General features: G+C 43.9%; 2 protein-coding genes and 1 long non-coding RNA gene across 6 annotated transcripts; 1 reads left to right on the top strand and 2 right to left on the bottom strand.

The window, feature by feature from the left end:
• The first annotated feature begins 93679 nt into the window (after positions 1-93679).
• On the top strand, positions 93680-280088 carry il1rapl1a (interleukin 1 receptor accessory protein-like 1a). 4 transcript variants are annotated; one of them, XM_061792411.1, is made up of 11 exons: positions 93680-94153; positions 125223-125330; positions 187434-187719; positions 193524-193710; positions 196253-196406; positions 232280-232354; positions 263474-263606; positions 269627-269772; positions 272815-272961; positions 274744-274914; positions 278242-280088. In XM_061792411.1, the coding sequence occupies exons 2-11, from the start codon at positions 125243-125245 to the stop codon at positions 278961-278963; spliced, it is 2109 nt and encodes a 702-aa protein (XP_061648395.1). In that variant the 5' UTR covers positions 93680-94153; positions 125223-125242; the 3' UTR covers positions 278964-280088. The 4 variants fall into 4 exon arrangements, with proteins under 4 accessions (XP_061648395.1, XP_061648394.1, XP_061648393.1 ...); XM_061792410.1 differs by lacking the exons at positions 93680-94153; positions 125223-125330 and adding an exon at positions 163279-163665 and having other exon boundaries at positions 272818-272961; XM_061792409.1 differs by lacking the exons at positions 93680-94153; positions 125223-125330 and adding an exon at positions 163280-163665.
• Positions 191698-196075, bottom strand: LOC133486781 (uncharacterized). The gene is made up of 3 exons (XR_009791123.1): positions 195799-196075; positions 194784-194854; positions 191698-192318 (listed from the first exon to the last, which is right to left on the bottom strand). It is a non-coding gene; the product is annotated as an uncharacterized LOC133486781 (long non-coding RNA).
• Positions 280089-283002: 2914 nt separating the features above from the next.
• Positions 283003-286697, bottom strand: nr0b1 (nuclear receptor subfamily 0, group B, member 1). The gene is made up of 2 exons (XM_061792413.1): positions 285822-286697; positions 283003-284590 (listed from the first exon to the last, which is right to left on the bottom strand). The coding sequence occupies exons 1-2, from the start codon at positions 286615-286617 to the stop codon at positions 284349-284351; spliced, it is 1038 nt and encodes a 345-aa protein (XP_061648397.1). The 5' UTR covers positions 286618-286697; the 3' UTR covers positions 283003-284348.
• Positions 286698-288358: the final 1661 nt, after the last annotated feature.

Here is a 288358-nt window from a genome sequence, read left to right as displayed (position 1 = left end):
GTGCTCCTTTATTTGCAAAATAAATAAAATCACATTTTGCTTTTTTCGTGTTCAGGCCAAAACAATAAAAGTAGTACTTTGGTGCCAAGAAACTATGTTGACATAGGTTGAGCAGCTTCATTTAGTCAACAGTAGTGCTTTGCTGCCAACTTGTAGCCTCTATAGACAATTATAAACCCTCTAGGGGTAGCGTCAATTACTTGTGGATTTTGGCCAATCACGGCCGGGCTCCGTCTTTGTCCGCAGTGAGTAGTGGAGAGCACGTTTGCCAGGCGCAGTTCACACGGCTCAGTCAGAAGTGCCCCAAAGGATGGTGACCCAATTAATAATAAGCAAGTCAAACAGTCTCTTTAAAGACATTTCACAAGTATAACCACTGCTCTGTATTAAATATATAAACTATTGGTAAGACTGACAAACAGTACCGTCTGATGTAAAAGGCAATTCGCGTGGTACAAATGAGCTATTAGCCTCATGCTAGCCCCCTTCGTAATTTAGCGCTGGCGTGCGATGTTATCCGGAACGTCTCAGCTTTCCCGCCTGTCATACGCCCGCTAATTGGCCGAGACGGTTTTTGTTGATGTCCAACAAACACCACGTGTCTTGCGTTCTCGTCGCGCTCTCGACGAACGATGCGATGCGGAAATAAAGAATCCCTTTTAACGGCCGTAAATCATTTCCCGATCTCGGTGACGAGGCGACATTTGTGTGTGCATGTGTGTTTTAAAGAAGATGTTTCTCGCAAGAATAATTGTCTTGTCACCGCTCGAGCAGGCTTTGCTTATTAGCATTTAACAATCAGCAGTGAGCAGCTGTTTCCATTGATAACAAATGGACGGTAATTGCATCAAGATCGGCGAGGCTAAACCATGTCGACATTCATGGAATCATCTAGTTTTTTTGAATTTTTATTTTTTTACCTGCATGCCGCCTCCAACATTGAGCTAGCAGGATGCCATATTGTGTTTTGTGTCTTTTTTCCGCGCAATTTAATCTCGGGCAAGTGTTCTCGCTCGCTGCAGCTGATGGGAAGAGAGTTTTTACAAGTGGCTACACAAAAGATTTTATTATTGGCCGCCCGTTGCGCTGTCAGCGCTGATAAGAACGAGGGGGAAAAGCACGGCGCCAGCAGAATCGCACGGCAAACACATTCTACATCCACCCGGCGGAGTCCAAATAATTGAGATTCAAGCCCCCGCCGTACAACAGCGGACGTTACGCAACGCTGTCTTTCGATGTATATTTAGACTTCGTACGAAGTCGGTGATTGCTTGCGATGGCCTCCGCTGACACGACACGTAAAAGTGTACAATAATCCCTCGTTTATCGCCGGGGTTAAATTCAGGACCACCCCCGCAAAAGGTGAAATTTGTGAATTAGCGACCACATTTTTTTTTCTGGTTATACGTATTTTAAAGCCGTATGAACCTCCCCAGGCTCTTATTAATTTCCCCACACTCTACCATAACCTCTTAGAAACACTTTCTATACTCTTAAAAATCTTTTAAACTATTAAACATACAGCTACGTGTACATTATATTCCTTGTAGTATGTCTTTTTTTTTCTTTTTAAAATTTTACACTCAAAATCCCGTGCTATCTCTAATTTTGCATTATACGGACGGATAGAGAGACAAAATCTGCTAAGCGCTGAATCCGGTACGTTAAATGTGAAAATTATGTGGACATTACTGCACTATTTGCATTCCAGCATAACAGTGGAGAGAATTTTTTTTACTTTTTTTGGTTTTTGTTTAGTGTTTGTCAATTGAAGAAATGTTTTTGTTGATCAATAGACTTGCATGTGAACAAAATTTAAAGGGGGGGGGGGACAGTCCGAGGTTTGAAGGGTGCCTTCTGACTTTCCAGCTCCTTCTTTTGTCCTCAGCCGTTCGTTTTTCACCGCACCTTCATGAGGTCAAGCTGACACTGCAGCGCATTTCTCTCCTGAATGAAATTTTATTGTAACCTGCACACTTTCATGACACCCTGTGCCTCCACATTTTCTTTTCTTTCTGTGCTTCAGTTTTGCAACATCGAGCTGATGATGTGTCTTGGCAAAAAGCTCCCGCTTTATTTCAGTTATTTCAGTGACCATTGCTGTTTTTTCCTTGAACAAAAGTGCACCAATAAGTTTGCCTGTGTCTTGTGTACGAAAAAAAGGAACTTTTGTGTAATTTGGAGCATGGCGGAACCCGAGCTCCGTTATGTTGTGGGGCTCCTTTCTTGCATCTGGCACAACGTGTCTTGAATCATTCTTTGTTCCACTTTGGAGGTTCCGCTGCACGAGCCAAGTTTATTTGTAGATTTTAAGTAATTGACTCGCTACTCTGTATTAAACCTAAAATTCATATTAGAGGAAAATGCCAAGTAGTGGGAGGGCATCATCATCATCATGTCTCATAATGGAAAAGACATTGAGGGAGATTTTCCACATCATTGCCAGCGGATGGCGCTCAGTTCCTCTCGGGCTTGCGACTGTGCACAAGCTGGTGTGAAGGAGGACATGCATACGCAGTGATTTTTAAGGTCGAGTCGGCTGCGTGTGGCATCTTCTCGAGTTGCAGCGTGGTCACTTGCGCAGATAAAGAGATTTCCCTCAGCTTTGGAGGTGAGAGAAGGACAGGCGCTACCGATCAATGCAAACTACAACTAGTAGACATTCCAACAGCTTCTTCCCTCTTGCAATCAACTTCTTAAACAGCTAACTTATAATTCCATTACAACAAGCTGGCAATTTTTTCACTTGAGTTCGTTGTCACATTTCTGTGGGGCCAATGATGTATTACTCGTAGTTGTCTCGCCGTGCTGCACTATTTGCATATACTGGCCACTCGTGCCAGAGTAGCATCTGCTCCATTTGCACACTGATTGAGGAGTATCAGTAACATTTGCACAACCATTGTCCCAGATTATCGCACTACTCGTCACTTTAAACCGCATACACTCCTTGAAGTCTCAGTGCCCTTTGCACAATGGTCATTGCACCGGACTATTGCGTCATTAGCCATTCGAACTGAGGACTCTGCATCTTTTTGCACAATTGTTGTTTGTTGTTGTTTTTTGTCAATGTCTTTATGTCTCCAAAGTGTTCTGTAAATTGACTGTCTGTTGTACTAGAGTGGCTCCAACTACCGGAGACAAATTCCTTGTGTGTTTTGGACATACTTGGCAAATAAAGATGATTCTGATTCTGATTCTGATTCTGAGGAAGCTCACTTAGCAGCGCGGACGCTGGCACAGTGGCACCGGTGTGGACTCTTGAAGCGGCATCTCTTTGCCTTCTCTTCACTCACACCCCGATCTTCGTTTGCCCCAGTGCCCCCCTTCCATTATTTTGCCCGTTGGCCCCCTTTGGCCCTCGGAGCATCTGCGCCCCCTCCGTGCTTAGCATATGCCCCCCGTGCCTTTAGGCCGGAACTGATAATTTATGTATCTCAAAATACATGAATTATCAATTCTCTTATTTTCCATCCAATTCTACTCTTGACCTGCTTCTTCTTCTTCTTTTTTTTTTTTTTTTTTATCAAGCAGACACACAGATGGCCTATGAGAACTTTTCAACTGGAAAAATTCCAAGCTTTGACTTTTGACACACAAGTACGTTACTGTTACAAAAGTGTTTTGACCATTTATTAGTATCTTTGTCACAACACAATAAGAAAACATACACAAAATGAAGAAACATACTTACATACAGTGAGTGCAGTGAACACATTTATGAGATCAGCTGTCATAAAAAGCCCATCCAGCAGCGTGAAGTGTTTTAAAGCTCACTTTCAAATTCAGTTCAATTTGTTTGACCATTTTGAACGGAAATTAGCGGTTTTACACTAACTTCACCATTTTTACAAACATATTTAAGCCATCAGAAATCAATATGTAACAGTTTTTTTTTTTTTTTTAATTCCCAAATGCAAGAAAAATAACTGATTTGACTTTTTTTTTTAATCAAGAAATAGTACTTTGTTTTAATATTTATAGGGTGGCTTTTCTATAACGCAGTACGATGGAAAATACACGAACAAAAATAGTCATTATTTTAGCATTAAAAAGCGCTTCTGTATACTGGTGTGTTAACCATTTCAACCTAGCAATTATTATACATATAATCATAAAACGTTGCATCAAGGTGGCATTTTGAAGTTTCCAATGATTCCAAGACTCCAATGAATTGCTGGCTTTTCTTTTATCTGTTGTTAGCCTGATGAAATGTGACAATTTGAAATAGAAAGTCTATCATTCATCGTTGTACTTGGTATTATATCTGCATGGTAAATGTCTCCTCCATCTACCCTTTATCTGGGTGAGGAAGGGGGGCTTCAAAGCGGGCTCGAAGAGCGCAGGTAGGTGCTTTGAGCTGTGCGTGAGCTTTGACTGTCATGCGCAAAGACAGACTGTCCCTTTAATCAGCCAAAGACGAAGTTCATGTAGCGAGACAAACGCAAGTCACGTCGGCTTATGTCCCCGCACCGGCTCGTGGGTTGTACCTCGCAAAGGGCAAGCTGAGCAATGAGCTCACGACCGCCGGTTTCCCTGCCAGGACAACGCGCTGTCGCCGGAATTTAGGAGGACGATGAACCAAAAATGAGCCAGTCAAGTCATGGGAATCCATTCTCACCAACGGAACATTTGTGTCACTTCAATCAATCGTCCGTACGCCGCGGTCCGCGAGCCATTTGCTACCAATGGACTGGGATTTTTTGGCAAACATTTTTTCAAATTCGAATACCAGTAATACATATTTAAAAATGGGTTAAGGCGGTTATATTTCGTAATTAGCCGAATTGTGATGACAAAATGTGTTACTTTTTGCGCAAATGCTACAAAATGACAGGGCAAACAGGCTTCCAGGAGATGTTAATTAATTCAATTCACGTTGCCATCATTTTAAAGGGTCCCTCATTTTCACACATTATCTTTGTAAAAACTACAAAAACAACATTTTTTGAAAACTTCACTACTTTTTGCACGAATGCTACTTAACGGCAGTGGAAACATCGATAGAGTACCCTCAGCGATAATGACATGACGCGCAGATATTCATTGATTCTCCCAATCCTAGTGGGGACGAGCATGATAATCGATTAATTGGTGGATGGATCGATTGATTGATAGGGTCAATACTTGGGTGTAACTAGCAGAGGTGCTGTTGCGCTACGGCCATGCAGATTTCCACTATGGCGCCGTTATTCTGTTCAAAACTCTTATAAGAGTGCCCCAACTTACATTGCCTGGTCATTTTTGAGTTTTTTTTTCTTTGTGCTGTGAGCCAAAATTCAAGGCACAAGCCAGCTTCAGTCACGCCACCATTCGAGTAGCGCAACAGTCACTGATGCACTTTTAGCTGTTCACTCAAGGTGACAAACGGTCAAACACAAATAATAAAATAAAAAACAAAAATAAACAAACACAAATACAAAATGAGGACGGTTACAGTAGGCCATCAATATTGTCATCCTGGCTTCTTTGCACATCACTCGACGTCGAGGTCGCGCACACTGGGACATGACGGCTTTGCACGTAGTTCGTAGTGAATGCGCGACGATAGCTTCAAACGGGGAACGCAGGCATTAATTACGATATGGCATCCATTAGAGCAGAAGCTCTTCTTTGAGGGAATATATTATATACACAGCTTAACAAATGTATTTAGCAGACCACCATCCAATGCAAGGTTTATGTCATTGCTTCCCTAAAAGAAATGAACTATTTGGATGTTAAAAATGAATCATCAGGAAATGCATTCATGTTTGTCCTGTGTCTTAGATTCTCGTCGCTCTTGAGAACCCCTTGAAGCAAACAGCTCTCTTCAAAAGAATTGTACCCACCCCTTGCATTATCGTCTCTTTCAAGCAGGGACAACATATTCATATTGACGTGTGTTATTCCCATCCGTTGATGCATTTTTGCTTTGGTGACATGCTAACAGGACCTCTCGGAAATGGCAGACACAGTCTTTGATTGTTTGTTTTCCTTAATTCACAGGTTTGAAAATGTGTTTCGACTGTTAGACCTGAATTACAGTAACTTACTGGCAACACTGTTGTTAGCCAGCCGCCTTGCATCATGCTTTATCCCCTACAAACACCACCGATTTCAGCATCCGCAAGCCCATCGACATGCACACATCACGTCGCGAAATTTTTAAGGGCAGGGTAGCGACGCCGAGAGCCACATGAGCATGGCAAAGTCGCCGTGACAGCGGCTTTGCTAACCTGCTGTTATAATAGAATGAATATGCTTGCGGTTTGGGTGGGGAAAAGTGCGGCTCGCTCCAAAGTGTGTTATCATGTAGCCCCCAGTGATGCTGGAGGCTGCGGATGGGGAGGAAGGGCCGCATCGTAGATGAGCTTATTTCAAAGTTCAAAGCCAAGGAACGTGACCGCAAACCCAGCGACGGCACAAGGAGCGGGCCGGCGACGACTGCGCCACGGCGGTGAGTGAAAGGGAGGACGGCAGGTGGAGCACCCGCAATCGGTCGCTGGTCTTGCTGTGGGGAGGTGATGCAAAGTGGAAGGGAAGGAGAGGAGGCAGACACACGGAGGCCATCACACGCGTTTCACAATTCAAGCGTTTCCTCGTCCTCCTATCCCTGCAAGACACCGTTTAAAGCGGTCGCGCGGTCACAAATTGGGGGGAAGTATATACATATATCTCACAAAAGTGAGCATGCCCCTCACATTTTTGTAAATAGAGGATTTAATTTTAGATTTTCACTGACAAAGTAATACTTGTTATACAGTTTGTATAACAGCGGAAGTTGCTGTTCCGCCATAATAAGTCAACACACAGCCATTCTTGTGTGGTGAACATAATGCTGTCCACACAAAATATTGACACTTCTGGGCACAATTTGGACATTTCACTTAGGGGTGTACTCACTTTTTTTGCCAGCAGCGTAGACATTCATGGGTGTGTGTTGGGTTATTTGGAGAAGAAAGTAAATGTGCATTGTTCATAGAAGCTCTACACAGACTACTTTACATGGTAGCCAAGTATTATTTCTTCATCGTCGTCCTATGAAAACATACGCCACAAGATAATCGCTCATGACATCATCATCCGCCAGTCAGGCATTTGCTGACTTTGACGAGAGGAAAATGCTCCGATTTGGCCTGTTTATTGATATGTGTGAACCTTGCTTGTGATTGCTCAACCAGACCAAGCACCTTTTGTACGCACAAGACCTCCGTATTTGTTAAGGCGATGCCTGTGACGGCGGTTTATACATACGCAGGATTACGCAAAAACTAATTGCAATTCAATTCTCTAGAGGGTTGTGTCATGGGTCGAGAAAGAAGCCAGGATGACAACATTGTCTTATTCGGCTACGAGAAATTTACGATGAATTAAGGGTGTGTTAGTTTTTCCAATGTTGTTTTTCATGGGATGGGCGATCTTTTTGAATGTTACGAACCGCTGATGCCATTTATCAAACGGCTACAAAATAATTTGTTTCTTCCAAATCCTCAAAGGAGTTTGTGCTTTAATATGTTGCATTTAAATTTCTTATAACCTTCAACGCTACAGCTCAAATGGAGGTTTAGAAAAAAAAAAAAGTCAACCTATTTTCACATCTCGCGGTAAAAACTTGCCTGCAGAAATAACACCTGTCTCTTTTAGTGCTTTACTGCAGCTGTGCCTTTTACTTTGCACTTGTAAATAAATGAATAAATTAATACCTCCTGTTGCTCAAATTGATTGGAGCGTTTATTGAAAGTGTCTCCTCTTTTTTTTCCGCTCCACGCCGGTGAAAAGATGCAATTTCCCCTCACCTCTCCATCGCGGAACAACATAATTACACATCAGAGTGATTAGTAAGCTGAATGAATGAAGCCATTCATTTGTTTTTCTTCAGGAAACAGAAAAGGGAGGGTTTTAAGTGCCGTGTGATAGATGACGCTAACGGTTAACGTCGTAAATGGGGAACGGAATTGACTGAGCGAACGCAGAACAAATGCTTCTCCAAATTAATAACAAATATAACATGGAAATAACGTTTCCAGAACATAACATTTATTGTAAATATACTGTCACGTTATATGTTGTACAAAATAGCAAACAATGAGAACCACTGTGAGTAAAGGAAAAAAAAAAAACTAACAAAAAAAGCTCACTATATTGTAGCATTTCGAAAGCCTGAAGCAGCACGTTGGTGTCAGAAGTTGGATTGGCTGCCCAAAAAACCTCAGAAAAACTGTTATTTCTAAATTTTAAAAAAAGAAACAACTTTAACCCACAAAGCCTGCTATACAGTAGTCCCTCGTTTATCGTGGGGGTTACATTCCAGCGATAGACGAAAATCTGTCAATATATCATGTTTATATATCATGTAAAGCTTTTTATGCCTTATACCAATACGAAATATGCATGTGAGGTGCAGGTATCGTTCTCTGTCCACTTGGGGTCACCATCCTCACGTTACGCACTGTAGTATCTGTGAATGTATGTGGCTTTAACAGGCGGGGCCTGGCCCGTTGAGTGACGTGGGAGTCAGCGAACGAGTGTGTAGAGTTGTCTGTTGTTGGGGGAGGAACAATGATCCAGTAGTATTATCCTTGTCATTATTGTTTAATTATTTGTTTTGTTTTATGCTTTCGTAAGCCGTACATAATCAAATGTTTGGCTCAAAAGTTGCCGACGTGGAGACGGGGGATGTTTGTGTTTGGCGACGTCACTGCTGCATGCGCCCCGTTAATTAACAAAGCGTAATTTGGCGCGTCCGCTTCCGTCATGGTCACGAAAGCCGTACTTTACTTTGGCCCCCATAGTACAGTTTGTTTGTTTGTTTATTTTGACCCCAAAATGCCAGAAAGCTTTTGTTAAGATACCTGACACCTTTTCTTGAATTATTATAAAGTGCATAATATTTCATCTTTTGTTTTACATATTTAAATTTTTATTTTTATTTGCCTTCTTCAGGATATGTAGTGTAGATTATTATTATTATTATTATTATTATTATTATTATTATTATATATATATATATATTTTAAATTGACTCCTCAATAAGTAGCAGAGACAAACTACTTTGTAGCTTCAACAGCCTTTTTCAAACTTCTTTCTGGACTATGAATCTTTGACCGCTGCCTTCTTTAGAGAAGCTTCTGAGGAAATAAATAATACATAAAATGTATATACAATGTAAAAGAGAAACAAAAAACCCTTCTCTATCTGACATTTAAATTCTCCACTGGAAGCTTTGAGGAATGCGTCGGGCCAGTCAATACTTCTTGCTGGCGGGCCTGAAAATGTAATTTGTCTTTTTCTTCTCATCTTGACTATTGTGTTTAAAATCTAGAGAGAAACATTTTTCAAACTACATTCAGGCATTGCTGGAATGTCACCTACACGCGATTAGTCTCTCTTTAGAAGTCGTGTACAAGAATGTGAAATTGCCTCAGAGGGATTGATTAACATATTCGATGATGTGTCAGTGAGCATGGATTTCGTCATTCTTTCCGAATACTGCAGGAAAGTGCATCGGTCTGCCAACAGTGTGTATTTTTGATGCAGGTGACCAGGTGATAATGCTAATTTTAAGATTGCATTAAAAGCTGCAATGTACACTGGGATTGTGAACATCATGTACAGTATAATTGGATTTGAGGATTAGCATTATAATAAATTAGCATTGTCTTTGTATCTGCCTTAATGTGATTCTTATTCGTACTCAATGATACGGCAACTCTTCTGTTCTCTACAAAAAAGATTTTTTTTCCCCAGCGTAAGGTATTGTTTTGATCACAGTTATGTGTATTTGTTTGTTAGTTAGCAGAATAATGCAAAACGTATGCAACAGATTTGTGTGACACTTTGCCAAGGGAAGCACAAATACAAAAACAATCTATGTCATTCTCCATGAACCAGGAAGTAGTCAGAGCCAATGTGGCGTCCGAGGCAAGATTGTATTTGCCACCCCTACCTGCATTTGCGATTTATATACGCTTATCAATACCCAAGCCCTACATGTTGTGTCCTACCATTTAAACAACTGTGTACAGGGGTATATAGGGGTACACATAGTAGTAATTACGAGGGAGGCTTTGGAGAAATTTCTTTTCGGTGAAGCGTCCCTGGAGCCAAAAAGTACGAGAAACCCTGCACTATAACACTGATACAAGTCAATTTTTTTCCCTTTGACCTGTAATGGCAGCGTAGCCAGCTTCTCTTTTGTTTTCTGTGATGCAGTGTAACATTGGCGATGGCATGGTGACGGCATGGTCAGCTGAAGTGAAGTGTCATTGAAATGCTGATGCCACACCGGAAATTCATCACGGTGACGGAGCTCGCTGGTGGCTTGTAAACAGATTAGCCTGTTGAATTAACAGACGTGCCTTTTCTTTAGCGTGTTTGCAGTTGCTGCCTAGTCGTGTTTAGTTAGACATTTGATAACGGCATGTCTTCTTTTCTTTTTCAAGTGCACTCGGCTGTTTGCCTGCTAGATTGTCCAATTAATTATTCAAGTCCACAACAAATGCCACTTTTGCTCCATTTTGTGTATTCGCTCATAACTTGCTAGCCCTTACAGCTAACCAATTTGAGAAGAGAGCGAAGCTCACGTGGCTTGTTGACACACATCTTTGGAGGCTGGAATGTTATTTATTTATTTTTTTACATTGTTTACAAACCCATTATCTGATTCTGACCAGGGAAAATGTAGATGAAAATGATCTCGTAGTAGATTGCGTTTTTGAATTTTCACTTTTCGATGACAAGTTCACCGCTCACCCAGGCCTGCAAAAATGATCGTAATTTAAATGCCATACAGGTACCACATATTTCTACGTTTAATAATAATATTTATTCAAAGGTTTTTGGCCCGCCGTTTTTATTTAAGACAGTCATGTCAAAATGCACGGTATGTGTACCTAATAAAATGCTGAGTGTGTGTATATTTGGGATTTTTGTTTTAGTGTTTTCCAGTATCAGTAAGAAGTGCTGCATCTGTACGCCAGCATCATCACTTTGAACTTGACTCTGCTGCTGACCAGGCAATTGTGAAGAGCCATTAACTCCCTAATGTAAATGAAGAAAATATGTTGTGTCGCCATTAGTGTGTCGCATTAAGCCCGTCAACTTTTCACCTAGTGCAGTATTTTATTTTATTATTTTTCCAAAATAGATCTACGCCATATTCGCAACTACCTGTACCTAATGTTAGAGACAGGGTAAAACAAATCATAATCATCATCTTGGGCAAGACACCGAAGGCTAAATTGCCTCCAGGTCGGTGTTATAAATAGGAAACGGTTCTCTATTGCCTTCCCTGGTTAAACAAAGGAACTTTTTTTTATCGTATGATTATTACCAAATTTGAATACTGGACAAATGGACAACGCTAAATTGCGAAGAATTTGAGTAGACGTCATTGAGTGTGGGTGAAGCACGGCAGCTATTGTTTCTATTTTGCTGTAAAATGCAAAACTCGAATATCTCCCCCGCCCTGGAAGCTAGTTTCACTTCAAAACAAGAAATTTGGTTGTCACGAATTGATCCACCAAAAAAAAAATCACAATAACCCATGCTGGAGAAGAGACAGGAAGCCATTTTGATTTGAAGCGGCCCTTCTAATGTTGTTTAGGCCATTTCCATATATTATTTTAGAGATTTGGTCGAAATGCTACCAAATTTCATCCACACATACTATACAGATGGGTGATGCTAAATTACGAAGAAGTTTTTGTCATTGAATGTGGGCGGGGCATGGTGGCAAAGTTTGATGATTTTCCTTAAGACACAAAACTTAACTGCCCCACCTCAGAAATCAGTCTCACTTCGGGACATCAAATTTGGCATGAGTTGATCCACAAAAAAGTCTGACGAAGCCATGCTTGAAGAGACACTGGAAGTCGGCCATTTTGGTTTGAAACTGCAATTTTGGCCTTTTCTTCAGATCATTCAAAAATCAACTTAGTTTAGTTAATTATTTTGAAGCCAATTTCACTTTCACTTTCACTTTCAATTTCAATCTTTTCTCACAAATCAAACCTTCTCATTGTGTCCCTTCAGACACACCACAGATGTCTGCAGAGCCACTTTGCAGGATGGAGGCCGCGTCCATTATATCCCCCCCCCCCCCCCCCCCCCCGCTCTAGGCTGTCACGTCGGCTGCATTTCTCTTTGCGCAAGACGGCGACCGTGAGGGTGACGGGCAGAACAGCCGTCACCTTAATGTCTCCCCGCCTGATCATGAGACGCTCACAAAGATCCGCCAGCTCGCCCACAAGTAGGCCAATCTCTGGTTCGCACACACAAGAGGAAAGTACTGCAGAACCACGGATATCACTGCACACACAGGAATATTGTAATTAAACGACTGTTCAGCGCTCTCTGCTGAAGCTATTGGGGCACTTCCGCACTTGCCCCGAGTGCAGAATCAGCACCGCAACCGACCTTTGGCAGTCTTTGGCTATCTAGTTTTTAAAACGTTTTGAGGGGCAAGGGTTAAGGTTGAGCCTTAACCCCCAAATACCTAACCCTAACCCATTATGTTAGCATAGCTTAGCTCGTTGACTTAATTTATCAAGCCTCACAAAAATATCATTACAAGCATAGGAAAGTTGCACCGACTGATGGCGAGATGAAGAAAAGACCCGAGAGACTCCAATCAAATAAACTATTGCCAACTCTGGAGAGCGTTCGACCATTGTGGGCGTCGCTGATTAACGATGCATGCGTCGATGGGTCGCTTCCCCGCGCTATTTATCCGACACGTGCGCATATTCAAAAGCAGAGATGGTACGTGACGGAGATGGAGGGAGAACCAGGGCAATTTGGATCCTCATTAAATTTTCAAAAGTCCTGACGGTCCTCACAAAATTGAACCAACTGTTCCAAAGCAACCTTCATTTTATGCTACAGTAACTGCAAATTAGTTTCACAAAAGTATTTTAATCACACACACACTGCAGTTAATTTGCTGTGTGCTAATTTTGCACACTCCCCTCTTAGATGAGCATCAGTCATGGAGCACGATGGCTTGACTGATCAGCGCCCGCTAGCCCTCTCTTTTCCGGCCCCGTTCCATTTCAGATCGCCTCCGCCCATACACCGGTCATACTGTTTGCATCAAACACTTACAGAAATAATAATAACAATAATTTAAAAAAAAAACACTTTTTAAAAATTTCGTTATTTATATTACCGGTATTTGGATTATTTTGAATTTTGTTCATCGTTTCATTTTTACTTTAGTTTTTCAAAACAGTTAGGAATATTCATAATTTATGAAAAGAAGTTTTGATTTTGTGTATATGAAAGTAATTAAGCAAACTAGTGTCGGCTTTGAGTCAGTTATTGATTAATAAAGATAATTATTTTAATTGAATTTGATTACTCTTTCACATCACTACATGTTATTGATTAATCAAAACTGATTTTATATATATATATATATATATATATATATATATATATATATATATACATAAAACCCCCAATTCCAATGAAGTTGGGACATTGTGTTAAACATAAAAACAGAATACAATGATTTGCAAATCATGTTCAACCTATATTTAATTGAATACACTACAAAGACAAGATATTTCATGTTCAAACTGATCAACTTTATTGTTTTTAGCAAATAATCATTAACTTAGAATTTTATGGCTGCAACACGTTCCAAGAGAACAAAGTTTACTTACCTCTTTGTGAACAAGTGCGTGAGAGCTCATCTAAGATGGACTGATGAAAAGTGGAAAAGTGTTCTGTGGTCCGATGAGTCCACATTTCAAATTGCTTTTGGAAATTGTGGACGTCGTGTCCTCCGGGCCAAAGAGGAAAAGAACCATCCGGACTGTTATGGACGCAAAGTTCAAAAGCCAGCATATGCGACGGTATGGGGCTGTGTTCGTGCCAATGGCATGGGTCACTTACACATCTGTGAAGGCACCATTAAAGCTGAAAGGTACATGCAGGTTTTGGAGAAACATATGCTGCCATCCAAGCAACGTCTTTTTCATGGACGCCCCTGCTTATTTCAGCGAGACAATGCCAAACCACATTCTGCACGTGTTCCAATGGCGTGGCTTCGTAATAAATGAGTGCGGGTACTAGACTGGCCTGCCTGCAGTCCAGACCTGTCTCTCATTGAAAATGTGTGGCGCATTATGAAGTGTAAACTACGACAACGGAGACCCTGGACTGTTGAACAGCTGAAGCTGTACATCGAGCAAGAATGGGAAAGAATTCCACCTACAAAGCTTCAACAATTAGGGTCCTCAGTTCCCAAATGTTTATGGAATGTTGTTAAAAGAAAAGGTGATGCAACACATTGGTAAACATGACCCTGTCCCAGCTTTTTTGGAACGTGTTGCAGCCATAAAATTCTAAGTTCATGATTATTTGCTAAAAACAATCAAGTTGATCAGTTTGAACATGAAATATCTTGTCTTTGTAGTGTATTCAATTAAATATAGGTTGACCAAGGTTTGCAAATCATTGTATTCTGTTTTTATTTGTTTAACACAACGTCCCAACTTCATTGGAATTGGGGTTGTGTGTGTATACACACACACACAGACGAATAATTTTGTTTATAATTGATTATTTAAAGAATTAACATGCTGTAATTGAAATAGTTATTAAAAAGAAAACTTGTTTTAGATTAGTTTTTAATTTTATAAATTAATAGTTTGACCAAAACATAGCCCTAATGCTAAACGCTTAATGAAAAAGTCCACTGAATATAATAACATAAGGCGGCACGGTGGACGACTGGTTAGAGCGTCTGCCTCACAGTTCTGAGGACCTGGGTTCCTGTGTGGAGTTTGCATGTTCTCCCCGTGCCTGCGTGGGTTTTCTCTGGGCGCTCCGGTTTCCTCCCACATCCCAAAAACGTGCGTGGTAGGTTAATTGAAGTCTCTAAATTGCCCGTAAGTGTGAATGTGTGTGCGTATGGTTGTTTGTTTATGTGTGCCCTGCGATTGGCTGGCAACCAGTTCAGGGTGGACCCCGCCTCCTGCCGATGATAGCTGGGATAGGCTCCAGCACTCCCGCGACCCTTGTGAGGATAAGCGGCTCAGAAAATGGATGGATAATAACATACACATGAACCTGTGATTATAAATATATTGGTGTATGTTAATTTTATATGTCCAGTCAAAGTATCCATCCATCCATTTTCAACAGCGCTTATCCTGGTTAGGGTCACGGGGCGCTGGAGCCTATCCCAGCTGACTTCGGGCAAAAGGCGGACTACACCCTGAACTGGTCGCCAGTCAGTCACAGGGCACAGATAGACACGGACAACCATTCGCACCCACATTCACACCGTCACTGAGTGGGAACTGAACCCACGCTGCCTGCACCAAGGTCAGGCGAGTGTACCACTACACCATCAGTGACCTGTCCAGTCAAAGTAATAAATATAAATAATTAACATAGACAGTGATGTGTACATTTTATATTTATTTTTATAGTTCTGTTACTATTTTGAGTGGACAATTTTATAAAGCTGTTGAATGTAATTGAAATTAATAAAATAAAGACAGTTACTTTCTTATTATTAATAATATGACCAAAACATTGGCCAAAAGTGTCATGATTCTGTTTGGTTGCAAGTGGTTGTGTAGTTTACTTGTTGTTTATTTTTGTGCATGCCTTTCCAAACTTGTGCGATTTGGATTGTGACCTTTGTTAGTATCACTAGTTTTGTCTTTTCTAAACTTTTGTAGTTTAGACAGCATTTCTATCTTGCGTACTGTGTGTCACAAAAAATCCCCCCCCGCTCCCCCCTCCTCACAAAAGCTCCATGGCAATCGAGCGACATGCAAATAAATCCTGTAAGTCATCCTGACATTTTAGCCCATTGAGTTTAAAAATAGTTGCGTTGATGACGTGCCAGGCGCGGCGCCACCGAATCGAGCGCACGGCTGGCTGAACTATAGTGAAACCTTTTATTTATTTCATCCTTGAGTCCGTCCGAGTGGCCATTTGTCAGCGCGCTCTCTCCTGTACGGGAGCGAAGGCCGCTTCTCTCCATCCTCTGCCAGTATTCTCCGTTAATGAACACCACAACTTCACATTGTCATGATAATCCGTGCTTATTTGGCAATGTTTGGCCACCATTACCGCCCTCTTGAACAATCACAAAAATACACTGTAATCCCCATTTAAATCATAGGTTACCTTCCTTATTACGTTTGACTGTTATCTTGGGCTGTCACTTCTATTCGTCGTCTCTTTCTCCATTTCTGAAAGAAAGGCATTGAAAAGATGATTGCACGGTGCCATAGGTGGGGGGCATTCAGTGGCACGCTACCTGCATGGAAATTGCCTTTAATCGTCCCCGGTCATTGTCCCAGCGGAGATGTTAATTGGCTCGTGTCGGCAATCAGAAAGGGTCATCTGCGGGAGTCCTCCACTAAATGTTGTGGCCTTATCGCCAAAATTATGATGGCCGGTGACTTTTTTGTTTAATCTGTCATGAATTCCAAACATGCTTGTTGGTATTTTTAAAGTTGGATCCATGTTACATGAGGCACAAAACTGGTCCAACGCAACAAAAAAGTTAAAAGGCAGACCTTTGCCAAGGTGGAAAGATTGTGGTCTACCTATCAACGCACGAGATTCTTGACAGCAAGTTTGAAACATATATTTTCAATGTTTTTAAGCAAGTGGTGAGCATGCCTGCTTCAAAATGAATCCACATTTTTTTCCCCCCAGACGAACACCAAAATGAATCCTGTCACGTGCCCTAATACCATCTACCCGCAAAAACAATACAGCCTGCTTCCGTGCTTAGCGCATGAAAAAGCGCTCAGTCGAGCTTAGACCTCCACCAAGGAAATTACCAGGATTGTGGTCTACACGTCAACACAAAGGATCCACGCCATCCAGCCATTTTCTTTTGTGCATATCTTCAATCCGGGAAACTGGATTCATCCATGCTGACAGTGGGTACGAGGCACAGTACACCCTGGACTGGTCGCCACTCAGGTGCAGGGCACGTATACAGTGGACATAAAAAGTATAAACCGTGGATATAACAAGTCTACACACCACTGTTCAATTGCCAGGTTTTTGACATAAAAAAAATGAGACCCGTATAAATAATTTCAAAACCTTTTCCATCATTAACGTGACCTATGACGTGTACAACTCAACTAATAAAAAAACAACTTTTATTTCTGTATAAAACACTAAATTCTAATGCTAGTGTCATTGTATTTCCTTATTTTAGTTTTGTTTTTTTATGCAGTAGTTCTATTTCCAAGATATCGTGTGGTTGTGTGAAACCACTTGCGCGTGGATGGCTAACAGGCCTTTGGTGGGTTCTGTGTTAAAGGCAAATGGGGCTAAAATGCTCTGATGCCTCAAGTGAGCAGGGTGAAAGTCATACCTCTTACCCCCCACGGCAAAATATTTCAGATGTCAGCGTTGGCGCTTCAACAAGATATTGCACTTACTTGGAGACGCGGCACATATGTTTCCTGAGGCGGGATTAACGGCTACGCCAGGGAGGATGCGGGGAGGGTTGGGGGGAATGAGTGTCTCCATCTGTCTGTGGGGGACTGAGGGTGTGACGGCGGTGGGCGGGGGGACTGGCACAAGGGTAGAGATCACACAACTTCCTGGCCTGGAAGTACAAAATCTGTTTGCGGACATGGAAGAGGCATGACTCAAACATCACGATGAGTGTGTCCATGTCACCGAGTGAAGTTTGTCTCCGAGGGACTGACCATCTCACTGGCAGACAGATACCATCTGCTCGAAGGGGCTCGAGGATGGATTGAGTACCATCAAGGACCGTCTTCCCGGCCTCTTCATGCGACCCCCCCCCCCGCCACCCCCCCTTTCCGAGGTGCTTTCTGCTACCGGTTTTGGGGGTGGGGGGGCTGATAGAGATTCTTTTATCTGTGGGCCAAAATCAAGCAAAGACTGATCATTACTCTTTTGGGCAAGGATCCAAATCAATATTCCATTAATGTCAGAGCTGCTAGGTTGGGATGAATCCTGCTAATGTGTCCTTGGTCTAACTACTGACAGGATTTTTATAGCGCACATATGAGACTTACTTTAAGGACATTGAGGGGATGCAGCGATGTTCGGTTAAGACTTGACCTTGGATGGTGAATGGACGGTGTACTGTATGGTAGATGTATTGATCAACGGATGGACAGACAGATACAGGAGACAGATGGATTGATGGAGGGATGGCCTGACAGAGGAACAGATAGATAGAATAGATGCATGGATTAACATGAATGATGGATGGATGCACAGATGAACGTTAGGGGCACTTACAGTTGCTAGATGGATGGACGTGGGCAGTGGACAGACAGACGATGTCGAAGGGAATCAAAACAATATATTAGATAAGTGTATAACCAGTTATGTAACGTAAATGACTGATTGATATCAACATGCCTGTGAATATTCTCAGTCATCCAGCTCATTTCATTCTGAGGGCATTGAATCGATCAGCAGCTGGACTGTTCTGGTTGACATTGAAATCAACGTCTGCTAAAGGATGAATAGAACGCTGGTGACTTTACAGTACGCAACAGTCAAACTTGTCTTAAACTTTGCTGCCAAGTCAAGCAAACAAACGATGAGGCAGGCGTACATTTGTAGAATTACAGAGCGAGAGAAGAAGTGAAGATGAAGGGCAGATGATAAGGTATCGCAGCGGCTTCGTTGATGACTCAGGCAATGATGGCGTTGTCGTCGCCTTCCTTTTGAATCACAAGTTACACGCCGGCGTGCCTGTTGCACGCGATCCCTCAGCCCCGCCCGTGACACTACTCATCAGCGTCAGGCATCAGTGCCCACGTCGGCAACGTGAACAACTTCGCTGGGATGTAGATGCCATACAGCTGCACCGGCACACAGCTATTAATAGCCCAAATGCTTCAGCACACTGTAATCGGGTTGTGCCCGTTACGAATATGCAATGCTGGAGACGGTGACTGGGGCCTCAACTTCAATGTCATCACTACACTTATGTGAACAGTGACTAAAACCAAATCCACTGAATGACATCTCAACCAATCAATGGTGCACTATATCAGAATTGACATGTAAGACCGCCCAAGGATTGCACGGACGGTGACTACCAATCTTTCCATTGAGTGGCATAAAGGCCAGTCAGTGGTGCTCTGTATAATGATTAACCTGTAAAACTGATTGAAAAAAGATTGCTGAAACAGTGGCTAAAAATCTTTCTGTTAAGTGACATCACAACCAATCAGTGGACACCGACGTCTAACATTGCTTATTGATTATGTGAGCAGTTACTAGAAAGGCGGTCTAAAAATCTGGTTCCTTTTTTGGGGTTTACGAAGAAGTCCAGCCGTGAGCGATCAATGTAGCATTTTCTTGTGAAATTCAGTTTTTTTTTGCCAACGCAGCTCAGTCAGGATTCAGGCACCTTTCAGCCGTTCATTGTTGGGGCTGGCAATTGTTTGCCTTGGTCTTGTTCTGTTCTGTTTAGCCTTGTCATTTCTCACTTTGTTGTTTGTTCCCTTGCCTAGGACATATTCAATTTATGCGTGCCGAGTTCTACATTTGCGATCGCGTGTCTCTGATAAGAGAGTGAACTTTGTCGGCTCTTCCTTGTCAGATGTTCGTTTGCGTATGCGTGGAGTCAAACAGTTCTGGATCACACAGATCTGCAGGGAGTCGCTGCTTTGATAAGCTGAGGGTCATACAGTATGCAAAAAAAAATAAAATAAAAAATAACCAGGAACTGTCAAACATCCTTACACACGTAGCATCGCGTGCAGTTCATCTGGAAAACAAGAACAGGCAAAAGGTCATGTGCGAGGAAAAGTAGAAAACTGGAATGAAGAAAATTACGAGCGACAACAGGCTGAAGCCAATTTGGTGAAAGGAACGGGTATGAAAAAAATAGCCGCTGACTTTATTACCTGATGATGTTTTGTATGGGTAATTACAAAAATGTTGGCTAGATTTATATATACAATTGTCTAGAACCACGCTAAGTATTGACCTTTGTTTATCCACCCATTAGCATGCTACATTTTGTTGCGTTGATGGTGAGCTGCTACGAAATGGGCTAACAATTTTCATTCTTGGGCTGGACCTTTTCATATCACCCATATCAGAAACCACCCCTGAACACGCGCTACCGACACCTACAGGACTTTAAGGCGAACAGCAATGAAAATCACTCGTTTTGACTTCACGTCACAGCCGCTTAACTCGTACTTTTCCAGTTGGAATCAGAAAAAAACACATTGTGACTCCCACAACTAGTTATTGGTCCTTCGGGCAAACAACATCATCAATACTCGTTGCGATCGATGATGAAGTTAGGGAACTTGGCCGTGGCCTCATGCGGTTCTGTTTAAATTCCGCTTGCTCTCGTGACGCTTCAGTATTTTGCAGCATCCGTAGACTCAATACACACGCTGCTCGTTTCCAACGCAATGAGCAGAGCATTGGCAAACGCTAATGGGCGCCATGGGGTGTTCGCCGACAAATTAGCGCCCCGAAGACAACTGCGGTGTTATTATTCTGAAGCGTCCGCCACTTGTTCATTAATCTTCATTTGTGTTTGATCAGTGTGGCAATCGAATGAAATCGTATCTCATATCGGGGGTTATTTGTGTGTGTGTGCGTGTGCTGGTGATCACAACTGCAATTTGAGAAGGACTTTCGATTAATTTTGTGTGATTAGCGGCTAAATATAACACCAGGCTCTCTCAACACCATTAGCTGCGCAACAATGGCGAACATCATCGCGGTGCATGAAATGCAGCAGCCGCCAGCGCAATCAAGACTTTTAAATAATGAAAGGACAACACAACGCAGTGTGGACCTCGTTGGATCATGCGAACGTGCCAAATCTATTATGCTCTCTGTGCGATGCGAGCTCTGGCCTGCTAATTAGAAGGTATGTGCTCAGGGCTCATCTCTGTGGCTTTAGATCACCATAATTGCCCCTGATCTGCTTGACTTGAAGACTTCAAAACTCTATCCCCCCCCTCGTAATTACCCGCACATCTGCCCATGACATCACTGCGCCCCGCTCTCGTTAGCATTGACGCCCCATTTACGGCATTATTGTGTGAATTTTGCCACTATGCAAATAGTGTCAAGGGGCGTTCATTTACTCAACTGCAGATAACAGGCGGCATATTGGGGGGGGGGGGGGGGGCAAGGTCTTTATGGAATAATATTAAACAATAGTAGGGTGAACGGTATTCCAATTATTTCAAGTGAAGTTGGACTGTAAAACAAAATAAAGCTGACTTGGATTGGAGAAATTTAGAACCAAGACGAGACCGGGTGGAACTAATAAGTTGCGTACGCAATATTGTGGAGTGCCGCAGTCTCATCATAACCTTCGCGTAATTGTTAATACTGTGCTGGGAACGGTTTGCAACATGCGGGAAGACTTTATCCGCTGCTGTTTTTGGTGAGCAACAGAGTTCAAAGGCGGCTCAGCAATTAGTGCAACCAACTTCTTTTTAAAGTTTGAATTTTTTGGTCAAATTTTTTTTTCACTTTTGATGCTTGATTTACAGGGGGAAACGCTACCCCAGAATAATAATTTAAAAAAAATTGGATGAGCCATTGTTTCTGTTGCTGCTAACTGAAAAACAGACAAAAATGACAAAAAGTGTAGAAGGAATTGCTCTGCTAATTAAGAAACACACACATTTGCTAATGTTTTGCCAGTTGACTTATCAAAATCAAATCAAAAATGATTCGTTCGTTTGTTTTTTGTGAGGTTGTGTGAACCAGGAAATACACTGCAAACTAAGAAATGGCCAAACACACAGACACGCGTACATTTGCCGTTCTAACTTTCCTCCACCCACTTTTGGAAGAATTGTCCTTTCTTTTTGCCATTTGGGTTCCTCCTGAACCCTCTTCTCCCAGAATAATAATAATAAAAAGGAAAGGTTCCAATGTCTTATGTAATCCTGTGTGAACCAGGGTCCATTAAATCAAGCTCAGGCTGAAGCGGTTCTTCGCCGTTGGCCAGTTAATGACCGCTCAAAGGTGACGGGACATGAATATTCAGCAGGGGCGATTTTATTGGTAAACGGCCTTGGTGGAACAATAGACTTCAATCAAATGAAGTTCCCTGATGAACGAGAGGAGCGTCATCATGAGGCTAGTAATGAGACATCCATTTATAGACGTACCAATGTTCTCTCCCGTCCTCCTAATAGCCACCAGGTCAGGAAGTGAGAGGAGCTTTGCGCGAAACTGACAGAAGTGTGTCACGCGGACGTACTGAGAGGAATATGCAGCACTTCACGCTCGCTGATGCGCCGACTTGTGCCTTGAATGAGGACAGTTTCGTTTGGTAACACATTTTGCGAAATTGACGAAATAACAGGTTAGGTTATTTTCCTTGAGCAAAGCCATCCTCCCTCATGCTGGTCTACATTTCAATGCAAGGACATATTACATACATTTTATATATTGTCGTCATTATATGCTGTCTTTGTTTACTTTGTTCATTAGCGCCTTATGGTTGTATTTTCAATGCATTGAAATTATTTGTAGTGTTACTAGCACAATATAAACTGTATACAGTATATCAAAATCAACATTATTTTGCATTCATTTTCTTAATTTACTTATCCTTTACCTGATCTGTATTTACCTTTTTTAAAAACCCTCAAGCAACTGTTCTACAAAAGTTACAAAAGACAAAAGGTTCCTAAAATAAATAAATGTAGTATGTCAGTCTAAATGTGCCTTATGCAGTTCTCGCATAAACATTACTTGAAAAGTAAAACATTTCAAAATAAAGCAAAAGCAGTTGAAGGAAATATAACAGATTCAAAAATAACAAAACTGCCTACACTAATATCAATGTGGTATGTTATGTTCTACTACGAATATAACCAACAACATCAAAATGATTACTAAATCTCAAATAAATCAAACATTAAAATAATATATATATATTTTTACTGTAGCTGCATTTAGGGATGACATACAAGACAAGACTAGTACAGGCTAAATGTGACAAAACAATCATAAAAATAACATTTCGTCAATTCAAATGATCACTAAATACAAGACAAATTTCACATTTTAAACAGATGAGGTTAGGTGGAACATGTTCATTCAAACGGATTTGAGTTTTGAGTCGATATTTAATAGCATTAATAATAATATATGATGTAATGATTTTATAATAAGAAATGCAAAATATATTTGACTACAGACAACCCCTCCCCCTATTTGCGATTCCCCCAAACCCCCCCATAAATGCTCATCATAGGAAATAACGATAAATATCTGCTGCAAATCTGCCAGGTGGACAGTTCTGAGATTCGGGGCTTCGGGTACTCCGACTTCCTCCCACATTCCAAAAAGGATAATAAAGGTTCCGGCTTTGCGACTGGTCCAGCAATAACGTTTGCGCGACAGAGAGACGCGCCATTTCCATAACCTTTGCTTAATCACCCGACTGCCTTCTTCCATTCAGACGCTCCTTTTCTACTTCACCTCGCGCTCAATACACCTCCGCACTGGCCAGGAATCTCATTCATCAATGCCACCCCACACTGGATATTACTGACCCTACAGCGGGTATTATCTCTCCTGGCTTTATAGGAGACTTGCCTATGTGAGGGAGCCATTTTTTTTTACAGCTGATTAGGGCTTTTGTTTTGGCTACTTTCACTCAGCAAGTCATTGTGTTGACCTACAAGAACCTTTGGCCTATTGTTCCCATAGAAACTCGCATTTGCTGTGTGACCTTTTGTGACTGCCAGCGTGCCGCTAATTAATTACACTTAAAAGAACCCAAAAAATAATAATAACGCGTCGTTTCCATTGCAACAAAGCAGAGAAAAAATGTACTTTAACTTTATATTACTTCTATATTTATTTTGCATTGATTTATATGATTTTTATTTTTTTAGCGAACTCACACAGAAATGATTCATGGTCCATTTTTAACATGAGCAAAAGTGCTTCCTCGCCTGCTTCGGGTCTAATCTCACTTTGCTCCCCCGCCGTGGTTATCGTCCTGAATATGGATTATGGCGGTGGAAGAGCGTTCACATCGACCCTCGTAGGACTTTCTCCTTTTTAAAATCCCCACCGCGTTTCGCTGCTGGAGTCTCACCTCGTTTGTATTCCCAAAGCAGGGGCTCCCCCGCGTGCCTTCGCGGTGCCCTCGCTGTCAGGGTGGCATTATTGACTCAGCAGGGGGATGCGTGGGGGTCAGCGCCAACATTTGACCCTCTGCCTCCCCAGTGGCCCTCGACCACCTTCTCGAAGGCCTTTGACTAGCAGGTGTCACGCAGGCAAACAGATTTGTCTCCTTTCCTTTCACTGGGTAAAAAATGCACTCGAAGGGGATGATAGCTTGCTTTTCTTGAGTTGAAATGGAAATTATTATTATTTATTTATTTATTTTTAGATAGCTAGAGGATTTGTTTGCATGACAGGTCTATCGACCATTTCATAATGTTCGTAAACAATAGGCGCCAGGAAAGTGATTGACTACCGCTGACCTGAACTGAAATGATGACAAAAACTTGTTGTGTTTGGGGGGTCGCTGGCCAGCTGGGTCTCGTTTACACGTAAAACCTGAAAATGTAATTTTTGAGGAAGGTGGTGAAAGCGCATGTGCATTTTTCATCTTCTGTTGGACATCTGGGAGGTTGCAACGCCACAAATATTGTATTGCAGCAAAACTAGCCACTCATGAAAACTCGTTTGGAAAGGCCACACTGTGCAACAGTTCAATCGGGGCCACCCGCATCGCTCGGTGTGCGGCGGGCCCAAGTCGCTGTGATGGTTTTCGCCACGGGTGAGCACAGCATCAACTTTGGCGTGATGGACTCGGAATTGGAGTATTGGTGGAACTAAACTAAACGAAATGAATCACTGCGATACTTTTGGGGAAGGCAGCAGCTGTACAAAAGCCAAACCAGAGTAATCGGAGAAAACCCACACAAGCACTGGGGGGGACGGAACATGCAAACTCCACATAGGAAGGCTGGAGTCCACATTCGAATCCCTGTGAGGCGGATGTGCTAACCACTTGGCAATACGTTGGCACCAACTTTCAGATGCACTGTTTCAAGACCCATCAGCCTTCGCAATATACGCAATCTACGTCCGCATTCGGCAAATCAGGTAAAAGCACTTCCTGCTTACTCGGGTGAATGGCGAAGGCGACCGTGGAACCTTAAATGTCTACAATAACTTTTTGAAACACAAAATGTCGCCACAGAGCCACCAAAGATGACAATATTTGTTTCATATCGTATTTGTATAAATAAATGATATACATGTATTTAACTTTGTCCGAAGACATCAGCCGTAAAGAAAACAAAGTTTTAGCAAGTTTGGCTTAAAAAAATAAATCAACCCTGTTATCAATCCAAGTTATGCTTGTTAGCGTAGCATGCACAAGTCCGCTATCCTGTGTTCCACATTGGTCACGTGACGCTCCGCATATTGCGGATTCGTTTCAGGTTTGGTAAATCGCACAGTATGTGCTAAATGAGTCTATTTGCAGATACTCCGCCAAGAACGGCCAAAATGAACTGCAGGGCTTTGCACAAACCTTGAGTAAATCACATCCTGAGTGTTTTATTGTTTTACATTTTACTATCAACACATATTTTTACACTTGTGTGACAAAGTTACAAATATGAAAATGTTACGTAAAGAAGGGGTCCCCGGACCACCGAGCTACAGTAAAACGTCACGTGAAACGGAAAAAAAGTCATCTCACAAGCTAGCAAAAATGAATTTAAAAAACCTAAATTGTTTGGAGAGCTTTGTCAAACAGGGAAACAGGCCAAATGTTAAGACTGAAGAAAAGCTTCTGAGAAAAATCAAACTATATTTTAGAGACAATATGCGCAGTCCGACTTCATGTACAGTATGGTTTATTGCAAGTTGACTTGGGAGCACCGAACCGGCTCTGCGTAATACATTGCAACAGGCTCGCAAATGAGACAACGAAGCCATCAAAAGCCACATGGCATTAAAAGATGTGCTTTTGGAGATTACCCCAAGATGGGACCGGATCATTGAAGCCAAACGCGCGCAGCGCTTTCCCCAATTACAGCGACATGCTTTTGTTTTTAATCTGTTTCTTAAATTATATGACTTTACGTGTAACTGGTCCGCGGTGCAACAAAGGTTGGAGATCGCTGACTGAAAGCGTTGCCTGTACAGTCAAGACCTTCCTCATGGCCACAGTTTGACCCCAAGACAGATGATTTATTTCCTGTTATTTCAAATGGGAATTATTATTTTTTCCTTCCTGAAATTGAAAAAAATCGGATGTCGAGCCAGTTAAAAACCGCGTCATGTAAACGGCGCCTGAGAGTAATAGATGAGTCCAGAGGGAGGAGCTCTACGGAAGATCTGGGTCACGGATAGCTGAGAGGTATTGTACACAAGGTGTGTGTGTGCGTGAGTGTGTGCGAGGCATCGTGTTTCAGTTTGTTCACCGAGAAAAATATTTTGACTGTATGTTTGATGATGATGTTTGATCTCTTTAGAATTACATTTTAAACATGCGCAAATGGTTAAGACAGTACTCATGTGACTGTTACTAATTTTGTGGGTTAAATGCTTTAAATGTCATTTCATTGTTTTCTTTGTATTTTTGTGAAAGTATTGCTTGAGTAGTTTTTTTTTCATTACTCTACGGTAATTTCAATTATTATTATTATTTTTTTTTGGGAATATTATTACACAAATTATACAACAACCTATGGATATAGTAATGGATTCTTGATGGATTTAATGAGTGTGTAGGTTTTTTGTGCTTTTCAAAGATGAACTTTTTCTGGGTTGTTTATGGTTGACCTAAGCAACATTTTGTTAAAATTTGAAGCAGCGTTGTGACATAATCAGTGTTACAATCTGCAAAGGCACGCATTTTTGCCATTAGTGTCGTCGACGTTGACTGTGTTGTGCTTTTTAAACATCGAAAATGATTTCTTGCTGGCTTTTAATTGACAGCCTTTGTGGACTTTTTGAAGGCAAACTGCATTATTTTTTTTTTTTGTGTGTCATTATGATTCACTTAGAGGCATTTTGTGTCAAAATTCAGGATATCCTGTCAAACCGAGCTGTCATACTGCTAATGAGCAAAAAGGCATACAAAACATCGGAATTTTAGCATTCTTGGTGCTGTCTTACTAGAGTTTTACCGTTTTCGTGTGCTTTTTAAACACTTACACAGCTTTTTTTTGCTTCATTATGATTCACTTCGAGGCATTTTGTGTCAAAATTCAGGATATCCTATCAAGCCGAGCTGTCCTACTTCTTATGCTAATGAGCGAAGACATACAAAACATTGGAATTGTAGCTTTTTTTGTGACGATCAACTAAACCTACGAGAGAAAAACGTGTTTGTGTGTAGTTGTTTTGCTGTTGACGTTAGTAGCGAGATGCCAGCATGCCTCTCAACATCAAAATCAGCCACCTTTTGCACAAGATCAAAGGGGAGCACACAAACCTCGCTAACGTGCGCCGGTAATGCATCATCCCGTTGCTATGTGGAGAAAATGAACTTTTTCCTTGGATTTCCGCGTCTGCTGATGCATTGTGACAAACCTACTCGGTCAACTTTACCTCCTGTCATCTGTGCCGACGACCCGCGTGGGTTTATTGGGAATCTCCGTCATTTATTTCACGCAGGGGTCAAAGGGCGATGACCCGCTACCCTGGACTGTCATCACATGGCCCCTGAGTGACAGAAGCGCCGCTGACTCAGCATATTTGCGCTCCTTTCCTGTCAGTCTTGTCGGCTCGGGGGGAGTCTGTGCGCTCTGAGATTTTGCCGATATGTCGGAACGGTGCTAATTGTTTTTAGCCGAGCAGCAGGCTCTGAATGAATTTTGGAGAGAAATCAAGGCCTCCGTATTCCGAATGTTTCCACAGGGACTCAGCTCCTGATTGTATCTTATAATGGGAAAAGCGGCAAAGCATACAATCATGACTAATCAGATCTTGGGAGAGATTTCCAAATGGCCAAGCAGAAAGAAAAAGAGCAACAACAACAAAGAAAAAACCTGTTCAGTTTTTAATTCATGCGGGTTTATTTTTTTCTTCCTTTTATATTTTTTGCTGAGTAAAGGTGGCGGTGTTTGGAATATGTGGATCGTTGGCATGAATTTGCTCAATGGCGATTGGAGGGAAGATGAGTCAGTTCACGCACAGGCTGACCTTTTTACATGAACTAAATTAGATATAGAAATAATAATAATAAGAAGAAAAATATAGAAATTATAGCTGTGCATGGTGTGTGACCATAATAGGTTAGGATGGAATCAAAATCATAGTATTATATAAAAAAAGATGTGTTTCCTTGACAAAGTTGTACTTTCATGATAAGGATATTTACAGGCATTTTCAAAGTACGACAAGAATAAAGTCCTCATTTTATGAGGATAAAATCTTTATTCCAAAAAAAAAAAGATGTAGAAAGAAACCATTATTTTGTGACAAAATATTTTCAAGACAAAGGGACAAATTTCTAATTTTAGGAGGAAAAACTTTACGACGGAAATAAAAAAAGTTTGACAGGAAAGTCACAATTTGACAATACGATTGCTTAAAAATAATTCATAAAAAAAATGCTTTTCCAAGAATGAAATAAAAATATTACGAGAATGAAGATATTGTGCTAAGAGAAATGTCATCTTAATACCATGAGGAAAAAAAGTTGTCATTTTAGGGCAAGAAAAATGATGAAGAGAAGTAAGATGTATTGAAATAAACTCAACATACTATGAGAATAAAGTACATTTTACAGGAGCGTCAGATTTCTGGTATAATTGGTAATATTATGAGAAAACATTGAAGTTTTTCAAAAGAAAATAGTGTTATCTTATGAGAATGTTTTATGTGAGACAAGAAAGAAAATCTGGTATTGCAGCAATGTCTTTTTTCTTTCTTTCAGATAGATATGTACTTGCATTAAAAATGACATTACAAGAAGAAATGTTGCAAACTACAACTTTATACTCATGAGACGTTTTCCTCTGAATCATTTCTTCTTGTACATTGCAACATATTTCTCCGAATATTACAAATGTATTCTCAACTTTTTCTTGTAATTCTATGTTATTTTCTTTGAGAGCGTGCCCTTAAAAATTCTCGACAGTCTTTGACTGGATTTGTCAGCTTGCACGTACACTTTCTGGACAAGAGTAGCGGCCATTGCCAGTTTCAAGAAGTAAAAACGGGAGAAAATACGGAGTTGGTCGGACCATTTTGTCTCAGCATTGTGTCGGTCGCGGGCCGTCTGGACTCCACGCAACGGTTATGGCCGCGCGGCAGACATCTGTGAGCACTTGCGTTGCTTTAAGTTAATGTAAGTTAAGTTAATTGCTTCCTGCGAGCCAAATTGCTTTGGTGCCCCCCGAGGCTTTCTCTCTTAATGAGATATTCTCTCCTGTCAGGGATCACAGGGGTCCTGACCCGTGTGTGTGGTCACTGGGATATAATCATAGAACACACACACATACTCGCAGAAATGAAGTGGATATCTTTAAAGACATTGGAGAGTGTATGTATAAACTTCTGTGTAGGAGATATCGGAGGGTATTCCGAGTCCGGCTCGGGGGTGACCTACGACATTTAAAAAAAACTATTCATTTAATTCTAGGAAGGCCGACAGGCGTACGTCAACGTTCTTGGGAGCTTTTTTCACAATGAAATTTAGCAACACCGATTGTACAACTATTTAGAAATGTCGCACCATTTAAGAGGGGAATTAGTAGGCTTTCCAACCGTATAAGATTTATTGCCAAGAAGTATACAAAAAGAAAATTTACCAAACTCAAACCAAATCAAAATCCAAATATGAAGAGAATTAAGTATGGAGGTTTTATCAGTGAGATAAATGTATTACAGGAGAAAAACTGAAATAAAAATTCAAACTATTCTCAATTACAACGAAGAATGTTTGTAATGAGTTACTGAATTGTTACACCATTTTTATTATAGCTTCACTTGTAACGTTTGAACTATTTGAACACAATTTAGGTCCTCGGTTTACCGCGCTCCCGACATACGTTCGTCCTTCCGCATGCGGAACGAAGTGCGGTGAACTCGCTTGCTCAGCGGTCGCCGCACGCCATGAGAAGACATGCTCGCTTACCGCTTTACTTCACGGTTCTTATTGGATAGTTTTATGCAAATAACCGGCGTAGGGGTAGCGATTGGCTACATGACGTTGCAACTTACAAATTTGGGGTTCCATCGCTTAGGAATGGAAGTCGTTGCAAACCCCTGTAATTGTAATTAGGTGACATTTTGTCAAGTTTTAAAACGGTGGCTTGAAAAATAAGATTTGCGGCTATTTATCAAATGTATTTCTTCCATTGTTTCTCCAGCAGTTGAGCATCACGACTCGAAAGGTTATTCCTTTCAAGCCAGCACGTGGCGATGTCCTTGTTAAGCATTTTTAATGTTCCCCTTTACCGCCGCCAGTTAATATCACAGCTGACAATCACGGCAAGACGGAGTGCAGAGAAGGTGACGTCCGCAGCTGCGGCGCGCCGCCACAAAGGCGCTTTGGAAAGCGGCCGGACGGACACTAAAGATGGGAATCTGCTGGGACCGTCAGCGTTTCATTTTCGCAACCTCTTCACCGTGACAAGCGAAGAAAGAGAAGTAGTCGACGCCGCTTTGAGAGCCATTTATTTTTCTTGCCTGCCTTTGTTCAAAGGACCTTTTGTTTTTGCCAATAACAGGAGATATAAAAGATAGAGCTGATAACAGCATATACCGTATGCCACCTACATCCTTCCCAACAGCGAGGCAAAGATGCAGCAAGATACCTCTGCGGGGTTGCCTCGGGCCATCCACCTCCTCCCCCTCGCAGGAGCCTCCTGGAAGAAAAAAAACAAAACCAAATTGATCGGATACGCCTTGTTTAAAACCCTAAAGGGTGTGTAGGATTAAATCTGACAATCTTTACCCATAGAACAGAAAAGAAATGACAAGAGCGAGCGGCCCTCTGACGAGGAATCTCACAATACAAAATTACGGTGAACACACACCGATTTGTGAACTCACCTACTTGAGCTTTTTGACGATGAACGTAACCAAAACTATTCATACCTATTCATGTTAATCCGCATATTTTTGTTGTCTTCCTGGATCGCCCTAAGAAGCCACCAAAATGCCTTGCTCCTTCTAAGGTGCCTTGTGGAGGTGACGCTAGCGTTAGCCACCAGCCGATAACCGGCCAGCTCGATGGTCAACTTGAACTTGAAGTTCCGACAGGCAGGCGAGGCTCCGTGTGCTTTGCAGAAAAAACATTGAGCCGACACGGACTAAAAAAAACTAAATACAAACAAATTGACGACACAACGAGGCACACTTGGACAAGGCACGAGTAAGTGGAGGGAGCCGATTGGTTGACACACGGTACTGGGCTGACGAGAACAGGTGTGGACGAAAACCAAAAGAGCAGACGAGAGAAAAACACGGGACCCGGGAAAACGTACAAAACGGGAAACAAACAAAATCTAATCAAAAGCGAGTCAACAAAAATGCAGATGATGACAGCAAGTTATGGATTTCTATCAGCATTTATTATATATTTGTGCCTCTGGTGCTTGCGGAAATGCCGCGTACTCTATTTTTGCCTCAAATAAACCTATAACTACATCATGCCAACTCCTAATGACTATTGTCATACTGCGATTAGGCCATAAAAAATAGATCGTGGAAAATATCTGCCATTTATCATCATATTTATGCAACTGCAGAAGACAGTACTTCACATTAAGCATACAAAACATTGATACCAAAATGTACTTTTGTCTCATGTAAGTCTGACGCAAATGAGCTTTCTATGCTGGTATGTACAAAAGGAATTCAAATCGCTCAAGAATTGTGGCAGTTTTTCTGATATCTTGCTAACAGGCATCCCCAAATTCAAATCTGTGACGCTTTTCACAGGGCAGTGTACAATATGGGAATTGTGCATGAGAAAATGGAAAATTAACATTCAATTCATCAATTATTGATCAAAGAGTTTTCTGAATTGTCCATGTTTGTGTTGCATTGAACACAAAAAGGCTGCCACAGCGGTGGTCTGCATGGATGTCGGCCTGAAAACGTCTTTCGACGGCAAACTAGTCGAGAGAGTGAGTCAGCAGCGCCGATTCAAAGAAATTGCTGTCAATGAAGTCGCTGAAACTGATTTCTTCAATGGTTGCTGTTTCATGAGTGACAGTGACTTCCAGCTTCAACAAAACAACGGATGCACCTATTGTCTGCTATTCTTTTCGTCCTTTTTCGAAAACTCCTCTATTGCGGCTCTGCGACAGGAACTGCCAACGGCGCCGGGCCCAGGTAGCCGCGTTGACTGACAGGCCGATTTACCGTCTCTGTTCCTCTCCACCAGGCCGGCAAATTTAGATCTACATTTGCCGTGCTAATGTCAATCAAGCCGCACCGTTGCCGCTCGCAGCGCCGCGGCACTCGTGCGTGCGTCCCGAGAGTTTGTGTCAGCATATGCGAGCCAATAAAATGCGGGCGCGTGCACGAGCCCTGCGCCCGCAAAAAAATGAGTGCGGTGACCTGTGGAGGCGCGCAAAGCTTCGTTGCACTTCAGAGCCGTAGAAGTGGGGGGTACTAATCTAGTCGCACTAATTGCTTGGTGTCATGTTCAACCAATCGGGGTGGAATTGCGGAGAGTGCAATTTCATTGTACGTTGTATTATCCATCCATCCATCCATTTTCTGAGCCGCTTCTCCTCACTAGGGTCGCGGGCGTGCTGGAGCCTATCCCAGCTGTCATCGGGCAGGAGGCGGGGTACACCCTGAACTGGTTGCCAGCCAATCGCAGGGCACATACAAACAAACAACCATTCGCACTCACAGTCACACCTACGGGCAATTTAGAGTCTCCAATTCATGCATGTTTTTGGGATGTGGGAGGAAACCGGAGTGCCCGGAGAAAACCCACGCAGGCACGGGGAGAACATGCAAACTCCACACAGGCGGGGACGGGGATTGAACCCCGCACCTCAGAACTGTGAGGCTGACGCTTTAACCAGTCGGCCACCGTGCCGCCCGTTGTATTATCGTTTTTAAAAAAAAAACAAAAAAATGTAATGATGACTTTTGAAATTCATTTTCACGAGGGAGCAGGGGGCGCCACACCCGTGCGAGACGTGCGTTTCCACACCCACACTTTTCCTGCTGAAAGGTTTCCACACACACTCCAATACCACGCTTCAATAATGCGTGTCTAATTTAGATAATGACCGCCGCAAAATGAGTTTTCCTGCAAATGACATTTCTGCCGAAGCTAGGTGAAGATCCAGAGCTGTTTTCAAGCGGTGGCCAGATTCTGGCCACCGGATTACACTGTCTGGAACTCCATCATGCAGAAACGCGCACGTGCCAGACAGATGTGACACCCCGGCTGTCACGTCAAGTCAAATTTTAAGCAAAGTAAACTTGATTGCTTGAAAAATCTGTCGAAGGACCCCGTCATAATCCTAACTGGGCCTGTTAAAAAAAAAAAAAGACCATGAAAATTGGTCTAGGCAAACGTTCCTGCTTTGAAGCAATAAAAAGTATGAATAAAAGCATATTTGCACAGCGTGGAACCATTTGGCCATTGCCCATGTTTACCACATGGACATTTGTTGCAGACGAACGCACTGTTGAGCCCGTTAAAAAACATTGCCAAAAACGACAGAGGAGTGTCTGTCAGTGATTTTTAAGACACTATTAGATGTGTAATGTACATATAACATGATATATGAGTCAGCTGAATTGTAGTTAGTGGTTTTCTTTCCCTAAAATGGTAATCACTAGCGTACCAATGCTTGGCGCAAATGCTAACCGTTGAGCAAAGGCTGATTTTAGTGTCTCAGATTCTGTACGGAGTTTATACCATATCCTCAGTACCAACATCTGCAGTTTATGAGAATGAAGTGCATGTTAGTCTTAAAAAAATCTATTGGACAATCAATTCGATGGTCGAACGCTAATTAAACATAACTATAATGTTTAGCCCATAATGTAAGGATTTCCTTATCCATTTCATCCTCAATATTTACGATCGGTCTAATAGAAAGCAAACTTCCAAATGCAGATTCAACTCAATGAAATGAAATATTTATGCATCGCCGCTAGCTGATGTGCACTGCTCTCACTGTGAATTGCCAACAGTGAATTTACAAAAAGCACAGTCATTGTTGCCAAGTTAGCGATTTGCTTGCTTTGCTAGCAACTGTTTGAAATTGACAGGAGCAGAATCGTTTTTACAATTTTTTTTCCGGATGATGAAAGGAGAGCCTGAGGGGACGCAATCACGCTATATTGCGAAGTGTGCAGACCCACGAGCTAAGGCTCGCAGACCCCCAGGAGTCCCACGACCCTAGTTTGAGAATCACTGGTGTAGTGTTGTCTTTATGGATAAAAATCCTTTTCTTTGTTCACAAAAATGTTTTTTTCCACTGTAGGCTGTGCTCACACAAATAGAACCCGCTATAGCCAGGGGTGCCCCGCCCCCCCCAGTCGTCATAGTAACAAAAGCCAGACTCTCCTTTTGTCCCGCAGTATATGGACGGGGTATAAAGTCGCTCAATAGATTTTGCGCACCAATCACTGCTCCGTTGATATTTTGGGCTTAATCAGACCCGGCGAGTTGAAAGGCAGAGCAGATTGCTCGTCAGCGAGCGTCGCGGCTCGGGCTGACCCGCTCTCGGTCTCGTGACCCAAAATGGCTGCTTGCCTCGCTAGCTCGCCTCTCACAGCCAGGCCCTTTTGCACGCGTGCGCTTTCGAATGCGTGTTACGCTCATGTCGGAGCAGCGTCGCGGCCGCTTGAGCCGCTCGGCGGCGCTGTGCCAGCGAACGTCGCGGAGCAGCCCCAGCAGGCGGATGGCGGAACCGCTCGGCACCGCAACTCGCAGCTCTGACCCAGATCCTGTCTGAAGAAGGCTTTTTATCTTCTCTTCCCTTTTTTTGATTTAATATACTTTTTTCCTTCAGAACAAAGACTCTGCCAGCTCTCAGATATGTGCCTCCGCTCCCTCGTTTGCGCATTTCCATCCTTTTCTATTTCTGTGTGTTTTTTTGGTTTTATAAAGATGAAACCTGGCTCGTTGGGAGGGATGCTCTCTGGGGTCTGCGTGATGAAAAGGTGTCAGCCGAGCCTGCAAATGGAGAAAAAAGAAGAAAAAGACAAGCGGAAGAAGCCGTTTTCTTATTAGCTACCGATGTTTGTGTTTGGCTGGCTTCCTCATTCGAATTTTTAATCAAACAGCGTTTCTCCGTTGGCTTAACCTTGTCCAAGGGCCTTGCGTGCGTCTTTCTCCCATGATTCCTCCAATTATCCAATTAGACGGGAAGTTTGATTAACATAAAATCAATTAATGCAATAATTAGAGTTCTTTTAATTAAAAGCGTCGTATGAGTTTTCCTCACGATTAATAAGCGGTAATTAGCATTGCCAATCTCACCGCGGTAATCCTGCGCAGCGAAGTTGACACGTCAATGCTTGTTTGCAAGTTACCCAGACCTGTACTAGCCTAGCCTTGGAAATGCCAGTTAGAACAAAAAAAAATAAAAATAATAATAATACAACAAATGTAATATAGCTGCAAGGTAAGACCGATTTCAGCTTTGAAGTTTCATTCTTACGATGTAGGGAAAATGAAACAGATGGCAAAATGATTTATTGTGAATCCTGAGAGTTGTTCACCAATTGCTGCCAAATGTTTTAACATCATTTGCCAGTTCTCCTTGTTCTTAACTTGCATGAAAGAAAAAGAAAAACACAGTTGATGATTGTGATGACTTGAAACTGATTTAGACTGGAATTTTCCAAAATGCGTATTTGCCAAGTCACGTCAGATCTGCAGTACCGTGCAACAAGCTCAGCTCACAATAAGAGTTGTTGTTTTAGCAACGTCATCATGATGGTGTAACTAGAAGGTCGCCTGGGGAAAGCTCCACCAGCCACCACAGTCCAAATGACTGATGTGAAAATTACAAAAACAAAGCCAGTGGTGGCCTACAGGAACACTTTTGCACATTACTGTTGTCTGTTTCCAGACAAAATGAAGCACAGGACATTTCGACGTCACAAACGACGCACAAGAACACACTGTCGGTCACCGCCATGCTTAGTTTTCCATTTGATTATTGGACATTTATGGCCAAATATTTATCACAATTAGAACGTGCGTACAAATGTGCATTACGTCACCACCGTGGGAATGCAACGCCATCGTAAACCGCGGCAGCCCCTTGCACCTTGTAAAATTCCTAGCTTAACCCCCCCCCCCCCCGACGCGCTTTTGTCACCACAGCGAAACCGATTCTTCTCTGTCTTGTCTCGCAGCTCAAGGTGATACGGCCGCTAATTAGCCGAATTATCAGCGACCCCGTTAACGAGGGCTTCATTCAGACTGGCGCTTCCCCTCTGAGAGCCCGACGCTGCTTCCCACGGCGCCCCGAGGAAATGTCGGCAAGGAGGTATTAAGAGTGAATAACCCGAGACACTTAAAGACAGAACGAAGGAGGGTAACACGATGACAGATAACAGATGGCTCAATCCGAGGGAACATTTTTGCCCAGGAAAAAGAGCAGCGAATAGGCCGGAGTAATGATTTGAGCGCAAATGAAGCCGGACAGTCGGGCTCCTCCTCGTGGCTCACGGCACACAGATGGCACCGCTAATTGCGCGCCGCAGCCAGCGTCGCTCCGCTGCACAATTTCCGACCCCGCCGACGGGATGTGCGGCGTTTTCCGCTAGCGACGTTCAACGCGGCCCCTCGCTGCCGGGTAGCTCGTTATCGTCCAACGAGACGCGGCGACAAAGGCGAGGGCTAACGCTTGTTGACATTTCGCATCCGTCGGCGTGGGAGTGTGCAGTTGACAACGTAAAAGGAAGAAAGATGACAAATCTGAATAAACGCTTTTCTGCCGGAGCTGAAGTGTGCAGCTTGCAGAGGGAACATTGTGCCACGAGCGAGCTTGTTCCGCATTGTCTGACTTTGTCAAGGAGCAACATTGAGTCTTTGTAACATCAAACACAGGGGTGGGCAAAGTATGGCCCGTGGGCCACATACGGTTCGTGCCATTCTTTAATCCGACCCACCGAGCATTTATTTACATCATCATGAGCACATTTGATGCATTTGCATTACTGGTATTCATTTTTTTTTATTATTTCATCGAATTAAAATAATTGGTTAATTGATGTATTGTAAAAACTATCCATCCATCCATTTTCTGAGCCGCTTCTCCTCAGTAGGGTCGCGGGCGTGCTGGAGCCTATCCCAGCTGTCATCGGGCAGGAGGCGGGGTACACCCTGAACGGGTTGCCAGCCAATCGGAGGGCACATACAAACAAACAACCATTCGCACGCACAGTCATGCCTACGGGCAATTTAGAGTCTTCAATGAATGCATGTTTTTGGGATGTGGGAGGAAAGCGGAGTGCCCTGAGAAAAGCCACGCAGGCACGGGGAGAACATGCAAACTCCACACAGGATTGAACCCCGGTCCTCAGAACTGTGAGGCTGACGCTCTAACCAGTCGGCCACCGTGCCGCTTGTAAAAACTAATATTGGTAAATACTTTTACATACACATTTGTAATTAATAACTGGTGAATTAATTAGAATTAAATTATTTATAATACAATTAAAACTGAGAACGTGATTTAAAAAAAAATAAAAAAATCTAAATAAACAATTTGAAATCTTTTGCATTTTTACCTTATCGATGTATGCCCTGGCTCACTGTCCGTTTTGAAAATCAAATGAGGGCCTTGAGCGCAAAACGCTGGACGACATCACACTTTCTTTGCATTTCAGTACAATTTTTCCCATTGGAAACGTTGGCAATCAAAACAAATCTTCCACGGTCAAACGGTCGCCAATACAAAACATTTAACCGTTACTGCTATGAAACGATAGCGCGATGGTGGAGACTTGAGGGATGCATCTCGCGCTGTGATTTAAAAAAAAAAAAGAGGCTTGGGCACGGACTGATACAAATTATTCATGTACCAGTAACCCATTTAGTTGCATAACTAAAATGATTATGTATGCACCATTGTATCAGAGGGAGGTTCGGCTTGTTTACGGGAAAACTTGCACTTGTATTCCCAATACACGTTTGCTGTTTTAATCCCACAGCAGGTTTGATTTGATGTGTCAAGTTTGTTTTTTGTCAACATAACCAATCTCTTTTTTTCCTTCCTGAGATGGAAATGATTATATTAAAATGCTGTTTAGTCAATTATATCAATTACCGAAATTGCATTAATTTATTAATTTATGACATTTTATTTTATTTATGAATTTTTTTCCAGTATTTAGCATCACGATGCATTGTACAGTTTGTAGTTCATCTCGTTAGAGAAGCCAAATTTAAACAAACACCCAAGGTCCGTTAACGTGCCTCTTGGTTCACTTGCTCTGTCGCCATGGCAACAAGTTGGTTTCACGTAATGCACAGAAAGTGTTACATATATACAGCCTACGCCCAAGACCTCACCGCCAAGATGTAAGTGCCGCTGTGATTATCTCCCAGATCGAATCCAGCCTTGAATAGTCAGTCCTCTTTCATAATATTCCTGCGCGCGTCTTTATCTTGTTGTTTGGATCTGACGCATGTTGCCTGTGATGTTCTATACGGTTCTCATGTGCCTTTTAAGGTGAGCGCGCAGAACGTGCGGTAAGTGCTCTCATAACTGATCCTTAGTCCACGCAAGCACCAAGCCGAACAAAAACACGCATCCGCAGGCTCCAGCAGGTCATATTTGATACATTTACGGTATCAATGGAGTCGCACTTTCACTTGATATAGAGGACAGGTGAGAGGATGGTCAAGGTCGGGTCGCGACGCCACGGAAGGTTTGTCGGGTCAAGGGCGACGACTGCGGAATGATAATGAGACTCTGAGGTGAACGAGCAGCACCTCATTGTCTGGGAAGTGTGAAAAATTGGCACTTGGCGCCTGCGAATGATGATGAAGGATTTTGGTCGGGTGTGCAGAGCACAGATGGGGTTTTGGAGGCAGTGATCAGGACCTTGGCGAGAAGGCCCGGCACAGGTGAGCCTGAGTCATCCGTCAATATAATCAGCGGGACAAAGGGAGGTTAGCCCACCGCGGGTAATTGGAGCCGCAGTGCCTCGGCTTCTTCACAAGCCCTGCTGGATTTAAAAAAAAAATAAATAAAGATTTTTTTGGGGGCCAACTTCCTCCCAATATCTGGCTGTTTGGGTTTATTTAATTTTAAAAACTCGGCCTTCTTTTCTACCGAGTGTCACATTCTTCATCATGATTTGTAGCGGCCAGAACAAGTCAAGTCGCTCTTGCCGGAAGAAGCAGAGTCTTCTTCTGATAAGGACTCCATGTGGATGGTGGCATATGGTCCCCCGAAACCAGTTTCCTCGCATTCCTTCACAGATGCAAGAGGTTAGCTATGATGCTGAGAGGTCCTAACACAACCCTCAACCCACGCGGAGGCTGCATTCTTTAATTTTGACCTGCTAACAATCTGGAGGCTCTCTTTAATCTTTAGACCTGGAGGACATATTCTCATGTATGCATAAAATATAATCACTTCACATAAAAGTATGAGACATGTATTGTTAAATATATGAGATAATGTTGCACAAGCCAAGAAAAAAAAAGGTTTGGGTCTCGGTAAGTCTGAATAAAGTTTAAAAAGAAATACCTTTTATGCCGTAAAAGCCACATAAACACCTTTTCTGGGTAAGGAGTTACGGGTTGATTTAGGCTTTTAGGGTTAGGGTTATTATTTGTTAAATAGGTTTTACACATGAGAAAATGTTGTACAAGCTAAATAAAAGCAACTTTCTGGGTTAGGTTTCGGAGTTTTTAGGGTTGGTTACCTGTTATGATTGGGGGATTGTGTGACACGAACCTTACCACCGATTATTCAAAAAAAAATAATAATAATAATACATTTATAATCCACAAGCCATAAAAACTCTTTTTGTCCTTGTCTATACAAACAGTTTTGGCAAGTTTTCCCAAAGTTCATTTGCATAATAACACATTTCAGCGTTTCGGAAATACTGTTTCTTTGTTCACGTGATCGAAATGATTCACCTTTTTATTCTTAAATGTAAGTTGCTGTGATTCACCACATCCAGATGGTACATTTGGATTGCTGCAACACCGTTTTTGCTTGGTTGTTATACGCTTGCTCTCCTGTCATCCGTGATATAGCGTTCCATTTTTAAATTAGGCCAGCTCGCCAGGTGGTTTCCAATAATACTGTGGCGTGTTTGCCGCTATTTTGTCTTCATTGATCGGTTGTAACAGGGGAACGTTGGCAGCTGAATCCACAAAATACTGTGTCACGCTTGTCCGAATGAGGCGGCGGGAAGGCGAAGCCCGGCGGGTGAATCAAATGTTTCCTCCCGAGGTAACGGTGAGCAAATCCGGTCTGGAGTTTGTCGACGGGTGCGCGCAGGCAACGCTGTGGGAAATGGCCACAGAGTCGGACCGGTCTTGTCGAATTTAAATTTGCAACTCGGAACTCTTGAAGAGGCTAGGAAGAAGCTTTGCTCCAGAGTTCAGAAAAGTTCAACCGTGGCTACAAGGTATGTTTGGCTTCAGGACTCACCGCCCACGGTCTGTATTTCATTTAGACGATTTGTTTATGGAACTGCTGCTACTCACTCCTGCCTCGCACACCCCGTCCTGATTTATAATTGTTTTCTTCGCCCTGACCTGCTGCTACTTCGGAATAATGACCGGGTTTTGTGGGCGTCCTAAATCTAATGCGATGGGATTTCCTAAATCCATTGCAGTACTACCTCAAACTTTTGACTGCAACACAAACAGATGGACGCAAATGGACAACGAGCGCGACAGAAGTCAGTCGTTCACAAAAACCTTGCCCTATCGGCTCCAGGACGGGAGAGTCTGTTCAATCCAAAGGGAATGCGAACCAAACCAGGCAGTAGAAACCAATTAAAACAAAACAACAGTGCTAAGCCAACACTTGGCTCGGGTACTGGTGATCCTCGCCAACTGTAGTATCATGACACTCAATTACTCGCTAACACTGGACTAAAGTATTTGGACACAGCTGGAGCCTTTCAGGCTTGGGACGCGTCACTGTTGTCTTCTCCGTAAAAGTGTTGGGAAAAGCCACAAAATCAAACTGCAAAGTCAAAACAGACACACAGTTAATCCTTTGCTGGCTGAAATGAGGTCTACTGAATTGCACTTTTGTGGCGTTCCAACTTCACGGTACACCACGAGCTTAAGTTGCTATTAGCTTCCCGCGGCAATGCTAATCCAAACTGAGCAGAGACTGATGCAAACACACGATGTCTGAAAAGCGCCCGAAGGAGACACGGCTGCAGCACAGTGTGCGCAATTTGAGCCCCGCAAACAGTTTTTTTACCTGTTTCAAATATGTAAATTCACAAGCCTCCTTATCCTCAAAGCTCAATCCGCCTCTGTCCCACGTCTGACCCCGAAGCGCTAACTGCACAGTAGACAAGCCTGAAAAGAAAGACGCGTATTCCTGTAAAGGTGGAGGCTTTGTGTCTTGTCTGTTCGGAGACTAACAATCATTATCATATCGTAGCAATAACAACTTCAGCAGTAAAGACTCATCATTGCCGATAACATAGCTGAATTAATTCTCCCTCTGACATCCATCAACAGTAAACAGTAAAAAATCTGTTTTATAGCACCTTTAGTATTTTACAAGCGGAGAGAGGATTCCTTGGCAAAACAATTAGAAACCCAAAACCGTCTGGAAGACTGTTTTGTAGAGCTGGGATGTTCTATTTATCTCTTTGAATGTGATGCAGACCTTTTCGAGTCACACTCGAAAGCTGTTTTAATGTACGTTGAACAACAGGCAGACAAAAATCCTATTGTCAAGTTTTACAAACATACAAAGTTGTCAAACAATCGCCATTCTTATCTTCTTTCTGCGGCTCAGTTGGTAGAGCGGCTCATCCGGTGACCGAAGGGTCGCCGGTTTGAATCCCGGCTCCAATTGCATGTCGACGTGTCCTTGGGCAAGGCACTGAACCCTCACTTGCTCCCAGTGGGCCTGGCAGCTGCCGCCCATTGCTGTATGAAAGTGTGTGAATGGGTGAATGTGAGGCTTTGTAAAGCGCTTTGGGCACTGCGATGGTGTCTATAAAGTGCTGTGTAAGTGCAGTCCATTTAGAATTTACAGTGTCCTTTAAAATAAATAAATAAATAAATAAAATAAATAAGGGAAAAAAAAAAAAAAAACCTCCCTTAAATGACCCGCATGTGGGCTTGCGAGTGGGAGGGAGTCAACAGTGCGTCTCAACACGCCCTCCAACACTCTTCCTCGGAGGGAGCCGTTGGCAGAATAAAAATGTGGGCGGGCGACCAGGCCGCAGATGGCGCCACACACACGGACGCGCGCGCACACACACACACACACACACACAAGTAAGTACATACATGGACACGCACACAAATACACACACGGAATGCCTGAAGGACACACTTGCCAGCAGCACCATGCGAATCCCTCTTAAACTCTGCCCACCACCCTCCAACCCCATAAAGACCTTTTTCTGGAAAAATGGAAAGCACTGTGTACGATGCACTACATATACATTTATTTCTTTATTCATACCTGTAACTGCCAATTAGGATGCAGTGCCACGGCTAAGCATTACTTTTTCACTTTTATCTGATGGGACAACACATTTTGTTCTTATGGTGTAAAAGAAAAATCCCTTGCTAACATGGACATTGCAAAACATTCAAAAAGTTACACAGTAGTCATTTTAGATTCATTTTTCTCACAATGTTGCTAATCATTTTTTTATTCTTATGACTTTATTTTTTAACTTTCTTCTATACATTGTGTTTCTCCACAAAATACTCTTTTATAACATAATGCATGACAGTGCATTTCAGACGGGGGGCCTTCGCTGAGCAGGAAAACTTATAACGTCACCAGAGGCCCGCTAGCTACTCCTGTTTATTGAATCTGAAATGTGATTGGTTCAGACTGGTTAAAAAAAAAATATATAAATAAATTCTATTGTGTCTATTTGGTGTGAGCCAGCAATCTTGAGTCTGAAGGCCCTGGGAAGAGTACATTCATATAGCAACACACGTAAAAGCTGAAATCTGATTGCACCCCCAAAAAATTACCGTTAAACAACTGGAGGCTGCTTAGCCAAGACACACACTATGAAATGAATACAAAAGACTGTTGTAAATAAATGAATAGAATTTTATGTAACTTGTAAATGCAGTTCAGGGTTAGGCCAGCAGAGGCCTCTGAAGGCCCCACCGCACGCCACTGATATACATATAGTATATATTTTGTATTTTAGGCTGTTCAGTGTTACATTCTTTCTCTTCCTCTTTGTTTATTCTCGGAATACACTTAAAAATACACTCTCATTGCTAATCTTTCGTCTTGATATTCTGACTTGGATTTCATACTATTCCAACAATTCCTCCCCCCCCCCCCCCCCCCCCGCGTACTATTACGACCTAATCATAACTGTCCTCTTTTTCCCCATTCCTTAAGACTTTTTTCTCATGGAAACATTTTTTTTTAAATAAACCCCTTGTAATAGTGAGAATTTATTCTTGTAATTTTTTTTTTACTTTGGACTGAAAAAGGGCTTAACCTTTAGCCACCAAATTGTCACATGCGCCGGTGGATATAACAGGGCACACCTTCGTTGCACCGGTACCCTCAGCTTGGCGCAGACCGGTCTGCCAAATTCGCAAATTTGCACGAAAATCAAGATACAGCAGCTTTTATGCGCCGTCACAGATATGGCAGTTTCTGTGCACCATCACATATGCGCAGTCTACGAAAATAGAGTTAACGACGAAAAAAGTGTTTTATTTCGTCTGTCAACGCGGAATCAGCTAGCGTTAGTTAATCCCTTTTCAGAAGGGCGAACGTAGCATTTGTGCTTTTGTTCCATATTAGGATTTAAGTGATCCTGCTACCGGTCTCATTTTTTTAGTCAAATATTTCCACACGCTTGAGGCATCGCTGCTAGTTTGCGCCACTGACCGACCACTTGTTGATTTCAGCGAGAAATCCGTGTTGTTAATGCTATAACACGTGATTGGTTATTAATCAACTTCAAGATATAATCATCATTGCGCAGTGTTAAAAAATGATGCGTCAACTGGTCGACTATTCAGTTCAACCTCTCCTGGCCGTGCATTTTAAGGTTCAGGGAAGGTCAAATTTCCGAAAGTTGCATATCTATAACTTTTGTGAGTTGTGTATATGTTATTTATTTATTTATTTTTTATAAAGGAAAGTGCTATTCTGACATTTGTTTTTGTGTAATTTCATTTCAGGGATGAACATGTCATTTCTTGACATTGTTGCATGACAATGTTTATTGATGAGTTTATGAGATTACTTTTTGGAAAAAAAAGTTTTTAATTCAGTACCAGTAGCAGGTGTTCCCAATGAGTCTCCTTCTTTCCAGCCTTCTTGGAACTTGATTAAGCTGTTTGATGCGTGATCAATTTGTAAAAACAAGCATTTCACGCTAATCTGACGGGTGTATGTTGATCGTTGTGAGATTCTTCCTCACACTTATCCAATATGATCCCTGCGTGTTCCATCTCTCGCTCATGCCAGCGCAAATTTGGTCACTGGCAAACGGAACCTCCACGGCTCCTTTGCGTCTTCTCGGGCTTGTTTTGCGAGGAGCGTGCTCTGCGCCGATGTAAGGTCTCTTACGGCGCCATGCTATAATTACGCCTCAATCTGTCCACCACACTCCAACACACAAACAAGCGTCGAGTTATTTTCTGAATCCACTCGGGGGAGATTAGAGGGCTTTTACACACTTTGCCGTGCTTAACATCGAACTCCTCATAATCAAACAATCAAATGTAATTGTAGTGAAGGGAGAGTGGAGTCCACTAACCTGAGCAGTTTATATATAATAGACGTACAGTACACGTATACAGACGATCGGCCGTATTCCACCACTGTGCCTCCCTTCTCATCAAAGTCAGCAAAGGCCCAATTCTCAAATGTGTTTGAGAAATTGTCCTGTGGGGTGTGAAGTATTTATTTAGTTTTTTTTTCAGTCTGGGTTGGCAATTGTAAATGTTCAAAATCAATATTTATATCAATACGTGGTCAATATTTTTGCTGGACACAAACGGAGGCGCTTCTTCAATTTGTTTGTTTGTTTCTTCTTCTGGTCCAGTAAACGCCTGTTTAGCACGGGGCTGCCTTCCAGGCCGGATGCCTTCGTGGCGCCATATCTCTCACAGGTCAGTCTGGTATACAACTACTTGTTGGCGGAGATGCCATGTGTGTGGTGTGCTGTGTTGGTCAACTTGAGAAGAGCGCATAGTACAGTGGAAGAGGAGAAAGCACGCTCAGTGATTTTTGATTTTTTTCCCCCCTCCCTTATCATGTGTGGTGTCTCTCAAATCAGCACGTGTTACCTTGCTGAAGTCATAGTATGATATCATTGTGATATGTTGCCAGTAACAGTATCACGATACAGCAATCGTGCAATGAAAAAAAGAATACAATGATTGTATAACATATTGCTATGAACAATATGGATACAGCAGTACGTAACGCGGAAGCTGTATCCTGCACAGTGACGTTCCGTCCTACTTTTTGCATATCTCTATTTGCTGTGCCATTGTTCCATGTACATTGTTGTTTTTTTCAATGACTTAAGACTTGACAAACTCAAAAGACATTTTGAGTTGTGTTTCTGTGGTTTCCCTCTCCACGACAAATAGCAATGTCTATGCATTGCATCTTTGTCTCTTTCTGTCCAGTATATCACTGATTGTGCAGGAGCTGTACGTTTTTGAGGCTCGATGGCGTATCAGGCTGGAGTATTTCAACTAAACTGTAGTTTTCAGACATGGGAAGTCCAAGAATCTGGAATCTTTTTCATCTTTTAACCAGGCAATTGTTGTCTGTGATTCTACATTTCAAACATTTCTGTGCTATTCTGTGCTATTCGTCTTGCACGCTGCCTCCTGTTGTTGACATCCCATTGAGCTAAGACGCAATTGCAGGGCAACTACGCTTCTCTATTGTTGTCTAATCACACCTCCCACCGAAATGCCTTGGCTTTACTTTGACAATGTTGTTTCTTGAATGCCTTGGTATTAAACATGTCAATACATACCAGCTGGTGAAAGTTTAGTGTTGTCCCACGTTGTCAACAACGTCACGTGCCGCTGCTCTTTTGAAATATCTTGGGACAGCTGCTGCAAGCTAATCACGGATTAGCCTCAGATGCTATGTTAGCTCCAAATCTTATGTGGGCAGATCAGAAAGCAGATGACTCCCCAAGAGAAAACAAACAAACAAACAAACAAACTTGTGTGGGATAACTTTTTTTGATGAAGTTTTCCCATTTACTCTCGGAGTCCTTTGGGGTTACCAATCACGTTGTCAAAGGCGAAGAGGCGATTGGGCCTTTCCGATCACAGCCTTGTGCTTGTGTTTGTGTTTGCCAAAAATATTGGTGCTTTATGGAACAAGACTTATTTGGTGGAGATGCTATCAATTTCAATCGATCCACAGTGTCAAAACAGTACATAATGGGAGATAAATGACTCTTGTAAATACTAGGGAGTGCAAGCGTTGTCTTCTGTGTTGTTATTTTTTTCAGTTTATGTACATTGTGTGTTCTTAATATGGTAATAACTTAATGCATTTCAAATTAGGGTCTTGACATGAAAATGTTTGGGAAACCAAGCTTTGTGGAGTTTTGTACCGTCTGCCCTGTTTTGGATGATTTTAAATTTGTATTTTCTTTTTGCGATGGTTATGACATTTTAACTTTAGCTGTGCCCCAGTTGACCCCTTGAATGGGAGTAAATAGAGGCCGGACTCACCGAAAAGCATTGATGACGTGGTGAAGCTCAAAACTGACTTGAGATCAGTTAGCTGCTAAACGCGCACAGGTAAAGGGGCGGAGCTCAGAGTGCGGCGACAGCAGACCATACATGATTCCGTCATGAATCGTTTGTATGAAAAGCGTACGTGGAGCCGTTTTTGTGCTTTCTTGGGCGTTTACTGTACATACGCTAGCTAATGCCACGTCAGCTTGACTGTGTCTGTCAACCACGCGAGAGTTTTTCAGCAACACGATTCCAGTCTCCTGGGACTCTGGTGCCTTTTTATCCGCTTGCAAAACTGTCTGATGCTGCAAACACGGGCCGCACAGCGCAAAAGCTTTGGTTTCTTATAGTACGTCTGTTGTACAGTAAAGTAGATCAGCTCCTTCCCCCCCCCCTCCCCCCCCTCAGAAATACGCCAACACTGAACGATAGTGGCCTCTTTCTTGATTTTTTCTTTTTTCTTTTAGCTCATTTTCACAACCGCAAGCTTAGCGAAAAAGTTGACAGTAACAAAGCCTTGAAGGTGGAGCTAAGAGAAAAGAATGAGCTGCTGGCGTCGTCCCTGTACGAGCGCCATCGATGACCGAGGCTGCGTATGGATTACCGCAGACATGTATCGGCCCACGTCGGTCTACGCACACTACACTACTCCACAAAAGCTTGTTTCACCGCTTGCACGCCAAGGCAACGGTGACATCTTTATGGAAAATCGGTTATCTATTTTATGATTCGGGACATAAGAGCTGTACGCATGTGCAACACGCTGCTAGTAAAATCATAAAAGAAACATCAGCTATCATTGTAAGCCTTGGTTACTATTGCCGCAGCATCTATATTTCATAACCATGTGTGAGGCGAACTGGAAGGTATTTGTCAGGAAAAATGAGGTTGTTGTCTTGCTGCCTGCATTTAAACAACACGCTTCAAGGGACAGAATTCTGATTTAGTGGCACAGTCAGAGTATGTGTGTGGCAGTGTGCAGTAAGAAAATAAATACAAAATCACTCTTGTGCTGACCTATACCCTTTCGTCCCCGTTGAACCCCGTCAAACGTCTTTGAGATGAACAAGAACAGAGATAGCAGGGCAGCGGCTCTCGTACAACATGGCCGCCCTTTAGCTAGCATGGAGGAACCTTTGAGGGAATGGGAAAAGGTCGGCAAACAATCTAATACGGGATGCAGGTTGAGTTCAGATTTATTGGGATTTTGAAACATTTTTTCATCTGTTCCTGGGTCAAACTGTCACCATCATGAACCCTTTAAGAGCACTGGCAGTTTTGGGGAATTCTACTCGAACACTCCATATTCTATCTGCGTGGATGTACAATCTTACACTGGCACCAGACAACGTAGCTAGTTAGCTTGTTTATAGCTTGTTACGTAAGTGGAAAGCACTCTCTTGTTTTTGATTTCTTGCATTGTTATGGGATTTTCACGGTGATATCTTTTTGAAGTTGAAGTCTTCACCGGGTCTGGGCTTAATTGCCCTTAGCAACGATGTTGACGTGATGCACTGCGGCGACGGCAATGAAGTGTGTGTTGTTATTTTTTTTTTCTTTCTTTCTTTCTTTCCATCGTCCCTCTCCGGCAATCTAATCGAGAACGGACCGATTCCACCGGCTAAGTGAAAATGAAAAGACGCGCTGGTGGTTTCAGCACATCACCCTTTTTTGCGGTCCGACAGCTGTGCTTCCAAAGTGCTAATAGCATAGCAACGCGTTTAATTACAGCTTTGCCGGCAGCAGAAAATGACGGCGGGAAGACAGAGATGCTTCGTTGATTCTTGTCGCTCCGATGACCGTACACATTGAAGCGGTAGGGTTGGTAGTAACGACTTGTCTGTTGTCACGAGGCCCCGATCGTCGACATCGACGCCCTCCACCCCCGCTGGGCAGCAGCCGAGCTCAGCTGACAAATGTGAACACGCGGGGATACAAAAACAAAAAAAAACAAGCACCGGCGGCTAGTGATTTGAAGCAATGATTCACATTTCATGAATCACACACAATTGATGAATCTGAAGCGGTAAATCAACACAGATTTTTTGGGAAACGGTGCATTGTGTTTTAAGTAAGTCCAAAAGTGGATGTAGCATCATTTCCCATAACAGATGCCATTTTGGAAACTAGTGGCGATTAGATAAACAGCGCCACTGCTGGTTGCGCCGCTCTCATTTTGCCTTTGTTGTTTCAAGATGCAATTAAACAACAATCAGGTTCACACACAATTGAGAACATTTGTTTTTGTTTTTACATGAAATTCATGGATTTATGAAGCGCAATCCAAGTTTTCGTACAGTGGACTGTTGGAACTTGAATACAATCCGTTCCAGGACGATGTTCGGTCTTTTGTGTGTTTGGATTTTTGATTCCCCCCATAACAAATAACATCAATGAAATTCATCCATTCCACTGCAATAGTTAGGCTATTCATCATTACGTTTACCAGGAATCAGGAGCGTTTCTAATCATTTGGGAGGCTCCACATCCGTATACTTCCCTGGCCAAAGTTTGATTTTCACCTCAACACAAGGTCTCCACTTAGCTGAGTGCTCTTGTGTTGGTTCCCAAACAGGCGACAACACTTTTCACGATACGCAAGCCAGGACCTGCTTATCTTCTCTCCAATCCTCATGTGCAAATAGTAGTAAATACCGTGTTGGTCAAACCTCGCCCTTCTTGATTCCTTGGAAATCTTTTCATGTAATTGATGAATATGAATTCGTATTTGTTATAGTTGACCATGCCGACCGCGTTAGCGATCACATCTTGGTGTTGAAAAGCGTCATTTTCTTCCACGACATTCTTCTCGGCTGAGACTGTCGCCACAAGTTCCTGTTGCAGCGAGTCAGCGTTTTCTGGAGGTCCCCAAACTAACCCTAGTGTTGCACTTACCAAGTGAAAAGCAACATTTTCAGACAAACCCGGATATCCGAAGGAAACTCAGTCGGAAGATTTTTTTTGTTCACTCCAAACCTTTTAATACCTCTATCTTTCTACCACAGGAAAGCACCAAACACAAAAGTGGAGGTTTTCTTTGTGGCGTTCTCAGCGACGTGTCACCAAGAGCAGCATTTTTGCGCTAGCCGACTGGAAGGTGACGGCCAAGTCAGGTGCTAAAACTTGTTCAAGTCATCCTTGATGGGTCCATGAGGACATGGAAGTTGAGGGGGATGTGGAATACTTTTCGGGAGTTCTGAAGGCATCACAAAACTTTCTGGGAGACCTAAACTGACCTCCATTCGGTCTCACTAAAAATACCTTTTTGAGACCTTCTTTGTGTCCTCTGAAGGGAGACTGTAAACTAAGTTTTTTTTTTAATTCACAAGCATATGTAGAAAACAGTCCACGCTGTCAAATATAAATAATTTTTTTTGCCGTGACTGTGCTTGTGACTCAACAGCAGATGTTGGGAGAACTGATGATGATGTACCAAGAAAGGGCAAACAGTTGGTGCAGAGCGTGACACCGGTGTGCGTTCCCGGCCGGCAATATGTCGCTACCTCGCCGGGACCGACTTGAATCTCGCTCCGGCAGACATTCGCGCCGGAACCGCGTCTGTCACAAATCACCGTGGCTTCAACACTTTGGAGGGTGAGCAAAGGCGCAGCATCAGAAGGCAATTTCCGTTTGTTTAACATTTGTGGAGTCTTGCTTTGTTGTCGTGCTGTCGGTGTTGGATCGAGCCACTCAATAATCATCCTGATTGATTGGCGGCCATTGCACAGAGCGGATGAATGGATGATTATTCTTGAAGTTGCCCCAAAACTCCCAGGTCACTCGTTGTAGACCAGGTGTCACCAACATGGTAGCCCACATGGACAACATGATTAGACCATTCTAAAACCAGTAATTGGACATTACAGTTTTACTTGCATAAAGTGCGTCACATTTTATACTCTCATGTATGCTAAACAAATATGATTTTGGAACAGAAGCGGGAAGACTTAAAGTAGTTGGTCAGCATGTGCTAAGTGCTAACTTACAAAGTGATACTGCCAACGATTGGCCTGGAATTTTCTTTCAGAGATTTTGATGAAGAATGGGCACAGTCATTGAACGATAAGGATTATGTTGATTTCATTAAATTAATAATCTGCTGAGACGCCCTCAAAAATAAAACGTGTCATCTACGCAGACTTCTGCTCGGGAACAACAAACAAACAATTGATACATTGATGAATTTTTCATTTGCTCATCGTCAGATACCCTCCCCGCCAAGCTGACAATGTCGTCCATGAGTACGCACTTTTGTACCCTGATTTTGCCATGTCCCTGTCATGTAAATGTAAACGTACCCAAACTTCGGGTTCACCCGACACGCGGCGGGCGGTTCGGCGTGTCCTCCGGTCGTTTGCCCTCTCGCTGTGGCGGCATCAGACGTCAGCCATGTTGGCTCAAGACGCGGCCGCCGCATTCACGCCGCCCCCCTGCGGTGGCCGCTTGAATATGTCAACATGAAACGAGGCGGGATTGAGTGTCCCGTGACAAGGGGCATTTTTCACCGCTCCCACCCCCTTGCGCCTCTTTCCCTCAGCTCAAGGTCCAAACGCTCTTTTTTCTGGCCCGCGACGAAATGTTAACAAGGACGTGCGGTGTTCCCAGCTGATGCCATTTTTTTTTTTTTTTCTCCCCTGAGCTGAGGAACATTGCAAAGGGCAAAGCAAGGAAAATAGTGGAATAAGGTGCTTGGACAGACAATCAATCTTTCATCGGTGCGGGAAGTGACTTTTCATTAATGGAGTCCACTTCAGTTTCAGCCTCTAATTGCTCGACTAAGCGTCCCTTTGGAATATTAATTACATAATCTCAATGCGAGGGGTCCGTTTGCTGCTTTATGTGCCGCACGAGACGGTTATTGGTCACCCGAGTGTCTGACTTGTTTGAGGGCCTGTTTCGTTCTTTGTCACTCAAAGCCTTCTTTTGTTAGCAATAATATTTGACGAAAGATGAAGACGGCTATGATCTCTGCTGTCGTCGTGCTTGTTTTATGCATAAACCGCCTCCCGTCCAAAGATAGCTGTGATAAGTTCCAGCATCCCCGCGACCCCAGTGTGGATAAGCGCTATGGAAAATGGACGGAAGGATGTTAACGCCTTAAGAGCCGATTCCTTTTAGTCTTTAATTTGCACCGTAGGCCTGAAAAGGCCATGGAAGAAAGTCAGTGGAAGAAGAAAATGTGCTGACAGCCGACCACAATACGCTGGTCGATTTACTTCTTTTTTTAAATACAAAATTTACCACTGACGAGAATTATTTCAAAACTGTCACTGTAATAACTGACCCTAAACTCTTGATGCAATGTTTTTTTTTACCTTCTTAACGCTTACATACAGTATAAGATGACGTTAATGAGTCCAATATGTTTAAACACTTTTTTTAATTACTTTAATGAATGAGGAGGATAAATAATTGTATGCATCTTATTTTCCTTTTTTTTTTAATTTTCCTTTTTTTTGTAAAGTTTTTTTTAACATTCCCTATGTAAAATAAAATCAACCACTGATGTATTGTAAAACTAAAATAATGCACACATACAGATTAATTAAACACACAGGGACTTTTTGTTTTTTACGGAAGGTTAATTACTACCTAATTATGTAAAAAAAAAAAAAAAAAAAAAAAGCTGGTCTGGCGATAATCCTGTTAAACCAACGAAAACCAGCTCGTCAAAAATACCAAAATTAAAACCATCAACAGTGCTGAACGCAGAATTTGATGCTGGCTGAAATAAAATGAAGTGTGGCGCGCAGATGTCACCCATCATGACATGTTGTTCAAGAGCTAAGGTTCCACTGTTCCACTTAACGTGTTGCTTTAAGATGTGCATTTTGACGTACATTCTCCTTAAACAATTTACATTGTGTTTGCGGTTCTTATTTAGCAATGCGACTGAGTGACTAGCAAGTAAAGGCGAATTTCAGGCAAACGGAATCTTAACCCGTATCATAAGAAGGCGATCAATGGCCAACTCGACATGCAGATTTGACTTGCAACGTAATCGCAAAAGAATTTATGGCGGCGTGAAGGCGAAGGTTGGTCGGCTGGCGTGATGGAGGCCGGGGGTCATTAATCCGGAGCGGTAACCCAGTGACATCCAAACGTGCGGCCTGTTTTTATGAACGCCCACGCCCCTCCCACACACACGCACACTTACGCACACATGCATGCACACTTCCGACGTGCTTGCACCGACTGTAAGTATGTGATATTTCTGAATTTGGTATAATTTACACTTTACTAAGTACCCTTTTAGTTACATTTGGAAATGTAGAATATTTGGTACGGTTACTATTCTTCGGGGAAAATGTCATTAATTATATGATGCATTTGTGTGCTTGATCCTCATGTCGGTCCTAATTTATGTGTAAAAGTCGAGTGGGAATGCTCCCATGCAGTGTTGTGAGAACATAATTAAAACCAATAGATGGCTACATCATTGATCCTTCTTAGGGGAATGTCAGGTATGTCCAGGGCGCTCCCATGGAGATACATTTAATACTGAAACTAAAAGCCCCAATAATATAACAATAAATAACATGGCGCTGCTTATTCAAATTCATTCATAAACGCACTAAAAATAAATATTGTATTTCCTCCAATACGGCTTATAATATCTAGTCTAATATACAGTATGTCTGAATTGGTAGTCATCCTTTTTAACAGATCACAGATCTGTGTAATTATTTTAGCCATGCTTCCACACTACTCTGCGGATTGGTTGAGTTTTCACTGGCTCGGCAAGCCAAGGCAGATTTAAACGTGTAGTGCAATTCATACACAGTGTTTTACCAAACATATGGAGAGAATTGCTAAAAACACGATTACATTCAGAACAATCAATACAATCATAATCAAGCAAAAATAAAGTCAAAGAGAAGAGTGCAGGTAGAGGACTTTCAGTTGTAATATGCGAAAAGAAATGAACCAGACACAACCACTTTCAGCCTGGACCTGGAAAAGATACGCTTCTGTACAGATATGGTTTGAGTCAACACCCGAGTGTTGGGAATGCACTTCAGTCGTCTTTCGGCTTGTTTTGAACGTCCTGTACGAAGACCGCGACTGCAGTTTAACCCGCGAGATATATCGCGTGGATAAGTCCGTCCAAGTCGGGTTTAGACAGTGAACCTTTCATTCTTGCAATGTTTTTCCGATGGTAAAAAGCTGTTGATGGTATTGATTTGAAAGGTTAGGCCTGAGTACATCGTTGTCCCGAGATCTCTCAACTGATTTTGAGGTTTTAGAGGAAGAGATTCAAGGTGACTGTTGACACTTGGTTACTCTTGGTTTTTGTGGACTAAAGACAATGACTTCCGTCTTGTCTGAGTTTAGTCAGCCAGTGTAGAGTATTTGATGACAGATTAGACTGCTTTTGGTTTCCTCCAGAGGTTCTGGATAAAAACGGGGCTTGAGTCTTTCGACAAACCGGGTCAGAAGAACTTTAAAACGCAGTTACACATTCTGTTCCCATTGTCAGGAAAGTTCCAAATCTTTGACGACCAGAGTACGTCCCTGTTTAGCTCCCCCATACACGTGCGTTTCTACTAAAAAAAAAACAGTTACAAGCTCAAAACAATGCTAATTAGACCTCCGTTCACCGCTATTGCACTCACCTGTACTGCAGGGTTTTTGTCAAAAAAGCAATTTAAGTTAAGTTGTGCTCATGTCAAGGGGAGGTCAGGCAGTCATTTCCCGTCCCTGGGGGAAAAAATGAATTGCTGTTGACTGTTCGAATCCGCCCGACTGAAGCGCTCGGAAAACCAGAGCCGCAGTCCACACGGTCCAATTCAGCTGGGCTGAACTTTGTAGATTAAAAAAAAAAAAAAAAAAACACCCACATTGCATCCCACTTAAGCTTCACTCCAGGCCAATTTCCCCACAGTTCCAGTGGAAATGGAGCATCTGAAGGATTGGATTTGGGAGAACTCTTTGAGCTGGTGGATGCTTTCATTTTGTCTTTGCACCAGTGGGGGGTAGCGGGCATCATACAAAAGTTTTTGCCAGACTACTGGTTGAGAAGGAGCTGCTATTTTTGTGTATTAGCGCACAGATACTCGGGTTTCTCTCCTTAAGCTTCCTGCCAAAAAACGCACTCGAAAAAAGATGTAAGAGTCGAAGTCAGGCGGCAGTGTAGGGAGGCGAGGGTGTAAGACAGCAGGTTACGTCTTCATCTCCCCGTCATGCATCAGCGTGTACGTCGCTGAAAAGGACGGGATGCTGATTCACGCTGGCAGAAATAGACCAAGCATCAGAAGGTTGGGGAGAAGGAGGCGGAAAGAGTGCTCATAAAATGTTTCAGAACGTGTGGTGGTGTGAAAAAAAAAAAAAAAAAAAAAAAGTCGATGATAGTCATAAAATTTGGAGCGACAGTAGGCAGAAAGAGATGAATCACAGCACAGGCTTTCATCTGCATTTCTAGAGTGACACTCAGCAGAACAAAAACCTCAGCCAATAATGTTAATTTATTTCCACATTAAGGATGGGCATAATATTTTTCTAATTATTTGTTCAGAATTCGGTCACTTGTATTGAATGGATTTTTTGATGAGGTATGCAAGAGTCAAATGCTATTGGATGAGAAACTGTGTCCAAACCTTTGACTTGCAGTGTATGTGGAAGTCTCATCATTTGCAATAACGCAATTAACAACAGTAATAGTCTTTTGGTAGAAGTATCACAAAAATGTTAAAAACGTGGCTTGCTGAACTGATGTGTTTTCTCATGACATTTTCTGCCGTCTGGTGTGACTTATGGAACAAATATGTCAAAAAAGCAAAAGAAAAAGTGCAGCATGCACAGGGTTAACCTTTTGTTTTCGTTTCGCATTACACTGTACTGTCACGATTGGTTCACATTTTGCGTGACTTCGAGCACAAGGATGGTCCAAGCTCAAACCACATTGATGCTCACGGAAGTGAATTTAAGTGTCGCGGGCCTCTGCTGAAACCACATTCGCTGACGTCCTTCGGCTTCTTTATACTCGCGCAGATGGAGACCGCGCTGACGTCACTGCGGCTGTCCCGCGCGTAGTTTTGAAAATGTACTGCAGTTCACCTCCGAGTCGGGGGTGTCGCTCCGGCGGATATTGGCTAGGACACCACAGGGAGAAGTTTCCTCTGCATTTTTATGACCTTTTCCGGTAGCCATTTTTACTTTCCTTTCCGTAACAAGGGACAAAGCAAAAACAATGAACAGAGTCTGCTAGAACAAATGGACCTAGATGACCAGAGGATACGTTTAGTTATGCTGCAAAATCGACCGACTTGGAGATGCCCTTTTACCGGTTATATTCCGAACTGTGCAACTTTAGGGACATTTGACTTTAGAGATTCCACTGTGTCTTTATTCTTGTGGTTGCAGTTGTCTTGCACTATCCAAATGAAAGATGTTCGGCTATATGAGGTAAGATAAAGGACCTGAACTCTTGTTTTCATGTATCGGGGCAGTAAACATCACTTAGGTGCCAAGAGAGATGCTTGCGATGGACTGAATATGAAGTGCAATGCACATAAAAGCCAAATAAATGATATCTCCATTTCGCTTTATTCCAGTTTATTGTGAGCTTAGCTGTGACGGCTGTGGACTTGATATAGACAGTTACGGCCTTGAAGCGATACCTGCCGACGCTCTTACAGGCGAGAGAGAGACAGAGAGAAACCATCAATTTTAGTTCCACAATCAGGAGTTGTTATATTCCTTCGTACATACTGGAAAAAAAAAAACAAAACGCCGCAGGTAGCGCATATAGATTAATGTCACCGTGGCTGGAGCACACAGTGGGAGTGTGATTGCGAGGTGTTTTCCATCCAACAGCCTGCTCGCTCATCTAAATCTTCAGCAACCGCCTACAAGCCCGCAGGGAGACTCAGGATATACAGCCTGCCGGAAGAAGACAATGGAGAATGGCCGGGAAGAGTTTCATTTCATCAATCCCAGCCTCTCTTGATGCTTTCGGTTGCACTCAAGTGGAAACGTGCTTTTTTTGCCTCTCTAAATTGTGAAAATTAGACTTGAAATTCCACAGTTTGTCAGCATTTGAGGTAAAAGACATTTAGCATCGATATTAAAATCGGCACACCGAGGACAAAGTCTGAGGCGGCTGCCTCAAACACTAAACGTATCGCCGCGTGCTAGTCGCTGAAGGCTGAACATTTAGTGTGCGGGTAAAAGGTAGGAGTGAGGTATCTGCTCGGAGTTTAAAATGACATACAGTCGCTAGCATCTCACTTCATCAGCAGTCTGCACTGCGCATCAACGGGTAAAATGGATCTCTTGTTGCGTGTCGGCAGAAGTGGCCGCTCCTGCCGCAAAGTGGTGCTTTGGATGGTGGATTTAATTATGTGGAGCCCTGAGTGATGAGAGTACGCTAGTATGCGGCGTGGAAAAAATACCATCTAAAGCGCATCGGCAGGCAGACAGCCGGTACATGAATCAGATGCAGGTGTCCATTCCCACCAAAGACTCGTCGGCTTTGTCAACACATTGTCTGATTCAACTGCGCGCTATTGTTGGATGTGTCTAAACCGAGGCACACACTGTACGAATTTTGTCGACTGACACGCTTTTGAATCTCATCTGATTTCTTGTCTCGTCAGGCCTTGTTCGTTACGCACTGTACAGAATTAGCCGCTCCTGACCGGTTGTACGACCATCTGATGAATTTTCAACGTGTCAGAACTCGAAGCCTCTCAGTCACTGCCCTTGAATAACGTAGATCAGTGTTTCGCGACCTTTGTTAAGGCAGGGCACATATTATTCATTAGGAAAATTCTCACGGCACCCCCCTTCAAAAAAAACAAACCACAACAAGTATAGAGATGTATCTTGACATACGAGTTTACATACACATACGCCACACGATTGACGAAGAGGCAAGTTTTTAAGTTGTTTTTGAAAGTGGTCACTGAAGTTACCAGTTTAACTCTGTCGACCAGGTTGTTCTGTATGGGAGGGACATAGATGCAAAAAGCTGCCTCCCCTTGGGGAGTGTTGTTGCGAGGAATGATTAGACTGCAATTGCTACCAGCTCTGAGAATTCTCGGTGGAGTGTAATTGATGAGCATGTCGGTTATGTGCTGTGGTGCAAGGCCATGTAAAGCTTTACAAACCAACACTGACAAGTGAGAGATTTGAGATGTGCTGCGATTTTATTTCTGTGAGCCTGTGCACCAAAGATGAATATTTGTGTTTTGTCTTTGTTTAGTTGTAAAAACTGATGAGCCATCCATTGGTTACTGTCAGTGAAACAAATGTATTAAACATAAATCATCAGAATGTAGTGAAACGTAAAGCTGTGAGTCAACTACATGGTTATGGTAATTTATATTATGTTTGCATATGACTTGAGAATGTGGAAGCTTGAATAACATGTGGGGTCCCCCAAGGGTCAATTCTTGGCCCACAAGAATTGACCCATGGGATGTTGTTTCTGATGTATCAAAATCCCCAATAAATAAGAAGTCGTGCATGTTGTGTCGGCAGGATTTGAACCAGTTGAGAACTGGGTCAATGAATCTGACACACAATATGATGGTCGACTGTGTCAAAAGCCGCACTAAGGTGAGGGAACACGAATATGGATCATTTTTGGGAGTCTGTGTTTTTGTGTAGGGCATTCACAACTAGTTCAGTAGGCAGTTTCTGGCATGTGAAATATGTGCAGCGGCATTATTGGCACGGCAAAGCCGCCTCCCCCTAAATAAATTGCTCCGTTTCCGTTGCGTAAAGGCATGACTTGTTAATCATTGTCATTTGTGTGGGCGAATTTCCGCCCCCTCGAGGAGCCCCCCCTTTGTAAGAAGGATGAACGCACCATCTCTTAATAAGTTCATGTATTACAGACTGACAGTTAAATCTCAAGGATGACGCTGAATCATTAACTGTGTGATTGAATACATCTGACTTATGACCTAATTACACTATGTTGGCGCAGTCCAAGGAAATATCGTTCTCATTGCTACCTCACAATGAAAACGAACACAGTCATCACTAAAATACTAAACTTCCTCACAGTGCAACCGAAATGATAGAAATTATGACCAAAGATAGCATTTTGTCGCAGAATACTGCAAACCCCAAGGAAAATCCATGAGTAATTGTTCATCCAAAAAGGGTTTGGAATTGCCTATAGATTTTAAAAAGCACTTTTATTTCTATTAGACAAGGCTATGGTCTGACGAAATAAGATCAGATCACCATTGGTACTTGGCTCAAAGATGGCGTCAAAGCAACATTTTTATATTAGGCATGGCTATGTCCTGACACAAAAACAATGAATAGGAAGGTTTTTTAGTAAATAAGCGGCAAATCGGTGAATGCGATGCAGGGGTTCATTGTCGGGCTTTCGGCGGTGACTCTTCATGCATTGAAAAAACCTAACCATTTTTCTTAAAGAAACTCGTTGCTTGAAAATAGTCACGCTCACAAGGCTTTGAATGCTTTTTGTAGGATTTAACACTAAAATCATGAACATTCATCAGCGACTCCGTTTTAACTGCATCTTTAAGGTGACGACCAGCAGCCACGTTTCGCTGCCAGATTTGATGTATGCTCTTCATGTTTATGCGTCTGCATGTATGATCCATCCCGGTGTCAAGGCTCTCTTCTCTCGCTGTTAATGAAAATGCACCCGAGCCGCAAGGACGATTGCCACTCGTCGTCGTAAATATATAAACAATCCGTCCAGTCGCAGCCATCCAGGCTTCCTTTTTACCCGACACCGACGCTCGTCTTTTGTTACCCTTGAAGAAGTGAGGAATGGAGGAATTTGTTCCCAAAGTTACACCCCCGCCCCATCTTTCTTGATTATTACCATGCCGCTATTGACTTGGATATTACCTTGAATTGCAAACATGGCTGTGTTAATATAGCGTATAATGTGACACTAAATATGCAGCGCTCTACAACACAACACCTGATTCCACATCTGAGTGTCAGAGGGCCATCTGTGGGGTCACCTGGTGCCCGCCCGCCTGATGCCACGCCGAGCGCCGAACGGAAGTGTGGATGGGCGGAGGGTGGGGGTAAACAAGAAAAGAGAAAGAGGTCAAAACGTTCATCCCGATACATACAACTAAAGAGAAGTGTTTGAACTTTTCAAGGAACATTTCACATCGGAAAGTCGTCAGTGTTCTCTATAAATAGATTCATTGAAATAATACATTTTTGTTTTTGAAATCAACTTCTGTTGGGTTTTTCAAAAATATTCACCATTTGCTGTTTTAATTTTGACATACACGGATGTGTTATGTTATGTTATTATGTTAAGCTATCTCAAGTGGTCACCCCAAATGATCATGAATATTCAACTAACTAATAGTTGTTTATCCACAACTTTGTAATAATAGCAATGTAATAAGATTTTAGTTGACTGCAACAAATAGTGCTATTTTTTTTGCGTTGTTCTTCAGTGAAAGTAAACTTTAAAAAAAATAAAAAATAAATAAAATAATAATATGATAGGATAATTGGTGTGGCGAATGATTGAATGAATGAGTAATAATGATGAAACTGTGCTCAAATTAACTTTCAAAGGAAAAACTTAATAGCAGTGTTTTGGCCACAACATTTTGAGCAGGCCAAAATTTCCAAAGTATTAAAAATGTGATGTAGTTATAATAATAAAAAAAAAAAAAATAAAAAAAAAAAAAACACCCCAATTTCAATATGGTGATGGTTTTTTTTTTCCGGGTTCGTCATCGCAGGAGCCATTTGGAGGTGTCCGATGGTAGGCCTGCAGTCATTCAATTATCCTTCTCTATCCTTCTCAGGAGTTGCATGACTAGAGATTTTTTTAAGCCAACACTAGTTCGACGTTGATTAGATTCGGTAACCAACCTTTTTTTTCGCTGCCGCCGTTTGCGCGACCGTGCTATTCAAAACCGAGCGGCTCGGCTATTCCATTTAATTTCATTTCATTCACCTTTTTTGTGCCGTTTAAAACCTTCTTTGATGGTCTTCACTTCAATGCTGTTGGCGTACATGGCCGAGAGTCCGCCGTCGGGGTCAAGCAAAGGCCAGCGACTTTGTGGAAAAAGGACTTTGACGTCCTGGTGAAGTGCAACATTTCTAATTGAAAGCAGCGCCAGCAACAACTTGGCACGCGAGGCTCGACATTCCAACACCTTAAAACAGGCGGGTTAAATAAATGAATCGACATTGAATATTTATGTATTTAATATGGATTCTGTGTTAATGTTGCATTTCTGATTCATTATAGGTTGCAATATTGAGTACGCCATAATTGCTGCGTATCTTTAATAGACCCGCGTGCCCCAATTAGGCATATAATTCAATTTTTTATCATTTCCTTCCTACAGGTGACTGCAAAACTGTAACTGCTGGACAATAAATATGTTTGGCCCTTTAAGAATGTAGTTCATAGCATAAGTGTCCGAGCAGCTAGGGTACTTATGCTATTAACGGGATTTGGAAATTATTATCAGCATCGGTATGATCAATAATAACTAATAAGCATGTTTAAAAAAAAAGTAGGTTAATAGTTACAAATTGCAGCTAACAATTGATTTTGTCTTTCGCTAAGAGTGCGCAGTTATTGATTGTGTTAATGAGTTGAAAGTAGTGAATTCTAAGCAGACCTCGAGCATTTGCTGTGTGTGCTCTCAGAAAATAATAATATATAAAATGGCTTATTTGAATGTATTGTTTCTATTATAATATATAGTTTGTTTTTAATGAATTGATCTATTATATATATATATATATATATATATATATATTATTATTATTATTTTTTTTTTTTGACTCGGAAAAAGACAAAGAAAACTGTTTTTAGATGAATGTAAATTCAATTTTTGTTAAATTTCAAAGAAGCACACATTGTTTTTTAATGGATTAAATTCAAGTATTATTGTTATTTTCCCTATGGTTGCAGCTGTATTTGAAATAAATAAGAAGTCGTAAGAAAATCGAAGTAAATAAGAAGAAATGTATTACACGTATTTTTCAGATTGTGCTGTTGAACCCAAACTGCGAAACGATTTGTTCTACAGCGTCTTCATCTTCTTGATTTGATTCTCTTCCTACATTCACTCGCTACCTCGCTGCATCGCGCTAACACGACAGCATCCTGTCTGCTAGCTGATGAGTGACGGGGCAGCTCTGTCCCCCCCCTTAGGTCCGGACCTGTAACACACGTTAACGCACATACAGTATAACGTACAGTAGCTGTATTCCCGCATTGAACCGACTCTGAGTGTCTCGTTCCCGATTTTGTCTTTGTGGAGGACATGACGAATTAGTACCCCAGTTCCTCGACCACTTTCTACCCGCCACAAAAAAATCTGGACGTTTAATTAAAGTCTATTGTTCATAGATGGGCATTTAATCGATAACTGCTGAGGCCAGCTGAACCGCAATGCTAACGAAAACAGCAGACCTGCCGTTTCTCAGACGAATCAGTTCTCTGCGCAGTATTCAAGATGATCTGACATTGTGTGGAGGCGGCGCTTTCATAGACGACGAGCGTTCCAGTAGACTCTGACGTGGCCGCGTGTTACTTTTATCAGTCAACTTCAGTTTCAGTTGGTATAAATTTGAATTAAAATGGTTTGCTATGATTCAACATTGTGAAAAAACAAATAAAGGCCTCCCTCTGACAGATATTTCCCAATTTTGAATTATAGCTGCTTTTTCGTCATTGTTTGACTTAAGGTGTCTTGTTTTTGTTACTTAAAACCTGTAGAAAATGTGAGCGAGTGTGATAAATCATTGCAACATGCGCAGGTAGAGGCAAACACATTATGCCTTGTTCAGTGATTTGCCAGCCATTTGCAAACTGCTAAGAGAAGCACCAGGGCATGAAAAGCGAGGCTGTGCGCTGTCGGCAAATGTATTCCGTGCTGTCAGGTGCCTTTCTCTCCCCACCAGCCCCCCCACCCCCTCTTCATTTTTTTTCATAGTAGTAGTTGCCAGCAGCCACGGGGCGTTTTGCATTTGCATGCGCCGGGCGGGCCGCCACACCGGAACAGATGTCACACCTGCTTTGTGTGATCGCCGTTGTTGGGCTGACCTCTTGGTCGCCGAACAACGAGCTCGTCGCGCAACTGAAGAGCCCTCAGACGAGAATGGACACGTGTATGACTGAAGTTTCCTGATGTAGTCTATAAGCCAGTGTCCAGGGAATCCTGATGATGCCCCAACTTGGTCCCATCCAGCTTACAGGGAGGTCTCGGTTTTACGATTTTCGTTCTGAAGGCGCAGGCGACGTAGCCCGCGGTACTCTATCACTATGTCACACATGCGGTATATACCGCCCGTATGTAGTAGATACACAGGTAGGTACGGGAACCGAAACTCTGACTTTAGAATATTACTCAAGTAAGAGTCAAAAGTAACTTCAGTAAGACAAAGAAAGTACGCAGTGAAAAAAATACTGAGTAACTGGTGATTTTTTTCAAATCACGGCATGAACATTGAACGAAACTAAAAATAAATAAATAGAATATGAATGTGTGAATTCAGATTTTAGCGAACATTATCACTGAATCCAAAACAATGATTCAATCTTTATAAAATAACAAATGATATTTCAAATATTTTTAAAATCGCCTAAATTAAGGGAGATCATGGACCAAGAAATGCTCTTATACTATTTTGATTCCGCTTGCTAAAGAGCACAAAAACAGGACCAAGACTACAGTTGAGATACAAAGTTCCCACAGCTCTGTTCAAATGCTTTTTCTGTGTGTGTGTGTGTGTGTGTGTGATATTTTAAAACAAACAAACAAACAAACAAAAAAACCTGAGACTAACATAAAACATTTCAACTGATTTATTATTATTATTATTTTTTAATAAAGCTTTTTTTGGACAGGAGATAAAAACAAAGAACTGAAATAATGTTTGCACAAATGTGCACACCCTCCTGTAAGTGCGATGTGAGCGTGTTCAGAAGTAACACATCACACTCAAAACTCATGTTCAAGTGGAGTCCCACCTTTTCAAGTGCCATTGAAAAACAACAACAGCGCGTGAGAATCGCTTTATTTTTTGGAATGACCTGTTGACCAGATTTATTGATGAAGTATAACTTTTGTTTTGGCTGCCCAGTCAAGTTTGTAAACCTCGTACGACAGTTACACAGCGACACGTTCTCTCAGGTGGAGAGGTATCGTAATCATTCGATGTCAGCAACGGCGTCGAACGGAGGTGCTTCAAGGCCGCCGTCCTCTTCAACCTCTTTTCCAGCTGTGTCCTTAACCATGCCATCAGGGACTTTGACCTCGGGGTTTATCTGCGATACGGACTCTGGCTCAGTGTTCGACCCCCGCCGACTGAACGCTAAGACCACGGTCGCAAAAAAGATTGTGCTTTTTGCTGACGTCTGTGCCCTCATGGCTCATACGCGGTCTGGCCTCCGCCGCATCGTAAATACGTTCGCAGAAGCCTCACAAGTCTTCGGTCTCACTATCTGCCTCAGCAAGACAGAGATTCTGTTCCAACCAGTACCCGCAGCCAGAGCTCCTCCGCCCACCATCTCCATCGAGGGTACGCGGCTGAAGACGCTTGATGACTTCAAGTACCTCGGCAGCACCGTCAGCCTGGATGAAGAGTCAACGCCAGGATTTGCGAGGCCAGTCAAGCTCTCGGTGGTCTCAGAGCTCGCATCCCGAGCTGTCCGCGAAGCTCGTGCTGTGCGGGGCTCACCGGCCTCCTTTACGGATGCGAGACCTGGACTGTGTACAAAAGACACCTGAGGCAGATTGAGAAGTTCCGCATGAGAAGCCTGCGGTTGATCGTGAACGGGTCACAAACCTTGAGAATCTAGATAGAGCCCAGATGATTGGCATCGGAAGCCCTTGCTTTTTACTTATGGTAAGGAGGAGGAGCAGAGCAGAGGTATAAGAAGGACATGGGGCCATTTGAACCTAGTGGCCCAGCAGGATCTGGAGGATAGGTTAGGTACGTCCGTGAGCTACAGCTCCAACACTTTTATGGTTAGAAATGCTAAAATCACATTTCTACCACTTTCAAGTAACCTTGAACATCCAAAATAGTGGCGGTCTCCTTCCATTGCTGTGCTTTTTTTTTTTTTAACTACATCACGGTACGACATCTGCCTTGTGTCGCAGAGCTCGAGTGACTGCTCCTAAATGATTGATTCCTCCATTCCTCAAGTGCTGTTTTCACTCTAGAATCACTTTGCCCAAATCTCTCCGATTGGAAGCGGCGAGATGTCGTCCGAGCGCATTACGCATGATCCAACCTCCAAGCACCGCGTCGTTGTAGCACACGCACAATGAACGGGTTGGTTGACGACACGCTCTGCTGTGTTACGGGCCGTGTAAACAGCGACGAAGTTAACACCGCCAGCAGCCATAATTATATGGTAGGAATATTTGTTCATCTCATTAACATTGTGTTCAAATGCACACTTTGGACATCATCGACAGGGGGTCGTCGGTTAATGACGGCGTTCCAGCGACATAACCCAAATTTCCACTTGCTAACGCAGTAATAAAGTTCAGCCCAGTTCAGTTGTAACACTTCAATCTCATGCCTTTTTTTATTTTTTTGGTACCTCACAGACTGCCCCAAACTTTTCCCGCAAAGTCAGAAGCGTCCAATTCCAATCCGAAATTCGGGCTCAGAAAGGAGCTAAAGGTGTCTATCCAAACCTTGATTGATTAGTTAATTAAAGACTCGTGTCCCTTTGAGGACTTTCGGCCATATTGTGTCTTGGTATAGACTTATAGAGTGATGAATGAGGGAATATACACAAAGTGTCCCTTGGCTTCACGACTCCCCCTCGAACGGCGCTATTCCTGTTTGTCGTCTCACCAGTCTTGACAATCTTTCTTTCTCTCTTTCCCTTTCGCTCTCTCTGCCCACCCACCCTCCCTCTCCGTCTCCCCCTCCATCTCCCAACACACGCCCTGATACAACACTAATCTCCCTCAAACAGTCTCTATGGAAAGGATTCGGCTGAGTAGCTTCTCAGAAAATGAAAATGCAAAGAGCAGCGGAGTAAGGTGGGTATTTTCCCCAAAGTGAGGACGAGTGCATAATAGAGCTTGGATGTCAAAAGGATCACGCGGGGCAAAAGAAGCGGGAGGCAGAATAAGAAGGGAAGCCAAGCCTGTCACCAGTGGCTTCTGGTCTGTGCCCGCGCTTCAAGCTGAAGAGTTTGCCCGCACGACAACGGATCAAGCGTGAACGCCGTGCAGGCTACGATGAGTGCTGCTCGCATACGTCAGCGCCAGTCCCACACATTAGGGTCCGCAAAACGTTTGGGGGTCCGGGGAGGCCCAAAAGGCAAACATTTTCCCGAGAAGCCCGCGATCCTAAAGGCAAATAGCATACCACGCGTACGCCTAAATGCCATACTGTATTTGTGTATATACTGTACATGTATGCGTGCGTGCCCGTGTATTCATGTGTGTGTGTGAGTGTGTGTATACTGAATGTGTGTGTTGTTTTAGTGTGTGTGTGTGTGTGTCTGTGTGTGACCGTGTATTTATGCGCGTGTGTGTGAATATAGGTGAATGTGTGTTTGTTTGTGCGTGTGCGCGCGCGTTGCTCCATCCTGCCGGCTGCCGCTTCCCTCCTCTGCTGTTGTCGTACGTCGGCGTGGACACGGCAGGCTGTATTTAGGAACGCGTGGGACTGCAGAGGGCAACGAAGGTCATCGGGAAAATGTAAATGGGTTGCGTGAATCAGCCGATGCAAATGCAGCCTGGCGGGGCGGACGTGCGTGTCTCGCGATGTTCAATAGATCAAATATGCCTCCTCTACGTCAGACCATGTAAAGTTTCTGGAATTCTGGAATGTTTCTCCTATTTTGAAAAAACAAAATGATTTCCTTCGGGCTTAATGGAAATCAAAGCGAGCAGTTTCAAAATCTGACCAAACTGTCACCCCCATAAAAGTTTCATTTACTTTTAAAAGTAACATTTTAACAGTCTCCCCTATCACATAAGTGTAAAAATAAGTTAACCTCTGCTAGGGAGGCAATATTGTATTATTCAGTTATTCCATAATTCCCTCAACTGTTTTCATTTTGATACAGCTCTTGGAAATATTGATATTTAATTGGATTTCTTAGAGTATAATGAAGCATCCACTCAGTGTATGTGTAAGTAAAACGTAGAATATGCATAGAATTGATACTACTACTACTAATAATAATAATCATAATCATAACACCATTTATTTTTAGCCTTAGCATAAATAAAATAAAACTATTGAAAATATCCTATAATTATTAATGATAACAAAATGGAAAAATAATACTCCGGCTGGCAAAATTAGATTGTTTGTTGTGAAAAAAATCATTTTATATTTTTTAATATATTTTAACATTTTTTATTAATAGTCATACAGCGGAACAGTGTACGACTGGTTATCACATCTGCCTCGCAGTTCTGAGGACCGCGGTTCGAATCCAGGCCCCGCCTGCGTGGAGTTTGCATGTTCTCCCCGTGCCCACGTGGGTTTCCTCCGGGCACTCCGCTTTCCTCCCGCATCCCAAAATCATGCGTGCGATGTGGATTGAAGACTCTAAATTGCCCGTAGGTGTGAATGCGAGTGGGAAGGGTTGTTTGTTTCTATGTGCCCTGCGATTGGCTGGCGACCGGTTCAGGGTGTGCCCCGCCTCTCGCCGAAGACGGCTGGGATGGGCTCCGGCGCGCCCGCGACCCGCGTGAGGAGAAGCGGAACTGAAGAGGGATGGATGGATGGATAGTCATACGAAGTATAAATTAAAATCCTTACATAAATGGAGATTTGTTTATTTTTAAATCATAATTTCAAATAAAATTAAATAAATATTAAAACTAAAAGTTCAGAACCGAAGAAATGGATTGGACGAAGCTCTTACGGGCACATTTATTTGATTTAAGTCTGCAAGGAATTAGTATTGCACGAGTGTAACAACCGTCGCTCACGCGCATGTAAAAGTAGTTCACCGAGATCCTCCCTCAAACTTTCCCAGGCAGTTATAAAGCGAAACATTTTGTCCTCAACAAAAGGTCAAGTTGTGAACGCTCACAGATGATTTCGACCTCGAATAAGAGCGTTTCCTCGGGGTGGCACCGCTCGAGCGGAGGTGCAACATGAAGTTTTCCTGGTTATAAATACGCGCAGAAACTACAATGGGATTTTCAAAATACCAAGTTGGGCTGTGTTGAGTCATTGGCTTATAGTGTTTTGTGATGGCGAGTGAGTCACGCGCTACTGGGGAAGTTCATTCATTCATATGCAGTCAGGCACTTTTCACACACACGAACAAAAGGCCTGTTCGAAAATTGCACGGAGGAAAAACCGTTCGCTGTGAATTGAGACGGAAAAGGAGGATAAGGACAGAAATACTTTGTACTGTATCGTTGGATTTGTTGCTGAACACGCTGTGGGGGGGGGGGGAAATCGTCACAAAAGGGAAAACAATCTGCGTTTGAAGCGGCATGTACGCGACACTTTGACACCATTTTTTTGTTTGTTTATATTCTCTATGCATTGGTGGCTGGAAGCGTACTTCCGCTATAGATCGCTCGGAGTTTGTATTTATAAACCCAATACAGATAATGTCATGTTTTACTGTTGCCCTTAGGATAACAGCTGGAAAATATTTGTGTACATTTTGGCATTGTGGAAAAAGAGTTATTTGCATTGGAAAAGATTACTTTGAAAATAAAATACAGTAAAAATACAAATCAAAGTGGATTTTTTGATTTTTGTGATTTTTTTTGGAAGTCAGTCTCAACATTGATGTTTTTCCATCAAAAAAAAGCAAAAAAGGGGGTAACTTAAAAAAAAAGAAAGAGAGAAAGAAATAGATTAATCCCTCGTTTATGACGGAGGTTAGGTCCCAGACCAACCCTGCAATAGGTGAAATCCGTCAAGTAGCGATCACATTGCTTTAAAATGATTTATACATATTGTAAAGAATTTGTGCATCATGATAATTCAATGGGCATTGTTTTTCCCTGCTTCTTCTGGTCTATGCACCTTGGGCGTAACATAACATAATACAGACCTACGAGACAGATTTGATGTTGAAACTCAGAAGATTGTCGCAACAAAGCTGCACTAAATAATAAAGAAGTTTTTGAAAGCTTTTTAAGTACCATGACATCAGCGCTCGTTTTATTAGCCCATCTATGACGCTTTACATTTTGTGTTAGCATTGCGTTGTGAACAGATTTCACAAATGTATCCCGTAAAATACAATTGATTTATTTGTTTTGCCAGGATACTGTTGCCATGGTATAAGGCCAATTAACTCCTCAGAAGTGTAATAATGAACACGACCGCGGCCTAATCCAGCAGATGGCGTTTAAGGGTGCCTTCGACTCTCTCGAGCTTCCAACTTGTATGGGACATCAATCGTTTTTATTGTCCCGCCTCATTCGTTCCAAATATCCGTCCGTCCTCGAGTCCACGACGTCACAGCTGTATCAAAACAGTGCATTATGAAGCAATTAGAAAATGCATTATCGACACCATGCCTCTGTTAGTTATGTCGCTGTTATGGTTTCAGTACATTAAACGCAGATTTCATTATGCAGCATTTAGGGCATGTGCAATAGAAAATGTTGCAGTGCGGCTCATTAAGGTGCTAATACAATAGATTTACTAGCACAACAGGCGTAGTATAAAAGAATGCGGGGGGAAAAAATGATTTTGACATATTGTAATCAGGGCTGAGTGTTGAGAGTGAAATAACTGCAATATCATTTTGCAGCGTGTGTAGCGCTGATGATGCAATAAATCGTAAGAATGCATTCTATTAGCTGTAAACAACGTTCTCTGCATGCGACGTTTCGACACAAGGGCTTGCTGGCGCCGCGTGCGCGTGATCGGATTTTACATCCGGGACGCGCGCCGCAAGAAGCTAAAGCAGCGAGGAAGCTCGCCGGTTGGCAGCGGGATAGTAATATTGTTGTTTTTTTTTTTTGCTATTTGTGCATCCGTGGGCCTGTGTGTTTGTTGTGCAGTGCGACTGAGTCAGCGCGTTTGAGTCAACCAGGTTTGGTTTGAACAGCCTGCAAGTACGCTGATACATATTCTTTGTACACTCCTCCCAAAAAAAAAATGTATTGGACCACCACACAATGGAAGTTTTATTTCACAGATGCCCTCAATTCATAGCCTTGGTAATTAGTACAATTATTGATTTTGTTTCTGTCATTGTTAATACACCAGTGTGTCTTTATCCCTTGTTAAATTTGGACTATAATGTCATGAGATTAAGATTTTCTTTCTAAAATATTCATCTTTTTTCTTGAAAATATTACTTTATTCTGGTAATGTCTTTTTTTGTTTCCTCAATCAGCCTATATAACTTTTCTTTTGTAATATTATGACTTGTTGAAAAGAATTGTTTTTATCATAAAAAAGAAAAAATATATATTTACAGTATATATATTGGTTTTTTCCTTGAAATTATCTCTTTATTCTGCTCAAAAAAAAAAAGAGTCTAAACTGTATGACTTTATCTGAAGTATACATTTTGATTGTGAATTATTTTGTTACCAATACGACTCAAATATATAACTTTACTCTGGTAATTCATTTTTTTTCTAAAATATACTTTAGTCATATGATTTATATTTTTGTTTCAAAAAACAAGTCAAAAAAATATACTTCAAAATACACCACTTTATTCTAGCAAAAATAATGGAACAGTTTAATTTCCTTTAATGTCGGTGGGAAAAGATGATTTTTGAGTTACGATTGTGGTGAAGGAACAAATAAATTCATATCTCAAGGCACCACTGTATACAGTATAAAAACCCCGTTTCTCAAACATATAAGTTTATTCTTATACGTTGACCATTTTAATCTTGTGTGTATCTTTTTCTGCGTGGGCCTAATGCACTCATTCATATGTTTAAAATTGATGAATAAATACTAACAAAATAAAATTTGACGCTTCCGAAATGTTCCCTTTCCACTGAATTGACACGTGAAGATACAGAAAATCTAATGAGAGTCATTTCAATGAAGTCCTCGTGTACGACGGGTGTCACGCTGCGTTTGTTTACGATCGCTCGTCCGCGGACGCCACGCTGGCAGGTGAATCGATGCGAAAGGTTGACGCCTTCACAAGCATCTTTTTCTCGGTGACATTAAGCTGACCTCTCATCTCAGACGCTTTCATCTGCCACCACACGCCGCCCGCCCGCCCGCCCCCGCCGCCGTTTGTATCTGTCATTAGCGCTTAACAAGTCACAGTTAGCAAGCAGCATATCATGGACTTTCTTGACTAGGAGGTTGGAAACCAGTTTCTCATTTTTTTTTTTTTTTTAGGGATCTGAGGTTAATAAGGCATCGCAGCAAGCAGCATAGCATTCACTGTCTTGTCTGCAGAAGCTACCCACCCTTGAGGACTTGCACGCTGCCAGAACTAAGACAAGAGCGTGCAAAATCCTCTCGGACCCTGCGCATCCCGGTCACCGGCTCTTCCGGCTCCTTCCCTCAGGTCGGCGCTACCGATCGATGCAAACTAGAACTAGCAGACATTCCAACAGCTTCTTCCCTCTTGCCATCAACTTCTTAAACTGCTAACCTACAATTCCATTGCAACATGCTGCCAATTGTTTTGTCTGAGTTTGTTGTCACATTTCTGTGGGGCCAATTATGCACACTCGTGCACTCACTGTGGTCGTCTCGCCACGCTGCACTATTTGCATATCTGCTGCTGACCAATACTGGCCACTCATGCCTGAGTAGCATCTGCCCCACTTCAGAATCAGAATCCGAATCAGAATCATCTTGATTTGCCAATTATGTCCAAAACACACAAGGAATTTGTCTCCGGTAGTTGGAGCCGCTCTAGTACGACAACAGACAGTCAATTTACAGAACACTTTGGAGACAGAAAGACATTGACAAAAAACAATTGTGCAAAAAGATGCAGAGTCCTCTAGCACTTAGAGCAGTTCGAATGACTAATATTGCACACTGACTGAAGAGTATCTGCAACATTTGCACAATCAACATTGTCCCAGATTATCGCGCTACTCGTCCCTTTAAACTGAACACATTCCTTGAAGTCTCGGCGCCCTTTGCACAATGCTCATTGCACCGGACTATTGCAATATTAGTCATTCAAACTGCTCAAAAGTGCTAGATGACTCAGCATCTTTTTGCACAATTGTCCAAAAATAATAATAATAATAATTACCAGATAACTAGCAACCCTTTATTGCTCAGTGACTGTTTTTTTTTTTTTGTCAATGTCTTTCTGTCTCCAAAGTGTTCTCTGCCAATTGACTGTCTGTTGTCGTACTAGAGCGGCTCCAACTACCGGAGACAAATTCCTTGTTTGTGTGTTTTTTTTTAAACATACTTGGCAAATAAAGATGATTCTGATTCCTGAACTCACGTGCCATCAGTGAGCGTCGTGATGTCGCAGCGCACCGATGACAACGGGGAATCGCTACAAAGACGAGCAGAGCGAATTTTATGTTACAGAGCGGCACAAGTTCAGAGAGGAGAGCATGACCTATTTTTGAGGGCTCTGTGAATACAATGTTTCTGTTTCTCCAGCACGTGAAGGAGGAGGACACCAGGCACAACATTGTTGCTGCTTTGCAATAAAAGTTCCGGTGCATTCCAAGTCCTTTAAATTCCAATCAGTGTACCCACAAGACTTCAGTAGGAATTGGTACTAAAACTGAAGCGCTATATTAAAGGGGAGTCCATATTTCAATAACAAGTTGATTTTGTGTATATTTTGCTCAAGAAATGAAACTGGCACTCATTTCCAATAATATCGGTCTATTTTGGAACAGCTGGTAATTAACTATGGCCAAAATCGATACGCCCTCTCAGCATAGCTGGTGTGGAAATAGGAATCTACTATACTACAAAGTGGCAGTATTTGATATATTGTCCCCCCCGACTCCAAAATGACAACTTTTTAGGGAAAAAAAAAATTTCACGGGATTGTTCATGAGCGGGAGCGAACGTCACCACGAGTGGCAGGAGCGCGGGAACTATGACAACAAAGTCACCGGGAGCGGAACCCATGGTTTACGCGGGATTCTGTCAAATTTGTCAGCCTCTACTCTTTGCTGTTGTCGAATTAAAGTGAGACAAAATGCTGAAACGGGCTGATCCACGCTCCAAATAAATTTGTTAGACAACGATATGATTATTTTGTCGCAGATCATGCGATGCCATTTTGATTTTCTTTTATTGTTATTTTTTGGGTCTTCCCGCGTCGAGTGAAGCAGCATATTATGCACATTCTTGAGTTAAAGACGATCACGGCGACAATTAAGCTCCTCCCCACAGTGGGGAGCAATCTTTTTGATGCCGGGAAATTGCAACAAGCAGCGTATCATTGGCTGTCTTTATGAAAGGAACTTATTTTATAGCCACAATCGAAAGTACAAAAAAAATATAAAGCCGTCCCGCTTGACTAATAATTATCAAATTTGGGAGTTTGCATCTGGTTTTGCCTGTGCAAACCCTTTGTAAATCAGATGGTTGGTCTTTCCTTTTTAATTAGATTGTGTTGAATAAAGTGTGTCCAGTGAAAGTTGCTGCCTGATTAAATTTGTGTGCAGTTACTTGTTATTCCAAGTCTACAATAAAGTCGATGAATATCAACTTCAGTGTTTGATAGAGTGCCAAACTTTTAGACCCACCAAAAGTTTACCTGACAGTCAGCCAAGCGAACACAACAAAATGATCATAATGCAACAGAAAACAAACAAAAAAAACATCGTTTGAAATTCTTCATCGGAATAAAACACAATACATGTATTCATTTAATTAAAAGAAATGCCTTCATTGTTATCTTTAGCTGACCTCCGTTGTGCGCGTCTGTGGGTGACGGATGAGCGCTGAACACAAAACTAAGTTTATGAGGATGAATTGCAAGATTTGATTTGATTTAGCCTTTACTTAACCTCAAGTCCCTTGAGATTAGAATATCTGCCAGCCAGAGAACACTAGTTATACTTTAATTGGAGCAAAACAATAGTTTATACTATTATGCTGTATTTTTGGTGAAAGTTGCTCACTCATAGCTTCGCCGCACACACACGCACGCACGCACACGCACGCACACACGTCTCACGTGGGATCGCTTTGATGCGTAAGTGGAAGGACCACGAGCAGAAAAGTTTCTCTGCAGCCAGAAAGCTATCCTGGCATTTTGCCCAATCTTGACAAGCCTTTCACCACTTACTCCGCTCGTGCAAAGACCAGACTACAACTTCATACAGACTACAACTTTTTTTTTTTTCCTTCGCAGTATCTTTCAGAGTTGCGCTTGTAGTGCACGCGGCGTGAGTTCAATCGCCCGAAAGCCAGCCACTGGATCGCGGTTCAAATGTGCAGGTTGCATCAGGAAAGGCATACGGCCTAACAATTTGGAGCAGACAAAACATTCACAAATAGTATTTTTAGGATTTGGTTCCATGTACAAATGTTTTTGTGCGCAGGCCAACGCAATAAAAGTATTCCTTTGGCCCCATCTTCTGGCATCTTGCTGCTAAGGAACTAGATTGAAGTGAATTGAGGTGATTATTTAGACAAACGGAGTGCTTTACCGCCATCTTGTGCCAGCTTGGTCCCACGCAACTATGTTGAAGTGAGTTGAGGCATTTCATTTCGACAAAAGTAGTACTTTGCCCCCATCTACAGGTAATTAGAAACCTTTTTGGGGCGTCATTTGCTCGTGTCGGAGATAAAAAAAAAAAAGATATATATATATTTAAATGGCAAATATACTGTAAGAAGAAAACAACTAATGGTTGTGTCACTCTGGAACATGGACTCACACAACATTGTGGAGTGCATGTCAAAGTCTGCCGGAATGTGAACCATCTTGGAAACTGTGCAGAGAACGCGTTGACAAGATGCCTGAAGTCTTCACACCGGAATGTTTATTCACATTTGTATGAAATAAAAGCGGTGTGTACAATGAGCTGTTTTAATGCTGCCTTGTTCCCATGTATACTCGTTATCGCCCTTTGCGAGTCCACCTTGCTTTCTCTTCCCATGTGTCTTTTGCTCGCCTTGCCTCTCGGTCTCTCAGTCGCCACGCTTGTCAAGTACCTGTGAATACCTCGCCACTTTGGGAACCTTTCATTCACCAAGATCGCCGGCCTTGCGAAACTACTCAGCCAGCTCGGCGAGGGGGGCTTTGGAGTGTAAAAGGCTAGTCATCAACCGAGCCGCAATCGTTTTAGATCAGGGGTTGGGAAGTTACGGCGCTTGGGCCATTTGCAGCTCGCGGCCCAAAAACAGCGAAAACTTCAGAGGAACGGGAAATAGAAGCCCAACACGTCCATGCTTTTCCTATACCACTTGTCCTCATTCAGGTTGCGGATCCCAGCTGGGTTAGCGTTAGGACGTTCCGTCAGCCGATCACCGGGCACAAATCTAAAAAGAACCGTTTACACCAATTGGCAATTTTGAGTTTTCGATTAACCTAAAAAAAAACGCCAAAGCACCTGTAAAAAAATAATCTATGCAAGGACAGGGAGAACATGCAACGGAAATTCTAACCCAGATCTCTTGACTGTGAGCCAGACATGCTAACCACTAAATCCAATGTACTGCCTGAGTTCAAAAGTGCAATAAATAACAAGCATTTGTTAGGTATTTTTCCATAGCTTGAATTTTGCTCTCGGGGACCTTGATAAAACCGTAAATTGCTCCACCCATTTTCTACAACCTTAATTTGCTTCAAAACGATGCATGCTCCACAGCGTGTTCTCTCTGGACGGAATTCAAAATTACTAAGGTCCTTGCTCGGATTTAGGACAATAATCCCCGAAGAGGATCAATTTGGGAATTACGAACAGTAGTGTACTGATAAATCTCTCGATGGAGTGGATCAGGGCCTAATTCTCGCTTGTCCCGTTGCTGTCAATGCGAGGACCGCAAGCAGCCAAAGTGGAACATGATTGATCATTTGTATGAGTGCTTGTGTATCCCAAGTGGTGGAACAAAATAGAGAAATTGTGATGTATCGCAAAATGATCACCAATCGATTCCGTGAATCAACCAAATTCTTAACGTCCAATTAATCGATTATCAAGCCTGTCCCTGGTTTGAACTTTTATAGGGAGTTGTGTTTTAAATTACGAGTCGCCCTCCCTTGAATTTGCACAGAAATCGCTTAATAGTGGATGTTTTACAACTAACAAACTACAGAAACAAACTGCAATGAAATCCAAATAATTCCCTGGAGAACAATTGGCTCCAGCTGTCGCTTAGGTTTTATTTTTGCAGAGTCGTTCTTTTCTTCTCATTGTCGACATCAGTTTCTTGAGGCATTTACACAAACGGCACCTCACGGAGGAAGCGGTTTGATTGGCATATTGGGCTCAGCATTGTCAGCAAGTAAAGACCAACAAAGGATTGCATGTGCCAAAATGGGCGCAAACTTGATTGCTCACGAAAAAACAAATGTGGAAAGGGATCTATTAACAGGATGCAAACGTGCAAAATGAAATGCAATTTAGCGCTTTCTGGAAGGAGCATATGCAAATAGATTGAACATCACACGCAATGTAATTTATTAAGGCTGAGACTAATTGCGATGACTGATCTTACATCTTTAAATAGAGAATCGGAAAGGCAGGTGCAAACTAGCACGCGAAGCGGTCCCACCGTATTGCAGGCAAAATGGTGAAATATCCATTGAGCAATATAATTTTGGAGCTGAATGAATGAATTTCTCTCACTTCCACTAACACTTCCAATTCCATCACTTTGAACTTAATATTGCGCTTACAATATTTTTTTTGTTTTTGTTTTTAACCAACATCCAGTTATCGATTTCAGTGAGTAATGTTTTACTTCATTTTGTGTTCCTTACTGATATGAAAGTGTTGACAAAGTCACCTGTCTGGTACCGTAGGAAATGCTCGAAAATAATGATGTAGGATAGGAAAGGAACGGTCTGTGCTGTGCTGCTTTGTTCAATTATGTTTTTTTGTTGTTGTTTTTTAGGAACCAATAACTTTTTTATAATATCTTTCATTCGGGGAGAAGAGAGACTGAAATTTTGGACTGATACAAACCAGTCCAAAACATCTTTATTATGTTAAAAATTAATTCGTCAAGGAATATTCTATATTAGGTTAAAAATTAAAAAAAAACCCAAAAAAAGAGAGATTCCAATACTTGTCATAAACTGTGCGAAAAATAAAAAGGCTTGAAGCGGCCTCTTGAGAACAACGAGGCCATCGTGACTGCCACTCTCCCAACATCCGAGGGGGTATTTTGTGTTTCATGGCCAAAAATCAATCAGGTTCCGCCCACACCCTATGATGAAACGTCTCAACATTTACAATTAAGCGCAACTTATCTGCCAACAGGATTGTCTGTTCGGTTTGGTTGCGTTCTGGGGAATTCTTTTTGGAGGCGTTTGTTTGGTACGACACTGAGAAATGGCAGAAATCCTTGAAAAGGACTTTTTAAAATCAAAAGGTATTTTGGGGAGGTTTGCATCAGGGGACCCTGGAAATACCTCAGTTTCATGCTTCAAATTAGCATTTTTGAGCAAGTTGAGAAAGTGACTTCAGAGTTGGACCATCATCACAAGCCAAGTTTTTGGCCAAGCCCTGACTTTGCTGAGTTTAGTTATCACAGTAGACTGTTTTAGGGCAGTACTTCTCAACTGGTGTCACCCTGGTACCAGCATTTTCCTATTACCGCAAAATTTTATAGAACGATAAAGCATTTTTTTTTTTGTTGATAAATACTGTAGCCTCTGAAAAGATGTACAGCATGTTATATTTTTTAATGCCATTTCAAATGAGTTTGACATAACAGCCAAATGCATATTGCTAGCCATGTTCCATGCTAGCCAGAAGATGAGTTGAACTGTATTTGTTTACGGAACGAGTAAGATATTGACTAGAGCACTAGTGAGTTACATTTCGTGTCGCTTATCTAATATGTTCCGTGTAGGAACTAAATACGCCTCTGTACTGTCCATTCATCCATCCATCCACCCATCCATCCATTTTCTACCGCTTATCCGACCAGTAGCTTTAGCAGGGACGCCCAGATTTCCCTCTCCCCAGCCACCTCATCCAGCTCTTCCGGGGGGATCCCGAGGCGTTCCCTGGCCAGCCAAAAGACGTAGTCTCTCCAGCGTGTCCTGGGTTTTCCCCGGGGTTCTCCGCCCCGGTGGGACGTGCCCGGAACACCTCACCAGGGAGGCGTCCGGGAGGCATCCGAATCAGATGCCCCAGCCACCTCATCTGGCTCCTCTCAATGCGGAGGAGTAGCGGCTCTACTCTGAGATCCTCCCGGATGACCGAGCTTCTCACCCTATCTCTAAGGGAGAGCCCGGACACCCTGCGGAGGAAACTCATTTCGGCCGCTTGTATCCGGGATCTCGTTCTTTCGGTCACGACCCGCAGCTCGTGACCATAGGTGAGGGTAGGAACGTAGATCGACAGGTGAATCGAGAGCTTCGGCTTTCTGGTTAGCTCCTTCTTTACCACAACGGACCGATACAAAGTCCGCATCACTGCAGACGCTGCACCGATCCGCCTGTCGATCTCCCGTTCCATTCTTCCCTCACTCGTGAACAAGACCCCAAGATACTTGAACTCCTCCACCTGGGGCAGGATCTCATCCCCGACCTGGAGAAGGCACGCCACCCTTTTCCGACTGAGGACCACGGTCTCAGATTTGGGGGTGCTGATTCTCATCCCAGCCGCTTCACACTCGGCTGCGAACTGCTCCAGTAAGAGTTGGAGATCACGGCTTAATGAAGCCAACAGAACCACATCATCTGTAAAAAGCAGAGATGCAATACTGAGGCCACCAAACCGGACCCACTCTACACCTCGGCTGCGTCTTGAAATTCTATCCATAAAAGTTCTGAACAGAATTAGTGACAAAGGGCAGCCTTGACAGTGACCTACTTTTGGGCCCCAACCCACAGGTTGAGAATCACTGTTTTAGGACATGTCGTCGAAGTTCGCCAAAGCTGCTCCACCGACACCCCCAATGAAAACTGAAAATCTTTAAATGTGATTCAAATGTGGTAGCAATTAGACAACGTATCTCGGACTAATTTGTTTCTGAAGGACCCCTGAAAATGGACATGACTCATAAAAGGAGGTTTCCAAAGAAAATGGCAGACTTCCCTGTGTTGTTGTTTTTTCGGGTTTGGGTTCTTCGTACATCCTATCATGATAGGCCCGCCTGCCATCATCTTTATCATGTGAGACTGGATTAAAAAAAAATTAAAATAAATTACAGGTTGCTTTGGAGCCAATTTAGGGGTCATCATTTCCATATCTCATCGCTTCAACTTGTAAAAAGGAGAGAAAAAAAACATTGAGGGAAGATAACTAACAAACTTTTTTGGATTATTTTTTTATGCACAACCAATTACAAGCAAATCATCCGCCGTGAGTCATTTTACAAATTCATGTAAAGTCATTCACAGCCAAAAATGATGAAGTGCCAAACAGCGGCACTCCTCCTTTTGTCACTTCAGGCTACAATTATTCTCTTTCTGTCCTTCTCTCTCTCTCTCTCTCTCTCTCTCTCTCACACTTCCTCAGTCTGTCTCTTGACCTTAACACCAAGCGTTCTCATTCGTTTTTTGGCAGCAGTGGTCATGGTTGTGCTCAAAACTTTTAAAACCCAAAGCGAAAGCGTTCAACTTTCTTGCAGAATAGAAGGAAAATTGTATATATAAAAAAGTTGTCATCATTTGTACAATTTTCTCATTTTACAAATCCAAAAACAAATGGAAACAAGTACGACCTTAGTAAATGCACTCAGTAAATCGCAATTAATTTGTGGTGAATTTACTGTAATGGCCAATGTTTTACCACACTATTTAATACAACGTAATAGATCTAAGTACAGAATGAATTACTCAAGATGATTCAATGGGAAAAATAAACATTCTTCCAATATGATTGAAAGCAACTCCAAAAACTAAATCCGCAGGATTATTGCTTGAAACATTTGCCAATTTCCCACAAAGTTTCATGAAAATGTGTGTGTGTGTGCGTGTATATGTGTGTGTGTCTCTTTTTGCACTTGGAAGAAGTAATAATTTAGGCACAGTTTTCTAGGCTCGAACATTATTCCCTGATGCACCAAATAATTTTAGAATCCTCATAATTGTTTTAGGACCCAATTTTAATCCAACAAATTTTCCTTTAATACATTTCCAAATTGTTTGATAATCGACCAAATTGTTGAATGAGCCAGCACGTACGGTAGTTTTATAACACACCAATTATATTCCCCAAATTATTAGTCACTTCATAATCTTTTAAATTGCTTTACGATGCGCCGTGTCATTTTATGATCCACAAATTTCAAATTTTAACTATCCACCAAATTGTTTCCTGAACCATCAAATCGATTTATAATTGACAAATTTGTTTCATAATCCACCAATTTTTTTCATAAACCACAAATTATAATCCACCATGTCATTTTATATACCAGCAGTTTGATTTACAATCGACACATTCATTTCATAATCCACCAAATACTTTCATGATCCACAAATTATAATCCGGAAAATCATTTTATAATGCACCAAACTGTTTTATTATCCATCAAATTGTTTCATGCTCCGTCAAATCATTTTCTAATCCACCAAGTATAATACAAAATTCTTCCCTAATCCACCAAGTTGTTTCATGATCCATCAAGTCATTTTATAATCGACCTAATTGTTTTATCATCCGCAAAATAGTTTCATAATCTGCTCAATCGTGTAGCAACCCAACAAGTGGTTTCCCGATCCACCAAGATGTTTCATATTTATTGCAGAGCCTTTCATTCTCAAATTCTAGTATCTTTAAGGAATAAAAAGAATGTCCAGGCAGACTAATCAGATTCAGGGCTATTTTTGTATTTCTGCACATGAAAAATGAAATAAAATCCTCTGCTATAAAGCAAAATAATACAGAATATAAATGTGACGAATGTAGGTTCAATTACGCATCGAAAGCGGCCATTATGCAGATGCTGAACATCGACGACGATTGTCTCTGACTAATTATGGCAAGGCTGCAATTATGGAGATTGGAGGTGGCGCGCGATCGGAGTGCACTGACAGTACAGCCATCCGCTCCCTCATTGGCCGGAACCGACAGGAAGTGCTGAAACGGCGATGATTGCGACGGCGGCGGCAGATGTTCCCGCAGCTGTCTTCGAGTGCACGCTGCGACGACATCTCCGCAGGAATTTTGTTTGTTTCAGGCACGACTCAACACTAAATAATCCTCCCCTTCCCCCCGTTTGCTCTCATTCCTTTTCGTCTATACTAATTAAATAACAGGAATGAGTTTAACTACGTCTATAATATCAGTTGGCGTTACTGGAGTTTAAATATAATATTGTGTGATTAAAAAAAACGATAGCTGGTCTAAAAGATTTAAATACTGTACATTTATTGCCACTCATGTTTGCCACAATGTTTACAATCCAAGGTTGTTGTTAGTTGATTTATCAAAAGAAAGTAATGGTGTTTAGCGCTTTTCTTCACCATCCCTGAATCTTCAAAACCAACTGAATGGAGGAGGTGTGCGTTTGAAGGACACTTCTGGCGTCTAAAACGAGAGCCTTATGCAACATACTTAATGAGTTGTTTAGCAATACAGTTATCACAATCACGGTTATCAATCAGTTAACTCATTCACTGCCGGCCCTCCCAGTTAACATGGATATTTGACTTCTAAAGCCGTCAATGGCAGTGAATGTGTTTTAAAAATCACCGTAAAGGACTTCATCAATGTAGTGCAATGATATCTGTATTTTCGTTATTTGCCTGCATTGCAATTTTCTGGATAAATACATACTGTACATTTTATTCTCTATAAACAAACTAGGCAGTTGTACAATCTGTGCGTGAGGCAGAGTACCAGTTTAATGCTGGTACAAGGTCACCTTGACACGTTCCTCTTGACACGAGCACCACCATACACGTGCAGCAATGTTTGGCCTGAATTCCCATGCAGATGCGTATGTAATTGGAAATAGTTGAAGCACACGTAAAGTATGAATGTCATTCTTTAGCTTATCTGTAAACTTGGAGAAGACGAACTGTGCTCGTGGCAATGAATTTGATTTCAATTTCCATGCTGAGTATAAACATATACAGTGCGCATGCTGTCAATATTCAACGGCGTACGCCATCTCCTATAATTGTTTTACACTCCAAGTTGATGTCCTGCAGGCTTCTGAGAGAATGTTAGTGTTCGGCGAATGGGTTCTGGCCCACTTTGCTAATCATAATAGCAGCACTTAAAGGGCCGGGGCTTAATTACCGGCTCTTGGCTGACCTTGCTGTCTGAACTTTGCTTTAGATCGTCAATTGTGGCTCATCAATTTCTATGTTAATGAACACCAGAGGCTAAGGGAGGGAAGGGATGACACAGTTGGCTTCCCAGGGACCAGTTGAAATGACTGTTAGGTAAAGTTTTAAAACAGTGAGATAAAAATAATTAAGGACGCTTACGCCTGTCATCACTGAACTTAGAGAGGGGTACAATCAGGGCTGGAAATTAATAAGAATTTAGCGATTCTGATTCCATTAGCGATACTGCTTACCGATCCACTAATAGCGGAACACAGATTACCAAGACTTCACGCCAGTTATGTGTTTAAGTGAGAAGAGAAAACATTAAAGTGATAGAAAACACGGAGACTGGAAGCAGGAAACTATAACGTTGAAAAAACAGAGATCGCAATCTTAGCATAGACGTTTACGTAGTGTCAATTGAACTTTAAAGGATTTTTTTTAATAGCGGTGTGTCCGCCCTATTGGATGTGGCAGGTCTCCCCATAAACTAATGCAAGTAAACTGACTGAACTTCTTAAAACGCCGACCTACGAAGTGCACAATGTCGATGCCTCACATTCACCCATTTACACACACACACACACTTATCGACTTGGGAAATAAAAATAATGTTTTTGCCAAAAGAAAACATTTTTAGTTTTAAAATCTGATATATGAACATATCACTTATACAGTATATTTCAATATTTATCATCACAGTAACAGTATTAGATAGATATTGTTAGATGTAGCTGTAAACAGTCATGCGAACATTAGAAACAAAAATCTATTCTTTTCAATAATAGTAATAATAATGATAGTATATGCATTTATATCATACTCCTAATTTGTTGGTCATGAACTGTATTGTGTGTGTGTGTGTGTGTGTGTGTGTGTGTGTTTTTAGAGGTGTAAATACATGCCCGGGACATTCTGAGCTTCAGGCTGAGCTAGACCCTGATAGGTTGTTCCACTCTGACTGTGTCGATGCAGTTTTTCATGTAGCACAGAAAACTGTCGATGAACATCTTCGGGTCTGGATGTTTCAAAACCTCTTAGTGGGTCCTGTCGAAGCAGACCTGCGGCCGCTGAGAGCCGCTATCTGGCCAAGTCTGAATAGTCCCCCCCGGATGAACTCGACTCTATTTATAGAGTTCTTTAAAAAACAACCGCAGCTGAAACAAAGTGCTGTACATTAATAAGAATCCAACATAAAGCATATAATAATAATAATAATAATAATAATAACAATAATAATATTTCAATTCAAATAAAGGTCTTTGAAACCTGTTCTCAATTGCCTTACCTGGTTAAAAAGAGGAAATTCATTTTGTTCAGCAAGTCGACTGAATTTCAGTTGGACTAGCCTCATGGGAGTGATGGTGATTGACCTTTGAGGCACTACTGTACTTTTCTACCCTGCACCATTACCCTGCTACCCTCAAGTTCACAAACTGACAATTTCATAAAAGCACAGAGAACACACAGTGCATGCATTCATTTCCGAGCTGATAGCGGAAAAGAAAGATGATAGCGGATGAAGCTTTTCATTCTTGCACTGGTGGGATTCCAACACCCCAGTGCTGCCTTTCTTCCTCTTCCACTCCCCTTTTTCCCATGTCTTCATCTTCCCTCTCTCTTGTTCCCTGTATTCCTCTAGATGGGGGGTGGGGTGGGGGGAATGCTGATCCAAAGCCCAGTACTCTGATTAAAAGGAACGGTCTCAGCTGGGGGAAACATGAGCAACGCTCCCGTGACAGTTTGGGATGCCGGCTCCGGATTGGCTGATTGATGTATAATTCAGATTAGAAGCGAGATCTTAATGAGCCGGGATAATGATGTTGACATGTGTTTCGGCAAAGATGAAAAATGCTTGCGCACACTGGCTTCTAAATGAATTTAGAGTGACAACACGTTGCTAGATTGTATGAAACGCATAACCTGAAGTATGAAGCAGGAACAAATGTCCTGGATTTCCAACTTCCAACATATCTTTATCTTAAATCCAGGCTTTTCATTTGTTTACTCAATGGCAACACACATTCTGTTAAAGAGGTTTTTGCACTTGGCTTTGGTGTTCACAAAAAGTACTCAATTAATGGCTGAGTGGGGACTTTATGCCTCCAGTGCGCCTTTTCACTGCACAGTAACTACTTGATCTGATCTTGACTTCTCAAAGTCTTGGTCTTGATTTGGTCTCCACTATCCAAAGTCTGTGTGAGCTCCTCAAATTCTTGGTTTCGGCTTGGTCGTAACTCCTCTATGTCTTGGTCTAGACTTAGTCTTGACTCCAAATACTCTTGGTCTTGACTTCTCAAAGTCTTGGTCTTAAATTGGTCTAACTGTTGGGACTATGAAGTTTGTCTCAACTCTCAAGTCTTGAGCTTGACTTCTCAAATACTTGATCTTTAGTTGGTCCCCATTTCTCCAAGTGGTGGTCTTGACCTGTTCTGAAGGCCTCAAATTCTTAGTTTCAGCTCAGTCTCAACTTATTTAAGTCTTGGTCTTCTGTTGTTATCAACCCCTTGAAGCCTTTGTCTTGAGTTGGTCTCAGCTCCTCGAAGTCCTGATCTTGACTCAATATGAACACCTCACTCTTGGCCTTACTTTGTCTCAACTCTCAAATCTTGAGCTTGACTTCTCAAAGCCTGCTGTCCGTCCTGCTCCCCAACCTTTTTGTGCCTTAGACCGTTTTAAACGTTGCAGATGTATCAGCACTTGAATTTTTTTTTTATGTTTTCCAAGCGTGAGTGAGACCCATATATATATATATATATATATATATATATATATATATAATTTATATCATATATATCATTTGTCATTTTCACATAACTTGATTAATAATGGTAAAGCATTTTTTTTATGCTGCTTTGGTTTTATAGGGGTAAATGTCTCCCATGTTGAAACAGTCATGCTTGAAGTCCTATTTTCCAGTTATTGATTGTGATTTAATATTTTAGGCCATATTAGTACAGACAATTAAGAGATTAACACACTAAAGTAATTTCATGGGGGCGGTGGAATCATGAACAATTATAACTTTTATTTATTCAAAAATAAAACAAAATCAGCAGTGAATTTAAAGGTGAAATGTTACCAATTAGTGTTTGAAATATAGAACATTATACTTCGAACAACTGACAAAAGAATTGTGTAATTTTGCTATGTAAACTAGTAATACAATACGGTCTCAACTCCTACCTCAAATTCTTGGTTTATGCTTTGTCTCGATTTGGCTTTGCCTTGGACTCAAATTCTCAAAGATGTAACCTTTAATTAATGCGGTCTTGACTACAGCACTAGTTATGGCCTTTGAGCCAGCGGTAACGCCGTCCCTTCTAACCTTTTAAACCTTTAACTACTAGGCTCAGGGACCCGAAGGTCGCTGGTTCAGAACATGCCATGGACCAAAATGATACCCCTGAAGAAAAAAATACAAATATCTCTGACCATAAAGAAAAACGAGAAATGACTGGTCGCTGGTGAGTTTGCTTCCAACCGCTCCCTAGGTGTGCCATCGAGCACACTTTAAAGATTAGAATAAATTGTACACTGGAAGGATTCTTGACTAACTCTTGTCAGCGAGGTGGATTTGCTCGCAACTCCTCCAAGGATCTGTGCCAGTGTGCAACTTATTTCCAAATGGCTTTTCCCAATGTCAGCTGACGATGCTTGTCAGTATCCTCACCGCACGCTCGCCGAGTTGCTTCCCTCCTGCGTTTCTTTCATGCCGCCAAGCACGCTCGCGCCATTTGCTACCTGTAAAACCGTCATAGCCTTGGAGCTAGCTAGTTGGTGAGCTGCAGAGAGAGAGAAAAAAAAAATCTAGATCCCTGCTGAAATATTTAGTAATGCTCGGCCTTGTGCGGGGAGAATGGAAAAAAAAAAGACACCACATTCTGAATGTTTTGCTTGATTGTTGCTGCATTTTTCAGTCGGCAGCTGAAAGACAATGACAAATATAGCTGTTTTAGTCCACAGCTTCTAAAGCAGATGCGTTTTTGTACCTGATGTTGCATGGTTTTAATAATTAACACTCTCCGGTGCCACAGGAGCTTCAGACCGCGAAAACCCAGCAGTGGCAGCTTCCACTCTTTTAAAAGCTCAGACAATTTGTACAGAATCTCCCATTCCTGGGAAGCTCTGATCCCCTCTCCTCCCTACGCCTAACTCAAATGACACGGCTCAAATCTGGCTTTAAAGGAAGCGTGGCTGGCACAAAAAAAAAGACAGGGTAATTTGTAAAGACTGTGAAGATGTGGAGAGCTTTGTGGCTGGTGTCAGAGGAGATGATCACTGGATCCAGGAGAAGAGGAATCGGCCAACTAGAGCGGATGCAGACTTAACTCGCCGCCCTGAAAAAAAGAGATTCAAAAGATAACGTAGCGGTAAAATGTCATCGTGATTTCGGCGCTCTGGTTGTAAGAGCTTTCCAGTGTTGGCACAGATGCGCTTGGCAGATAATTGGGTCGGGGGGTGGAACGGCATCATCTCTGCAATTACGGGAAGGTCTCAACCCGCTGTCGTGGCATCTGTTAGGAAAACTCCTTGGCAAGGGCGTAACTGGCGCGGGCACATAGGTTGAGAAACAACAATGGGCGTATTGGTAGGGAAGTCATGTTTTCTTAGGTTGGATTTCTACAACATATTTGGACTAGTGGTAGTGGCGTTTATCCTCGCAGTTATGATGTTCTGGGTTCCATTCACAGCTCAAGCCTTCCTGGAGTTTGCATGTTCTCCCGGGTTCTTTATGGGTTCTCCGGCTTCTTCCCACATTGCAAAACATTCATGTTCAGCTGAAGTTCGCTGAGTGCGAATGATTGTGCAGTGGTACCTTGGCTTACAAGTTTATTTCGTTCCGTGACCAAGCTGAAACTCAATCCCACATGTTTTCGAACTAAATGTGAGTGGGCCAAAATCTGTATGGAAATCCAATATATCATCAGAAAACAAGCCCAAAATTAGTCTGTATGGGGGAGTCTTTCTGCAGACACCATTTTAAGTCCAGAACTACGGAAAAAGGGCAAATATTTCTAGTATTAAATAGGTCCTTTAAATATGATGCAGATATTGGTACATTCGAGGCACAGTGTTCCCTCCCTATATCACGATTCACCCATTGCGGATTCAGTGCTTTGCATATTTGTTTTCATATTTATATTATGCTTAATTCACCGTATTGCGGGATTTTTGAGTGTGTGCTGTCATACAATCAATGCTTTTTTTTCTGATAAAGGAAACAAAATGTACATAGTATAAGTACTACTGTGCATTACTTATGTTTAAGAGTTTCAAATGTATTTAAGAGTTGAAAGTGTTTAGTGTTTAAGAGTATGGTAGAGTTGAGTAGGACTATGGGGAAGAGTCTGGCGAGGTCTTCGAAGTATTCTCCACACCGGCTCACGTCGCGAGTCGAGGTCAGCAGCGCCCCATCCCCACTATACACAGTGTTGGTGCTGCACTGCTTCCCCCTCCTGCGACGCCGGATGGTGGACCAGAATTTCCTCGAAGCCGTCCGGAAGTCTATCTCCATGGCCTCACCGAACTCCTCCTATACCCGAGTTTTTGCTTCAGCGATCACCAAAGCCGCATTCTGCTTGGCCAGCCGCTACCGATCACCTGCCTCAGGAGTCCCACAGGCCAAAAAGGCCCGATAGGACTCCTTCAGCTTGACGGCATCCCTCACCGTTGGTGTCCACCAACGGAAGAGAGTCCAACCCCTCTCGAGAGGACTGGTACCAGAGCCCAAGCTGTGTGTGGAGGCGAGTCAAACTATATCTACTCTGAACTTCTTGACCTCACACACCAGCTCGGGCTCCTTCCCTGCCAGAGAGGTGACATTCCACGTCCCTAGAGCCAGTTTCTGTAGCCGGGGATCGGCCCCTCCCACAGGTGGTGCGCCCATGGGAGAATACTTCAAAGACCGCCTCAATTCCACCGATACGCCTTCCCATGAGGAAGCAGAGTCTGGGCTCTCTGAGGCGGGCTCTGCTTTCTCTGGGGTTGAGGTCACCGAGGTGGCAAGGCCCCGGGGGTGGATGAGATTCGATGAGAATCAGCACCTCCAATTCTGAGACCACGGCCCTTAGTCAGAAAAGGGTGACGTGCCCTCTCCAGGTCGGGGATGAGATCCTGCCCCAAGTGGAGGAGTTCAAATATCTTGGGGTCTTGTTCACGAGTTAGGGAAGAATGGAACGGGAGATCGACAGGCGGATCGGCAGTGATGAGGACTTTGTATCGGTTCGTTGTGGTAAAGAAGGAGCTAAGCCGGAAGGCGAAGCTCTCGATTTACCGGTCGATCTACGTTCCTACCCTCACCTATGGTCACGAGCTGTGGGTCGTGACCGAAAGAACGAAATGCGTTTCCTCCGCAGGGTGTCCGTGCTCTCCCTTAGAGATAGGGTGAGAAGCTCGGTCATCCGGGAGGATCTTAGAGTAGAGCCGCTGCTCCTCCACATCGAGAGTGGCCAGATGAGGTGGCTGGGGCATCTGATTCGGATGCCTCCTGGACGCCTCCCCGGTGAAGGGTTCCGGGCACGTCCCACCGGGAGGAGACCCCGGGGACAACCCATGACACGCCGGAGAGACTACGTCTTTCGGCTGGACTGGGAACACCTCGGGATCCCCCCGGAAGAGCTGGATGAAGTGGCTGGGGAGAGGGAAGTCTGGGCATCCCTGCTAAAGCTACTGCCCCCGCGACTCAACCTCGGATAAGCGGTCGAAAATGGATGGATGGATGGAGTCTGGTGAGGTTCATACAGCTTTAAATATATGTATAAATAATAATAATAATAAAATACTGTATGTTTTCCCTACTTTGCGGATTTCACCTATTGCAGGGGTGGTCCGGAACCTAACCCCCGCGATCAAAGAGGAATTACCATACATTAAACATAATGTAAATATGGTACATTACAGGTGACAAATGTGGTACATTACAGGCACACATTCAACATGATGTACTTTTGAGGTCCATTACATATGATGTAAATATGATATATTCGAAGCACATTACGTACGATGGCAATCTGATACATTAGATGCGCATTAAATATGTAAATTTGATGTACGTTAGAAGTGAATAGACATTAAATATGTTCTACACTACTAGTCAAACGTTTGGACATACAATACTTACTCATGCTACTAAATGACAAATTGTCTCAAAACATTAGACTGGTAGTGCAAATATGAACAATGAAAGTGCGTAGACATTAAATATGATGTAAATGTCATACACTACATTAGAGGCACATACGATTTTGTGTTGTAAAAATAACATACTAGGATTGTACATATTAAATATGATGTAAATATGGTACATTAGAGGTATAGAGAACGATTCACTGGGAAATACAGTTCATTTTTATAGAGAGTAAAAGAAATGGGATATAGGCACTAAATCACAATTCCATTGGAGTGTAAGCTTCAGTGCTGGCTTCATTTAACGTGAAAGTGCTGCCATGCATGCAAAATTACTTTTTTCCACCTCGTTTTCATTGTTTTCATTGTTGTTTTTAAAGTCGCTGGTGCATCCCCCATTGGGGAATATGTTCTCACATTTTTTTATTTTATTTACATGTCGCATTGTGTATATGTCAGGCAAAAAAGATAAACTACTATAGTTTCCTCGATCGAGACTCCCTGCTGAGGTTTTTTTTGCTTCCCCTTTTGTTTTGTCTTATTTTTCTTATTTATCCTCAGGTCATATTGGAGAAAAAGTGTCACAATAACTATGGAACCATAAATGGAACTGAGTGTGACTAATGGAGCAGTACATTTAATTAAAAATCATTTATACAAACAGCAATATGTAAACAATGCTTGATCTTCCATCAGGCATTTTACAAGGTTTTGGTTTTATTATATACAGCGGAATTAAATTAGTGGTACACTTGATTGGAGGTTAAGAATTTGATTATCTCATTTCATGACCCCGAAACAAATGAATTTGATTTTTTGGGGAAAAAATATTTGAACCATTTGCAATTTTTGTTCCTTATCCTCTAACTTGTTTGTTGGTATTTCGCACCATAAGCACCCCCCCCAAACTGAATGCAGATCTGTGCGTCTCACAATTAAAAGCTAAACGTCAGATTTTGATGCTGCCAACGCGCTTGACCAAAAATAATTGCACCCTATGTGGTGTCATAATAAGCTCAGGTAAACTTAGATCAAAACGCCTTTGAAAAGAAAGCAGCAGACTTTCTTGTCGGCATCAGTTTGTCTGCTTGTGTGAGTCCTTTATAGTTTTTTAGTTTGTGCTACCTTCTGCATTAAACAGCCCAATGTACCTTTTTCATTTATTTATTTATTTATTTTTTCATCTGATTGCAACAAACAAGTTTATTTCTGTCCTTGCTGGGAAATTGGGACACGTTACTAATTCAAGATTTTTTTCAAACAAACTCATTGAGTTCTCACAATGGGCCGTGTGAACAATCAGTCATCGACTGGAGTGGCTCGTGGGAGTCGACGAGGGAGGGAGGGAGGGAGGGAGGCGCTGGGGTTTGTCTTCTGATCGGCCGGGAAGTGTATTTGATATTTTATTTTTTTTCAGTAGGCAAGTGAGGTGGAGGTGGATTCATGTGACGGCTATATTTTGTGCATGACATGCAACTTTCAGGATCCTACTTGCACCGTGAAAGGAAACAAGTGTGGAGGCAGGCAGGCGCGCGCTCACGTCCTTCCTGAGCCCTGCACGGCTGCACGGTGCTTACACAAGAACATCCCTGCGCACACACACGCACACGCACTACACACTCACTGATGCTGAGGGTGTGTATGACAGCTACACTACATTTACTGAAAAATCTAATACTGTACTGGGAATAAATGTTCCCATAAGAAATTTCTGGCCGTTTATTTACTCAACTGCAGATGGGGGCAGACATCCACAGTATTAGGGAGGAGGCCGTTTTTTTTTTTCTTTGGGGGGGGGGAGTAATATTAAACCATATTAATGATACGGTAGTGAACCATACTCATGGTGGTTAGGGACCAAGACCTGCCGCAAAGAGCAAAAATTTGCCAATAGTTGTTGTTTATAATTGCATATATTGATATTTTAAACCAGGATCCACGGAACCATTCTTAGTGAGTTGCAGACAGCTAGTAAAAAAAAAAAAAAAAAAAAAAAATACGGGAGCCCTCGGTTTACCGACGAGTTTGTGGGCCGGTGTACGAATACACAGAATGTCGTCACACAGTTACAGGCGTATTTACACTTTTTAGAATACCTACGGCCTTGAAGTGTTTTCATACAAATATTTAGTGTGATTATGACTTTACCAGTGCATGAGTCTTGGTACGTCTCGCAGAGCAGCACTTACTGCCCATTATTTTGTATGTTATGTATTGTATATCAAAATGGAATCCATTGTAATTAGTTGTATTATTTTGAGAAAACAATCGAAATATTTACACTCCTATTACATTGTCAACAGGGTAACTTGTAATTATAACCAACTACATTTCCAAAGTTATCTTCTCAACTCTTTTTGTAAGACACTGTCATAAGTTGTTGTATAGTTTTTGAAAATGTATTTTGCACTGAATGTTTTTATTTATTTTTTGTTACGTACGCATCTTTTCTGAACCTTAAGTTTGAAATAAACAAATTCAATTCTATAGGAAAATCTCCACTCTGCTCTTAATGACATGTGACCACACATTTGGTCAAACTGGAGTCTTACTGATTTGTTTTGTAGCGTTCTTAGTTGTTATACAAGTATAAAAAGAAGAAGCACCACTTTTAAGAAGAAACCGTCAAAACAGTGCAAACAGTCACACATCTCAACTTTAAAGTCAATATGGGGGTAAAATCAAGTTAAAAGCGTACAAACAACAAAATCTGTTGCCAGGTCAGTCTTCATGCTTTGAACATCATGTTTGAAGATTCCGAACTTTCATCATACAAATAGTTGATGGGGAAATGTCAAAAGAGTAACTTTAAACATAGGCCAATAAGCGTTCCGAGAAAGTGATTGGTATCGTCGATTTTGAAAAAACCTTACAGCCATCCGGACGCAGTCGCAAGTTCGCAACGCTTCATGTGGGCAGCGGGAGGTTGTGTTCGTTTGCTAGCTCGTCAGTCAGTCAGCGGGGCGGCACTCAAACTAGCACACTGATATGCGCTCAACTTTTTGACGGGTCAGGGAAGTGGGGCAGTTGACAAAAGGAGCGTTTCTGCAATTTCTGAGTCAATACTGCATTGACGTCAATGGGACGATCGGTAAAAAAACAAGGCTGGCTTTTGGCCTTGGTGGAGGTCTGACATCACCACGAGGCAGTGGACACAAACACTGAGAAGATTTGAAAAAAGGGTCTTGACCGTGATCTTGGATTATAGAGGAGTAAACGGATGGAATGATTGCTGAATGATAGATGGAAAGATGAATGGATGATGGGCATTCAATTAAGAAAAGCAGGAAAAAATGGATAATGACCACAAAGGCAGGTTGATTTAGAGGATTGGATGGATGGATGGATGGATGGATGGCTCAATTGATCACTATGGATTGACTGATAGACAGAATAAAAGACAGATTTGTTCAAGACATTGACAGCTGGAGAATGATGGATAGAAGAAGAGAATGATCGACAGATTGACTGGCAACCATTTCAGAGTGTCAACTGCCTAAATGCCGATTCGGCTCCGGCTCGCGGGCGACGCTGACGAGGACAAGCGCATAGCAGATGGATGGATGGATGGATGGATTAGTAGGTTAGATCAGAATTTTACTGTTAGCATTGTCATGAAGAAAAAAAATCAGATGCGTCACATGGGGCAAAAAAAATCGGAATGGACCTGCACTTCGAATGAGGGATAAATGGAAGATCAATGTATGAACTGACCGATATGATATGAAAACAGAGATCATTGGATATACGGAGACTGATGTAATTTGGGATGGATGGCTGAATGGATTGGTAGTTTAGGAGATGTTGGAAGATAGATATTGACGCTGGATAGACAGATTCAGTAGATGGCTGTCTGATAGATAGACTGAACAATAGATTGGTAGATAGCGGATCAACAGAATGAAGGAAGGCAATGGGAGGTACATCGATCATCTAATGGATCGATAAGGAATTGATTGATTAAAAAAAAGAGAACAAGTGAATGACAGGCGGATGAGTAAAAGAACAAGAGGACAAATACCAAAGATTGGAGAGCGCTACATTGATAGATGGATGGATGGATGGAAAGTGAAGGAGAGACAGACAAATACAGATGAAGGTATTGATGGATGACAGACGGAAAGCAAGAATGAGAGTCCTATAGATAATGTGTAACGATGTGCTGTATGATGATTCCATGAGAGAAATCCAGTAACCGAATGAGCGATGATGAAGAACGATGCAGCAGTGGCAGGATGACGCTTCGGCGGCGGTGGTGGTGGTGGACGGGCACTAGGACCGGGGGCGGACTGGTCGGACTGCAACCACAGAGCCTGACTGAGGAGGAACATCCCATCTCCCCTCTCCCCTCTCCCCCCCTCTCTTCCCTCTCTCTTCCCCATCTCTCTCTCTCTCTCCATCCTCCCCCTTATTGGATGTGACCATTTTCCTGCGTGCATTCATTTGCCGCCTTCTCTCCCTGTACGAGGAGCAGCGCGTCTGGGATGGCCGAGGATTAGACACCGGGCACCCTCTGCCTCATAAAGTCATCAGGAGGAGGAGGAGGACAGGGGGGTGACTCTTGGGAACCTTAGCCCCCCTCCCAGCCTCCTTGCTTTTATTCCCATTGAAATATTCTACTGAAGAGCTCCTGGCGCACTTCTTAGCCTCTGTCTTTTTTTTCTTTCTTTCTTTTCTTCTCCTTGTGACAAGATTCCTGTCTCCTGCTGGGATTATTTGGGGCCGAATGGGTGACCTCGCTTTCCATCCATTCATCCATCCATTTTATGGAACCTGCTTCTTTCCCCCTCACTCGGAGTTGTCATGTCCAAAGAAGACTCACCCGCTCACTGACTGACTGACTCAGGAAGGAGCTCCGGAGAATTTTTTCTTTTTTTCTTTTGGGAATCCAGTTGAAGGTAGGCCAGTTTTAACCCCCCCTCGTCCCAACAAACCCCCCTTTAAACTTTGCACTATGCTACTATGAATGGATTAAGAGATTTGACAGCGATGACAACAGCAAGTTATGGAGGGAAATGTAAAAAAAACAAACCCAAAAAAATACGGAATGCTTTTTTTTTTCTGCCGCAGTGTGTGTGGAGATTCCCGTCTCTTTTGGAATGTGCCTCTTATTTGTCTCACGGCTCTTTTGCCAGCATAACAGTGGAGACACCGGAGAAGCCATCTGCAGTGCACGCACACACACGCGCGTGCACGCACACACACACGCACACACACACACACACACACACGCACGCACGCACACACACACACACACACACACACACAAAGGGGATTTAGATATAGGTGTAAAAAGAAGAGGCAGCTGTCCCTTTAAGGCAATAAAAGCCTCCATTCTAAATATTAATAATAGTAATAATAATATAAATGATAAATAATATAAATAAATTGCATGAGACCTCAAACTTGCACCGATATGATTTATTTATTTATTTAATTTTTTTTGTCAGGCTGCACGGTGAGACTTTGCTCATACAACCTCAATTCCAATGAAGTTGGGACGTTGTGTTAAACATAAATTAAAAACAGAATACAATGATTTGCAAATCATGTTCAACCTATATTTCATTGAATACACTACAAAGACAAGATATTTAATGTTCAAACTGATCAACTTGATTGTTTTTAGCAAATAATCATGAACTTAGAATTTTATGGCTGCAGCACGTTCCGAAACAGCTGGACCAGGGTCATGTTTACCAATGTGTTACATCACCTTTTCTTTGAACAACATTCAATAAACGTTTGGGAACTGAGGACCCTAATTGTTGAAGCTTTGTAGGTGGAATTCTTTCCCATTCTCGCTCGATGTACAGCTTCAGCCGTTCAACAGTCCAGGGTCTCCGTTGTCGTGTTTTACGCTTCATAATGCGCCACACATTTTCAACGGGAGACAGGTCTGGACTGCAGGCAAGCCGGTCTAGTACCCGCACTCTTTTACGACCAAGCCACGCTGTTGTAACACATGCAGAATGTGGTTTGGCATTGTCTTGCTGAAATAAGCAGCATATGAAAAAGACGTTGCTTGGATGGCAGCATATGTTTCTCCAAAACCTGTATGTAGCTTTCAGCATTAATGGTGCCTTCACCGATGTGTAATTTACCCATTCCCATGGAACTAACACAGCCCCATACCATCACAGATGCTGGCTTTTGAACTTTGCGTCCATAACAGTCCGGATCGTTCTTTTCCTCTTTGGCCCGGAGGACACGACATCCACAATTCCATCCATCCATCCATTTTCAACACCGCTTATCCTGGTTAGGGTCGCGGGACGCTGGAGCCTATCCCAGCTGCCTTCGGGCGAAAGGCGGACTACACCCTGAACTGGTTGCCAGTCAGTCGCGGGGCACATATAGACACGGACAACCATTCGCACTCACATTCACACCGTCACTGAGTGGGAACTGCACCCACGCTGCCTCACCAAAGTCAGGCGAGTGTACCACTACACCATCAACATCCACAATTTCCAAAAACAATTTGAAATGTGGACTCGTCGGACGACAGAACACTTTTCCACTTTTCATCAGTCCATCTTTGATGAGCTCGGGTGCAGAGAAGCCAGCGGCGTTTCTGGGTGTTGTTGATAAATGGCTTTTGCTTTGCAGAGTAGAGTTTCAAGTTGCACTTCCGGATGTAGCGCCGAACTGTATTTACTGACATTGGTTTTCTGAAGTGTTCCTGAGCCCATGTGGTGATATCCTTTACACATTGATGTCGGTTTTTGATGCAGTGTCGCCTGAGGGATCGAAGGTCACGGGCATTCCATGTTGGTTTTGGGCCTTGGCACTTACATGCAGTGATTTCTCCAGATTCTCTGAACCTTTTGATGACATTATGGACCGTATATGATGAAATCCCTAAATGCCTTGCAATGGTACGTCTAAGGTGATGATTATTTGCTAAAAACAATAAAGTTTATCAGTTTAAACATGAAACAGCTTGTCTTTGTAGTGTATTCAATTAAATATAGATTGAACGTGCCCTGAACTGCTCCATGCTGATGTTGTTTTTCTTGATTTTCGGTGAGCCAAAGACAATTTTGCACCTCGTTGGACAGTCAGCTATTCTATTCTATTCTATTCTATTCTATTCTATTCTATTCTATTCTACACCTTCTGCATTTGCCAAACACAAGCACAAAGCACGGTGGCCCTTAAGGTTCACAAAAAGGACACATGGTTAGAGGCTGCAAATATGCAACCAACCCTATCCGTACAATTTAGGGCATGGGGTAGTAGGAGGGAGAGTCGTAGTAGAATAAGAAGTTGGAGTGGGCATGCCATCCGCCATTTTGTTGAGCACGAGCAAAAAAGTGGAGTGACCCCAAGAGGTCAAGAGGGAACATCCACAGGTTAGTGGGTGGAAAAACTTGACTTGCTATTGATGTCAAATTTAGTAGTAGTAGTTGTAATAGTAGTGATCGCTCACTTTTCTTATCGAACACAAGCAGAATCCTAAAGGGTCTGAAAGGGAGACCCACGGGAACGGGACACTAATATTCGAATCATAATATTCATGGAAAAATTCGAGGGCTAGTATTAGATGTTGTTGTAATGGTCACTTCTGCACTGGATGAACTCAAGCAGAAAGTATGGTGGCCCTTGAGGGTCAAAAACACCAAACCAGACCTTTGGGTTTGGGACAGATAACCTCTAGCCCAGTGTAACATTTAGTGGATAGTAGTAGTTATATTACAAGAATTATGGTGGCCCTTAAGGGTAAAAAAAAAAAAAAAAAAAAGGCATGACAGATTAGGGGTCACAACCATATCAAACATAAAATTTGATGATGATAGTAATAGTAGTGGTCACTACATTTGCATTGGTTGAAGACAATTATAAAGTATGGTGGATCTAAAAGTTCCAAAAAGTAAAATGGGGGGTGGGGGGGGGGACTAGGCTAAATGAGTTCAAACCAAGAACCGCCCCCTCCCTCTGCATTGTTGTAAATGCAGTATAGTATACACATACTGTATATGTACCACTATGTGAATGTAGCGTGTAAAAACAGTGTACATTGAATCCCCCCCCAGGGGGCGAACCATTAAGGGTTGCGTGAATATGCAAAATGCTGATCGAGAAGCATTCACTCGAATGTTATTATGCATCAAAGAATGCAATTTTCTTGCTGTTGTTTCTTCTCTATCATTTCCTTTTTTGCAAAAAAACTTTCAGTGGTATTTTAAGACTGGGTGACACCAATCAAATCCTAATTCTTGAGGGAATTTAACACAGAAGAGTCAAAGATGTGGTTTAGCGGCGATTTGGGTGGCGATACCGTCACGCGGAGGGCGGGAGACCCGACGGGTGGAACTGTCGCGGTGCTTAAACAGACAGCTCCTTCCTCGTTCAAGATGTTCAACTGGCCCTCGGGCCTCTCAATGGAGACGCTGAAAATATTGGAGCAACAATCTAAGCATGCTTTGTTTTTTCTTTTTGTTGATATTTTCACACTATCAACATTGGACAAATCTGCACAACGGTGACATTCCCCCCAACCAGCGTCGCCATGTGCATTATGCTGATACGCTTCATACATATTTCATGCAAGCAGTCTTAATAATGACATCAATTCCCGGTGTAGCCCCGCTCGCACTCCCCTGCCCCGTGCCTCGCTTGCCCGTGCCGTGTTTGCGGTAAATGCCGTCATTGTGTGAGCGCGAAAGCGTCGGAATGCATTTGCTGGCCGTCGTCGGATCTTCCCACAACCAGATCGTGCCCGAACTCGACATGGATACAACGATTTCATGGAATTTGATCGGGGATTAATCGTGTTGTAAAACATTGGTGTCCAAAGTGTGGATCGCGGTCCATTTGACACCCCCCCCTTTTTTTTTTTTGTGCCACGCGGCATACACTAAAAATAGCATTTGACACGGCTCTTAATGCTATTTTTAAAAAAGGCAATGTGTGAGCAGATCATTTTAATAATCCTCAAGTAAACACTGCTTACAAGATCAGTGCAGGGGCGGATTTGTTCTGGTGGGATACAGGGCCGCGGGCCACCCCAAAATCCTGCAAAGCACTAAACTATTTGCCTAATCAACTGTTTTCCAAATGATACGCACCATTTAACAACTGCATTTTATACTGTATTTACTTGGGTTATTTTTGATGATCTTAAGCATTAAAGTTGGAAAATTATATAAAACATAAGAATGTGAACAATATATACTTCCTATATGGACTGGTGTTAGCATGTTTAATAAATTAAAGCTGAAAATGTTAAAATAGCCTTTGCCTCCTTTGAGGAGGAAAAAGTTTGGACACCGCTATCTTAAAGCCATACAATGGAGTGCACTAGTTAGCTACACCCAGCGGAGGCGATGTTCACTAGTTTGCTGTTTAAAGGTTTAAAGAAGTCAACATGATGTCAGCTAAGGCCCACAACAACATTTACCTTATTTGGCAACATCCATCCATCCATCCATTTTCTGAGCCGCTTCTCCTCACGAGGGTCGCGGGCGTGCTGGAGCCTATCCCAGGTGTCATCGGGCAGGAGGCGGGGCACACCCTGAACCGGTTGCCAGCCAATCGCAGGGCACATACAAACAAACAACCATTCGCACTCACATTCACACCTACGGGCAATCCAGAGTCTCCAATGAATGCATGTCTTTGGGATGTGGGAGGAAACCGGAGTGCCCGGAGAAAACCCACGCAGGCACGGGGAGAACATGCAAACTCCACACAGGCGGGGCCGGGGATTGAACCCGGGTCCTCAGAACTGTGACCAGTCGGCCACCGTGCCGCTATTTGGCAACATGAGCATGATAAAATATTAGGCACCCCTCTCTGTAATTGAAGAAGCTCCCGATTTATTGAGTTGTGTGCCCTACACAACCTCGTGTTGATTGAATTAGAACGTGCCGCCGACCCGCCGCTCGAAGGCGATCCCGTGGAGAGGCGCATCGACGGAGCAGGTGGGCGGCGAGCGCGGGCCCTTGTGTTGCTGCGGGCAGACAGCCGGCGGTGGTGGCAGGGAAAGGGGGAAACACGCTCGGGGAGAGTCCCGCTGATCGCACGGCAGATTGGGAGCCCTCCGAGCCAACGTCTGTCGCTCGGCGCCTCGGGGCCAGAGAGGGAGAGATCGGGCGCAGCTAACCCAGATCGACACGCTGTGCGCTAACAAAATTGAATGTTGACTTCATTAATATATACGTTCTTGTCAACCTTGGAAATGCAACTGTATGTATTTAAATGCTTAACATTTTTGTGTTGAAGTAAATAGTTGTGTTGATTCGACAATAAAATGTGGATGACAGACAACAATTAATCCTCTTCCGCATAGAGAGACGTCTCCATGCGAGACTGTTGGGCCGCGTTTAAAGGGAATGAGAGAGGCTGCTTCGATTGGACAGGGTTGAAATCGGCTTTGAACACACCCACACTCGCACAGACGTCCCACTTTGAAATGCGCTAGGGCAACGGAATGACCAAAACCGGGTCTAGCTCACCTCCTCGCGAGTCCGGCGCTGGATTTATGCTAGTCAAGAAAACTGAGTCCGCTATGTTAAACTGCGTCGAAGAGAAGATTAACAAGCCATGTAAATTATAACAACAAACATTGCATTGAATCAGTTGACGAGTAAGTCACTAAATGACAAAAACATATTGTTAAGGCAACGTTTTTATTATGGTTGAGGCCCCAAAAACAACAACAACATCTATGATTGCTTCTTACAATTGGATGTTTGATGTCGTTATGTTTCATGGTTTATGTTTTGTTTTGGGGGGCGGGGGGTTGTTTTTTTGACAAAGTCATTTCGGCACTCTGATCCACATATATTGAGGACTGACAATAAAATTCTACCATACCATAATTTTGAGGTTGACTTAAGATTTTTGTGTTTTGTAAAAAAAAAAATAATAATAATATGACTGTGTTTAATCAGGTGGTTAGAAAATGTTGATTAAGCTCAACGCTTCGATTTTTTTTGAGAGCCAGTTTCTTATCTTGGGCCGGTTCACATAACACATCTTACAATGACATATCAGTGTAAGGACAACTAGGGATTATAAGAACAAATATGCTTGTAGTTGCACACAACCTTGGAGTTTGTCACACAAAGTTTTATTGAATTTACATTTGAAGATTACCAAATGAACTTCTTTTGATATGTGTACTGTATGCAGGGGCGAAGCACCTGTGCGGTATGTGGGTGTTTCAATACCTGTACTTTTCCAGGTGAAAGGGTTCAACATCCAGACATTTCTACCGTTATTGCATCAAGGAGCAACAAGCGGTGCACGACGCCGTCAACAGCGAGCAAACTTCAAATGATGCCGCATATGCACGACGTCCCTTTTGCAATCAAAACATTGACTTTGTCGGAATGCCGATCAGATGAGTCACGCTCGGGCGAATAAAGGAAGAAGTGTGCCCGGCGCTTTTGAAGCTTGCCGTTCTGAAGGCCGCCCGCTTTGACGTGGACCCCCTGAGAGGCGGCCGGTGGGCCGAGCTCCCACTGTGGCAGATTGATATTTGTAATTTAAGGGAAGCTGTCACGCGGCATCCTCCAGATGGAGAGTGCCGCAGAGGCGGCGGCGTCCATTTAACACGCTTTGTTTAGGAATAATCATTCGGATGCGGGCGCTGAGGATTTTTCATTTCCAGGCGCTGCCGCTTCGAGGGTTCAAACCGCTCAATTATTGAGGAATGGGCGTGCAGTCACATGACCATAAAACAAAAGGGGCTGCCGTCTGGGAATAAAATAAATAAAATAAATAAATTAATAAATATATACATGAATACATAAATAAATAAATAAATAAAAGGGCGCCGGTGCATCGTGAACGCTGTCAGGACGGCGAGGGCTGCTCAGTGACCTGCTGCAGCAGTGCTAAGCTAGTCACATGTACATCGTTTCACCTTTGATATTTGTCTCATCTTTTATGAAGTCCCCATCCACAATACGGAGCACGAGGACAATTTGGAGTGATTAAAGGGCCTTCAGAAGAACCCAACAGGAAACAAATCATGTGTTTGGCAGTTGAGGTTTCACAGGTATGGCTGACTTTATATGCCTCATTAAATCTGAGCAGCTCACGATGTGAAACGAAAACACTCCATACAGCTTCAAGATCGTATTAATATGCAGTGCCTTTGCTTTACATCGTATTTTTCCCCATAGGAAATAAAGGAAAAAATACTTTCCTGGGTTCAGCTGTGGCCATCATACAACTTTTATTAATTGTACAGGCAATGTTATACAAGTGTCAAAAGAAATTAACCACTGTTTAACCTATAAGTTGGGCATAGTTATCAATTCATTGGTCCTTACTAATTAGCTACACTATGTCATCTTGAACAATTGAGGCAAAGTGGCATGCATTACTTGGCTACAACCAGCACAGGCACTCTTAATTACCGCACAAATAGTTTTACGTTACGGCGCAACAAATGAAAAGGAGATGAGAACATCCCGAGAGAGACTCTTATTCCATTAAAAATACAATGAAATGAAATGCATGTTAGTCAATAGTCAATGAAGAAATGTAGTCAAATGCCCATTTCTAGTGTTTACGATTCTATTCAGATACATCTCAATCAATTAGAATATCATAGAAAAGTCCCGTTTACAGTATTTCAGTAATCCAGTTCAAGAAGAGAAACACATATGTTACACAGATTCATTAAACACAGGACGATAATATTCATAAGGCCTTATGCTACCCAATTTCTAGATTAAAATCATTTCATTCTTATGAAATATTAATATTTATCCCTCCTGGAAGCCGTCACCTTATCGTGGTGGAGGGGTTTTTGTGTCCCAATGATCCTAGGAGTTAAGTTGTCTGGGGCTTCACGCCCCTGGTAGGGTCACCCATGGCAAACAGGTCCTAGGTGAGGGACCAGACAAAGCACGGCTCCAAAAACCCCTATGAAGAAAGAAACAAATGGATCTAGGTTTCCCTTGCCCGGACGCGGGTCACCGGGACCCCCTCTGGAGCCAGGCCTGGTGGTGGGGCTTGAAGGAGAGCGCCTGGAGAGTCCCTAGGGACGTGGAATGTCACCTCCCTGGCAGGAAAGGAGCCCGAGCTGGTGTGTGAGGTCGAGACGTTCCGACTAGACTTTGTGGTCGTGTCTTCGGACTTGCGGCCGAATGTCTTGGACACTTGGGTGAAGAGAGGGGCGAAGCTGTCAACTGATCACCACCCTGTGGTGAGTTGGCTCCGATGGTGGGGGAAGATGCTGGTCCGACGTGGCAGGCCCAAACGTATTGTGAGGTTCTGCTGGGAACGTCTGGCGGAATCCCCTGTCAGAAGGAGTTTCAACTCCCACCTCCGACAGAACTTTGCTCATGTTCCGGGGCAGGCGGGGGACATCGAGTCCGAGTGGACCATGTTCCGCGCCTCCATTGCTGAGGCGGCTGACCGGAGCTGTGGCCGTAAGGGCGGCAATCGTGGCGGCAATCCCCGAACCCGTTGGTGGACACCAACGGTGAGGGATGCCGTCAAGCTGAAGAAGGAGTCCTATCGGGCCTTTTTGGCCTGTGGGACTCCTGAAGCAGCTGATGGGTACCGGGTGGCCAAGCGGAATGCAGCTTTGGTGGTCACTGAAGCAAAAACTCGGGTATGGGAGGAGTTCGGCGAGGCCATGGAGAAAGACTTCAAGGAAATTCTGGTCCACCGTCCGGCGTCTCAGGAGGGGGAAGCAGTGCACCATCAACACTGTGTATAGTGGGGATGGGGCTCTGCTGACCTCGACTCGGGACGTTGTGAGCCCAAGGGAGAATACTTCGAAGACCTCCTCACCGATTCTGTTCATAACCTTTATGGACAGAATTTCAAGGCGCAGCCGATGTGTAGAGGGGGTCCGGTTTGGTGAGAATCACCACCTCCAAATCTGAGACCGTGGTCCTCAGTCGGAAAAGGGTGGCATGCCCTCTCCGGGTGGGGGATGAGATCCTGCCCCTAGTGGAGGAGTTCAAGTATCTTGGGGTCTTGTTCACGAGTGAGGGAAGAATGAAACGGGAGATCGACAGGCGGATCGGTCCAGCGTCTGCAGTGATGCGGACTTTGTATCGGTCCGTTGTGGTAAAGAAGGAGCTAAGCCGAAAGGCGAAGCGCTCAATTTACCGGTCGTTCTCCGTTCCTACCCTCACCTATGGTCACGAGCTGTGGGACGTGACCGAAAGAACGACATCCCGGATACAAGCGGCCAAAATGAGTTTCCTCCGCAGGGTGTCCGGGCTCTCCCTTAGAGATAGGGTGGCCTGGAAACGCCTCGGGATCCCCCCGGAAGAGCTGGATGAGGTGGCTGGGGAGAAGGAAGTCTGGGCGTCCCTGCTACTGCCCCCGCGAATCGACCTCGGATAAGCGGTAGAAAATGGATGGATGGATGGGTATTCATATTTATTGCGATGAAATATATATTTTTTGAGATGGTGAATTTGGGTGTTTCATTAGCTGTAATCTGTAATTATAAATATTAAAACAAAAAGTTTGCACCTTTGTATGTTCAAGTTTGTGCATAGGGAATCTATTATACAATTCTACTATTGGAAAAAAAAAAAAAAAAATAAAAATATATATATATATATTGCTTTTCTAATTTATTGAGATGCCTCTGTCATACCACTCACTGTCTTGACTGTGATGATGAAGGATGAGGGCCCTTCTATTTTTTGTTTCATAATAACTGTCACAAACAAGTCTAAAAGTTAACCGCCTTAAAAGATGAAATCAAGAAAACGCTCTAACGTCGAGCTGGGCAGTCGATACCTAGCTACCTAGCAAACGTTAGTGGCTAACATTAGCGGTCCACATCACTCGGACTGGAGCCGGGTAGACGGGTGCGTAGCGGGTGCAAACATAACGCATGCCGACTGCGACCTGCAATCCTTTCTTTCGTGTAGGTCCACGCGATGATGTATTCGCACTTTGATTAAGGTGTGCCGAGGTTAAGGCGAAGATCACGGTGACACACACTTTAGTCAAGGCTCCGCGCACGACGTCGCCAAGGGGCCTTGACGGCTCGCCGCCATCACTCGATGATGTATGACATCAGCGTGAATATTTAAAGCTTTGCTTAAACAGTTTGACGTCATTTTTTTTTCACGTCCAATGTCAGTACATTTTTACGCAATCTTTTATTTCGTCTGTGTAGAGGGAGGAGGAAAAGCTTTCATTTAGTGACAAAGTATTGGAACAGATACTTTTGAAATCTGCATCAAGCTCTCGACATCACCAAACTATTTGCAGTCTTCTTTGTGATGCTTTTCCAGACTCTCACTGCAGCAGCATGGTAGCATGCATGCTCAATAGGTTTGAAGTCTGAAGACTGACTTGGTGAACTCCTTTGCTGTTTGACATTTGGGTTAGTGATGGAGCTTGCGAAGGCTCTCCCAACCGGTTTGGTTGTGTCTTTCTTTCTTGAAAGTGACAGACAAAATCTTTATGTGGGCGTCTGAGTTAATTTAGCAGCTGTCATCATGTGTTAAATCGACAAATATTAGTGAGGCCAATGCAATCCCAGTCAGTGCCTCCACTGAGTTTCACAGATGAGCTGAAATGTTGAATAAAGAGTAAACTTTTCTTTTTTTTTTTCTGTACTCTTTTTCACGTTCATGACCTTCACCTGTCTCCAATGTCTCTAACTGCTGTTTTGGGGTCTTTCTTTCCAGTCTGAAAATGATTCTGTCATTTGTTTGATGTTTCTTACTTTGTACTCTAGTTGTTTATTCCTTTTTTTGGGACGTTGCAAATAGTTGTATTGGCTATGGAGATTTTTTTGTGCAATGATTGGCATCTTCTCTCACCAAATGTTTTCAGTCTACAGTAAAAATAAAGAAATTGGCCTCACGGTCACACTGTTCCAGTGTCCAGATACAATATCATAAAAAAACTGCAGGATGATCTCTGAACTGTGTTCACTTGTGTCAACGTACAACCCACACACGACGGCAAGAAGGTAAAAGGAACTCAATGGAACTCAACTTTATTCTCCTTCCTTTAACACACACAAACACAATCAGTTTCGAGGAAAACTGTCAGACTAAACGTATGTTTTACAGGATGAAATCTCTTTGAAATTATAATTTCATCGCTCGCACAGAATTGGCATGGAAAGCGACTCGCTGCCGTGTTCCTTTGAGACGTCGCTTCTGAAAATCTCCGAGCTTGCTCGGGAGTACGGGGTACTTGCAGTTACTCGTAAGAACGACATCGGAATCACACTTGAAATATTAAGCCGTGGTCTCTGGGCGGACTGTGCCACGAGCGAGGAGCAACAAGGAACTCAATTTTCTGTTTGCCTTGTCAACTGGCATCTATAAGCGGCTCCGATGGCCTCTGCTCTCAACCTGTGAAGTCCGAAAAAGCCAAACAAGAAACGAGCCGCGAGAGAGCTGGCGAAGAAGCAATCGCAGGCGACAAGGGGCGGGAGAGGGCTCCCTGCTGTTTGTGGACATTTAATATTGTCATCGCAGTGCTGTGGGTTACGCTGAAACGAGTCTCCAGGGGTGTGCAGGGCTGCAATAAATGTGCTGTGTGCTGAAAAGCCGTCTTTGATGTCGACGAGAGGATAGCAGCTATTAGCTCTCTAGCTCTGTAATGAGCACGCCTCGAGTCCGAAGCGACTCTGGTCTTACATCGAGTTGCCCCAAACTGTTTATCAGTACACCCAATCTCTCCGATTTCTGTCCTGACTGTCTTGTTCAGGCTCACAATGAGGCTTCTGCCTGTCCTGGTTGACTTAAGTACTTACCATTACTTGCCTCTTCACTAGTCTCCTCGCTGTTTCCTCAAGCAAAAATCTAGCACCAAGTGAACCTAATGTGGATGACCTCGGCAAAACAGGTGCAAGCACTTCAATACTATAATATTTCATGTTTATGCCTTGTATGTGTTTACATACGGTACATCATATCATGCTTGTATAAATAAATGATATACATGTGTTTAACTCTTGTCCGAAGACACCAGCCACAAGGGAAACACAGTTTTAACACGTTCGGCTTCAAACAATCATGTCATCAATACTTATGATGCTCACAAGCGTAGTATACACGGGTTGTCAGCTCATCCGGTTTTCCGCGTTGGTCACGTGATGTTGCACGGATTTCAGCGGATTTAGAAACTCTCCTCATTCACCGCCAAGGTGCCCAGGCATAGCGCGGGGGCGCTGGACGAGTGTATCACCTGAACTCCGTCACGCCAGCCCACTTTTCACAGTTTCCTACAGTATTATTTTGAAGTGTAATAGCAAACGCCCCAAATGGATGCAATCACACTTGTGGACAATATGGAGTCTGTAGTAAAACTAGCATTCATATTTGCAAACATTTAGGTTTTTCAGCAAACACAATTACCCAAAATAAAACAAACCAACAAATCAACATGCAAGCAACACCCAAAAAAGACCCGAGCAAATCCATTCCAACCTGCACTCTTGCTGCTGTGAGGCATCAAATACCATCACGATGCCAATTAAAAAAACATTTCAAAAGACTTTTAGGCGAGCACCCACCTGCTTTCCAAGTAGTCTTGAAGCTGAAGAGCTGTCGCGACATCGCGGCGTCATTGTCAAGGGTCAGCGGCATCAACTGGATGTTGGTGTTTATTCTGCATATGCCGTGTGTGCGTGTGTGTAGACGTGACACACCGGGCCAGTCGGTCATGTTCTAGGCCTTAGCGGTGATCTGGCACCTCTCCTCCTCTTCCTCCTGCACCTCCCTCCTTGCTCACACCTCTGGGCTAAGCAGTCTGGCTTTGCAGGATGTCAGATAAAGAATGCGTCAGCCTACAGACTCCGTGATGGAAAAAATGGCAGCGCATTGCAATTTGCGGCACAAAAGGCGCTAAACGCGCGGCCCATGTCGGCATTCCGCAGAGGCCGAGTCGGAGGGAGCGCGTACACGCTTGCGGTGCTGTTCACATGCGCTGTGTGATAGGAAATCGATCAGAGAGGACCACGTGATCACTCTTTCTGAGCCCAGTAGGAACGAATGCCTTTACTCAAACACTGTGAAAAGCCCTCACCCCACAAAAAAAAAAAAAAAAAAAAAAAAAACGGACCTCCTCCAAGCAGAATCAGAATCAGAATCATCTTTATTTGCAGAGTATGTCGAAAACACACAGGGAATTTGACTTCGGTAGTTGGAGGCGCTGTAGTATGACACCAGAACAGAATTACACCCGCATAAACGTTTGAAAACAAACACTTCTAAAGGACTGCAAATATATTGCACTTAATACAACTGAACTGTACAAATGTTCTGTACTGGATTAAAAAAAAAAAAAAGTTCAAACCACTGTAACCTTAGACAAAGTTTGTACATTAAATTCAGTAATAATTTTGCATACCACTAGAGGAAGCCATTTTTTGAGAATCGTTGGCACTGGGAAAAAAAGCCCAAAATGACTGCTTTAAAGCAAAACTTGGACCTTCTGTTCAATTTTGGCCATTGTTCTTTGAAACAATTCCCGTTAAGATGGACAAGTCCACCAAATTTCATCTCAATCAGTAAAAAAACCAAACTGATGTCAGATGGGAGGGGAGGCGGGGATCTAAGGTCACCGATGAATCTCCTCAGAATCTCTTCTCTTTATGTTCATTGCTGCGCTAGCCAGTGAAGGTCATATATCTTTCTTTAAAGAAGGCTTTTAAGAAGTAATAAAGGTGCTCGAAAAAGTTTGTGAATTACTGCTGGCTTGGGCCCACCTCATTCAGGTAGCACCGTCAGTGCTTTCTTTTCTTGGCACAAACACTCACTTTGTAATTAAAAGAAATTTATGAATGGTGGCTGTTCACAGTGTTCTAGTATCATGGTCATTTCAAAGGATTACCGTTTTTCTTTTTTGGGAAAAAAAATAATTTCGACATAAAAGATGTCTAACGGAGCCGATTACCACACGACCTTCGTCACCTGTCTGCGTCTCCAGGGGCTCTTCAACAAAGTTGGATTATTATGCAGCATACCAAGAAGCTATTAGTCTGGAGTGTGTACTGTTTCTGCACTTTGGGTTCCTGTTTCATTACACTTGAATGTGCTTGTGAAGTACAAAGATGTGATTTATGTACAACCCCAATTCCAATGAAGTTGGGACATTGTGTTGAACATAAATAAAAATAATAAAGAATACAATGATTTGCAAATCATGTTCAACCTATATTTAATTGAAAACACTACAAAGACAAGATATTGAATGTTCAAACTGATCAACTTGATTGTTTTTTGCAAATAATAATGAACTTAGAATTTTATGGCTGCAACACGTTCCAAAAAAGCTGGGCCAGGGTTATGTTTACCACCGTGTTACATCACCTTTTCTTTTAACAACATTCAATAAACATTTGGGAACGGAGGACACTAATTTCAGCATTAATGGTGCCTTCACAGATGTGTAAGTGACCCATGGCACTAACACAGCCCCATACCATCACAGATGCTGGCTTTTGAACTTTGCGTCCATAACAGTCCGGATGGTTCTTTTCCTCTTAGGCCCGGAGGACACGACGTCCACAATTTCCCAAAGAGAAGCTGGCAGCGTTTCTGGGTGTTGTTGACAAATGGCTTTTGCTTTGCATAGTAGACTTTCAAGTTGCACTTCCGGATGTAGCGCCGAACTGTATTTACTGACATTGGTTTTCTGAAGTGTTCCTGAGCCCATGTGGTGATATCCTTTACACATTGATTTCGGTTTTTAATGCAGTGCCGCCTGATGGATCGAAGCTCACGGGCATTCAATGTTGGTTTTCGGCCTAGCCGCTTACATACACTGATTTCTTCAGGTTCTCTGAACCATCCATCCATTTTCTGAACCGCTTCTCCTCACTAGGGTCGCGGGCGTGCTGGAGCCCATCCCAGCTATCATCGGGCAGGAGGCGGGGTACACCCTGAACTGGTTGCCAGCCAATCGCAGGGCACATACAAACAAACAACCATTCGCACTCACAGTCACACCTACGGGCAATTTAGAGTCTCCAATTCATGCATGTTTTTGGGATGTGGGAGGAAACCGGAGTGCCCGGAGAAAACCCACGCAGGCACGGGGAGAACATGCAAACTCCACACAGGCGGGGCCGGGGATTGAACCCGGGTCCTCAGAACTGTGAGGCTGACGCTCGAACCAGTCGGCCACCGTGCCACCATTCTCTGAACCTTTTAATGATATTATGGACCGTAGATGATGAAATCCCTGAATTCCTTGCAATTGTACGTTGAGGAACATTGTCCTTAAACTGTTGGACTATTTTCTCACGCACTTGTTGACAAAGAGGTGAACCTCGCCCCATCTTTGCTTGTGAATGACTCCTTTTATATCCAATAATTGCACCCACCTGTTCCCAATGAGCCTGTTCACCTGTGGGATGTTCCAAACACGTGTTTGATGAGCATTCCTTAACTTTTTCAGTCTTTTTTGTCACCTGTCCCAGCTTTTTCGGAACGTGTTGCAGCCATACAATTCTAAGTTCATGATTATTTGCTAAAAACAATCAAGTTTATCAGTTTGAACATTAAATATCTTGTCTTCGTAGTGTATTCAATGAAATATAGGTTGAACATGATTTGCAAATCATTGTATTCTGTTTTTATTGATGTTTAACACAACATCCCAACTTCATTGGAATTGTACTAAAGCATCGATCATCATCTTTCCAAATTTTAGGGCGTCCTCGGTTTACAATGGAGTGCTGGCGGAATGTGCCGTAACCTATATCAGTAACCTACGCTAACGTGACGTTTTAGTTCAGGAAAAAAATAAAATAAACAAACACCTCTAGACCATTAATAAAACACAATCAAATGAAAACAGTTGAATGCCCCCGACGTTGCACAATTCCAAATTTGTGAACCATCTGCCTCTAAAATCGCCTAAAAAGTCAGCATGCACGATATCCCACAGGACATCCATCCAGCAAGCGTCAAATGATTAACTCTGTGTGAAGGTTTCGCTTTTTCTTTTGGCTTTTTTGGGTTGACAATTATTCCAAAAGAAGCAGCAGCCTCAACAAGAGCTGTTAGAAGAAAAAAAGTGATCCGTGAAGTGTACTGTTACCACACGAGCTGTATCAAAGTTAACGTAGAGTGCGTTGTTGTTTCAACCTTTTACTGATGATTACTTCTTCTGTACAATTGCGTGACAAGAATGTTAAAAAGTAGACATGTTTTTCTTGTTGTTTTAAGTTTTCTTATGAAGCTTAACTGACTATTTGTATGCGTTTGAATGACAAGTAGGCCATGGCTAAATGAGTTATCAGCAAATGAAATCCAACATAATAATTGAATGTAAATTCCATCTGGGTTTAATTTCATTTCCCTTTTTTTCAATGGAAAAAAAAATGGCTTGAGAGTTGAGGTTCCATTGTAGCTAAATAAAACAATTTACTTTATACGATGTGAAAAATCGCCACTTGAACAGCAAGTGTCTTTACAATTTTTCAGCTTTCACTCTTTTGAAAAGTTTTTGGGAATGTGGAAATTTTTCATCTCAGAGGTTAAAGATGTTTTTTTTTTTTTTTCATTCCAAAGATGGGTTTGAGGTCAGGGCTCCCAGGTTCTGACACACATCGTCATCATGATAGAGTCACACCTGAATTTGAAGCACGGATAAAATGATTAGTTCAGCAAGTTGTGCTCGGCAAGGAACATTTCTGGAACGCTCCCGCAGGGAAGGCGCACCGAGGCCGGATCAAACCGGCGACACAGCTGGATCTCGGCGCAGCGGGCCCCGCTGGGATGCCAGCATAATGTCACCCGATCTTCCCGCGGCCACAAGAGGGCTTTATCTTTTTGTGTTGTAACCAAGCAACTATGTCGGTTTCTTTTTTGTTTGTGTTTTTTTTTTTCTTTAAGGGAAGAACAGTGTTATCTCTAGAATAAATGACTGAATGTCGATCATCCAGTGGTACGTTGAATTTTGAATGCCCCAATTTGAAGTTTGACCAGTATTTGCATGAGACCTCATTTCAGCCGCCATTTTTCCTTTTTGCTTCTTCCGCATTTTTGCAACCCTTTCTGAAAAATATGAAAATGGTAAAATAGAAGCAAGCTCACATTCTAAGCAAAAAAGACTCATGTAGTGTCTGAAGTCTTGTGGATGACTGAGCACAGTGTTGCTGTTAGCGCTGTTACCGGTTTGCTACTCCCTGTTTTTGTTCCATTCCCAACGGCCTGATAGGAATGTCAATCGGAGCCAGTATCAGCCTCCCTTTTCTACTTGGATTTGGATCTTCTGTGACTGGCGTCGTCCATTTGCGTTCAAGAGAGAGCGCTGAGTAAAGATGTCGACTGGTGCGTTAGCTTCTTGCGCGAACTAGCCGCCATATGCTTGTCCCGTGTGATTGAAGGGCGTGTTGTGTGTTAATGTTTTACAATAGTGGGTGAGTGGAATGAATTATTCCAAGTGTAATTGCTCTCAATGGAAACCACATTGAGGCAGCACAGTGAGCCAGTGATTAGCATGCCTGCCAAACAGTTCTTCGGTTTGGCGTCGGAGTCTCGACTCCGGCCTTTCTGTGTGGAGGTTGCGTGTTTTCTCTGGGTACCCCAGCTTCCTCCGAAATTCAGCAACATGTTAATTGAAGACTTGTTCATAGGTGGGAATGTGAATTGCAATTTGTATATATGTCCTGCGATTGGCTGGCGAGCAGTCCAGGGTTTACCCGGTTTCTTGCCCAAAGCCTGCTGGGGTAGCGTTTAGCTCACCCACAAAATGTTTTGTTATAGGCTCTGAAAACACACGTGCAGTACATTATATATTTAAATGCCATTTCAAATGAGTTTGACATACTGCCAAAAGGATATTGCTCGCCATAATCCCCGCTAGCCAGAGGCTGAGCTGCAAAGTATTTGTTTACGGAGCAATCTCGTGACAAGAGCACAAGTGAGTAACATTTCCAGTCGCTTATCGAATATGTTCCATGTCAGAACTTGGTTTTCTATAACGACAAAATCAGAATAGCAATATGACCAGTGTAATTTTGGACGAGCTGTCCGCGACCCACCCAAAATGGGTCCGCAACCCACTTTTGGGTACCGATCCTCCAGTTGAGAATCACTGCTCTAGCTCACCCACAAGCCAAATGAGGACAAATGCTAGAGAGGACAGATGGGGAATGCATTGTGGTCCACATTCCAGGTACTACGGCATAGGTTCAATGTACATGCAGTGGCGCCGTATCAGGCATGAATTACAAATGACCAGGCAGTTGGAATTGATTTAAGAAGATTCCAACAATCGGGGGCATTTAATGGATGGGGGACTTTTCAGTTTCAATAATGTAGCAATTGTATAATGAATGTCGGGAAAAAGTCTTGGCACACAGGAAATTTGCAAATCAAGCTCGATTCGTTGGTCGTTGCCATTTGTGTGACACCGATGGGCCGATACGTGGATGAAGCGATAATTGAAGTTTCCACTTGCTCGTGTCGCTCTCATCTTTTGTAACCTTTTCTCAGCTCTCCATCTCCCTTGCCACCTCCTCCTCCTCTTGCACTCCTTTCAATTTCACTCAATTTCTTCCACTTCTATCTAATCCCAGGCCGCCCCTACACGAACGCAGAATCGATTTTTAAACAGTCCAGACTCCAACGACCGAGCGGGGGGGACCATAATTGCCGTTGTTTAGGCTCCAGTGACACAAGGATGCTTCCTCCAGAGATCGGACTAGGCTCTGCCATGGATACATCGGCGTGCATGCTCATTCCTCGCCACTTGAAAACGGCTCAAGCCAGCATTTTACGCCTTTAGGGAGCTTTGTTTTCAAGTGAAATGTTGCACCACAGTGCTTCATCCAGCAGAGTTGAGATAAGAAAGAAATACGTTTAGCAAATGTACGGTCCTATTCTTCTCAAACGCTCACTTTTTTTCATCTGTTTTTTTTATCCCACTTGCCACATATGGTAAGAAATTCCGTCAAAGCCAATCACAGGCCTCATTCTCCGCTCTCGGATTGAAAGCTTTCAGGCTGAGCTGATTAAAGTGTAAGATGCACCCCAGGCCTCGAGGGACGACGACTACATGCGCACGGGGGATGAAAAGAAATGCGGTTTTACAGGTGAATATCTAGCCGAAGCTGGATTTTACGTGACGCGCTTCAAGTGACCCAATTCAGGTTTGTTTGGGCATTCCTGTGGCCTAATTTGGATCAGCGTCATGGCAGGATAAACAACAGAATCATGATATGTGATATGCTGTTTCTGTTGCACTTGCCTGCATTGTCTGGCTTTCAACAAATAAGGAGGGAAAAAAACTATTTTGAAATTCAATAGTTTTGAAGTTGAATAACTAAGGCCAAAAAGGGAGAGCCAATCTGTGTTACTCTGCTTTAGTAGATATTATGATAGATTGTAGATGGCGTTCTTTTTTTTCTTTTTTTTTTGCTTAAATGCCATATCGTGATAGTTTTCTTGGCAAAATATTGCAATAATATTGTATCGCAAGTTACTCTGATCCATACCCCGACATTGCAATCATGTACATTTCCGGCCTAAGTTTGCAAATTTGTGACATGTTTAAACAAAACAACAGTCTACATGAGACCAGATTGTTCTTTTTGAAGTTGTTTATACAAATTGATAAAAAAAAAAAAAAGAGTCCCAAGAGTCCCCAGTTCTTACTTTTACTACACAAAAAACAAGAATGGCCTTTAAAACTATTATCCATTACCAACATCAGACACCAATGCGACAAAATTGGGGATGTTGACGAAAACGGCTGAAGACGATCAATTTCTTAAACGAATCAATGACTTTTTTTTTTCTCCGAGTCTCTTAGGCTGGCAAAATCTTCCAACGCATCGTTGATTGGATGTGTTTCAGATCAATTAATTACTTTTGAAAAAATGAAGCCAAAGGACTAAATGGGATTGCAATTAGACCCTTTAAATACTTAAAATGGAAGGTGATTGGAATAATGAATGATATAAGGGGACACGAGCTGGAGAATTGCAAAATCAAGATACAGAAGTTAGGAGCACACAGTTGAGAGAATTGCTTGTTTAATTCAGGAGCACAAAGCTCAGAATTTTTGTGTCCAATAAAAAGCACGTATCTCCAATTTTTCCAAGTTTCACTGGCATCCTTCGATGTGTGCCTGTGTGCGTCACCGCCGGTCTGCCAAGTCTCGGCTGCGCCGGCCATCAAAGACAGCATTGACTGCGAGCCATTCGTGCTTAAGACGGCTGACAATGAGCCACATAGCTGGGAGCAAATCAACCGGCTCTGCGGGGAAATGCCTCGCTTGCTTCCCTCCTCGTTCCCGTCAACGTGTCTGCGTGACACCGCGACCTCGCAGCTCGCCATAACCTCAGCCCATCCCGGGAAAAAGCTTTGCTCGCCAAGCTTCTTTTGTGTGTGTGATGCAATCCACTGAACCACACTGTGGTGAAGTATGTGTAAATAAAAACATTAGCAATCACGGTCCTGAATGGCAACATGTTGAGTGCCTGTTTCCTCCTCGCTTGACTGCTTTGGCTCTTTAACGCAAAAGCACAATTTGCACAATCTTCTTTTATGCTGTGACTCGTGTTTTGCAGCAACCCCGATGATCTCTCAAGGCTCACTCATGGGCAGTTCCATTCAATCGCTGCGAAAATTACGATTGACTTACCACGAGCAGCGGATCTTTGTTCATCTTTCTATGACAGTGACCTATAGTGACAGACGGAACAATTGAATGCTCTTCTACTAGATGGCTGAAGATACATTTAACCTGTGCATCCATCTTTTTGCCATTCAAGCAACAGAATAATAGCAGTATGTTGAACTAAACAAGCCCAGCAAGCCATGTGAGGCGAAAACATCATTATTTCTTATTTTTCTTTGGTGCCGTCCGGTGAGAGTTTTCCAATGAAAAATAGGCGCCTCGGCTCACTAAACATTAAGAAACACTGCTCTATAGGTTGTGTATAGTCTGAATGTAAAACGTCTCAATACCTTCATTCAGTTATTCACGCAATCATCGATCGGTCTACATGTCACTCATGACAAGCAGCGCCACTGATTGCTTTGTGTTCTATTACACGCTGACGAGCATTTCTTGATCTGTTTCCCCATCTTGCACGGTCTCTGGATAAACAGCGTCTATACGCTCATTGGCTGAAATGTCCCTGGCTGTTCACGCAGTCTATTGCTCGTACAATCAGTCACTTTTGTTCCGTCACCAGTCTACTTGTGCTTCTCTCAATGTAAAAAACTATATTGGCAACAGCCGCTGTCCCGTTTGCAGTTCAAGCCATCTTTGGTCAGCATATAAGTCAATCAGCATACAGCCACTCGATGGTTGGTTCTGTTTAACTCATGAGTCTCTCTACGTTCTGCCTTCTCGCATCGAAATGTAAAAACTCTGCCGTCATCGGCTGGCCTGTCAACCATTACTAGCATAACCACGAAATGATCCGTTCCAATGCGCAGTGACTCTTTCGGTCGCATCGTGCATGTCTCGGAATGTAAAAACTCTACACCGTCAATGACTGGTACTTAAGATTTCGAGCATGGTCGGCAAACAATCAGTGGTGACGGTCCAATCGGTAACTCAGCTTTTGTCTTCAGGTCCTGTCTTTTTCTGCTATTCTGAGTGCTTGAATGGGCGCTATAGGCGCACGCCTGCTGACGGACGGAACAAACAGAGCAACGCGGATGGGAAGCAGTTCAGGCCAGCGCGGTAATTAATCTCACTGAGAGAGCGGTGCATGATGGGACGGAGGCAGGGCATAGCTCGGTGCGCCTTGCTTGTTAGCGGCAACCTCCTTTGGGCATCCTCTGGAGAGGATCGCGTCCTGCCCGTGGTCAAAAGCGTTTAACAAACATCTGCTCCTTGGCTCGACCCAGTTCATCGTTCATCGCCGGCCCTGATTTAGGTTGGCAAGAGTTTCTTAATACAAACCCTGTAGTCGGTCTGTGATCCAAGCATGCATTGCTTACACGTGCTAACGCAAACGATTTGACACATTTGTATTCATTGATTGTTGTTTAATACATAATGAAATATGAGAATCTCTCTGACTCTTCCGAGGTCTTGTTTCAATGGCAGTTTTGCACTGAGAAGTTGTTGCGACTTTCGGCTTGTCCGCAGCGAGTCACTAGCATGATTTGTTTGGCACAGTTTTTGGGCTGCATTCCCTTTGTGACCTATCCTGGCTTGGTACCTTCGGTGGTTGGATATTGGGGAATGTGCACTGTAGAATGCGATCAATTAGAAATGTACATTGCGTCATTTGCTGTTCGTGTAACTTAAAAGCTAAAACACAGAAGCTACCCCATCAATAACTGGCATCTCGTCGATTGTGCGGTGTACATGTCGATTGTTAAAGCAAGCATCACTGAATGGTTGGTTACTTCCGCAGTGGGGATAGAAAATGTCAAATCTCATTCACTGTTCATGCAGTAATTTGTTGGTTTATTACATTCAGGACCACTGACTGTTCGGTTACTTTTCCAGTGACACACATTTGTCTTTGGTGCTTTCATGGCGACTAAATGTGAGAACTCTGTAGCATCAGTGAGTGAAGTCTCACGGTTTTGGTCGGTCTCGTAGAGAAATTTCTAAATGAAAATCCTTATTTGTGCTTTGTCAGGGGAAAATAAAGATGTCTGGTTACGCTTCTGCATAATTATGCCACATCAAGCGTTGGTATATATTGACAAAAACATCCGTAACAACAAAAAGCGGACAGGATATGAGTGTCATTTCTAGCGTACCTTCACTGCTACGAATAATTCTTCATTCCCCTTAATTGTGTTGTTTGACTCCAGTGTCTGCACGCCGTTATTGAATTATGTATCAATTCATGTGTCTCTCGCCGCGTCGCTTCAAAGGCTTCTCTGAACACTGGATAACCGCATAGCATATCAATAATGTAGCGTTTCACCCAACGCTGGGTATACAGTAGAGACGTACATTCTCATCCCATGATGCCAACTCTATGAGCTCGTACTATTTTTCCACCTGCCCGGTTCTCATTTAACAATCCGCAGTTAACGCTCATGCATTATTGATCAAGAGGTACTACTGGCCTTGAAGTACAGAATGTGTGCGGGAGAAACTTTTCATTTCTTTTATTTACAGCTTTGTGCTCAGAGCGGTGCCCTTTCCACCCACTTCTATAACTGTGCAACTTTTCTTCCTTAACTATTTGTTTTATTAAGCCTTATATTCGGATAATAAATAGTTCCTGTCATTACTTATTCATGGCACTTAATGTGTCAAATACTCTTTGTACACGCAAAGAATTCATTTAAGAAACAACAATTAAACCTAGTACCCTCATACCTGTGGGGCGTGACTAATCTGGACGGGCTCAATGCAGATTATAGATATTTAGACAGAAATGGAAGTGGAAGGATTAGCACATCGATACGTTTCCTCATGTTCGAGCGCCTACGAATGTCAGAAGCCAGACGTTTGGTCTGGCTCTGACCTCGTGCAGCCGAGTTGATAGTTTTGTGTTTCATAGTCAAACATGCAATGTGGTCGCCATGCTCCAACTGCCATTCCTTTTAGTGTCACCCATCTGTCGAGTATACGTGGTTCAAATGCAGCAGTGATCTGATATAATAACCCTTTTTCACTGCAAATCCTGGAAATGATCTTCAAATTTGGACACCATGCACCACCTACATTTGATAGTCTAAAAAGCTTCACAATTTACGGCCTGCCGTCTGTCAAGGATACTTAGTCCCAATCGGAGCTAACTTGGATGATTTCCCAAGCAGGAGTTTTCCAAAGTATGGTGAGTGAGCACATCCGCCTCACACTTCTGAGGTTCAGGGTTTGAATCTGGGCTCTAGGCTCCAGTTGACCCAAATGAGGATAAGCGATATAGAAAAAGCATGGATGCAGTTTGCCAAAGTAGAAGCTTGGCTCCTTCAAGCCAAAATAGCTGACACCCTGTTCAATGTTGTATGTGGGGCCTTGAGACTTTTCCGTGTGTCCTGTCATGATAGACACGTCCACCAAATGTTGTGTTTATTGATCAAATTGGTGTGTGTGTGTGTGTGTTGAGACGTTCCAGTGTTTTCATCAGGATACACAGTTTTCAGGCACCCAAAAAGGCGATTAATTTGTTGGAAGACTAATAATAAACAGCGACACGCACACACATCTAAAGAGTCGTGGCTGAGATTTCTGGCGATTAAAGGAAAAAAATATATATATATAAGTGATGTGGGTGCTTGTTGAAAATTTGAAGAAAGTTGAAACTGCATCACGTTTTTCCTCATCAACTAAGTATGAGCAGAAGCCGACCGTAACTTCATAACAAACTCATGCTTGAGTGAGATTGTAACAAGACCAATCCACCTCTCCATAATTGCCTTGGCAACATCTGCACACAGACGGGTAGTGCAGATGTGCGCCGCGGTCGCTACATGACATCCTGCCGCTAGCTCGTCGGCTCGACAACACCGAGCGAGCTCCTTTCCTCGGAGGCGGCGGGAGCAGGTGTGTTTGAGGTCGTGCACACAGGCGTGCCGTGAGGTCCGGGTGGCGGCCATGCGTGAAGCGTGCGCACATCATCACATCATCGCACTCATCTGCCTTCTGCTTTTTTTTCACTCGGAGGAGAAAGATAAAGGAAGGGCTTGGCTTCACCGACCAGCCTACACAATAGTGCTGAGGATTTGAACGATGCCGCTGTTGTTGTTGTTGTTGTTGGTGGAGATATTCTCCCAAGTATCATCCCTGGATGTGTTGACTAGTCGAGCGTATCACTCCCTCTGCTGTGCACGGAAAACTGTCAATGCGCCATTTTGTTTACTACCCTGAGAGCAAACAACAAATAAAATACATATTAGCCAAGCAAGCTACAGTTAGCACTGCAATTTGTGCCATTTTGAGACGAGGTAGGCAAGACGCCATCTTGGCACAGAATACCATGGCCGGTGTCAAGCTGGGCATACGCTGTACCATTTTACAAGTGTTCATTTCAGAGTCCAGCTCATAATTGCCTGCGACAGAGCCAAATGCGGGAGGAAATGCTAACAAGTGAAATACCATTCCACTTAAGTCCTGTAGGTGTCAGTAGCATGCTTTCAAACTGTTGGAGACTGTCAGAATTAATCAAGAAGAAGAAGGCGTTGCCACGGTCTGTCGGCCAAGAATGGTAATGCTAAAAACAAGACTCAGAGAAATAGCTCCGAGGTAGACAAATACAACTCTTCTGCAACTGTACGAGATCATCTGTCGCCACTAAAGCGCCTGAAATGTATCGAACAGTTGCGCAGTCTTGTATGCCCCTGAACACTGCACCGCTCACAACATCCAGCCAGTCTTTAAATCAGACAACATTAGAAGAACAACATCCATCCTTTTCTGTTGCCTACCGATCAGATCCTGATCCGGGTGACATGTGATCTGGAGCGCATCCAAGATGACCTTTTGGGGCTCGGAGGCAGGGTGCACCCTTGACTGGTTGCCAGTCAATCGATGTGCACATGAAGACAAGCATGCATGCACACTCATATTCACACCTATGGCCAATATAGAGTTTTTTGGAACGTATGCAGCAACCCATGCAGGCAAAAACCAAAGACGTCTACCGTTTTGGGCGAATTCCAGGGCTTGTACTTTGACAGCCTCTGACTTGGGAATTTACCTGAATGAGCCCCAATCAGAATCAAGTATCCCACACAGATGGGCCATGCTAAATTGCGAAAGATTGTATGCATATCATGTACAATCATGGTATAATGGTGAAAACCCTTCACAAGTGCAGTTTCCAAAGTTTCTAAAGTTTGATTCTTCTTCTGTCCATGGGTTTCTTTCCATTTTCCCCAATAGTGAGCAAAACCTTTTTCAGTTTCTTTTTTCGCTGCCTCTTTGTGGTGCTATTTCAAAAGGGTGTCCGGTGTTTTCCTGGCTTTTTGCGTGGTCCACAATGCACCTCTGTGTGTGTGCGTTAAGATGTGAGGCGAGTGATGTCATGGCTGGCAGGACCTGAGTCCCGCTGTGATTATGAAGCCGAGACATGAGCAGGACAACATTGTTCCTTTTCAATCCCACCGCGACCTTCCAGTCTGAGGCTTCGGTCGAGCGAATCAAAGTATAATTGGCGTATTTCCCATGTTGGACAGCTACAGTGTGGTCACTGAAGGGATGCAAATGACATTATTTAGGAAGCATTCAGCGAAATAAACCCCTGGCTAATTAGTGCACTTTGTTTTGCTTGTGTGACCAACTGCGAGCACGGCGCAGCTGCTCTCTGGTGGGATTCGAGGAGGTGGTCTGTTAACCCCGCTTGGGTTCATTCAGAGGGCTAACTTCTTTGGAACTATTCACATGTACACGATACAGACAACGGCGTTGAAACACACTTTTCAATCAGTTCATTTGTCAATCACGAGACCCAGAGTTTCCCATCAATGTCGATTGAGCAGTTCAACCACGACATTCTCGACATTTCTTTTCTTGTTCCAAACTTTTGTTCCATATAGCGCACCACTAGAAAAAAACAAAACAAAACATGTTCTCACACTTCCAACAAAATCAATATCTAGGTGATCCTAAATCTGTGGGTCCATGTGATTTATAGTTTTTATCTTGACAACAAAAGAGAACAGAATCCAGACTCACTCACTTATGTGCTCGTAATTTGGATGAGGACAGGCGAGTACGGAACACAGTGCGAGTGCACGGTATTAAAACCAAACTATCGAGAAGACAACAATTGAGTGACGTACGATGTTTCCAGGTCGCAAACGCCGCGCAGGAATGAGTTTGGAAAGCTCCGTGAAAGATACACAAAGAGTCACGCTGAGTTACTGCCGTACTTACTGTTTTTCATACAACTATTTACTATATGCCTCTTACTGTGTTAGTGTATGTTAGTGATAGACTCGATCACGTTCCAATTTACGTTCAAATTTGGGTTACGGTGCCGCCATTGGAATAACTCCTACAACTCTGTCATAAACTAAAGACCTAGGGTTAGGGTAACCCCAATCCTATACAATGAATAACAATCAATGACTGAATGAAGAATGACTGAAATGCAAATTGTCCTTGAAAGACACTGTCTCTACAAAATCCAAGGAAACCAAACTGATTACGTGTTCAATTCATCGGAGAGACTGTTGACTAATTTGGTAGGTGCTGCTGCTTTAGTTAGAGATTTCAAATGGGCTCAATAGACACATAGTAACCAATACAGATACTACAGATGCCATCTTTTAGTTTCGCTCCTGGTCTTAAGCTAATGTCGCTCACGGCGAATAATTGGGGCACAGTGTCTAGTTAAAGAAATATGGTAATATGCAAGGGATTATAGCACAAAATTAGCTCTTCTTAGACAAGTGCCCCATTTTACAGAACTATTTTCATTTCATTAATGTCATTGTGTTTTTTTTTTTAATAAGGAAGCAGGTGTCTCCATTTGTAGACATAATTGCAGGACTGTTGCTAAAAGCGGCAAGGAAATCAACAATTCTTTTAAATTCCATTTTGTACACGGGGAAAAAAACAACAACAAAAAAACTCGGCTGTGGTGTTTGCCAGAATGGTATTTCTGCAGTGTGCTGTGTTCTCCTTGTGTGGATATAAAAAAAGAAAATGATTGAGGAGAGAAAGGCTTCTTGTCCAAACGTACGCTGAGAGAGGCTCCTTTCATTAGCTATGCTAATCTGCTTGACACGTGACCCCTGCTGCAGCTTGCTGGCTCCCCATTCCACATTGGCTTTCTCCTCTCCAAATGCCAGGGTCTTCCCTTCTTCTTCTTCTTCTTCTTCTTCTTCTTTTTGTTGAACTTTCCGGATCATTGGCTTCCGTTGTTGCATGTTCTCATACACACTGACAGGAACATGATGTGACTTGAGAATTCAAGACTCTTCCGGATGGATTCCTGTATAGCTGACTCTACAGATAAATTCTACACAGATGATTGTTTCAATCATTGACCTGACAGTTCGGTCCCAGCAGGGCAGAAAGTAAAACTTTCAATAATACAAAAATGTCTTTTATTGAAGCCCAAATCCTATGATCTTTCATATGAGAGATCCAGTAGGCGATTATTTTTTAGAATTCTGTTCATATTTAATTAATGATGTCTTGGAGCACTTCTGAGGCAAAAAACAAACGCACTAATACTAACCAGCAGAGGCGCTGTGGTGTCACTAAACCGGTTCGTTGTAGAAGAAGAACTAAGTGTCAAGTGCAAAGGGCAATTTGAGGTTGAGTATATCCACACAGACTCGGCATTACTCTGCACCTGGCATAGAAACGGGAGTCCAGAACATTCAGCAAGGGATTCTCCAACGGATTCATTGTTGTGGAATTGATTGATGATCAATTGGATTTTAAAGCCACTGAGGCTAAATGGAATGTACAGTAATCCCACCTTCATCGCTGAGGTTACGTTTCGGACCAGCCCCGCAACAAGTCAAATCCGTGAGAGAGAAATACCCGATTGAAATACAGAATTTTGTCAGGGTCTTTAAACACCCTTTTAAAACAATAAAAACACATTTAAACACACATACTGAGCAAGCGCAAGAGTAATGGATAACACAAAAATATTGTACGAAAGGTTTACCAAAAATAGACAAATAACTGTTATAACACTTTTCAAAAATGTGTGAAAGAGCAGGATTGTCAAGCGCCATATTGCGGGAGATTACTATATATTACTCGGCTGCCACCAGCAGGGGCGCTGCTGTGTCACTCTCAACGAGTTTGCTGTCAAAAGAAGATTAGGCTATTCTGTTTTTAGGATTCTTAAAATCTAAATATCTGTCCACAAAATCACAAACGTCATTTTGTTTATTGCATCTAGGATGAATCTAAAACTTACAGTCATTCTCCAGTTTAAGGACAGACAAATAGGAATGTCAAATGTTGTTGTAATTTTTCTGCAGTACCTAGGCCGAGGTCTGCGCTCCACTCCGTTCCAGTTTTGTTTTTGGATTGACAGAGAGGCCAATCCTAAATATCATTTCTTTTTTTTTTCTTTTTTTTATATTTCACACTTTATTTCCCTCCATATAGCCTCCATTTCTCCCATTTGATGAATTATGGAAGGTGCAATCAGCTAGTGTTCTGAGCTAACAAACCTCCTAAATGAGTTTTTTTCTGTTTCTTTTCCTTTTTTATTTAATTTAACATCAAATTCATACACCAGCCACTGGCTGTAATTCGGGAGGCTCCTATTAGAGCATAATTAGCTCATGTTAGATGATGTCATTTACTCAGAGATGATGAGGTGTCGAGAATGGCTAACCTCTGTCAATGATCATGATATATGAGTCGATAAGGGATAGAGGAGGGATATTTGCTATAACTCGGTTAGTTGCCAGGTAATGATTTGAAATTCCCTCGCCCGGCTTTAATGACGACGACTATTAAAAGTGGTGTTTCTTACACGTGTAATTATTTCTTTATTGATTCGTCAGCATCTCGGCGAATGGTTTTGGGCAGGAAATATATCAGCCGCTGTGATAACCTGTCCCGTTTGCGATCATGAGCGAACCCCCCCCCCGGGAGAAGGGCCATTGTGCTAGTAGTATTTGCAACATCCCCTCACGCTCACTGGCATAGCTCGGAGGGTTGGGAAAGCCTGGCATCTACCATTTTCAACAGAGGAAAGAAATTCATCTTAGTAGTGTCAGAATTAACGGACGGAACGGTACTAAACTGAAAAAGAAGACATTGAAAGGCACACAAGGTTTTTCTACTGCAAGTTTATTCAAATGTACGATCGTTCTTGTTCGTGCCTCACCAGTGGATTTTGACGCCAGCTCAGTTGTATTTCAATGCGGTACAGCACGTTCACATTTCAGAAGCCGATGTGATACAATTTCTTTCCCGAGATCATGTGACACGGTTTACTCCAGTTACAATGTGATCTGTTAAAATTCACTTAAATAAGGAGGCAATGGTATTCACTCCAATTCTGATGCGATGTGACACAATCCAGTGCAATTATTATTGCAAAACGAAACACTGCAATTGGGATACGATTCTCTCAAATGAGGATACAATTGTGATGTGATATGACTTACTGGACTCAAATGAAAATACACTGCGATACTATTCACTTCAATTCCGATACACTCCAATTACGACACGGTATGATTCATTCCAATTACGATGTGATACAATTCACTTCAATAACAGTGCCACACATTACCATTAACTCAAATTTGCGTCCAAAGGAACGTCAATTGTCGTTAAAAGATTCCGTCTCCATATAACGTAAGATCATCTTTCATACTGTGCTGGGGTTACGTTCATACTTTTGACTGTTTACGTGCGTCTGAAGGTACTGCTGTTTTTGTTAGCAACAGAGTTCCAATGGGTTGAGCAGTTAACCATTAACATCTACGACATGCACTATTACCGTTACTACCCATTACTTTGCTGGTGTCAAATTGAGAGAGAGGCTTATTGTGATTGCGTGTGCTATAAACCTGGGAGCAGATGCGATATAGTACAATTCACTCCAGTTACGATTCAATTCACTCCAATTAGTTGAGTCCAAAATGTCGCCCAACTTTGGCTACTCAACAGGATTTGGCCCAGACTTGCGAGAAACTTGGCGTGATTTGTCCACAGACAACACAGATACAAGTTGAGACACAACGGAGAATGAAGCAATCAAAATTGTCATTTTTGGCCATAAATTATTGGCAACAATTAACAAGACAGAAATATGAGAGACAAATTGCATGTTTTTTTTCTCTCTCAAGATTTTAATGACTTTTTTCATGATGCATTGCTATTCGATCTCAAATTGTATCTGTGATACACTTTTTCCAAATTGGCCTATAGCAACGTAGACAATTACGTTTGTTAGATCTTTTAGAAATGTTATAACTCCCAAAATGAGTTTAAAAAAAAATGCAAAAAATGAAAACAGCTGCTGATTTAGTTGCCGACATTCAATTGCAGTTTGTTAAAAATCAGAAGGTATTTTGAATGTGATTATTCTTTCTACCCTGTTGTTTTGATCAGCGGAATCCTCTCATGCACTCATGTCTCATCTGCTTTTTCTCTCTCTCTCTTTCTCTCCTCCTCCTTCAGGCTGCGACGCGAGGACAGGGATGAAGATGAGACCTCCCGGCCCTCTGCTGATCCTGCTCTATGTCACACTGTCAAAGTGTCTCAAGGTGGTCTCCAAGAGAGGCTCAGGTATTTAACAATCCGTCTCCACGGCGACAAGCCTGCCCGGTGCTTGCATACTGCTGTGTTCTAATGAGTCAACGTGTGACTGTCTCGTCTTTCGAGAGGCTTTTGAATATAAATAGCACGACTCCAAGCAGGGCTTTTCATGCAGAATGTGCCGCTCGAATGCTATCAAGTTGGTGCCATTCAGGCTTGACATGTGCCTTTTAACTTGCGGCTGCGGTACCTTGCCTTATGAGCAGTGTTGGGAAGATGACTTTGGAAATGTCGTCAGTTACAATTACAAGTTACCCTGTTGAAAATGTACAACCCCAATTCCAATGAAGTTGGGACGTTGTGTTAAACATAAATCAAAACAGAATACAATGATTTGCAAATCATGTTCAACCTATATTTCATTGAATACACCACAAAGACAAGATACTTAATGTTCAAACTGATCAACTTGATTGTTTTTAGCAAATAGTCCATCCATCCATCCATCCATTTTCTGAAACGCTTCTCCTCACTAGGGTCGCGGGCGTGCTGGAGCCTATCCCAGCTGTCATCGGGCAGGAGGCGGGGTACACCCTGAACTGGTTGCCAGCCAATCGCAGGGCACATGCCAAACTAACATTCACACCTACGGGCAATTTAGAGTCCCCAATTAATGCATGTTTTTGGGATGTGGGAGAAAACCGGAGTGCCCGGAGAAAACCCACGCAGGCACGGGGAGAACATGCAAACTCCACAGAGGCGGGACCGGGGATTGAACCCCGCTCCTCAGAACTGTGAGGCTGACGCTCTAACCGGTCGGCCAACGTGCCGCCTAGCAAATAATCATGAACTTAAAATTTTATGGCTGCAACACGTTCCAAAAAAAGCTGGGACAGGGTCATGTTTACCACTGTGTTACATCACCTTTTCTTTGAACAACATTCAATAAACGTTTGGGAACTGAGGACACTAATTGTTGAAGCTTTGTAGGTGGAATTCTTTCCCATTCTCACTCGATGTACAGCTTCAGTTGTTCAACAGTCCGGGGTCTCCGTTGTTGTATTTTACGCTTCATAATGCACCACGCATTTTCAACGGGAGACAGGTCTGGACTGCAGGCAGGCCAGTCTAGTAGCCGCACTCTTTTACTACGAAGCCACGCTGTTGTAACATGTGCAGAATGTGGTTTGGCATTGTTTTGCTGCAATAAGCAGGGGCGTCCATGAAAAAGACGTTGCTTGGATGGCAGCATATGTTTCTCCAAAACCTGTATGTAGCTTTCAGCATTAATGGTGCCTTCACAGAAAGTAGTGTAAGTTACCCATGCCATTGGCACTAACACAGCCCCATACCATCACAGATGCTGGCTTTTGAACTTTGCGTCCATAACAGTCCGGATGGTTCTTTTCCTCTTTGGCCCGGAGGACACGACGTCCACAATTTCCAAAAATAATTTGAAAGGTGGACTCGTCGGACCACAGAACACTTTTCCACTTTGCATCGGTCCATCTTAGATGAGCTCGGGCCCAGAGTAGCCGGCGGCGTTTCTGGGTGTTGTTGATAAATGGCTTTTGCTTTGCATAGTAGAGTTTCAAGTTGCACTTACGGATGTAGCGCCGAACTTTATTTACTGACATTGGTTTTCTGAAGTGTTCCTGAGCCCACGTGGTGATATCTTTTACACATTGATGTCGGTTTTTGATGCAGTGCCGCCTGAGTGATCGAAGGTCACGGGCATTCAATGTTGGTTTTCGGCCTTGCCGCTTCCATGCAGTGATTTCTCCGCATTCTCTGAACCTTTTGATGACATTATGGACCGTAGAGGATGAAATCCCTAAATTCCTAGCAATTGTACATTGAGGAACGTTGTCCTTAAACTGTTGGACTATTTTCTCACGCACTTGTGGACAAAGAGGTGAACCTCGCCCCATCTTTGCTTGTGAATGACTGAGCAATTCAGGGAAGCTCCTTTTCTACCCAATCATGGCACCCACCTGTTCCCAATGAGGCGGTTCACCTGTGGGATGTTGCAAACAGGTGTTTGATGAGCATTCCTCACCTTTCTCAGTCTTTTTTTGCCACCTGTCCCAGCTTCTTTTGGAACGTATTGCAGCCATAAAATTGTAAGTTAATGATTATTTGCTCAAAACAATCAAGTTGATCAGTTTGAACATGAAATATCTTGTCTTTGTAGTGTATTCAATGAAATATAGGTTGAACATGATTTGCAAATCATTGTATTCTGTTTTGATTTATGTTTAACACAACGTCCCAACTTCATTGGAATCGGGGTTGTATTAGCAGTGTAACCAGTCCAATGGCTTCCTCAAAGTAATATAACCCATTACATTTTGAGGACTTTTCTTAATTTTGAATGAATGCACCAACAGGACCTTGGATGTGTCCTCTAAAAAAGTGGATCCAAACCATCGATCAATATTTTAGAATTAACCATATATTTGTTCTTTATGCAAATACTGTAATAAACTGCTAACAAAACATGATGAAATAAATAAATACAATTCTTTGTTGCAATATACATATACAGTATATACAGTATACACAGTATATATGTTGTGACTCTGCTTGTGCCAACGTACAGTTATCACACGTTTAATTATGTTTTGCACACAATACAGCTATGCTGTTTTTCGTGAAGAAAAATAGCATAGCTGTATTGTACAACGCAAAAAAGGGTCGTTTTTGGGAATGACATTTCAAGTCACTTCAATCATTTGAATGGATTTTATATACGAGTAAACGTTTGTTTGGATTTCAAAATGGTTGAAGCGGTTGGGTGACATTCCAGGTTTAGCATGCAGCCTCCGTTTGTGATGATCCCCGCCAACATTGTTCTCCGAGTACACACAGACAATAATGTGTGTGTGCGCGCGTGTCTGTTTGACACACGCTTTGAAAGCAGGATTTTGGCTTCCACTCTTGATTAAAAAAATTGATTGAGTTATATATCCTTGCAGTTAATTATGTCCCCCTTTAATTAGGTGACAAAAATATACACGATATAGCGGACGCTTTTGACAGAAGCCAAAGTCAGTCAGTTCCAGGAATGTATTTTTTTTTGTTTGTTTTTTTTGCACCTAAAATGCCTCGACGGAATGTTTTTACACATTTTAAATGATATTGCGTAAATTAGTTCATCCACTTATACAATCATGACAGGGACTATAACTATGCCATAAAATTCATCACACCCTGATCAAATCTTGAGTTGAAGCTTTAAATGACATGGCAAAGGAAATGGCAAAAGACGAATAAAGATAATGTTTTAATAGATATTCTAGTCTTAATACATGTATATCCAATATTCAGATTGTGATGTACAAGAGGAAATATGAATAATCATTTTAAATGGGAATAGCTTTCATTAAAAATTGTGTCACGACGTCTCACAGTATTTCTTTTGTTATTTCTCGAATTGGAAACTATATTTTGCGCAAATACATAACATTAAGCGTCTGTTGCATAAATCTTCAGTATATTACTTGTCTGTATAGCGACAAATGTTAAAGCATTTGGTTTATAATGTCAAATAGTGTGGTGTGGAAACGCGGCATTAGCTCAGTGCGCCTCAATCTGCAGTGAGTGACAGGGCGCCAAGGGTTAACGTCAAGTCATTTTGCTTTCGAAATGCCAGCAAATTGAGTATCAATTGTGAACAAATGCAAAGGTCACAAGAGAAAATGGCCAGCGAAAACTATTTGTGAATGCATATGAGCGTTGAGCAATTTGAGATGCTGTCATCGAAACTTACCAAAGCTGCCTGTGATCACGCTGCAATGTTTAAAATCTTGAAACGTGGTCAAGCAGCTTGTAGCTTATTGCCCACGGTTTTGTTTTTTCACGCCTCGTTCCAAATGACTCTCAGCAAATGTATTTAGTGGCCACGACGCGACTCATGTTCACAATCGCGTATTTGTATGTACCACCGCTACTCCATTTTGCGTAACCTCTCCTTTTCTTGCAATATTTCTTACAGTAATAAACGTAAAGATTTTTTTATTTAACAAGCTATCATAAATGTATTTATTGAAAAGTTCAGTTGTATAATCCTATCACGTCATTGCTCGATTGTTCATCTATCTTTCTATCTACCTACCTGTCGATCTGTTCAACACTTTGTTGATCCACCCAACACCCCTATGTCTTCCTGAGAAGCCATTTCTAAGGATTTAAATAGCAAGCAGAAGGGCAACAAATGCATAATTAATGCACTTCCACCGTGACAAAACGCCCTCTGCTCCGGTTATGGCGTTCCCTTCCTCAAGTCTGGTTTGTTCAACCGTTTGCATGTGACGTGATCTATTCAGATCTGGCGTTCACGCGTCACTACATTTAAACCTCATTATTGTAAAAATAATAACAATAATTAAGACTTTAAAAGTAGGCGACTATTACGGCGCACAGCTTCTGCAGAACGAGGAAATAGGCAGAGTTTCCGTTAACACTTCTCAGACATTTTGAGCGTTCAAGAGAATCAATGGATTTGTTCTCAAGCTATTTTCACCACTGTAAATGGGTTAATATGGCATACAAAAATGTTATAAAAGACCATCACTGTTGATTTGTGACATTTTGGACTCTGCCCGACAGCGACAGTAACGTGGAATGCAAGGACTCCAACTCAGTAAGCGGAGCACACATGCTAACGTTTGCGCCCCTCGTGCCTCGCTCCATTTTAGCCGCAACGGTATTATACGCCACAGTCTCCATTTTGCTGCAGTGCTGCGTTTTCTTATGCGCTCCGTCTTCTCGCCACTGTGACGCGAATACAGGTGAGTCTTGTTCTCCTCCGCTGTTGTCATTTGTCTCGCTGGCCCGACTGACGCGTTCAACGTTTCCCGCAGGACTGTTGAAGTGGACAAGCGACCGCTCTTAACGGAGCCGATACTTTCAAGTGGAAAAGTCACACTAGCGGCGTTTTAGTAGGTATTTCACTAGCTTAAAAGCTTCGTCAGTCAGAGCACAGGGGCGTTATTGCAGTATTTGTCTCTTAATTTGAATAGATGACTGCCATGTCAAATGAATGCTACTCGCACTCTACGCTCCTCGGCATTATTAGTCACTGACAGATTGCGCAAGTCTACAGGTTGGCTGTCCATGTTTAAGATGAAAGCTTGTGCTAAAGGAGATGAATTGGCTGATAAAGTCCCTGGTGGTAGATTGTTTTCTGGTTCAAAGGGTTTGGACATTTGTCTTCATGTGCCGCACGTGAAGGAGACGGAGTGGCCGGACTTTCACGGCCGCTGTTAAATGAATTTCAAGTGACCACCTCTGGCTTCTTACACGCACATTTATAAGCATCTGTTGCCTTCCACGTAATGAGGAAATGGCGAAATTATTGTTCCCCGGCATTGTTTACAGAGTATTCCGGATCCGATGGGAATTTTCCTTTTTTTTTTCTACGGAATTACAAGAGCAATTGAGAATTCTCCACCATGAATGGTTATTGTGGAAAGATCAACTGTGAAGGCCGGATTGGCCCTCAGGAGACACTTTTTGTTCCATTGATGTTCTCCACCAATTTCCGTGTACATTCCCAGGATGAGGCGTACGCAATATTATTCAACGTGGAGTCAGTCGGCTTTTGCTCCTGCATTACTGCGACTTAATGAGTTTGCCAAAGGTGTGCGAGTGTCTCTTATTCCCTCAATTCCAGTTCTCGGCTTTTAATGACCAGTCAGACCTTGCGCAATTGGATAGCAATTGGCCTGGATTGCCCGTGCTGGTTTGCGATTGTCCAATTATATCTGCGCTGGCTTTGCTTGACTCATATCAAAGGCTGGATTTACACTGCAGGTCGAAGCGCTCCGTTCCCATTCATGGCTGTTGAGATTTTTCTTTTTTTTTTTTTTCCAAGCGAGTCATATGGGCGTCTTTCCATTACCCGAAATGTACTCGAACAACTGTAAAAGTGTCAACATTCGGCAGCGACAGCCCTTTACTTGATTTTAGTATTATTATATATTGTTTAATGACGGTTATGATTGATAAAATACCACGCGATTTTTTTTCCTCTTCGCAGTGCCGCAGGGCATATCCGAGTTGGAATTGTGTCTCTTCGAAGCGTGTCGTGAAGATCCATCCTTAGGAGAATGCTGCCGGCCATCCCCCTTAGCGTGGGCCCCGTGCAGGGAAATCTTATCTTTGCTCGATGTTTGCCTCGTCTCAGCCTGATTAACGCCTCCTAGGTACATGTAAGACTCGATAATCCTCAAAGTGGCATAAGTAGGCCAGCCACGGCACAAACACTGTCGCTTAAAAGACACAACATTAAAAGAAAGTAGCGCTGTGGGCCCCTCACCGCCGAAACATCCAGACGAGCGCTTTCGGGAGACAATTAGCATAGCTGCTAATCACGAGCTAGCATTCCTTGTGACTTGAAATCATTTTCCTCGACATCAAACAGTCGTGGGATGTGACCGTTTCTTTTTGGGTTTTTTTTAACAATGTTTTATCACCGTATTGGGACGACACCAGAAGAGCGATTCCAAAGAGACGTGACGATTTGATTGATTACATTCCCTTGATCGAGCACGAGGGAAATCAATCATTATTGTTCTTTCATATTTTAAGAGAATCTCTACGAATGTTCTGAATATTATTATTTAATTGCATCATTTCAATACCAAAATCTTAATAGTACAATTAATATTAAATTATTCTATGTACAGTATTTTAATTTTTTAAAATTTAATTCATAATGAATATGCCACTAAAATGAATGGGTATTCTTTTTGTCTTAATACACAAAGTAAATAAATGAATCAACAAATCAATTCAATATAATGCAATTCATTGATGTTCATTTCAATATTTTGTTTTAAACTCCACTTTTACATAGATTACACACATTACTTAGTGAATTTATTGAACAAGAAAAGAATAGAATAAGAAGTCATAAAAACTTAAAACTATGTTTTCAGACACAAGCATCTAAGCACTCGAGAATCTGAAATATTGTTTAATACTTGAATGTACAAATAAAGGACGTGCCACCACCAACACAGAAAATGTTAGAAAGGCAAAACTGTCATAAAGAAGGAGATATGTGCTTTTCATGGGATGGCAAATATTAATCATAGAATGAACAAAATATTCAGGTGGGGGTTCATAATTCCACCTTTTGGCGCCACCCTGGAGTAAATGCAAAAAAAAAAATAAAAATAAAAAAAAAGCATGAGACGATTGGTCAATGCCATCGATTCTCTTTAGCCATTCGTACGTGCCGTTTAGCCATGAATCAGCGCGCGGCGACTCCGCCTCACGGGCTCGTTCTGGTAGATATCTGACAGACACAAGCTATCGGGCTCCATCCATCAGAGGCTCCATCGTCGTTTTATCGGCCCCATTCAGACCAGGGTCCGTCTCTTGGTTGGAGAGCTGCCCATTCAAAAAAACAAAAGAAAAAAACATTAGCGAGACCAGACACGGCGATGTTTAAGTGAGGTCCCGGTCGTCCTCGCAAACCCAATTACAAGTTTGCGACAGGTGCACTGATAAACCTTAAATGAGCAGAAGACAAATAGCTCTTCCTTTAAATGTTCTAAACTCCTGTTTCCAAGTGTCAGATAGAGCAGATTCATGCTGAGTAGAGTGGATCAACAGCGCTTCTGCTGGTTACAGCCAACTTTCTAAAGGCCGAGACGAAGGGGGAGGGGCGGGATACAAAATTCAAAAATACAAAATCGCTGCTGTCGCGTGTACCATTTTGAACAAAATGTACTACAGCGCTAACAAGCATCATTAAGCGCTTAAATGCAAACTCAACTTCGATTTCAGTGAGCTCGCGACGTTCTCCCATTTTGAACAATAATGACAAATTTCAAACTGAATTCGCTTTTTATACCCGCATTTCAAATGATTCACTCGGCTTCTTTGACGTCAACCTTGACACCCAAGCACCATAGCTCATTTTTATGGTAATTAACATTCCAGACCCAGAGACCATCATGACGTCAGATGAGGTGATGACTCTCATCCCAATCGTTTCACTTTCACCTGCAAGGCACCGAGAACGAGTATCAGAAAATCACAGTAGTACACAGTGCTCAGCAGTACTTGCAAGCAAAACGTGAGATGAGACGGGACTACTTACTGGTGGAACACGACGAACGCAGAACTAGCACAAGCGTAGCAAAATGTTGTAGGGACAAGTTAGAAACACAAACTCACCATCTTGCTCCCGTCCGTGTCTCCTGCGTCGAAATAGGAGACTCCGCCCACAGAGATTCTCCAAGGAAATTGCTATAACCGCTTGCTTGCTATAGCGAACTATAATGATAAAGACCACTGAAGACATGAATGTATTACAACACGAATCAAAAAGCTTTTTGAAAAAAAACCTGTGCCTGATTTATGATCAATATTATAGCATGTAGCATATTACTCTGACGATTGGTAACCCCCAAAAAATTGACTCGTGATCCCTGTTGCGCCGTTGACCCTCGGTTTGGAAGCCTTTTAACTTTATTGCATCAGCAGTTTTCATCTTCCACACGTCCGAGTTGCATCCTGCATTTGCATTACAGCGGTGCGTTCGAAGACCTTGGCCTGATAGCGTCGTCTGGCTTCTTATAGCCTCATGTAGACGTACTTGTTAAGGATTCCTTCACGGTTAAACAGGTACAGAGTGTGAACTCGGTCCATCAATCAGTGTCAGCCGAGTCAAAAGGTCGAACGGAGGTTAAATTGAATCATCACGCAGCCTGCGTGATGATTCATCCATCGCCCTGAAGCTCGGAGCCCCTCGCCCTTGCCGGGACGTGAAGCGGCAAATAGGCGGGATTAGTAATTGTCGGCCTCCTCTTTGCCCTCTGAGCCTCCCCACTTCAGCCGGCCCGTACAGGGACGACAGTCGAAAAAAAGAAAAAAGGGCAACATGATTGCTGTTTCTATTTATTCATTTCATGAAAGCAGCAGACAGTCCACACCAGTGAACACATCCAAGGCCTGCTCGCGAGGAATAATGGCTTTTAAACTCGGGCTGCAGGGATGAGCGAACCTCATTCAGCTCATGCGCGAGAACTGTGTGCTACTGTATGGTTGATGTTTAACCCCAGTTCAAATACTGTTGAACAAAAACAACAACAAAATGTCAAGAACAGTACAATTATTATCTTTTTAATAGTATCGTTCCAAATACAAAAAAATGAAGGGGAAAAAAATCTGACAAAAATGGTTCAAATGTCAGAAAATGGTAGAAAAATGAACCAAAAAAAATCTCTATTTCAAAATCAACATAAAATTCCATATTTTTGAAAAAAGGGGAAATACTATAGGAAATAGATTTTTTAATTGTATAGTGAACTAAACTGGGGGGGAGAAACTGGTGCATCATGTTCACCTGTGGCTGCCTCAGAGTGGCTGTTTTTGTCACAACATGCCAAGTTTTCAAATAATAATTACAATACAATTGGAGTCATAAGATGTGGCCACAGAGGGTTGATTTGTCAAATGATCATTTTCATAAATTTCTACTGCCAGGTTATACAGACAGTTTAACATATACGACAACAAGTGAATGAATGAATTTCCATATGTTCCACTGTACTGCACTATTACAAAAAACATATAGGTAAACAGTGACCAGTGTTGTACTGTATTATGTTACATTCTTTTTATAAAAGCAAGGTGAAAAAAAAGAAAGTGCTTTTGATGGATTTCTGATTTGAATATGTTTTGCGATTCATATTTATGCTTAAGGCAACCTGGAAATTACATTTTAACAACCAATTATTCTGCGCTGTGCTCCGGGACACGACGCGAATAACGAAGATAATTTCCTCCCAAAAAGAAACAGAAAAAAACATATCTCACAGAATCCTCAAAAAGAGAAAGATAAACCTTGCAGGTTAATTCTTAGGATTATAATTACCTGTTGCCTGGAGGTCAAGCGTGTTTTTTAAACCATGATCTCAAGTGTATTTACGTGAGCAACTACTAGGTACAATGCATTTGTGTTTGTATTTGATGCAATTAATGAATTATATCGCCCCACAAATGTGACTCAGCTTCGGCGTTTTTTGTTGTTGTTGTGCTTTTTAACTACCAAAAGTTTTGAGGTGGAATCCTCCGAACATGGATTTAGACCAGAGTTCAAGTGGAGGCCTTGCCACAATATTCATTAAGCCTTTAATATTTTTGAAGTCTTCATTCGTCATGGAATTGTATAAGTATGTATTGATATAGTCTTGGTTCTTCCCAAAAGCCACGGATGTCAGCTGGCTTGTTGACAAGCGCTGATATTGCTGCCCAGCGTTCGCAGTAGGACTCATCATCCATGTCAGAAGTGTGTGTATGTGTGTGTGTGTGTGTGTGTACTTTGCTCTCCTAACCTTGGCCTCTCGCTGTTTCTCCGGGAAGGGATAAAAACGATCCCCGCCAATGTTCTCGATGACTCTGCAAAGTCTCCGCTCCAAATCCCCGATAAGAGCCTGTCATGGATAACTGTAAATCTGACATGGCCCCAAGGCAGTGTGGGGGATGAAGTCCTCCTACCGGGAGGGGAGTTGCGGGGGTGGGGTGGGGTTTGGGGGCTCGATTCAGGCTGATGCTGCACAAAGTGAACGGAGGACGCCGGTCACTTGTTTAATTCATTTGTCAAGCCGCCCTCAAATCATATCGCCGCAATTTCTCGGTCAACCCCAATTTTTTTTGCCAGCCCGTACGTTTCCTCTGGAGCAGATAGCTGAAATGGCAAATATAAATAAAGCGTAGTGAGAGCTTTTCTCCCGTCTGTCACGTATACAGTATGCCTCCTTAAGTCTCAGCACTTATTCTCCTTTTCCACTTTTCCGCTACCTGTTCCGCTCACCGCGGCTCGACACACTATTGACAGTTTAAAGTTACGATGGAACCGTTTCCCCGGCCCAGAAAAATCCCTATCGGTATCTCATACCAGGTAAAAGTAGGTACTATTTCTAGTACTTGCTCAGCTGGGATTTCAAGCTTGCTGAGTAGATAACATATGGGTGATGTCAACCACTGGTGGTCTAAGGAGATTGTTCACTAGGAACAAAAGTAGCCTGCTAGCCAGAGCTCGGACACGCCCTCCAAATACCCATTCACAATTTGTATTAGCAGTAAACAATGACTTCCGAATCAGAATCCTATTGTTACTCCTTGTACTATTCTGGAAAAAAAGACATCTCATTGTCCAACAAATTATTTGAAAACTTATGTGAAAACTACGCTAGCACATTTTAGCTGCTGCTTCTCCCTCTGGAAAAGATTTTGTTGGCTTACTTTAACCAGGATCCCTCACCCTACCATGGCCAAAGGTAGTTTCAGTCTCCTCTCTGCAATGTAAATAGCTCCACGGTCTCCACATAGCTGGATTGCTGCATTTTTCCCTGCCCTTAGTCTCCTCTTGAATAAAATAGGTCTCCTTGCAGTGGCAGAAACCCAGAAGAACCTTGTTTTCCTGCGTTGTTGTTGTTTGTTGTCTAAATTACGTGTTCAATGCGGTGTACCCCGAGTCTAGACGAGCTGGTAACGTGGAGCGGGAAAGCGGCAGTCGCCGGTCATTTTAGCAACGGGAAAAGAGCGTTAGGAGTTTATCGACACATCAAATGTACATATCGACGAACGTGTACCCTTGTATAAGACTGCTGCCACTCTCGAGGGAAGTGATTGATCGCGCCCAGCTTTGGGCTTGACGTGTTTAAAAAGAGTGTGATGCACGGTAACTGATTGGACCACTAAGCAGGAATTGCAAACAAAGGCTGCATTGATGGCGAAAGGATCACAGGCGTAGATGTCAATAAGGCGGCTCGCTCAAGGCTGCTGCCGACATGCAGCATGTGTGCTTCCGTGTTTAAGGATGCGCCCGCCGCCGGAACAAAAGGGCACTTTTGACAGTACAGCACGTTGGCCTCGCCGGACGCACTCGAGAGGCTGCCGTCCCGGCGCGGTCAATAGCTCGCTCTCCAAACGATGAGGAATGGCCGGCGATGCGGTAACACAGGCGGGAGATTGATCGCGCGCAGACGGCCCGAGATGAAATGGCTCTCTTGTAGCGAGCCGGACTGCGGCCCCCGTCGCCTTTGGAGCGAGGCGGCATCTGCATGTGATCAATCCACAACCTATTGCTTTGTGTGTGGAGCTGTACGTGTGTGTGCCGCTTTGGACTTCGATATCGGCCCCTTTTCTTTGGCTAATAAACATGCCAAACTATGCGTCTGTTGGCTTTTAATTCGTCGAATTGTTATTATGAGTCACCAGTGTTCTCAATAATGCAGAGTCCAGAAAAAGCTAAAAATAGATTTACAGAATACTAATACAGTAGTATCTTGACTTTTGAGTGGAATTTGTTCTGTTACCGTGCTCATATCAAATACATTTTACTAATTGAAATGTCATGAAAAATGTCCTTCCCCCAAAACAATAAAAAAATGGTACGGCCGTTTTCTTCCCTGTAAATTAGGAAGTGGCCCGCTAGCTAAGAAACGAACAGAAATATACAAATCCAATATACTCTTTTATTATTTTTTATTTATTGATTTTAACCACCTGATCACGATGGAGCCATATTCCCTTAACCCAGGAGCAAAAATGTTGTCTTGTGTCACCTAATGTGATCCAGGAAGTGGTTTAATAATTTTTAGGCTTTACACGATCAGGATTTTTGGAGCTGATCACAAGATGGAGCAATGTGTCGATTTAAATGACTTGTTCATTTGCTGTATATACTTGTGTACTGTATACTGAGTATCTGCCAAAGTTTCTCTAGTCAGGTCATGTATTCTAATCAGTCAGGTCAAACCAACATTGCAAAATGACAGAAATAATGGGTGCTAACTTACTGTAATTCAATTACTTCACACACACCAAAACTTTAGAGCATGATTCAACTGAATGCCGGCATGTTTACGTACAACCATTCGTGCGAGCACTAGCTTACTAGGCTACATAACATTTTGTTGCCTTCTTGGGAGCCGTATCGTATTAAAAGTATGCGAACATACCTCAAGCAATCCTTAAATGAACATCATCTCCCGAGCACCGGTGACCACCACCACGTTTCCCCCCATTTTGTTCTTATAATACACACGCAGCGATCCATTGTTGTTGTCGTCGCCGCCATGGTAACGAGTGTATCCAGTCGCGTTTGAGTTGACAAGATAAAGCCCAGTGATCGTAAAAGACGGGATGCGGTGGTATCGGAATACAAGATTTTATTGCAGTAGTCTGACATAGTACAATCGTGAAAGACCAAATTTGTCTTGTAGTCTTATCCACGCATTACGTCTTGTCTGTCCCAGACCGCCGACGCTTTTTTTTTTTTTTAAATAACTACGTCAAAAAACACGCGACAAGGCTAAAAATAAACTAGCTTTGGGATTCAAATATACTGTACATGATGGCGACGTGGAGTAAATGTCTTTTGCGGAGACGATCAATTATCGGCGAATTATGACATTAAAGCCGATCAGCCGATCAGCATAAAATGCTAATTATCGCCCGATACCCATCAAGCCGATCAGATCGGGATTTTGTGAACCAGAATTATCATTACTTACCAACAGAAATAGAACATTGTAAGTATATTTACAGTTTTTGTCAAAGATTTATATTTTCCCTTGTCCATTTAAAATAACAAAGGAACTCTTCCCTCAACCTAGCATCACAACTAGTTCATTCCTTATGCCATCCTCCAACAAACAAACACACACACATACAACAGTTTACATTTTCTTCTCGTTTATGTATTTTTATGCTAACTAGCTGTATGTTCCAACATGTAAGCCTTTGTCTCAATACTTTTGCTCTGATAGTGTCAGAGATTGGGTGTCGGTGTGGCAACCACGCAGATACTGTATCATTTTCTGCTTCTCTGTATTATAATCCACTGTGCTTCTTTTTGTGTTTTTTTTAAATTGTTGACAGGACCTGTGTGCATTAGAATGTGCATGCGAGTGTGTGTGAGCTTGCGTGGGTGTGTGTGTGTGTCAATGAAGGTGGGGAGGGCGTTCGACTAATGTTGACAGATGAGGCTTTCTGTTCTCCACTGATAATGAAGCAATTATAATGCTGGGGATGAAGTACTTCATGATTGTGGCATGAGCAATATGATATAATGTGTAACGCGGTATAATACGTGTCTCTTCTAAAGATGGACTCGGGATGTTAAGCTTTCATGGACATACGGACAAGTGGCTTCATGTTGTGTCATGTTTGACGTTTAGTGTTTGTTTGTCAGTGATGCTGCTGAACACTGGATGTGAAATTGCATCTTCTAAAAGGACTCACATTCAGAGTACCCACCCTTTTTGGAGTCCTTGGAGGGGGTGCTGGAGAGCGCTCCCGCTGGGGACTCCATCGTTCTGCTGGGGGACTTCAATGCTCATGTGGGCAAAGACAGTGAGACATGGAAAGGCGTGATTGGGAGGAACGGCCCCCCCCGATCAGAACCCGAGCGGTGTTCTGTTATTAGACTTCTGTGCTCACCATGTATTGCCCATAACGAACACCATGTTCAAGCATAAGGGTGTCCACATGTGCACTTGGCACCAGGACACCCTAGGTCGTAGTTCGATAATCGACTTTGTGGTCGTGGCATCGGACTTGCGGCCGCATGTCTTGGACACTCGGGTGAAGAGAGGGGCGGAGCTGTCAACTGATCACCACCTGGTGGTGAGTTGGCTCCGATGGTGGGGGAAGATGCCGGTCCGACGTGGCAGGCCCAAACGTATTGTGAGGATCTGCTGGGAACGTCTGGTAGAATCCCCTGTCAGAAGGAGTTTCAACTCCCACCTCTGACAGAACTTTGCTCATGCTCCGGGGGGGCGGGGGACATCGAGTCGGAGTGGACCATGTTCAGCGCCTCCATAGCTGAGGCGGCCGACCGGAGCTGTGGCCGTAAGGTGGTGGTGGCAATCACTGCACCCGTTGGTGGACACCAGCGGTGAGGAATGCCGTAAAAAAAAAGCTCCTCCGTGGCAAGGCCCCAGGGATGGATGAGATTCGCCCGGAGTTCCTAAAGGCTCTGAATGTTGTGGGGCTGTCCTGGTTGACATGCCTCTGCAACATCGCGTGGACATCGGGGACAGTCCCTCTGGATTGGCAGACTGGGGTGGTGGTCCCCCTTTTTAAGAAGGGGGACCGGAGGGTGTTTTCCAACTACAGGGGAAGGCACTCCTCAGCCTCCCTGGTAAGGTCTATTCATTGGTGCTGGAGAGGAGGGTCCGTCGGGAAGTCGAATCTCAGATTCAGGAGGAGCAGTGTGGTTTTCGTCCTGTCCGTGGAACAGTGGACCAGCTCCACACCGTCGGCAGGATCCTCGAGGGTGCATGGGAGTTCGCTCAACCAGTCTATGTGTTGTGTGGACGTTCGACCGTGTCCCTCGGGGTTCCTGTGGGTGGTGCTTTGACAGTATGGGGTTGCCGAACCCCCTGATCCGGGCCGTTCGGTCCCTGTACGACCGGAGTCAAAGTTCGGTCCGCATATCCGGCAGTAAGTCGGACTTGTTACCGAGAGTTGGACTCCGCCAAGGCTGCCCTTTGTCACCGATTCTGTTCTTAACTTTTATGGACAGGATTTCAAGGCACAGCCAAGGCATAGAGGGGGTTCGGTTTGGTGGCCTCAGTATTGCATCTCTGCTTTTTGCAGATGATGTGGTTCTGTTGGCTTCATCAGGCGGTGATCTCCAACTCTCATTGGAGTGGTTTGCAGCTGAGTGTGAAGCGGCTGGAATGAGAATCATCACCTCCAAATCTGAGACCCTGGTCCTCAGTCGGAAAAGGGTGGCGTGCCCTCTCCGGGTCGGGGATGAGATCCTGCCCCAAGTGGAGGAGTTCAAGTATCTTGGGGTCTTATTCACGAGTGAGGGAAGACTGGAATGGGAGATCGACAGGCGGATCGGTGCAGCGTCTGCAGTGATGTGGACTTTGTATCGATCCGTTGTGGTAAAGAAGGAGCTAAGCCGGAAGGCGAAGCTCTCGATTTACCGGTCGATCTACGTTCCTACCCTCACCTATGGTCACGAGCTGTGGGTCGTGACCGAAAGAACGACATCCCGGATACAAGCGGCCAAAATGAGTTTCTTCCGCAGGGTGTCCGGGCTCTCCCTTAGAGATGGGGTGAGAAGCTTGGTCATCCGTGAGGAGCTCAGAGTTGAGCCCTCCTCCGCATCGAGAGGAGCCAGATAAGGTGGCTGGGACATCTGATTAGGATGCCCCTCTCCCTGGTGAGGTGTTCCGGGCATGTCCCACCGGGAGGAGACCCCGGGGACGACCCAGGACACATGTCGTTCGGCTGACCTGGGAACGCCTCGGGATCCCCCCGGAAGAGCTGGATGAAGTGGCTGGGGAGAGCGAAGTCTGGGCGTCCCTGCTAAAGCTGCTGCCCCCGCGACTCAACCTCGGATAAGCGGTAGAAAATGGATGGAAATAAATGAACTTCCTTTAAGAAAAATATTTTTAAGGGATAATCTTTCTTTTTTTGAGTTTGAAACAAGTAATTTTGTTTTAAAATTGTAGAATGTGTTCTTTACAAATTTTTTGCAATATTTTATATAAAATTTGTATTTCAAATATTTAAGAAAAGATGTTAGAATATTAATATTGTTTAAACAGCACATTGTTCATATGGCAAAAGCTAAAAAAATAAATGAAAATTATTTTTTTGTATTTTTTTTCTCTTTTTTCAAGCAACAATCTCTGTAAATGAGGCACGACTGAAGTTTACAAAACTTTAACACAAGAATTAAATGATAGTATATTTACATTTCTCCAACATTTATCTCTTAACACCTTTTTTCCTGCCCATTTTTATAGCCCCTTCTTCTTTTACGCTGCCAAAATGCGCGGCGATGTTGCGCCGTATCAACAGTTGTGCCCATTAAACATATTTGACTTTGATCAAACATGGCGTTATTTTAACTTTGAACACTTCAAGAGGCAAGGCAACAGCACGATGGATTAGTCGGACGCTTTGTCATTGGCTGGTGTGCTGCCTAGCAACTGCTATCTTTGCTCTTGCATATTATCTTTAGTGTGAGTGGAATGACCCTGGGGATATAGCATCAGGATTCTTTATACAAGAATGGAAACACCGTGGTCCCCCGGAAGTCGAACACATTGAAAATGGATCAAAGTAGTTCAAATGATCTCTTAAGTCCTACAAAAATTCAGACCGCCGTCGTGCATGACGTCACGCGAGATCTCAAGCACCTTGCAAAACTTCAGTTCAACAAATGTCAAAGGACTTGACGCTTGTTTGGAAATTTTGCAATCTCAACAAGGGAGGGAGGAGGCCAGAAGATGGCGGCAATGCACTACTTTTATCGCAATAAAAGTATAGTGGCCACTCATGCCAGAGTAGCATCTGCTTCATTTGCACACTGATTGAGGAGTATCTGTAACATTTGCACAACCATTGTCCCAGATTATCGCAGTACTCGTCACTTTAAACCGCATACACTCCTTGAAGTCTCAGTGCCCTTTGCACAATGGTCATTGCACCGGACTATTGCGTCATTAGCCATTCGAACTGAGGACTCTGCATCTTTTTGCACAATTGTTGTTTGTTGTTGTTTTCTGTTAATGTCTTTATGTCTCCAAAGTGTTCTGTAAATTGACTGTCTGTTGTACTAGAGCGGCTCCAACTACCGGAGACAAATTCCTTGTGTGTTTTGGACATACTTGGCAAATAAAGATGATTCTGATTCTGATTCTGATAAAATTCCTCAACTCACTTCAACATAGTTCCTTAGCATCAAGATGCTACATGATGGTGGCAAAGCTCTACATTTGTCTCAACAAATCTATCAACCCACTTTAACAGTTCTTGAATGAATGAAGAAGAATCATCTTTTATTGTCATGAACATGCATGCATGCACACGAAATTTGTTCTCTGCATTTAACCCATCACAGTGAACACATACACACGTTAGTGGAACACACTGGAGCAGGGGGCAGCCGAAGCGCCCGGGGAGCATTTCGGGGTATCAGTGTCTTGCTCAAGGACACCACAGCCGTGAGTCCGGGGGATGTTGGCGGATGGTCCAGTCGGGGTTTTTGGAACCTAGGTCCCCCACGGTGGCAGGCGATGATCTTAACCATTGGGCCACGGCTGCCGGGCTTTGGCACCATGATGCCACAAGATGGCGGCAATGCGATACTTTTGTCTCAATAAAATTCCTCAACTCACATCAACATAGTTCCTTAGCACTACAATGCCAAAAGATGGCGGCAGAGCTCTACATTTGTCTAAATGAAGCTATCAACTCACTTCAACATAGTTCTTTGGCACCAAGATGCCACAAGATGGCAGCAATGCAATACCTTTTTTTTTTTGCTTTGGTTTGTGTTGGTAAAACGCGAAGGAAGTTTTCAAGGAATAAGAGAGGATAGGTTGCCCCCCCACACCCCCATCCCCCCCTTCAGAAGAACAAAAAAAAAATCTCCTAAAAAATAGGTTTCAAGCTCAAGGCCCGGGGGCCAGTTCCAGCCCGCCACAACATTTAATGTGGCCCGCAAAAGCAAATCATGCACGTCGACTGCATGTTTCTTGCTAAAACACCACAACTGATTGAAAATAAAATTAATAATAGTTGAGCAGTTTTCATTGTCTTCTACTTTCAAAACAAGTTATCCTTCAATTTGTCGTGTATTTGTAATATTGTGAAACGATTATATGCTTCAATGGTTTCGCAGTCCTCTGAAGGAAACCACAGCTCCGATGTGGCCTGTGGCAAAAATGACTTGGACACCCTTGCCCTAAAACGTGAATTTGTAAATGCGCAAACGTGAGACGATGCGAGCTTCAACATATGGCAAAAATACATGCAAATAAAGGTCCCCCCCCACCCCTTTTACAGGAAATGCCTCCCACACCTGCAATTGAGTAAATAAATGGCAATATTTGTGGAACTTACAACCATGCTTCTTAGCTTCTTCCACCGCAACGGTGGCTGTGCGCTCTGCGTTTCGGAGACTTTCTTTTTCTCTTTGCAAAAAGTGTCGGAGAATGCGTGGGAAGAAATCTCGAGCGTGCGGCTGAGAGGCTTCGTATTACAGTGGTGTGTATTCCGCTTTGTGGATGTTTACTTTGAGTGTGTGAAAAGGTAGCGAGCGAATTGCGCTCCACATCACTTGCCGCCTCATCACCGTGACAACTGTACCTCCTCCCGTTATCCCTATAACAACTGCATCTTCATAGCGCCCGCCTCCTTCTTTTCTTTCCTTTTTCGCATTTCTTTTCTAATGTTTATTTATTTATTTTTTGTTTTGTGCGCTCAGCTCCCCGTCGTCCTTCACGGCTGCTGCCTGTCACGCCGGGGTTGACTTTTCTGCGTGTGCCTTTGCACGTGTGGGCGGATCCGGCGACTGCACAATAACATAGCTGGCCTACCATTGATTTTTGGGTGGGAGGGGGAGAAGAACAAAGACAACTATAACAAGTTATCCAAAGACACGGCCTATTGTGTATCGATTTCATACGTCGTCATTCAAAAGACGCGTGATTGGCCAGGCGGGTCCACAGAGGATTAGTACTCCTCATTGCCTGGTGTTTGACCTTAATAATGTGTCTGGCCTGACAAGTTGATCGGGCCGCTGTGCTCTGGGATTAACTCGCCAGCCTGGCGGGCTTTTTAACAATCGAAGATCAAGCCGAGGCGCCGTTCGGCCGAGCGGCTCCGGGATGGACTCGACAGCCTGATGTGCTAATGCGGCGTTATCCCAAGGTTGAGCGAACACAAAAGCGGAAGGACACGCGAGCGTCCTAACCCCAACCAAGAGCCCTCGTCATTCTTCACACACTATTTTATGACTTTTGTCCCAACAAATGACTTTCTTCGTGTAACATATGACTTGATTCAACCATATTATATGATGATGAATGAGATCGTTATCATCTCTCAATGACGACAATTTTCCATGCAAAATGACAACGCTATTTTTGAATATTCAAAACCTTTTTTGTCTCACATGATCACCTTTTTCTTGACATCATTGTAACAGTACCATTTCCATCTTGATGTATCTTGTTTCCAACATTTTGCTTTCGAAATTAGGATTTTTTTTTTTCTTCCTGCAGCATTACAACTTCATCCATGTAGAATTTTGGCAATATTGCAACTTTTCCTCCTCACAAGATTCTCACTCTTTTTCCGACTTCACCCTCCTGGTATTGCGACTTGGGATTTTTTCCACCATGATTTTTTTTGCATGTTTTCAGCCTCCCGTGCTGGAGGTCACCTTCCAGCCTGGTTTTTCAGCCACTCGCTTTGAATCCAAAGCTCAAGGGAGGCCCTCCCAGATCCTCGCTTATGTAACTGCACACCACACTCCCCCTCACCCTCTCGTTCAAAAGTACATTCATGAAAAAAAAACCCAGCGACATGCGCGCTCAAGGTAGTCCGAGTAACAATGGCGTCCTTTCTCCGAAAGGCTTTATCCGGGCGATGCTTTGCAAAAGTTCCATTCGTCAGGTTTTGCCCACGAAAAGCAAACAAGAAGCAATTAAAGTGTGGCTCGCTAAAGCTTTGTCAGGCTTTCTCTGAAGTGGCTCTATCCCGCAAAAGTCTCTCTCATCCTCACTTCAGTGGCTTGCCATACCGCCACGACCGCTGCGGCGGCGACGTCGCTTTCCCGTCGGCCCGGCTACTCTGCCCGCGATGTCATTAACGAGGTTGTTTTTAAGCCTTCGCCCGGCTTAACACTATTTACATTTTCATTATTCTACCCTCGGCAAGAAGGAACGCCGTGAATTGCAGCGGCGTTCGGGATATTAGACAAGCTTCATTCCGGCAGCCAGCGGATTTGCATACATAAGGAGTTTGATACGTGGAAACGCGGGCGGAATGCGGCGAGCAAAGTCAACACAAGCAGCTCGAACGATTGCGAAGGGACTCCCTGAAAGAAGCGCAAACAAAGACGTCAGAATGTCACGAGATGATTTTTGTGTATATTGTCAAATGTGATACGAGAATATTGTAAAATTAGGAGGAAAAAAGTCACGAATAACTTAAGCGTCCCGGTGACAAGAATACCACATTTGTAATATTGGGCCAACTAAAGAATAAATGTGCCCTGCGATTGGCTGGCGACCAGTTCAGGGTGTGAATGAATGAATGAATGAGAACGTTGGAATGCCCTGACAATTTCTTCTTATTTCCTTGTGAAATGACCATTTCAGTCCTGCAGAATTCAAACTGTTTAAGTTCACTGCCGAACATTTCCATCCCCGTAGTATTCTGACTTTTTTTCCTCGTACAATTATGATTTTGCTCTCATATCATGAGAACTATTCTCGCACTATCACAATTTATAACTAACGAATCAAAATACAAACTTTTTTTTCGCAGATTACTACAACTTAATTCTCGTACTGTACAACTTTCTATTTGAAATGTCCAAATGTTTTGCTCAAACGACGAGACAATCAAATAATTCCTCATCATATTTGCTTTTATTGTGTATTTATTTGTGTATTTATTTTCATGACTTTTTTCTTACAGTGTTATGACCTTTTTTAGCCTCAATATCACGGTATCCCTGTGTTTTTCTGACGACCTTATGCCCCTGATGTTTCTTATTATTTTTCGCCCCTTTTTAGCGTGCTATATAATGACTGTGATTGAGAAAGTAGGGAGGAAATTGAGGCTGCTTTCTACGGATCGTTCTTTCTTTCTTTCTCTCTTTATAAATATCTGTTTGCATAAAGTGGCCTCCAGGGGATTGACAGAGGTCCTCCGAAGCGACGCATGCGATCGATATTGCTCCGGGTTCCCTCATTACAGGATTAGACCTCGTTGTGTTTACCGTACAATGGACTCGATGTTTATTTGTGTGTGTTTGTGTGCGCAAGAAAAGACGTGTCGCTGCTCTCCCGGTATCCTGGACACAGTATGTAACGCATTCACGCACGTACGAGGAAGTCCCGCTTGCGTCGGCCGATCGCTCCGGCAGCTCTGCAGAAGGCTTTCCCGGCCGCTACGCTACAGCGCTCCGTCACGCTCGTTCAGGTGTGCGCAGAAGCCATATTAAAGCACGAGGCAGTCAATATGATAGTCATGGCATTATGCAAAATGGAAGACTTCCGAAGTCAATTTGGAGCCAGAAATGAACAACGGAGAAAAAATGAATATCGAAGTACAGCCCTTTTCAAACTGTGAGGATGAAGTGCAGCTAGGCTAACGTTGATAAAATCAACAAAAACAAAAGTCGGGGAACTGCAAGAAAAAAGAAGCGAAAGTAAAGTAATATTACCAGAATCTAGCGTGTAGATGATGAACAGAAGGAGACTGAGCAGTGATTCTAGAGTGACACCGTTTTGTGAATACAAGAGCCCTATCACGACATCACTCAAACATGCGCTTCTTGTTCTTTTTGGAAATGTACGGACTGTTTTGTCTTAAAACAGGCGTCGGGATCCTCAAAGAGCCACTTGGACAGTCTCCCACAGAAAAAAACAAAACAAAACAAAACAAAACAAAACACCTGGATCCACAAAACCGCCACGGACGGGCGGTTTCACACACGTTTTGCACACCTACCAGCGTACGCTACAGGCTACTTGCATAAAGATGAGTCGGTTTCAATGTTGCGAATGATCCATTCAGAATGCCTTCGATATTGTGCTTGCATTTTCACAAATGAGGATTAGAATAATGTTGTTGTTGTTGTTGTTGTTGTGTGTGCTGCTTTCTTTCTCTCCTTAAAGTTCCAGCAGTTCCTTTTCAAATGCTAATGACAGATTTGCCTGGGAGGCTTCCTCCTTCTTCTCCGTCACAAACAACATTTTCCTCTTCCAAATTGTCCAAGCACCCCCACCCACACACGCCTTGACTCCAGAGACCCTCTCGCTTTTTTTTGTTTTTTTTAAATGAATAAGAACTAAAGCGCTACTGCCCCTTTTTCCTTCCATCCATCCATCCATTTTCTGAGCCGCTTCTCCTCGCTGGGGTCGCAGGCGTGCCGGAGCCCATCCCAGCTATCATCGGGCAGGAGGCGGGGTACACCCTGAACTGGTTGCCAGCCAATCGCAGGGCACCTAGGAACAAACAACCATTCGCACTCACAGTCACAGTCACGCCTACGGGCAATTTAGAGTCTCCAATTCACGCATGTTTTGGGGATGTGGGAGGAAAGCGGAGTGCCCGGAGAAAAGCCACGCAGGCACGGGGAGAACATGCAAACTCCACACAGGCGGGGCCGGGGATTGAACCCGGGTCCTCAGAACTGTGAGGCTGACGCTCTAACCGGTCGTCCACCGTGCCGCCCCTTTTTCCTTCTGTCGCCATCTATTCATTTGAATTAGTTTTTTTTTTTCAATGTAAATTTTAAAAAGCTTCAAAATGTCTTCCTGTCTTGTTTGATGCTTTCAACTGTGAGATTTTGAGGAATTTTTTCCCCCCCTTCTTGCGCCGCTCACCTTACGTCGTGAGGCATTGTTAAACGGCAGCGGTTGGATCAAATATATATCTGCTAAGAGTACAATATGATTGTACTCTTTGCCTTTTTTTGTAATCAAATAAAACAAAACAAAACAAACAAAAAAAAGATCAACGGATAGAGAGAAAGTGTCATCGCAGACAACAGGAGGTACCAAAATAAACAGTAAAATAACCAAAACAATGACCAAAAGGAGGATTTTGTTTTGGTTTGGAAATCTCCAAAATCCACTAAAAATGGCCTCCCTGGTCACTTTAAGGTATTCTTTTTTTATTTTGTATTTTTTAGGCATCCTGTCATGCTAAACATATCTACACAATTCTGTTTTGATCAGTGGAACTTTTGTTTGTTTGTTTTTTTATCCACTTCCCATGGGGGGCTCGAGCAGATTCAATGCAGGTCAACGTTTGTTATGAGTACAGGATGTTCAAGTCTTCAAAAGAGATTTTTTTTTTTTTTAGCTAGAATGAAATGATAAATAAAGCAAAAGAATCAAAGCTTTTTCAAATGAATGTTCCAACTGATACATTTATATACAATATGCTGCTAAAAAAAGATTTAGCATCGGGCGTCATGAGGGCATTTGATGCAGACGCTTCCAATTGCTGTGATCGCGCAACCTTTTGCTTCTTTCAACGGGAATCAGGAATTGAAACCCCAATTAGCCACATTTGAGCCTTTAGAAAACTAAATAAGCACAACATTCAACCACTAACTTCATTTTTCTGTTCAGGTATGGAACCACAGTATAGTTCCATCCATTTTCAACGCGTTTATAATCCCTGATGAGCGTCACGGGTGAACTGGAGCCGATCCCAGCTGGCCTTGGCCTCAACTCGTCGCCAGACAATCGCACAAAATGAAAAACGTTTCAGTCAAAAGGTTTTCCCTTATTTGTGTATGATATTGGGATTTATCATGGAGGTTAGGCTGTGTAATTGTGAGCAAAATATGACAATAATATTGCACGTTACCCCCAGCTCATCGCAGCGACTGTTACGGTCACCGTTCATCTTCTCTCAAACGTGCTGTCTCGGAGATGAAAGAACGGCACGATTTATGCCCGCTGTACATCTCGGAAAATGATATTGTTCCATATTTCCACGTGGCGGGAGTAAATGATGACCGAAAGCGCAACGCGTGGTCGGTCGCGTTCTCAGCTCCCAAGCTGATGAAAACTAAACGGCGTGAACACACAGACGAGGAGGCCGTGAGCGCTGAGTACACGGTCGCCAAACGTCGCCGTGTTTGAGGGTCAACGGTCGGCCGTCTATAAACACAGACAGAGTGTTGACTCTCGTGAACTATCGACGGCCAGATCCATCTCGTTTCCTGATTTGATAAGCCTTGTCTGAAAACGATGGCCCACTCGCATTACGCCCAGCTCTGCTTTTTGTGGCAGCAAAAATTCGATGCCGATTTCCTCTCCGCGCTGAATGAATGAACGTTTCCGTTTGGAAAGAAGTTTTAAGAATCGCAAGAGTTAACGCATGATGTTGTGGAATACGGTTATATTCGCGGGGGAATTGGGATCGGGCCGGAAAATGTGTAGCGAAACTCTGCGGATAATTGACAGCCATTATCATTGCACTGACAAAAAAAAAACATTTGCGCAAAAGGGTTTTCTTTTTAAAGCCAAACAATTTTTTTCTTAAAGCCAAAAAATTCTTGAATAAGCCCGGATGAACCGGCACCACTTTTTGAAAAAGAAAACAACAGCTTTGTTTTTTTTAAAGCGAAAGAAATAATAATAATCCATGGCCAGATGAATCCGTGGGTGGCGAACCGTGAGTCTTTGGGGTTCAACTGCAACATGATTGTATTTTTCCTTTTTTTTTTCAGAAAAGGATGTCATGCCACCAAATAGATTTGTAAGATCCCGCCATCCATTTTCGATCGAGCTTGTCCTCATAAGGGTTTCAGGTAAACTGGAGCCTATCCCAGATAACGTTTGGTGAGAGGCTTTGTACACCCTGAACTGGTCGCCAGCCAATCACTGGGCACGTACAGTATGGGGGCTAGACCACAGGTGTCAAACTCGCAGCCCGGGGGCCAGATCTGGCCCGCCACATCATTTTATGTGGCCCCCGAAAACAAATCATATCGTTATGGCTCTTGGTACAATTTGCCGTCTTGGTGCCAAGGAACTATGTCGACGGAGTTGAGTAGCTTACACTTTTTGGAAAAGCCACTTAGCACTCTTTTCTACATGGAGACAAAGAAGCTTTTTGTTTCATGGAAAATGACCTGTTTGGGGCTGCAAAGGCTTCTGTGCTGCACACTAGTTGACTGTGATTTATGGGTGTGTGGTGAAAGGACAGTAGATACAGTGCCATACGTTGTGTTGTCACCTCATTAGGCTCAAGCTTAAGCTAGCTGGCTAGACAGAACAAGACCAATTGATGCTGCTTTTGCGCTGCACGCCACCCGCCGCCATTTGTGGCCCAAAAAGGTACATGATGCTTTTAACGCATCATTTAAAAAATGCAACTCAAAAACAGCAATGAGGGCGGAATGGTCTCCCGCATCTCTCTGTCATGTCATCTTAATTAGTCAAGAAAATCTTGTAGAGACACCAGAAAAATGCTCAACTTCGGCGGCATTTGGCCACTTTGCAGAGACAAATTTCAAAATTCAAGACTGGAGCGTCCGCCGCTACGTCGCAGCGATAAGGTAAGCTAACGTCAGCATGTTCATGACGCCGCCACGAGGGTGACTGTGTGCTGGTGTCATTTTTCTTTCTGCCAGTTTTGCCTAACACGAGCTGAGATTGATTTGTATGTGGCGAACGAAAATTGCACATCAATTATTCCTTTGCGGCGGCACAGTGGACGACCGGTTAGAACATCTGGCTCACAGTTTTCTTTTTGTGGAATCGTCACAGTTGCACGCACCGGTTTGGCAATCTTTGCTTGAATTTCACTTGAGAACATCCGGAAAATGTCCGGTGGGTTTCGTCGCAGTCGTATATAACCGTGCACTTCTTTTTTTGTGTGCAGTCTTATTTGCATAACAACGGTTGCCCCCATTTCATCCACTTGTGTTTTAACACTCCTTCCCTGTACGTCCCTCCCTCCCGTTGCTCATTCTCATCAATAATGGAAGCGGGCGGCCAAATGAGCTGAATTATATTAAAGTGGCTCCTTTTCAACAATGCAGCTCGTGTTTGTAGGTGGATGTTTTATTGAAACCAGGAGGTTCTTTTTAATGCACATTGAATGTTTCATGCTTAAAGCTTCCTTGGAACAATAAAACATGGAAAGCCCTGGAGTTTAAGTATATTCTCCAATTCGCCTTTGAGTGAGTGTGTGTGTGTGGGGGGGGGGGGGGGGTTGGCATTTTGAAGGGGCGAGTCATGACCGTAATTGACTTTACTTCATCCTTTTTTTCATTTTTTATTTTTTTTTTTGCTGCTTCTCGGCTGTTCACAAGGTTTACGGTTACGAGTCTTTGCTTGACAGTTTGTGTTGGTTTAAATGCAGTTCGGGTAATCCCATTGGTGCCCGCCTGCTGACGTCCACGTGAGGCAAATCTCGGTGGAAATTCCAAATTTGGGGGATTTGTGGGCCCTTCTGTCTGTACTGTACGTTCCACGCGTCAGCTCCCTCTTGCTCCTTCTTCTGCTTTAACATCCAGCCCACCACCAGCAGACGCTCGGTTATCTCCCCACGGTGCCGAGTTGGCATGACGGACGGAGTGAGGCGCAGCTGTTCCACAGAACGGGCAGGTTTCGGGCAGCGGTCCAGGCTTTCCGGCAGCTGCATTAGCTGTGCTCCCATTAGCATCTGAACCCCTGTAATGTGACAATATGACAGGGATTACGCTCCTTGAGGCCACGCGGCAAGGAAGAAGGAAGCTGTGCGTGTGTGTGTGAAAACTGTTAGGAAGCAAGCAGGTAGGAAGCTTTAGAGAAGCTTGTGTAAGATTATCGGATGCTGAGTTGAGCAAATGGGACCGAACTGCAGAGTGGGCAAAAAAAAGAAGAAAAAGTTTGTGAGGGAAGAAGGGTTACTTTTCTGTGTGCGTAACAAGGGGAAAGAAAGTTGAATCGCTTGAGGAGAAAGTCTTCCAGTGGACAACCTACTCGCACTAGCTGTTTGCTCAACTTCTAAAGGCGAGTGCCACCTGTTCATGTACTCGATGATGTATTTTCTCTTGACCATTCTGGGCTGCGTTTGATGCTACGTGTTGTCTTCTTAGAATTACTATTATTATTATTATTATTATTATTATTTTGGCTCTCTATTGTGCTTTGGCTTTATAATGTTTATGTGCTGCTGTTGTCTCATGTCGTTTTGACATTAACTGTGATGTTTGGTACGCATTCTTCGAAAATGAAATGATGAATGATGAAAGCGGTTTATCATTTGAAATATTACATTTTCAAAAAGCCCATAAGCAATTAACAGACAAATGTTCACCATAAACAAGATCCTAATTTTTTTTCCATAACAGCAACATGAATGTATTTTACATCAAAATTCTCCGAATTCTGTGGTCCAAAAACTCAAACAATAATCTAAAAATGTTTCTTGGGGTTGTTGTAGTTTTTATGTTTGAATTTCTTAAAATGAAACATTTACAGTGATCCAAAAAGGTCACAATTAGAAAATATCTGAATTTCATTTTCCATGAGTTTATTCTTATTTTTCATTTTAGATTATTATGATGATGATGATGATTATTCAACAGCTAACATTTCAAGTACGTTTTATTGCATTTTCATATGTTTATTATGTAGAGGATTTGAATATTCTTCCAATGATTTATTTATGTATTTATTGTTCTATTCGCGATCTGGGCCGGTGGAGCTGAGGGTAAGGGGATGCCCTGCAACCAGACGGTCACCGGTTCGTATGCCCGCCCGAGCGCATGCTTAAATTTAGATTTTTATATCAAGATTCAATTGGAAGTTGCCAATTGAATTAACATGAGACGGCAGCTGCCATGTTGCCTCTACGGAAGCCCATTATGTTCAAAGTGGAGAGACTTTCCCTTTTTGGCAGAATCTTTTGACAGCAACTCACTGTCTTATCTCCATTTTCAGACTTAGAGCAAATACAATTTTCTACCTGTGAGTTTTTAAGCTCCTTCCAAACAAGCTAGCGAGTGTCCCAAGGCTTTTTTCCCCTCCCACCACTACTTTTGACTTTTCCTCATTCATCGACATTTGTCCTTGAATGCCTTTGTGTGGCAGTTCCACCGCTCTCGTCTTGTTTCAACGAAGTCACGGCGACCGCGGTGTCGAGAGCCAATACCCTCCACCCACTGCCCCCCCCCGCTGAAATAGGGTGGAGGGCAGCCAGAGGGTGCACAGAGAGGAGAGGATTGTTTCATGATGACTGCCAGTGAGTGGATATGGATATGCCAGATGATGGATGAGCTCCAGGGCGGAAAGCACGGCGACTTCCCGCAGTGTGATGTGTTTTTATGGAGACGTGGCCGCGGGAAGATAAGCCATTCTTTTTATTCCAGTGGCGGTTTGGATGGACGCGCGAGTGGGGGGTCGGGTGGTTGGAGGGGGGGGAATTTCAGTAAATTATGAAGCAGGAGGGTAGGCAGGAGTGCAGGATGTACTAAAAAAAAAAACCACCCCAAAAAAGGCTACCGAGGCATGTGGAAAATCAAAATACTAAATTAACAATGCCCCCCCCCCCCCCCCCCTTAACAAAGCAAAAACTCCCCATGACAGAAAACCAAACGCGACAAAAGGAAACTTACAGCAACAATGAGCCGACGCAGACCGAACAAAGCGAGGAAACTAAATGCAAGCAAAGTGACGAGACAACGAGGCACACCTGGACAAGACACAAGTAGCTGGAGGGATTGCTCGATACAAGGTAGAGGGCTGACGAGACAAATCACACATCATGTCAAATTTGGATGAAACACATTCAACTTTTGATAAGAAATACCGCTTAGCTAACATTACTCGTCGCTGTGTTTTAGCTCCGGGTTGCGGCCAGCTCCAGCGCAGACTGACGTGGATGGCTGGCACCGCCACCGCAATCGCCGCCGCCGTGTTGTACCGTTTGAATCAACGACAGCGTAATAACTTTGCAATTAAAAAAAAACTAAAAATTTTCAGTGCATTCAATTCGCGATTGGACAAGAGAAGCCACCGAGTGTCTCGTGTTTGCAGCTCACGTTAGCATGTTTTTGTGCCTTACCTCTGAACGCTACTGTATTATATTCCAAAGTCTCTATTCCGCTGCAGCTGTTTTCTTGATGCTTAGTGTCTTGTTGAAACAGATTTCCTCAAAGACCTAAACGCAGAGAGCAAAATTTCCCATCTTTAGCAGGTTGTTGTTGTGCAAAGAAATCATTAACCCGGCAAAAACATCTGGGGTGTTAGGTTAGCGTTGTGGATCAATTTGATGACATCCTACACACAAAAGCGAATTATGCTCAATGGAAATAGCGAGCGATGATTTTGAAGAGGAAGGTGGAGCCCGGCTGTCCTCGTCTTCCACCACCTTTCCAACATCATGTCTTGAAGAGAATCCATCGCCGGTGACCCCTCAAATGAGACCCCCTGCCTGTGGTTGCCGTGGAAACCAAATCTGCTGCAGGCCTCCACTTCCCCAGTTAAGTAGTATATATATATATATATATATATATATATATATATATATATATATGTATGTATATATATATATTAATATATATATAGGGTCACAACAATTATATATATATAAAATATACAAAAATATGTATACCGTATATGCACACACATATACTGTCCTCACACGATAGTTCGGTATTCACGCCGACAATGTTTTACCTGTTGCGAGGGCCATACTGTATAAGAACTGACCGTATTGCAGCAAAGACGACGCACATGAGAGTTGGCGCATTGAGCTAATTACTGCTGCCGATCACTGGTGTACCTTTGCTTTGAGTAATTAAAAAAAAACTGCGCTAATTAAATAGGGATCGACATTGGCAGCTCATTGGGTATGGAAGCGTCGATGGATCTCTGGGGCCAACTCATACTGCTAATCCTTACAAGACAGTACTGTATTATAATGATAATGTATATAATGCCTAATACAGCATATTTTTGTTTGGCTGTTGCATCATATTTGTTGATTTGTTGCCTCTTCGTCGAGCCTAATGACTGACAAGTGATTAGATGACAATTTAGGCAACAACATTTTGGATAAACAGACCTACATTTCTAATAAATAAATAAAAAATATTAACATATTAAGTAATTAAGGATCATAAAATTTGATTCGTCCACCATCAATGGTACAGTTTTTTTTAAATATTTTGTCATACCATATATTTTGCTTGGTATGGCACAATGCTAATGCTAATTGAATTACCGTAAGAGGGTGGTAAATTGGGTATGTTAGCTGTGTTGGCTCCTATGCTAACCGGTCAAGAGCTAACTTCACTATGTACAACAAAAGAAAGAAAATTGATATTAATATCTTTTTCTGATATGGGTAACAGGGGTGTGTTGGTTATCGTGACATTTTGTTCTGGCTGTAAATTGAAAAATATCAAAACAACAAAACAAAACAGAGGACTTATCTTTGGTTTGCCTACGGTCAGAGCAATGAGCTTGATCATTTCTGCTGAGCCATGTAGCTCACTTTTTTTCTCTTCTTCTAAATGAGAAGGTTTTACTAAGAAGGTCGTGCGCATAAAAGTGGAGAGGCACAACTTCAGAGCATAAACACTACTACAGTACTTATATGTCTGTGCCATAATAAGTGCATTTTTTATTTTGTGCATGGATCATTTGACGGGGAGGGGACAAAAACTGTCCTCCAGTTCTGGAATGAAAAAAAAGATGGATTGATGGATAATAATAACAGATTGGTGATGAATTCAGACCGACCTTCGCTCACAATAATTGAAGTCGTATGATTATGGTAGCATATTGGTGACATCTGCAGGCCAAATATTATTCAAACATTCAATCAATTCTGAAAATCAGTGCGTGTACATTGGGGTATGTGTGACTTTTTGGTTGTTTTTGTCGTTCTATCTATCTCGTCGAGTCTGAGCCGGTTCTGATCACCGAGTCGAGCGTCCATCCATCCATCCATCCATCCCAACTCCCTTCACCGACTCACACCCACCCAGAGCGAAGCCCGCGGGCGTCTCTCTCGCGCTCTCTCCTGGGCCGCCGGCCTGCTCGGCTGCGTGTCGTGGGCAGAGCTGCATTTGGACACAACGCTCCATTATATTAATAATAGATAGGGAGGATGACCAAATTGGATTGGACAGGTCGTTCAAAAAGAGACGACAAGTAGCAATGAGGGGGAAACGTGTGTGTGTGTGTGTGTGTGTGTGCGTGTGTTGGGGGGCAACAAGAAGAGGTGCACGTGACGATGACAAGTGAGCAAGCGAATGTGTTACACAGCGAACGCCGTTGACTCGGTGGGCTTAGGATGATGACCCAGTTTCCAGCCAGCGCCATACATTTTGCATCATCGCCACGAAAAGCGTCTCTCTTTCGCCGCCGCCATCGGCTCACAACAATGCAGCGCTCAAAACGTACACGCTGAATCATGCGCGGATATTCGGAACGTCAGGCGCTTTTGTGACTTAACGCCGCAGCCATTTCAGTGATTACCTTTCCCCCCTTAGCTCCCCGGCCCCCTCTACCCTACCGCGCATTGATCCAGCCAGAAGGTAATTGGTTCAATCCAGAGAATTAAAAGCCTCGGTAAAATGAAATAATTCATCTTGAAACGAGGACAGGGGGAGGAGAATGGCCAATATGAATGCTTTGCAAGACGAAATGAATGCTGCCAGCAAAAGGGAGGGAATGGAATTAAAATAGGAATATTAGCATATGAATGAGGAGAGAAGTGTATGCAGAGTGTAGCGACGCTAACGTCACAACGTAGTGAAGGAGCGCTGTAATTGCTCAGACAGGTGAAGCTTTTGGAACACACTTTGAATTCCCAACAAACCCTTGACCACGTTTCATTTGCTGTGCCCTTTGCTTTCTAATTGAAAAATGCTATCATAAAGCACTCCACGGCTACACTCTGCGTCCTCTCCAGCGCATTTGCTTCGATGTTTTATGTGAATAGGCTGGTTCTCTGTAGCTACACGAGGCTCGGCAGACATTTTATTGGGGCATCAGCGGTACTCGGATTTGCTATACGGATCAACTGTAATGAATGACTGGCAAATCAGAATCGAACTGTTACTCCTTGTACTTTTCCCAAATAATATTCCAACCAATTAAAAAATCGATTTTTTGACAACTATCTATTGAACCAGAAAGAGAGTACGCTGGCACCTTTCGGCTGATGCGTTTTAAGCTACGTGTGTCCCTGCAGAAAAGTTTTCCTTTTCAGTCTTAGAATGGCTTCCTTGAACCAGGATCCCTTGCCTTATCTTGATCAAAAGTAGAAGCCCGGGTCTTCTGTTTTGCGCCTCTCCGTGCAGTAAATCCTCGCTGGCCAGGACCAGCTCTCATCATCTTTAATGTTGCGTTGGATAAACTTTCTCTGAATAGTCACCCCCTCCACACACGACAGTGAATGTAGGGAGGGAGTGCGGGTGGGAGAAATGGATGGATAGTTAAGCACAGTGTTGATGTTCAAACTGTGCATAATGTTACAGTGGCTTGCAATAATATTGAATATGCCTTTTAGAAATCAAATCTGTGTCTTGTGTTTGATGAACACTTGGGGCAACTACGCTGCTGTCATTTTGGTCATGTGGTGTTACTTGGAGAGTAAAAAGAAAAGTATTTTTTGAGGTGGTACTTCGTGTAAAACATTCGAGAACCACGGTTCTAACTGATACGTTCAACGCGGCATGGTTTTTGCAGCTTCCCACATTACTATTTCGATGTGTAAAACTGACCGAAGGCAATATTATTGCGGACTGTTGTGGATTCACCATTCGCCGTTAGAAAACCAGCTGATTATCAACGTATTGTTGTATTGAAAGAAATATTGAGAGATTTGCCAGAGTTGGACAACAGCATCCTCACTGGGGGGGGGGGGGGGGGGAATAACCCATTTTTACACCAAAACTGAGTACAATCAAAGTCAGCTATGAAGTTTGTGTAAACCTTCTAAGATTGCAGTAAAGCCCTACCTTAAGTGACAAACACTGTCAGGCTGTGAGGCAGTATGGATGCGCTGAGTGTGTGTGTGTGTGTGTGTGTGTTCAATGTGTGATTTAGTTTCGGGTAGCAGCAGTTGTCCCATAAGAATGGCAGATGAGCCGACCCAACGCCGGTGCTGGTTCGCCTCGGGCCCGATGAGGCGAGATGTGCGCAGAAATAACAGCGACGAGCGAGCGATGTAATGCGAAGAGGTCGCTCGGTGGCAGATCATCATATACATTTTCACTGCTGCATCTATTTTGTATTTTTTTTTTAAAGCAAGAACAATGTGAGCCGCGAGTGCGTGCGTGGGTGAGGTGTTCCGACATGGAGGAGTTTTAGTGGTAGAACAAACATCAAAATGGAACGTTTACTTTTTTCAGGGAGGAAGTCAGGGTAACATGTGATGCTATGAAATAAAATATTGAAATTCATATGAAGGCTTTCTCAGTACAATTAGAGTGCATTGAGAAAAAGGTTCTTTGAATGTTCTGAATTGGAAAATTGTGTTATACGTACCTTGAAACACGAGGTTGACTCATTTTGACCACGCTAGTAACTCAAAACACTTAAATTGTTGTTCGCCATTGAAATGAATGGAAATGCCGCTAATCCGTTCCATTTACCTCCACCCCATTTTTTGATTCATTCATTTATTTTTGTTTTTTAAGGAGGAAAGTAGCACTCAACATTAGTCTTCTGAAAAAAGCTTCAAAAGATGAAGAATATATGTCTAGGAGCATTTTTAAACTGTCTTTCTACATGCGGAGGTGCACCAGTCGTGTGCAAATATTTTGTTCCTTAAAGGCTTATAACACTGCAACTATCGAAGCTGTTTGTTAGTTATGGCGTTTTGCATTGTGGGTTAGCGTTAAGCTAGTGCTAGTTGTTCTAAATACGCAACATGATTGTCTTTGTTTCATGTTAGTTTCAACTTTAACAGGGAGTAGTTTAGTATCTGCCAAACGGCTGCTAAAGCATCTTGAAATCCTTTCACAATGGATTACGATATTTGAAGGAACTGGGCTGAACATGTATTATGTACAGTGTCTCGCAAATCTTTTCGACCCTATTTGTCTCAGAGAGCATTCAGCATCTGTCAAGTGCTTTTATGCGCGCTATTTCTATTTCCGTGATGGTGATGCTTGACATTTTTTACTGCAGATGGTAATTTGGAAGGAGAAGTCATGCATGTATTTATTTTTCTTTCATTCAAAACATTTTTTTTTAAATTACAAATATTCCTATCAATGACGAAGGGTTGTGATTTTTTTTTTCGATTTATTTTTTTATATTCAGCACAAACCATTTATGAAAAGTAACTCCTCCTGTATTTGCACTTTCATGGGTCCATTCCAGCCCCACCCAATTTTATTTTATTTTTTACTATTTTTCACACAGTGCTGCATATTATGCCAGGGAAATGCTATATTTTGCCATAAAGAGGTTAGGGCCAGGGGGTTGAGGTTAGGGAATTCTTTTTTCATAACATCCATCCATCCATCCATCCATCCACTCATTCATTTTCTTCCATTTATCCCGATGTTTGGGTCGCGGGGGGCAGCGGTCGAAGCAGGCGAGTGCCGACGTCTCTTTCCCCCGGCCACTTCCTCCACGCAGGTCCACGCTGTGCTGAAAAGGCCGTATCACCGCACAAACACTATATTTTGCCATCATTTCAAAAAGGTTAGACATAAAAGGTTGGTGTCAGGGCAAATTATTGATTTATTTTTCATATCTAAAATTATTCCATCCCTTCAACCATCAATTGTTTTGCAATTATCTTGGTCAGGGGCTGGACTGAGGGTACTATAACCAACGTGGAGGAACACTGAGGCATCAAGACCCCTCTAAGCGTATTTTCGGGATATCTTAAGGTCTAAACGCTCTCTAAATGGAAAAATGTAAACTGCAGTCAGGACCAGGCATCTGTTATGGCTAAGCCATTTATTTGGGGGTGTGTTTCTAAGAAACCATCCGGCATCATGAAGTGCTTGAATGCGGACTTTTTCGTTTTTAGGGCTCGTTTACCATTTTGAACAGGAATGAGCAATTTCTAACTCAATACACCTTTTCATACCCGAATTATACAATTCCAACCTAACAGTCAACCACTAAAACTCTATTTCTTCTATTTCTATTCAGGAATGCAATAAAATTCATATAGTTTGACATCTTAATCAAAAAAATAATCATGTGCTTGACTCTTTTTCTTTGTTTTTAAACAGCATATTCAAATTTCTGGATGAGAACAATGACGCTGTCATTTGGGTTAAGGAGCTTCTATGTACATGCTCTTCGACGAGCCATTACAGAAAGTTTGCTAACTCCACGAATGTTAGCATTTGATCACTTCTCACTCGAAATTGTACATGCATCAAAGGCAAATTGTTATCAGTGGCCCTCAACACTTTCTCTAGTAAGATTGCTATTGTGCTATCATGTTAGCATTATTTAAATTCTCATTAAATACGAGAGGGGCGAGATGGGTGACGCCATCTTATTAGCCTCGCCCGCTAACTGTCAATCACAAATCTGACACGGCAGCTGTTAGATTGCCGAAGTCCGAGGCTTCGAATGGAGCGAGAAAGTGTGCGTGAAGTCAGAACGTCCATCTTCTGCCTTCCTGTCTTGGTTGAGTGGACAAATAGTGCAGTTTTTGGGGGGCCATGTTTCTGGCATACAGTAACCATTTGTTGCCTCAGTTAAAGAGACACAAAAAGACAATACATAGAAATACTGTGGCCAATGTTCTGCCGTGGAAATAAAGACATCATTTTCTTTTGTTGCCACCGCGCAGAAAATTGTGAATAAGCATATATTTCCACAAATAACAGAGGCGAGGTCCCCGCCCCCCCCCCCCCCCCCCCCCCAAAAAAAATCTGGTGGAAATAGGTGAATTTGCAAATGCTAAACTGTGAATATGCGTGGGTCTGCTGTAAACGGGATCCTACTCGATTCCCTGGAGAAAAGGGCTTGTACTGTGCGTACAACAGAGTGATACAATTTGGAAGCACGGATATTGGAACTCAGCTGTCCTTTTATACATTCCCACGTTTCCCCAAGCATATTTGCGGCCTCTCATGAGTCTTCCTGTCGACTTAAACGCAGTCCCGGGTGTGCTCGTCAGCCTGACAGCTTGCAAACACCAAGACCGCCCCTCCCCCACCGTGCCTTGAAATCACCACGCCGCTAAGAGCGTCACAATGCACAGATACGTATATTATTGTGTTATTGTGCTCCCGAACAAGTGGCTAATCCCCGCAGGCTAAAGGTGAGCGTGGGTTCTTTGTAGGGCTAAATGTAGCGCTAGCGTCCGCGTTTATACGTTGATTATGATTGACGCGTTCAGTTATCCATCGCCCACATTACTTGTTGTTTCGGGATGAGCGTCCTCTTTCTTCCACACCACACGTAAGCACATTAAGATGCGTATCATCCTAATCGCCTCGTAGTGGCGAAATGAAGGATGTATGAACGTGATATCGCCTGCAGCATGTAGCATGTTTCTGCTCTTGTTTTATTTATTTATAGCACCCCAAATATTGGCTCAGGGTGCTTGTCGACTCAAATAGAATCGCGGGAGGCCAAATTCCAAGATATATTACAATATACAGTACAGTATATTGAACCCCTGTTTATCCCGGGGATATGTACCAGGTATTGAGGAAATACAGTACTTACGGTAGTTTTTTGAAAAAAATATTTTTTGGGGAGATAATACGCTGGACTGTTTACTAGCTTCTGTTAAAGTTAGCAACTTAGTTCAAGATACATACAGTGGACCCTCGATTTAACGGACTTATGGGGTGATGAGGTCATCGGTTAAATTAGATTGTCCATTAAATTGAAGCACATTTTTTGTGGCCTAAAAACATTGGTACAGTGCAAAATTATTGTTTTTTGTACTTTTTTCATGGGCTAAAAACACCCAGGACAGTAGAAAATTACTGGAAATAAATTGCAAAATAAAGCTTTAAAATGTTTGAAAAGTTTTAAAGTTTATCCAAACTTACCTCACAGGTGCATGAAAGGAGTAATTTTGAGTTTCCACAGGGTACTATTTTCTGTCCGTTAAATCTGGAGTCTGTTCCACGATACATGCGTGCATTTGTGCACCAGGACAACCAAAATTAGCGATGCCGCCGGTTATCTCGTAACAGAGAAGGCCTCGTGAATTTCTGACACGCCATACATCACCCGCGTGTCCGCACCATAACCACCCGCTCATTTGCATACACGATTAGCAATAGCTCCTTGACCACCAAGCAAGGGTGTGACGGGTCGGCCGGCGGGAGACCGAAGCTGTGCACGGCGCACGTCGATGTCATGAGCGTTATCGGTGTCGGTTTGAGTGGCTCGTGAGCAGCGAGCGGCCGTCACTTGTCAGGATTTAGACGGAGGAAATGAGTCACCGGGGTGGTGGTGGCGGGGGGCGGGGCGCACGCGCGGAATACCCCGCAAAGACAGCTTAAAGTGAGTGGAAGGGAATGCAGCAGCGCTACGTTTTTGAAAAGAAGGCAAGCTTTTGTTAGCATTTGCAAATAGAAGTGCACCGCTGTTGTTTCTCTCAGCTGGCGCTCAACCCCCCTCCTTATATTTGTTTAGAATGGATCTAGCTCCATGGAAGCGGCCGCGGCGGCTATATCGGACTGTCTGGACGACAGACGCATCGCTCCCCCCTTCATTAATCTCCATTTAGTTCTGCGCTGCAGAGGAAGCGGCATGGAGGATGGAGGATATGGCTGGCCATCAAAATGGCGATGGGAGGCCGGGAGGGGAGAGGAGGAGGAGGAAGAGGAGAATGGATGCAGAGAAAAGGCACGAGGAGCAGCAGAATATTGGAAGTGAAGGTACTTGCCCGGAAGGGAAAAGGGGAGGAGCCTGGTAGGAATATAGGTTATAAATCAGAGAGACAGGGGGAAATGGAAGGCTTTTTGATCTCTAACAGGATTATTCTCACTCTCTCTCTCTCTCTCTCGTCTCATCCTTATATTCATTTCACCCCCCAATATATTTATTCATACGAAAATGTTCACTGTGTACCAGCGGAGCGCCATAATGTGCGCCGTAGCGCACTCAACGATACACTCACGAGGATAAGCGAAGGCATCCAACGTGTTCTCAGGAGAATTTCGTAAGAATGTTCACGCTCTTAAAAATCAACTGCATGAAAAATATGGAAAACAATTGGATTATCAGGAAAATGAGAGCAACATTTTGTCATTTCAGGAGAATCGCAAGACAGTAAAGTCGTAAGATTGCGCGAAAAAAAGACAAAAAAAGAGAATTAAGTCTAAGTGTTATGAGAAAATCCTTCAATTTCATAAGCATGACATCGTAATATTATGAGTCATAACATTGAGTGAAAAATCGGAATAAAGTTGCAATATTACAGGAATAAAGTAATCACATTGTTAACAAAATTTGTAAACTGATGTGAATTATGTCATAATCTTAGAGGAAAACGTTGGAATATTATATGACATAGTGCTACTGTAATTTCTCATGTATAATGCGCATTTCCCCCCCCCCCCCCAACGGTGTGTATTATACATAGGTATAGTAAAGTTTGGAAATTCTTTCACAGTGAAATGAGGTATATGAGTATATATGTTTTTAGAACAGCCATGTACAGCGAATGTGCAAATTAAGTTGAGAACAAATCGAAGAAGAATGAAGTCGAAATGCTACAAGAATGCTTTCAATAATAAAGCCTTAATCATATGAAAAAGACGTGCGTGACAAATAATCCCCCAAATGTCACTCTTCTACTAATTTCCGATTTGTTATTTTTGGATGAAATCTTCCTAAATTCTTGTGAGAGCTGCTTCATCAGCGCAATAGACGTAGACAATGTCGATTATTATTGACTCGCTCTTCACTGCCGTGTTGTCTTTCTCTGTTTAAAGAGTGTGACCTTTAGAAAATGATGTTTGAGCACGGGATGGTGTTCATTAACTTTCTCTGTTGGAGCCAGTATATATACTGTTTTTGTAGATATTTCTATATCAAGTCTATAGGCTTCATAGTAGGAACAAAAGAAAAGAAAAAACGAAAAAGATGGAAGGCGGGCGTGGTGATTAATTGGATTCTCTTATGAAAAGTGAGTGTGTGCGCGTGACCTTTGTGCTTCAAAGCGGCTTTGGAGGCTCTCGTTAAGAGCGTTCGGGCTATCAGGTTAGCGCTAACTGCAACTTCCAATGCTGACTATTGATTGACTGTGTGTCTGTTCATTAAAAAAAGAAAAAGAAAAAAGAAAGGCTATCACTGGAGAGCAACGGAAAAGGCTCTGTTACTACTGTGTATATAAGGATTTATGGATGCTATTCTGATATTATGAAAGTGTATTTTCGTTGTTTTTTTACACGTGTGTATATTTTGTGTACCTTTGGAGCAGGATAAAGGGAGGGCTCCACCCACTATACCAGTGTTTACCCAACCTTTATTGCGCCAAGACACAATTCACATTGTCGGAAAAAAAATACCACCAAACCAAAATGTAAGAAAACGTAGTGATCTGCCGCATATTCGCGGTTGGCCATTCATAAATGATTTTTGGGTGGAACCTATCACCTGTTCACTGTTTGTTCGTAATTATTTGAGAATAAATCAGAACCTAGGGAAAAAAAAAAAAATGTTCGACACGCCGCTGCTACTTTATCATGTGGGTTGGCTGTCCAGTTTCGATCGTTCTCAACTTTTCAAAGGAAACCCAAAAAAATACTTGCAAATACGTTGCAGTTGCGCTCGACGCTGGACTTTGACGTACGTGCGTGTGGCCTTTTATCAGTTTTGTATTCAGCGCATTTCAAGAAGTGGAAATGTCAGATGTCAAATGTCGTATTGTTTAAGTGGCTGTCTTCAGCGATTTGTTGTTGTTGTTTTTCTTTTTTAGTTTTCGGGGATGCACTGTGTCAATGTTGAGTCCTCACGCTCATTACCGCACTCGGGTGTGTGTGTGTGTGTGTGTGTGGGTTGTGTGCACTGTGCACCCTGTGATACACACTGAGGAGCGTAGCCATTAGAGCATTGCTGCGCATTGTCCGCTAGGGCGCTCGGGGCCACTAAATGCAATTAGATTCCTGTATAAAATATGTATTTCCACAACACCTACTGTGGGGGAAGCGAGTTTGAATTGCTCTTGATTTGATTCGACTGCCTGGTATATTAGAATCAATTCTTGATATTCCACTTTAATACACTCGAGTTCAATGAGAAAGAGCTCCAGCGCATCACAGATCGCAGCTCATGTCCAACATTAGCGCTGCGCCACTGTCTCCTCCTGCCTTTCAATACAAAAGAGATGTTTCTGACTTTAGGAAGATACACTAATGAGGTCTGGTTTCGATTGACACTGTCAGAAAGGTTCTCATTTAACAATATGTTTGCTAAATAAAGCAGCTTGTATATACACGAATGGGCAACAAATAATTGTAACACACGCAAAAGACATCATTCAAGCGGAGGCACAAAAGCACTTGTTTTTGAATATGTATTTCTAGATGTTTCAAAAAAACAGAATAAAAGCAACTCAGTGTGACAGCAGTGCAATAAACTACAAAGACAATAATGTCCATGCTGTTGAACGAATACCTCTCTGACAAACCAATACATAGAATATAGTAGCCCTTCAGTGAAAAAAAACATGCGTCCAAATGTCTTTTTAATCCCATTTTTGATTTCTCTTTGATTGACTCTTTTTTGAAGATATATTTTATGTGTTCTCTGTACCTTTCATCTGGTTGTAAGATTCAGTATTCAAGATTTGTAGAAGTAGTAGTGGTCTTAAATGGTTTTAATGGAACAAATGTTCGCCATAAGATGACACAATAGTTTTAAATGGAAGAATTTGGCGAACAATAACCTTGCAAAAAGATGTTTTTTTAATGAGGGTGCCAAAAACATAAATGCTATATTACAGTTTCAAATTAGGGCTGGACATCGTCATCGATTCATGAATTGCTAACAATGTGCTTAATTGTTCATCAATCGTGTCTTGAAGCAATTTCGTCAAGTGCAGTACTCGGCTGCGAACAGCAGACACGTTGTTGAGCCGCTCTTAGCTCGTTTGCTGCCTAAAGAAGTCCCGCGCGAAGTTGGGCTGCTTTTCGTCAAGGCACGGTACTTCCTGGCCTCGGCCTAATTATCCCTTGTTGAAGTGCTAGGAGTATGCTGTACCTATCAATTGATCCTGTCTCGACCTGTCCATGACTATCTGAGATCCGATCAAATGACAGATCAACAAAGTATTCAAACGCAGGAAACCTCGTGACCAGTTGAAGGAACGCCGACGGGACTTGTCTGTTAGCCGCCCAGCAGCCCAGGAGGAATCGTGTGTGTTCCGGGGGTGGTCGGTCGGCAAATATGACGGATTGTAGCTTTCGCTTATTTGCCACAAGATGAAGAAAAAAGGCCACACAATCTCTTCGCCTCACCATTTTCCAGCCGATCGGTCTCCGGCCTTCGTCGGCTCCGGTTCTTCACGCTGCTCGCTGATTCTCTCTCCCCCGCGCACGAGTGGGCGATGGCCAAATGTAACACAGTGCGTGATATGCGCGAGAAGGATGTACTGTATATACTGGACAGTATGTAGCGGTGCTTAGTTTAACAGACGCTGTGTCTCAAGGACGGTTCATTAAGATCAAACTTTCCTCGACTAGATGTTGTTACCCTCCACAAATAATAAAACAAGTATGAAGTGTAATCATGAGGGTCCAAAGACTTTGCTGTTCATATACACACACACGTGAAAAACGTAACTGCTGCGCCCACTTGAACTTTGCTTACAAACCAAAACAGCAGCACCCGCTCAGGCATGCCTCCCAGATCGATTGAAAGGGTGGAGTTTCGCTAGCTGTTGTAAACCGGTTCACTGCACAGACATTAATTGACTGGATTGAGTTAATTGGATTGGACTCTGTCGATAACCAAAACAGCAGCACCTTCCAAGGCAAACAAGGGCTTTCTTTGCTGCTTTCTTTCTCTGCATAGTGTTATTGAGCTTGTTATGTGCGAAACTGCGTCTGACAATTAGCCTTCCAGTAAACGTGTTGTTTCCACAATATCGATTCTTGCCATTTCTTTGCATTTCTCCATAACAGCTTTTTTACATTTTTATTTTAAACGCCACATTCATGTGACATAAATTATGAAATATCCAATGACAGGAGTAAATAAGCACACCATGGCTATTATTTGCGGAAATACGGCATGCCGCTAGCATACTGGCTTCCTGCTAATGTCGTCCATTTGTGGTAATTGCGCTGTGGAGAGTAAGCATGCGTGTCCTATAGTCATGCGTGTATGGACAATGTGCACACACGCCGTGGTCGGATTATTGTAGATTTACAAGGCCCGCTAACAATGAGCAGACCAACCGAGGGGGACACATACTCAATAACTATCACAATGAAATGCCGCTAATTCCTATTTAAAGCTGCCCCCCAGGCCCCGGCCCCCCCACCCTAGCCCGGATCTAGCCATATTTTTGTTCTTCTCAATCCCGCCACGGAATGATTTCTTTGCGCGTTGTTTCGAAATGGCCGCGCGAGACGAATGTTTGCGCCGGTGGAGTGCGTCGTTTGTCTTGGGAGCGGCCACCCAAAGGCCCCAGCGAGCCTCTTCCTTATCGCCGAGAGCCGCTGAATAATTCAGCGGTTTCCGATGTAAACGGGATCGCTGTATTTCCCGGCCAGGCGGTTTGTGACGACGGCGGCTTTTGCTGTCGCATTAAACGCGGGCGGTAATTTGCGTTGTCAGCTCGCGCCGGTCGCAGGCTTGGACTGTTTTAAAACAAAATATTTTTATTTATAGGGCTAGCAACGAGTAGCAGCGATATAGCGCTGGCATCATTCGGGAGGAGCCCTAATTGCACAAAGAATCAGGGACAAGGAGCCGCATAAATATTTTAGAGGAACCCGTCAGACATGTCAGCCTGCTTCTCCTGCGTCTGTTTTGTTCCTCAGCCCACAATCGTGCGCAGGTGTGTGCGCGCAAACACGACCACCAACTTGTAAGAGGAAACGGTTTCATGTTGTTGTTGTTGTTGCCGGCTTTGAGCGCAAGTCCGGCCGCATGCGCATCTTTTTAAACTGGGCCACCGTCATAATAATGGGGGTTTGCATTATTAACGAGGCAGGCTGTCTTAATTGAAAATGTTCCTTCATCTTTAGCGTCGGCTCATTTATCCTCGCCCTTAATATAATTGCTGTAATGTGTAGATACAGTCAACGGCGAACAGGCAGTCGCTCCCTATCCACGGGATTTCATTGCAGAGGCTTCATCGCACGTACGTGCAGCAGTTCATTGGAATGATGATGAAGGGGACATTATTGTACAAAAACACATTTGATGTGTGTTTTTTTTCCACATAAATTGTGTGTTCGCCCATGGTGTGAGGACCCTCTTGTAGTAGCTTTATTCCTTCATTGTTTTTTTTTTTAATTAAATGAATAAATCACCAATATGAGAAAGATTTGTCATACTCAAAAACTCGCCCAATTGTGTGTTTGTAGGCATGTTGCTGATGGTGAAAATGTACGTTTGCTATGGTGTTGGTGGGCGTGACCCCCAGATATGGGCTTGGTAGCGCCCCCTGGAATTTTTCAAAATTATTTTTGGAATGCTATCTGTACAATATGGTGCTATTATTATTTATTACACATGTACCAAAAAACTGTGGTGTTTTTTTTTTTTTGGGGGGGGGGGGGGGGTCTCAGTGGCATTTTAATTCATAACCAAATTTCGGGTTGAACAAAATTGCATGTTATTATGTTATTTGTTGTTAACTGTTCATGAGCTGTCAATCGGTAGTCATTACCCAACCAAAAAGACTTGTTCAAGACTCTTGATTGTTTTTTTTTCTTTTACAGTGCGATTTGGACTTTTTATTACTGTATGTTACTGAGCTTGTGCTGCCGCTAGTTTGTTTAGTTCAAGCATTTATTAAGTTGAGCTGGTGAGCATTTCCAAGCCGAGTTGTGCAATTGAATCACAGGCTTATGTGGTAAACGGGCTTTCACTTATGTAGCGCTTTTCTACCTTCAGCGTACTTGAAGCACTTTCCCACTGTTTTCTCATTTAGCTCCTGATGAAGCAGCACCAGGAGCAACTGGGAGTTGAGCGTCTTTCTAAAGGGTACGTCGGCATTATCACAAGGGGCTCAGGATCATCCCTCAATCTTCGGGTTGGGAAACAACCACTCGACCACCTGAGCCTTGCGAAAGTTGCTGCAGAAGGTCAAATTAGCGCAACGGTGCCAATGATTTCCTGGACCGGTTTGCACCTCCGGTGGTTGCGAGATGACATTTCAGGAGGTGCAGAAAATTATTGTTGCTCTCGAAAGCTGTCAAGAAATCTAAATAGATAATATTTATTTCTTAATTTAAAAAAAAATGTAAACTAGCTTAGATGAATTTGTTGTTGTACAGTTTTAATGCCTGATTCAACTTGAAATGAGATACGATTTTTGTTGGGCGCGCCAAAATGTATGAAAGGTTTCCTCGTGTTGCAAAGCATCAAAAACATCACTGAGTGAAGGTAATTCCATAAAGCACTTTTTTTTTGGGGGGGGGGTCTTTTATGGAAATGAGTGTTGATCCCCCGCATAACTTTGTTTTGTTGTTTTTTTCCCAGTCATATTATGTATGAAGGTAGACCAAATAAAACCTCGAATTTCATTTCATTTCATTTTTCCCAAGTAGTCGTCTTGGTCACTTTGCAGACAAATAAATGTTTTGGTGTAGCAAAAATAATGCTGCAAACGAGACTGCTACAAAATCACAAAAATCATTGGACAATCAGCAAACCTGACAAAAAAAATCTCTTTGGGGCAGCCTTCATCCTTTCCAAAAAATTATTTTGATCAATAACTTAATACGTAGACAATATAGCAATATCCACATATACATTTCCACGCTGAAGGTATTATCTTATAGAGAAAATTATTTTAGCATTTTAAAAAAAAGTAGTCTCATATATTTGTGCGATTACTACGATTTTGGTCCCAAACAAATGTTTTTTGTAGGGTTGATTGCTTTTCCCCGATTTTGAGCACAACTCCAATTCGCTTTCCCTTGTCGGACATTGGTACATTTCTGTCTTCCCAGTTGCCTCGGGCGCAGCGTCATTAACGCCACAAGGCCCCCCGAGTATGAAATCTCACTGGAAATGTCTTTTTTCCTGACGACCAGGACGGTTCATTGACCGCGACCCAACCCACGACCTCTCGTTATGGATTCTCGTACACCATCACTTTGCTTTAGCGTCACATTTCCTATTCATGCCCACGCTTTATTTATTTAAATATACTGTATATAGTGCTTAACAAATGTATCAGACCACGTGATCAGAAAAAAAAAAAAAGCATCATGAAGTGCGTTAATGCAGATTAAGCAGCGGATTCGATACGTCAAACTAATGTATTGATGCTGTACAGCTACAATATTATTTTGTCCCACTCGTTTCACTCCAAAGCCGTTTGCATACAGTGAGATGTTGCACAGGCATGGATAGTTAATGTATAAGGAAAGATGGTAAATAAGAATGAGCGGGACATTGACGGTCTTAGATGCAACTAATGTGAGGTCAGTGCATAAAGCGTGAACGCCGCTGTTGGCCAGATGAGCACCTTCCACCCGCGACTGTCGCCCGGCATCGCCGACCGAGCGCAAACGTGAACCAAAGGACGGACGAGTCGAGATTGAAAGCTAATTTTAGTCGGCTAAATATCCCATTTCCTCCCGCTTTGCGGCCACATTGCATATTCCCGAGTCCGCCTCCGGGCTGGAAGCTTTTATGCCTTGTACGAGAACTCATGAGAAATACTGACTTCAAAAGCCCCCGAGGGCACAAAATCCAATTGGGCAGAGCCGTCGGTTTGGGAAGGCTGTTTCCAGGGGGAAGGGCTGGATTTGAGGCTGGACATTTCACCACATCCCAATATCGCAACGCAACAATGTATGCAAGAATGGATCCAAAGTAGCTAAAAGGAAGACAAAAGTGATATGTAGTAATATGTAGTAATATTGGAGGGAGTACGATACAATTTTCCACTGTCAACTGTGTCACTGTGAATATACAGTAATAGTTACTAGTTTCGGAGCGAATGGACAGCTTAAGGTCTTCCATTCACCGAACAAGCGTGTTTGTGGAACGCGGGAGGAGACACATTTCTTTTGTGGCATCTTAGTGCCAAGCAACTATGTTGAAGTGAGAGGTGGAGCTTCATTTACACCTGCAAACAAATTGGGGGTTTACTGTAATTTTCAGCGTTCTTAACTGTCAGGCATGTCAAAATAAGTTTGAATGCCATATTAAAAAAATGATAAAGGATAAATAAAAGAAATAGTAGTGAAGGCCAAGGTAGTGAATGGCGAGTTGGAGTCACCTTCACAATCTTGCTGTTTAACGCTCTTGGCTCTCATAGAAGTGCAAAAGGTTCTGTGTAATTCAATACCAATAAAACTAGTCACCGTTTGATGCTTGACAGTGCCGGACTGTGGAGAAGTGGAAGTTATTTTTGCTGAAGTGGTTTTAACACAAAGTAAGTGTCAGGAGACCCGTTTTCTGCGTTCTGTGCGTTTGCGTTCTTCCTCGCAATGAATACAGTAGAAAGACAGCTCTTGGTGTTTTGCAGCCCTTTACCAATGACGGAAATGGCCCGCTAATTTCCGTCAAGGGCCTCGGAGCGGTGTGTTTTGTGTTGTGAGTTCTCCAAATGAACACGTTAGTGACAGGAGCTGCAGTAATCGCGAGGTGAGGAGTGGAGGAAATCTGTTAAACCGTTGAGGTTTGGACGGAAGAATCGATGGACAAAACGCTCGAGAGACCGCCGCTGTTTGCAAGCGCGGGTTTGAAATTTCAATCCGCAAGCCTCAACGTGTTATTAATCATTGAATCAAATACCAATACGCGCTTATTGTAACGATTCAAACGGACTGGCAACCCTTTATGACCTGATTGCCTTCCATTTGATAGAGTGCCGCCTACACGGAAAGCGTTTTACGCGGGTTCATGTTCGAGCAGGTTTCCCACCCATGAAATGGAGTGTAAAACTGTATTCTGTCCTGCAGGAGCTACCCTCACTGTGAGATTCAATCAGTGCCGCATTTGATAAAGCCGACCCATATTTCCAGATAAAACTGTGCGGTATTAACAGCCCAAGAGTGTGTGTGCCTAAAAATCCCAAACTGCGCAGTCTTGGAAGCGATGAAATGCATTGTGGGCCATTTAAACAAATCCGCTCATCTCATGATAATTCTGACTAATCCGGTATGCCTCTTCAAAATGTGCAGCTGGACGCTACTCTACATGTGTAATCTACTGTACGTTTGCTGACACCTCGTCACAAAGCATGTGTTCTTTACAGCGACATTGCGGTCAATGACATAGCGTTAAAACGGGGGGAACTGTTGAAGCAGCAATATACCAGTCTTTCGTGGTATATTTGGAGACCCTTTGCCAGTTTTGGGACAATTAGGTGTGATTTTGTACAGAAAGTAGCACCATTTAATGCAAATTGGGGTTAGGGGTTAGGGTTCAAGTTAGGGTTAGGGTGGAGGTGGAGCACGGTGGAGGTTTCAAATTTGGGTACCTGGGGTTTCCAGACAGTTTTGGGGTTCAGGTTTCAAAGCACCATCTCCAGCTTGGGTTGAGATTTCAAATAAATGCTTCAAGCTTGGCTTTTGTGCCAGTTTTTAGGCTTTGGGTTAGGAGATTGGGTTCAAGGTCGATTAAAGGGTTTCAAATTCAAGGTTTAAACCAGGGTTGCGGTTTCTGGTAAGGGTTAGGGTCATTTTAGGGCTAGAGGACTCTGTATCTTTTTACAAAAAAATTGTTGTCGTACTTGAGCGGCTCCAACTACCGGAGACAAATTCCTTGTGTGTTTTTGGGACATACTTGGCAAAGAAAAAGATGATGCTGATTTCGATTCGGATTCTGAATTCGATACAGGGTTTCAAGTTAGGCTGAGTGTTTCAATTCAGAGTTTCAAGATAGGGTTTTAAGTAAGGGTTTCAAACTACATTTAGGCTTTCCAACCAGAGGTCTCAAGCAAGGATTCGGGTTTCAAATTAGGTTTTCGAGAAAGTACACAGTTCCTGCAAATGATTGCAAGTAGCATGAAATAATTTCAGGTTCTGGATCATGAATGATAGTTTGGCAAATATGCCCTAACCCTAACAGCGCATTTAGGTTGCATGTGTTGGTATTAAATAAGCATTACATACATTTGATGGACTGCTCAATAAACAACATTCTATTGGAGATTGGAGACGATCCAGTGTGTTTAGCAGGATTATGCTAAAGCTACATGTCTGGCATTGGAATCCACTGAGTGTAGGTATAGACAGCTACGTTAGCTTTGGCTGAGCGGCTACCTGCCGTAATTGTCACTTGCGATCAAATAAGGTAGAAGGAACGCATCATGTACGAACGAGCCTTCATACAGGGCAACTCTTAATTGCAAACAACTACATTTCTCAAGTAATCTTCCTAACGATGACTGTAAGCGAGACTGTTGTGTTGTTATTCGTCAAGCAGAGGGGACGCTGCAGTGGTGGAGGGGCCCGATTCCAATTCCGCTTAGGGCCCGATCATGCTCGAGCTATAGAAAATGTCTCGATAGATGGATGATGACTCAGATTGTCATCGAACTTTGAGGTTCCACTGTATGCATGTGAAAAGCCGCAAAGCATAGCAGGTGTTAATGACCAAAATAACAAGAAATATATGCATTTTATCCAAGCTGTTTAAATATCAGCTTACTGATATTTATGGCTTCAACTTTTCCTCCTTCTTCCTCCTGGTGTCAGGAGGGACGAGGGTGACGAGCAAGGGTGATAATGACTTGTCAAATTAGAAGTAATGAAACCGGCGGCGAGCGTAAACACAATTTGACATGTTCCGATGACGTTCTCCCATTTCTACCGTGGGGAGATGAAGCAAATGATAGCACCGTCACAATCTCACGGGGTCGCCTCCGCGCACAAAGAAATAATGGCTGGCAGCTCTCCATGCGGCAGACTGACACCTGCATAAACAAACAGGCATCTCTCCTATGCGCTTTGCATTTGGAGACCTTTTGGATATGAAATGTACTGCGGTCACGGTCCGACGGGGTTTGGCTGGGCCCGCCTCCAGCTGTCCCGCTCGCACCTCATCAGCATGATGGATGGAGTTCATATACAGCCTCATCACGACTTTATTTGGATGCATGTCTGTTGTTTTAGTAGTTTTCCCCGCGTTCCATTGAACGCTTGGCCGTCCTCGCAACCACACCCGCCTACAACCCTGCATTAGGTACCTAAAGGCCTGGTACGTGAATACAGACAATCTTTTTTTTTGTGCCAATTCTGCCCCTTTCGGACCAAGCACATCAAACACCCCACAATCTTATGTTTCATTAGTTTATCCTATAAAATTGTCCTAATGCCTGGATCAGACTACAAGACAAATTTGGTCTTTTCACTCTGTCAGAAATACTGCCCGAAAATCTCGCTGTATCTCGGTCAGACAATGGCAACACTGCACGACGTGTGATCCGATACCACCGTATCCCATCTTTTACCATCACTGGGCTTTCTCTTGTCAAATCAAACACTGTCGGAGAGGCGTGACCAGAAAATGTGTAACCTTTCACTGCTATCGGATACAACCGTGACGATAGCGACAATAAGCTGTTTTCAAACAGTGGACCGCCGCGGGAATGTTGGGGGGGGGAAGAACAAAAACCGGAAGAACGTGCTTGGGAGAGGACGTTTTGGGCTGTCCATTCAAGAAGGGCTTGAGCTACGTTCCCATACTTTTAATAGAATACAACTCGCAAGCAGGCAACATGACGTTATACAGCCTAGCAAGCCAGTGCTAGCACTAACATTTGTACGTAAACATGCCGGCATTGTGTCAAATCATGCTCTAAAGATTTGGTTCGCGCATGTGAATAAATGTTGACAATGGCGACCAAGTATGTTGACAACGGCAATACGCAATCCTATTGGTTGAGGTCAAGGTGCACTATCAGCGAGTTGTCATTGATATGTCACACGACACGGAAGTTATCCCAAAAATCAAACATGCTAAACTTTTTATTTTGGCTTCAGAGGGCTATGGTAGGGCCAAATTGTTGTTGTGGACTACATCACAGCACAAGATTTTTTATCGTTCCCAACAAATATGTTGAGCCCGATCTGGGAAATCTCTGGCGATAGTTAATCGGGCCAATATCGGGACTAAAACCCTGTAGTCTGATTTACGCATTAGGTCTGATGTGTGTTAAGAGTGGATTTGTCCTGATTTTTGGGTCTGAAACAGGTCTGGGCCATCAATCATGATAATAAACATGGTCAATATTTATGAGCAAAACTTACACATGAGCACAGCACACACAATACCACCAAACTGTTAAGTGCCAGATTTTTTTAACCTTTAGTTATGGAGTCTGTCACAGATAAAACAATCTTTGAAACTTTGAAAAATCTTACCAATCTGTACCAGGCCTCAGCCCTAAATGGGCTTTTAATTTATTATTTGTTGCCCCCAAAGTGTGTTTCCAAGGGTTTTGGGATAGGGTTTCAATTGTAGTTTCAAGTTAGTGATTATAAATCACAGTTCAAGCCAGAATGATGGTTTCAAGATTAGTCCTCAAGGCGTGGCGTCGTTTTCAAACCAGGGTTTCTGGATGAGATTTCAAGTTGAGATTGATGGTCAGGATTTCTAGTTAAATTTGAAATCAGCGTTCGAGCCAACAAGGTCGGTATTGGCAGTGATGCATATGCCTGACTTCAAATTAACATTTCAAGGTCGGGTTGGGGTTAGGGTTTCAAGCCAAGGTTTTATGTTAGTGTGAGGTTTTCAAGTTAGGTTTAGGGTTTAAAATGAAATCAAATTAGATGTCAAGCCAGGGAGAGTCTTAAGCCAGGGTTATGGTTTCAAATTAGGGTTTGAAGTTGCAGGTTTTACATTAAGGTTTAAAGGGCAGGTAAATTAAAAAAAACAACAAATAATGCAAAATTAGCGTTTCAAAATGGGGTTGGGTTTACTGGTCAGGATTCAACCAAGGGTTTTTACCCGACAATGTATTTGTGCGAGTCACTGATGGCGTAGTGGTCCACTCGCCTGACTTTGGCACGGGCAGCGTGGGTTCAGTTCCCATTCAGTGACGCTGTGAATGTGAGTGCGAATGATTTTCCGTGTCTATCTGTGCCCTGCGACTGACCGGCGACCAGTTCAGGGTGCAGTTCCGCCTTTCGCCCAAAGTGAGCCGGGATGAGCTCAGGCGCCCTGCGACCCTAACCTGGATAAGCTTTGTCGAGAATGGATGGATGTGCTTGACACGGTTGCAGTATTGAATATCGGCGAGTGAGTTCGGAGCCTGATCTGTAAAAACAGACCCGTGCACGACCCTACAGCAGCTGCCACCGACGCCCGTTGCTCATTTGCCAACTTTCACCCCGCCGAGATAACGACGCCTTTATCGTGCCCCCGCCATTGGCGCGATACTATTGAGAGTCCAGAGCGCATCAATTTGGGCCTCAAATGACTTTCACCAGCTGCCCAAATCCTGACAAGCTTTATGTTCTCTTTAAAAAGAGCCCTTTTATGGGAAGCAGAAAGGCAGCAAGAATGAGAAATGGGAATAGAGAGGGAGCTAAGTCAAAAAGCTAATGTCTCACTGACACCCTTTTCGCACACAACAGGGGAAATTTCTGTTCTATAACGGGTTCTGGTTAATTTGAAGTCAATTGCAGAGTTATTAAAAGGATCTGAGTGAGCTGGGCTGAACTTGGTCAAGGGCAATAAATTCACCCCGGAAGCTAGCGTCACCTTCAGCCCAAGGTTTTGTTTGAGTTTGAAGAAACGGCACCGTGTCCTGTTTTAATGTTGCTCTTGAAGTAAATCCCACAGTTGCAGGTAGGCCTATTTTTTTTTGTTCAGCTTTATTTCTCTGAGCTTAAAGTTGCCCTTCAAGTCATAGTCTTGCCAATATGTATGCAAATACCAGAAATTATATTAGCTTCATTTCCCTGTTGTTGTCTATATCCGTCTTTGTGGTTCTCAGGTGGCAAGCTTTGTGCTTTAATGCATTACAGCGCAATTTGCAGTGCGCTCGCTACAAATAAGGTCTGGGCGGTCGGGGACAAAAGAGATCCGACGCACACCGCACCAGACATCGAGGCTGAGATTCAATTTGTTTACAGTGACGAGCGGATGTCAGCAGATCAGCGTGCAATCATACAGTGGCACCAAGTGTTTACGGAGCTCCTGCTTAAAGGCGGTAATCATGTGTCTCGCCGTTATTAGCCATTCATGCTATTTTATTGCTTTCCTTCGTGACGCATCGCTGCCTTTTAGCCGTGTACGCCTGATGAGAACGACAGAAAATGACGGGAAACAAAGTCCTGTGATTGGATTCATGCTTTGTATTTCCTACTTATTTATTTATTTGCAACGGACACTTTTGCGTTGACAAAGCAAGGTCCGAGGTTTTATTGCCAGCGAGTCGTAAACCACTGCTGAGTTCTTGTAACATTTGAGGCTAGAAATGACAAAAGTATGCTATATGCATTGCTAATGAATGAACGGCAATATTGCTAACTTCGGTTTACCAGACTGCTATGCCTCATCTGTGCACGCGGCAGTCTGATATTCCACGGTCCGTTTTATTTCGGTCCTCGGCCTCCTCTTGGCTAAACAAAACAAAAGAATTCTCCTTCTGTGCCAAGAAACAAAAACATGAGACCCTTCTTCTCTCTCCGCCATTGTTACTGTTTGTTAGCTAATAGGTTCAATGCTGCGTACTGATTGCAGTTTTGTCCCGAAGTGGAAAACCAATGCTAATTGACCTCATGGATTCCACTTATTTGTTTTTTTTTTATATATATATATATATATATATATATATACGATACCTTTGTCCGTTGTACAGTGGCTTTTTTTTCCAGAATAGATGATTCACTGCCTCTTGTGCCGTGGGCAGGAAAATGCGCTGCAACTGCCTACAAATGTGGATCTACCCAACGAGGGAAAAAGGTAGAATTATTGGATTCTTCATTGAGTAATCAGCAGCAAGCGGCCAAATGCCAGTGCGGCACCAAAGGCTGCCCCCCAGCAGTCTGGCATTGGCTTTGCTCAGCTGGTGTCGGTGGGTAGCTGCGTGGCAGAAGGCCTGGAAGACACGCCGCTTGTTTCATTTGCATATGCAGCCGTCACATCACATTTCGTCAAAGGTTGTCTCCTTCTCCCGGCTTGTGTCTGTTTACTCTCACAATCTCTAATTGTACGGCGAATTTTATTCTGCGCAATTAAGCTCCAATTCAAGTGGCGCTGCCAATTGTTTTGTGCAAAATCCTGCACAAAAGGCCAGTTATTGTGTCGTAGAGCTGCATAAATGACTTGCGGGCCACAAGTGTAACGCAGATAAACAGAGCAAAGAACCTTTTATTGGTAAGCTCAATCAAAATGGGGAGGCAGTTAAACCACGTCATTTCTTCCAGCCAATCGTTGACGATAAGGCTACTCTTAATAATGAAAAGATTCCAATTAATTCACTGCCATTGACGGCTGTTGAATTCAAATATACATGTCAAGGCCTGGCAGTGAATGAGCTAAATATAATGGATGGCAATCACAAATGTCAATTTGAATGTCATTATTCAAAATATAAGAATGATTTTTAAAAGTAGTAGAATGTAACTAACCGTATGAACTGTGCGTGAGATGCCAACCGATGACCATACAAATTTGATGTCCAGTAAAATTCGAACATAAAACATTTCCCTTTGTTTTAATGCAAAGCTGTACAAGTACATCGTTTTATGAGTGACATGTAGACAGACCAAGGACGGCGTGGACGCTCTGTGCAATGATGGTACGATGGAATCGAGTTTCTCCATTCAAAGACAAAGAAGGAATGAACTGTGGAATATCTTTGCCTGTAAGTCTTTCAGCATGGAATTTGAATCACACTAACCTTAACCTTAACTGACCTTGCATGGAATACTGCAGAAAACATTGATTTTGCAGGTGATTTTCTTTTTTTTTCTTCTTCTTTCTCCATCCGATATGATCTTTACAAAGCGAATTGGTTCATTTGTACTCACTGAATAGGACCGGAAAAATTACAAAGTGAGTGACGGAAAACTGACGAGAGGGTAAATCTTTCCCACGTCTAAAAATTATCAGTGTTTGGTCCACATTTGCATTTAAATGAGCAGTGGTGAGCCATCAGTGCGAGGACGGCTTGGAGACGGAGAGATTTGGAGCGGCGCAACACAGACGGGAAAGATTAAAAAGGACATCAACTCACCCAGAGTTATCGCAAAGACAATGAGGAAGAACGCAGGGATATTCCACACAAATTACCAAACTACAAGGTCGAACACAGTCCTGTCAGAAATGCTGTTTGACCTTAAATTCAATCAAATAAAAATACAAAAATCCAATAAAACTAATGGAAATTTGAATCGCCGCACGGTGGCCGACCGCTTAGAGCGTCAGCCTCACCGTTCTGAGGACCCGGGTTCAATCCCCGGGGTTCCCCGCCTGTGTGGAGTTTGCATGCTCTCCCCGTGCCTGCGTGGCTTTTCTCCCCGCGCTCCGGTTTCCTCCCACATCCCAAAAAACATGCATGAATTGGAGAGTCTAAATTGCCCGTAGGTGTGACTGTGCGTGCGAATGGTTGTTAGTTTGTATGTGCCCTGCGATTGGCTGGCAACCAGTTGAGGGTGTGTACCCCGCCTCCTGCCCGATGACAGCTGGGATAGGCTCCTGCACGCCCGCGACCCGCGTGAGGAGAACGGATGGATGGATGGAAATTTCAATCATCATTTCGAGAGTCAAGGCACACCTTTATTAACAGTACAGCCAATGCGTTAACATTCTCAACCCTTCTGTTCTGGCATCACCGGCAACTATAAAAAAGACAAAGAAAATGTGTCCTTTTTTTCTGACTTCTGGAACATAGGGTGTGTTTCCTGAAATGATTAGGGCTGCATGATATTTCGTTCGAGCATCGACATCGCGACGTACGTGTGCGCAATCGTCACATCGCCGGGTCTTCCGCGATGTTGGTGTTCAGTAAGATACAGTAAATATCAAAGTGACCAGCAGATGGATGTGTTTGGACATGCTCAAAAGATTAAAAGCTTCTTGTTGATTGTTTCCTATTTTGCTCCCCGGAATCAAACTAGGCAGGCACGCGCGAGGTGCGTTCAGGGACACTGCGTAAATGGGAGGGAAGGTGTTCCTTTGTAACGCAGTCCATAATTGTAAAAATGGAATACTAGGAGCATTATTATTTGATCACAATTCTTGCGCTAAAGCTCTGTATGATCACAGTGCCATGATGTGAACTGTATTTTGTTAATGTAGTAAGGAACACAAAGTCTTTTTACCACCGTTCCCGTCATACCGTATTGTGTGTTTTTGCTTGCACATTAAGGACAAACGTCATGTTTTTGTTTTCATTTCCCATTTAAACAAAAACCAAAAAAAAGACCATTCACGACCAAAGACCAAGTTCTTCCTCATGTTTTTGAGATTGTAGGGTGAAAACTGCAGCTGGCTACTAGTGCGGATGAAATGGGTGGCGACAATGGGGAAATGAAATGGCAGAATTTTGAGGGTAATAGCCCATCAGCGACATGAACTACGGACTACTTTGTTGTGGGAACGGTGAACTCAGTTCCAAATGTCGAATTATGACCTATGAACTGAACGAGTTCATTTTTGGCACGACGAACCGAACTTTGAACTGGTTTGCATAGAAAATGAAGTTTCCCAACGCCGATCTGTATGATTTCACATCGCGATATACTACATGGCAATGTCATTTTTTTTTTTCCCAATATCGTGCAGCTCTCGTTGGGATTGGACTCTATTGTGTGTTGAAATGTATTGTTTGAACGGTGAAATGGAACATTTGCAGTGGCTGGATGCATTAACATAATCAAGCCTCTCCAACAGTGTAAGTGTGATCGTAATGTTTGTACAGGCCACGCCGGTTCCTGTCAAGGCTAATCGAATGGACCGGCAACAGAACAGTAACAGGATGCGTTCATGTGGCTCCCAGACGGAAGAGCTGAATGAAACAAACCCTTATCAGGCCAATGTGTTCTTACATGATTATCATCACCATCAAACTTGAATCCTGCTGCAAATTTCATTTCAAAGAGACCCCAGGCTCCAACTCCACTTTCTTTCCTGACTCATCTATTGGAGCTGACTCAATCGCCATGACGATGATCATGGGAAGTATTTACATGAATTGATCTGAGAACTTCCCTGTTTATGAGCTTTATGGATGACAATAAGGATTTGATTGTCGTGAGCAATATAGGCAGGCTTTGAAACGGTATACTGGAGCTTAGCGTTAGCTTGGGCAGAGCATTGCGTCGTTTTAGCTGTTTGGCATCAGCTGCTTCAACTCATTCCGAAGAACTTAGTTGGAGACGCTACTAAATGCTGAGAACCATTTGACGTTAGGACTGGACGCTTTTGGAGAAACGCGAGCGCTGTCCCTGTGCAAGCCTTCATCATTCCCTTACAGAGGAAATTCTCTGGATTTAATAACGTGATGTCAACCTTTGAATGAACAGTGAGTGAGATGTTAGCCAATAACAATAGAGTTGAACCTTTAATCCGATGACAGTCAATGACAGTTTGGAGCTTCTCCATCTAGATCTCATGCAAGAAGGCTGGACATGGTTCGTCGACTGGTTTACAGGACTCAGCGATGAGTGTGCAGATGTCCATGTTTGTCAACTAGTATGACCCTGACTCGGGCATTTTGCTCCTGTGGATCCAGAAAGAAAAACATGACCTCCTTTTAGCTAATTGGATCATCGACGTGCAGTCGTTAATTTCAGTTGAATCGGTGTAAGCCTTGGCAGAGGTGCTCTTGTTTTACTTATAACTATATAACTTTAGAATTATTTCCAAATGATAGATTTGTCACACTCCTGGTCCAGCAACACAGTGCCAAATTGCTTCGTAAAACACAACCTAGGCGTCCCGTTCCGGAAGCGCATTACTGCCTTATGTCATGTTTTTTTTTGGATTTGGATTTGGGTTTATTTGGATGTGAAGGCGGGGAATCTGATAGAGGCGTATTTTAAGACCGGCTGTGAGCACAAGCAGTGCTTTCAGCTGTCCGCGGTGGATTGGCGAGCACAGTTCGAAGAGGGTTGATTTGCTGCGTGACGGCAGTTGATGTTTACTTTGGTTTTTTGCTTTTTTTTCTGTTTCGTTCGTCTCAGACTTTGGGTTGTACGAGCCACCCATTTACTGTCAGTTCGGCACTTACCTCAAGCCTCTTCGCCAGTGCGCAATCCCGATCGTTCGGCCGCCACTCGGAATGCGTCGGCCTTGGACGCGTGGAGACGGACGGATGTGCGTATGTGGACGCGCGGGCGTATACCGAGGAGAAGAGAAAGCCAACGTGACGGATCGTTATTAAGAGTTCTTATCGGTATAGATTCCCGACCTGCGAGAACTCCGCTGCCTGCCTAAAATCTGATAATTACACTTCATTAGAGGAGCAGGTAGTGATGAGGCTTAGAGCGAGAGGAGTAATTTAGGGTGATACGAGGCTTTGAATGAAAAGATAGTGGGATTATTTTAATTACGGAGGAACTGATGAGTTGGCTACGGAGACCGTATCTGGGATTTCAAAAATGAAGACACTTTAAAGGGTGCTGGGTAAAGTATCATAGTCAGTTTTAATATTTGGATGGCCTACAGCAGCTCATTATACTCGAACAGCGGGTGAGATGTCAGCCAAAGACAGGATAACGTTTTTATATTCCGAGATCGTGAAAGAAGGTTGGAAGACAAAGAAACAGAAACGACCAATTCGTCGCCCTTGTGGTACATTCTATTAGTTTGTCTGAGATTTCGAAAAGTTTACATTCAGATCTACACTTTGGACTTTTTTTTATGGCGCAATCAATAATCTAGTTGTGCACATTTGTCATTAGGTCAACATAGTATCATGCTTTCCACATGCCGTACACATGAAACGCAACAAGACCAACCGAAGACTGCACGAACAGTGACGGATGGTTTGAAAATCTAGGACCGAGCCTTTTCCAAAGTGGAATGCCTGGACCTTAACTCAAGTGACACGCAAATTCCGTCATTTATTCAAGCTGCTGTCTCTGTGCTTATTGTCACATTTGTGTCAAAAACGCTCCGAGGTGCACACATATCCGAGGAGTTTCACAACTCCGCTGCACGCACCTACAGTACATGTTGTGTAACATTGGTGGTGCGTGAACTACAGAAAAGCTAGTTTCCAAAAAAAAAAAAAAGAGCTGCAGTCTCGGATGCTGCAGTGTCGGGCGCTCCACAACATGCGCGTATGAAAGCCCGCCTCACAGTTTGGGTTCGTGTAGGCGTGGCCGAGCACAATCGTCGTAAAAAGTGCGACGTCCCAGAGGTGCGCCGGGTGGTGTGTGTGTGTGTGTGTGTGTGTGTGTGTTTGTGCTTGGACGGAGGCAGTGAGAGATGGTGCCTGCAGTGTGCCTCCAGTGGGAAACATTGATTTTCAAGCGATGTGGGAAATGTCAGACTCTAATTGAGTTGATCAAGCCATTTGGATTTTCAGATATTTTTCTAAATATCAACAGTACACACGATCACACAGAAGGCCTCCACTCCATTGACAAGACCCAGTGGGAGGTCTTCCGCACGGGGCCCCTGTGTGTGCAATACCTCATCTTACGCATTTGACTTTGACCAGTCGAACACACTGAATATTTGTGAGGTTCGTCTGCATAAATCATTTCCAAGCAGTCGAGCGGCAAGGCGGCAGTCACAGCGGGCGGCCAAATTGTTTCGGGGATGCCTCACTTCCCGACACCAATTTCAAGTACGGTGTCACCTGAGGCTCCAAAAATGCGTTTCTCATTGACTAAGAAACCATCTTTCCAACCATGTTTCTAATAGGGGCAGCAATGAACCTTTATTAACTTGCACAACGGTAGCTGGATATTCTTTTCGAACGATATTACAATATGGTGATTTAGCCATCATCGATATTTTTGAAGAAAAACAGCCGCTGAGATCAATTGATAGCGATATGTAAGGGAAGGGAAGGGAAGAATGACAAACTTCAAACAAATAGCAATAACACGAAAAAATGTACGAGTGGACACATACAGTATTTGGACATCAGACAGAAACAGCATTGAGTGCAGATTATCTGAATATCAATACATTGCGATATCAAGATTTTGGTCCCGGGCCCTCAATCCAAAATGAATTGCACACACAATGAAGGAACGGTTCAGGAGCGCTTTTCGAACGATTGCATTGACTGAAAAGTCATCCAACGACTGTGGGGGCAGCAGTTAAAGGCCGATGGTATCCCCTGGTAATATCATGTACTCGTACGGAATAATTGACATCGATCGATGAATGAGTGAATCGTGACTGAGATTCCTGCAGAAGATGGCGTCGGTTCTTCTGATGGCATCCAGTGGCGCTATGTGTATTGATTGACCAACCAATAGCAAGATCACATCCAATGACGAGCGTAGGTCTTACTTTCAGATCCCAGACGAGAAGATTCAGCCTATCCAAGTTATTGAGTTTATTAAACAACCAATCAATAGCCGGGTTTACATTTCGCTTTCATTCTGATTTGATCGGAGAGCCAGCTTCAAGTGTGAGGTGATCGATGGCCATCTCATCATCCCGTGATCATTCCCTTCTTGAATGCAGCCTGACTCATTTCTGTGTCACCATTTCCAGAACAAAAAAGGAAAGGAATATTCTACGCCAGTGAAACGGAGTGAAATTCCATTTGTTTTGTTTGCTTTTTAATCCAGTTTGGATTTCTAAACCAATTCTAATGAGAATAAGAGGCTCCGTGATGTTGCCTATGGACTGAAGCATTGATTTTCTTTTGACAAAACTATTTCGATGACAATCTACTGCTTATGCTGCTATCTCAACTCTGTTTCTGCAGTAACACTTTGAATTGAACACATGCTCCTGCTTGTAAGTACACTGGAGGGGGTCTTGTCCTCATTATTAGCGGCGATAATTAGGCCAAGTTTCACACATGGCGCAGTGATGATGCTTTGTGTTTCTATCGCATTCCCACCTAAGCGCACTTTTTTTTGTGTGGCCGAGCTCACTCGTAATTAGCAGCTGTAATTAGGCCGACAACTATTCATATAGGGAATGCATGCATGTGTGACTTCCCCGCTAATTAAGAGTATTAATTACAATCATCGCCGTTCCTGCGAGACTACGTATCACTCCCAGTCGGGGTTCTTATGGCTTTATCTCACCCCGGCATCACCAGCAGCAACCGCTCACTGTCTCTTACAATGTCGCGTACTCCCAAATATGCAGTTACACCTGCTGCACACAAAACCGATAGCGGCCCATAGCGAGCTTGGGTATGGGGAGGGATTCCCATTCCTTCATGCAATTTGTAACATAGAATCATGATGCAGTATGAGTGTTTGATTCAGTTGAAGGGTTAAAGTACTTTACATCAGGATGGTCATTTGGGTACATTTCCATGACTGACTAATTGGTCAGTTCCCCCAGTTTCAGAGTTTAAAAAAAAAAACAAAACCAAAACCTTACATTCAAGGTAATGGTAAGCGTGTTCAGCAACTCTCTGACCAGGTTAGGGCAAACTTGCGTCATTAAGTCAAGGCACGTCGCCTCACCTTTTTTAGGAGCTTGATGCGTATTCCTGGTTAAATACCCTGCCTTGCGCTGAAGAGTGACATCATTTATGGTGCCTTTTACAGTGGGCTGCCGGATGCAACGACAGCTTTTGCATGAGTGTTGCCTGCAGATGCCAACATGGCGCCCACGAGCACCAGTGCTAATTTGTTATATGGACTGATATAGTTTTATTAATATGCCTTTTGCAAAATATATGAAACTTATGAAACACCCGTCAGATCATGTGAAATATTGATCATAATAAAACTCTCACTTCTACTCAGACCTTAATTGCAGCCGCCAGTGAGCGACATACCCCGTTAGCGCTTCTGTAGCCCGTTTGAATGCGGTTTATGACGCAGTTCCACCGTTGTGTCAACTTTCGATGCAAAGCCACATCACTACCGTAGTTTTGTTTTTTGTTTTTTGTTTTTAAATCACCCAAAAATGTAGCTTACAGATGCTAGGGACTTCAAATCTCGAAAATATCTTTTGTATCTTGCTCTTTCAATTTAGTACCTTATTCTTGAATTTCTGATTGAATCTTTTAGCGCGCTAACTTAAGGGGAGCAGGTGTAATGGAAGGAAATATGCGATTATTCATCCCGAATTCTTCTCGAAACTACAACTGAGGCATCTGCCTATGGCTGCACTGGGAATCAAATTGTTCTCGGCACCTAATTGAATTCTCGTGTACACTGATGTAAAAGTGTGCAATAAATTTACAATCATCATATTTAGCAGTTTGAAACCCAGTGTGAAATATATACTTCATTAAGGTTTTGGCCTTCAGTCGCCGTGTAAAGACATCTGTAAAGGGGGCAGAGTCGGCCTGGGAGTTTTTTGCCCTCCGAGCACTGAGAAATGCGTCGGTAACGGGCAACGTGAAGTGTGTTGTGCTGATAAACGTTTCTGTCTGGTTCGCTCACAGCGGATGGCTGCACAGACTGGTCGGTGGACTACCTGAAGTACCAGGTGCTGCATGGCGAGCCGGTGCGGCTAAAGTGCGCCCTGTTCTACGGCTACATCCGCGCCAACTACAGCCAGGCTCAGAGCGTGGGCCTCAGCCTCATGTGGTACCGCAGTTCGGGCCTGGGCCACAGCGACTTCGAGGAGCCCATCTCCTTCGACGGCGTCCGCATGAGCAAGGAGGAGGACGCCATCTGGTTCAGACCCGCCGACCCTCAGGACGTCGGACTCTACTCATGCGTGTTACGGTACGACGCCGACAATTTGTAAACTCATAAAAAGGGTTACCCACATACGAGGCACGCTCAGTTCATGCAAGCATTTATTGGAATTATGACTTTGCTACCACGGTAGCGAAGTTTAGGGATAGACTTTTAAGTTCAAATTTATATTGCACCGTTGCTATAGGAACGGAATTCCGCCCTGTGCAGTTAACTTAAGTGGTTAACTTGGGAATAATTTGATAGTTGTAAGTGTCTCACTCTGGCGACGATGCCTCATTTGTAGATGAGGTAAAAAAAAAAAAATGAAAAGTAGTTTCTTTTATCAACACAATTACACATTTCGAATTACATTTAACTTCATTGCATTTATTTCTATTTTTTAATTACAATTAAATAACCAATAATGTAATCAAATTGATTTAAAAAAAAAAGGTTAAACGTCTGTATACAAATGTTTTATTTTAGAAATGTTTTATTTATTTTACAAGAACTTAATTCACGCAAGCTGATGATCAACGATAACAATCCGAAGCGAGCTTGATTTCCTGCGCAAAGGCTATCTACAGCGACCCTCGTTACGCTGGGCAGACGCACCTCATGTCGTGTACAAATCGCACTCGACTGGAGTTGCGAGTGGTTTCCGTTGCTACGGACGTGCGCAACAAGATTGAGATGCAGAGTAGTGTCGCGGTAACTTATTAACCTTTGCGTCAGATAACATCCTTCAATAATTGGCTCATTGCAGCTCTTCATTTGGCAGAGTTTTTAATAAACTGGGTTAAAGGCCTCTTAAGGAGCCAGAGAGGCTTGAAGTGCGCTCGCTTAAGTGTTTCTGTCTGAGCGAGAACACGTGACCGATGCTCTCGCAGTTTTGCCCAACAACCGAGCGTGGCCTCTTCCTACCGTCACCCGCACGTTACATATGTTTACCCTTGTTTTGTCTCGGGTTCTATCCAATTCCTTCTTTTTCGTGGCCAAATAAAAAAGTCTGCGGGAGCATGTGGGTGTACAGACAGCGAGACTGGCGTGTCATACGCGCTGCTGTGCCCACGTGCGTGTGTGTGCGCATGCAAATGATTGGCATTTCTTCGGTCACGCCTTCTGTCTCTACAGTCTCTGATAGGCTCGGGACAAGTCTCAAAAGAATAATTCTAATTAAATTAGAGGCGTAATATGGGGCTAAAGAGCGATACATTTTCAGAAGATAATTTTAATAATATTCTACTATCGGGTGATACAGAGAGTTTTAACATATATAACTTTGTAAAAATTACAATCGACCTTTAATTGAAATATAGGATGCATTCTTTGAGCAAATTAAAGCAGTTCATTTCAAAAAAATTAATAATAATAATAAAGAATTCTGGAATTATCACCACAACTCAATGCAGCTCTGCTTACCTTTGGGCTTTGCCGTGAGAGCAGCGGCGGCTTTGTGCGCACGGGGGCTGTTACTAAGGCTTCTGCATGATGGCGTTTCAGACTGGCTGATGATGCCACAGGTGGGCGGAGTGGGGGGCTCATTCTGTTCATCCGATCGGCTCAAAGACACGTTCAGAAATTCATTTCATTTCCCATGTTTTTAGACGCTCACTGAGCTAAAGTCTGGTGACAGTCTGGTGACATATCTCTTTTCCCCTCTTTTGTTTTGGGTTGAAAACTTGAATCGAACTTCGAATTTTTGCACTTTCGTAGTGTTCCACTTTGGGTGCTCCACCGTGTGTTGTTTTATTATTTTTATACCGTTATGAATGGTAAAGATGTGTCTCTGGAGTGCCTGCCCACCCACCCGCTGGGTGACGTCCACAAGAAAGTCATTTTGTTTTTTTGTTGTGAGCTGCACAATGTGTCTTTCCTCCAGCATTTCTTTTCCACTCACCAATTGATCGCGACGCGAGCGCCTGTCCGCCATTTTCGTGCGGAAGCGCTATCCCGTCAACGCTAACAGAGCCGCGCTCTTGCCGGTTGCACAGATTAGCGTTATCGGCGTAAGCTTCCGATAACCCAAACCTAAATACGTGATATAACGTTGCACAATAGCGAACGGCACAGCGTTACGTATGTGGCAACATTCTGCTGCATCTTTGACTCGCAATGGTAAGTAAATGACCTTCTTGTGCCACGCGACATTCTATTATCACGCCGCTGAGCGAGCTAGTCCGCTGTCGCCATTTGTAACCTTGAAATGTCATAATTACAGGAAATATTGGCATATTGGAAAAGTACTTCTCGGCCAAGAATAGAAACAATGAAAGAATTCTCTCTTGTGCCGCATGACAATGCATTCTTCGGCCGCTGGGCGAACTGGTTTATTGTGTGCAGTTTGTAACCTTAAAACAGGGTTATTTCCGGACCACTGTCGGCCGAGGACCCCTTTGTGTTCAAATTGGAACAAATTGCAGGTTGGGAATCGAGCAAAGAGGTGACATTGTGTGAAGGCGGCTTCATCTCTCCGCTTCCCTCCCCTCGCCTCTCTTATTAGGTGCAACAGCGATTGGAATCAGTCAATCATTCAAGCACACACACACACACGCGTACTATTTTATGATAATCCTAGCATGGAGTCTGTCGTGTCTTTTGCTGGATTCCATATGTCTCTGCCAAGGGTTGCTAATTAACACGTGGAAAATGGCCTCACACCGCTCGCGTCGAGTGCGACATAGGCGACACGTTGAACAGCAAGTCGACCTCTGGCTGTCCGTCATGGCGGCGCCCTTTCGCAATGTCACTGCGTTTGTGTGGCGCTCTAACCGGTTCATCTGTCTGCTCCCGGTGGAGCTCAGTGATTCTTTTTGATCATCTCTGCTTTGCTTATTAGCAAGGTAGATGGTTGGCTGCATATGCAAATGTAGGTCAACAATACATGAATTGATATATCCTTGGCTCGGGGTTGCATACACCAGCACATTTGGTCATACAAGTCAAGTGTATTTGTATATCACAAAATCGTATCAAAGAGCTTCACAGGCCCACATTTGACAAAGACGAAACCTTGAGAAGGACAATTAAAAGTCTTCGGTGAACCGAAAAAAAAGAAAAAACATGCGTCTCCACACGCGAGGGCCTGCAACGAGATTCAAACCTTGAACCTCTCGACCACCGTGAGGCAGATGTGCTAACCACTCGAACAGCGTGTTGCTGGAAAAGACGAACTGCATTCACCAAAATGCGATTATTTAGCATTCCGACTACAGTACAGTATGTTGGTGCATTGTTGATTTTCACTTAGTTGACAATAAAGGTTTTGAACAAGGCATACATTGCCAGAAAAAGGAAAATACATACAGTAAACCTCTTAATAACCCAGTATGGTATAGTAAATACTTAACTGATATTCACAACTAAATAGCTTTAACACACAACATTCCTTGGACTTGGACTGTGAGGCGTTATACAATGCAAGCAATCGATCCGTTTGGCGCGTATTTACGACTGTAAAGCTGAGAAAAGAGGACTGTAAACTCCGGCAAAATGACACGCATTGGTCCAAAAAATGAAACGTTACGTCTGGGTTCGTTTTGAAACGAGTCTGGATCCAGATGGCAGTCTGCTTATTGAGGTCTGCTTTTGTGGAAGATTCTTCTTCTTTTTTTTTTTTTTTTTTTTTTTTTTTTTTAACTCATTGCTGGCAGCCATTCTCCTGCCGCCGCCTTTTGCATTTGTCTTTCACGCACGCTGCATATACTGTATGTGTGTGCGCCCGCGTGCGTGTTTTATAGCTGCAGGGGGTCAAAAGTGTTTATTTGAAAGAGGTGACTCCCTTATTGCTTCCATAACCTGAGTAGATCGTATGAAAGCCTTGTCGTTTGCAGTGAATGGGGGGCATCTGGCGAGCCTGAAATGTAACCTAACCTAATGAAATGGAATAAAAAGAATGACCAGAATCGCTCCGGCCGGGCAAAGTGACGCCATGCCGGACACCGCATGAACGCAAGTTTCGGCGCATTAAGTGGAAAGCGAAGATTTTGTCCATCGAATTTTGCTTGCGTTCATGGAGAAGAGCGTTTGTGACTCCCCAAGGAGTTTCCGAGCGTCCTTTACCGGATGTTGCTCTGTGCCCTAGAACACAGTCATGCCGGGAAAAGACAATAGGCCTTTTAGTCGGAAGTGCTGAGCCATTTGCATGGGTTGCTATGGTAACAATGGCGGCAACAACACAAAAGTATGAGCGGTGGTGAAACCCCCAAAAATCAGCATGTAGCCATACAAGTTGCCTTGTTACTTGCTGTCAAGTTGCAGTGCTGGACATCTCCGTCTTCTGTGTTCATGTAAAGTTCACTTTCTGACCTCTTTGACTCAGCGAAGCCGCAACATTTTAAGTGGCCGATTGTAGGATCCGAGGTGTAGTGGTGCTGGGATTCATTATAGAGCCACTTGTCCACCCCTAAAAATGGTTTGGAGCAAACCATTTTTGAGGCAATGGGGTCATGTATTTTAGCCCGAAAATGGGCTTGAAACAAAACCAATGAGATATTGCGCTTTTGAACGACACGGCCTCCCACAATCAAATGATTTGATGTGCGACAACACTCTAGACAGCAGGGAGCGCGGGTCCCACAGGCACCCTTCCTTCCGAGATCCCGCCTCGGAAGGCCGATTATCGCCAGGCGCGTTGTCTCGGTGCTGTTTAAACAGAACAGGGACACAGAGCAAAAGCACACGTTTTTTCAGAATCAGCTTTATAGGCGAAGTATGTTACAATTTGTCTGTGGCAGCTGGAGCCGCTACTATGAAGAAAATATACATTTATACATACACACATATACATTTAGTATGGGGAGTCCTTAAGCAAGGAAAGTGTACCACTAGCGTTGTGCAAATGATGCAGAGTCCTCAAGCAATTTAAAGTGACGATTGTGCAAATGGCGCGGCGAGTAAGTGGTCAGTCGTATTCAACAACAGTATGCAAGTAGTGCAGCGTGATCGGCGTGACTTTGTGCAAACAAAGTTTTGCATTTTCAACTCGCACACAAGAGGAGACGTGTTTGTGCTTCCTGGACCGGCGAGTTTTTGTGCGACGCAGCGCAATAAGCGATGCCCGGCGCCACATTACTGCTTGACCTTATTAACGCTTTGGTGAATGAATGGCAGCAAATCCCTGCAGCCAGGTTGTTATGGCAACCCAAGGTGCCCTCGTGCTTTTGATTGCATGTTTATATATTTTGGTTGCACGGTCTCGTTGATGCAGCGGACACGGGTTGCTATGTAATGGCTCAGATAATGACGGCGATGATGATGATGATGAACGCGATATTAAAATAGCAGAGAGAGAGCGACAGCGGGCGACGGTGACGGGGAGCTCCTCCAGCTAATGTTCATCTCAGCTTAAGTGTGTTGATGGTTGCTAGGAGACGAGGAAGCGGGGGCGGCTTCGGCCTGTCCGTTCTCGTCCTTCCTGTTCGGATGCCCGAGGGTTAGTCTCCTCGCTTATTAGCGTTACCGTGCCCGGCTGACCACCTCCCGACAACGCCAATCCCTCCTCCGTAAATCCTGTATTGGTCACGAGTGAGATTTATTGACTCACTCGAGACGCTGAATACGTCGTTACTGCTAAAGCCACGAACGGCGTGAAGCGGCGGGAGGGGCCGAGCGGAGGCAGATGAAAATGAATGCAACGAATTTTACAGACGAGAGCACTGACCCCCGTCAAGGCCAAACATATATGTCCTGTAGGGAGCAGTACGTTCTATCTATCTATCTATCCATCTATCCATCTATCCATCTATCTATCCATCCATCCATTGTATCTCGCTGCCTACCTAGTTTCAGCATCAGAAATGTGGACTTTTTTTGTGATTGCTTTTTTTCCCTCTATCTCTCATGCGCAGGAACGCCACTTACTGCATGAAGGTGTCCATGTCGTTAACGGTGGCAGAGAACGACACCAACATGTGCTACAACTCCAACATGCGGCGGATGGAGAAGGCCGAGCTCAGCAAGAGCAAAGACATCCTGTGCCCCGACATCGACGACTACGTCGAGCCCGGCAAAGAGCCAGACATTACCTGGTACAAGGTGAGTGAGGTTGACATTTAAAGAGGACACAGAATGGAAACTTGACTTTTGAATGGTTTGCATACAAACAGTCTCTGTGGTGCTTTCTGATAAGCAGTAAATACCACTTATGGTCACGAGCTGTGACAGAACGAGATCCCGGAGACAAGCGGCCGAAATGAGTTTCCTCCGCAGGGTGTCCGGGCTCTCCCTTAGAGAGAGGATGGGAAGCTCGGTCATCTCAGAGTAGAGCCGCTGCTCCTCCGCATCGAGAGGAGCCAGACGAGGTGGCTGGGGCAAACGATTCGGATGCCGCCCGGACGCCTCCCCGGTGAGGTGTTCAGGGCACGTCCCACCGGGAGGAGACCCCGGGGACGACCCGGGACACGCCGGAGAGACTACGTCCTTCGGCCGGCCCGGGAACGCCTCGGGATCTCCCCGGAAGAGCTTGATGAGGTGGCTGGGGAGAGGGAAGTCTGGGCGTCCCTGCTAAAGCTACTGCCCCCGCGACCCGACCTCGGATAAGCGGTAGAAAATGGATGGATGGAATACATACTACATGTACAGTATACAAACCGGGCCGTGGGAGCATATTTTGGTTTGCTGATGTGTCTAAACTGCTTGATTGCCTTCACGGGCGCTCGTTGTTTGTCGAAGCCAACGCTCAGGCTCCGCCCCCTGGTCATCTTGATATACCGTAACAAAAGCCGGACTTGCTGATCGGCTCAGCACAATAAGGGTCGGGGTGTACAGTAGCTCACTTGCCTGAGACGGAGAACCTGGGCTACTTTCAGAGAGACAACAAATAGGGTGTGTAAAGTTTCCTATAATTCTTGATCCTTGGGGTATTTTGTTCTTAACACACTTGGGAACTTTTCTAAATTGTGGAAAATATGCTTAATATTTTAGCGCTGGTGTGTTTTTGGGAGGAGCAATCAGGAGGGTTCTCAAAGATGAATCGCTTTGGTTTCGTCTAATTTGACTTTCCAGATCAGTTAAGCAGATTATGAATGGAAGCAAATTATCGTGATGTATCACAGCGCATTTTGAAGGCAGTAAACGGGGGAAAGAGCACAAAAGGTTCCTCATCTCACTTCTTTCCCGAGTCCTCGCCTCTGCCGGGTCCGGACAGCGTGGAACACCCCGGTGAAGGGTTCAGGCCAGACTAAGGATCAGCAGGCAGATCGGCAGTAGATTAGCCGGACAGCAGCGACCTCTAGGTTTTTCCAGAATTCAATTACGTTCCAGGTAATGACAGTGAGCGCGGGAAAGTGGAGTGATTTGGACCACTGCGGGGCCACCGTGATTGAATTCTGAGAATGCCGGGAGCAACGGAGAAACGGAGTCCACGGAGCCAGCCGCGTCACGCAGAAGATCTCGTCTCGGAGTCGCCCATCGATGTATACACATGTACAGGCTAAGCACAGAAATAGCATACACTCTCCTTTGTCACTATTCTAAGTTGAGTCCAATAAACGTGAATCTACATGGTGGCCCCTCCTGCAAACTCAAATTACCTGGCAGTGCCACCCAAGATTGAGCACGCTGGCAGAATTTTTTTAAATGCTAAACTGCGTTAGCGTAGGTAAACGATAGACTTCCAACCTGAAAATACGGTACGAGCAGAACTGCAGAAATTCTTCACACCGTTTATGAGGAAAAAAGTACACTTATTACAATGTTATCACTTCCACATGACATTTCTTTATGATACATCTGTAATTCCCCGCATATTCGTGGTTGACTATTTACAAATTCACCTATTTTTTTTTTTTTTTTCGCCAGCAGTATGCTAAAAAAAAAGGCACCTATTCAACCTATTTTGTGCTCTTTCTGAAAAAAAATTACAAATAAAAATGAAAAAACCTAAGCTGCCACAAGAAGCAGCCGAATCCTGTCGAAATAGGAAAGTAGTTCAGTTTGGTGTCAAGGAAGTACGTTGAAGTGACATAGCTCCACTAGCAGACAAGCTAGCGGCTCTGTAATGAGCCATTTATTTTCGTAAGATGAGTTTGAAGAGATTTGGGGATCATATGTGGCATATTTAGAATTTGTTTTGCTATTCGCAGGAAGGCTCGTCCCTATGCCTTTTTCCTTTTTCAAACGTACCTGTCATGAACATGGTTAGGGCGACGGCGAGGAATGCAAGGCAAGAACATGGTGGACCCAATTGCAGGGAAGCAGGGAGGCAAGGCAGGAGTGCGGGAATCTCAGAACTGAAAGAAACCAGGGAACTAAATACAAACAAATTGACGAGACAACGAGGAACACCTGGACAAGACGAGTGGCTAGAGAGAGCTGATTGGTCGACAAAGTAGACGAGAACAGGTGGACACAACCTAATGAGCACACGACAAACATGGAACACAGGAAAACATTGAACAAAACTAAACACAACCCAAACCAAAACACAGACCATGACAGTACCCTATTTCCACAAATGTTTCGGACGTGTTCATTTAGTCTTCTGCAGATCTGCGGCCTGTTTTGGGAATAATATTAAAAAAGTGTGAATTTAGTTTGAACAATGTGATGATGAACCAGATTCTCCTGCGCTTTCCAGGAATGTCATCCAAGGCAGTGGCGTGCCAGCGTCATCCAGAAGAGAGACATTCTCTCCTTCAAGGAGGTGACGGAGGACGACATCGGAAATTACACCTGCGAGGTCCAGTTTGGCGGCTTTGTGGTCAGGAGGACGACGGAACTGGCCGTCACCGGTAAGAGGTAGAGGCAGAGTGGCGAAAGGCGCGTCACGAGTGGGGGGGGCTCGGGGAAGCGATGCTGGATGAATACGCGTCGGTTGGTTGGAGTGGAGGGCTATTTGAGGCAATGAATTGATAGCAAGCACACAACATGCGCGCCGCTGAGCACCGCCGCAACATCCCGCTGTTGCGCTAATTGCTACGGGAGGCTGGGGCCCGGCCCGGCCCGGCCCGGCCCGTCCCGCCGCCCTTTTTGATTTTTCGGATTCTTCTTCCACCTCAGCACTTTCCATTCGGTCTATTGGCGGTGAACCATTGTATTTACCTTGCTAAGTTAAACACAGGCACATTCGGAGAGCTCCAAGGGCAAAGGCCGAGGTCGCATTCCTCATCCGCTCTTCGACTTTGAGGCTAAATCTGCGTCTCCTTTTGATTCTCGACAACCTGCTTAAATATTCAAGATATGTTTGTTATTATTTTTTTTATGCTGGTGACTTTTATTCAATATGTCATTAAGTGCCATATACATATGTGCAGGTACATCTCAATAAATTTGACGACGGTCGAAAAGTCCATTTATATTGTAGATTGTAGATTAATGACATACTTTTTCAGAGGGCAAACTACTGCCTCATTTCTGCACAAAGAAATCATTTTTGTTGTTTCTTGATGATTTGTTACATAATATCCTCGTTTCTAGCAGTGGTGATTCAGCAGTTACTGGGGGCCAACAAGGGCCAGTGGCCCCCTAACACTGTACTTATAATAATAATAATAATAATAATAATAATGGGGGAAAAAAAAATAATCATCCATCCATTTTCTGTACCGCTCATCCTCACTAGGGTCTGCTAGAGCTGGAGGCTAACGCAGCTATAAAAAATAAAACTAAATAAATACATAAATACATAAATAATAATAAGCACACACAAACATAAGAAGTAATGTAAAGTCAAATTGACAAATGAAAATTGACTTTTCTTTTTTTTTTTTTCCCGGATGTGGATATTCCGCCATCGTTTCAGCAAAGCTCCTGAAGCCTAAGGTAACAGGTCAGCGCGAGGCAATGAGTGTGCCTGCGAGTGCACTGCAAATAATTCATACCTTCTTGGTCACGCCGTCTGTCTCTGATTGGTTGTTTTTCCTTGGGCGCGGTGGGTTTTAGCAAATCAAATTAGAGGCACAAGATGGAGCCAGAGGGCTGTTTTGTTTGTTTGTTTTGTTTTTGTATTGTTTTATTTTTCCGCAGATCATTTTGACTATATAGTGCTGCCAGGTTTTTTTTTGTTGTTGTTTTTGTTTTCCCCGCTTGCAAAGCCCCTTTAGTTCTACCTCTCATTCACATGTTTTGTCTTTGCTATTGCTGATATTCTAAAGCAAAAGCAAAAAGCATGTTTGTCCAGGGAATTTGTACCAAATTGTTCGGGTTTTGGTGGCACTTGACTGCTGGTCCCATTTGGACATACTTGGCAAATAAAGATGATTCTGATTCTGATTTTAAGGCTGACGAATGCAGCGTTAGCGTAACCAAGCCAGCCAGTTCTATGTCGATTGTGTGTTTAATGCCCAGGGCTTGTTTCCCCTTAGGGCCTTGAGTTAGCCTGACCTCCACACTCAACAATGATCGCCATCATAAAATATTTATTCAGCTAGAAATATACTCCGTCTTTCAACTTAATGATACCGTAAGAGACCATCCAAGGAGGTCAGCAAACGATTCAGACTTTTTCCTTTTCATCTGTCCCGTTTTGTTGAATTTTGGAGAAAATCATCCAAAGGTTAAACCCTGTATTTCCTTCAACTCCGGTAGAAAATAAGAATATGAAATATGCATCTGTTTTCCCCTGGTCCCTTTATTCTATTAAAAGCAACAAATTAGCCAGAACCCAGCCATTGAAATAAACCGCCCGTTGGTTTTTAATCTCCTATCCCCTTGTTTCATGGCATCCGCGCCTGCGTGCCCATATGCACACCTAGAAGCGCACCAGATAAGTCATAAGTCATCAAATTAGTGGAGGTAATTACATGGGACACCCTTGTGCTTGAATGCAGCAGCAGGTTGACGTGAGGATCCCATTATTGCTTCTTTTCACACCGCACAAAAAAACAATTACCATTGAAGTACGCGTTCCTGACGCAAGCCGAGTTTTTTTTCGGAATTATTTACCATTTGTTGTGTCATGTCTTTGTTTGTTGTTTGTCTTCATTACCTAAATACCAGGTGGAACATCTGCGACCAATCACATTGGATTGGGATTTTCAGACTATTTTTCCCCACTGCAATTCATCTGTTCCGTACTCACACATCATAATTGTTTTTAACTCGCATACAAGTGGGAAAATAGGTTTTTAAGGGAAAGGGGGGAAACTCCACAAAATGTGGAGATGCATACCTGTTGTGGGGCAATGATAAAAACACCCCAAAAATATCTAATATTCTCAAGCACACGTACTTGTTTCTTCCGTTGACTCTCTTACATCATTCAATGTCCCATCAAATGGCCGTGCGGTTCTGCACATTTCATCGCATCCGGTTTAAAACCAACCTTGCCCGAACATAAAATTCCAAACTGCGTCAGAGGAGCGAGAGCTCATCTTTCCAATAGGCCGAGAGGACCGAGTAGGTCGTTAAGTTGAACTGATCTCAAATGCGGAGCTGCGGACGCTCGTCTTCGCCTTTAGCCTTTGCCTCAGCGCGACGACGATACGTTCTCCTTCCGCCGCGTGACGCCCCCCCCCCGCATTAGGAGCAATAGCGCAGCCATCATCTGGGCCGAGGTCAACCTTGTAATAGAGGTCAACTACGGGCATAAACGGCGGACTCCTTCAGATCAGGCAGATCCACAAGACCCTTAATCAAACGCCCGTGCTCCTCGGGTTAATGGAAATGTAAACGAAACGTTGACGAGTTGAACGTTGTCTCATCTTACGCCTTTTGATCGCACTTGGAGGTCTGTGCTCAAGGACTTCTTTAATCACACCATGTCCTGACGGAAACAGACCAACTACGGCTGGAAAGTAATGCCTACAAAGGGAAACGATGGCGGGTAAACGCAGCGTCTGTTCGTCAGTCGAGAGCTCAGATCGAAAGACGGGATGTCCAAACGGAGAAATAAACGGAAGGAGGAGGAGCCGAGTCACTTTATGATGGGAACCTGCGAAAAGCAATCCAGTTCAACGTCGGTCGACGTAGCTTCATAAGTGCCTTTGTCGTTTTCGAACATTTTCGGGAAACACGAAAAAACCAAAACAAATTCAACAAACAAGAAGAGTCCGGCAGACTCACGTTGGTATATTTTATTGCCATCGTGACACGAAGTAAAAAATGACAAAGGCAATTATGCTATTCTATGTTATGCCTAGTAAATGTATTCAATATATCTCCGCTTGGTGTTATCAGGCTAAGCAAATCATAATAATAATAAAATATCAAAAGGATTTTTATTTATCCATCTACTTTTTATTTGTTAAGCACATTTTTACATTTTTTTCTTTTTCTCTGAATTTCTTGGAAGGTAGTGTGAACGTTTGTAATATTCACCTTTATAAATTTGGATGAGCAGTATTGTCCTCTAACACTAACAATAGTTTCCTCTTCTGAAAAAAAATGTGTGTGACAAATTTTCACGAAAGGATTTTTTATATATATAAAAAAAAAAATAATAATAATAATAAAAGTACAAAGTGTGATATCTTGTAACATTCCCCCTAAAGAATTTTCATTTTAAAATAGTGTGAAATCTTTCAACCTTTTGACCGTTCTGCTGCGGGCCATGTTTAATTCCATGTTGACAATGTGCAGTGGGCCAATAAAAAGCAGGCAGCGGGCCACAAATGGCCCCCAGGCCGGACGCTGGGCACCACCGTATTAACAGATTACGGTTACACTTTTAGAGAAAAGCGAACACGATTCGACGAGCAAATACAGCTGACGTGATCGAAAACTATTCGTTTGAGCGTTGGGTGCATTCCTCCACAGCGTCACTAATTGCGCCATCCTGCTCACGGCGCATTGGGATGATGCGTGCGGCTCCCCCTGCGTCCAGTTGGGATGAAAATATTATAGAGGGCGAGCGAGCGAGGGATGAAGAGAACAAGTGACTGATAACCCAAAAGTAGAGGAGCGATAGAAAGCGAGGGGGGGAAAAGATATATAGAGCGCATGGCGCTCCTGTATCTTATCGGTATTCCTCGCCGGTGTTTCCCGGCAGAAAGCGTGTGTTCAAGACTAGAAACACACTATTATCCTAGTGTTTATCACAGCGCACATTATCGTTTGCCTCCGTCGGACTTACTGTAATGGAGTCGTTTGGTTTGATGGATGCCTCAGGCGGCCCTTTCTATCTGAGAGCCCCCTTTCCCGGCGGCCCTCCACCTCCACCTCCACCTCGCGGCACAAATACCTGCGCACGGCGTTCGCCGAAAGCGGTGATTGAGGTTGCGGCCGATGTAAATGTAGCGTTGGGCGAGGCGAAATTGAGAAGAAGATCGTCTGCCTTTCATGGTTAGGGATGCGATTTGGGAATGCATACGTATAGAAACGGCGTGAGAGAGAACAACACGTGGCGCCTGAATTTGATTGCATTTCGGCCAGCCACAACTTACACAAGAACAACCTCATCCAAAAGTCTCGATTCTTAAAAGCAGACAAACAATGACACAGGCTTTGTGTTAAAACTAAAACAGTAAAATGAACTAACAAACGAAGAAATTAAAATGACTCATCAAGATATTCAAATGCATAAAGATCGTATTGTATAAAGCCTCACAAATCTTACTTACTTTTTTTTGCCATGTCTTAATATGCTTCCCAGTTGGTGTATTTTTATAATGGAATTTCCTCCAAAATGCACGCTGCACACACTTGTTTGACTTTGTCCGGTCATGTTCAACACACAAAATGTTCATTTTGCACCCAGGAAAAAAAAAAAGGAAAAAAAGGAAACCACTAAACTAACATTCAAGTGAAAGTGAACTCAATTGAAAACGTTGTTCAACTTTTCTTCGTCTTATTTATAGGCTAGTGCACTTTTACACCACTGCAACATAAGATAAGCTTATGGTCGTGTTCAAATATGAGTTTGTAAGAATAAAACGGTTGAGTGTAAAAGTTGATTTCTGAAGTCTATTTGGAGAGGAGCTGCTATTCTTTATCGGTGCGTAGACTTTGCTTGTAACGACTCGATCGTGTCGCCCGCACACGGGCGGCATTCGGTACTCTCTGGGATTTTCACTTAACCTCGGAGATCAACAGCAGTCACGTACCAGCACGGGCTTGAGCACCGTGGACCAGTCCGTCTTCAAGCTCTTAGATGGGACGATAAAAAAAAAAAAACGAAGAACGGAAACGGGGGAGACGGGGCAGCGTCAGACTGAGACGCTCCGCCGGATAGCGCCGCCGGGCTCCTCTGCAATGCCCAGTCCCTACGGAATAAGATGGACAAGATCCAAGCTGGGTTCGCTCATCTGGAGAAGTTCAGAGAAGCCTGTGTCCTTGTCTTTCACTCAAACACGGCTCGCTCCTAAAGATAGCCAACACCGGACTAACTCTCACCGGGTTTGGAGTACTGGCGAGGCTCGACGGGGACTCCGGCGTCAATGGGAAATGCCAAGAGGGAGGAGTCTGCCTCTGCGTCAATCAACAGTCGTGGAACACATCACTGTCACGGAGACTGTGTGGACCGCAAACGTTGAGCTGCTGTCAGCGTCCCTGCACGCTTTTCTAAATCTCTCGGGAATTCCTCAGGATATTGCTTCCGGTCTTATGCATTCACCCCAAAGCCCACCAAAAAACGCTGTAACAGTCATTCAAAAACAAAAATAATACACTTAAGCTCCGGTCGCTCTCCCCTCATGTTCCATGTTTCGTTCTTGATTATTTCAGTCTTTGTACTATGAATACATTTAGTGTGAAAAACCTTCACCAGTACATCTCTTGCCCCACCAGACTGACTACTCTAAATACTGACCTTTGTTATATAAAGGTGCCTGTAAACACTCAGGCCCGTCCCCCTCGGTTCTCCGGATCGTAGCATTATTCAAGGAAGGAAAAGTAGCCACCAGAGAGGTGGAAATGCGGATTGAGAGTGCTGTCGGGGACTTCATGGGAGCCCTTGAGTGCACAGAAGGCCGTGTTTTTAAAGATGCCTGTGACCTTGTTGCGATGGCGGATGTTATGTCATCTTACATGAAAAAAAACTCATCATCGTCGTCATCGTTGCCATCAAACAGGTCAAGGAGTTTCCAAACAACAAGCCTTTGAGAAGCATAGCAATACATAGGAAACGCAACGCGTTCCTCCTGAAAAAGACAAGCTGGAACACGATTTTACCGCGCAACACAATGTTTTCTTTGAGACGTTGAGCAGCACTTTTACCACCACTCAAACGTCTCTCATCAGTTATGGAAATTGAAAGTTATTAAACTGGTAAAAAAAAAAAAAAAAATGTTTTTAAAGTCCAGCGCTAGCTTGACCCAATGCAGTTTGCATACAGGGCAAGAAGTGGCGTACATGACGCTAGCAGCACTCTCTTCAATTGGCCCAACCGACTGAACGCAATGCAAGGCTTTTATTTGTGGACTCATCAACTTTGAACACATTTTACCCAAACTTTTTACGAAGGGCTAAGCCGTGAATGCGGATCCTTGGGAGCAGACTCATGAAGTTCAAAAGTGCATTTATAAACCAAAGGCACATAGAATGTTAGAACAACATAAAGTGCCTCGCGCCAAGCGAGGAGGGGAAAAAGGGCGAGCGAACAAAGGGCGACACCACCAAAGGTCGGTAGTTGGAAGCGAATACAAAAATAAGCTAGGTGGTCGAAGCCACAGCGCAAAAGTCGATGCCACTAAAAAAAGTTTCGAAAGGTCAAAAACTAGTACGAAAGAAAGATCACTGTTTGTGGAGTCGACGGGAACGGAAAACAGGAAGCACACCGAGAGCATGAGGATGAATACGGAACACGACCCAAAACTCTATCGGGCATACGGAGGTGAGCCAATGAATAGTCCCACGCTGCCCGCCGTCACGGCTGCCCCTAAAAAGCAGCTGATTGCCGATTGGCCCACCGATGGCCACCCGGCCACTGAAAAAACAGAAGCATGACCAAAATATTGTCACATTTTAATCTGAATGATTTTATTTTTTTATTTTTTCTTAACTTTTCGGCCGCAGGCGGTCAGAGCAAATGGCGGCCTTTCCCAAAACAAAACCGTCTTCCCTCAAGTGTACCTTCTTTGCGCCAATGATTGCAGGAGCCGCCACATAAAGACAGGCAGGCAGCCTCTAAAGTCCCGGGACACGGTCCTAAGTCTTCTCCAGGAAGTCGAGGTCGACCATGGACTAGCTCTGACTGACTTTGTAAATTGGTGTGGCAACCAACTTGGTAAGTTAAAAAGTCCTAAAAGCTAAAGACGCAGTGTGTCTGTTTACTTCAAGAGGTGAAGAACTGAATGCGCTGTCTTCTTTCTTTCTTTCTTTCTTTCTTTCATTTTTGTTCGTTTCATGTGAGACATTAGCCATTGGACTTTCAACTCCATGATTTTTAGGTTAGCATCTGCTCGGTAAAATGAAGTTGCGTCATATCGACATGAAATTAATCACGCTTATAATGACTTCACAAAGCTTTTCCTATGCCGTAATAGCTTCCGTTTCTGGCTCAGTGCTTATCATCGTATCCATTTGTCCTCGCCCTCGCCGGTACCTTTCTGTGGTTACATTGCTCACTGAACTGAAGTCTCACGAGATTTGCTGATATTTGATTTCAGGGTGGCGTTTGTGTGTGTGTGTGTGTGTGTGTGTGTGTGTGTGTGTGTGTGGAGGTGACCCGGGACATTTTCTCATCACCGTAAAAGGCTTCCTTTCGCTATCGGGTCACCTTAGGAAGCGTGACCACTTGGTATGACCTTATAAAACATTACAGACTGTGTGCATGTGCATGAATATCGCTTTGACTAAGGTAGTGAAGGGAAAGCTTATACGTGCTGGAACCCACGTGGCTGATCCACGGGCCGATGGATGATATGAGAGCGGCGGGCAAGATGAGCGGCGTGGCGTGGCGTGAGAGGAGCCAGATGGGTTTGCTGTCGAGTGAAAGCTTTCGCAACGGCGTCTACATGACGTGTGAACGCAAGGTCAAACGTCGCACCTGAGGTACCTTAAGTGCCGTTGAATCAGAGCGCAAGCGCACTGTGAACACATTCGCTGGGAGAGATTGAACTCACACCTCGCAAATTTGTGTGAGATGTTTGCAAGACTTTGCACTTCAAACTGAAAGCGAGCTACTTGAGTAGAGCGCAAAATGGCTTGTGAATGTGGTCAACATAAGAGACAGCCTTTATTTTAAAAAATGAGGGTCATTAGCCAGAATTTCTACGAAATTATACGATCAACAGCCACTTGATTGTGTGTGTCAGGCAACGAAACACTGAAATAACACGACATCGCATGAACGCATCACGGTTCCCGCTATACCACGATTTCCTTCACGATCATTTTGTAAAAATGGGTTTTTACAGTCTATTTTGTTACTATAATGCCCGCGGATGTGGGAAAGGCGAGCAGCTTTTTCTTTTTTACTGAACAAACGCAATGAGCATGCAGATGTTTTATTGACATCATTTCCCTAGTGTTCCACTCCACAAGGCGCACCTGTAAAAATATTTACATTATGTGGCAAGTGGGTTCACACACTTGAATACTCTTTGATTGCAGCCAGCATCGGCGTTAATCATCAAAAGTGTAATATTAGCTGAATGGGGTGGAATACGACAGCTCATTCGTTCGGGGTCAACTTTGCCCCCCCCCCCCCAAGCCAATCTTCGTGTGTGTGCTTGTCCTCCCCGCCCCCTTCTCTTAAGTGTTCTCCGACTCACTCCATCACCATTCTGCGGCTGTCCTCCTCGGCTCTGAGCTCACATTGTTTTAATTCAATTAAAAGTGACATCAATCTGAATGCGACGAATGAAATTTACATCCCCCGCAATTAATCTTGGCTGACCTGTCCCGCTCCGCCCACTCAGCCGCCCTCCATCCCCGCTGATTATCATTATCTGGCTCTATAGAGCCGCTACTGGAGCATGAGCAAAAAAATTAACATCACGATTCTGTCTTTTGAAGTTTTTTTGGTTTCCCCCCCCCCCCCCCCCCCCCCTTTAAAAAAAAAACAAAAAAACAGTGTGTGTGCACGGCAATTAAAACTCTTCTTTTTTTTCCCGATGCGGAGACTGCACGTGAACGCTCTGTGGGACATTTCCCACTTGGCCCCAAGGTCGTTTTGGGCACCGTAACGCCCCAAGCGGGAACGGCTGGAATCCCACATTCGGCGTGACGCTCGTGCTCTCGGGCCTGAGATTACATTTGAGATGTTCGCGTGATAAATATGCACATCGCAGCCATGCGCTCGCCTGTCGCAATGGAAGGTCATGGGTCATTTCAAACGTGATTTATGACCAAAAGTTGAATTAAATTGCACATTTGTCAACTTGAAAGAGACGCATTGTACGGTACATAACAGCGATATGGACTGGAGTCACTGTTTGGATGGCTTGCGACTTGAAAAAAACTCGGAAACTAAGACGTGATTTGGACTTGACGCGAGACTTGATTTGGAAAATCATTCCGAATGTGCCACATGCAGGATATATTTTGGTTAACCATATCAAAATCCCGTCCTGGTGATGATGTTCAGGACAATTTGGATGCTTTGTGTGCTGAGCCGCCTATACCGCTCCCCCAAAACTGTATCATGCGTCTTTTTGTTTTTTGCCCAGCAGTGGTAGGGAATGCGCTTCCTCCTATAATCCTTGCAAGTAGTATGGCTTTGTTTCACTGAACGTTTTCTCAGTCATGGAATGTCAATCATTCCCTTCTTGTTATGTCCTTAAAAAGCATTTTCCGTTCGTATACAGTGTGGATTGTGCCAGATTTACTCCGCTGGGCCTGATACCGCAAGCTTGGACATAGTTTTTGTATTCTTTTGGAGCAGGTGTGTGGCTGTCTCCAGCAGCTCCACATGAAAACACTCGAGACCAGCGTGTCCATTTTAAATGTTATCGGTGTTCGTAACGTGCTCTGGCTTCCTCCTCTGAAGTAGTTTGTCTCGAAGGTCATATGCAAAAAGGCGTATAATCTCACGCCGCATCTGCTTCCTTTCACAAAACTCCTTAGGCCTCGTACACACCGGGGACCTTGTCACTATCGCTCTGCTCACAACACTAACACCATCAACCTCCGCTTCTGTTGGAGCGTCTCAATCCAATGCGGCGTCCCGAAGACTCGGAAAGTGGACTGTAATCAGCCACTGTGCTTCCCAGCAGGGCGATCGGCGTATTTGGTTGAGGCTCGCCTCGAAAAGGGGCATCGCGTGACCTCTTCATGGTAGTTGCTGCATGGTCGATAACTGCATTCACCAGGCGCATTCTGTTCTTTTTTTGTCTCTTCTCTTTACACCTGCTAATTTGGAGCAGAGGTTAACAAATTAGCTCCTGTTCATGACTCCAATTAGAGGGAATGAAGCAAGTGCCTTTGAGGAGGCGCAAATATCACAAGAAGCCTTGAGAAAACGAGACGACCATCACATCTACTATTGTTTTTCCCAATTTTGTGACTTTTTGGATAAATGTATTCCATTCTAATCTTATCCTTTGTTATATTCTCAATGAAACTGTAGGGCAGTTCATTTGTTCAGGTGTGAAACCAATCAAATTGGGCGACGGAGGAACTGCTCTGACACTCGGCACGGTTCCACACGGAGAAGTGAGAAAGCAACTCAACCTCGAATGAAGTAAATGGTTCCGTTTCGCGTGTTTTCTGGAAAAAAAAATGACTTGGGCTGTTGTTTTTTTTGGGGTTTTTTTTTAAAAAGTGGGTTGGAACGGCGGTAAAGTGGTTTACACATCTGCCTCACACTTCTGAGATTCTGGGAGGAATTCTCGTTGCTGACCTTCCTGTGTGTAGCTTGGAGGTCCGTATACTCATTTTCAATACACGATTATGTCATGTAATTGACAAAAGTGCATAGCAACATGTGGGGACTGGAACACCAATAAAGCCAACGCAGTTAACCAATGATTCCTCCCTACCTTTGCCACGGGCCAATTAAAAGCTCTGATACGATTGCGATGTGTCATCACATAAATAAAGTTGGAATGTTTTTAGAACGAAGGGCGGATTCTGACAGGAAAAAGTCCAGTTCCTTTTCCCAGAGCGAAAGGCGTAATTTGACAAGAATTGTCGTACTTTGTTCACATGTCGAAGTACGACTCCCTTCCTTCGTTAAACTTTGACGTTAATATCATATTGCTACGACTGTCTCGAGAAAATATGACTTTATATTTGTAAGATTCCAACTTATGTCTTTGTTCCTATAAAGATGACGACTTTTCCCTCGAAAATAGACAGCTTTGTCATTTTGGGGGCCATTTAGAGGTACGCATGGTCGTCGTGTTCAAGTGGTGTTGGCTTTAAGTGGAGGAGGTTCTTCCAAAATGTTCTCGTCAATAGGAACCCCAGCTATAAATTGTCCATCGCGAGTGGATGTGAGTACGCATGCCCGATAGAAAATGAACGGTACCACACCGAATGGACCGGGACCAAGTTTACAAACCCATCAAGCGACGCCCGCCAAATTGTCGGATGATCGAAATGCCGGTTTTGACAGGCGTTGTGCAAAGGGTGGGGGTCTGTAGTCCACAGAGTGCCGCTTGCAGCGTAACCTTCATGTAGTTACTTACAGTGATTGTCGACGTGTCTTTCCTCCTCTTTTCAAATTCTCGAATGAAGTCAAAATACACGTGGGCCGTTTTGACACAGAACAGGCTGCGGCCTTTGTGTCTCCGATCTGGCGCCGGCGCCGTTAATTGGCTTCTTACAACGCCGCAGTCTTCCTCGCTCCTCGTCTTGTCCGCTCCCTCCGCCTGCCTTTTCGGCAGAGGAGGTGCGCTCACGGCGCCGTTGTAATCGAGCTCCTCCTCCTCAGCTGAAGTTCAAACAGGAGGCTGAAATGACCATCTCATTCATGCGAGTCCTGAAGAACAAACAGCACTTTGGAAAGGCCCCAATATCAATTAAAATATATGAAGGTGCTCATTAACAGCCACAGAGGATCGAGTGTCGCACGTTATGGGCAAAGTCTTTTAATGGGCTAAATTAATTAAGGGCTACAATAGGAGCGCGTGAGTGCCTCTTTGCTCGTTTGTGCTCGCTTTTATTGGCGTGTCTCCAAATAGTATTTCCAGCAAGACTCGTCACCGCTGTGGTCAACTTTGAGACCGAGGGCGATATCAACCACATTTGTGCGGAAGTTGGGACCTTTGCTAACGCAGCAGTAAAGTCGGATTTCAAATTCAGATTATGTCACCATCGTAGGATGGAAAGTGTGTTGTAAACGGAGGATCGCCCTGTAGAGGACTTAGCGGAATGTGGAAGGTGTTAAAAGTGTCCAACTGGCGCTCTGGGCGGGTTTACAGTAGAACGGTATTATGGGTCAAGTTTGCAGGTCTCTGAATGGGGTTTGCATTGTGATGCTAAGCAAGGTAATATGAATGTCAACACAGCTTGGATTCACATTTGTACTTGTTTGTTTTGTACACCTGTGCATTCCTTGGCGTGCACCGCACTGTATTTGTGCATCCGTGCGTGCCAGGCAGGACAGCTGTAACAGCTGCAAAGGAAAGGGGGGGGGGTGCTTCCTGTTCCTCCCCAAAGCCACGTTGTCACTTTGCACTCGCAGGTGCGTTTGTGTCCCGGCGCCGCTCTCGGGCAAGTGCACGCTTGTCTCCCTCTTGCTGCAAACAACTGCAGCACCGTGTCTCCGTCTTTAATACGCAGAGGCTGAGGAGGTGGATAAATGCCGCTTCTTGTCGACCTCTTCTTAAGCCGATTCTTAAAGATGACTGGTTGCCCGTGACAATAGCTGTTCTCCTGTAGCTCATATACACAACAGGTCCAAAACATTAGGTACGCCTGCTTAATCTAATCCAAGAGCCGGTCGACATTTTCAGACATAGGAACCATCCCCCAAAACAAAGAAATTGTCAGGTTTTTGGTTTTTTTTCAGTGCGATTGTCATGGACATGGATTATTAGCAAATGTTTGCTATTGGCAGTCTGGCCCGGTCCCTTCCCCCCACTGCCACTGTCAATCCATTGTATAGAAACAAAGAGGCACAGTCATATCGAGCTGAGCTGGAGTTCACGTCCATGACTTAAAGTCGAGTCATAATGGAGGTGTCAAACCTGTTTTTGCCGCTTTTTTGTTAGCCACCTCTTTTTATTTCATCCCATCGCACCCCTCCTTCCCCTTTCTTGTTGAATCTTTTATTTCATTGTCTTTCTTTCACTCGCTTGCCGTTTTGCTCCCGCCGGCAGTCCCTGTGGTCGATCTTTAAATCTTGTTTCATTACCACCGAAAGCGGTATAGTCGGGTATTGCCGTCCTCTGCAGAATCCAAACAATCCCGCGCAGGTCTCCCGCCTGTGTAACGGCGCAGTTTTGAATCCTATTACCGTGCGAGCTGTCGGTACCTGCGGTGCGCCGGAGCAGGCTTTACGCTGATTACCTGCATCGCAACCGATGCATTCCTGCTGACCTCGCTAGCCCGCAATATGGCTCTTGAGTCGGGGGCGCGAGGGAGGACTTCTCGTTGTAATTAAAAAAGAAAAAGAAAATCTATTAGAGAATGCAGAGCAGTGAGTGATATTCAGTTAGGTTTTGTGGGTACACTCAACGCCCTCCTCGCGCCTTTGACAAGATTTGGTCTTTATTATCTACTGATTACCATTGTCCAATCTAAAAGGAACTGTAGAAGAAGAATCTTTTATTGTCATGAACATGCATGCATGTACACGAAATTTGTGCTCTGCATTTAACACATACACACGTTAGTGGAACACACTGGAGCAAGGGGCAGCTGAAGCGCCCGGGGAGCATTTCGGGGTATCGGTGTCTTGCTCAAGGACACCACAGCTGTGAGTCCGGGGGATGTGGGCGGATGGTCCAGTCGGGATCTTGAAGCTAGATCCCCCACGGGGGCAGGCGATGATCTTAACCATTGGGCCACGGCCGCCCACTATGTATCCCACTAGGAAACAGTATCTTGTTTTGTTGTTGGAAATTTCTCACACAGAAATTTCATCCGAGAGGAGACCAAGTGCAACAAGAAAACAGACCACTGAGACAAAGTGCAGACTGCGGAGTAGAAAAATGTAGCATCTAGAGCTTCGATTTAGCAACAGGAGGAGAACAATTTGATCTAAGAGCAGACTAAATGCAACAAAATACGGACCGCTGCAGCAAAGTGGAGACTGTGGAGAATCTGTGGCGTCCAGAGCTAAGAAACGCTAACAGGGCGCGTTAGCCGTCTATCTTGAAATGTTACAATGACGAATCTTGATGTCCTTTTGTCAATGGTGCCACAATAGGCGCCATGCAGTGACTAAGGGTCGTAACCCAGCTTTCGTCCACTTGTAAATTCGAATCCCGTCAGCGTACATAACATGACCGCTAGAATACAGAGTGGTTGCGCAGTATATGACCGCACGTCTCTTGTGTACTTGACTACCAGAGATGGGTACAGGGCATCGTTCTACTACTTCGTTGCTGCTACGAAATGTATGCACACAAAACACAAAGCAAAGCATTCATGGCGTTCACTGTGAAACATGGTTCATTTTTCATGTTCTGGCCAAACCATCCATGATAAATAGGGTCTGGTCTCTTGAATATAGAATATATGTTTAACAATCAGCTAGGAGGCTTGTGAGGATGCCTTTATTTCACATTTTGACGCAAAATCTATTCAAGGCAGCTCTGCGAGAGGTGTTTAATTGTCTCTGGAAGTCGTCAGGAAACAGATGCCGACGGAACAGCAAGTAGCGTATGCCTGCATGCATGGCGAAGTGCGCACAGTGCTCCGCACACCTTCATCTGGTGACATCTGGGGGCTGTCGCTGTAGGAGAACCTGATCCACGATTAGCACCCAATTACCACTCCATTAGGGAATCTGCCTTACGAGGGTGCGGACAGACGGTCTTCCGGGGCTTTAGAATTCACGTCAGAGCGTTTATCGAACTTGTTTTACAATGACAACTCACTGTGTCACTTACAACTCTGCCTTTTCTTCCCACGCATTGCTCGTGTGACAATTTCTAATGGACGAGCGTTGACGAAGGTTTGGTGGCATTTAGCCACTCAAATGAAAAGGGAGGGAATGCTTTTTCTTCCACACCAACAATGAACAGCTCATAAACCGAATTACACAGAATATATTCGACCACAAGAGCTTCCAGTTGGGTTTGGGCGACGGCTCGCTCGCTGTCGCGTGATGCTATTTTAGAGAACAAGAGGATAAAGAGATAATCCTCTTGCTCGCTGTGCTTGCCGCTCGGACGGCCAGGTAACGATTGCATAACTTGGCCAAAAGGGGAAACCTATCTTCGTTCTGGGCCCACCGCAGCGGCGGGTTCTGCATGGTGGGAATGTATAGTGTTTGTAAATAATCACGGACTTAGTCCTGTGTGGTGGAATAATCCCCACTCGCCTTCCACCTTGATAGTGTGGGCAGTCAAAATGCTCAAACTTCTGCTCAAGCCTGGTTTTTTGGGTTTTTTTTTTTTTTTTTCACCCTTAACTGGTACTCCATCACGTACCAAAGCTGCACATTCAGAAATAGAAGACAAATCAAATCACTTGAGGTTACGTACTAATTTAATTCGACGCACTCATCTACCGCAGCAAGCGGCTCTGCGTCCTCCTCAAGCCAAAAACACGTCATTAGCGACTCGTCGACATTATGCCTTAAATGTCATTATGGAGTAATGAAGTCGACTAGTCTACTAGTCTCTACCACTCGGACCACTATGGGGTGTTAGTCTGCAACTTCACCATCGATTGCATGGATTTACTTTGTCCTCCGATATTTGAACTCCAATTGCAATATTTCCGTTTGACGTGCACTCAGACACATAAACCTTCTCTCAGATGAATTTAATTGTGGACTCTTACCACGTTGAAGTAAATGTGGTTTTTCACACCGTATTCCTCACATACTCTGGTCACAGAAACTCGGACTCCAACGTCATAATAAGTTCCAGTTTTTCGCCGAAACGAAGGTTAGTCCGCTTCTTTATTCACCTTGGTTACAAATGGATGCCATAGTAAAGGTCTTGCCCAAAAACAACTGTATACTGTACCAAATCCAGTATGGAATATTCGCGAGACAGGACGTGACGAATACTCGAGTAAACAGCAGCCACATATATGAATAGCTAGCTACGACACGCCCCTTTTGAGCTGTGCAACTACGTGACGCTAAGCTAATGTCCCTGCATTGCCTTTGATAGGAACCTCGCCCCTCCCAATATGGCTGCCACGTAGGCAATTGGGTGAGCCGGGCTGCTATCGCGCGCTGTCGTATCGAGGCTTCATATCTTTGACAACAGCGGCTTTTCCCGGAAGCCAAAACGACCAGGCTCTGTCCGTTGATTGCGCCAGTAAACAACAGCGGCCAATTTCGGACCACTATGAACGGCCGTTTTGACTTCAAACCGGACACTGTTTTCTGTCCGTTAAATCCAAAGTCTGTTGGTTCCGGATCCGTTAAATTGAGGTTCCAACTGTATAGTTATTATGGTGAATCGTATCTTTTTTTTTTTTTTTTTTTTATCACAGACTTCCCAACGTCACCACAAGGAAGCAAAATGATCTTAAAAAGACAGAATGAACCACACCACATCATAGCTAGGATGTTGTTGTTGTTGTGTGCGACCCTTACAGGAAGAAGTAGCCAAAAACATTGACTCCTAAATGATTCCTAATTTTCTCTGTAACATCTCTGCATTCTCAAGCCCAGCGCTCAGTTTGCAAGCCCAGCGCAAACGCTCACACCTCTGCTTGGGTGACGTCTCTTTATTTCATTTGCATACCAAAATTCATTCTGCCAACCTTCTGTTCTTGCGCACCCAATCGTGGCAGCTAATGCGCGGAACAAATTTCTCCCCCTTCTGGTCTTCCTTTCTCACTCAGCCGTGTAGTACTTTTAAGTATGTTTAGGATGTGATTCACCTCCTTCAAAGGCTCTCATGAGGAGTCACTTTGCATCGCTGGGCCATTATTAGTCATTACTGTCAAACACTTGGCACTTCTCTTCCCAAGTCGAAATCTTTTAAGTTAACAGGTGGTGTATCTGGCCAAGGTTTGTAAAACGGATTCATTACATTTTGCACTTTGGGGTGAGGGACACATTTGTGAAAAAAAACCTCTCAAATCGTGGCTCTCCGTCCGTCCGTCCGTCCGATGCCGTGCACTATTTACTGCCGTTGTTGTGTGCATCTTCCATTGAATGCGAATAAGTGCCTCACTTTTCCCATCGGGGAGAAAAAGTTCAAGTTCACACATACACACACACAGACAATAAAGAGTTCATTGTTGCTGATTGTCCCAGTTGTTGCTTACCAAAACAGCAGCACTTACAGAAGAATTCAAGTGTGCATTCCATAAATGACTTCCCTGCACGGTATTAAAAAGGATTGTGCGTCATGTGGTGACGGTCTGCCTCGCTTGCAATTTATCTCCATCAGTGTCACAATGTTTGATAGATTCTTATGTACGATACTGAAAATTTATGTTTTTGTTAAGTAAAACTAGTTGGTATTGATAATGTTTTATTTCAGTCAGTAACCAAAACAGCAGCACCTACCACTAGAAATCTGCATTCGTTCGTGTTCCATTAGACTCTGACGTGAGGTCGCTCCACAATGTTGTGTGTGGCCATGTTTACGCAACCCATTTGTTCCGTTCGGCCTGCCTTGATTCTAGCATAGATAACGTTATAGTCCCTTTAATTTGGGGGTCACTTGATATAAATTGGTTTACAGTATACAAGTAATGTTATGAAATATGAAATATTAATACTAAAGATATGGCTACCCGACTCTGCCATACGAGCAAGGAAATTTCTTCAAATGACCGATGTCAACGACTAACATTGGACCTTGTTGACGAATGTTTCGATGTTGCCTCCCAAAGTTGGATCAACCAAAGATTTTCTCGTAACATGATGTTTTTTTTGTAATTTCAAAATAACATTTGATTGTTTGATTGATTTTATTTATTTATTTAGTAATTGCCCTGCACTGTACCTGTTGACAGTCTGAGTCTGAGACAGTTTATTCCTGATTATTACCTGATTTTGGCCTGGATGGCAAGTTTTCCTCCATTCACCTTTCGGCCACCTTTACTTAGCGCCACACACAGTCTTTACCACCATATCGGGGCCACTGAGGACACGCGGGAGAATGTGATGGATCCCGTCCAGATGGTTGCGAGCTCAGGCACAACAGCATGAGTCCTGTTAGCACTTCTCAACTCTGCAAACAGGAACATAACTGTTAACAGTGCGAACAATCAAGCCCCGCCAAGTGCTTATTTGATCCTCGCTGGCCTTCTAATAAGTGCATCAGCTACAATAGTCACAAACAAATGCAACATTCTCGCAGATATACCCAGTGGGGGACTGAGCGCACAATCTTGAAGCAAATGATCTGATATTGTGATATTCACCACAATTGGTAGATGGCTGAAAAGCTATGAATGAAAACGATGCGCTGATAAAACCTGATCGTGGCTGAGCCAAGAAGAACACGATACGACCTCTGTCGTCACGTGTGCGATAACCTGGGGCTTTGTGTGCGGCCATGTTCAGTTGACTTACAATTCCATTGTAACATGCTGCCAATTTTGCACATCTGTGTTGAGACACTACTATATGATTCGTGCACTCACTGTAGTAGTCTCGTCACTCATGCGACTGTTTGCATATCTGTTGTTGACCATTACTGACCACTCATGTGCTTAAGAACTATCTGCGCCATTTGCACAATTGTCACTGTACCAGATGATCACACTATTTAGTCACTTCAAACTGCTCTAAATTGCTTGATGACTGCATCATTTGCACATTTGGATGACGCGTCGCTGTGTGAAAGCGCGCGCAGTTGCGGCAGTATCCCGGAATCGCTGGGTTCTGTGTAAAAGGCAAAGACGCAAAGTGCGGTTTTGAGGCGGTGGAATTTTGGGGTCTCTGCTTAAATGAGGCTTTACCGACAGCAGTCCGGCATATGCAGGAGTAAATAAACATGTTTACTGCAGACAGGGGTAGATGTTGATTGGGGTCAGACCTTCATTTGTAATTAAAACAAAATAAGAAAAGGCTTGAGTGGAGATACGGTATCTTGAGAAATGACAAATAAACTGCACGCATTTGTGGCAATATCCTGCCTTCGCTGGGTTCTGTGTAAAAGGAAAAGATGGATAAATGCTGCTTTGAGGCTGCAATATTCTGCCTTTGCTGGGTTCTGTGTAAAAGGAAAAGATGGATAAATGCTGCTTTGAGGCTGCAATATCCTGCCTTCGCTGGGTTCTGTGTAAAAGGAAAAGGTGGCTAAATGCTGCTTTGAGGCAGCAATATCCTGCCTTCGCTGGGTTCTGTGTAAAATGAAAAGGTGGCTAAATGCTGCTTTGAGGCTGCAATATCCTGCCTTCGCTGGGTTCTGTGTAAAATGAAAAGGTGGCTAAATGCTGCTTTGAGGCTGCAATATCCTGCCTTCGCTGGGTTCCGTGTAAAAGGAAAAGATGGATAAATGCTGCTTTGAGGCTGCAATATCCTGCCTTCGCTGGGTTCCGTGTAAAATGAAAAGGTGGCTAAATGCTGCTTTGAGGCTGCAATATCCTGCCTTCGCTGGGTTCCGTGTAAAAGGAAAAGATGGATAAATGCTGCTTTGAGGCTGCAATATCCTGCCTTCGCTGGGTTCCGTGTAAAAGGAAAAGATGGCTAAATGCTGCTTTGAGGCTGCAATATCCTGCCTTCGCTGGGTTCTGTGTAAAATGAAAAGGTGGCTAAATGCTGCTTTGAGGCTGCAATATCCTGCCTTCGCTGGGTTCCGTGTAAAATGAAAAGGTGGCTAAATGCTGCTTTGAGGCTGCAATTTTGCAGCAAAAGACAATTTACTGACAAAATCCTGGCATATGCAGGAGTGTTGATTTACTAAACTGCAGATAAGTGGACATACACAACATTGCAGAGCGACATATGAGGGTCTCCCGCAGTGAATAACTCAACTGCAGACGGGGGGAGGCGTGCATTGGGAGCAAGCACATTTCAGAGTCTCCTGGAACGCTCATAGTCATTAAAAACACTGTCTCCACTTAAAGTAAGATAATCCTTAAAATTGCTCAGGAAATTCATTTACAACATGGGATGAGACTGAGGCACTGTTTACGAGCCTCTGTAGGTGCTGCTGTTTTGTTTATTAACCGAGATCAAAGAGCCTTGGCAGTGAACTTGTTTTATGGCCACGTGAATGTTGGCAGCTGTGAACTGAAATAACAGTTACTACCTGTTTTTTCCCCTGATGGTAAAAGGGAAGAGCCACACCCGGCGACCAATCGATGCACCGATCCAAATGAGGATGCTTCGGCCTCGGTGGAGGTCTGCATTCTATTCTATTTGTCCGAAACCTACCGCTACTTTTGATTGCAGATCCCCGTGCAGTCAGTTCAGGGAGCGCTAAAGGAGGTCGGTGGCCGTGCATCGATGTTCGCTGGCTTTCAGGGCTTCATGCCCACGGAAAGATCCGACGGATGGTTTCTCATCAATCCAGTGAGTGCCCTAACTGGCTCAGACAGGAGTGACGAAGGAGAGGTGAAAGTTGTAAGATTGTGCCGGGGCACGTCAGGAGATATAAATCTGTGCGACGGGGACGGACTGTGCCACCGAGTGCGGGATGTTTGAGAGACGGGGGTGGGGGGAGAGAAATGGCGCCCGCAGTATGGTTTAGATGTGACAGATTGGAAAGAGCGTCGGGGGAGGCGGTGAGAGAGGAGCTAATGATCTCCATCTGTCTTGGAAGGCTGGGAGAGAAGAGCATCGTTTGGCTTTGGGAATAAGGGGGAAACAAACACACATGATTTGCAGCGATCAGCCTGGCAGCTTGTAAAGTGACTGGCTTCATTTGAGTCGCCGTCGCTCACAGGCGCTTTGGATCACCGCTTCAGTCGCGCCGATGATGAGCGGAGCGCCGCGTTTGCTTACGTGCGATCAATGGAATTCATTTTGGACTCTCGTCATGTGTCACTATTCACCCTTCAGGGGCCTTAAATAGAGTCAACCGTCATTTGGCCTAAAATTTTACAATGTTGCTTTCTTCTTCCTGGGGACACGCGCTAACTCAAATACATCATGTATTGCCATCATGATGGCATCCGTTCGTTTTCTATTTCGTGGCTGAGTTGGAGCTTAGCCCGGCGGACTTTGGTTCGGAGGTGTGGCAAAGCCTGGACCGGCGAACAAGCAATCACACAACTATTTACACCGATGAATAATCCTATAATCCACTCATCACAGTTTTAACAACAAATTGAATTGGCAATCAGAAGTCAGGGAAAGTAGGGCTAACAAGCAAACGCAAGTACTATTATTGGATTTTTGTTAAGAAGGGATTTGGTGGAATGCGAATCAAATTTGTAATTTTGTACAGATTTTCTGCCAAAATGAAAAGAGCAAATAAATTCAGCAATAACCATGAAGTAGAAAGACAAACTTTAATTACTTGAGTGGTGGGTCAGATCTGGCCTTGAATTTGACGCCTCATTTAGAGTCCTCAATAACCTAATATGCAATGTTTTGGAATGTGAGAGGGGGGCCGAATAGCTGGCAAACCCCACACAGGGAGGCCGGAGGTGAGATTCTGACCCAGAACCTCACAAGTGTGAGGTGAACGTGCTAACCACTATATCATTAGACATGTGACAGCCATAGAACCTGAAAATAGAACCTATTGCATCTTTGCGAAAGCAAAACGACTAAAGCTAAGCACACGTGATAAAAGAGCGGAATCTACGCAAAAAGTGTCAAATGGCTCTATTAAGTAGGTCAGTATCAGTCAGGGGAAGGGTACAATAGAGTCTCCCAGGCATTAAAACTACATTTGACGACATCAGGAGAAAAGAGGGTCACATGACCAACGACTGGATGTGCGTCCAAATCAATGAAGGCGATCGGCCAGGTCGCCTAAAGGCCGACAGCAACGTCGACGGGGCTGCAGGAATTTCTGGCAAGTACTGGCTGTTTAGTACTTGTTACAGCAATCTCCCGTCTTCTTCCTGCTGTTGTTTGGGCTATGAGGTAGGGTGGCAAGACACAAGCCTTATCTTACAAAGAAAAACATCCAAGCCCATCTACATTTTGCAAAAACACAATTGAAATCTCCCAAATGCATGTTGAAACCAAATTTTGGCCATAATTTCAAAAGGTACAAGGTCACCAAAAGAAAGCTACAATAAGATTTTTTGTATTTTTTTTTAATCACAAAAACTTATATATCCACTATATAAGTAATATGTTTCTATTTCCAGCAAATCTGGTAAAGTACATTACCTCCGAGAAATAAGCATATTGAAGTGTGTTTGTACAGCTTCGCATGCACTGAACCCTTGAAATATATTAAAATGAACCAGCTGTTTTTCAAGCTCTCGCTATTCTAATTCACTGAAATAGAGTTCGCAGTGTCCTCGTCGGCTAACATCAGCCTTAAGTTGCTACCTGAGTAAAATCTAAATTACATGACCGCCCCGTGGAGGAAAAAAAAGAAACAGGTTGCTAATTAACAGTTAAGCCGCTCTGAGGGGGAAGCGCGTAACTATTTGGTTTGCTGGGGAAATTGCTTCTGCTGACAAACAATTCTCAGCCCCTGCATTGTTTTTCTTTTCTGCATGCTGGAATCTCAATGCTGGAGACGTTTTTACCCGCCCCGCCACAATTCTTTCTCTCCAAGGGCGGAACATTGAATAAACTCGGGCCGGGGGATGTGTGGACGAACGTGTGATTCTCATTTAGCAGAGAGATTAGCTCTCCGGTGGCGTCCACATCGGGATGCAGGAGTGATTTATATACATACGAGGAGGGTGCGATATGCTCTCAGCCGTGTAAACCCACCCAAAACTGCATTTAAATGACTTCCTGCTTGCGGCGTCTACAAAATAAGATTGATGCCAAGTAGTTTTGCCAATCAAATACAGTATAAGTGTAAGAGAAGGAAATGGACAGTACAATTAAAAAGCTGCAGCTCAAGTGAGCAACGGGTGTCCGTTTACACAACTACGGCTAAGAAGTCCAACTCATTATTATACATAGGTACATTTTTTTGTCATCCAAAAATTATTAAAAGGACATTTCTATTTGAGGGACATTTTTATTTCACGTAATTAAATGCAAAAATGCAGCCACAATAGAGGAAATTGGGCATTTGTCACAGTCTGCCATTTCTGTCATGACAAACAGCCAATCTGTCAGCCAATCACGTTCTACTAGTCACGGTGATACACCCCCTACTTAAGGCTTTTTTGATGATACAATCAGTGTCAGTGTCAGTGTCAGGCAGTCATACATGCAAGACGCTACAATAGCACACAGTGAGAGTTCTGCGTTACCAAGTTTGCTGTCCCTGTCCCGTGGCTGTTGGGCATTATGCTACAAGGTCAACTCGGTGTGAGTTTCCCCGTTTCTCCTTGCTGGGAATGGTGGATTAAGACGACAGCGAAATCTGAGCATTTCCTAACCTACTGTCCATGGATTATGGAGCATTGCATCACTTTGGCCCAAGACAAATTCCCTATCTTCAAAGCCTGTCCCGCTCAACTGTGAAGTGCATGTGAATTGACCTGTCACAGTTGATCTTAAATTGCTTATCAAAATCCTTTCCAATTTTTCAGGTGGTTCGCTATTTTGTGCTCGGGTCCTTCACCGCACGCCTTGTCAGTATTTTATCATTGTGCAGTATATTACTGAGAATGCTTATGTGCCAATAAGTACTGTACCTTATCTTCCTTAATAAACACCTTACCATAATAGATGCCTGGCACTCGCCGCGGCTGACTGAAAAATACATATGTACAAATAGAGGCCTCCCTCTAGCCTCACCTCCAATCGAAACATAGTACTCGCTGCAGTTTAGTCGATAAACAGTCACTATTGAAATAATACTGTATATGTTAGAAAAGAAAATGAAAAAGAACGACTAATACGGCAGACTGGGCGACACTGAAGTCGTAGCTCCCTAGAACATAAACACAGACGAACACAACATTGTGGCGCGACCACGTCTCCTGGAACGCTGATCGGCACCGTCTCCACATAGCGTCAACGAATCGTTAGGGAAGTCGTTTACGACGCGCGGTAAGACTCCACTCTTTAAGTCATCGGAGAGACTGTTTACGTGCTTCGCTAGGTGTGGCAGTTAACTGTTGAATGACCACATGTGAATGCATCTATAAACTCGGACAATTACTCTACTACCTGTTTGTTTGATTTAGGAAGGCATTTATTTGTCATTAAAACCACTAAGCTAGTGGTCATGCTTTCGTGTCTCATGATGGCACATACTGTAATTCTCACTGTTCAGATGTGAGGGGGGGGATTAGGTGCAGTGCTGAGGGCGTCATGGAGACGGGTAAAGAGGACCCGGTGGAGCAGATGGCGTTGAGGTGAGCCTCCGCGGGCCGCCTATCTGTTCGCTCCTCGCTTGCGCGCATGTCAACACGCAGCTATATCTGGCACCTCGGGTGGCGTGTTGACACCATCGTCGCAACTTGTGGACTTGAGGCGAATTCGCGTGGAAAGGACACGCAGTTTGGATTTGAGGTCAAACATGCTGCTCACAATGTGCCAGGACTGCGTTAATCCTGTGGATCCGCCTGCTTTGCTCGCCCCCTTGACGTGTCCTCCTGCTCCGACACACAATGGATACCCGTCTGAAGAGCCCACTTCACGAGCTCTGCAACTGATAATAAGAGAGCTCGTTGTAAATCATCGCCTGCGGACACGTTGTTTTTTTTTATGACCCTTTCACTCTTGTTTTACATGTATCCTGTATTGATTCTCCCCCAACCCCATGCCCGTCTACTACATGACCACAAAAGCTCGGACTTTGCTACTTAAGCGTAGGTTAGTGGGTTCCGACTTACGTACAAATTTGGGTTACTTTGCCACTGAAGGAATGTAAAACGGAAAGTAATTGCAGAGAGTGAACGGTGGAACAATGCTGAGGTTACCGGACTTTAAATCAACGTACACACTATAACATTTATGGTTTGATAAGGAATTATTGTTTTGCTTCTGTATTCCAATATGACCAATATTGACATTTGCGTACTACGCGGATGCGTGTTGTTTCAGGTATTTAATCAATTAAATATGATATCGGTTATGGGTCACTTAAAGATACATATGGAGTATTACTGAATTGGTTAGTTAGCAATGTCAAATGTAAAATCTTTACTCTTTAACTATGGTGAGGTTTCCTGTATACGCTGATGCGTTAAATGCGCACGCCAGGAAACGTGCGCACGCGGGACGTCCGCGTACGGTCAATTTTTCACCGTGCATTATTGATGGCGTCCGCGCCGAGCCCTGAATGAAAGGACGGCATTTGCAACCTTTTGAGGAACTTCACAGCGATACAATCCTGGAAAGACGCATGCATGCAAAGGCCAAGCAAAAGCACAAAGTGAGTGGAGTTCAGCCACAGAAGAGCTCAAGAAGGAAGTAGAAAAGTTTATTGCGAGGGGAGTGGGACAAAGGGGTGAAAAGGTATCCGGCGGGGCCTTTTTTATTGAGCGCAAAGTGGGGGGAAAAGAAATCTGGTAATTCTTTTGAGACAAAGTGAGATCAAACACTACGAGGGACGCAAGTAAGTCGAATACTAAAATGTCCAGTGACAGGTGAAAAATATGGCACATCTATCAGCGCGTTACCACGGCAACGGCGGCGTTGAACGTCCACAGGCGACAAGCAACAATGTGTCCTCGGCACAAATCTCCTCTTGAAGATCCTGTATTTCTCTCCTCTCTGTTGTCGTTATCGTTTTGTACTCATCTTTGATGTATTCGTCGTGCTGTAGGTATGCTTGCTTGTGAGCCACTTGCTGTCAACATTGTTTCTATGTATATGAAATTGATTTTCCGGCTGGCTTGCGTGCAAGCAGCGTGGGTTCAGTTCCCCTTCAGTGACGGTGTGAATGCGAGGGTGATACGTTGGCTGTCTATGTGCTCTGTGATGGACTGGCGAGCAGTCCACGATGGCAGAATCAGAATCCTCTTTATTTGCCAAGTATGTCAAAAACACACAAGGAGTTTGTCTCCGGCCGTTGGAGCCAATAGACAGGCATTTTGAAAAGAAATATTTTGGAGAGATAAAAACATAAAAACACACTACAGAGAGTCACCTTAGCCTCTAGCAATTTAATTGCAAGACGGAAGACGCCGTTTGCATTGATTGATAGCACCTACCTGAGGGAAGGAGCTGAAAGAGGTGGCGACCGGGATGTGGAGGGGCCAAGAGGATTTTGCATGCTCTTGCCTTAGTTCTGGCAGCCTGCAAGTCCTCAAGGGTAGGTAGGGGGGTACCGACGGGTTTTCCCGCAGTCCTGATTGTCCGTGTGCTTTTTTATGGCAGCACAAAACCAGACTGTGATGGATGAACGCAAGACTGATTCGATGACCGCTGTGTAGAAGTGCCTCAACAGGTCGTGCTTCCTCAGAAGCCGCAGGAAGTACATCCTCTGCTGAGCCTTTTTGAGGACGGAGTCGATGTTGGTCTCCCACTTCCGATCCTGAGCTGAGAGACTGTTACTCCCAGGAACTTGAAGGTTTCGACGGGTGACGCAGGGCAACCGTGAACAGGATACTGTACGTGGTCTAAAAAAACAAAAACGGCTGGATGGCTAGATGAATGTTAATACAATAGGTGAGTTGACCCGCTGAGCTAATGGACCTCTATTGCTAACCAAAACAGCAGCACCTACCATGGAACATGAACAGTCTGTCATATGAATTTAGGTGTGGCGATTGAAGGAACACCTTCCCTAAATGGGGGAAAAAAAAAATCGTGAATGGAATTTTTGGGTGTGGAAAATCTGAGATTTTATTTTTAGGCCGTATCGCACAGCCCTAGCGCTACATTCCATTATTTATTGTCTACATCTTTTTTTGATGGTTAGCTGAGAGGAAGCAAGTGAGGTGCAGTGCACGGTCCATTGTTGGCTTGTCTATTGGCTTATTATTCTCTCTTGAGTACACCTACTTGCTTTCCCCCCCCCCCCCCCCTTTCTATGCAAACAACCTCCAGGAAGCTTGTCATAATTCCCGTAACGTCCGTTGTCCCATTGATTCCGCCGCACTTGAAGATCAGAAGCATTGCCCGCATGCAGCACGAGCGCCTTTTCATGCGGAATGTGCAGTGTGGGCTTTTCTTTCTTACACCTTCCTCCTCTTGTCTCGCTCTCCATGGCCTTCGTCGCTCCCAAATTACATTACATTTACGTGCATCAATGCGCACAATCAAACACACGTGCACGCTTCAGAACGTTTGAACGCGTTTTCCTGGTGTGGTAGATTCCGATGCCTTTGCTGTAGGGCTATATGTACATTTGATGATTTAGTTATATTTATATCGAAACGATACACTGTAGATATACGTTCTTTAAAGTGACCTCGTTAAAAGGCGAGCATCTGTGTAACTGTACGGCTGTAAGTGTGCGACTGTATGTCGCCATATGTGTCACAGATCCCCACGGACTGTACCCAAAAAAAGAAAATTGTGTTGTTGTGTGGCAGAGACGACTACGTGTGTGTGCAAATTAGCAGAGAGAAGCATTTTGCATGCTACTGTGCCGCTAATCTTGTGCGTGTAATTACTTGTTTCATTCAACTCAATCGCGCAGTTGCTGTCCTTTCGTGCCTCACAGTAGTCTAACCAGAACGATTTCTTTGATCATGACGAGTAGGGACGGCTATAATAATTGACGAGTTGATCTTGAAGATTTTTGTGGGGGAATTGATTGTTGATGATTGAAGCAACTGAAGCGACAGGGAGTGAACAACTCGGTTGTACCCGCTCCGGCCATCATAGTCACTTAATTGGCATTCTGCACGATGCGAAACTGATGGAGAAGTGAATTTGGTCAATTTCACCATTTGAGTATTTTGTTTTTCTGTGGGAATTGTAAAACTATGGGAACAGTGAAAATTTGGGTAATATAAAAAAATAGTAACCCGCATATTCTGAATGGAATGGTTGAAAAATGCTCTTAAGGAATCCAATTTTACCTATTGTAAATCAAATTACATCCCAAATTACAAGTATATTTGATATTTAGTACACATTTGTGATGCAATGGTTCGTATGCAGAGCAATACATCAAGTATTCGGAGGCGTGCCAGTCTCTGCTGTCCGTATGTTTCAAGCTACTGGAACGCCATCTGACGGAAAAATAACTTTTCTTTAAATGTCTGATAACGGGGGGTTGTGTAATATATAACTTCGATAGTGCGGTATCGGTACTTTTCAAGGTGTATTATTAAATCATATTATGATTTTTTTTTTTTTTTTTTTTTTGGCTTTGCGGGACAAATAATTGCGTCGTACGAATTATGCTAAACAACAAGTGACCTCTCCGAAAAGATCAAATAGCCAACTAAAAACCAAATTCGTATTAGTCAGCAACCAAGAAGTAGCTCTCAGTTTTAAAAAGCTCGGTGAGTGCAACACAACTCCTTCTTGTGTCTAATTGCTTAATTGTTGATTAAGCAACAAAAATAATCCCCCCCAAAAAGATATTTTGCAATCAATTTTAAAGCTGAATACATTTGTGATTATTTGATTAATCGATGGAATAATCAAGAGAATCAATGATTCCAAAAATATTATCACGAATAATAGTGACAGCCCTACACAAGTCATTCTTGTAGCTGACAACATCAAACAGTTCTATTTAATGAATATATTCATAAATAATAGGGGGAATATTACTTTACTTTTCCGAATCATTTGCTGTTGTCGTTAATGCTCTCTGGTTCATTCGTTTTCGTCCCCAAGATGTCAATCGATCAAGATTCCAACCCCGGTTGACTTTACTGCTCCCTATTTACGTCTTTCCATCCGCAGAGATTGGAAAAAATTAACGGTCTTATTTTGACAAAGGAGAGAGTCAAAAGTTCAGGTAAGTATGGAGTCAAAGTAAAAAGTCATCAGACAATAAATACTCAAGTGAAGTACAGATAACTGAAAGATCCGCTGAGTAAAGTCAGTAAATACAGTCTCACCACTGTGGAAACATGAGAACAAGTTGCATTTGGCTATCTATGTATTCCGAGGATATTTTTGCGTGTGCCGGCGAAATCATCAGTGGAGTCGTGCAAGTGGCCGACAGGAGTGACGGGCACAATAGTGACGGATGCTTGAGGAGAAATGATGCTTCTCCAGTGGAGCTTAGCAACCTTCGCAGGCTCTTTGCCTCAATGCTGATTGAAAAGAGGCAAGAGGAGAAGGCAATTTCCCCAGTAAAGGACAGCGCAGTCCTGTGAGGCTGGGAACGTCCGCCGCACTGTGACTGCAGAAGTATTGCGCCCGTTGTCCGTCGGTATGCTCGCACCTGAATGAGCTTCTCTCTGCCTGCCAGCCTGCAAAGAAAAAAAAACCAGGGTCCAAGCTTGAAAGAGTGCTTGCTGCATGTGCCCCAAGGAGGAATGTTGAATGTGGGCATGTCTTTTTCTTACCAGGATGCCATATTCAGTCGTCTGAGGGCCATACCGAATGTATGGAAAAGTATGATGCAACAATCGAATTTGGAATCATATATATTTATTTACAGGTGAGCATTTGGTGCAGAGACCCTCTTGAAATTGTTTTCTTTTTCATTTACAGTCAACCCTTGGTTATGGGGGAGGGGGTGGTACGTTCCAGACCAACATGTGATGAAATCAGCCATTTAGGGACAATATTAAAAAAAACTATATATATATATAGTTTTGGCCGTAAACATTCTTTGAACATGTATTAACTCATTAAAACACACCTGAGCTAATTAACATACTTGTGTAAAAAGTATTATTTAGCTTCGGTCCTCTCTCTCACAATTGTACAGTCCTCCGAACAGAATGCAAAGTGCTCGCTAGCTAGTTTGTTTGTCACTCCTAGTTGAAATCTACTGTAAAACCTTCACAGAAAACAAACTGAGTCATTGTATATTTAAACATCAAAATGTTGACACAAACCACATCATTTTGTCAAACAAAAGTGCGCTAGCTTAATGCTAATATGTAAGACATATGAGTCACACTCAGGTCAGCAAGCGCTAATCTGAACCGGGGCGTCGGGATTGTGAAAGGAACCCTCGGCCAAAAAGTCCAGAGCGTCTTGCACAACCCCACAAACGCTAGACAAATCTGGCAAGGAATTCAGTTCATCATGGATTAGCATCGTACACGGTTTGAGGTAAGGAAGTCCACCCGTGCTCAGATGAGTAAGTCCTCAGGCTTGAGGTAGCTGTCTTCACATTGACCCTCATAAGAGTCAACATCCAGAAAGCAGCAGGTCCTGATGACATTCCTGGACATCTGCTAAAGGAATGTGAAGACCAACTGGCCTGTGTACAAATGGACAACACTTCGCTAGATCAGGCTATTGTTCCCACATGTTTTAATTTAAGACTGCTACCATAATTCCAGTAACAAAAAAAGCCCATTATCAACAGACTGCCATCATGATCATGAAGTGCTTTGAGAAGCTGGTGAAGGATTTGACCCACTTCATTTTGCGTGCTGACCAGCTGCATTTCCATTCGGTTTGTTAGATGCAAAGCCATTAACTGAAAGCTCTCCAGAGAGTGGGGAGGACTGCAGAGAAAATATACGGGACCTCTCTTTCCCCGGTTAAACGCTTTGCAGATAAACGATGCGGTGTGGCGAGAGCACTCTGCTCACCACGAATCCAACACACCGACAGCGTGCACAGACTGTTTAGCCTGCTAGCCTCTGGCAAGAGGTTCTGCAGTATCCTGTACAGGATCACCAGGTTCTGCAATAGTTTTGTACCACACATCATCAGATTGGCGGCACGGTGGCCGACTGGTTAGAGCGTCAGCCTCACAGTTCTGAGGTGCGGGGTTCAATCCCCGTCCCCGCCTGTGTGGAGTTTGCATGTTCTCCCCGTGCCTGCGTGGGTTTTCTCCGGGCACTCCGGTTTCCTCCCACATCCCAAAAACATGCATTAATTGGAGACTCTAAATTGCCCGTAGGCATGACTGTGAGTGCGAATGGTTGTTAGTTTCTATGTGCCCTGCGATTGGCTGGCAACCAGTTCAGGGTGTACCCCGCCTCCTGCCCGATGACAGCTGGGATAGGCTCCAGCACGCCCGCGACCCTAGTGAGGAGAAGCGGCTCGGAAAATGGATGGATGGACATCATCAGATTGTTAAACACCCTCAGATTCATCCCCCACACGTCACTTTCGCAAATCACAACTCGAGTTTCTGTCACAGCAGAAACTCAGTTTGTGCAATTTAGTTTGGATGTGACTGCAATATTTGGACTTTCTTTTATGTTTCTGTACCTCCTGTCTTCTTCTTCCACTCCATTTCGACAACCCTGTCATCTCTGCTCACACCTTTGTTTTCTGAATTACATGGCGGCCTGGATGAAACGGTTGTAGGTTCAGCACCCCTGATTTAACGCTCAGAACATTGGCCAAAGGTTGACCCGAAAGACAATCTAATATGCAGAAAGAAATCTGAGATTCTATGGGTTTTCATTAATTTGTACTTTTCCTCGAGTTGGCCACTCAGAACAATTCACCCAGAAAAGTCCACAGCGTTTATCCACCACTGTGCGCTAATGGGACTCTAGATGATTGATCTTACCGCTTCTAGTTACAGAGTGCTTCCCTGTTTTCAGCATATCTACATGGATGCCTGCACACCCCGCACTACTGTACATTGCATTTAAAGGCAACACAGAGTGCCGCATCTCAGGATTTGTGATTAAAAATACCCAGAAAGACCTTATCTTTAACGGTTTTCAAAGCAGAGACTCATCCATTTATCGCTCCGTTTATGCCAGCTCCCTTCATAGAGATCGGATCGCAATCAGTACCATGGTCACAGCGTTTAAGATTTAGCAGAGATATTTTGTGTCACCTTGCGAAATTACAGAAGAGAGCACTCTGTCATTACTGACACTATATGGGCAGTATTTAGATATTTAGTGAGAAGTCAACATCCACCAAAAACATAGCAACACCTTATTTAGAATACAAAAAAATATAAAATAAGCAACCCTATGTAGTTTTTGACATTAGCTATTTTTAAACAACAAACACCAAAGTTAATTTTCACACATGCAAGACGCAAAACAGTTATTAATGTTAATTACAATTTGAAACGGTTACATAAACGGAAACATAAAAAAATGTTGGCACTGTTTATCAGCGAGTCATAAACCTTTTCATCCCAACTTTCGACAAAAGTTTGGAGTGCGCCGATGCACGTGATTGTCATCCATCAATCCGTACTTTTCCTCAAAGCGCTGACACGCTGCACTTGGTTTGGGCATTGCCCACAAGCGGGGGAAGGATGCAGGACGGCGCAGTGATGACAGTGGCATGGGGCAAGCTTGCCCGTATTTGGCGCTGGTTGCCTGGTGCCCGCAAATCAACTATATAAATGTATTTGTTTGTTACAGTAGAAAGTCCTGGATTTGTTAATAATAAGGAGGATGAGGAGACGAGCAGTTGCTTGGAAAAAAAAGTTGATCCGATTCGAACAGCACAGCAGGATCTGGGGGACTTTTGGCTCGTCTGCGAGCCACAGCTTATCAAAACCGCTTTACTTCAGGCGATGCAGGGAGCACTTTGACAGCCAGTTGGAAAGAGTTAAAAGGAGTTACAATTTGCCAAACATTGGATTGTTCACACACAACTGCAAATATCAAATTACGAACTCACTTTTCTCCTCCATGCTGTAGAACCAAATCTCTTGCTGTTGTCACACTTAAATCACTTCACCACCATCTCTTCTATTGGCTGCGCTGAAATGTTGTCACACTGATGCTGCTGTTGCGACAGCTGGTGCCTGCCTGCTGTGTCACCAGCCTACGTTGCACTGCAGCACCTACACAATGAATGGGTTGGTTGACGGCTCACTGCGCAGTGCTAAGTGCAGAGTGAAATTGTGTCACAATGTGATCAATCAGCAATCAATTCCACAAAACCCATCCAATAATCGATTATTATGTCCATCCCTACGTTAGACAACAAACTAATGAGACTAAATCAACAGCAGCCATGGTTGTTTGACTGAATTGCTTCCATTTGCAATTCATCCAAAATCAATTTGACACAATCGGTCAAATACTCACTGATCAATTTGACTGATCAACTGTTATGCCTGATAAATATCTTTAGATTATTTTGTCGACAGTTGCGCTTGTCGCTTGCCCTCCCCCGTCCTATCCACTCAACAGCTTGTCCTCATTTGTTTGCCCAGTGCATTAATGAGCTGTAGGATCACACATTGTGTAAAACGCTTTGATGTGTAATTAAAAGTGTATCTGTTTGCTGTCGAATTGCCGATTAGCAGTGCAAACAGTTGTGCCTAAGAGCCTGTGACCGCCCCTCTTGTCTACGTCACCCGTCTCCACCTTCGCTATTTACGTACGAGCAGGTGCTCATCATAGCTGAAACAAAAGCACCAACGCTGGCCTGGTTCTTTCTTTTCTTTCTTTGTTGAACACTCAGAGCAATTTCCAGACAGGAAAAAAGCCTTTAACTGATCAATTTCACCCCCTACGAGCCATGTATTGCGTACCATTTTGCTCAAAGACCAGCAAGCAAACACTGCATTGTGGACTTCTTCCCAAAAGAGCTGAGTTTTCAAAGGGCTTGTTAGAGAGGTCTGGTAATAAGTCCGGAGAAGAAAGCTTGTGAGGACACTCAGAGGAAGCATCTTTATTTGGGGTGGTGGCGGGAGGGCGAGGGAGGCCTAAAAACGCTGCCGTTGCAAATTCACCGCTTCATAATTAGATATGCCTGAAAAGTATGCTGCCGGGAGTCGTCTGTTTTATTCAATGCCGGCTTCTTTTTTTATCGCTAAAGTGCAAATGTGTGTGTGCTCAAAGCAATATAGCCGAATAAAAATGTTGGTCTGGCGAAGGAAGAGGATAGTGATGAAAACGCGGCATCTAAACAGAGACCCGGCCTTGTTACAATCACCTCTTAACTGCTCGGTCTTGTACAAGCCCAATTCCAATGAAGTTGGGACGTTGTGTTAAACCTAAATTAAAACGGAATACAATGATTTGCAAATCATGTTCAACCTATATGTAATTGACTACACTACAAAGACAAGATATTTCATGTTCAAACTGATCAACTTTATTGCTTTGAGCAAATAATCATTAACTTAGAATCTTATGGCTGGAACACGTTCCAAAAAAGCTGGGACAGGTGGCCAAAGAGGAAAAAAACCATCCGGACTGTTATGGACGCAAAGTTCAAAAGCCAGCATCTGTGACGGCATGGGGCTGTGTTAGTGCCAAAGGCATGGGTAACTTAAGGCACCATTAATGCTGAAAGGTACATACAGGTTTTGGAGAAACATATGCTGCCATCCAAGCAACGTATTTTTCATGGATGCCCCTGCTTATTTCAGTAAGACAATGTCAAACCACATTGTGCACGTGTTACAACAGCGTGGCTTGGTACTAAAAGAGCCTGCCTGCAGTCCTGACATGTCTCCCAATGAAAATGCGTGGCGCATTATGAAGCGTAAAATACGACATCGGAGACCCCGGACTGTTGAACAGCTGAAGCTGTACATCAAGCAAGAATGGGAAAGAATTCCAGCTACAAAGCTTCAACGATTAGGGTCCTCAGTTCCCAAATGTTTATGGAATGTTGTTAAAAGAAAAGGTGATGCAACACGGTGGTAGACATGACCCTGGCCCAGCTTTTTTGGAACGTGTTGCAGCCATCAAATTCTAAGTTAATGATTATTTGGTCAAAACAATCAAGTTGATCAGTTTGAACATTAAATATCTTGTCTCTGTGGTGTATTCAATTCAATATAGGTTGAACATGATTTGCAAATCATTGTATTCTTTATCATTTGTATTTATGTTTAACACAATGTCCCAACTTCATTGGAATTGGGGTTGTAGATACAACGAAAGCCCTTTGTGTTCTTTGACCCTCCCTCCCGTCCTCACACAATGCACAATTCCTTTTAACAACAGTGAAACTGCTCCATGTTGTCAACGTTTCCCGGAGGAAGCGGCAGCTCGCGTGCCAAACCCACGATGTCGATTTTGTGCGTAGAAGCTCCAAAATTAAAAGAAGCCAAGGTCCACAGAACAATTGTCGGAAGTGCATCCGGAAAAGAGAATTGAATCTGATTTTGTGAAGGGAAAAAATAAAAATAAAAAGCTATTTAAAAAAAACAAAATAAGAGTGAAAATTGCACCACGTGCAGCATTTGTGCTTATCTTTTTGGGGGTTTGTTTCCAGAAGCTTCTGGATCTGAATGCTCTTCTTCAAAACCTTGTGTCCGAATGACTTTAATCTGTCAGGCGGAAGCTTCTAGATGAGCAAGCATTTGCACAGTGAAGCATGTTTGCCATATTTGACACTTGTGTTGTTACGATACTTGCATTTTCCCACCAAATTCTGGTGTGAAGTCAAAACAAAGAGTTGTCAATCGGGAATATAGTTGGCCACATTTGTCCGTCACATTTAACAATTGCCCTGCAATTATCTGGCGACCGGCCAAGGGTGCAGTCTGCTCTTCTCCTAAAGTCAACTGGCAGAGTCCTGTCATGACTCTGAAAAGAACATGAAAAAGAGGTGATAAGATAAATCGAAAAGCCCTAAATGCAAACGTTTGCAGGATAAATGTTGAATAACAATCCTGAGAAAACGGTTTCCCATTTTCTCGCTGTTTTTTTTCTTTTTGTTTTTTGTTTTTTCTCCCTGATGATGTTAAAGTGTGTCCTCTCTCCTTTTCAGCCCCTTTGACCGACAAGCCACCCAAGATCCTGTTCCCCTTGGAAAACAAGATTAGCAACATGGAGCTGCAGCTAGGTAAGCTTTGTTCCACTGCTATTAGTAGCTGTGTCACTCGCACGTGACACTCGACAGACTTCATAAATCCTCTCCAACGCGCCTGAGGGTGCTGGGTGACACCGGTATTTGCTGGTAAAAGAAATGTGAAGGTGTTTTCTAGAGATGGGTGTTATAATACATTCATTGATCTTTAAGTGTGAAATTGATTGTTGATTTATTGAGTCTTGAAGCAATTTAGGCAAAATAAAGTCTACTTCTTGGCTGCAACCAGCAGAGGCACTCCCACGCTCAACTGTTGTCTAAGAAAGACAAAATAACGTAAATATGAATGACTTACAAAAAGGTAGGGATATTGACCCTCATAGGTCATTTCATGATCAATCACAAATGCACTGCTGTGTAATATTTACAGGTGAGGTTTCTGTAATCTTTTGAATGCGTATGTCCAACTGTTCAATCATTCAGTACTTTTTGCAGAGCTTGCCGTTCTTTAATAAGGACCCGAATGGCAAAATTCACAACAGGTGTTTTATTCATGGCTCGACCAATGCATTTTCTGCTTCGATGAGAATTGATCATTCCGTTCACATTTTGATATCATGAGACCAAGACGACACCAGACAGTTGTTCTCAGCGGGAAGTGGCCACTGATCTTAAAGGCAGAGAAGCGGACGTCTTTGGAAATGTGTGCAATGATGGATCAAATATCTGTTTGGAATTCTGAACTGAACGAAACATACGGAAACAGTAGACAGTTGGGAACATGACATTCAAAGTTTAGAGGACACATTATGTTCACCCGTAATGGTGGTCGTGCATTTTAGATTTCACCTGAAAGCAGAATATCCAGAATCCAGAGCAGCAGAATATATATATATATATATATATCATATAAATCAATCCATTTTCCATTTAATCAAAAATATGCAATTGATATGACTCCCTGTTCATAGTGTTTTCCAAGACCCCCGGGCTATTTTGTCAACAATGGCGAGCCCATATGGCGCCTGGGTTCCATACACCCGTTCACCACATGGCGAGGCGGCCGCTGCCAATTGCCGTTGTTTGTCTTCTTCTTGACGTGGGGTCAAAACATGGCCGACCACGCGTGAGCTCGCATGCAGCATGGGCGCAATAGCGTGCTGCTTCCTCTCCGGGCCCACGCTGCCAGGCGCATGGCGCGGGCCTCTCTGGTGAACGATGTCTGTAATGCCGAGGCACATCACGCAAGATGGAGAGGTCTGAAAAGCTGATGAGCGGCGGGGGTCTAGACAAAGACAGCGCAATGATTCACCGCGAGTTAAGCTTTTTGTCTCCCACCTCACGCCGCCAACGCAGAGCAGGGAGCTGGGCACACAGTTGGCTGATCAAGAGTGAAAAATTGCTGCCGTTGATAAACTGACAGGTTCAGCCTCGCATGTCAGCACAGCCACGCGTGAACTGGGTGAACAATGCCGAGCCTTCTGCCGTTGCTATTGTTTGCGCTGAGATGCCGGGGACGCGTGTTGCTGGAGTAACCTCAAAAGTCGAACAGTCGAATTGTTTTTCTGGCACACTGGTTAACCTCAGATTTGAACAGTAGAAAAGGACATCTACCACTAATGTGGTGCAAAATGTTAAACGGAACATATGGAAACTTGAATTTGGCATGGCTTGTATCCAAATACTGTAGTCGGGTCTCTGGAGTGATTGCCCAGCCACCGACAGTGAAATTACACCACCGAGTAAACCTTTATTTACGTCTGAAAATGTGTCTGTGAGCGAGCCCTTCTGCACTTCTGCACTTCGTTGTTACATTACAGCGGGGGCTAGCTTTACTCGATCACCTGCTGAAGATCACTGTCGACACAGTGGGGGCAAGGCTCTTGACTAAGGACTCGCTTTTTGTTGTTGTTGTTTTTTGCTAGGAGTACAGTGGCCCCTAACTCATTTTCGGGGCACGAGCAGAAGATTAATGTGCGCACATTGTGAATCAACTTGCAAAGTAAATATTCACATTTTCTCTCATTTTCTCTGAGTGATACTTTGAAAATAAATGCAGAAACTACAATGTTTTAAAATCACGTTATATTGTGTTTTGACACAAGATAAATGTGATAAACAAGTTATACAGTTTAAATACTACAAATGTAGCGTTAACGTTTAGGGGGGCACTGCCAGTACTTTCAGCAAGTTTCGTGTTCCTCGCATGTTGTGGATATCAAAAGCAGAATTTTCAGTTGATTGAATTTGTCTCCCTGAAATACCTAAACCAGGTGGACACGGACAGCCATTAATCGTAAAACATTTCCTGCCTTTTTTCGCCACGATCATTTCCTTATTGTCAGGATTTATCTATTTAGAATCAGAATCAGAATCATCTTTACACAAGGAATTTATTTGTCTCGGGTAGTTGGAGCCGCTCCAGTACGACAACAGACGGTCAGTCAATTGACAGAGAACACTTTGGAGGCAGAAAGACATTGAGAAAAACGGATTTTTCTTTCTTTCTTTCTTTTTTGACAATTGTGCAAAAAGATGCAGAGTCCTCTAGCAATTAGAGCAGCCGGAATGACTAATATAGCAATAGTCCGGTGCAATGACCATTGTGCAAAGGGCGTCGAGACGTCAAGGAATGCACGCAGTTTAAAGTGACGCGTAGTGCGATCATCTGGGACGATGTCGATTGTGCAAATGTTGCGGATACTCCTCAGTCAGTGTGTAAGTGGTGTGTGTCTCCAAAGACGAACAAAAAACACAAAAACAAAAACAATACTAGACAGCGCGTAACTGTCTCGTTTAGTGCAGAGGTTAAGGTTTTAGATTAGGTAAAAAAAAAAAAGTACTACAGGAGAAGAAAATATACATCCTGTCACGCGCTGATCCACCACAGACTCCCTGCGGCGTGTCCCACATCAGGTAATTATTTGACAGCAAGGCTCTTTTGTCTGCACACAAGTTCTCTCTCCCACCAGTATTTACTTTTTGTTTATTTCATCCCCCCTTCCTTAATATTTGTCGAGTCACGCCCCGGGCAGCTTTACGGAGGTGCCGCGACAGATTTACGGTGGCCAGAGTGCGCAGCGATAGGGATTTTGAAGTTGCACATGGAAGGAGATGAAGAGGGAAGCGGATGGGCAGAAAAATGTGTGCAGTCCGCAGGAAGATGAATGGGCAACCCTGCCAGGAAAGACGGGGGGGGGCCATTTTCATCTTGGATGTCGCTGCAGCCACTGCGCTTCTCGAGAAGGCCCAATCACAACTCGCTGGCTTGATACGATGTCAATAGACTGCGGCGCCTGTGTATTGCAAGGCGATGGACGACAAATCCACTGAAATGACTGAGAGGGTTTTAGTTTTTTTTGTATGAGGTCTAAGAAAATATCTTGTTATATCATTGTTGAGAAGGCATCAATCTCGTGGGTTATGGAACCTACACTTAATGTAGCGCATTTGAATAAATACAAAGATCAATGAAAACGAGAGTGATTCATTATATTTGGAGTCTTTGAGTCTCTAACTCTTTATGAACTGCATAAGCAGTTTTAAGTGAAAACACAAAACGTTTCGGTTCAGGGAGAGTGCTTGTGTTGTGGAGTTACGCGAATACAGATAGGCTCATCGAGATGTTAACATTAGATATTTTTCTTGTAGAGCGGAAAGTAAACTGTCATCTCATCAAGCACAACATCGTCGCATTGGCGACAACCTGGCGATGCCTGCGCCGCTCATTGCCAATGAAACAGCTAATGTCGGTGTTAATAATAATATATAATCAATGTAATATAATGTATATGTGTATATATATATAATATAGTGTCAGTGACTCATGTCACGCGAAACCTTAAAACATACACGTGTAAGACTCTAGGTGACTTGCATCAGGCAGCTAGCCAGTCAGTAGCTAAGTAGCTCGTGGCTAATCGAGCACTGTCTTTTTTGTCAGTGCTCCTTCTTGTAAAATGGCGCAAATAAATGCAGGATACTCGTCGTACGGGCCTTCCAAATGAAAACCATTAGAGCGCCAAACATGACTGCTCTATACTCCGCACTAGCAGTCCGCAAACTTTGACTTTATTACGAAGCGCTGGCTCGCTGCGCGAGAATCACAAAGCCCTACTTTTGGAGAGGACTGCTGATATTTTCTCTTGAATGCAGCTTTCTTTTTCTTGGAAGTGGTTGGCTCTTCTACATCTGTTTTTGGGTTATCATTGGTCTTTTCCTCTTTCTGGAGGACCTCTCCAAAGACATTAGTTTTTTTATTTGGGACTATTTTTGTTAGCAGCCTGTGGTCTTACTTTGAACCACTCCATCATCAGAGGCGACTTGGGGAGTGGAGGGTGGGGACTTGCAACAAACACCAACCATGCTCTAAAATGAAATACGTATCATTGATTTCAAAGATAGGAATACTTGAATCTATTAACAAAATGTAGCAGAAACAACTAAATATAGCAGCGGCAAAAAATGGAAGAGTGTCATTATATTGTGCAATATCGTTCTGTCTCTTTGCGGGCCCCAGTCGCAAATGTCCCATGGACCGGTAGCGATCCATGGACCGTGGTTGGGGACTGCTGATCCACATGAGGGCTGGTCATTATTTCCAACTATCACGGCACTGAAACCATCGACATAAATGATTTTTTCAGAAAGAAAAAACAAAAGTATTGCTCAAAAGCAAAGCACCCCTTGATGCTGGCTGAAATGACGAAGCTGATTTCGCACTTCACGACAGTTGTTACCATATGACATATTTTCCCCAGAAAACTCCAAATGTTGTGAGCGTCAAGGCATTCGAGAGTTGAGGCTCCGTCGTCACTTCCGCTTGGTTGCTGCTTTGGTCGCTGATATTGCTGCGAGTCCCTGCACTGCTCAGGTGGCACGAGCGGCCCTTCGTCGCAAACTGGCTGATCATTGTAACTGACTGAGGACTTTTACCGTCCCCCAAAGCAAACAGATGGACACATTGGAGCGGCAAGTAATGAAAGTATAATTTCACAGATTGGGACGACAACAACATCGCTCATGTGTTTGCCATCTGCAGCGGCACCGCAACTCGGAAGATGGCCGATTTCCCCCGCATCGCTCCCATCTATCTTTGTCATCTCCATCTTAGTCACACCCGCAATGCCGCGAGCGTCGTTGTCGGGACGCCAGCGCCTCGGATGCACGTTTTCCATTTCAATCGGGCAGCAATTAGCAGATTTGCTTGTGTAGCCAGAATAGATCCCGGCAAATCTGCGGATTGGCTGCGAGCGCAGGAAGGTTAATGTTTATGTCAACCTTGGCGCTCATTCCCACACTGCAATGTGCAATGTGTTGACTGTTTTCCTCTTCCAAGTTTTCCAAAGCGATTTCAAAGCAGCACTAATATCCTTAATAGACATTTTAAAATTGCAATTCAGCTTGTTTGGATTCGCCATTTATTGGTCGTTTGGGCGCTGCTGGGAGATTAGGAAAACAGAAAATCAAAAAATAAACAGTTTTTACAGTATTTGCTTAAGTCTCTATACACTAAAATGCTTCAGCATTAGTTACTTTTTGATGTGTTTGTAACAATTCTCACTTGAATTGCTACTGTCAATGGATTGAATGCTATACTACTATTGTGGTTACATAGTGCAGTCATGTAGAACTGCATTTCTGCGTTTGTTACTGTTTTACGTTGCTCGTAAAAACCTGCATTTGACCACTTTTTGCGTGTGTAGCGGGAACCGAGTCCACCTGGCAATTTTCAGCCAGTTTGGAAGAGTTTGAAACAGCGGCAGGTCATTCATAACATTTATTTAAAGCATAAGTCATATTTTGATACGAAGATTGTTCGAATTAGGAAACAAAAATGCCCCAACCAATTTGGAGCAGTCATTAAAAGTTGATATCTACGCGCATATTTAATCTACATTCGCAAAGAAATGTCAAAGTTTTCACAGTTTGTAGTTTCAATTTCTTTTTCCCAAAACGTTCGCTTTCAGCCTGTCCTCTTTTTGGAAATGACCTCATTGTCGGATGCGCGTCAGAAGCTGAGAGCTGTGCCTCGACCCACGCCGATGTTCAGCGGCTCCTTTGCCTGTCGCAGGGGTCACTCAGAGCAGACTCCTTTGACTCCTGTTCTTCACCTTTGATCCTGGACACCCGCTTTTTGACCGTGCTGTCGCCTATTGCAGCTTCGCACATTTGGGACAGCCACAATCACTTTTGACCCAACAGGGCCAGAAGGTTTAGTGTCGGATGTTTAACACGATTGTACCGCGTTTCTCGCATTCCCTTACCTACCCAATGCCGTGACTGTGTGTGCTTTCACGCAGTAGTACATACAGTATCCCTTGATTTTAAGATGTGTTACAACATCAGTGCTAGCGTCTGGCGTGACCTATAAAATGCTTTCGACACAATACGTGTGATAAATTGACCACCCGTGTTCTGCCTTTCCGGCATTTCCTTACAAACTGGCACATCCCGCCTCTGCTGTTGCTCTGACGGTGGGGCTGCCAGCTCGAGTTGGTTCCCTAATTCCGTGTTCCATTTACACGAAAAACAAGGACTTTTCCATCCATTACAAAAGAGGATTTCTTTCCCCTCAAATATCTTGACGGGTTGCCCACCGTCATTGCCTCCTCCGCTGGTCACGTCATCGAGGATCAGACGGCTGCCTGAAGACTGTTGACGTTGCGGCGTGCCCTCTTCCGTCCTCAGCTCTCCCGTAATCTTTTCCTGTCCCTCTTGTCTCCTCATCGATAGTGTGACAGCGTTGTGTCTCGAGCACAGCTGCGACATGTCACCCAACCCCGGCGAGGAGGTGGAATTGAAATTGACTTTGCTCTGGAGAGTTACACCGGGGTCAACCCACAGCCACGTCTCTGAATTGCCTCTTTTCACGTTGATGCTCTCTATCTGCTCACCTACACACACATTCATTGGTCCGCTTCTCGAGGTAGCCTATCTCAACTCGTTCTCTCCGGGGCTTTTTGGTCAGTGGACATGTGGTCGAATGTCAACCACAATCGGATCTTCAGTTTGTTTGGCTTTTGAAACATTTTTTTTCAACAGTTGCCATTCTAAAACATTTTGAAGCACTGTTACGAAAACAAGGGATCGAGACATATGGTCATGCCGGAGTCTTAACCTCTTAAGCTGGCACTTTTTTCAACATTGCCACCCGTAGCCAAAGACAAAGCAAAACACAAAGTTGGGACACATTAAGGAGTTGATTTTTTTGTTTTGTTTTTGGAGGGGGAAATCAAAATTAGGAAAGAATGAACAATGATGTTAAAAAATAAGTGTGTACATAGAGGCAGAACTGACAATTATGTTCTGTTTTTCAATGTTCAGCTGTTCCAGACTGATAAGGAGTTACTGGCACCGTAGCTTAGGTTGACGTTGTTGCCGTTGACGTTTTCATTGGTTGGCCTCATTTTGAATGCCTTTGCAGTTTTTCCTACAGTGGTGCAGTATGGGACCTCAGAGAATACGAATGAATGTTAGTTTAATCATTTTTTAAAAAAAAATAATAAAAATAAGCAACATGTTTTAATTAGATGCAAATGTACTGCTATTTTGTTTAGTCATCAAAGAGATTATCTGCTGAGCGTGTAGAGAGAAAAATAGCGCGCACAAATGCATTGCAAAATTGAAACTCTCCAACTCTTAGTGTGTGCTATTGTTACGTAAACCGCTTTTACCGTGCCTCTCCTGCTTTTGGACTCCTTTGTGCCAGGGAATGCAGGGATGGGGCATGAAGTTTGACACGTTAAGGGCAAATGTCAGCGATTTACAATATGGCTTAATTAGATGCAAATGAATGTAACACTTTTATTTTCGTTCTGGAAAAAAAGAATGGCTGGTGGAGTGAAAAATTGCACTCGCAAATGCATCATGCTTTAATTGTGTTGGTAAAAAATATATACTTGGCCGTAAGGGGTTCAATATTGGATTAAGAGGTGCAATATTTTCTATATCCTTGGCTTACCAATGCAACACCACTGTGTAAAATAGCTTTAAATGTCATATCGCAGATGTGCGCGACTTTTTGGTCCCTCGGTCGCTCGGTGACCCGCGCTGCCCGGCAGTGTGTCAGCAGAACAAAGCGAAAATGTTTAAGCGTGTGAGCGGTCGTCATTTTTCACCGAGTAGCGCGGGAGAAAGCTGCGGCGTAATAAATGAAGCGAGAGCGACACGGTACGGGGCTGACGGCAGAGAGCGCGAGAGACAGGGGTGATGGGGTTAGGGTTGAGGGGCGATGCCAGGATGCACAGAAACGTGCGAGACAGACACAACGCAAAACTGTGCGTCACATCCAGACGCTTGTTTAGCGGTCGCTTGACGTTAGCCGTGCGAGGAAACGCAGAAGAATGGGGGGCGTTTGCTCCCCGAGGCGGCCGCCTGTCGCCGGACTGTCAGCCGCTGTCTTATAGTGGCTGTAGTTTTACAGGCCTGTCCGGCATGCCTGCCTCTAATAGACCTTATCAGCAGCCGTTGAGCCGATTCAGCGCCTTGAATCGGTGGCAGACGCTGTCAGCGCGTAAGAGCCGTCTGACTGGCTCCTCGGTCCGCTGCCCAATTAATGTCGTCGTTGGCCTTCCTGGAGAAAAAAGATGAGTCTCAGAAGAGGAGATGCATGGCAAAAGTTTTGGCGAGACAACTTTCTTCTAGGCGGAGTGTCATGGGCTTGTTACCTTTAAGAAATACTCTTTGCAACATTTCATAGCTGGAAGTAATTTGTTGGATGACTCATTTGCCTTTACATGTCAGTCACGCCATTGGTAGTGAAGTTATTCACATAGCTGTCAACCGGAGTGGGAACAATGCAGTGGTTGTCCAGGTAGTCCGACTTTCCGCCTAATCTTGTTGAGATATGCGCTCGCTCCGTGGGAAATGTGATGGTGTTGGTGTGGGGTCAAAATGCCCCTCAGTCACTGTGAAGAACTGGTCACCAGGCCAAGGTGTAGGCCACCTTTCCGCCGAAGATGGCAAGGACAAGCCGTTAGTTGGTATCGGTGGCGTGTTGCCCGAAGCCTTGTATTTACTGTTGTCCCATTACTAACGAAGTGGGTCACATAGCCACAAGGTCAAATCCTCCTTGATACCCCATTCACAATAACCTTGAGGTTGAATGTCGACAAATCCAGGGTGGAGTCCGCCTTTTGGCATAGGTGGCTTGTTTCCAGAAGTCTCACATATTTTATTGAACCAGTAGTAATGTAGTGGCAGCAGGGCTCAAATCCCACTCAGTGTCCAATTTACATTGGAATCACCGAGGCAAGGAGCGCCGAGTTGAACTGACCTTGTGGTAAAGGTGCATTCCAAGTGATGTGCCTCCGATGTTTGTTGCCAGAACGTAAACTCCGCACAAAACGGCTTTACCAGTTTACTGTTCGGACCACGCCCCCAATGAGTTCATCTGACTGGCCTGAGCTTACTTAACAATGTCTGTCAAAATGGATATTCGGTCTTGTCAATCAAGCGCTTTGTGTATGCACATACAGTACCGTATGTGTGTGCGTGTTATTAATAACCCCGCCATTATCCAGTTTGCTCAGAGCACTCTCGTTGAATCAGTCACCGGTAAAGGTTTCTTCCCTTTTAAGCGAGGGCGATGTCTTTAAAGAGAAGTGATTTAGGTAATGGTAGCTTTTACCTCGTCTGCATCTGCTGTCGGGGCCCACTGACAGGTAATCAAAGGGAAGGCGCGCCCTACTCATCCCCGCCTCGCTCTCTTTTTTTTATACAACAAAGGCAGATAGGAGGAAAAGGCAGCATTCATGAGATTCGACTCCTGCTCGAGGTTTTTCACTTTCCAAAAAACTGTCACCTGGAAGGATAAGCGCATATCTTCCGGTAAAGCAATCAGTAAGAATCGGAGAGGCTCCGGAAAAATGGTGCAGTAAATTTACAGTCATAGGAACGGCTTGGAAAAGTTAGAATAAATGAGGAGAGCGGGGATGGCGTTGGCACTGGAACGACACGCATGAAGTGGGAAGCGAGTAGGGAAAAGGCGGCTTTGCCATTCACTTTGAAGCTTGCTCTACTTCTGTCTGCCTTTACGTAACAGACAGATGAAGAAAAACAAGTGCCACAAAAAACAAGGCAAGGTGCAAGGGGGAAAATGAACTCCCAAACTCGGGCCTACTGATGTTCCTGACAATCGAGTGGCAGCGTTTGGACGACAAGAGTTTGACGCTTAGCTACACAGAGCTTTGGTGTTGAGTACTTCATCGTGGACCAAAAAACAAAAAACAAAAACAAAAAAAACACACACACACAGAGGCAGATCGTCGAGTGGTGCCGAGAGATGCTCGAACGCCGCGTTCGCAGAGAGGAATGCTGGACAGAACGAGATGAAGAGACCCAGAAACAGAAGAAGGGGAAGGATGAACAGATGAGAGAGGAGGAGGCTCATCCCCAGAGGGCTTCCTACAGTTTTCCTCCTTCTATGTTTGCCTCGTTACATAAGATCTGATTGCTCGGCTCGGCCGAGGCCCTTCGCTTCGTACGTAGTCATCTCGGTTCATTAGTACGATATGATAACAGATGATGAACGACAACGAGGAACGACTCAAAAGGTGAGGCTGCCTCGAGGGACTCCTAAATAGTAAACACAATTTGCTGCTTAACGACGACAACGACACCAAAAGGTAAAAGATGACTAACAAGCAGGATCCCCAGGTGTCATGAAAGGCAGTTTTCCAGCCACCTGGCAACATGCAGTTGCAACTTTCTCTTGGGCAAAATCTCTTCTTGGGTTTTCATTTTCTATCAACTACAATGTGGACTAATATGGAAAGTGGTCAGCACATGCCTTTTGCTCGTACTCGTGGACCTGGTCCATCACAATCGTGAGCAAGCGTAACCTTAGCATGTCATAAAAGGTGATGCTTTAAAAGTCCTCCCCACGTGGACTTTCTCCGGGTAGGCTACTCGGGCTTCCTCTCACATTCCGAAGCACGCATGTGACACTTTGCCCAAAGTGTGAATGTCATTGGTTGGTTGTTTATATGTGACCTATTTCGGGTGTAATAGGCTTCAGATCAAGATAACTAGTTTCTGTGAGGAGTTATTCTCCCTGGGTACTCCGGCTTCCTCCCACCGTCCCCAAACAAGCACCACGTTAGCTTTCTTTGACGACTTGATAGTCTCAGCCTCCCCGCAATTTGGTGTTTACTCAATAAATCCTGATCGGCCTCGTTCTCCCACTCTGTGGCGTGAAGTTCCATTCGCAACTTGAACAGCGGGACATCATTATGGCGCGAGAATGTTTCTCATTGAATTAAACAAAGATCATACAGAAACCTTGAAAGACACGAGCAAACTCTGGAGCGCTCTTACTTGTACTGAAAAGTGGACTCTCTACAGTGGAAATATTTCAACTGCAAACCATGCTGCTGGGTAGAAAGTGAACTCTGCTTGGATGGGGACCGGCTCCTTGTTCCCCTAAACAGGATAAATGGAATGTAGGCTTCCAAAGAGAGGTAGAGAGAGATATTAGTCTACAGTATATGGTACAATCCATGTCTGTCATAGGAGCTGGATCAGCGCTGAACAATTCCTTGAAAAGTGGGAGAAAAATGATCTCCTGCAGAGTGTGAACCGGGAGAAGACCATGTTGAGTACGAGTGGCGTGAAGGAGTGGCGAATGCGAGCATACAGAGGACAAAGCTGTGCCCCGCTGCCTTGCAGCAAGCGTTCATTGACTCCTCGAGCTGGACAAGCTTGCGGTTAAACACCCGAGAAGCACCTGGAGAGCGAGACGCCGCCGCTGTGCCGTCTGCTGTTGTCAGCGAAAGGTTTGATTCGGAAACCGGAGGCGGCGCACGACCGAAATGTGTCTGAGTTGTTGTATTTCCTGCGGCCGCATCGTTCAGCAGCGGGAGGAGTCGGCCGGCGAGCCGGCTAAATCCACAGTTGTTGCGCTGAAGCGTGCGATGCCCTCATTCTGCTCCGCTGTTGATTTTCTTATGACGATCGATCTTCTTAATGCCACGATCGCCCACACGGCAGCTTACGTTGCTATGGAGATGGGGAGATCTGCACCGAACGGCTGCCTTGGGAAGAGCGCGCAAGTGTGTGTCGACGGCTCATCGTTAATTGTCATTTGCGCTATGCATCCTGAGCGCAGTCGGTAATTCGAGAGGCGCAGCATGGGGTAAATAGCTTTGACTGCTTTACAAGGGCGTTAATGGGCTCTCTATGGCCGTCTTCACCCATCCAGCCTCTCGGGCCCGCTAGTTCCGCAAGACGAGGTCAAAACGTGCAGCGGAGTGTCATTTTTTCTTTTTCTTTTTTTTTTCTCATTAAAAATAATACATCCACGAGGTCGAATTCAAGGCGGCAGGATTTTGTGTGCGTGTGTGTGTTGTTTTGTTTTGGGTTTTTACGGGAAGTTGTTTCATCTTTTAAAAATAAAAGGGGCTTTCGCAGTGCCATTAAAAAAAAAAAAATAAAAAAAAACGCCGGTTGCTTTTGTGGACTGCCATGACTGATGACTGAGATGCAATACAAAATAAACCATTTGTCACATATTCAGACTTACTGTCCTACACCTTGCTCGATGGTCATGTGATTCTTGCTCATAGTTTATGATGAAATGCAATTTGTGTTGATTTGGCTCTTTATTATACTCTGTACGGTTAATTATGAAAATGGAAATGTTAAATCTGGAGTTTCTTCTCAGAACATTGCACCGCTTTTAGCGATCCATTGACACTCCCCTGATGGTCGAACTGACGAAAAAAGATGGACACCGGCTGAGGTTTTTTCTCATCCCGAGCTCGAATTTACCCAGCAGATTTCCTGTCGCTGTTTAAGCCTTCTCTGCAATTTCTCCTCGCCGCTTATCTCCTTCCGCTGCTAACTACTTTCTTCATCAGGCACTCTTAACTACCAGTGTTACTTCCTTTAATAACTACTTTCTGTGGTAGTAATCACCCCTTGTAGAAAAGAAGAGAAAAAACAGGAAACAAGGACATTCTGTTACCACGGATGCGCAGCTGGGAGTCGTGATGGAGAAGAATGTACGTGTGGTATATTGTGTATATCTCATTCCAAATGCCCCCCTCCCAGTATGTTCAAGAAAGAACCCAATGTATTTTGAATGATATCCAACACAAAAAGCCCATTTATTTGTAATGATATCAAGATGGCCGAAGTAGCTGGGAAGCACCCTATTCATTTTGGATTCTTCCCCAGGACATAATGGCCGACGTGTCCGCAGTCAGAGTTCATGTCTCTCGCCGCCGTTCTCCCTGCCACAATTTTCAACCAATCCACTCCAAATCTTCCGCAATTATTGTCACGTACAAAGTAAAACGGTATTTATTTTTCTATTCTGCGCAACATAGTTGTCAGCTACGTGCCGTGCCGTGACACTGCGTCCGCCATTTTTGAACACATGATGTCAGGTTCCTTTCCACCAGCATTTGAATTTGCCATCTTTTGGATACTCGCAAAAACGTCACCAAAACCAGAGAACCTAATGAAATAACATTGCAGATTCTTTGCAATGGCAAAATGTTTTTCACTGGAACAACTTAGGTGTCAACCAGTGTCACGGAATGCATTGTGTTTCGCTGCCGTGCTGTTAGCACGTTGCACAAATCATCAGCACCCATGTAGCATCGTGTACCCCAGCGCGACCATTTCTCACACAAAATGACTGAGAGCCAGTCGAGGAGGATGGAGAGCGGAAACATCGCTTCATAAATTGTCGTCGGTGCGGGAAAAAAAAAAAGGAAGCTGCCATTGGGATGAATTGACTGCCACGAGTCCAAGAAGAAGTATGTGTACAGTATACACACTGTGTATGTGTGTGTGTGCGTGCGTGTGTATGGGCAATGGGAGGGGAGGAAGTAGCTATGATTGGACAACTTCAAAATAGCTGCTTTCTCCAAAAAGTGCAGAAGAAGAAGAAAATAAATCGGAAAGATTTCTACACTGGAGCAATAGAAATGACTGAGGCCCACAGAATCACAATCATGTATGTGCAACCTTTTTGATTCATATAATTAATGAATAAGTCGAATGCAAACCCAATTTTGGCCAGCGCAACGTTTGAGGCCTTTTCAGGTCATTACGGTAGCAAACACAGTCAAAATACGCATGACTCAGCAAGTCAAAGTCCATCCGGAGCCGTTTTGCAAATGGCGAGAGTGGGTGTCGGTGGGAGGCAAGCAAGTGGCGAGAAGTCCAAAATAGATCGTGTTGTGCTTCAAAACAAGAAAGTTAAAGCTCTTCACTTGCGAATACGAGTTCATATTGCTCAGATCCGTGCAAGAGTAGGTTATCAGGGAAGAATAGAGCAGCTTCAAATGCTTCATTTCCATTCATTCATTTAGTTTTAGCCCTCGTCCTCATTAAGGTCGCCGTTGAGTTGGAGCCGATCACAGCTGACTTTCGCTCATTTTTGTCTTTTTTCCGGCATCTTTACTTTGGAACGTTATTTGTTTAAATGTTTTGGTTCATTAGTCAATATTACAGTATATCATGTTCTGGATCTCAGGTGGAAGACATTTGAAAAAACGCAGCGATCCTTGCTTTTGACGTTCTCAAATTCCGACCTGTACGCGAGGGCGAAGCGTTGGGAGTTGCGACATTCCACTGGAAGCCAATGACTTATTTTTTTCTGGAGTTTCTTCCAGGACTTTTATGAAGGCAGAGTACCGCGCTGTTGGCAAATGTGACCTTTCACGCAGTGGCGGTTTCTTGTGCTACGAGGGGAGTATGAGGCCAGCGCTAGCCGTGACTGGGGCGTAAGTGCGCTGGATTGATTTCCGGGAGAGAGAGAGTCTGGAGGCAAATGAAAGTATAGAAGTGCGTCACCTCCATAGCTCGTATGCGCAAGTGTGACCAAGCTTGCGAGGCCTTCTCTGACATTCTGCTCAGTAGAACAGAACCATCTGACACTTTTGGTTCCTTCCCACAGTTGTCTCAATTTATCGCTTGCCACCTTTTGGAACATAAATATATATACAAATTCCACTTTTGACACTAAAACAATCGTGGCAAATATATAGATAGACTTAACCCGTGTTTTCAGTTTTAGCTTTGCGGCGGCGGCGGCAGTAGCAGCAGTTAAATGAAATGAAAGCAGTTTACCTTGCTGACTTTTCGACATCCCGTGCTTCTCTCTCCGCTGGAGAGTCATTCTTTTAATGAAGCTCATGCAATGTTAATATGTATTCTCGGACTTTATGTTTGCACTGAAGGTTCGTTCACAAGTTGGACAGTTTGGCAATAAAAATACAAATAAAAAGGTGCTGGGAAACTACGCGGACACATTTCTTTGTTCAAGCACACATGAGTGCACGAGTTCTATGATAGAATAACAGCATTTCCTCTTGGGCCTAACTTTTCCATTACCCAGATCCCCCCCCCCCCCCCTGCTTTTCAGGTAGCTTGGCTCTACGTGTGAATTGGTAGCATGCACACACACACGGCACACACCATGCCCGAGTCAAGAATCATTGCTGTTTGATGAGTTCTCCATCTACCCATTTTCTTCCCACACATTCCCCTAAATAGCCACATCCACACAGTCTGACGCGCATCTCCGCTGACTTTTTCATCAGCGGAGAGCGGCTCCTTCGAGCTTCCCCCCGAGCCCGTCGCTTCCCCCGGTTCCGACACTTGGAGATAAAAGCTCGCTGTCATTCTTCTCTTCTACGGCCAGAGCACATCACCTTCAGGCGTAGCCCCTCACCCACCGCCTGAGCGGCCACACGGGCTCGTTCTGGAGAAAAAAAGCTCTCGTGATTGCATGTACCTTCACTTCAGCTTGTACTGCAGGTAGATTGCGGCCCATCCTCACAGGTAATGTCGCAAGTTTAACGCTGATTTTGATCGCGGTCTGTGGAAAAATGCGCAGAACAATCCAAATTTCTATCTAGAAGTCATAGGGGCAGCAGCGATAGATGTAAAAGAGAAACTTGGAAGATAGTTAACAAACAGATCAGAACTGGAGGACATATCTTTATTGCCGGGCGGACTGGAGCTTTGAAACCACCTGTGACTTGCTCCGTTGGAATGGGACACCTGTATGGACCACACCAGGCTCATTCAAATCTGGGTTGATGCTACTCCACTTCAGTCTTTTGTGACAAATGGTTTCAGAAGTGGGTTAGGGTTAGCCATGAGGGCTTACGTGGCATGCCCGCTTGTACTCAGTAAATGCGGTCAATATTTTCCAATCCAATAGACACGGCTTCAAATCCTCAGTGAAAAAGGATTTCAGAAGAGGGATGGTTGTGGTGATGGAACACTTGTGATGCTTTAGACCTCGGAAATCGGTGAGGCACATTCGGTGAGGACTTTATTGTGGGGCATGGAAGAGGCAGATAATGTTTGGCCAAAGAGCCTGGATCTTTGGTGCCGTGGTCAGTGTGGACTTTTTTTTTTTTTTAACACCTCTAAATGTGAGATGTGTCTACTCTTCCTCAGAGTTCAGTGACAAATGGTGTCAGAAGCGGGAGGCCAAGGCTATATACCTTATACAAAGTCCCACCTCCTGGAAGAGGACTTCATGTAACGGAACCTTCCGTCACTAAAGTTGTGTGTCCAGTCTCGGCGAGCAAATGCAGAATCTGAACAAACATAGTTACTTTTCCCCATCACGTAACTCGTTTGTCTGCATGTAGCTCATCAAAATTGGTTTGAGAAAGGTCAGGGTCATCAGACAAACATTTAGCAAAGCGCCATCTGATGGAGCAATAAAGTAATACAAAAAGAAGAAAAAAACCATTTGAAGATACCTGAAACCTATTTCAAATCCAAACTATGTAAATACCTGCTAGTTTGCTGCCAAACACGCCACATGACGTGGACACCCGGATCGTGCCTGTTTTCTCACGAGTGACGTGATTGTCGTGGCGGCAAGGCAAAAGTGGAAAAGTGCAGAACGGTAATGATATCCTACAGCACGAGTTCCAGTCGTGCAGCGATAATCATTTCTACAGGATTAAGTCCTGACCCACATCAGCCGAGCATATTAGCATTCTGAGAGAGAACCGCGGCAAGAATCCACGCAGGCGAAATGCCGCAGTTCTCAAGGAAAAGACGAGGAAAAACAGGAATGAGTGACAAGAGGAAAGGAAAGGAGGTGTCGTCCTTTGGATGTTTGTTGTCTTACGTGTGCTTGAATGGGATTTGATTGAAATAATCGTACGTTTGGAGTTTCATGCCGTTCTCATTTGCATCTTAACTGCCACGTCGACCACGTTTCATTGATGGTTTTTCCGTCTGAACACGTGCAGGGGACCTTTCAACCAGGTTGAGGTTTGCAGGGAATTGTCTTCAATTTGGTTCCCAGGGTGGGAGAAACCAAATGGTTGCCAAACACTGACTCATAAGTAACGCTTTTGTCATTTCCTCACACATCACACTTGCCTCAAGTCATCTTCGCGAGGATCTCTACTTGCTTCTTTCCAGCAAAATTGAGTGCACAGCCATTAGACACCTTGCGATATTGCCGCGAGGACAGGCATTCGTCCGCCTTTGCCTTGTACACGAAACATCGCAAAGGCAGGGGTTATGGATATCACGCAGCATCCCGTAATGAAATGCGGAAAGACGTCAGCGCCGGGTGCGAAGAGAAAAGCAACTGTCAGACAGTGAGGACCGCTTTTGAGAAACGTGAACGTCGGGTGTTAAAAGCACAAAGTTTGATACTTCATCCCTCGGTTAGAAAAAGGCCTGCTGTTTCAACTGCGCCGCCTCCATGTATTCCTCTGCTCCGCTCAGCCTTCTGACTGTGCCGTCATTGGCTGCTTTTCTTTTCACTGGTCGTCCTTTCATTGGCGACCTTTCTCGCAGAAGAAGTGGGCGTCGGGTGTTCAACACCCGGCCTTACACCAAGCCGCCATCCCGTCTCTCTGTAAATGTTTCCAAGGCAGAAAATTTCCCGCTCAAATTCTCTCTCCAGACAGAAAAATGGGAGCTTTTACAGACACTTTAAAGAGGCTTAGCTCTCTCTCGCTCAGTGACTCGTGTTTGTGTTTGTGTTTGCCTGTGGCTTTCCCGCATCGGATGGTACAGTTATGGACTTCTTTTTGTTTTCATCAGTCACACATTCATTGGCCGGTCCTACATGCCAATTATTATTCCAGCAAAATACTTTCGAACCTGGAACACAGTGCCCGTAGGTTCATCGTGTCCAGGGTGGGCGATTTTGAGAGTCCCTTCCTCGGCGTAAAGGCAGACGAAATGTCTAACTACGTCGACGAGTTGAAACTACGAGCGTTTGTCGTAACTATCGGAAGTCAAATGTCTTCCACAAAAACATCTTGGCCGTGACAAGCAATTATATCTTCCCCTGAACAAAGGCGGCATGTAAGCTCTTCTCAGGCTCGAGGCTGTCATATTTGGGGGTGGCAAATTCAAATTTGCTTTCGTTTCGCATTTTACCGTTGAATGGGAAAACACATTATTCCGTTTGTCTCTTGGAGGAAATTGCATTTTCTATGGCCCAAACAGCACAATGTGTCAACAGGTTTCCACGAACACGAACAAATGTCAAATGTTCAGCTTCTTTCTTATGCATATGCTTCTGCAAGTCTTCAGACTTTGGGTCTTATCACTCACACCTTGAAATCCGCTGAAATCAAAACCCAAAAGAAACTGTCCCGGTGAGTTCACCAGTCACTCTTTCACGCACACCTTTTCCAATAGATCCGTGCAACAACATACAGCGTTTCAAAGGTTGAGAGTAGGACTCGATGTGTCCTGTTTAACAATCGTCAATACAAGTGATTATTTGGAAGTGGTGCTGCATCAGCTTTGGTGAAATGTCACTTCATTTGGAAGACAAAGAAATCATTTGTATACTGCAACGCAGTGCACACTAATCCATCACCAGCATATTGTTGTTGTTGTTTTTCCACTGGTGTACACACAATTGCCTTTTCAGGAGATAATCCCTGTTTCTCAATTTTCATCGATAAAATGAGAAGGCAAGAAACATTTCTGTTACTATGGCAAACATACCCTAGTTAGGGTCTCACCAACAACAAACAAAAGAGACAAGTGAAACTGGGGCGATATTTGCTGGCAAGAATGAATTCTTAAATCATCAAGTGTAGAAGTGAATGCAAAATGAGTCATGAGTTATCATTGTAAGGATTTGTTGAATGCATCTTTGGGGTTCAAGGAGACACTGATTGAAGTGCAGCCCCACCTTGGCAAGAGCGCTGCACACTCGCAAATGAAACACGGCCTTCGTCTCTAAGGAAATCACGTCGGTAATTAACATCCTAACACGCTCCCCCCGTTACGCTTGTGATTGGCTGAAAGTCATCCAAAGATGCAGCTAATGCACCGTTCCCTCAGGCGTTTCGCCCGAGTGAAATGTTCTCATCGCGTTTCGAGGACCGCGGGACGTCGTCAGCCCGTGTTTGTGCGTAAACACTTCGGGGGCTCTCCTCGTACCACTGTCATTTGTCAGCAGCCTTCCTTGAAATGTAGAAGCATGCTCAAATATTCAGGATGGCTTGGGAAAGAGGATTGCAGTCTATAGCCCCTTTTGCGCAGATTTCCGACCAAATTGCTCGATCACAGCAGTGATCCAGGCCCAGACATTGTTCCATCTCTGGTACCAGCTCCCAAGCGAGGAAATTTGCGGGTCGACTGAGACCAACACCCCCCCGCCCCGCATGCCTCACCATTCGGCACGTTTCACAAAACAACAGAGGAAGAAAAGTAAGGTATATTAGAGGTCAGGTGGGCGTCATAAAATGCTTTGAAACCGGACAAGGTCCGTGTCGTTCTGTGTCAGCGCTGCGATTGACCGGAGGTCTGTCCAGAATGTTGCCCGCCTTTAACACTTTGTCAGCGGGGATGGGATCAAACAAGCGTGTGCAGAATAATCGTGCTGGATGGAAGGTTCAGTGGGGTTTGCTGGATGGGATAAATGGATGATGAATGGGTGTTTGCTTTTTGTTTTTGTCTTGTTTTTTTGGAGGGGGGTTGTGTGATTCGGTAAATGGATGGCTTGGTGGTTTTGGATTGGATGCATGAGGGGTTTTGCAGCGGATAGAATAGAATTTTATGGCAGATCGGTTGAATGGATTGATAGTTTTAAGGGTGGATGGGTGGTTGAATCTTCCTTCAAGGAAAAAACAAACGTGTTTTTGGAACTCAAAAAGATCAAAGCAGACTGCAAGGCGGCAAAAATGTTGCTTTAAGCTTTTAAGTAGATGATCATGGTGTCAGGTTCCATAAGTAGAAGTTTCGAGTGGGTTGGCTGCGGTGAGCAATCCTTGGCATTACGTAAAGACACAAAGTTGTATTTGTATACGCGCATGTACTTTGAGAAGACCTACAAAATGGCGAATAAGAGGACGTGGTGAGATTTTCTTAAGATAAGCCAAAGCGTTGGTTAACGCAAACGACTACACCATAACCCACAAAAGATGACACGGGAAAAGAGTTGGCCACAAAACAGAGTGATGTTGTGCGTAGAAAAACAAGATGAAAGCGAAATAGCAAATGAATTCCTTTAGATGTGCTATTCTCAAGACGAGGATACGTGCATTAGGCCAGCCGTCTGCGCAAAGCCCAAGAGAGTGTGTTTTAGAAGATGTAACGCAACTAGAAGGGCACCCTGTAGAGCGCGTACCTCCACCAAGCACAGCGTTGCTTAGATCTCCCCCCAAAAGGGATCTGGCTCTTCCTCGATCCAGGCAACATCGCTCCACAGTGTTTAATAAGGAACTGGCGAGGCAAATTACATTTTGGGTAACGGCCACTCGGGGAGAACAAACTTCGGAATTTGCTAGGAAAAGTTCTTCTAAAAATGGTCCGGATCGTATTTCGCCCAATACCGAACCGCGGCGTTCGTTTCGATTTGGACATACGGTGCGCTGAGGGACTGGAGGGCCTCTGTGTTGACAAGCGTGTCAATGGAGAAGTTGATGTGACCTGCTCTCGGTTTGTTAGTCATCAGGTCCCGCTTGGCATTCTGGTCAGTGGGTCAGTGCCTGCAGCCGGCCCCCCTCTCGGGTCATTGGGTAAAGTGATTTCTCCTTGTCGAGTGTTAAATTCCAACCATTTAATTGGCCTGCGGCAGCCCTGGAAAGTGGCCAGTTGCTACTCCTTCGCTCGCTCTGCATGTCTGCGCTCTGTTATTAGCTGCAGGATTCCTCTTCACTCTTCCTTGGAGATTGATTGGAGAGGTTATGGCTCCATTGGTCTATTTGAAGGGTTATACGAATACTCCCGGGACGAGTTTAAAGAAAGCGGGTCAAAGTACGGACGATGTAGGAACATGCTTAAATCCATCCATCCATTTTCCATACTGCTTGTTCTTAGGTTGCGTGCAGTTGGGCTGATGCTTATCCCAGCTGACTTTGGGCGGGAGGCGGGACACACACACACTGGACTGCTCACCAGCCAATCGCAGAGCACATACAGAAAAAAAAAACCCAAATAAATTCCCTCACATCTATGGCCAATTTAGAGTCTTCAGTTCAGGGAGCAACCCTAACCCTGACCCAAAATCTTTGACTGTGAAGCAGATATGCTAACCACAACCACAAACAACCACATCAGAACTTGATATCCCACTTCTTTACAACTCAACTGCACTTTTGTAGGAGTTTCCATTTGGGCTCAATATTTAACACATTGTTTCATCATGACTCCAAGGAGTAAAGATCTGTGAGACCAGACTCAAAGTTAATTTCAGTGAGCTCCTTTGAGAAGAGGCTTGCAGACCTTTTGGGTCATGATATGCACATTCTTATTCAAAGGTCATGTCAAAGTTGTTTAAGGTAAGGTAAGGACATAAATGTTTTCAGCAGGTTAAGATAGCTCACATATTGCATATGCTGCGATGGAAAAAGTGGTGTCAAGTCATGAAGTGGAGGAAAACTGCATATAGCAAGAAACACTTAGTTCAAGTGCAATGAAGCGGCTGAGTTGCGCTGATGCGTGCAGAGGAATTTGGTGCGCAGTCACGGGGGAAGCGGACAAAGTTTCAATTTGAGCTTGAGGAAGCCGGGACTGTTTATCCCTCACTCGGTAATAAACTGCGTAAAAGATAAAAGAGCATTATTCATATCGTCATCACATAATCCCCGGCGGTGCCTCTTCGGTCTTCTGCCGCCTCGGACGCAGCACCTATTATGTCATCACAAAGTGACAATTAGCAGACAAAAGAGGGGGTGAAAGTGAGGGCACCGACTACCTGTTCGCAAAGCCCCAAATTTCCCACCAGCAATGAAAGGCTTACATCTCCCCTGATGTACCATCAGACACCACGGCACAAACGTGGGGGAGGAGCAACAAGAGGGGAAAAGAAGGGATTTGACAAAAAACTAAGAAGAAGCAGCAGCAGCAGCCCTCGGGCTTCTAGCGCTAATTGAGGGCTCGTCGACGGAGATAAGAAAAGAGAGTTTTTTGAGTTCTAGTTCCAATGAATCTTCCACCCGAATATCTTTGAGACCGCCTGAGGACGACCGCCACCTTTTACTCACCTGCTACGACTCATGTGAGGGCAACGCTGGCAATAAGACACTCTCGTGGAAATAGCATCTTCTAACAATCGTTTTGCGAAATCAACAGAAATTAACTGGATCAACGCGTGACGTATTCCAGCGTTAAGTGGACTTACTGAAGACCTAGATACCTTTAACATCGTCGCGATTTGGTTTGATCTGTCTTGTTTTTGTTGTTATGGCCACCCACCCGAAATGGCCGAGCGAGCTGCGCGACCCCATCCATTTTTTTTACACCACTTTGGGTCGAAACGTAACCCGGCTGACTTGAGACGGGAGACGAGGTAAACCCTGGACTGGCCTTGATCGGGCCTTGACGCAATTGACTCAGAATGGAGTGCACTACGTGTCTTTCACCAGCAGAGACACTACTGACTCAGTATCAACTAGTTTGCTGTCTTAAGCAGGCCCACCTGACCTCAGCTATGGGAAGAGGTGGATTTTGTATTATTTCCCCCCCCCCCCCCCCCAAACTAGCTCAAGGACATTTTGGTTACACAAAACCCACCTAACCAGTTTGAACACAACCCTGAGGAGGGTTCGGGGAAGGGGCCAATGAAGAATTCATTACGTTTTGGTGCTTTGGAGAGGAACGGTAAAAAAAAAAAAAATAAATAAAAAATTCACTTGTGTTAACTTTGTGCTGAAGGGCGTTTTTTTTTTTGACATTTTTCATGAATCTCAATGGCAAAATTCGGGCAAATGGAGGATATCGCCGAAGGTTTTGGTGCGGCTCCAAATTGGGATTTTTCAGCCTTGGTGTTGATTTACAACCGCATTGTTATTGGGGCCATTTCATGGTTTTAGAACCGCACGGCAGGCTGGATAATATGCTCTCGGTTCCCCGCTGCAGTGCCGGCCGGCCTTTGGAGTTGAAATATGGTCCAATCTAGAATTAGAATAAGGTCAACCGTCCTCTTATAGTTGCTATCCATGTTAACATTGCCGTGGTTTTGCTTCCTCTAAAATCCCATCGGGCACAAGGCAAGGGGCTGATTTGCAGCATGTGTTATAAAATGTGCTAAAAGCCCCCCCCCCCCACGCACACACGCAAACACACACACACACACACGCACACACGCACACACGCTCCCGTTTCCCTCGTGTTGGCAAACCTCCAAATTAGAGCTCCCTTGAATCCTGTTGCCCGCCGCTGGCACACGCAGTACCTGTCGTCAGCGTGCGCCCTAGCGGGGGCCCGTCCGAGCCGTCCCAGTGCATGTTGTCATGGTAACTTGCGGGCAAGCTAAATAAAAGACATTTTGACTGGCAGATTCGAAGGCTTTCTCCCGAGACACCGCCAGGAAAAACATCTGGCCAGTCGTGCTTCTCGCTCGCTACTGGAAATGAGCTTTTGCAAAGTGAATTTGAAGAAATCTGGATTACATTTGGGGATACTTTCCAGCTACTGCTAAGATTTTTCAAACCACTTATGTGTTTTATTTTTAATTGTTCCACGTTATCACCATCACACTTTTAATCTCTATTGATACCGCTCACGGAATCCCTCCCCTAACTCATTGGGGGCTACAAAGCCCACAAGAGCATTTGATACGGTCCGTAAAAAAAAAATGAATAAATACATTTTCAAAAAGGGGAAAGCTCAAAGAAACTGAAACATTGAACCTGCAAATTCTCATGATACAAAATTCCCCCAAACATTTGTTCTGAGGCCGTCTGTCGAGAGAATGTATGGATTATCATATGCAACACGCACCGGAGACTTTGTAGATGTTTGAACAGCGATCCATCAATTTTTAATTACACAGATGGATGTATCTCCCTTTGCTGAAGACGCGCGCAGGCAGCCTTTAGATACCGCAGGCGCATAACACCACAACGCAGCTTGAAAACGCGAGGTGGTGCTCTCGTTCAGGAGTTCGCACCGATAGAATGAACTCAAGGGAAAATAGGCCTGAAATATGAACTGTCCGAGTCATTTTCTCCAGTGTGAGGGTTTCAGTGTCATGATGGTTGGACATGATGGCCAGCAAATGCAGCAAATGTACAAATTTAAAAAAAAGAAGAATGAAATACACTGGTAAAAATAGAAGTACAGATTCAACTCCTGCACTTAATTGAAAGTTGTTGTTGTTGTTTTTCTTTAAGTGCAGACTCTGAAATATAGACCTACTTAAGTACAAAAGTCAAAGGTAATTCATTATATACAATACACATTTTGAAATAGACAAAAAAAGGGAAATAGTTTCCATCTTCATACTGATAAGAAGAAAAACAAATCACTTTACATGTCACATGTCGTTAAGAGCTAGCTAGCGCTGGCTCAACTGTCACGCCCATCAAAACACCGTGTTCCCGTAGCCTTGCTAATGTTGTGAACTGAGTAACAAAAAGTACTAAATTGCCTCATGATAACAACTGAAAAATACACTTTATTTGTACGTTTCTTCTAATGTGACGGAGACTTTTTTGTCTTGATGTCAGACGCTCGTGGCGACGAGCCCAATACACATCGCATTCGCCACAAATCATTCGTGTAACCAAAAACATCAAACAATTCTCTTATTTATTGTAAGAATTCTCTTGCGTCTCAGAATCTGTTGCCGTCATCGTTAATGCTCCCTGGTTCAACTTCCTCCATTTCGCTGCTGTCCCTGTTTTTGACCCCAGCCTCTCTCAGTTTGTCTTTGTTTGTTTGTTTTTACATTGTATCGTCATCCACAGAGATTGAAAAAAAAAAAGAAACGAGCCTATTTACACAGACGAATGAGTTGAACGCAGAGATAGCTATAGTGATTAAAAGTAAAAAAAAAAAAAAAAAAAAAACAACAATAATCTATTTAATGACCGAAGCAAAATCCCGCCACTGATGGCCAGTTGTCATGTTTCTGGTTTTCTTGACCGTGTCATGTTTGCCATAAAGAAGCACTGAGTGAAGCTGTAGACTGCGACATTCGCTTTTAACACGAGCCGCTAGCTGGCCGACGACCGGCGGTTTGGACTCTGGAACAAGTTTGGACTCTGGTTGACCGGCATCACGCATCGCGGACTGTATTCCACTTTGGAGGTTCCAATGTCGTACTGGGTTGCGCGGTGGGAGTGTGGCGAAAAGTCTGGACTTCCTAGTAAGATAGAGGACCACTTCTTTTTTGAAGTCCCAAAAATATTTATTTTGTAAAGCGCCACATGCAGCTCGCGTAGATATTGATGTATTGATGGCCAAAAAGCACAGTAGCGCATCTTCTCGTGCCAGGCATCACCCTTCTTGAAGCAGAGCCGTGTTATGTCGTGAAGTAAGATGTGACTTGTGTTGTTGGTTTTTTTTATTCCGAGAATGTGCCGGCGGGTGTCACGCGTCGCAAAAGTCAACTCCAAACAGCAGCGTGAGAGCGTGGCTTCGAAAAGAAGGCGATCAGACAAGAAAGGACACACCATTCGTTGTCCGTCCTGCGCTTTCCTCCTGTGAAAGACAATTCAACTCTTCTTACAAGAACTTGAAGCTTTTGAGCTTAATACTGTCATTTTTCAAATTAATAAATATTATGATTAGGACATGGTTGGGTTTTTTTCGTGAGGAAAACATAATGTTCTTCTATATTGACATACTCCCATATAATATGTGGGTCGGCTGGTAGCTATGTTCGTGTATTCGTTCATTAGTTAGTGACTTATGCAAGTGGTGGTGTTGTACAGGTATGCGCCAGTTATTGATTGCACTTAGTTTGACACTTGTTCATCGTTCCCTTGTTAGTTAATTAGTGTGTTTGATTGCTTGTTGCATTCATTTTTTGTATTGGATTTGTTCAATCGGTCGGTGTCCAGGTCACAAAAGGGCGCACGTGTACGCGTACGCGTACGCAGACCGTTGAGAGAAAGCCTCCGAAGTCATCACGTAGGAAGCAACTCGACTCGTCACGTGAGTCGCTCCTCAACCATCTGTCGCTTGTGTGACAGAGCTGAAGAGTCACCAAGACCGATACAGGATATCATTTAATGAGATATAAGACCGAGAGATCTGAGGCAGAAACAGGAGATAACTTAGCTGCTATCTCCAACAGGTGTCGGGATCGCAGCTCGCAGTCACGGGGAGGATGTCAATCACCCGCGTTACATGGATCTGTTTCACACACACCCCCATGCACAACACAACACACACACACACACACACACAAGTCAGCATGGGATGCTTTGTCACACACATTCCCGCCCAAGTCTCTCATGGCGCGTTTATATATGGACACTGTAGCCAACTTTTTATTTGTCAATACCGCTCTTATCGAAAAAGCATCCATGTTCGAGCATTCTTTATGATGTGGAAAATGATTGTATGGTCTTTATCATTTCAAGGATAACTTCCCAGTCGGAACATTAGGTGCGTCTGTGTCCATCCATTTACTCTCGCGCTTGGCCACATGAAGCTGGAGCCTATCTCAGCTGACTTTGTCCAAAAGGCCGGGTGCCCCCAATCGCAGATGAGATGAACCTGTACAATCCAGTAAGTTTATGTTTTTATTTATATACAAAAAAACAAAAAAGACACAAAAGGAAAATGCGTAACCTCAATCTCAGGTCAACTCTTAGCACTCGTCATCCTTTAAATGTGAAGCTTGACTGCTTTAAATATCTCACTCTTAACACAAGCCGCTGGTTTTAACAGTAATCATATAACAATGGCACTGCCACAGCAGAAAAGAGGGATTTAAAAGGCTCCGCCTCCTCCAACCCTGTAACTGGATAGCGTGCAATTTATTCACCTCATTGTTCCAGTTTCACCATCTGCTCGCTTTAAACCGCCGGCGCATCACAGAGCTTCAGGCCCGGAGGCTAACGACCGAGTCATGTGAGCCATATGTAAAGCGGCCTTCCAATCTACGCCCGGCTAATATTCGTACATTCTTCTCCAAAGCCTCGCAAGCGCAGCCGCTTTCCAGCCCCGCCAATTTGAACCGCAGCTGTCGTTCGACAATGTTTATGGAAGGCGGGGAGATAGAAGTGCCACTTGAAATAACTTGGCTGTTATTCGTCTGAAAATAGTGGCTAGGCGTTGGTGGGAGTTGGGGGTATATTTAATGTAGGCAGAGGGCATGATGTAATAATACTGCTGTGTGTCTTTCTTGTCCTTTTCGTGGCTGCTGTGTTGGATCACATCCGCTGGGTGATTGCACCTTTGTATTGCACCTTCAAAAGAAGTGACTGCTACCACTTAAACTACTGGACTCTTACAATGAATTTTTGATTTGCTTGAATTTGGATTCTTGGTCAAATCACGTTTGCGGCCACTTGTCGTTGGATAGGGTCGGAAACTTGGCAATGGACAGCGGCAGCCGGCAGGAGCGCAGTCAGTCGGACAAAGTCGGACACGCACTTGGAAAATGAGTCCAAACGCTGCACCGTATGATTCGGAACCAGTCACAATCATCAGTTGGTAAAATGGTGGATGGATTGGGGAGTGAGTGAGTGATTGGGTTGTTTGGTTGATTGATTGATTACTTTGTCTATGGTTGGTTGTTTGGGCGATCGGTTAGTTGGTCAGTTAATCGGCTGATGGGTCTGCGAGTGGGTTGTTTGACTGTTAACTTGGTGAATTGGCGGCTGGGTCGGTTGGCCAGTCGGTAAGTCGGACTGTGGGGGGTTGGTTGTTTATATTTTTGGGGCCGTTCAGTCACTTAGTCACTTATAAAATACGCAAGCAAAAACGTGTCTGTGTTGAGTGTCTGAGGTCAAAGAGGATGCGTTCGACTCAAACAAAGAGAAGTGGAAGATGCACATACTGCATATCAATAATGTAGCTGAGTGTTGCCAGTTGCTCCCCAAAGCAGAATATGGCACAACAATCCCCCCCCAAAAAAAAAATGCAATTCCCAATTTAAAAGACACATCTGTAAAACCGCTTATAAATCAAACGTTTATCAGGTGAACGGGCACCGCCGGGGAACGGGCGCACTCAGTTGTGTAATAGCCGAAAAACCTTTTTCGGGGGGACCATGTACACTGAAGGCCGTGTACTCATCACCTTCTGTCTTATCCGTGGAGTTGATGCTGTGGCTGCCACAAAAGAGAGCATTAAGGCTCGTACGTGGATCCGACCAGGAGCAGCGGGAGGCCCTCAACCATTTCCTGACATTCCCGGGGCGCTCGGCGGAGACTTCCTCGGCGGGTCGCGGCTGCCAGCGGCACGACACGTCTAATTTGCAACTGATGTGTGAGATTAACGAACAGCTGATAAACATCCATCCATCCATCCATTTTCTGAGCCGCTTCTCCTCACTAGGGTCGCGGGCATGCTGGAGCCTATCCCAGCTGTCATCGGGCAGGAGGCGGGGTACACCCTGAACTGGTTGCCAGCCAATCGCAGGGCACATCGAAACAAACAACCATTCGCACTCACAGTCATGCCTACGGGCAATTTAGAGTCTCCAATTAATGCATGTTTTTGGGATGTGGGAGGAAACCGGAGTGCCCGGAGAAAACCCACGCAGGCACGGGGAGAACATGCAAACTCCACACAGGCGGGGACGGGGATTGAACCCCGCACCTCAGAACTGTGAGGCTGACGCTCTAACCAGTCGGCCAGCTGATAAACAGAGAAAGGAAATGCTGCAGCTGTGACACACGCAGCTGCACGGTGAGGCGCTTATTCGCACGTTAGTGTTTGCGCAGAGCGGAGATGTGTTTGTGTTGTGTAAGTACACGCTGTCGCTGCTCGGAGAGTCCAACCGTGCACAAACAGCAAGCTGCGAGAGGTTGTTGAACTTTGGAAATGTCAACCAGGGCTCCTCGCAGACATTATCCACTCGGTACAGGTGCGAGACCCTTCCTCAAGTTAGGGTGACCAGGTGCCTCGTTTTCCTGAAACATAGCAACTTCTGGGGACCGGCAAAGAGCATCTGGATAGGATTCCTAAACCATCTCGGTAGAGTTTTTCATTCAGTCCACTATTTTAAAATGTGCTAATTGATTGCAGTATCAATAAACAATGTTGAACAGTGTGTAACTATTTACATGGAACAAGATGACATCATTTTTTTGCAAAATGGATGTAATTGTAATGCGATTACATAAGTTGGAGAAAATGTGTCATTAAATTACAGTTGCTTTGGGAAATGTCCATGATTATAATTTGAGTTCTATTTGAAAAATAGCCATACAAGCTCGGAAAATCCAATCACTTCCTTCGCTTTTGATTGGCTCGCTCTGGTCACGTGCCATCGTGCTGTAGTCTCAAACATGCATGACGTGCTTTGACGTGCCAAATTTGCCCCCCAAGTGCCACCTTGTGGTGCAGGTTCGACTCATCAGTTACACTTTTGAACACATTCAAGAACATCCCAAAACACTGTTACATTCTTTACATTGGTCTTATTATTATGTTATTAGTGAAATACTGTCGAATTTCTTTTTTTATTTCAAAACAGCTTTCAATCTTTAAATCACAGCCTGTCGACTTTAAATGTCATGACGACTTGAAATCACGTCTCGGCCTTTTTTTTTTTTTTTTTTCCAACCTCTCTCTCACACGGTGACCCTAATACGCCGTTATAAAAAAAATAAATATTCACCTGTTCTGGCATTATTGTCTTAGAGTTTAATGTCATATGTGAAGCCCATTCGCACCCCTCTGTAAAGTTCCTTGCAAATCAATTTTTCTGTCGTCCTGACAAATAAATGATAATGAAACCATAACCTTGCTGGCAGAGGTAATGAATACCTCTTTGTGAGTGTCAATCAAATCTGAGCGTTATTATCTTTGCGGAGGCAGAATTTGTGATTGGATCTCCTGGGATTGTGCGAGTGGGTACGGGGAAACAGCGCCTCCTAGCTCCCGCTTTGCCTCCTCCTTCATCTCGGATGCAGCCACTGCGATGTCTCTCCTCCTCCTCCTCCTCCTCCCGGTCTTCCCCGGCCTATCGTGACTCATGAGGCCGCCTCATCCGTGTCTTGTTTACATGTGCGCTCCCTACTTGCAATGCATCCGTGAGAAGGAGAAAAAGAATACAGTGACGCGCATCTCGTTTGCCGAAAAACATCATTATCTTAATGTAACGGAATGGGTTTTTAATGCCGCCTCAATCCCTTTTTTCCCCCTGTATTAAGCTCGTCTGTGTAACCAAACGGACAATCGATCAACTGCGCGCACCGTACACGCTGACCGCAGACGTGGACTTGTGAGCGTCCCTCATCAGCAGCGGCAAATCAAATAAGTCATCGTCGCCTCCCTCTCTTCCGACAGGAGATGCGTGGTCTCCGAGGGCGGCTCGAGGAAGCTGTTTTTGAGTGCCATCATGTGTCCGTTACAGTTCGCATGCCACCCTTGAAGTGTGCTTCTGTTCTCACCCAGCAATCTCTCACTGGAGCCTTGCACAGATTTTGGTCTCGTCAAATGGGCAAAAGGAATGGGACATCACCCAATATACTGTTATTACAGGCCTTTATAAATACTTGTTTCAATGCTTAATGCTTTTGGTCCATTAAGTCAAACTGTGCGATCAGGATCCTTCTAGTTGTATGTGAAAGAAGGAATGAATCAAATGTTCAAACAGTTTGTTTTTGTAATCCAGTACGATACATTTTCAAAATACAGTTCACTTGTATCTCACTTTTAAGTACAATTTCATGTTGTTTTCAAGCATTTATGTGGCCTTTTCAGTTGTGGTTGTACTTCAAGTGCTTTATCAAGATATATGAGTTGAAAATATGCTTTTCTGTCTGTTGTTGGCAGGAGGCTCTCTGAACCTGACGTGCCGGGCGTTTTTCGGCTACAGCGGCGACGTCGTCCCACTCATCTACTGGATGAAGGGAGATAAGTTCATTGAGGACCTGGACGAGGAGCGAGTGCAGGAGACCGAAATCAAGTATGGGAAAACCACTGGACAATTAACACGACCTCTCAAGTTCAAATTGGACTAAATTAAACGTTAATGACATTAGCGGAGCCTTGCGTAGTTAGCCAACTAATGTGCCCATTTATTCAACAATGAAGTGCAAGCCGGAACGTTACCTGAACATTAGGTTAAATTAGCAAGCACGCGCATCTATTTACTCGACAATTAAGTCAGCGAAGTAGCATTAGGCAACATGCAGTTAAATTAGGCAACTAACGTCCATTTTCGCATCAAATACAAGACGTAACATTAACTAACATTAAGTCAAGCGAAGTAGGTGATCGTAAAAAGTTCCGTTCACTTTCAGCGTTGATGATATTGTCGCAAAGTTACGCAATTTACCCGACAATTCATTTGGGGAAGTAACAAGAAGTCAAATCAACCAGTATTGAGTTAAATTAACTTGGAATATATTTGATATATATATATATCATCATCATCATCAAATGCAGACAGGCTTAGCTGATAAAAGAAAACAATAACTGCTGTCAGCCGCAAGCGAAATCCACACACCTTCCCGAGGACCCCTGAGCTGCCCAACAAGGTGCCTGACGTAAAATAAACGAACTTCATAAGGAATGTACAACAATTTCCTGCGACGGCTTCTGTCAATTAAGTCAGAGGAATAATGTTAACGGACATTGAGCAATATTCCGCTCATAATCAGAGAATATTCACACCGCTATTAACCAGACAATTAAATTGGAGAAGTACCATTGATCAAGTTAAATTAGCAAACTAACGCATAGATGGAATATTTTTCACCATACACAATTATTCATCAATATCAGAGGTTATAAGTTTGACATTTATACATTATTGACATCTGCTTAAAGTTGAGTAATGAGCACTTAGTGTTTAGCCGATAATTAGTATGGAGACGATTAACTGACGCGAAGTTAAATGAGCAAACAAATGTCCACAGAGGTTATACTTATAGCGGATCGCAACTGCCGTCCGTGCCTTAACGTTAGAATATGTATATATATATTGTATAAGCAAAGAAAGCTTAGTGTCCTAATAGGCTGTAGTACCAGCGCCCAGAGAAATGACATACAGCCCGTGTAAAATTCATTTGCATGTTTCAGCCTATTGACTCCAAATGACTAAAAGCCGCAATTTCCCCGTGACGCATTTTGCCTCATTCTGAGCAGCTGCTGGTCTGCATTTATTTTGCTGTAATGTGGCCTCAACTTGGTATTCATGAAGAAAATAGCGTTGATGTCGCCTCGGCGGCTCGGCATATTAGCATACTGATGTCAGTGTTGCCGCATCGATTATGTGTCACCACCTCAACTGCAATCACCGGAAGGTGTTGTCACAAGTCCAATGCAGTGTAAGTAACTTAGCGAATGCAGAAATGTGGCAAAACTAACCCATCTCAGCAGTGTTGGGAGCTACGAGAGCGCACCTCAACTTGAACAAATGATGGTCTTGATTTCATTTGCACTAGTGCCCCAAGTGTCGTACAATTTGGAAAAAAGTGTGGCAATTTCACAAGTTTGCTCTTTCTCAGTTTAGCATGCGTGAAACGTATGTTTTGCTTTTGCTTTGGCTTTTGTCCGCCCCCACTTGCGCGACGTACACAGACTCGCGTTCGGAGCAATACGACTCCAGCGGGTCCCAATGAACTTCGGAGTTTTTCTGTGCTATGCCAACCGGAGATATTGCGACACTGAGCTAGCGGCGGTAGCTAACCTTCTGCATTAGCATTAGCTACTAACTCTTTTGCGCGTCATAACCAAAGCTAGAGTTAGATTGTTTTGATGCTTTGCCTTAATGATGCACTTTTTAGTCTTGGGTGACATTTTTACATTGTAATGTTACGAATTTTGGGATTTAAAAAAAAAAAAATACAAATAATAATACTAATGCATCGGAAATTCAAATGTAAATCCACATACAGCAAAGACTCTGTGCCTTCCACTAACAACCCAGGCTGAACTAGCTCCTCCCCTGACATGCAAAGCTTGTCTCTTCGTCAAGATGCATTATGTCGACACACTTTACTGACACCACGAAATGTACAAGACCACAAAAAGACTGTAGTTCGGAAAAAAAATAAAAATTGGTGAATTAATTCATGAAAAGTGAAGCGCCAATATGCGGGGAATTACTGTACCAAAAACATAGTAGTCAATGTGACCCGCTGCCTTTTTTTTTAAACAATAATTGTTTTTGTGAATATTGGAAAAAAATCAATGAGTTGTACAATATTTTCTCCCCGTGTCACTGCTGGGTAAATTTATTTAACATAGAAGTAACACAAATTTAAAAAGAGGTATTATAAAAGTAACAAAAATGTGTTTTGAACTAAATCAATTCGATTTGATGTCAAACATAACATCAAATTAACTGTGGTTAAGTTTTTCTTTATTTTTTTATTGTTGAAAAGGAAAAAAAGAAAATGCCAGTACAGTTAGTTAATCAAGCTGGTATGATGACCACAGTTTCACCCTGAAACAGATTATTTCTGTTTCCACACTTTTTGATGTGTCAAATTTCCCACGGTTGCCATCTTTTGCTTTCTACTGTTCTCCTTTCCGTCCTTTTACATTGCTCGCTGTTTTGCAAGTGAATGTTGCTTAATGCGCTGTTAAACAGGACATTCAGCGCGTAGCCCCCAAAAAAAAAAAAAAAAAAAAGAGTCTCACTTTGGCGTCTACTTCTCCAAGACGTCCAAAATGAGCTCATTTGCGTGCGTGCGTGCGTGCGTGCGTCTTCCTCACGCATGATAAAAGCCATTTTAAAAAACAAGCCGCTGGGCGTGCGTGTCCGCCATTAGGGCTGTTTGGAGCGGCTGCAGTTCTGGCGGAGACGGCCCCTGTCCGATGGTTAACAACCACCATTTTTCACACCGCCACCACTTGTGCTATCTCCCTGTGCGCGCTCACCTCCGGCAGCACACAGACGGGCGGGCGAGAGAGGCTGAGGGATTGAACGCAGGGCGAGCGTATGTGTTAGCGCGGCGATATGAATATGCGAGGGAAATAAATCTCCCTGTAAGCAACCCGCTCTCGCTCAAGGATTCCCCCAAATGCACGGTAATATTCCTCGCAGTGGATCAATAGAGTATGTGATCAATCGCCCTGCGTTACTAATTTTGCTACCGTCGGCTTTTTCCCCATCCGGCCGAGGCCTCGAGTTCCCGCCAATAAAAGTCATCGGGCGATATGGAGGGCGCGCTCGAGAGGAGGGATGGGAGCGTCTTGACGTGAACAAATGCGCGCTGGTCCTGCAGCCGACTTCACGCTGGCTCGCGCACGCACGTCGGCCTTCATTCCAAATGCATGGAAGCCGCGCTTTTAAGCGCAACAGCTCACTGCTGCCATTTATGTTATTGATCCAGGCCAGCTCGATTCTATGAGCCCATGAATTCTCATTTGCGCGGGACCGTGCCACCGTCGCTGTCATAGCACGGACCCATGGACATTAGCATAGCGTGCGAGGGGATTCATACATTTGCAAAACAACATTTTGTTCAAGGGGGTGATCAATGTGCCGCTGACCCACTTCGGATGGTGTTTGGCGGGCATATTTTGTGGGCGCATTAATAAATGGATTGAGTTTGAAATGAATCACTTGAGCAGCAAACACTGACTGCACTAATGAGGGAGTAACGCAACGCTAATGCGCCCGCAGCAGCCTCTGAATCAATGCACTCATTTGTGCTCGTCCATGAACTGCACTTCGCACACGTTTCAGGTGCAACGACACAAGTCTGATGCATTGACTGAATATTCGGCGCACCTGCACAAGCTACGGCGAGCCACTACATCAGAAATCCTGCCTTCTAAGGCAATACTTCTCAGTTTTGATTTCAACTATCGCTGAGATATGCATTTATATATTCATAGTTTTTGTGCAATATGCCGAAGGGAAAAAATAGACGGTATTTATGTCAACTAAATGTAAAAGGCCACTATTTATCCGTAAATAAGTTAGCAAGATGACGCCCAAACTGCACATGAAAACTCAGTGGAGGGGTCTTTTGATAGTTCACTGTTACCTAGCAGGCTCGCTAAACGACTCAATAAATGAGCAAACATTTCACACGTACTTTACGTGTGAGAAAACGTCGACCACAAACCCGATGACGGAGGTTCGGTTCCCCGTCTGTAACTCTGGAAATAATGGAGCGACGACGCCACAAGGTAGCCTTGCCATCTTGCCTTTCGCTGGCAATTATTGACAACATCTGCTCTATTTATCCAGATTAACTCGGGATTTTTTGGGATAACGAATAAAAACTACATCTTCCGGGGAGTGAGTTTTTGTCCTCGTTTCAGTCAATGACGTTTCTTCCCCGCGACCAATCCTATTGTTTACAAACATTATGAAATGGGCTATTGCACTTCATTGGATGCGCAGGTGGACCAAATGAAGTCTGCGTGTCTGCATCACACGCTCAACTTTGCCGCCTCCCCTCCATTAGCCATGCAGGTTGCCATTTTACGTTAGCCGTGCCTGCGGGTGAACCGGGAGCCTTCGACGTATCCCACAATCCCTTGAGGCGAGACTGGGCGGAGATGAATTATTCCTCTTGTTGTTGTTTTTTTGAACAACAAACCGGACGTGGCGCACTTTCAATTACTGGCGCCAAAGCGGCACAGCTCGCCGTCCTTATGCGCAGTTTATCGGCTGGAAGGCTACAGAGTGAGTGAGAGAGAGTCGAGGGCTGCTGGAGTCATTATGCCCACCTACACCCACACACACACACACACACACTGCCTTCTTCTCAGCCTCTTTAACACATCGTGCCAACGACGCATGGCCGCCTCACTCGGCTCAGCCGCCGCTCGCGCACAAACACGCTGTTTTGGCTTTCTCCTTTGCACTTGGCCTTTGTGCAGAGTGGGCTAAGTAGAAGTGTTTGCGCTAGCGGGACGCGAGCCCCGTTCTCCCCTCCATCAGCCCGGGCGGCGACGCTCATTTACTTTATGGAATATTACATCGTCGCCGCTCGCCGTTACCATGGCAGCCGCTAAAAAAAGATTTTCTTCTCATCGCCATTATTTGATTCCCTTCCTTCGTCCCGCTGTGGCGCGTGGTCTTGAGGAAGAACCTTTATTGAGTTTCATATCTCATGTGTTTTGAGTGCAGGCGAAGAAATTGACATAGTTTGATGCGGGGACATTTGGGGGATCTTCACGTTGTCAAGAAAGGCCACCTGAAAAGCAAAAGGAATCAAACAAATCATTCATTGTTTTTAATCAAGTTTTGTAAGAAGAAGAAAATTCAAACGGGGGAGTGGAGTTGATTTTGGGGGGGGGGGGGGGGGGGTGGATTTCAATTTGAATTGGTTAATTTTCAGAAATGGTGATCAAGCGGTTGAAACGTCCGCTTCACAGTTCTGACAGTTTGGACCAGTCCAGCGTGTAAAACCGCCTCCCCGCATTTGGAAGTCAGCCGGGATCGGCGCCCTCATCGGGATAAGCCCGATAGAAAATGGATGCCGGAAACTGAAATGCCAGACAGTGGGACTTCCGACACAATCCGTTACCTTGGACCATTCCAAATAATAGAAATGCAATCAGTCTTGTGCAAAGAATACGTTTCAAACATAACTAGTAGTAATTGTTGTGTTGTGTTAATGTTGATGATTATGTATTTGTTTTCCTTCTGTAATTGTGAATTTCTTGACGTGTCACATAAGTGCACAAGTTGAAACCAAGCACTTCAGGCTGCATTTTCGTAAACGGTGCAAATGCCGGCGTATCGTGAATGTGGATTTCTGTGCCAATCCGTCGCTGCCTTAGGAATGGAACTGCCAAATGGAGGGCAGCCTTTATCGTCACAATTTATGAAAAACAATTTACAATTGACACATTCCAATTATGAAACTGTCGATTTCTGTGTTACCTTTCCTACCACTTCGCTATGTCCGTACACTTTTCCTGCACACTAACAAATGACTATTAAGAGAATTATTATTATTATTATCATTATGATATAATATATATATTTTCATTTTTTGGGGGGTCTCACAGGATCGTCAAGAAGCATCTGGGCGAGCAGGAAGTGGCCATCTCCCTGACCATCGACTCAGTGGAGGAGGAGGATCTGGGAAATTATTCGTGTTACGTGGAGAACGGCAACGGCCGCCGCCAGGCTAGCGTGCAGCTCTTCAGGAAGGGTGAGGACGGAACATTCACGACGGGCGACGTGCACTTTGGGAATCTCGTCCGAGACGTCGCGTCAACCTTGACAAATGCTTTTGTTGCTCTCGGCCTGGGAGGAGTCTTTGTTCAAGCCACATAAAGCCATTATTAATACATCAAATGGAAATATGAATTATTTTTCACATATTTCATGTTTTCTCTTGAATCATCAATACTTATTGAAGGTCCGGTACTTTTGACTAGCAAAAACAGCATACTGCATTCATCATTTTTTTTGTTTTTCTCTTCCAAACGTTGTACTCTCATATTTCATGTTTTATTTTCACTGCAATCCTATTACAACTTTCCCCATAGAAATGTCCAACGTGTTCTTGCAAATGGCATTTTTCAACTTTTTTTCTTCATCGTGTTCTGAGGAGCCGGGTTCAATCCCCGGGGTTCCCCGCCTGCGTGGAGTTTGCGTCTTCTCCCTGTCGTGACTGCGTGGCTTTTCTCCTCCCGCATCCCAAAATCATGCATTCATTGGAGACTCGAAATTGCCCGTAGGTGTGACCGTGCGTGCGAATGGTTGTTAGTTTGGCATGTGCCCTGCGATTGGCTGGCAACCGGTTGAGGGCGTACCCCGCCTCCTGCCCGACGACAGCCGGGATGGGCTCCGGCACGTGAGGAGAAGCGCGACAGAAAATAGATAGATGGATAGATGGATGGATGGATTTTACTTATTTTCACTGTGGCAACACTACAACGTTTTGTACGCAACTTACCTCGAATTTTTCTTAAAATATGATGCCATCTTTCATGCGGCGTTGTGACTTATTTTTCACCTAACCGCAATTGGTTTCTTGCAACTTTGTGACTTTTTCCCTTTAATAGTTTGACTTTTTTCTGCGTAACATTGCAATTTCTTTGCAACAGTCCTGACTTCTTTTTCAACTTTGAGGTGACAGACGCGCGCAATCAACAAGTTTGCGCGGCGGCGTAGGAATACAACGTCACGTGGCACAAAGACATTTTCTCTTTTACTGCCATTGGTCGTCGGATTACGGCCGAGAAGGGTTTTCCCGTACAAACGTTGACCGCAATGATAAGTTTCCGACTTCGTTCCGTTCCGACTAAGCGTACAAATTGGTGTCCCGCCGGCCGTAAACCCAAATAGGAGCGGGCCGATATATTCGAAAAATCTCTCAGTATGCGGCGGTGCGGTTGTTCCTCGTTGTGAACTACAACCACAGTCATTCTAAATGATAACGTCGCAATCGATGCTGGGCGTTATTATCTTTCGTAAAGCTTTTGAAGTGAAACTAAGTAGATTGTGCACTTTTTCCATTTCAGAAAAAAAAGCTGTTTTGATAGTTTAGCATCTTGTCTCCCTGCTGTCATCAGAATCTCTGTGAGATGTTTTTGAAGGCACAGCAATGGTGCTTGAGTTGGTCACGACACATCAACAACCGCTGACTGCGCGTGCAGCAGCAAAGAGGAGATGTCCTTCCAATGCTCGCGCTCATTCTCTCGCTCCCCTCACTCACTTCACGCCCCGATGTTGATTTCATGTCGCTGCCGACTCCCTCGATGCGACACCGCAAAACTTCCCAGCCGTCTCGCGCGCCCAATGAAATTGTCCCAGCGACTTTGACTGCTGATTTAGTGGAACCATACAGTCCACCTTTTGAAATTCTCTAATTCTCTCATTCTATGAGATGAAAGGTAGAATATTACAAGCCCAATTTCTTATTTTTATGAGAATAAAGTAGTCATATAGATTTGCTGTTGACTGTTGAGGACATTTCTTAATTGAAGGGAAGAAATAAAATACTCATCGACGAGTCGCTATGCCTTCACCATTTCGACTCTGAAGCTCGCGCCGGTTTTTTCAAATGGTTTTTACTTCAATTTTGTCTTGTATGGACCTGGCACGACGTCTAAGATGGCTGTGGTTTTGTAGCGGACCCAATATTTGCTAAGACAAAGAGCGCAAAGGCTTCCGGGTCCGGGTCCGGGTCCGGGGCCTTCGCCGACAGAGATTGAAAGTGCAGAAGTTCTTTTGCGGAGGGAAGCGGGTAAACGCTGCTTTAATTCACAACATAAGTCATGCGAAGACGCTGGGGAGATGGGGAGGGGATAATAGAGAAGAGGAATGAGCGGAGGAACGCAGCGAGGGGGGCGGAGGAGCACGGTCATTATAAGCGGCAAAGACCCAAGGGACGTCGGTGCCGCGAGTAAAGGCGGCCCGAGCGCAGCGCTGTTTCGCTGCCGCGCCGACCAAACGAATCCGCTTTCTGCTCATCGCTTTTTGTATTTGTCTTGGGCTCCCCCCGTGAGCCGTGAGCCTCTCGCGTCCGCCCGCCGATGACGGATGCCGCCTCGCCGGGAGCTTAGCTTCCCCCGATACCGATGACGCGTCAGTCCGGGGAGTGAAGATGCAACCGAGCGGATGACTGTCAGCTTAAAGTTGCATATCCGGAAGCCCAGCTTCTTAGAATTGAGGCCCGAATTTGCACGAAGAAAAGGCTCAATTCAGTAGAATTGGAAATGCGTAAATGCGTCCTACACACGCACGCGCTACTTCTCAAAAAAGTTCGCTTCAGACATTTGAGTCTATTGGATCCGAAAAAGGATCCGAAACTATCTGACAGAAACGCTGGTCCTGGTCCTGGTCAAGGTCAGTCAACCCGTGACCATGTCAAAGTAACCTCACGCAAGGTCATGAGCCCCCGCTTCCTTCTGAAGCCCCCACGTCAAGAGTAAAACCTTCAGTCCTGGTCTACAACTTCGCCCCGCTTCCCACCGCGAGTAAGTGATGTTTCTAATTGCCCCTAGATGCCTCAAAGCACTACTTTTGTCTAAATGAAGCTCCTCGACTCACTTCATCGGTTCCTTGGCAGCGTGGCGCCGACACAATGACTTTCCTATTAGACGGGGCTTGGCCTGAGCGCAAAAACAGTCAATTGGGGAATTCTTCTTCAGTGAATAGTGGACAACAGGTTCCCAAAAAGCGAATCAAACAATGCCTTGTGTGTGTGCGTGTGCGTGTGCGTGTGCGTGTGCGCGCTCCTCAGCAGAGCTCATGTACACGGTGGAGCTGGCCGGGGGTCTCGGGGCCATCCTGCTGCTGCTCATCTTGCTCATCTCGCTCTACAAATGCTACAGGATTGAGCTGATGCTGTTCTACAGGCGGCACTTGGGCAGCGAGGACCCGGACGGAGGTAAACGGCATTTTCCCTTTCTCTTCCCGGAATTGAGGTCGAGCCAGCTTGAAATGCGCCTTCAATATTCCAGCGGTGGGCCGAACAACAAGCGCTCACCCCACGTTTACAACCTGAATCCTAATGTTTACTCCGTGGCATTGTATGACTTTATCCCCCCCAAATGTATTTTTTGCATATGGTGGCCTTTTTGTTGCTGTTACGTTGTTACGTTGTTTGTTGGTTTGTTGGTTTGCCCGATCAGATTTCAGCATCTTTGCACGGCCGCCTTCGGAATCGCGAGTGCTCACCGATGTCACTTCAATTCTATGAGCAATGGGATTGGCTCTTTAATTGAGCCGTTTTCAAATTGGCTATTTCCCATTTTTCATTGTCATCCTACCAAGGTTTTTTCTGTTTCGACCCCATTGAGAACCGGCTTTTATCTTATTGTTTAGAAATATATATATTATTTGATGAGCAAAACAGAAAATGACGTTTGAGAAAATCCGATTGGAGCACAATACGAAAATTGCCGCAGTGTCGTTTTATCTGACGTTGCCTTGAAATTTGAGGTCGGTTCCTTTATTTTCGAACAAGCTGATATAGCTAAAGATAGCGCTACAAGACAGGCACTGGAGTGTTTTTAATATTGGGGTGGCACCTTACAGAAAGCACGTAGGACCCCGCTCGGTAGGATCGATTTCCGACGAAAGGTACCAAAGACACTTCAGCGTCTGTGTGCAAATGTTGAAATATAAGCGGGGGGGGCTTGAGATAACGATGCCTTCTTTCCATTGGGCTGGTCTTATTCAGATGAAAGAGCTCAGGCAAAAATGCTGAATTTGCATTCTGCAGAGCGCGCTCGCTTTCGGAATCGTCTTCTTTGAAAAAAGTCCGTCCTTTCCGCACGTTCTGTCAAGGGATGAAACATTGTTTTGTTGTCCCCGAGAACTTCGGCATGATGAAGTCACAGCGTCGGGGGCGCGCCGGTACAAGCTGTTTTGATTCCCGCAACTTTGCTAGGTGGTTAATTTGCAAGGTTGGGTGCTAATTGGAGACGGCGCGTTCGATGCTGAGCGCAAGCAGCCCGACGTGGCCTTCCTCTCCGGTCCTTTCAAAGCGGAACGTGTTCCTCAAAGACTTTGCGAAAAAGCCCCTCTTTTCCTTTTCGGTCGGCCCTCCGCTGAGAATAATGACGAGGACTTACTGAACATGTCACAACTGATACTTTGTTCCGGTCGTCTATTTTCTGCCTGTTGGCTTCTTTCCGCCGCCTTGTGGGAAATCATTTCTGTATCTCCTCCACCAATTGATTTCCCAATTTCACCACAGGAACGCGTGCGTTGTGAAGATGCTGCTTCCCCGAGTTTGCATTAAAGGGGTTAATTGCGGTGTGTTGCCATCGCCACGGCAACTGCTGTCGCATCCTCAGCCAGTGACGTTCTTGGCCGCCGAGGCACCGACCGACCGACATCGCGGTCCGATTTAATGGGAAAATCCGCACAAGGGTTATTTCTTGCTTTTCCTTTGTTGTTATTGTCGGTGCCCTCCTAATTGGCGACAGCGAGCTTATAGTCAAGCGTAGAACGCAGCCGACAGCCCGGATTGCCCCCCAATATGGCCAGTATTGATTTGTTTTCCCCTTGACCGTAAAAGAATAACCCGTGAACATAGAGAGTGTTCCCGCACAAAGTGAAGCCGCGCGTGAAACATGGATTGGCCTCGTCTTAGCGGCAACACGCGTCGGAGACGTTGGCCTCTGAAATCGACGCAATATAAAAGCCCCTCTTGTTCTTCCAGAAAACAAGGACTATGACGCCTACCTGTCCTACACCAAAGTGGACCCTGACCAGTGGAGCCAGGAGACCCGCGAGGAGGAACGCTTCGCCCTGGAGATTCTCCCTGACGTGCTGGAGAAGCATTACGGCTACAAACTCTTCATCCCCGACCGGGACCTCATCCCGACCGGAAGTAAGCGGCCGGTTGCTTTGCTTTGGTCGATGCTGTCACACCTTTTCACCTTGAGTGTTTTTGTGTCTTTTGCGTTTTGCGGACATTGTCCCTTTAAAGCTCCTGGAATGTTGATTGTCGAGTGTCATACAGCGCACATTCTCATCTCGCGTGCCTCGGCGCATGCATTTTTTAACCACTAAAAATTCCATCTGAACATATTCTCACGCATGCTAACTGTGCTGGGGAGGCCGTCCGAGGCAACGCGTCCGATGCAACGCGTTTGTACTGTCGGCTTCGTGCGGAACAGACGAAACGCAAACACGTCCTGGTCGGACCGTACAGAATTCAACATCAGTAGGAAATGTGTCGAAGGCCCCGAGTCGTCGCTGACTGCGCCGCCGCCTTCCTTTTTTAATCAAAGCAAAATGACTGCCAGCGTAAGCGATCACGGCGGACGAATGTCCGATCGAGGGGCTTGTGGTCCAATCAAACGTGAAAGGAAAGCTCAGTGAGAGCAGATGAGGCCAGCTTTGACGAACGCCGTTCTTGTGTCGGCGTGTCTCGTGTTGTGTGTTCTTGACCCGAATGTCAACATGTTTATGTTTAGGTCTCACCACTGAGCGTTACCAGGATGACACGCGGCTCTTTGGAGGTACTTTGCCCTCGAATGTTTTTACATGCTTAACAATCATCACGGGACAACACAAATGTAGCCAGGGTACACACCTACCAATTTTGTAAATGTTCCCTCACAGACGGAGGGCAAAAAGAAATCCTTGCTGATCTTTGTATTGTGTGATGAACTTGAGACCCAGTACACCACACACACATCTCCACCAACAACTGAGTCTTCTACCCAAAAACCACGTCCGGCGTAGTACCAAGACTGTCCTGCGAGGGGCAGAAGCGAGCGTCCAGACAGCCGGAAAATAATGCGAAGAAGAAGAAGAAGAAGAAGAAGAGCACAAGAACTAGTGGGAGTAGTAGAGGGAAAATACCCTAATCTAGGCTAAGTGTTACTGTTCCAAGGCTTCTCGTCATTTTGATTGTGCTTCCGACAGGATAATCCCTCAGGATGATCTTCTAGAATGTACGCGACAATCGCTCCTTTGATCGGAAGGGGGGTGCTCAAATCAGGGCCAATTATCGCTACGTGTGTACCCCACTTTAACTTGTAGCTTAGTCGGTCCGCTCCTGCTATTCATTGCGCAGCCTTTTCTTTGGATCCGCCCTTTATTTGCTGACACGTCCCGTCAATCACCGCAAACGCTTGAAACTGCTTGCGAGAATCGACCCTTTATCGCAAGGGATATGTTCCAGACTCAAATCTGGCATAGTAAGACCATATTCAAAAGGTCTTGTTTTTATAAACACTATGTAGTTGGATTACTTCCACACGCTTTAAACAGATTGTGAATATATTTTGGGAAATCATGAAACTGCTTAAATGATCATGATTTTATATTCATGCTGACTTTTTGATTGCCTTTGAAACAGTATGCGTTTGTTTTCAAGTTAAGAATCGGTAAACCCATCAAAACAATCTGCAATACTTTCCACACACACACACACACACACACAAATAACAGGGGCAGGGGAAGGAACCCCGCCATTTGCCCGTAGGAAAGAATTGAAATGGAACCTGGGCAAATTTGGATCAATCTTTGAAGTAACATGTTAGTGTGACAAGTTCATCACTGACTAGTCAGCGAGCGAGATCAGCTCAGTTGACTTCCAACTCCATGCCGGAACATTTTGCTCAAACACGATTACCACGAGGCACGAGCGGTTGATTTTAGAGGCGGTCGATATGTGACCCAATATTTTGCTTGCCTTGAAGCTACAGTCCCTAACTCCAGGAAGGGAAAATCATCTTTCTCTGCCAAAGCCTGAAAAAGACAACCGCTCTGATTTATGGATCCAAACTTGGAACTGATCGGTCGCCACCGAGAAGCCAGTAAATTGAAGACTATGTGATGAACCCTTCCACCGTCTTGGGTTAGGGTGATCTGGAGAGAATTGGTCCCCTCGCGCCAGTAAACCCACATTAGGTGTCGTTTCATCGGTGCGGAACAATACCGATGTCCTTGCATTTCCTCGGTTCCGTTCCTCCAGTTTCAACGTGACCCAAATTCGCCCGCACGGTGGACTGCGTCGGTATGATTTCGGTACATCGGCAATCAAATTCCAAACAGTAAGTACGGCGGCGCCTTGACGTGTTTTTACGCCGTCGTCGGGTGCCAGTCGCAAGCTCACAATGTCGCATATCGGGAATGTTGTGACTCAAGGGCCCCTGTAATCGCTCCAAAGTCCTTAAGAAGAATGAATGTGGGTGGCAAATTGCAATCGGGTTCTCCCTTAAACACCACTAGTCGATGATTTGAAGATCAACGAAGAACTGAGACGATTCGAACTGACCTACTCATCGCCCCGTCACTTGCCATGGTTGTAGTGACGTGACGCCGCGTGTTGACAGGAACACTCGTGCAGCCGTCGCGGTTCGGCGCATTCAGATAATCGGATGCTTAGCGTCTGGGACACGGACGGTTGCTTTTGGAGACGGGGCACAAATTGTGAAATAACGTGAGGAATTGACGCCACCCCCCCTGCTGACATATCAGTTCTAACACATTTGATAAAAATCACCTTTTATTTGGGGAAAAATGCACCAAAAGGTGCGCACGTGCATGCACATATGGCGAAGGCTCTCCGTAACTTCCTCTAACAACCCAGGCTACACTTAGTTTCTCCATGACTTGCAAAGATCCTCGTCTCTCGGTCGAGATATGTCGCTTAAGCATACTTCCTTGACACCAATTACAGTACTACTACTGGGCTTAGCTGGCATCTGATGGCATGTTGAGGATGTCAGAAAGGGCGCACGAAACGATGATAGGTGTGCATATGTTCCGCGGGGGGAACAACCGAATACAGCGGACACCGCGGTGCGTAGTGTGGAATCGCCTATGCGCGGATATTTTTTTCCATTTCTTTTCAATTTTCAAAACAATGTAGTTTTTTGTTTTTTCAATTTTAGTATTTTTGTTTTGTTTTGTTTTAATGGGATAAATCGGGGGTTAACAAAAAAGAGCTGCGGGCGTCAATGAACTGCAGATTTTGGCAAATTGCGGTGGTCCGCTACACGTGAATTCACGAACAGTGAAGTGGCAATACGCGAGGGGGGTAATTGTGCGTCGGAAGCAGCGGGTCGACTTCAAAAAGCGACGTAGATGTGTGGCGCGAAACGGGCTGTTGTCTCGTGTGTATCGTTCGGCGTTGTCCCTCGTCCTCCGACGAGAAAAGCCCTTCCGCCGTCTTTTTGACCGGCCTTCCCGTTTCCCGCAGCTTACATCGAGGACGTGGCGCGCTGCGTGGATCAGAGCAAGCGGCTCATCATCGTCATGACGCCCAACTACGTGGTGCGGCGCGGCTGGAGCATCTTCGAGCTGGAGACGCGCCTGCGCAACATGCTGGTCACCGGCGAGATCAAGGTGATCCTCATCGAGTGCGCCGAGCTGCGCGGCATCATGAATTACCAGGAGGTGGAGGCCCTCAAGCACACCATCAAGACCCTCGCCGTGGTCAAGTGGCGCGGCCCCAAGAGCAACAAGCTGCACTCCAAGTTCTGGAAGCAGCTGCGGTACGAGATGCCCTTCAGGCGCACCGAGCCCATGCCGGGCCACGAGCCGGCGCTGGACGTCAGCGAGCGGGGCGCCTTCGGCGAGCTGCAGACCGTCTCGGCCATCTCCATGGCGGCGGCCACCTCCGCCGCCGTGGCCGCCGCCCACCCGGAGCTGCGCTCGTCCTTCCGCAACTCCTACCACACCGCCGTCAGGCAGAAACACTACTACCGCAGCTACGAGTACGACGTGCCCGCGGGGGGCGCCCTGCCGCCGCTCTCGTCGCTGGGGAGCCAGCACACCTACTGCAACATCCCCCTGACGCTGCTCAACGGGCAGAGGCCGCCCGGGAAGAGCCGCGAGCACAGCCTGGAGGAGGCGCACGCCAACAACGCCATGCTGCCCCTGCTGCCCCGCGAGACCAGCATCTCCAGCGTCATCTGGTAACCCGCTGCAGAGTCGACGGGCCGCCAGTGCTTTTGGCTTTCTTTCCTTTTGCTTTTTTGCTTTTTTGCTTTTTCAAGGGGAGACGCTCCGTTAAGGGTTCTTTTCTACGTGGAGATTTGTAACCATCAAAGGAAGAACGCGCGCACACAAAAACAGGGTCTTATGTACATATTTCGCCGTTCATTTGTAGCATTCCTCTTACGTTTTCTCATTCACACGTCTGTTGCCTTCTCCATCCTAGGAGTTTGATTGAACTTCCAGAAGTGTATATTTGTTAGCACTTTTTGGGTTGTTTTTTTTGTGCTTGTTTGCAAAGCCCGTTATGCAGTGTCCGCTTTCATTTGAAATCTTTGTATTCTTTTTAGGTTTTCCTGGACATTTTATCAGCTTCCAGGAGCTGTAACGACTTCTTTTTGGTGTCTTTTGACCTGTAAAAGGTGTATCTTCTTTTAAAAAAAAAAACAACAAAAAAACAAAGGAATATCAACAACAAGAACAACAAAGATCATAGAATATGCAAAAATGAAAAGTGAGGGCCTGAGAAGAAGGAGGCGGGGCTTGTCCACACCAATCGACGACGACGACAACGTTTGCTATTTTCTATTCGAGACGCTGTTTGAGAATGCCTCACCTTAGAAAAAAAAGAAAGTGTAGATTATTTTCAAAAAAGAACTCTATTTTTCTAAGCGGTTGCCTGAGGAGTCCCATTTTTGCTTCATCCACCGAGGGAGGACATTGCAGTGTTTTCTACACGACGTTGGAATCCCACATAAACTCAAATCATTTTCATTGTTTGTTTGTTTTGAAAAGGAACACAAAAACCATGACAATGTTCACATTCTGATAACTGCTTTGGTTTCCTATGTAACAATAATTCATGTTTAAGGCAAGAAAAAGAGTACATTTGTGTTTGGGCGAAAAGACTTTAGATATATTTGAAGGTGTGACTTTTTTGAGTATGCATAGCAAATAGATATGTATTCTATATATAATATAGATATTGATATCAATATATAAACACAATTTTCACGCGGAGAGAAATGTCTATCTTTATAGGAACACAAATCATGATCCGTTGCCCTTCTACTTTTCTCACTGCACATTAAAAACAACTTTGATTTCCTCTGCAGGCCTCCCCTTTTGTGTGAACCTCCAGGTGGCGCTAGACGCTTTACACGTCTAATGAGCAAAAAAACCTCGAGGCTCGCTTTTCATTGCCATTTGTTATATTTCCTCCGCTCACCGACGCCATTGTTCACACGCTGACTTCGAAGGACACGCGTGCCATTTTTCACACTCGGTTAAGGGGGGCGTCCAGTTCCGTATCGCGCCAATGCCGACTACCGCTTTTGTTACCATGACGACCAGAGGCGGCACTCCGCCAAAGTGAGGGCTGCACGGTGTTTCCCCCCCCCCCCCCCCCAAAAAGTGACGAGCAAGTTACTTCTTTATGTATTTTTGTTGTTATTGGAAACGTTGGAGACTTCCTCCTGAGCAAGCAAACGTTCACCCCTCCACGTCCAAATGAATGCAAATGAATGACGCTTGCACGAAGTCACCGCTGGCTGATTTAACCATCCACTGGGCGTAAACTTGGCGTGTGGGCAGTGTAATCAATCCCCAGTTAATGATCAGGCTGAGAATGAAAGCAAAAGTCATCCAGTGCACTGGAGATCATTTTATGAGAGTCTCACCAGACCGATCTCCCTCTTCCTTTATCCTGTGTCGCACGCTGCCCACAAAGTGTGGGGCATTTCCATCTGTTGTCTGGAGCGCATTGGCCCTGACCTTAGGTGTTCTTTTAAAACACTTCATCATCTTTTGCTCAAACAAAGTGTGTCAGTAATTGCTCACATGACAAAACAACGTTCAAGCCAAGTTGAAAGCAGTGACAAAGATATAATATCGAAGAGTGGTTATTGTGTAAATTAGCCTCACTGTCATGTAACATCAGGGCAGAAGTTCCGAACAGCTCGCTCACAGACAGATTTTCCAAAATAGGGAGCGCAAAATAAATAAATACAATGTTTAGACTTGATGGGTGGGCCGGCACTCCACAGACCCAAATATTTGCATCCAAACAAAAAAGTCCAAAGTCAGTTCAATGTCAATTTCATGCATTCATTCATTCATCCATCCATCCATCTTCCGTTCCGCTTCTCCTATCCCGGCAGTCTTCGGGCGAGAGGCCGGGGTCCGCCCTGAAGCTTCAAATAAACCTCCCACGCATGTTTTGGGGACGCGGGAGGAAAGCCACGCAGGCACGGGGAGAACACGCAAACTCCACACGGGCGGGGAAGCCCGGTCGGTCCCCAGAACTGTGAGGCGGATGTGCTAAGAGCTCATTTGAACTCTGTTGCTAACCAAAACAGCGGAAAGCCAAAGCATGTAAAGCCTGTCTGTCATATGAATTCAAGTGCTGTAGTCAAGTTCCCAGCGACCGTGATGAGGACAAGCGCCATGTACAATTTGTCATTGATGCAAGTATAAAACAAATCCAAGCAAGTATGCTATGTATGTACAGGTCAATATGTCGATCTTGAAGTAAGAAGTAAGCGTAGTTGCTGTGTGTAGAAAGATCCTCTGCTCATTTGTCCAATTCAAACGAGCAGACTTCCCGTCAGCTTTGCAGCCTGCTCCCACTTCAGATCGATACTTGAACTATTGACTATTAGGTGCGTGCACCAAGACACAAAACGATGTCTTCTCACTACTTCTGCACAGGTCTTACGAATACCATTGTTAGTCTTGCATCCTGGTGGTTTGCCCACTGCCAAACAGCGCCATCTCCTGGGCACGCGCACGCGCACATTAGGCAATATCGCGGGTGGTAAACAACACAACAAGAAGTGAAAGTTAAAGTAGGACACAGCCCAAAAGTCGACTTATTTACTACGCTAACAGTGTGTACACAAATGCCTGTGTGTCCATTTACTTCTCGAAACCCTAACCCTCATTTGAAACCCTCACGCTGTTTTGAAACCCTACTTGGAAACACTAACCCTGTCTTGAAACATTCATTTGAAAGCCTAAGTCTGTTTTGAAATCCTTCTTTGAAAAACTAACACTATCCGAATTTGAAAGCCTTAACCCTGTTTTAAAACGCTCATTTGAAACCCTACCTTGTATCCCTAAGCTTGTATTGAAACCCTAACCCTGAAGTGCAGCGGATGCTGTGCGTCGCAAGACTTTGGTCCACATTCCTTTGCGTAAACGGGAGCAGATACACAACAGGAAGTCCTTTTTATTCACGCGCACAAAAACATACAAATACAGTCGTCCTACACACACACACACACACACACACACAGGTTAACGTTTACTGGGAGACAGAAGATTCATATTTTTGTATGATTATTATTACTCACAGCACTTACTTACATTTGACCACCAGGGGGCGGAGTAGCTCTGTGGTCCAATGTTTCAACCAGCTAATAGCTATCTATAGATTATATTACGATGACTATTATTATTATATCTATTAATAAAAAAAATTAAAAAAAAGTTACAAAACATTACATTTAAAAAAAAAATCTATAGTATTATTATTATTATATAGGTCTATCGATTAATGAATGAAAAAAAACAAAGTGAGTCTTTTTTTTCCAAAAGTCAATCATTGTTGTTGTAGTGATTTCGAAAGTGAATACTAGAAAGTGATTTGGTTCATTGTGTCATGCGAAATGTTCCTTATTGCTTTGTGACATTTAAAAGGAACACGTACACACCGACATGACTTACGCGCGCACACACACACAGAGAGAGAGAGAGAGAGAGAGAGCCTGCAACAAGTCAAGAGGTCATTCCCTCAACTTCTTCCAATCAAGCATTTCCTTCCTTTTTTCTACCAAAAATCAAGTGTTGCTTTTGAAGCCATCGCTCCATTCCCGCCCGCACGCGCCGTGAACGGGCGGCATCCCGTCCTATCCGATGTCATCAACTCGCCGCTTTTGGCTTGCTGTGCGCTCGCCCAAACTTCCTTCACCGCAGGATGCAAATATTGTACGTACAAACACAATTTGGAGTCAACTGCTCCATGTTGACTGTTCAAAACAACTTTATTAGTCCCGCCTGAAATAATAGTTTCTTTCCCCGCTTTTCGAACACACCGGGCTTGTCATCGTGTCATGATAAAAGCAATCTGACGATACACTTCGAATCTCGGAGGGGGGGGGGGGAAGTCGCAATAGTGTCATACTTTCAACAATTACAAACAAAAATCCAACATATTATGACAATAAAACTGTGAAAAGAAGATAGCACATTGTAACAATAGCCATATTTTGTCAAGCAAAAAATGGAATATCATGACAATAAAGTTTTCTTTTTTTCAAGAAAAGAATATATATATATTACGACAGTGAAATCCTTTTTCCTTCTCAATAATAAAAGTTTGAATGTTTTGTTTTTGGGGAGATAAAGCATTCTGTTAAGTCAATTTTTCATGACAATAAAAAATTCACATTTCAGAGGGGGGGGGGGGGGGGGGAAAGTGTCATGTGTCTATTAATAAAGTTTTTTTGAAGGAAAAAAAATCAAATGATTGTCATACCCATTTTTTAAGGTGTGGTATTATGACAATGCTGTAAATTCATATATTTTGGGGGGGGGGGGGGAATGGTGTATTGTATGATACATTTGGATTTCGTTTTGGGAAAAAATGCATAATATAGCAATAAAGTTTTTTTTTTTTTTTTTTTATAAAAGACATAATGTACCAGTCCAGGGTGTAGCCTTCCTTTCACTCAAAGTCAGTTGGGGTTAGGCACCTGCAGCCACGCTCTAGTCAGATGGGAAAAGCCATAACATTATGACAGTCAATTGTTTGGTTGTTTTTTGGAAAAATGTAAAACGGCAGTAACCTGAATAAAAATCCAACAATATAACTTGAAAGATGTCATTATGGTTTTCTTCAAAAGGAAACATTTCCCAGCTCCCATCCAAAACCTGGCGTGGAATATTTGTGTTGTCTTGAGTGGCACTTCGTTTGGGTTCATACACAAGACACTTCATTAGGTACACTGGCACCAAATAAAAGAAGTGAATCCGCCATTCTGCCTTTACGGAGGTACTAAATATGGATTTTGATGCTGATTTTGCATTGCCCTAATGTTAGTGCTTATTCCAGCGGGTTCCCAAACAAAGCATGGCGAGCCAAATTTGCCGCGCGAGTTTGGTCAGCTGACGCCGTGGAAAGGGTGTCAAGAACAGCGGTGGGAAAACAACACTCCAGGGAGTTTGTTTTCGAAAAAGAGCCGATGTAACAAAGAAGTGAAGCTAGGAATTACAGCGGCTGCTTGAGATGACTCGGAGCACTCATCCCTTTTTCTGGGCCTTCCAGTACATCGGGCAACTGCAAGGTCACCTCAAGTGGGATGCGGTTCCTTACTTCCCGTAGAACATCTCCATGAGCACCTCCTCGATGTCGACGCCGCCGATGATGGGCTTGAAGAAGAGCTGGGCCACCGCCGACGGGCTGATGGACCTCAGCGCGGACAGGGCGACGAGCAGCTTGGCGAAGCGCGCGGCGTCCTCGCGGTGGATCAGCCGGACGTGCTCGTTGAGCGCCTGGTGGGCCTCGCGCCGCAGCGACCGGATGTACGGCAGGCAGCGAAGACCCTCCAGGTCTGCAAAGACGAGCTTCGGTCAGATGCGGGAAACTCGGGAGGAACTTACGCACGACTCCGCAAGCTAAAAGCTCCCGAATGTTGATCTTGATGGATGTAGCGCACTTCTTCAGCCATCCACATAACACTGTGTGTGTGCGCGCGTGCGCGTCATTGTCAAACTGCACAAGCGGCTTTTTTTTTTTTTTTTGCTCTCGTCACGCTTTCACGTGGTGAACCAAATGTTACAAAGAAAAGATGACGACATTTGCCGAGCATAATTGCACCGAATATTGCTCGCGTAGTACATCATGAACATGTGATGAAAATGCATTCTCGAGGGATGACTGTGAGTGCCAATGGTTGTTAGTGTGTTTGTTTGTGCCCTGCGATTGGCTGGCAACCGGTTGAGGGTGTGCCCGATGACAGCCGGGATGGGCTCCGGCACGCCCGCGACCCGCGTGAGGAGAAGCGCGACAGAAAATGGATGGATGGGTGGATGGATAGAATACATAAAACAAGCATTATTACATGATTAGAATCAATGATCTCAACCCCCCCCCAAAAAAATCAGTGTGTTCATTTTCAATCATTAAGTATAACAAGTAATAAAACAACATTTGAATCTAATAAAATATGTATGTATAAAAGTACAATTCAAATGTTTGTGTTTGATTGCTATTTTGCATGTTGAGCAGATGAACTCGAGGTCGAGCAGGTGTCTATTACATTTATATTTAATATATCATATCATATATGAATATAGACGCACCGCCGCCATTCCATATCTGTTCGTCAAGACATAAATGCAAAGTCACTTTCGGAACGCACCACCTGTATTGTGGACAAGTTTTGGACAAGCGTTTTGATCACTTTCTTGTGAAATGTCGGATTTTATAAATGAAAAGTCATAAATGTGTCCATTAAAATACATTCTTCACAAATGTTAATGTATTGATTTTTAGTCATTTGTTGTATTGCTATATGGAAAAAATAACTCCAAAGGCGCATCATCATGAGTTTGTGCTCCGATAAAAATACAATACAAATTCCTGTCTTAGGAATATTCATTTGATGGCTGCTTAGCAAAAAGTGTACCTAATAGGTTATTTGAACAATTTCAAAGATGTTTTTTGTTGTTGTTTTTGTTTTTGTTTTATGACTTTGTGTGTGTGTGTGTGTGTGGTTCCGGACGGCCTTTTTTGGGGTGCCCCTTTCACGTGACGAGCGGGGCCTGGAGCGACGGACGTACCCGGGTTGAAGAGCACGGCTCCCTTCAGGTAGGCGTACTCCTTGGTGCTGATGTCCACGCTCCAGCACTTCTTCAGGAAGCCTTTAATGGCTTCGATGTCGGCCAAGGACACGCCGGCTCCTGCGCCTGGACTCGAACCGGCCGCCGCCTCGCTCTGGCTCTGGCTCTGGCTCTGGCTCTGGCTCTGGCTCTGGCTCTGGCTCTGGCTCTGGCTCTGGCTCTGGCTCTGGCTCTGGCTCTGGCTCTGGCTCGGTTTCGGGCTCCGGGGCGCCCCGGTGAGGATCCGCTGCAACATGCTCGGCTCCACGGTCTCGGCGGTCTCGAAGTCCACGCGGTCCTGTGCCAGCCCGAGCACCAGCAGGGGCGCCCAGCCGCTCCGGATCAGGACCACCTGCTCGTCCTCGGGCAGCTCCCTGAAGCACGGCACGTTCTTGACGAAGCGCAGCGTCTTGACCAGGATGGCGGAGGCGGCTTTGCACGTCACCTGCGGGGAGCGCAGGACGCCGCGGCGCCGCGTCGCCCCGCAGGAGCACGCCGCGTGCTGCTGCTGCTGCCTGGGCTCCTGGAGCCGCCACGCCGGCCCGGAGGCTCCAGAAGAGGCGGCGGACGAGGACGAGGACGAGGAGGTTATGTGGCTGTGGAGGAAGTTGTGGAGAGTTTCATGCTGCTGCTGTTGCTCCTCTCTGTCACTCTTGAGGATGCTGTAGAGGATGCTGCCGCCGCCGCCGCCGCCGCCGCCGCCGCCGCCGCGGTGCCTCGCACCCCGACAGCGGCAGCCTTCAGGCGTGGTGGCCATGACCGCTGGGCCGGGGAGCACGGCGCGTCTCTCGGCGGACGTCAGTGCGGAGGAGTCGCCGTTTTGTTTTGCAGCGCCGAGTGAGGGGCGACGCGCTTTTTTTCTGTGTGTTTGGTGGGGGGGCGGGGTGGGGGGTGGGGGGCGTGAGGCTCCCGTGTGTGCCTGCACTTTCTCCGCTTCCGATCACACCCTATATTTTCCCACCTCCCACAAGCTCTCTGGCACCTCCCTCCACTCTCTCTCTCTCTCTCTCTCTCTCTGTCGGGAAGAGAAAGAAGTACTCGCACCCTGTACTTGAGTCAGGGGCTATTTCGTCATTTGGGGGATCAAGGTAACCCAATCGCGGGGCCCCTCCGCATTCGTGTATTGCACAATGTTTCCAAATTAAGACTTATAATCGAGTTTAAAAAGTGTCCATTTGAGAAAATCGGCCTACAAACCTCAATTGCAATGAAGGAGGCCCGTTGTGGGAAACTGAATACCGTGGTGACCCACGAGGGGGAGACATTTACCAGGGGCATGTATCTTCAAGGCAGTTGGCTTCAAAGGGAGTGGTTGGCACTTTGTCTGTGGAGTAAAGTCACATGACTGGTTCTCATCTCCGCGTCTTACCATGATTCTCAAATCCTAGTCAACCGAATACACTACAAAGACAAGATAGTTCATGTTCAAACTGATAAACATTATTGTTTTTTTAGGGCAAATATTCACTCATGTTAAATTGGACACCTGCAATATGTTCCCAACAATAAGACTGGAAAAGTTGGTCAATGCTCAATAAATAGAAAACATTTTTAAAAAATGGCAGTTTGGAACATTCCACAGGTGGACATGTTAATTAGGAAGAGGAGGCCAGGTTGTGATTGTAAATGAGAACTGGTTATCAATTGACCTACCTGGTTAAATAAAGCTACAATCAAAATTAAATACACCAAAAAAGGTGCTCGTCATGATTGGGTACAAAGGAAAAATCCTTGAAAGGCTCAGTTGTTCACAAGCAAGGTTGGGGCGAGGTTCACCGCTTCATCAACAACGGCGTGAGCAAATAGTCCAACAGTTTAAGAGCAATGTTTCTCAAGCGACAATTGCGAGGAATTGCGAGGAATTTATTCATCATCTACCGTTCAGAACATCAAAAGATTCCGAGAATCAGAAGAAATGTATGCACACAAGCGGCAATGCCAAAAACCAACCGCGAATGCCCGTGACCTTCCATCCCTCAGGTGGCACTGCATTCCCCCAAAAAAACACGACATCATTGTGTAGAGCAGAGGTGGCAAACGTTTTTTTTTTGTCGTGGGTTTCCCTTGGAAGGCCGTTATGACTGTGAAACCACATATATTAATTAGGGCTGCACAGTATTTGGTTTGCGCAATGTACATGTGCGCAACAGTCATATTGGCCGGTCCGCTGCGATGTTGGTGTACTGCAATATACAGTCGGTCAATCAACTGTGGTACTCGAGCGGCTCCGACGACCCGAGACAAATTCCTTGTGTGTTTTTGACAAACTTGGCAAAAAAAGAGGAGTCTGATTCTGATTAAATAAGAGACAAAGCGTGCGTGCGTGCGTGCTTGCTTTCAGATTTTTATCGTCACTCCTACCTTAAAAAAACTGCTACACCCACAAAGCATCAACATATCCTCTCTGCTCTGCAGGAAGGTTGACAATTAGCGGCGCTCGGTCGGGGACCCTCTCTGCCTCCTCTTCTTGCTCTTAACCACAAAGCATCTCTCCAAGT

The sequence above is a fragment of the Phyllopteryx taeniolatus genome, chromosome 12 (assembly GCF_024500385.1).
Source record: "Phyllopteryx taeniolatus isolate TA_2022b chromosome 12, UOR_Ptae_1.2, whole genome shotgun sequence".
Classification (NCBI taxonomy): domain Eukaryota; kingdom Metazoa; phylum Chordata; class Actinopteri; order Syngnathiformes; family Syngnathidae; genus Phyllopteryx; species Phyllopteryx taeniolatus.
The sequence above is the reverse complement of the archived record's forward strand: the minus strand, read 5'-3'. Positions and strand labels throughout refer to the sequence as shown.

Bases quoted from the DNA above. Each gene is read 5' to 3' on its own strand.
- il1rapl1a (XM_061792409.1), top strand. From the start codon at position 163,545: ATGGAGGATATGGCTGGCCATCAAAATGGCGATGGGAGGCCGGGAGGG. The intron at 163,666-187,433 runs GTACTTGCCCGG...GTTCGCTCACAG, and splicing joins GCAGAATATTGGAAGTGAAG to CGGATGGCTGCACAGACTGG. The intron at 272,962-274,743 runs GTAAACGGCATT...TTGTTCTTCCAG, and splicing joins CAGCGAGGACCCGGACGGAG to AAAACAAGGACTATGACGCC.
- nr0b1 (XM_061792413.1), bottom strand. From the start codon at position 286,617: ATGGCCACCACGCCTGAAGGCTGCCGCTGTCGGGGTGCGAGGCACCGC. The intron at 284,591-285,821 runs GTACGTCCGTCG...TCGTCTTTGCAG, and splicing joins AGCCGTGCTCTTCAACCCGG to ACCTGGAGGGTCTTCGCTGC.